Source organism: Rana temporaria, chromosome 11 (genome assembly GCF_905171775.1).
Source record: "Rana temporaria chromosome 11, aRanTem1.1, whole genome shotgun sequence".
Classification (NCBI taxonomy): Eukaryota; Metazoa; Chordata; class Amphibia; order Anura; family Ranidae; genus Rana; species Rana temporaria.
This window is the reverse complement of record NC_053499.1, coordinates 130,514,907-130,802,919: the sequence shown is the minus strand read 5'-3', so window position 1 is coordinate 130,802,919 and position 288,013 is coordinate 130,514,907. Positions and strand designations below refer to the sequence as shown.

The 288,013-nt window shown below is 45.1% G+C and overlaps 4 protein-coding genes across 5 annotated transcripts in view; 2 read left to right on the top strand and 2 right to left on the bottom strand.

Moving 5' to 3' along the window:
* LOC120917690 (deoxyribodipyrimidine photo-lyase-like) overlaps window positions 1-13,636 on the top strand; it is a 27,753-nt gene extending 14,117 nt beyond the window's left edge. Inside the window, exons 5-8 of one of the 2 annotated variants that reach the window (XM_040329158.1) lie at window positions 1,710-1,942; window positions 3,579-3,773; window positions 10,263-10,488; window positions 13,009-13,636. In XM_040329158.1, coding sequence (XP_040185092.1) covers window positions 1,710-1,942; window positions 3,579-3,773; window positions 10,263-10,488; window positions 13,009-13,556 — 1,202 coding nt within the window. In that variant the 3' untranslated portion in view covers window positions 13,557-13,636. Of the gene's footprint in view, window positions 1-1,709; window positions 1,943-3,578; window positions 3,774-10,262; window positions 10,515-13,008 lie in introns of both variants that reach the window. The other variant, XM_040329159.1, reaches the window with a different exon arrangement.
* A 1,261-nt stretch (window positions 13,637-14,897) lies between these two features.
* On the bottom strand, window positions 14,898-35,832 carry GCSH (glycine cleavage system protein H). Its single transcript, XM_040329157.1, has 5 exons — window positions 35,662-35,832; window positions 21,041-21,120; window positions 18,639-18,702; window positions 16,744-16,875; window positions 14,898-15,462 (listed from the first exon to the last, which is right to left on the bottom strand). The coding sequence occupies exons 1-5, from the start codon at window positions 35,771-35,773 to the stop codon at window positions 15,362-15,364; spliced, it is 489 nt and encodes a 162-aa protein (XP_040185091.1). The 5' UTR covers window positions 35,774-35,832; the 3' UTR covers window positions 14,898-15,361.
* Window positions 35,833-44,492: 8,660 nt separating this feature from the next.
* On the bottom strand, window positions 44,493-208,049 carry PKD1L2 (polycystin 1 like 2). Its single transcript, XM_040329156.1, has 43 exons — window positions 207,569-208,049; window positions 204,608-204,772; window positions 203,336-203,515; window positions 199,226-199,336; window positions 196,264-196,411; window positions 193,812-194,038; window positions 191,217-191,621; window positions 187,274-187,372; window positions 186,663-186,688; window positions 182,687-182,804; window positions 182,367-182,574; window positions 178,793-178,907; window positions 177,180-177,324; window positions 173,984-174,187; window positions 156,255-156,400; window positions 152,731-152,919; window positions 152,109-152,234; window positions 149,244-149,402; window positions 147,343-147,467; window positions 144,289-144,415; window positions 139,907-140,038; window positions 138,864-139,089; window positions 137,096-137,286; window positions 135,218-135,448; window positions 134,850-134,951; window positions 126,084-126,262; window positions 122,736-122,882; window positions 121,585-121,784; window positions 117,461-117,684; window positions 115,297-115,507; window positions 111,407-111,635; window positions 110,394-110,622; window positions 107,034-107,130; window positions 97,460-97,594; window positions 68,596-68,781; window positions 64,665-64,992; window positions 62,366-62,499; window positions 57,900-58,027; window positions 54,808-54,968; window positions 52,744-52,954; window positions 49,851-49,952; window positions 47,368-47,499; window positions 44,493-44,800 (listed from the first exon to the last, which is right to left on the bottom strand). Exons 1-43 carry the CDS (start codon window positions 207,855-207,857, stop codon window positions 44,720-44,722), a joined length of 7,308 nt encoding a protein of 2,435 aa, XP_040185090.1. The 5' UTR covers window positions 207,858-208,049; the 3' UTR covers window positions 44,493-44,719.
* Window positions 208,050-232,192: 24,143 nt separating this feature from the next.
* BCO1 (beta-carotene oxygenase 1) lies at window positions 232,193-276,594 on the top strand. Its single transcript, XM_040329155.1, has 11 exons — window positions 232,193-232,375; window positions 246,650-246,778; window positions 249,369-249,498; window positions 251,575-251,722; window positions 257,399-257,546; window positions 259,582-259,796; window positions 262,488-262,745; window positions 266,847-266,952; window positions 270,077-270,171; window positions 273,020-273,131; window positions 275,984-276,594. The coding sequence occupies exons 1-11, from the start codon at window positions 232,279-232,281 to the stop codon at window positions 276,136-276,138; spliced, it is 1,593 nt and encodes a 530-aa protein (XP_040185089.1). The 5' UTR covers window positions 232,193-232,278; the 3' UTR covers window positions 276,139-276,594.
* Window positions 276,595-288,013: the final 11,419 nt, after the last annotated feature.

Genomic DNA, 288,013 nt, shown 5'->3' with positions numbered 1-288,013 from the left:
AAAATTCGAACATGCTGCATTTTTTAACGTTGTTTTAAACTATGTCGTTTTTCAGGTTGTAAAAAATGATCGTGTGTGGGCTAAAACGACTTAAAAAACCTGCGCATGCTCAGAAGCACGTTATGAGACGGGAGCACTCATTTTGGTAAAACTACCGTTCATAATGGAGTAAGCACATTTATCACGCTGTAACAGAAAAGCGCGAATCGTCTTTTACTAACAGGAAATCAGCTAAAGCAGCCCAAAGTCGAATGGAACTTCCCCTTTAGAGTGCCGTCGTATGTGTTGTACGTCACCGCGCTTTGCTAGAACATTTTTTTAAAACGATGGTGTGTAGGCAACGTCGTTTTAATGATGAAGTTGGGAAAACGTAGTTTTTTCGACATGCTGAAAAACATTTTTTTTTCATGCTGAAAAATGATCATGTGTACGCGGCATTAGACTCAGCAGGTAATGTAGGTATGTAGGAAACAAAGAAATAATCGAAGTGCCCTCCACTTTAAAAGACACAGGCATTTATTAAAATATCACAGGCTACTCACAAACGATCGAGCAAAAACAGCATGTAGTATTCACTTGTGGACCGTACAGCAGCGGGTGACGTCATTTTGAGGATTTGATCTTTTGGTTTTATCTGCTTTGCATGACTTCTTGGTAATTCAGGGGTCCATGCCGGAAGGTGAGAGTACCTAGAGAGACCTTTGGTGGAGGGATTGTCACCTTTTGTGAATTCTTCAGCACCGGTGGATCATCTTTATGGACTTTTTTTCACTTGCTACATGCTTAATTTACATATTATTATTATTATTATTATTCAAATTTCCCTTTTGAATATCGAATCTGCACATTATTCAAATTTATTTATTTATGGTTTAATTTTGCGCTGCACTTTCTTTTTGTATGTTAATGATGGATTACCCCAAAAAGTTTGTACTTCTGATTTCAGCAACAAAACCTCAGCTCTGCAATGTACGAGCAGCAAAACCTTGGGACCGAAAACTATCCAAGACGTGTTTTTTTTTTTTTTGACCACCCCAATTCCTCCAGAGAGGCTGGTAAAGATCCAACTTAAAGGGGTTGTAAAGGTAAAAGTTTTTTTACCTTAATGCATCCTATGCATTAAGGTAAAAAAAACATCTGACAGCACCGCCCCCCCCTCCCCCGAGCCCCCGTTTTACTTACCTCACCCTTCGAAAGTCCCGGGCACGTTCTCGTCATCCTGTGCGGTTCCCAGCCTGGCCGTTGATTGGCTAGGTTGGGCGGATTGATAGCAGCGCAGCCATTGGCTGGCTCTGCTGTCAATCACAGCGGATGATGCGGCGCACCGGGGGGCGGGGCCGAGTGATACAGTCGGCAGCTATAACCGCCGCTGTATCACAGGAGCGCGCTCGCAAAAGCTTTCCACCATGCGAGGGAGCTCGCATGAAGGTGGAAAGCTTTTGCGAGGAGGAGCCGAGACAGCCGCCGAGGGACCCCAGAAGACACAGATCCGGGTCACTCTGTGCAAAACGAGCTGCACAGCGGAGGTAAGTATAACATGTTTGTTATTTTTAAACAAAAAAAAATCTTGCCTTTAGTGTTCCTTTAAGGGGTGTATTTTTATGGGAATATATCTTGCCCCAAATAACAAACAACAAATTATGTCAGTAGATTACCTGTGTGACCTGTTGCTTCCTATCCAATAAAATAAACCGTTTTTTTTTTTCTAGGTATAAAACACTACGATAAGGAGTCTGGGCGAGCAGATAAACCATACACCAGCCACATTTCCCCATATCTCCACTTTGGTCAAATTAGCCCGAGGACAGTGCTGCATGAAGCATACTTTACCAAAAAAAGCGTGCCAAAGTTCCTACGGAAGCTGGCCTGGCGGGACCTGTCTTACTGGTTGCTCGTCCTCTTTCCAGACATGCATGTGGAACCTGTCAGGCCTGCATACAAGGTACATGATTGATGGAGCTCTTGTGTTATCAGAATGTGCACCTAACCTCTCTCAATGCATGTGCGTCTGCAGCAAATATGATGAAGATATAAAATATACCTTTGGTCAAAAATAGTGTTTGCATAGAAGGGAATTTAAAGTAGAACTGAGGGCAAAACAAATCATTGGCAGGCGGAGGCATTGTGCCCTGGTAGAAGAGACTGAATACTTAGGCCCCTTTCACATTGGGGCGTTTTTAATGCGGTACAGCGCTAAAAATAGCGCTGCTATACCGCATGAAAAATCATGCCCTGTAGTCTTCAATGTGAAAGCCCGAAGGCTTTCACATTGAAGCGATGCGCTAGCAGGAACGCTCCAAAAGTCCTGCTAGCCGCATCTTTACCGCGGTATAGGAGCGGTGTGTTCACCGCTCCTATACCGCGCCTTCCCATTGAAATCAATGGGAAAGCGCGGTAAAACCGCAGTATTAACCCCTTTTCGGCCGCTAGCGGGGGTCAAAACCTCACCGCTAGCGCCCGAATATCGCGGTAAACACGATGGTATAGCCGCGCTACAAATAGTCACCGCGCTACACGCTGCAATGTGAAAGCAGCCTTAGGGCTGGATTCAGCAAGAATTTACGCCGGCGTATCTATAGATACGCTGCGTAAATTCAAAGCTGCGCCGGCGTATCTTCTTTCTGTATTCAGAAAGCAAGATACGCCGAAATTAGGCTAAGATCCGACTGGCGTAAATCTCTGCATATTTACATTACACACACAGCTCCCGGTCCCCGCTCTGTAATGAGCGATCGCGTGTGCCCGGCGGCGATCGCGCCCGCCGGCCACGCGCAGGGGAGTCGGGGGCGAGCTGGGGGCGTGCCTCCAGCGGCACTCGCGCACCCCTAGTGGCCTGCGAGAGAGCCGACGTAGAGCTACGGGCTCTCGCGCAGGGAAGCCGACCTGCCGTCGTAAAATGACGGCGGCTGGTCGGCAAGTAGTTAAAACGCTCATAAGGCGCTCTTCATGCATCTCAATGAACCCTTTCACACTGAGTCCTGCAAGCAGCATCTTTGGAGCAGCTTTTGGGCACTGAAAAAAACGCCCCAAAAACGCCCCTCTCCATTGAAATGAATTGAAAAGCGCTGTAAAAACGCCTCACCCTTTTACACTGAGGCGCTGCAAAAACGCCCATAACGTTAGGGTCTTAGTGGTGCTTTACCAGCACATTGGGATTGCAGATCCAATAACTCTCGAAAAACGCCTGAGGCCCCTTTCACACTGGGGCGTTATTCGAGCAAAGCCTCATTTTAGCATTTTAGGGCGTTTTTGCAGTGCCTCAGTGTGAAAGGGTAAGGCGTTTTTACAGCGCTTTTCAATTCATTTCAATGGAGAGGGGCGTTTTTGGAGCGTTTTTTTTTTTTTTTTAGCGCCCAAAAGCTGCTCCAAAGATGCTGCTTGCAGGACTCCGTGTGAAAGGGTCTATTGAGATGCATGGAGAGCATTTTTTTTTTGAGTGTTTTAATAGCGCTATTTTTAACGCTAAAACGCTGTAAAAACACTTCAGTGTAAAATGGGTCTTATATAGTTCTTTTAATTCAGGCTTGGCTGTATAGCTGTATTATTTCTCGGTGACCAAATCATTTTTATTATTCCAGAGTCAGCGCTGGAGCAGTGATCGGAGCCATCTACGAGCCTGGCAGAAAGGGGTGACTGGATACCCTCTGGTAGATGCTGCCATGAGAGAACTTTGGCTCACGGGCTGGATGTGCAATTACTCCAGACATGTAGTGGCCTCTTTCCTTGTGGCTTATCTTCACTTACATTGGATCCATGGCTACAGATGGTTTCAGGTAATTGGGGGGGGGGTAACACACTCATTGAACCATTAGTGCCTTTGATAAATGCCGATTTTTAACCCTCCTCCGCTGTACGTTTTATAAATATCCACAGCAAGGATGATATCTCGGTCATCGCTGCAGCTATGATCAGGATATTATTTTTTAGGGCCAGCGATTCTGCGTGAAATAAAAGTAATCTAAATGGCTAACGAGCCACTGGATTACTTTTACAGGCAGTATAAGGGCCCCCCTGGCACTGCCTTAATGTGTGCCCAGAGCTGGATGCCACCAGTTGCATGCTTACCAAGCTCTCCGATCGCACAGGAGAGCCCGGTAAGGATGTGACCGGTGGCATCCAGCTCTGGGCTCAGTGAGAGGAACGAATTTTCTCCCACTGTGTGACTTTTAGAAACAGGAAGTGACGGATTTAGGGCCAGATTCTCGTATCTCCGCGCAATTTTGGGCAGGCGTAACGTATTTGATGTACGTTACGCCCCCACAACTTACACGGGCAAGTGCTGTATTCTCAAAGCACTTGCTCCGTAAGTTGCGGCGGCGTAGTGTAAATCGGCCGGCGTAAGCCCGCCTAATTCAAATTTGGATCAGGGGTGCGTGTTTTATGTAAATCTACTGTGACCCAACGTGATTGACGTTTTTCCCGAACGGCAAATGCGCCATCCGTAGATTTTCCCAGTGTGCATTGCTCCAAAGTATGCCGCAAGGACGTCGCTGGTTTCGACGTGAATGTAAATGACGTCCAGCCCCATTCACGGACGACTTACGCAAACGACGTAACTTTTTCAAATTTCGACGCGGGAACGACGGCCATACTTAACATTGATGCGCCGCACTTATGCCACCATATAGCAGGGGCAACTATACGCCGGGAAAAGCCTAAAGTAAACGTTGTAACTTTACTGCGTCGGCCACACGTACATTCGGGAATTCGCTTATCTAGCTAATTTGCCTACTCGACGCGGAATTCGACGAAAGCACCACCTAGCGGTCAAAAAAAAATGCAGTTTAGATCCGACGGTGTAAGAGACTTGCGCCTGTCGGATCTAATGGATATCTATGCGTAACTGATTCTAAGAATCAGGCAAATAGATACGACGGGTCAGATTAGGACTTACGACGGCGTACATGGCGCTGCGCCGTCGTAAGTCCTTTGAGAATCTGGGCCTTAGTCACTTCCTGTTTCAGTTCTTTGTTTACCTGGCCATTAATGGGCAGTAAAGCAGCTGATCAGATCGATCTGTGTCTGATCATCTGCATTGGAACTCGGATGAAAGATCTGAAGTCTAATAGACCCCTGATCTCCCCATAAAGAGGACCTGTCATGGCCTATGCTATTACAAGGGATGTTGTTTATCCCTTGTAATAGCCATAAAGTTGATTCAACAAAAAGGGTAAAAAAAAGTTAAAGGTACAGTGTTAAAAAATAAAATAAAAAATGTAACGCTTAAGCCCCGGACCATTTGGCTGGCCAAAGACTAGGCCACTTTTTGCGATTTGGCACTGCGTCGCTTCAACTGACAATTGCGCGGTCGTGCGACGTGGCTCCAAAACAAAATTAAAGTCCTTTCCCCCCCCCCCCCCCACAAATAGAGCTTTCTTTTGGTGGTATTTGATCACCTCTGCGATTTTTATTTTTTTCACTATAAACAAAAATATTTTTTGCTATAATGCATATCCCCAAAAAATGTTTTCCTCAGTTTAGGCCGATACGTATTCTTCTACATATTTTCGGTAAAAAAAAATTGCAATAAGCATTTGTTGATTGGTTTGCGCAAAAGTTTTAGCGTCTACAAAATAGGGGATAGTTGTATGGCATTTTTATTAATAATTTATTTTTTTACAAGTAATGGCGGCGATCAGTGATTTTTTTTTTTTTTTTTTTTTTTTTTATCGTGACTGCAACATTAAGGCGGACACATCGGACACTTTTGACACTATTTTGGGACCATTGTCATTTTTACAGCGATCGGTGCTATAAAATGCACTAATTACTGTAAAAATGACACTGGCAGTAAAGGGTTTAACCTGTAGGGGGCGCTGAAGAGGTTAAGTGTGTCCTAGGGAGTGATTCTAACTGTTAGGGGGCGTGGCTACAAGTGACATGTCACTGATCGCTGCTCCCGATGAGAGGGAGCATTCGATCAGTGACATGTCACTGGGGAGAGGTTGTGTTTACCCTGACATCTCCCTGTTCTTCAGCTCCGTGATACGATCACGGGACACCGGCGGACATCGAGTCCATGGGTCTCGCGGGCATGGTCACAGAGTTTCGCGACAGGATCGCGAGCGTGCCGCCAGTGGCGTGTGCATGACCACACTGCAGCAAATTGAAGGGGACATACCTGTACGCCCATTTGCCTGTCCGTGCCATTCTGTCAACGTAAATCTGCATGCGGCGGTCCTTAAGTGGTTAAAGTGCCCCCATTCCTCCGAGCTCACGAGCAAATGCGATTGCGTGCGTAGGTTCCACACACATTTGTAAACGGCAATCGCACCACACATGTGAGGAATTACTGTGAGCGAGAGCAATAGAATGTGTGTGTGTGTGTGTGTGTGTGTGTGTGTGTGTGTGTGTATATATATATATATATATATATATATATATATATATATAAACTGTAACCTGGTAACTTGTAACTAAGCGTTGCCTATGGAGATTTTGAGGTAGCGTAATTTGGCACCATTCCACAGACGGGCAATTTTAATGCATGACATGTTTGGGTTCTATTTACACGGCATAACATCTTTTATACTTTACAAAATACAATTGGGTATTATATTGTGTTTTTGTGTATTAGAAATTAATTAAAGGGTATTTTTTCCCCTAAACATAGAGGGCCAGATTCTCAGAAGAGTTACGACGGTGTATCTCAGGAAACACCGTCGTATCTCTGTTTTTTGGCCCGGGTATCTATGCAAGTGATTCCTAGAATCATTTTCGCATAGATACGGCCAAGATCCGACAGGTGTAAGTCACTTACACTGTCGGATCTTAGATGTAATGCGACGACGGCCGCTAGGTGGCGTTTACGTTCAGTTCTCATTTGACTATGCAAATGAGCCTGATACGCCGATTCCCGAACGAATTTGCGTCGCGTAGTCGTCGCTTACGTCGTTTCCGTAAACGTAAGGTTACCCCTGCTATATGAGGGGTAACCTTACGCCAGTCCGCCGTATGCCATGTTAAGTATGGCGTCGGGTCAGCGTCGTCTTTTTCCGTCGGGTACGTCGTTTTACTAAGTCGTCCGCGAATACGACTTTACGTCAATGACGCTCATGTCGGCGTCATTGACGTTTTCCGTCGTGAACTGGAGCATGCGCACTGGGCTGTTTTTCCGCCCGGCGCATGCGCAGTTCGATCGGCGCGGGGGCGCGCTTAATTTGAATACAAGCCGCCCCCTTTGAATTATGCAGCCATACGCTGGGCCATTTACACTACGCCGCCGCAAATTACGGAGCAAGTGTTTGGGGAATACGGCACTTGCTCCAGTAAGTTGCGGTGGTGTGGTGTAAATGGCTTGCACTACGCCAGCGCAGAATCTTAGAGAATCTGGCCCAGTGACATAAAAATATGCAACATCCACCATTTTGTTCTCTAGGGCCTGTGCTTAAAAAAAACTATAGTTCACCCTCTCCCCCTCCCACCAGCTTGGCCAATTCAAGCACATCATTTTTCTGCCTTTTCATTCCACAAAGAGGATCCTTCCTCTCACACACACAGCAATAAATCAGCATTGATGAGCTGTCTGCAACTTGTTATAGCTTTAGTACAGTTGTAGAATTTCTTCTAGCTTGTACATTACTGAGAGGTCATTCTCGTATGTACACATTTTTTTTGAACGCAGCATGGTGGAAGGAGGAATTTCTGTACTACTGTCACACCAACTGTCAGAATGCCAGAACCTTTAGCTGGGAAACCTTTAGAGTGAATGCTTCCTGACCTCTGTGGAGGCCAAGGAGACGTAATATGATAGTTGTTCAGCTTGGCCTGGTTCTGACCTATCCCTTTTCTAAAAGCTTCTTATAGGAAGAGTCAATGCCAAGATCAGACTTAGGCCCAGATTCTCGTATCTGGGCGTAAAACTGCGGCGGCGTAACGTATGTCATTTACGTTACGCCGCCGCAAGTTTTACAGGCAAGTGCTTTATTCACAAAGAACTTGCCTGTAAAGTTGCGGCGGCGTAGCGTAAATCCCCCGGCGCAAGCCCGCCTAATTCAAATGATCCGGGTAGGGGCATGGATCATTTAAATTAGGCCGAACGTACTGTGCATGCGCCGTCCCTAAAATTTCCCGACGTGCATTGCGCTAAATGACGTCGCAAGGACGTCATTGGTTTCAACGTGAACGTAAATGGCGTCCAGCCCCATTCATGGACGACTTACGCAAACGACGTACATTTTTAAATTTCGACGCGGGAACGACGGCCATACTTAACATTGGTTGCCCCTCATATAGCAGGGGCAACTTTATGCGTCGCAAATCTAACGTAAACGTCGTATCTTCACTGCGTCGACCGCGCGTACGTTCGGGAATTCGCGTATTTTGCTCATTTGCATTCTCGACTGGGAAAACGACGGAGGCGACACCTAGCGGCGGAAAAAAAAATTGCATTTAAGATCCGACAGCATAAGAGCCTTACGCCTGTCGGATTTAATGGTTATCTAGGCGTAACTGATTCTAAGAATCAGTCGCATAGATACGACGGCCCAGATTAGGACTTACGACGGCGTACATTGCGTTGCGCTGTCGTAAGCCCTTTGAGAATCTGGGCCTTAATTGGCAAAGTAGTAGCAGTGTAGGTGGTCAATTCATTCAGGAGTGTGTAATTATCTCTCCGTAGACACGGGGCAGATGTAACGTTGTACCCCTCAGACAAGGCTCTGTTCACACATGAGCTTATCGATTTACTGGCATTTTTTTGTAATTTTTTTGGCAATTTTTTTTTTTTTTGCAAGTTTTTTAAAATAATTTTAGAAGCGTATTATGAGCGTTTTACAGCTTCAGGCGTTTTTGTTTGGCCAATAGAAAGCACTAGGTGGAGGAGCGGTAATTAGGAGATGAAAGCTGCTTTTTGTGCAGGAAACAAGTGACGAAACTCTCAATTTAGGCATTTCTAAAAAAAATGTATATGGGGCCAAAAACGTTTGTAATCTGCCAAAAAGAAGCTTGTGTACTTTTTGGAGTTTCAGGCGACAGAATGCTCAGATGTGAACAGGGGCCATTGAAATGAATGGCATTTGGCTTGTTGAGCATTTTAGTGCTACCAGCTTCAGTGCCAGTTCACACCAGCGTGAAGCAGGAATCGGCGCGATTCCAGTGTGGGTTCCCGCATCGCATAAAACTCGTAGACCGTTCACACTGCTGCAGGTGTCAATAGAAAGTTAATAACACCCCCAGATCAGTTTGCATATCGCAGTGTGGACTGTCAAATGGTGCAGAAATCAGATCGCATGGGTGTGAACACCCATGTGATCCGATTCCAGTGCAAACCAAAAAAAGGGTCCTGCACCATTCTGGTGCGAATGTGACGTGAATTCAGCCATACGATATCATCATACAGACATCGCATGTGATCTGCACAGCAGTGCGCTGTGAATCGCATTTGATGTCTAATGACACACCAGTTTCACTTAGGCTCCTTTCACACTGGGGCGGGAGGCGCTGTGGCGGTATAGCGGCGCTATACCGTCGGACTTGCCGCGGGATTCGGCCTCTAGCGGTGCGGTATTAACCCCCGCTAGTGGCCGATAAAGGGTTAATACCGCCCGCAATGCGCCTCTGCAGAGGTGCATTGCGGGCGGTATTGCCGCGGTTTCCCATTGTTTTAAATGTGAAGGAGCAGTATACACGCCGCTCCTCTCATCGCTCCAAAGATGCTGCTGACAGGAGATTTTTTTCTCTCCCGCCAGCGCATCACCTCAGTGTGAAAGCCCTCTCGCTTTCACATTGAGTATGCAGTGCAGGAGTTTTTCAGGCGGTATAGCAGCACTATTTTTAGCGCTGTACCGCCTGAAAAACTCCTCAGTGTGAAAGGGGTCTTAGGGGTGTACTCACTTTTGTTGCCAGTGGTTTAGACATTAATGGCCATGTGTTGAGTTATTTTGAGGGGACAGCAAATTTACACTGTTATACAAGCTGTACACTCACTACTTTACATTGTTGCAAAGTGCCATTTCTGTGTTTGCACATGAAAAGGTATAATAAAATATTTACAAAAATGTGAGGGGTGTACTCACTTTTGTGAGATAGTGAGTGTGTGTGTGTATATGTATATATATATATATATATACATATACACACACACACACACACACACACACACACACACACATTTTTATTTATTATATAATATAAAATTTACCCAATTTTTGGTAAAATCTAAATTTTGTAAACGGATATAAAAGCATCCCAGCCAAGTATAAGAGATGAATAGCGGGAAGTTGGGCTTTATGATGACGTGTAATGAATCTTTGTGTTGTCAGGACACTCTGGTGGATGCAGATGTTGCTATCAATGCCATGATGTGGCAGAATGGGGGAATGTCCGGACTGGACCACTGGAATTTTGTCATGCATCCTGTAGATGCCGCCATGACTTGTGACCCCTACGGCTCCTATGTGAGGAAGTGGTGTCCAGAGCTGGCTGGGTTGCCTGATGAATACATTCACAAGCCTTGGAAATGTCCTCCGTCTCAACTCAGACGAGCCGGTGGGTATAAAAGTAAAATCTGTCAGGTGCAGCACTTTAATAATCTATAAGAAGCTGTCCTTTATTTTTATTTTCTTCTCTGATGTTTTCAATGGTTTTTATTTCCCTCTAAATCTAAAGGCACCAATGCCGACTATCTGATGTACGCGAGGTACTTCCCGAGCATCTCCTTCTTCTGGGTGCCGGTGACTTGTCGTTAAGGTTCCCCTATCGAGATGGTTCCTGTAAGGACTGCGCAGGCGCAATCCTTGCCGATAGAAATCTCTGAACCTCGGCCGGCATCCAGGCTCATTCTTTGACATCCCCGTCGATTTGAGGATGTTAAAAAAAAAAAGAGCCAGGCCGAGCTCGCGGACGTGAATTCCTCAAATTCCACGTCGCCCTGGATGCCAGCCGAGGTTCGGAGATTTCCGTCGGCAAGGATTGCGCCTGCGCAGTCCTTACAGGAACCATCTCGATAGCCGGAACCACATCGACAGATCACCGGTCTTCAGTCGTTTTGATTGGCAGGTGTAGAAGAATGATGTCACTTCCGCACATGCACAGGAGTGCAGCCATCCCGGCACACAGGCACTGTGCCAGAATGTAAACTGAGATGCGCATGTACAGCTCAGTGTACAGCTCAGTGTACATTCTACAGAGGATTGCGAACAGGCAGTAAGTGTGTTTTCATGCAGAATAGACATTGCATGTCTCTTCTGCGAAAGATAACCCGCTTGTTTGCCTTTTTTTATTTTTAGCTTTTAGTTCTGCTTTAAGGCTGGGTTCACACCTATGCGAATCGGATGAGGCTTTCTCTGCATCGAATTTGCATGACAGGAGATTATGATGGGCTCTCTATGGAGCCAGTTGACATATTTCCATTGCGGCTGCGGTGCGGCTTGTGTGTCTTTGCCTGTTGCACACAGAAGATTATTTTTTTTTACTTTCATGCACAGAATACATTTAAGGTAGAAAACCTTGAGCCTTTAAAACCACTTTTTTTTTTTTTCTTTCAAGCTAAGAACATTTTCATTAAGTACAGAAAATACTTGTAGACCTTGGCAGAAGAGCAATGTTCTTGTTTATATCCTGTGAGCTGCACCAAGAATATCTACATTCTGTAACCGACTAATTTCCCCTTATAATGGGGATGAAGAGCTATGGACATGTTTTGTAGTCCTTTATCAAGAGAGCAGCCTAGGGTGACAACTAGGGTTGTCCGATACCACTTTTTTAGGACCGAGTACAAGTACCGATACTTTTTATCGCCGGCTTGTCCCCTCGTCTCTATTTCCTGTTATTGCAACTGCGATTGGCTGGAGCGGCGATGACAAAAACAGCACATTCGCTGTAGACTGCGGTGCCCGTTTCTGTGAAAATATCTCCTTAACCGTGTAGGTTTGGGAGATATTTCTTGCACCTACGGGTAAGCCTTAATCTAGGCTCACCTGTAGGTTCAAGTTACAAGAGTGGGTTTACAACCACTTATAAATCCATAGCAGCTCAAAAATCTTTTATGCAGATTTACATGAATATATTAGGCTGTGGCTCCCTCTGCTGGTAGCAATCATGTGTTCAAGTTGCTTAGTATATGGTAATTACAGGCATACACCACTTTTAAAGCGGCATTCCGCCTGGGAATTTTTTTATTTTATTTTTTTTAAGTCAGCAGCTACAAATACTGTAGCTGCTGACCTTTTTCTTTTACAAAAAGTTTTATTGGCATAAAATCCAGCATATAACGACAAATTCTTTAGATGGTTACATCGTACAGTAGACAACTGCTGACCTTTTTAATATAAGGACACTTACCTGTCCAGGAAACCTGCAATGTTGGCACCCCAGCCAATCTTAGGATTGACTCCCGCCACCATTCCTGGTAAGGGAACCAGGCAGTGAAGACTTTCCGCTTCACTCCTGGTTCCCTACTGTGCATGTGCGAGTCGTGCTGTGCGTTCTGAATGGTCCCTGCTGTCTTCTGGGACCTGTGTGTCTGCCGAGGGAAAGGAAATTAAAATGCGTAGTTGGCTGGTGATCTTTCCCCAGAAGTTGAAACAGATACTTGATCAGTGGGAGTTCCATTTCTGGCTGCATGGCATTTGCTGATTCCCCTGTCAGCACTGTCTGTGTTGATGGGGGGAATCGTGCAAACTTTTTTCCTGCATCCCATGGTTGCAGGAAATAAATTTGCACCATGTATGGCCTGCCTTAGAGGCAGCTAGGAATGTCACATGATTTCTGATCCACTTTAAATAATTATTTCTTTGGGCCCTGGTGGCACATTAGCCAGTACACTCCTTGTGTGGCTGGTATCTGATCTCAGCAGCTAATAAAAAGATTAGAACCTCAAAGTATTAAAACAATTGAATTAGGTTGGCAACTAGCATTTTCAAAAAGATCAGCAATAGCAGCTTACATCATTTTCTTAAAAAAAAAAAATGCAATTTGGACTTGTGCATATGTATTGGGTAATGTTTACTTTTTCTCTTTGTTCCAAATTTGCTTTATAGTCTTACACATTTTATGGTTTCTTTACAGGTATAGTATTGGGTCAGAACTATCCTCACCCCATAGTGGAGGACTTGGAGGAGAGGCGGGAGCAGTCCCTCAGGGATGTGGTTGAAGTACGTCAGAAACACTCTGAATATATAGACAAGGTGTCCGGCTCTGACATGGTGTCCGTTTCTGATCAGCTCTTGGCTCTCACCTTGGGATGTGCAGATGACGACAACGACGATGATGATGTCATCAAAAGCAACACAGACCAGTTCCTGTTACCGGTCATCACCAGGAAGGAATTTAAATACAAGACACTCCAACCCGATGCAAAAGTCAATCCTTACAACACCGTGCTAAAAGGTTACGTGAGCCGCAAGCGGGACGAAACCATTGCTTATATGAATGAGCGGCATTTCACAGCCAGCACGATCAATGAAGGGGTTCAGATGTACGAGAGGAGGGAGAGAACTGCCAGGATCATGGAGGGTCTTCCACAAATAAGAGACCCCAAGAACAAAAGCCGCAGAACTCCCAGGAGTGACCCCTTCTCTATAGTTCCTCCAGCCTATTTTCATCTAGCTAACTAGTTCCTTCCAAACACTGCACGCAATGGTTGGTGAACCTTGGCCTTATACTGTATTTATTAAACAAATATATATATATTTTATAAATGTGTTGTTTTTGTTTGTATCAGAACTTCCTCTCTCTCCCTCCCCCCCAAGTCTTTAGTTTTATTTAGATGTGCGATAATGCGTGGTTGAGCTCCTAATCTGCATAATTATTCCCGATCTCTGATTTAAAGTACTGAAACCTTTTGGCTGAACATGCACAAGCATTTTCAAATGAATGAGCTTAGAAATCACCACTTTTATATTTCTCTTATTGGTTTCCTGGTAAATGGCCCATTATGCTTCTGTGAGCCACTATAAAAGGCTCTGTCTAAAACATGATGCGGTCCAGTGCAGACTCAGCAGTACTCTTGTTCAGCACAGCAGGGTGTATATAGAAGCCTAGAGCTGCAACGGGAACACATTTACCACTTAAGGAATCGTTCCTTTATTGTCTATTGAGCGAGACAAGAATTCAGATACAATCAGGGTGTTCTGCTGTCTACATGAGGCTCAAACACTGGAAAAAAATTACGAATTGTAAGCCATCTACCAAGTATGCGCCATATTTTTTTTTTTTTTCTTGCGTCCAAGGAGGATGGATGTCTTTTTTTTCAGCTTTGCGGAGAAAGATGTAACCAATATTAGGCTAGTCTTCTTTCTTTAGCCCACTATCTGCAGTTGTAGGTTGCAGTCCTGTCTTTGCAGATCACATAGTCCCCACCATGCTCAATTAACATCTTCAGGCTTCTGGGTAGTCTCCTTCCCTTGTTCCTGTGCAACACCAGTCACCAGAGTGCCTCGATCCCCTGGACTACCTCCTGATCCCTCTGAACAAATAGTTCCCTCTATATTGGGAAACCGTACCTTGTCTAAGTTGTCTACTTCAGACTCTTTTGAACAGCAATCCAGATATTTCAGTGCTTTCACCTCTAGGAAGGATTTGGGAGTCTTCAGTGCTAGGGAGAATTGCATCAACCCTGCATTGGACGAGGTGGAGTATCCAAGCCTTGCTCGATTGGTCCTTCTGAAGGGCATTATCTTGGAAACGGAATGTCCCCAACAGGTAGTGGCTGCACTAATGGAGATGTTTGCACACCTGGGCATGTTGTGTTTAGTACTGCTTAGACCTTGGACATTGCATAAAGGGGTAGACCACAAAAGCTTGTCCCGAAAATTTGGATGTTGGTGCAAATAAAAATTATCAAGGACAGAGCTCAATTGTTTCTAAAATAAGGATAAGCAAACCATTTGTCAAATATGTAAAGGAAACATCAGAAACTCATGTCAGTGGATTACAAGGAAACAAAGACCAGCAAACAAGGTGTCAATGTTTTTATTACACAGTATTATTGGTAAACCTGCAGTGGGGCTTTTCATCGTGATTACCAAAAAAATATGATCTTCATTAAACACATTATTGTTTTCATTTACAATGATTCTGATACAGGAAAAATATGGCAGTCTTTGGAAAGTATCAAATCTAGTCTTTTTGAAATTGGAGGGAAGCACACAAAGGGAACCAATATAAAGACTATCCTATCCGGATAATTATAGTTGTATTAACTGTAAAATTTCAGGGTAATTTCTCCTTTAAAAAAAACACAAAATTAGGAGGATCCTGAAGCTGCTTCTGTGTCGGCCAGTCCAACTTAGGTTACATGGCAGGAAGCTTAGTTAACAGTTACCTCTGTAGTAGGCACATAGCGCCAACATGGGCATAAACCGCTACTCTGACTCTAAACATGACTAAGATGTCTAGCTGGACATGTTCCTTCATGGGATCAGTGTTCCTCAATGGACTTCACATATTTCTCATATGCATCTTCGCTCATCAGATCATCCAGTTCAGCGGGAACATCTACAGTCATCTTTATTAACCATCCTGTAAGAAATAAACAGTACATGAGCAAGGGTCAGTCAGCAATGGCAAATCTCATCTCCACCCATACACAACAGCGCTTTAGAAAAAAAAAAAAAGAGAAAACAAATCTGAACAAAAAAAAGCTCTGAAAGATCTTTCGATGTATTTTTTAAAAATAATCCCACATCTTTACTTCCCACAATGCAGTTCCAATGCCCTGCTGTGTCACACATTTTACAGAGCCTGCCTTCTGAACTACAGAGGTGATGAGCAGAGGAGTTTCAGGAGACTGAGTCAGTAAAATGAATTACTCCTTGCAGGCAGAAAGGTACAAAAGAAAGAAACAGAGGAAAGCTGCAAAACATGCAGTTGTTGAAAGGAGATTTCAACTCAGCTTATATTGGATTGTCAAAAATAAATACATGAAGTGTGTGCACACAGCACTCAATTCACTGAACGCCAGGCACCTCCAGGAAAAAGGATTTCAGAGAAATTTGTTCCTAAAGCTTGGTTACACCAAAATATTTTAATTTACTGCAACTCTCAGGAGTATTTTTTATGTTGTGGCTGGGAGCACTACATAAAGAGGAGAGCCAACCAGGTACAGGGTTTATGGTTTTCTTGTAAGGCCAGTCTAACTAAAAGTATTCCTTTTTATGTATGTTATCAGAATTACAGTAACTAGGGTTGTCCCGATACCACTTTAAGACCGAGTACAAGTACCGATACTTTTTTTTCCAAGGACTCGCTGATACTGATTACCGATACTTTTTTTAATGTCATGTGACAGCTTCTGGACTAAACTATTGATTGTTTAAAAAGTTAATAGCTTCCATGGCAGCACACTGGTTGGAATATAATCAATGCTAAAAAATCAAACAAAAGGACTGAAACTGAAAAAAATAAATTAAGGTCTAATACATGAATACCTAATAGCTGCTGCTTGTAAATAAAACAATATAAAAACCACCCAAAAAAAAACAAGGGAATGAACAGCATTGCCCGATCCGATACCTGGGAGAGAGAGGCAGCTTTTATACACTGGATGGCTGCCATCTGAGCATTATACACGGACACAGGCATTACACGCTGCCTCTCTCTCTCCCAGGTATCGGATCAGGCATCGGGAGGATTTGCGCAAGTACAAGTACTCGCGCAAATGCTCTGTATCGGTACAACCCTAACAGTAACCTTTCCACAGACAATGAAATATGAGGTAAAATACCATGGTGTATAGTAATGACATGACTGCAGCAAGGACCAATCTAAATACAACTCTACTTTGCATACTATTGGGTTTACCTTCATCATAGCAGGATTTGTTCACCAGGCCGGGATTGTCAGCTAGGGCTCCATTTGTGTCTGTTACTTCTCCCGTCAGTGGAGAAAATAGTTCACTAGCTGCCTTTACACTTTCTAAGGTTCCAAACTCATCTATGAGAAATCAGAGATAGGTTATTATAAGATGCCCAAATGTAAAAGTGCCTCATGCAGATCAAGTACACTGTGTAGATAGAGGCATAGCACTACTTCAAAACAAGCACATATGAAAATATGTAAGATTATTTGTTCTGAAAGGGCCTGTACTACAAAAAGTATACAGATTAAGAATGCCAAATCTGACCTTTCTGCAACAAGAGCTACTTAAAGAGTAGCTCCACTTTTATTGAAAAAAAAAAAACATCCCCTCTGGGTGATCCATCTACATTCCAAACACTTTAATAAACTTTGTTGCAGATTCCTACCTTTTGTTATTCTGAATAAATCCCTGTGTTTGTCTGTGTCCAAGTGAATTCAATGGGAGTGGTTTCATAATTATCAATTAGTTGCTGCACCTGCAGGGCTTTGGAGGAAAGTGGCAGGGTCTGCAACCCTTTAGCTGATTTACTACTGGGAATATTTCACAAATTTAATTATTTTTTGTTGCAGGGGATGCCCGATATCCAACTTGTATCTTAGGCCCCTTTCACACTGGGGTGGGGAGCGGCGGTAAAGCGTCGCTATTTTGAGCAGCGCTTTACCAGCAATTTCGCAACGCTATTCGGTCACTGGCAGGGCACTTTTACCCCCGCTAGCGGCCATGAAATGGGTTAAAACTACCGCAAAGCGCCTCCAGAGGCGCTTTGCCGGCGGTATAGCCACTATGCCCCATTCATTTCCATGGGGAGGAGTGGTATACACACTGCTCCTTCACCGCTTCAAAGAAGCTGCTAGCAGGACTTTTTTTTACCATCCTTCTAGCGCACCGCTCCAGTGTGAAAGTCCTCAGGGCTTTTACACTGGAGACACAGCAGCAGCTGTATCAGGTCGCTTTGCAGGCGATATTTTTAGCATGATAGCGCCTGCAAAGCGACCCAGTGAGAAAGGGGTCTTAGTGTGGACTTCTGGGACAACCAGTGTCTCACAGAATTTTTCCCCAAAAACATAATTTCCTGCTTGTGTGATTGTCTCAACCACACAAGCAGGAAATTATGTTTCTGGGGAAAAATTCTGTAAACATTCCATATTGCATTTACAGAAAATTACAGAGCTGCAGATTTAAAAGGAAACGTATAAGCTATATTTTTATTACTAAAAATATGTAGAAGAATACATATCGGCCTAAACTGAGAAAAAGTTTGCTTAAAAAAAAAAAAAAAAAAAAAAAATTTAATATTGGGGATATTTATTATAGAAAAAGTACAAAATGTGTTTTTTTTTCAAAATTGTCGCTCTTTTTGTTTATAGCGCAAAAAAAAAAAAAGGATGTCAATTTTGTTTGGGTACAGCGTTGCACGACCGCGCAATTGTCAGTTAAAGCGACGCAATGCCGAATCACAATAAATGGCCTGGTCATTGGGCAGCCAATTCTTCCAGGGCTGAAGTGGTTAATGATATCAATTACATATTTAAAATCACTAGGACAGCAGAAAAACCTTTTATTGACATGGGTCATCCTCCTTATACCTCCGTTGATCAGATGTATGATGTACCTTCACAAAGCAACTGGAGGACTCATCAGGGAGCTCCAGCCATATGTGCCAATGAAAATCACCAATGCATTGCAGCCCAAAAAAACCTGCAGCTCCGAGTTTTTTGGTCACTTCATGTGCTTGCTTTATGAAAATCCATTCTTAATATCCCATCTATACAAAGCAATGAGATTTTTAAAAAGTTTGAAGACAATTTTCACACATGTATAACCATGGAATCCTTACCTAGTTTATTTAACTTGGTGCCAACCTCTGTAAGACTACAGTAAACCACATCGCCCAATGCCTCCTAGAGGAACAAAAATACAACATATTAGTAATAAACTAGAACAGGAGTGTCAAACGGAATTTCATTGTGGTCCGCATCAGCACTATGTTTGCCCTCAAAGGGCCAATTGTATCTGGGGTGTGATACAGAGGAAGTGCAGGGTTCAGGATTGCGCTGTGTACAGAGTTAAGGGGGGGGAACTGTGCAGCGTGTGCAACCCTAATCCTCCCTCACCTCTCTCTCCTACCTTGACTGGCTCTAGTACCTCCCTATCTAGGTCGCTCTGCCTCACCTTGCACGGAGTGGGAGCCGAGGTGGCAGGACAGAGTTCTGCCATGATCTGGCTGCAAAACTGGGTGCAAGGGACGCATGACAAGGCCTGGAAGTCCAGATTTGGCCCACGGGCCTTGTGTTTGACATGTGTGAACTAGAAGAAGCTACTAGCAGGAAACGGAGTATATCCTGCATCTGCTCATAAACTGGTATTACAAAGTGGCAGAGGTGCATTAAATAAGTAGCTAAACACAGTATTATAATCTTTAGTCCCCTTGTTCCCTACCAGCAGCCATGGGCCACATACAGACCTTTGGAATTTGTTATGTGGCCCTTGGGCATTAACAGTCTGTAGTAGGAGCACAGAATGGTACGCAGATATCTTTACTAGTCCCATGTAACTTTTCCTATAGCGTACGCCCGTGTGAGGGCTGTGTATGCCCATGCAAGGACCTGTTCAAACAGCCCGCTGCCCCCAATGTGACTCATGTGGGTGTGCATGTACAGACTGGAATGCATGCTGTCTGAACACAGGTGAACTCCAGCAGGGCAAAAGACTTACAGGTACAAGTCCTAAGAGATGGGGTCGGCAACTTGACGATCGCAGGGTACCTGTTGACCGCGGGTAGGTGACAGGTAGACCGGGAACGGGTCTGCGCTGCCGACACCGCTACTGCTGGTCCATCTTTCTGCTCTCGGCCTCCTCCACCGTTTCTTCAGTTATTCTCTCCCCCTTCCTCCCCCAGCCTCCTGCGGCACTGTGAACAGCGGAGAGCAAGAGGCAGCAGAGCCCAGGATGGAAGGCAGGGGAGGAGCTGGCCAAGTTAACTTTTTAAGTTAACCTGCAGGCGATTGGCTGCTAGGTCCTAAGCAACCCAATCACCAGCTTGTTAATATTGAAAGTCACTCTGCCAGATCCTGCTCACGCCCCCTGTACAGAACTGTGCTGCCTCACGCACTCCTGATCCCTGCATTCTGAGCGCAACACACTCCTGATCCCTGCATTCTGAGCGCAACACACTCCTGATCCCTGCATTCTGAGCGCAACACACTCCTGATCCCTGCATTCTGAGCGCAACACACTCCTGATCCCTGCATTCTGAGCGCAACACACTCCTGATCCCTGCATTCTGAGCATGAACACTGTGCCCAGTGATCTTTGACTTCATTGTTGTTCAAGTAGATCTCCATCTCTCTAAGGTTGCCTACCCCTGCCTTAAAAGGTGTAACTCCCATCTTATAAAATATCCAACACTATACAATTCTGGATAAAAAATTAAAATAATGTTCTCCAGAGGCCATGAAAGTTTCCTAACTTTCCCCTCATAGGAAGCCTAAACTTTACATTACTGTATAAGCTTTAAATAGGTCTGGGTGTTCTGTAATGTTCAGCCATCCCATGATTCTTTTTTTTAAGCTGCGAGTACTTCAATTCATTAGTTGATATTTTACCTAAACCTATATCTGATTATAGAAGGGTGGGACTACATTTGCTATATCTATGGAAAACTAGTCTCTGCAGATGCCCCTGGTTGGAACCACTAAAAAACAGATGATGCGTATGAAGTGCATTAAACAGAATTTAAATAATGTATCGGTAGCCAGGAGGCTTAGACATAGCGTTACAGTCAGATGCCAACTGCAATAAAATGCAGACGTGCATTTAATCGCAAGCACACCGTGCCGAATCACATGACACTGTACAGCAATGCAGCGCTGTACATTGCCATGAATGAAGTGCACATTTTGCACACACTGCCCCCTACTGCAGCCACAACAAACAGCTGCCACAGAGGAAACCACAGCAGTTTACTGCTCCGGCAGCTGATTATATGTGAATTCAGCCTAACTAAATTTTTTATTTATTTTCCTAAACAATTATATGGACAAAAAAGGTAACACGTCTATTCCCCCATAAGTGAAGTCAAAGTCCATAGCATTCCTATACAAATGCTTGTGTGTTCCTACTAACCGATCAAGACACCCCACGGATATAAAAATGTGTTAAAAAGACAAAGTCCAATGATAAGATTCCGCGGCAGTTATCTGGCAGATTTCAAAGATCACATTCCAGACAAATCAATACCTGGGCAAATTTGCTGATTCCCACAGTTCCAATCCCATTTTCAACTGCTATCCATTCATGCTTGTCTGTGAATTTTCGGGCTGAAAGAGAGAAAATAAACAGAATGGGTCTGAGGAGGATAAGCCGACAGTTCAAAGTCTGACACAAATGATGCCAGCGTTTCACTATGGGTGAGAGGAGGAAACATACAAATATCATTTTTTTCAAATGCAAGCGACTATATTAAAAAGAGATACTGTACTGCAAAGTGTTCAACACACCCTTAGATTGCTATTTTAGCCCCCAGGTTACAGCATGCAAAGACAAATCTCCCGATGCGGCTATTGTATTCTGACAGCCAGCGCCAGCAATTTTCTGTCTTCAAAGGACATCGGGTGGGAAGGTGACGACAGCGCCAACCATGTAGGAAGTCTCGACTGATTTATCAGGAACTGGCTGAAACTTGCATAGTGTATGGCCAGCTTCAGCCTTTAGGATTGTAGGTTTTCTAACAGGGTGGTACTAATAAGGCCACCCATGGATTTAAAGGGGTTGTAGGTAATTTTTTCCCCCTAAATATCTTCCTTTACCTCAGTGCAGTCCTCCTTCACTTACCTCATCCTTCCATTTTGCTTTTAAATGTCCTCATTTCTTCTGAGAAATCCTCACTTCCTGTTCTTCTGTCTGTAACTACACACAGTAATGCAAGGCTTTCTCCCTGGTGTGGAGTGTCGTGCTCGCCCCCTCCCTTGGACTACAGGAGAGTCAGGACGCCCACTAACACACAGCTCCTTTATCTGCAATGTAGAGAGTGTTTTGACTCTCCAGTAGTCCAAGGGAGGGGGCGAGCACGACACTCCAAACCAGGGTGAAAGCCTTGCATTACTGTGTGGAGTTACAGACAGAAGAACGGGAAGTGAGAATTTCTCAGAAGAAATAAGGACATTTAAAAGCAAAATGGAAGGATGAGGTAAGTGAAGGAGGACTGCACTAAGGTAAAGGAAAAAAAAATTGTACCTTTACAACCCCTTTAAAGCCATGGGTGGCCTTATTGGTACCACCCTGTTAGAAAACCTTTACAACCCCTTTAAGTTCAGCTGATTCGGCAGTAATCTGCCAAAATTGAGTGCATGGTCCGCAAAAGAAAAAAAATGTGCCAATGGAAAGCATGCACACGAAGCAGCGTCCATCCAGCCTCAGACTGGCCACACAAATCAATACACATCCCATTTACTGTATGTATGAAGAGAAGTTAAAATTATTAATATAAAATAGCTCATTAAACCCTACAATAATTCTACTTGCAATTTAAAAAGCTGCATTATGTGATGTGAATTAGCACTTCTCAATTAACACAACGCGGCGCTATAACTGGACTATTTACAGCGCTGTAGGGTGTATGAGCACTAAAATGGAACACATAGGAGGACATGGGAAGAAAAAATAAATAGAAATGTGACAAATGAACTGTGAAATTTCCATGGACACCTGTATCCTGAAAACGTTTCACATCAATAAACATATATTTTCCTCGTCCGACATCTTTCACAGGCTATAGCAGCTCGGCGAGTCTGACGAGAAATCTCTGGCTTAAACCAGATCGCAGGCTGCTCAGCACTAAAAACAAAGTCTGATTTAGGCTTGCTGGATACACATTTAGTACAATGAGCCGGGGGGGGGGGGGGGGGATATTACAACTTGTCCATTAACTCCAACAGCCAAGTGTCATCAGAAAAAGTCACCACTTCCATGCTTAGGGAATTCCCCCTTTTTTCTGAACGTGTTTGCTGCAGAGTGTTCCAAATAATGTTCAGTTCGCTATTTCTGGTGTTTTTAGTTAAATAATAATGAAAATTCACAGTAAACTTTAACCAGTACTTAGCCCGGCCTTTTTATCAGGCTGCAGTATGAGAGCCGGTGACTTGTCCTTAAGGTTCCCCTAACGAAAAAGTTCCTTCAAGGACTGCGCAGGCGCAAACTTGCCGACGGAAAACACCCAACCTCGCCCGGCATCCAGGCTCATTCTTTAACATCCCTGTGGATTGGAGGATGTTAAAAAAAGAGCCAGGAGGCCGAGCGAGCCATCCGAGCGAAGCGAGGACTTGAGGCCGACTGGCCACTTTCCTCAAAATCCACGTCGCCCTGGATGCCGGCCGAGGTTCGGAGATTTCCGTCGGCAAGTTTGCGCCTGCGCAGTCCTTAAAGGAACTTTCTCGTTAGCCGGAACCATATCGGCAGATCACCAGTTCACACTGGGGCGGCACGACTTTGGGGGCGACTCGGCAAGGCGTCCTGAAGACGACTTCAGATGGACTTGCAAAATGACTTCTGTATAGAAGTCAATGCAAGTCGCCCCCAAAGTCGTACAAGAACCTTTTTCTAAGTCGGAGCAACTTACGCTCCTATTAGAACGGTTCTATTGAAAAGAATGGGATGCGACTTGTCAGGCGGCCGAGTCGCCCCAGTGTCAACCGGCACTTACAAACTGCAATCAAAAGGTGACATTCCAAACATTATCAGATGAGAATTATTTATTCGATTCATCCAAGAGAACGTTTCAGTGACACCAGCAATCTTCCCTCTCATTTCCCTCACTAGGACAGGCAGGGCCCTTCACAGGAGTTCAGACTGAAGCCGTCTGGCAGCTTTTTAGATGGATCCACACTGAAACAACACACGTCAGCAAGTTCTGTTTGTACATTTATTCCTGGAGGTATATATATATTATATAAATAAAATTAAATGGAAAAAGGTGTGCATCCTCTCATTTTTCTTGACCCAAACATGACAGATAAAGACGCTTTTCCGTTCCTATCCAGCAGGGGATCAGTTCATGGATCCCCATGCTGAACAAAGCAGAGAAGACAAATTCCATGTGAAAGGACCGTAAAGAACTAACCTCAGCCCTTTATTAGCTTTTCACTGAACTGTGCTCCTTTATAGAAACAATGACTAACTTTACCAATCAGTGTTAATGTTTAGAACAGGGTTTGACAAATTTGCTTGGAATCTCGGAGCCAGCTAAAAAAGTTAGGAGCCAGAAAAACGCACCCCTTCCCGACGAGCTTGCGCGCAGAAGCGAACACATACGTGAGCAGCGTCCGCGTATCGCCGCGATTGGTAGAGCGAGAGCAATAATTCTAGCCCTAGACCTCCTCTAACTCAAAACATGCAACCTGTAGAATTTTTTAAACGTCGCCTATGAAGATTTTAAAGGGTAAAAGTTTGTCGGCATTCCACGAGCGGACGCAATTTTGAAGCGTGACATGTTGGGTATGAATTTACTCGGCGTAACATTATCTTTCATAATATTAAAAAAAATGGGGATAACTTTACTGTTGTCTTATTTTTTAATTAAAAAAAAAAAAAAAAAGTGTAATTTTTTCCCAAAAAAGTGCGCTTGTAAGACCGCTGCGCAAATACATTACAGTACATTATTTTCTTTGTGTTTATTTTTACTTTTCTGCCTTTACCATGCACTGCAGTGTGCCAAGACAAGCAAGTTGTAAGGCTCCTTTCACACTGGAGAGGTGCCCCATTGACGGTAAAGCGCCGCTTCTCAGCCGGGCTTCTCAGCTCATTCATTGGATGACTGATAGCAGCGCACAGCCATTGACTCCCGCTGCTGTTAATCAAATCAATGAGGTGGCGCTCGCCGGGGCCGAGTGATACAGTTGGCGGCCTTGTCCTCCGATTGTATCATGGGAGCACACACGCAAGCTAACCCCCTTGGGAGAGCGCTTCCCAGAAGGGGGTTAGCTCTTGCAGGGAGGAGCCGAGACAGCCGCAGAGGGACCCCAGAAGAGGATGATCAGGGCCACTGAAGCGGTGCGTCATCGGCGGTAAAGTGCCGCTATTTTTAGCGGTGCTCTACCGTCGTTTTTGCAGCCTTTTTCGGACGCTAGTGGGGTGGCTTTTAACCCCCCGCTAGCAGCTGAAAAAAAGGGTCAAAACCGCCGACGGTTCGGCGGCGCTACCCATTGATTTCAATGAGCAAGTGCACTTTAGGAGCAGTGTATACACTACTCCTACAGCGCCTCAAAGATGCAGCTGAAAGGACATTTTTGAGCGTCCCGCCAGCGCACCGCTCCAGTGCGAACGCCCTCGGGCTTTCACACTGGAGTGAGAGAAGAGGCTCTTTCAGGGCGCTTTGCAGGCACAATTTTTTTTAGCACTATAGCACCTCAGTGTGAAAGTAGCCTTACACTTGCGCTATAAACAAGGGGTTCTATTTCTAGCATACACAAGCCTTGTATGTGCAATGGGACTGCTTGGGGCAGCAAGCTAGGTTCTGTTAAACGTGGTGTCCTTATTGGACAACCCTGACAGATTTTGATATAGACAAGAGCTGTCAGGACTGGCTGGTTGTCCGAGAGCCAGATCCATACTATGGAAGGAATCAGTCAATTCCCACATCAGGAGAAGCACGTGTCATAGTGGAGTGGATGTTGGGGAGTGGCAGGGGAGGGACTACTGCCGCTGTGAAGACACAGAACCCAGGGAGAACTGAATGAGCAGATAAGGATGAATTCACACAAGCAACTGCCAGCGAGGGCTCTACACAGACCCAAATTCTTGTGGGCCGAGTAACATTCCCTTGCACACAGTATGTGCAAACAGCAGCGTGTGGCCACCCAAACAAATCAATGGCAGGCATCACTGCTGTTTGCATGAAGGATGCACTGATATATCGGGCGCTCAAAACGATCACCCAAAAATAGGGTTATCAGCGTTTTGCTGATAGAAAAAGAAAAGTGACTGCTGAAAATTATGACTTTAACACGGATTTGTAGCAAAAAAAACATGCACGTTTACAGTGTGCTTTTCATGCGACTCAAAAACTGCGTCAAAAACGCAACACTGGTGCATTTTTTGCAGCATTTTCAATGGGGAGCTTTTAGGGCATTTTGTTTTTTTTTAAACCAACTAAATAAAAGTCAAAAACGCAGCAGGCAGTATTTTTAACATGCAACGGACCAGTGTGAAGACATTTATAGGATTTAAAAGGGGTGCATTTTTCTTGAGCTTTTCTTTTTTTAAACGTAAAAGCTGCTCAGTGTGAAAGCAGCCTATCAGCCGAAAATCAATTCATATTCATGAGATTAATTAAAAAGTTGAATACAATTATATATTTTTTGTCCATTTCAGTTTTTGGCCAAGTGCATCCCAAATTTTCGATTTTCGGGACAGAATTTAGATTTCGGTGCACCACTAGTTTGCATGTAATCTGCTCAGTTACATGGTGTTGGGGCTTTTTGGTCGCAGCTAAATCAGCCAACTTGTATCTGACAGATTCTGTTCAGATTCCTGTCAACTTCGTACTGCTAAGGCCTCTTTCACACGGACGGATATAATGGTGCTTTTAGCTGCGGATTTTCTCATTTTCTACCGCAGCTGAAAGCACACAATGCTTTCCTATGGCCCCATTCACACACTGCGTTTAGCTGCAGTTTTGTTACATGCGGTTTGGTGCAGATCGAAAAAATTTATTTCACTGCGTCCAGGAACGGCTTTGCGCAGCTATCCGCAAATAACTGCAGGTAATCGTGGTCATTTTTGTCAGCTGCGGATAGCAGCGTGAAGGTGGGAAAAAAAAATAACTGGAAGCACGTCATAATCGCTAGGTATACCTGGGAATGACACAGGAAGTTGATTAGAGGGTTAGAGGAAAGAGGAGAGGGCAGCATGGCGATGGCGGCAAGAGATCTCTCACATGAGGCCATAATAGCCCTTGTCCATGACCGACCAGAGCTATGGGACTCAGAATGTCCAGGATACGCAGACAGGGTAATGGTTTGCATGCAGAGGACCGAAATGCATCATGGGTAGATCAAGGGACAAAAGCTGTGGGAGTGACTATACTTTCCTAACCGCCGTTAAACGCAACCGCACTTAAACGCACAAAATCGCTGTGTGCAAATGCAGCTGATCGCTGAGCCTGGAGTCTTGATTTTCACATAAAATATTCGTGCTTTTATCTGCGGCAAAACAGCCGCCCGTGTGAAAGGCGCCTAATTGTAACAAGGTAGATTAGTATAAGAAAAACAAACAGTCCCACAAGTAGCTATTATTTTTGCTGTAAAAAAAAAAAAAAAAGTTATTTAAAAATTAAAAAGTACACAAAGTGGTGAAAGTCTCTACAAATACAGCAAAAAAACAAAAAAATTCTAAACCTAAAATAACTTCACACAAAGAATTCCTTCAACTTTATGAAGCATAATAATAGGATTAGCACAGTAAATTAAGATTAAAAAGGCAACCACCAAAGCAGAGCCCCATTCATACTGGAGTGCTGCTGGGCAATCACCCCTGTGCATGAGATTTCATGCGAGCAGAACACACAATCGCACCATCCAGCCCCGCTGCCTGCAGCCTGTAAAACTCTACAAGTGCCTGAATGCTGATGCGACTGGATACTGCACCAAATAGTACTAATTTTAGGGCAGTATGCAGCCAGGAACTAATACCCTAAACATTACAACTCGTGCACTGTCCGGCCTTAGCAACTGTCAGAAGCGGGGCTAGACAATGCACTTGTGCCTTCTATCTGCACAAAAGCCCTGGAAGCTCATGCAAAGGGGCTACACACCGGGTGTGCATGAGGCCTAACACACATTATGTTGCATGTTAACATGCATTCATTTGGCTGACTACTTATTAAAAACAGCACCCCATATGACACACCACTACTTGTATTGCAGTGTGCCACAATGCAGGTGCACTTTCTTAGTGCGCTGGGATGTCATTAAAAAGGAATAGCACCGTAACACACTAATGCATGCAACATGTTTTGCTGTATGTGACCCCAGTGTATAGGTGTGAAGTGCTTTGTGTCTTGTCTAGAAGGGACAATGTATATTGTAGATTTTGTTTGTTATAGTTGGGACTAAATATAAAATTGTTAAATAATGTTTTACTTTTCTATAGACATGTAAATATAACATATTGCATTGTTATGCAGTCTTCTATCCATCCAGCCGGTGGAGCTCTAGCCTCCTTTTCACATGTGAAGCAGTCTCTCTTTCTCAGTGCTACTAAAAAAAAAGTGTTGAACTTTCTGTGCCAATACTATTCAAAACTTCTGGGTGTGGGGAAAAGTATGTCCGCCCTCATTGGCCCACTGTGGTTCCTCCTGGTATGTTGCTATGGTGTACTGGAGTGAACAGAGGTCAGCAGGAGGAACAGGGTGGATTTGATTTAAATCACTAGTAAAAAGGCTTGATTTAAATCAAATTTTTAAAGAGCAACTGTCATCTCTGCCCGCAGTGGTTCCTCCTCCTCTGACCCGCTGTCCACTCACCGACAGTCCCATTCACTTTAAGGCTGCATTCACACCTGAGCGTCGGTCGTTCGGTCGTTTTTTTCCAGCGTTTTGTCGCGCGTATTCATGCTTATTTGTGTGTTTGCATACAGCGTCCTCCGACGTTTTTGTACTTGGACGTTTTATATTTTAGCCAATAGGAAAAATTATCCATCACTTGTTGCTATGTTGGTAGATTTTTTTAATCTTCTGGCTGGGTGAAAAGTTCTATTGATTAAAGCGACAAAACGCCCGTAGCAAACGCTCGTTATCGAGCAAGTCGCTTGAATCGAGCGTTTTCCATTACTTTCTATGGGAAATGGAAACGCTCAAATACGCCCAAACCGCCCGATACCCGCGACAAAAAAGGGTCCGGAACTTGTTTGAGCTACTTGTGTGAACCATCTCCAAAGGGTATAATGTATTTTTTTTCCCTCTAGCGTATTTGAGCGTCGCGCTTCAGGCGACAAAACGCTCAGGAGTGAATGCAGCCTAATGGGACGGCTGGTGATGCGGCAGTGACACAAGGCGGGTTAAGTGGCGGCAGCAGGTGATTGGATGCCCACTAACAGGTGCTGTCATGATGGATCTGAAACAACAGACTCCAGAAAATAGATTTTATACACTTCTCTGTAGATTTTATTTATAGGACTGGTGTACTTTACCTCTCCAGCATTTTCTAAAAATTACTATAAGGCGCCTTTCAAAGCTCCAGGCACTGCGATTATCTGCATTTGTACATTGCGATTACGTGCGGTTACATGCGGCCGTGTTTAGCTGCGGTAGTCATTCCCATAGCAACCCTTTTTATTTTTTTGATGATGTGCTTGCTTCCGGTTCTTTTTTTTTTTCTCACGCCGCTATCCGCAGTTGACACAAAAGACTGCGATTACCTGCGCTTATGCGCAGATAGCTGCGCTAAATCGTGCCTGGAAGTATTAAATTACATTTTTTCTATTCACACCAAACCGCATGTAACAAAATTGCAGCTAAACGCTGTATGACAATGGGGCCATAGGAAAGCATTGTGTGCTTTTGGTTGCGATAGAAAACAAGAAAATCCGCAGCTTAAAGCACCATTCTATGCGTCCGTGTGAAAGGGGCCCAACAGCTTTGATGAGCTGACCCTAAATTTTACCCAATAAGAAGATGTACAACAGTCACTGCACTTTGCTTACATAACACTTTTTCAAATGCAAACATACTAAAGTTCATCAACCAATCCCTCATTCTGTATATTCTGCTACACAGCAGACTCTGCACATTAGAGACTGAAGAAAGTTAATTATTTAATACTGAAAATCTGTTTCTGGTAAATTTATAAAAGTTTAACCGTTTGGGTTCAAAAGAAACACAACTCATAACTACAGTAAGGATGAGGGGGCAGAACGGGTCACAGTCCATGGAAAGATGGAATGCCAATCAGCTTATTGATAAGTTTACAGATAAACACATTTCCAGCAACTCCGGGAAGAACTCCTGCAATCAGCTACATAACATAATAACTGCAGAGAGCAATGATAAACTGCTCCACTGTTCTTTTTACCTAATTAAAACATAGGGTTGCCCCGATACCAAGCATTTGCCCGTGTACTTGTACTCGGGCAAATGCTCCCGATGCTTCACCCGATACTTGTACTGTCGGCGGTGATCAGTGCGTGGGGAAGTTACAAGCACCGATCACCACTGATTTTAAAGCAGCTGTTTTTCTTTTCACCTTAATGCATAGAATGCATTAACCACTTGCTTACTGGGCACATATACCCCCCTCCTGCCCAGGTGAAATTTCAGCTTTCGGCACTGCATCGCTTTAACTAACAATTGCGCGGTCGTGCGACGTGGCTCCCAAACAAAATTGACGTCCTTTTTTCCCCACAAGTAGAGCTTTCTTTTGGTGGTATTTGATCGCCTGTGCGGTTTTTATTTTTTGCGCTATAAACAAAGAAGTGAGACAATTTTGAAAAAAATACAATATTTTTTACTTCTTGCTATAATAAATATCCCAATTTAAAAAAAAAAAAACTTTTTTTCTCAGTTTAGGCCGATACGTATTCTTCTACATATTTTTGGTAAAAAAAAAAAAAAAAATCGCAATAAGCGACTGGTTTGCGCAAAAGTTATAGCGCTTACAAAATAGGGGACAGAATTATTTTTTTTTAATTATTTTTTTTTACTAGAAATGGCGGCGATCTGCGATTTTTAATGGGACTGCGACGTTATGGCGGACACATCGGACACATTTTTGGCGCCATTCACATTTATACTGCGATCAGTGCTATAAATATGCACTAATTACAGTATAAATGTGACTGGCATTGAAGGGGTTAACACTAGGGGGTGAGGAAGGGGTTAAATGTATCCCTGCTTAGTGTTCTAACTGTAGGTGGAGGGGGGGGTGACCGATCTGTGTCTCTATGTACAAGAGACACAGATCGGTCTCCTCTCCAGAGACAGCACCGCTGTCTCTGTGTAAAACGGCAATGAGAGATGATCTCATATGTTTACATATGAGATCCTCTCTCATTGGCCGCACAGATCGCCTCGCGAACGGCCACTCTGATTGGCCGTTCGCGGCGATCTGTAATTGGCTGTGTCCGAGGGACACGGCCAACACAGATTTTCCCCGCAGCGCGCTCTGGAGCGCGCGCGGGGAACGCCCAAAGGGGCGGCCGTCAATTGACGGCAGTTTGGAAATTGGGATCCGCACTGTAGCCGTCAATTGACGGCAGGCGGATCCCAAGTGGTTAAGGTGAAAAAACATGAGGGTTTACAACCCCTTTAAACTGTGTTAAAAACAAATCTTGCATTCTTATGTTTGCTTGAAGCTTTTTCAAGTCTGTGTAATAAAACGCCTACAAATAAATTCCTTCAGTCTCTCTATTCTCAGACTTGCAATAAACTTTCTCACATATACCTGACATACCAAGATTTAAAATACACTGTCTGAAGCCTACACACCCATTGATATGATATGGGGAATATTTGGGGAGCAGAGTGACAGTCAGTGACAGTGTAGTGTGTGAAACAGACAGGTGTATCCTACCAGAGCAGAGGAAGGAACATGAGAATGTATCTGACAGCTGGAGTCTGATTGGATACTTTGAACAACTCCTACATTATCCCCTCCCTCCTCAGTCATGGAATGCCAGCTGTAGCACATAAATGGCACATCACATGCATGGGATTTGTTGTCACATGCAAGGAATTCACGTTATTTTGTTTAGTATGAAGCACAGTAAGGTTTACATTAAATAAATGGCTTGTGGTTCTCACTTCTGTCTTGTAGCACCGGGTTTCCCGGTTCAAATCCCAACCAGAATACTACCTGCATTGGGCTTGCAGGTTTTTCTGTGTTTGTCTGGGGTTTCCTTCCACACCCCAAAGACATGCTGGTAGGTTAATTGTCTCCTGTCTAAACTGGCCCGTGTGTGTGTGTGTGTGTGTGTGTGTGTGTGTGTGTGTGTATAATATATATATATATATATATATATATATATATATAAAATGTGTGTGTAACTATGGGACCGTAGACTGTAAGCTCCTTGAGGGCAGGAACTGAAGTGATTGTACAGCAATATGTCATGAGTCAGCAGTATAGAAATACAGGCGTTGTATGACATGGAAAAATATTTTTGGCATACAGCCCCTGATAATATAAATATGGGAATTTTGCCAGTCTAATAGCTGGATTTAAGAAGCCCGCCGCATTTTTGCGGCGGCGTATCGTATTTACACTACGCTGCCGTAAGTTAGCTAGGCAAGTGCTGTATTCACAGAGTACTTGCCTGCCAAGTTACGGCGGCGTAGCGTAAATGCGGCGGGCGTAAGCGCGCCTAATTCAAATTAGGCTGAGGGGGCGTGTTTTATGTTAATGGGGGGTGACCTGACATGATTGACGTTTTTTTACGAAAGGTGCATGCGCCGTCCGTGTACATATCCCAGTGTGCATTGCGGCAAAGTACGCTGCAAGGACGTATGCAAACGACGTAAAATTTAAAAATTTCGACGCGGGAACGACGGCCATACTTAACATTACTAGTCCAGCTATTTGATGGAATAACTTTACGCCTGAAAATGCCTTACGTAAACGGCCTATCTTTACTGCGACAGGCGGACGTACGTTCGTGAATCGGCGTATCTAGTGATTTACTAATTCTACGCCGAACGCAATGGAAGCGCCACCTAGCGGCCAGCCTAAATATTGCACCCTAAGATAGGACGGCGCAAGCCGTCGTATCTTAGATAGGTTTAAGTGTATATTAAGGTTTAAGTGTTACGCCGGCCTAACTCTTACTGAATCTACCTATAAGTAAATAACGTTTGCATCAGCCAAACATAGGTGGTGAAGTGGGTATGAATTATGTTATGGAGATATATATATATATATATATATATATATATATATATATATATATATATATATATATATATATATATATATATATATATATATATATATATAGTAAGGGCGAGACTTTTTTAGTATAGTAGTGGAGAGGTATTAAAACCCCTGTAAGTTTTTATTGCAGTCTGTGCCCCTGTTAAAGCGGAGTTCCATGCAAACGTGGAACTTTTGCTTATCCCTCTCCCCCCTTCCGATGCCACATTTGACACCTTTCGAGGGGTTGGGGGGGGAACGGGTACCTGTCACGGAGGATCCACCTCTTCCTCTGGGAGGGTCTGCAGGCGAGTCATCTGTACACAGCAATAGGGCAGAGCTGGGCAGCAGCAACAGAACTTTACACTGAGATATCAGGGCACTTCAAGGGAATTTAAACTGGGGTGATTGGCAAGTATGAGGCAGCTGCTTTGGGCCCCACAACAATGATGGGGTCCAGGGCAGCTGCCCCTTTTGCCCTGCATTTAAAAAACGGTCCTGGTTCCGGATCGTGGGCAGAATTGTCAGCAAAACGCTGGATGCACTTGCGATCCTCGTCACTTTAAATGGCACCCAAATCATGATGCGATTTTGCCGTGATTGTCGTTGTCGCCTGACAGATTGCGGTAAAATCGTGCGAACCAAAAGAAGCTCCGTAACCTTTGGGCGACAGGCGTCCCACGATTCTGCATGCACGATTTTATCGCGATTCGTCTGGCGAAAAAAGTGCAGAAAAATCTCGGCACGATTTGGGTGCCATTGAAAGTAATGAGGATTTTAAATCCCACAATTTTGGAAACGTGGGCAGAATCGCGGCGATTCCGCCCGCGATCCAGAACACCATGCCTTACTGGCAGGAGAAAATGCCCTTTTTTTCCCCTGGCTGCCAGTAAAAATACTGATGGTTGGCAACACTGGTCAGCGTGGGCACCCTGACCAGTCTCCAGACAGCAGCTCCATACACTACAAAGGGCAATGAACATTTTTTCTGCTCATAACACAACTTTAGGGACAACATGTTTACTTGCTGATTTTCAGGTGTCATTGTAAGGAGATAATTAGTGATATTCATATTACCGGTCACTGATCAATGTTATGGCTGATGGGTGTACAGGAATAGTGGGACGAGCTGCGTGGAGAGTGGAGTGGGCGAGCTGCGTGAAGAGGGCGAGCTGCGTGGAGAGTGGAGTGGGCGAGCTGCGTGGAGTGGGCGAGCTGCATGGGCAAGCCGCGTAGAGTGAAGTGGGCGAGCTGCGTGGAGTGGGCAAGCCACGTAGAGTGGCGAGCCGCGGTTGCATAGAGAGTGGAGTGGGCAAGCTGCGTAGAGAGCGGCGTGGGCGAGCCACGGTTGCGTAGAGAGTGGAGTGGGCGAGCTGTGTGAAGAGTGGAGTGGGCAAGCTGTGTGAAGAGTGGAATGGGCAAGCCGCGTGAAGAGTGGAGTGGGCAAGCCGCGTGAAGAGTGGAGTGGGCAAGCCGCGTGAAGAGTGGAGTGGGCAAGCCGCGTGAAGAGTGGAGTGGGCAAGCCGCGTGAAGAGTGGAGTGGGCAAGCCGCGTGAAGAGTGGAGTGGGCAAGCCGCGTGAAGAGTGGAGTGGGCAAGCCGCGTAAAGAGTGGAGTGGGCAAGCCACGTAAAGAGTGGAGTGGGCAAGCCACGTAAAGAGTGGAGTGGGCAAGCCACGTAAAGAGTGGAGTGGGCAAGCCACGTAAAGAGTGGAGTGGGCAAGCCACGTAAAGAGTGGAGTGGGCAAGCCACGTAAAGAGTGGAGTGGGCAAGCCACGTAAAGAGTGGAGTGGGCAAGCCACGTAAAGAGTGGAGTGGGCAAGCCACGTAAAGAGTGGAGTGGGCAAGCCACGTAAAGAGTGGAGTGGGCAAGCCACGTAAAGAGTGGAGTGGGCAAGCCACGTAAAGAGTGGAGTGGGCAAGCCACGTAAAGAGTGGAGTGGGCAAGCCACGTAAAGAGTGGAGTGGGCAAGCCACGTAAAGAGTGGAGTGGGCAAGCCACGTAAAGAGTGGAGTGGGCAAGCCACGTAGAGTGGCGAGGGCGAGACGCGGTTGCGTAGAGAGTGGAGTGGGCAAACTGTGTGAAGAGTGGAGTGGGCGAGCCGCGTGAAGAGTGGAGTGGGCGAGCTGCGTGAAGAGGGCGAGCTGCGTGGAGAGTGGAGTGGGCGAGCTGCGTGGAGTGGGCGAGCTGCATGGGCAAGCCGCGTAGAGTGAAGTGGGCGAGCTGCGTGGAGTGGGCAAGCCACGTAGAGTGGCGAGCCGCGGTTGCGTAGAGAGTGGAGTGGGCAAGCTGCGTAGAGAGTGGAGTGGGCGAGCTGCGTAGAGAGCGGCGTGGGCGAGCCACGGTTGCGTAGAGAGTGGAGTGGGCGAGCTGTGTGAAGAGTGGAGTGGGCAAGCTGTGTGAAGAGTGGAATGGGCAAGCTGTGTGAAGAGTGGAGTGGGCAAGCCACGTAAAGAGTGGAGTGGGCAAGCCACGTAAAGAGTGGAGTGGGCAAGCCACGTAAAGAGTGGAGTGGGCAAGCCACGTAGAGTGGCGAGGGCGAGACGCGGTTGCGTAGAGAGTGGAGTGGGCAAACTGTGTGAAGAGTGGAGTGGGCGAGCTGTGTGAAGAGTGGAGTGGGCGAGCCGCGTGAAGAGTGGAGTGGGCGAGCTGTGTGATGTACGGGGATAGTCCCGGATTCTCTATGGTGTGTAAAGGCTCTGGAGGTCTGACATGGGATGAATTCAGTGCAACTCTCTGAAGCACACAGAATGGTGAGCAATGTTACAGCTGTGTATGTAGTGAAGGGGCTGTGTGTCCTCGGTGAGGTGAATGAGCTGTACATGTAGTGAATGAGCTGTGTCCTCGGTGAGGTGAATGGGCTGTGTGTCCTCAGTGCTCTTCTCCTGTATGGCCTTTGGTTAGGATAGTTCTGACATTACACACACGGACCATGAGAGGACGAGTCTCGGAGGGCCACTTACCAGCCAGCAGGCGGGCGGCGTTGCTCAGCAGTCTGGCGGGACAGCCCCTCCAGGGGACGAGCCTGGCGGCATTGCTCACACTCCTCAGCCCGCTCAGCACTCTCAGCGCCATCTTCCACAGCGCGCTCCCCCCACTCCGGCGGGCACAGCGTCTTCTGAGAACACAGAACTGCGCATGCGCCACCGGCAGCGGACTCTGGGACGGGATGTAATGGGTGGCGCGTCATCCATGTGTGCAGAGTGATTATACTATGCCCTCCTCACACACTCACACTGTACACATGGGACATTCCTTTGGGCCCCATGATTTTGATCTGAGGGGCCCAAAGGTGGGCGCATTGATGGACTTTGTTGCTGTGGGGGGGGGGGGGGTGAACAGTAGGCTGACACATAAAGAAGTCACTGAGCTTGTACATCTGACACTCCCCCCCGACCCCTTTCACATTGAGGCATTTTTGCGCTTTCACACTGGGGCTGCAGGTGAGGCAGTTTACAGGCGCTATTGTTGGCGCTAAAGCGCCTGAAAAACGTCTCAGTGTGAAAGTAGCCTTAGACCCATTTCACACTAAAGCGCCGCTAAAATGTCAGTTGTATTTGCGTTGCTTTAGCAGCACTTTTCAGGCGCTAGTGGGCGCTTTTTTTAAGCTTACGTGATAATGTGGGGCTTTCGAAGCACTTTTTAGGCTACTTTCACACTGGGGCGGTAGGGGCGTCAGCGGTAAAGCGCCCCAGTGTTTTACCATAGTTTTTGCAGCGTTATTCGTCCGCTGGCGGGACGCTTTTAACCCCCACTAGTGTCCGAAAAGTGCTGCTGCAACAGCGGTTTGGCGACTCTGCTCATTGATTTCAGTGGGCAGGGGCGCTTTAGGAACGGTGTACACTGCCCCTATAGCGCCTCAAAGATGCGGCTAACAGGATTTTTTTTACCGTCCTGCCAGAGCACCGCTCCAGTGTGAAAGCCCTGCTGCTTGCAGTACTTTTTCTAGCACCCCAGTGTTAAAAGACCCATTTAAATGAATTAGGCCTCGTACAGACGAGAGGATTTCCGCTGGAAACGGTCCGCCGGACCGTTTCCAGCGGACATTCCTCCTCCGGATTTTGATCTGATGCCTTGTACACACATCAGATCAAAATCCGCGCGGAAAACATCCGCGGTCACGTGTCCGCGCCGTCGCCGCAACGATGACGCGGCGACGTGCGCGACGCTGGAAGGTAAATTCTTCCACGCATGCGTCAAATCATTCCGACGCATGCGAGGGATGGGGATCGGACGGACTTATCCGGTGAGTCTGTACAGACGACCGGATAAGTCCGAGGGATTCCAGGGATTCCGAGGGATTCCAGCGGATAGATTTCTTAGCATGCTAAGAAATTTTTATCCGCTGGGAATCCGTCGGCTGGACAAATGTCCGCTCGGGCCTACACACGACCGGATCTATCTGCTGGAACTGATCCGCGGATAGATCCCAGGGGATAGATCCGGTCGTGTGTACCGGGCCTTAGAGGCAGTTTTTAGGCGCTATTTTTAGCGCAAAAGTGTCCGAAAAGCACCTCAGTGACATGAAAGGGGTCTCACAGAGAGTAATGTGTAAGAAGAAAGTCACACACAGCATGCCACACCATCTCTGCAGACTTTGGGGAGAGCCAGGGGTGGAGAAAAGTCTCTATTGGGGTAATTTAAGGGGAGAGTCTGTACTGGGAATAAGGAGGGGGCAATATTTGTTCTACACTGACCAATGAGTTAAATAGTTAGTCTTAGTCAGGTTGAAAAAAGAGTCCATCTAGTTACCTCTGTGCCCTGTGCATTACACACTCCTGAAAACTATCTGAAACACTATTGAATCCTCTACTCCAGGGGTGTCCACATTTTTTTCAAAGAGGGCCAGATTTGATGAAGTGAACATGCGAGAATGGCACGTACAGGCATATGGGCGTACATGTACGTCCCCGCCTTTCCGCGGGTCGGGGGTCCGATCCGGTACATGCGGCGGTCGGTAACCCGCGGGGAGCGATCCGGGACGAGGGCGCGTTTATAACTGCCCCATCGCGATCGCTGTGTTTTGTACTCCCTGTGCAATACGCACTTCTGTGCATCCTGTGCGATACACACTACTGTGATTTCTGCACCATACGCACTCCTGTGCTCCCTGCCCCATACGCACTCCTGTGCTCCCTGCCCCATACGCACTCCTGTGCTCCCTGCTCCATACGCACTCCTGTGCTCCCTGCGCCATACGCACTCCTGTGCTCCCTGCGCCATACACACTCCTGTGCTCCCTGCGCCATACACAATCCTGTGCTACCTGCGCAATAAGCATTTCTGTGCTCCCTGCACCATACACACTCCTGTGCTCTCTGTGTGATATGCACTTCTGTGCTCTGTATGTTACGCACCCTGAACCCTAGGCGATATGTACTCTTGTGCTCTATGCAGTATGCATTTCTGTGCTGTGTGCAATAACCACTTCTAAACCCTGTGCTCTGCGCAATACTCACTCCTGTGCTCTGTGTGATATGCACGCCTGTGCTTTGTGCTCTGTACCATATGTACTCCTGTCCTGAGCCCTGTGCTTGATGTTCTGTGCGATACGCACTCCTGTGCTCTGTGCGATACTCACTTCTGAGCCCTGCAGCCTGTGCAATGCATACTCCTAAGCTCTATGTGTTGCGCACTGATAAACCCTATATTCTGTGCAATACGGGGAGGAGTACCTACACCTGTTCTCTGAGCATCAAGTAGGTGAAGCCAAAGTGTATCGGACAATCCTACAAGGCCGAGCAGAGGGTACTCCACAAGGACCAAGGGGCTTGGGTAGATCAAGGCCCCTACCAAAGTCCCAGCTAGGCAGCAGTGACACCCCTAAGGGCTAAAGTCGATGTGACACTTGATCATACCCAAAAGGCAGAGACACGATAAGGCTGTAATTAAAAAATGGTAGTAGGGTAGATCAGTCTCGTTGCTTGTGGGGACTAAGCTTCTAAATCAATAGCACCAAGTAGGTAAATCTGAATTTATTCGACAATCCTACAAGACCGAGCAGAGGGTACCCTACAAGGACCAGAAGGTTGTGTGTGGGGGGGGGGAGAAGGAGGGGCCAGACATACTTGGGGCCAGACAAAACGTAACCAGAATTGGGAGCGGGTACCTGTCAAAACCAGGTACCCGCTCCCCCCCCAAAAAAATGTGGCAGCGGGAGGGTGCAAAAAAGCAGAGCTTCCCCCTTTGGGTGGAGCTCAGCTTTAAAGAGAGTCTGTCACCAGACTGTTGATTTCAACAGCAATCTTCCTATAAGAGTATATGTGCATTTAACATATTAACCAGGTATCCGCAAGTTATTTACATGTAAAGTCCTCCCTTGTGTAGACAGCCAAAAGCCCTGAGACTGCTGCTGGGTGCCGCCATCTTGGATATGATATTAGAAGCCTCAGCAGACTCACTCAAATGACACTCTTTCTTGATGTCGGGGGCTTCAGGTGTGACCCTCAACAACACCAAAAGGACCTCATATTTTCTGAATCTCCTTTTTAATGCATTCCTTCTGTGCTACAGCTCCCCTTAACACCCCCCCCCCTTTTGCTTACATGAGCCTGATCCAGCAATGTGCACGAAAGCAGAGGCTCCAGCCACTGTCTCCCTCATTGGGCAGGTTGATAGCAGCAGGAGCCATTGGAGCCTGCTGCTGTCAATCAAATGCTGTGACATGGGAGCAGGGGCCAGAGCTGAGTCCCGCTGTCTGTGCCACAGCAGTGAGGCTCGGGAGCAAGCATGCGCGGGTTCCCCCATGGAAAGCGGCTTTGAGTGGAGGCACTCACCAAACAGACATGTTCATTATTATAATAAAAAAACTGAAGGTTTAATGTCATTTTAACCCTTTCCAATCAGCAGGAGCCGGCCGCACAGCCCACAGAGGTGGTCTGTGGGAAGCTAATGACCTAGCCCACAGCTCATTAGAGTAAAATAGAGCAAGTTCATCTAGGAATGACTTCAGAGGATGCCCAAGTTCATGTCTATTGATTAACCAGAGAACTTCACTCCCTAGATTATGTGTCAGTGATCAGGCTAAACCCAGGCACTGTCATGTGGGAGGAGGTCTTACTCTCCTCCATACCAGGAACTGTCCATGTCCTGATTTTGCCTCCCTGGCAACTCCCCTCCCTCTTGGATGTTGTACCAGAGCGGGGTCCATCCATTTAGCAGCTTGTGTCACTCACAATACACAATTAGCTCCCCCCCCCCCCCACCAACAGGATAGAAGGGAGAGCTCGGTCCGCTCCGCCTCCTTCTGCCCCACCCACACTGCAATCCCCCACATGCTGAGGGCGCTTGTCAGCTCCTGACAGCGGATCGGAGTCTCCCATAGGCGGCTGGTGAGAGGTCTTTGGTTGGCTGGAGCTGCAACCAATCATCACCTCCACTCACGGAAAGGCCTTCCGAGTCCCACCCTCCTATTACTGTAGCAGCGTTTCCTGTGCAGTGATTGGTTGCTAAGGACGCCATTCTCCTAGCAACCAATAATATCACGTTATGGGGTCCTGCAACCAATCATTGATTTTAGAAAGTTATTGCTCATTCACTCTTGGCCATTTAATACTATTAGGGGGAGGAATAGTGCCCAATAGTTAGTGTCAGTGGGAGGAAAAGTGTCCTATCATTGGTGTCAGTGGGAGGAATAGTGTCCCATCATTGGTGTCAGTGGGAGGAATAGTGTCCCATCATTGGTGTCAGTGGGAGGAATAGTGTCCCATCATTGGTGTCAGTGGGAGGAATAGTGTCCCATCATTGGTGTCAGTGGGAGGAATAGTGTCCCATCATTGGTGTCAGTGGGAGGAATAGTGTCCCATCATTGGTGTCAGTGGGAGGAATAGTGTCCCATCATTGGTGTCAGTGCAAGGGATAGTGTCCCATCATTGGTGTCAGTGGGAGGAATAGTGTCCCATCATTGGTGTCAGTGGGAGGAATAGTGTCCCTTCATTGGTGTCAGTGGGAGGAATAGTGTCCCATCATTGGTGTCAGTGGGAGGAATAGTGTCCCTTCATTGGTGTCAGTGGGAGGAATAGTGTCCCATCATTGGTGTCAGTGGGAGGAATAGTGTCCCTTCATTGGTGTCAGTGGGAGGAATAGTGTCCCATCATTGGTGTCAGTGGGAGGATTAGTGTCCCTTCATTGGTGTCAGTGGGAGGAATAGTGTCCCATCATTGGTGTCAGTGGGAGGAATAGTGTCCCATCATTGGTGTCAGTGGGAGGAATAGTGTCCCATCATTGGTGTCAGTGGGAGGAATAGTGTCCCATCATTGGTGTCAGTGGGAGGAATAGTGTCCCATCATTGGTGTCAGTGGGAGGAATAGTGTCCCATCATTGGTGTCAGTGGGAGGAATAGTGTCCCATCATTGGTGTGAGTGAAAGGGATAGTGTCCATCATTGGTGTCAGTGCAAGGGATAGTGTCCATCACTGTCCAGTATAAAATAAGCTAGCTGAAGACCGAACTGGAACTTGAGGAACATTCACCGCTTTATTTTTTTTAAATATAATTCTTTATTTACCGCTTTAATCCATTACAAAGCTTTACTGCTCTACTTTGGAGAATTGCACTGAACTGCAACCTAGAGGGAGCCATTTAGTGAGATATAGTTAGATCTTGTATTGTGTTACTGTATTATTCACTGTTGTGCATTTTCTTAGTGCATTGGTTTGTGTGCTGAGGCCTCAGTGGGAAGGTATTCAATACATGTGTTAAAAGTATTGAGGATCTATCTCCCTGTGCACCTGTTCACATATACCCTCATCGGGGTGCTTTTCGATACAAGTGTATGATATTATTGCATTGAACAAATACCTCTGCCAATCATAACATGTGTTCATTTATTGTTTAACTGTACCATTTCCGCATGTTATCTTTTGCCATAGTAAACGTTCTTTGAGTGGTTCAGTGACTTTGAGTTTCTCAATATTAACGTGGTACTTTACAATGGAACCCAATGTGTCAGAGGCAAGAGAGGGTCTGCAGAGTCGGAGCGGCCAGTGGGGTATAGAGTCAATCAGCAGCCCCTATGGGGGTACCGCTACACCCGGATTTGAGCTTTAAGGTATCCTGGCTATGCACATTACAATCTGATTGCTTGGGGAAATTTAAAAATCACGAAGGACAAACATATAACAGCACACAGGTTTCAGGTTGATGCAGTACACTGTCTTTATTGTTAGCACATGTATATTCAAAGTTAATATTCCCAAACTTTGCATTACTAAACAGCAAAAATATAGTATTTATTAATATAATATTTAAAGCTGAAATCCATGTAAACAGCTAAATACACAAATGAAATACTTCACAGCTGTATTGGCTACTTGTGCTGCTCCCCCTCCCCCTCTCTGAGTTTTGCTGTATAGCAACTGCATGGGGCTGATATACATAACATAATGGAACTGGTTGTTACAGATAAATAGCGAAGCCATGTGTGGTCCTATTAACCGGAAATCTGCATGTGTTGCTATGGGCAATGCAAATATTTCCTTCAAACAGTTCTTAAAGCGGAGTTCCAGCCTTTTACTGTTTATTAAAAGTCAGCAGCTACAAAAAGTGTAGCTGCTGACTTTTAATAAACAGACACTTACCTGCTCCACGGTCCAGCGACTCGGCTGCCTGGAGCTCCTCTCCTCTCCCCCCCTCTCCACCGGTGCCTCCATTCACAGTGTGGGCACCCAGCCATGACAGCTTTCAGCTTCACGGCCAGGCACTCACTGCGCATGCGCGAGTTGCGCTGCGCTCTAGGAGTGGACAGGCGATCTCCTGGGACCTGTCATGTGTCCCAGGAGATCGTCTAGAGCAATGGTTCTCAACCTGGGGGTCGGGACCCCCTCGGGGGTCGAATGACGATTTGCCAGGGGTCACTAAATTCTGGGCTGTTCCTGAAGCACAGACTTCTCTCCCAGCCTTTTCGCGGCTGCCCAGCTGGGCTGTCCCCGGAGCCCGCGGCCACCCACTCAGCCTCTTTGCAGCTGCCCACTCAGCCTCTTTGCAGCCGCCCATTCAGTTCACGGCATGGCTGGGGGCCAGAGACTACAGGTCAGCTGACTGGTGAGGAATGTGAAGTCGGAGGGGCTGGAAGGGATCCTAACTCCTGATTTTACTGTGAGGGGGTCCCCACAACTAGGGAAATTTTATCAAGGGGTCATGGCACTAGAAAGGTTGAGAACCACTGGTCTAGAGGGAGAGGCCACCTAAGGCGAGAGGAGACGTCGCCTAGGTGGTCCCTGGGTGGAAGTAGGAAGTGGGACAGGAAGTCCCACTCCTACTGAAGCCCCCACTTCCCTCCAAAAAAAATTTTACATGCCACATGTGGCATGTAAGGGGGCGAGGAGTGCTTAAAGCGAAAGTTCCACTTTTGGGTGGAATTCTGCTTTAAATAAAACCGCTAGATATTCATTGTCATGAAAATTTTCTGGGACTGGAAAAGTATTTACAGCTGTCAACTGCTAACATTTGCGAGTGAAAAGGTGGCTCGACAAACAGAAAAGCAAAGTTCATCACTGAACACAAAGAGAAAGCAAACATGTATATTCTGTACCTTCATACACCTTTGTTGTAAATTAAAAATGCCTATGGTAAATGTAACGATCGCTAAATACAATACTTTATGATGAGTGACCCCACCTTCATTATGACAAAGTTAATTAGTAAAACAGAACTTCACCTATTATTTTGTGGCTATTGGGATGAAATGGCTGCACGGGCACAACTGCTGCTCACAATGTAACATCCATGTGGGTGCAGGTACACAGTGTTCTGACGAGAGGTGCCCGATATCGAGAAGTGCCCAGGATGTGCCGCACAGAACAGCACAACAGCTGATTTTACGATCAGCTGTTGTGTCGGTGAGACGGCGCCTGCGCACAATTGCAGACGGAAAAATAATTCTGTCAGATTGTGCCGCGCGGCGTGCGCTGCTGAGGCACGTTCATGTCGGTGAGGGGCGGATTTCTACATGATGGGGGCGGATTTTTAAATATAGCGAGTAAATTATGCGCAAGGAGTTCCTGGACGCTTGCGGGGCGTATTTAGTCAACTGAAGGGTGGCTTTAAAAAGATTTGTTTGGACATCATTTAAAAATCCGCCCCCATCATGTAGAAATCTGCCCCTCACCGACATGAACATGCCTCGGCCGCGCGGCAAAATCTGGCAGAAACATTTCTTCCGTTGGCTATTGTGCGCAGGCGCCGTATTGCCGACACAATCAGCTGTTGTGCTGCTTTGTACTGCGCAAGCGCGGCGCATGCGCAGTTCGACACTTCTTGATAGAATAACGGCCCTAAATACACCCAACGTGACATGTACTGACACCATGAATGGGACTGCCCTCATAGGGATGCATGAAAGAACCTGTGCATCCCTGTGTGGGTAAACACATCCCTGCATGAGACACAGATGTATTAGCCCCATGTGAAAGATCCCCACGCGCATGCACAAAAATTAGATGGCTCGCTGACAGTTCTGTAGCAGAGACTCCACGTTCTGTGTATGCATACACAACATATCGAAAACCACCTCCTGGGAAGTCTTATGGAGCCATCCCAGGAGCCATTTGCAAAATGTCGTGCATGAGCACTCCCACAGCCGGGTCTCTGAACTTGCATGCAGGATTTGGCACATGCACACATACACCACGGGCATCTCTGCCAGGTCCTGTAGACCTTGGAGCAACTCACGGCATGTCTGCGCAAGCACCAAATCTCAATTAAAGATCTTGGCACTGAAAAAGAGGGGTAAAGGAAGACATTTTGCTTTGAGCAAGACAACACTGGACTCCATGGCTAGCTAGTATGTATGTATGTTTTTTTTTAATTAGGGATTTTTATTTATGAGTAGGTGGGTGGAGTTAGGTGGAGTGTAGCTCCTCCTTTAATACTGTTATCTAGTGCGTCGTCAAGTACTGTAAAAAGCATTCATCACTACATAATTGTTGGCATATGGAATGGAGATTGCACAATTAGATTGCAATGGTTATGATCAGATCATAGTGTTAGACTCCAAGCCTGCATCAGGGACACACTCCGCCGTTCACATCTTCTTGTGCTTCAAACCAAAAAAACTAAAAATTTTCATGAGCATGAGATCCACAATTTCTTCCTCTTCTGATGCCTGTAACAATTCACAAGAATGTGAGTAATGTTAGATAGTAGTAATGTCCCTTGAGAGCAATGTTTTTCATTTTTATATTACAACATAACTTATGGCCCAGTCATATAATGTATGATCTACAAAATGTAAGTAGAATCACAGTATGTCCTCCCATTAAAAAAAAAAAGTGCAGCAGCACCAAATTGTAGGTGCATCTGCACTTACCATATTCTCCTTGCAAAGTCTTACCTGCCAGCGCAATCCACCGATGCAGTTTCCAGTGATGGAGGGACTGCACTGCTACTGAATTTAAAGCAGTGTTGTCCCTCCTGTAGGCTCTTGGCCATGACCAGCGCTTTCTGGATTGGCTGAACTGACTGTGCCATTGAAACCCTCCCTCTGTGAACTGCAGTGTCTGGAAGCAGGAGGTGTGTGAGACACCAATGATGGAGGATTTAGCTGACTCAAGGGAGGTAAAATAGTTTTCCAATTTATTAGGCATCACACAGTAACTAGATAACTAGATCTGAGACCAGTGCTGACCCGTTCATAAGGGGCGCATGAGCGCCGCCCCCCCTATCCGTGTGTCCAGCCCCTAATCTACATGCAGGGCACTGGATGCATGGATTCTAATAGTCTTCAAAATAGGGTGGGCTCGGGCGCAGTGTGTGACACTAGTGAATGAATATTCGCTAGTGTCACACTAATTCTCCTGAGACCCGTTTCCTGATTGGCAAAAAGGAGATGCTATGCTGGCCGCCGGGAGGAGGAGAAGACGCAGGGGAAGCCGGTCACTTGGAGGGAAGCCAGGGGTAAGTGGTGCGGCTAGACATGTGCAGTTCGTTCCGAATTAAAATTCAGATGAATTTTTGTTATTATATTCGCTTTACCTTAAATAAATGTGTTCAGTTATGCTCCTGCATAACTACGAATGTCTCATGGGATTTGTAGTTTCACCACAGCTGGAGTGGAAAATCTTTTGACCCCTGGTTTACAACTGGCCTTGGCCAAAATGATGTGTTCCTGGGCCTGAAGGCAACCTATCTCCCAGGAGGCTGCAGGATTGATCAAGAACACAGACCAGCCTGGGAGTGGGCCAAATAAATGACCCAGCGCTGCATCGGTAGCTGGCTAACTGAAGAGGACAAAGATGGTGGAGCAGAACCCAGTGTTATGTCACCCAAAGAGCAGATAATGGCAGGACAATGTTGTATTTGCCGTGCAGGTATGTGTTTTGGATTCACTGTGCGAGAGATTATGGGCCAGATTCTTAAAAGGCTTACGACGGCGCAACGCCATTTGCGCCGTCGTAAGTCCTAATCTGGCCCGGCGTATCTATGCGACTGATTCTTAGAATCAGTTACGCATAGATATCCCTTAGATCTGACAGGCGTAAGGCTCTTACGCTGTCAGATCTTAAATGCAATTTTTTTTCCCGCCGCTAGGTGTCGCCTCGTCGTTTTCCCCGTCTATGCAAATAAGCTATTTACAGTGATTTCCGAACGTACGCGCGGATGACGCAATGAATTTACAACGTTTCCGTAAGCGTAAACTTGCCCCTGCTATATGAGGGGCAAGTTTACGAAGGTCCGTCGTAAGCCATGTTAATTACGGCGTCGGGTCAGCGTCGTCTTTTTCCGTCGTTTACGTAGTTTTCGTAAGTCGTTCGCGAATACGACTTTACGTCAATGACGCTCACGTCGGCGTCATTGACGTTTTCCGTCGTGAGCTGGAGTATGCGCACTGGGCTATTTTTATGCCCGGCGCATGCGCAGTTCGATCGTCGCGGGGGCGCGCTTAATTTAAATACAAGCCGCCCCCTTTGAATTACGCGGCCTTACGCCGGGCCATTTACACTACGCCGCCGCAAATTACGGAGCAAGTGCTTGGAGAATACGGCACTTGCTCCAGTAATTTGCGGCGGCGTAGTGTAAATGGCTTACGCTACGCCTCCGCAGATTCTACCAGAATCTGGCCCTATGTGATTTGAAGAAAACCCAGCAATTAGGTATCAGGGAAAAAAACATGGGGGGGGGGGGGGGGGGGTGGGGATAGTTGAGTACCACTTTAAGGTCAAAATTCCTCCTATACATAGCAGAACCAGTTCTGCTTAGTGGGACAATCATGCCCCTTTCCAGGTGTTTCCTTTTGCTCCAGATAAGCAAAAGAAAGGTGGGTATACAAAGAAAACAAAGGGTCGGTCAAGCATGGTCTACTTTATATTGTGTATGATTCAAACTATACGGAAATTCCGACTGTGTGTATGCCCCATCGGAGTAATTCCAATGAATTCCATCGGAGTTCAGCTAGAGAACATGTTCTCTTTTACTTCGATGGAATTCCCATGTGAGTTTGGTTGGGCAAAGGTCCGATCGTGTGTACGGAGGTTAAGGCTTGTACCATTGTTGAGGATTCTTTCTGAAGAATTTAATAATTCTTTCGCTACTATAAAGACATATAAGACCTTGTAAATGTATGTTCCTGTACTAGTTAGCATTTCCTGATTATTTCCTGAATGATTGCTGTTGAATCACATCACATCCTCTGTGTATATATAACATTTTATGCCTCTACTGTTTTTAGCCTACCTGGTGATTCTTCTGCTCCTCACTGAATGCAACCAAGATAACCGATATGAAGAGATTCAGCACCACAAAAGTCATGAAAATAATGCATGATCCAACGACAAACGAGCCTAGCACAGGGTTATAATCCAACACCTGTCAATTAAAGTAAGGAAAAAATATAACATTCCATGGCTTTCAAAAATTACAATATTTAGACAAGTTTTAGTTGAGAAAACATCAGTGGAGATTTACCATAACAGGAGCACTCAGACTGGTGCAGCTGTGCATGGTAGCCAATAGACATGTGCATTCGTTTTCGTCCGAATGCATTTTCGTTCAAATTTTGGGTACTTTCGTTATCGTTTTAACAAACGAAAATGAACGCGCAGAATCCGAAAGATCCAACATAAAAAAATGCTTTATTTTCGTTTTTGTTGCTACAACAGTTCGATATAGATAGGAGATTCGACATGACAGTGACAATAGCAATCTGCGTCTATCGAACCTGTGGTCGAATGTGCCTAACCTTAACTCTATTATCCCAAGATTATTGTACACAGAGAGGAAAGATTCGACATAGAGAGAAAAAATTTACATTATAGAGACAGTGGGGTAGATTCAGATAGATTAGCGGATCTTTAGATCCGCGTAATCTATCTGATTTACGATCCGCGGGCGCAAGTTTGAGAGGCTAGTGCTGTATTCAGAAAGCACTTACCTCAAAACTTGCGGCGGCGTATCGTAAATCCCTCGGCGGAATTCAAATTCCACGGCTAGGGGGAGTGTAGTATTTAAATCAGGCGCGTCCCCGAGCCGATTTAACTGCGCATGCGCCATCCGCTAATTTTCCCGGCGTGCATTGCTCCCTAGCGATGTCATTGGTTTAGGCGTGAGCGTAACTTGCGTCCAGCTCTTTTCTGAATCGACTTACGCAAACGACGTAAAAATCCAAACTCGGCGCGGGAACGACGGCCATACTTAATATAGGATACCCCCTCACATAGCAGGGGTAACTATACGCCGGAAAAAGCCGAACGCAAGCAACGTAAAAAAAAAGCGACAGGCGGGCATTCGTTTCTGAATCGGCGGAAATCGGCATTTGCCTATTCGTCGCGTAAAAAACCAAAGCGCCACCTATCGGCCGGAAAACGAAAACTGAAAGATCCGACATAAACAAACACTTTATTTTCATTTTCGTTGTGGTCGAATGTGGCTAACCTTAACTCTATGTCCCCGTACACACGTCCGAGGAACTCGACGTGCCAAACACATCGAGTTCCTCGTCGAGTTCAGTGTTGAAGCCGCCGAGGATCTCGGCGGGCCGACTTTCCTCACTGAACAACGAGGAAATAGAGAACATGTTCTCTATTTGGCCCGACGAGTTCCTCGTCGACTTCCTCGCTGAAAAGTGTACACACGACTGAGTTTCTCGGTAGAATCCAGCTCCGATCGAGTTTCTGGCTGAATTCTGCCGAGAAACTCGGTCGTGTGTACGGGGCCTATTATTCTACATAAAGAGAAAAGATTCGACATTGAGAGAAAAGATTCGACATAGAGAGACATGAAGATTCGACAAAGTAGCTAAAAACATGAAATGCTCCACCCATAGGCTATAGAAGAATTCTAATGTTGGTTGTAATTAATAAATATAATTATTATTAGTCATACAACATTAGAATTCTTCTATAGCTTGTAGGCGGAACATTCGACCTGAAATGTACGATTGCGGCATTGTACAGTTTCGTTGCTTTTAAAGATTCTGTCGAACATTCGACAGACACCAATGACAGATTCGACCTTAATTAATTTGGATTTTCGGACGAATGCATTTTTTTTACGAAAAACAAAATAAATGGAAACTAATTCCGGGAATAACTAAATAAATTTATTTTTCGGGACGAAAACGAAATTCCGAAGCAAAATATTTCAGTGTGCACATGTCTAGTAACGAGGTGAGGGCCCTGGGGATATTTGCCTTTGAACATTCAAAATTACTGACAAATTGGTTTAATATTTTCCATGATAGCTTCACTATCTTCAGATAATGTATAAGATATGTAAATCAAGTTCTAGTATATATGGTCTTGGTGGAAAAAGTGTGTAAAACACTACCTTAAAGAAAAGGAAAAGGGAAAACATTACTCATTATCAAGAAGTAAGTGTGATATCATATCAATGATTTTGTATCCTTAGCATTTTGGAATCAGAGCACATTTAAAACAAGAATATATATTTATCATCTTACTGCTTTTCAGATGTTCATAGATGAACCATATGAAACATAAGATCTTAAAATTAAAGCACCTATAGAAATAATATGATACAAATATAGCTATACAAAGCTAGTAAATACCAACAAAGCAAAAAGTGAAGCAGGCCCCAATTTGTTGCTGGGAGATGTGCCTCCACAATGCAAACAATCCATTAAATTCCAATGTTGAGCCAGTAACATTCTCCTCCATTCACTTTTATCTCCAATAAAGCAGCATGGTTGCTTACAATACCTCCTCATAGTTGAAAATCCCCAGCTGAAGGCTGACCATAGTCTTTGCTGAATCCAACACAGTTTTATATGAGTCGAGCTTCCATCCGAATATCAGATTACACTAAAACCAAAACAAAACATACATAAAATTCAACTGTCAACACTATGCAGAAAAAAGATTTTGCTCACTTTATCTTAAATCTGTGTATTTTTTTTTTATAACCTTTAGATGCTAAATAGAATACTATTTGTGGAGTCCATTGAGGGACACAGAAATTTAGTATTTCCCAGACATCTGGGTTATACTGCGGTCAACAGGAGTTTGAGACAATGGCAAATAAAAAACTCAAAAAACTCAAGCCAACCCATATATATATAATTCCATCTCCAACTGTTATACCTTGGTTTGTGAGAAAGCAGAACATAAGACCAAAAACATAGAGGGAAACCCGTATCCCTCAATGGACTTCAGGTAAAATATATTACCCCAAGTACAAAATCAATATTTTCTTTATTTTCAATAAGGAGGCACCAGAATTAAGTAATTCTAATGCTGCGTACACACGATCAGAAATTCTGACAAGAAAAGTCCGATGTGAGCTTTTGGTCAGAAATTCAGACCGTGTGTAGGCTCAGTCGGAATTTTTCTGTCGGAATTTCCGCCAAGAAAAATTTGAGAGCTGGTTCTCAAATTTTCCAACAAGAGAAGTTCTTGGAGGAAATTCCGATCGTCTGTATGCAATTCTGAAGCAATCAAAAACCACGCATGCTCTGAATCAAGTCGACACATGCTCAGAAGCATTGAACTTCATTTTTCTCAGCTCATCGTAGTGTTGTACGTCACCGCGTTCTTGATGGTCGGAATTTTGTGTGACCGTGTGTATGCAACACAAGTTTGAGCTGAAATTCCGTCTGAAAGAAATCCACGGTTTTCTTGTTGGAAATTCCGATTGTGTGTACGTGGCATTAGACATTTGGGACATCCAAAAGCAGTCCAACTGAGGGGCAAGGCAATGGCCACCAAAGGATCGTACAGATTTACAAACCATATTTCAAAGAGAATCTGAAGGGTCCAACATCTATACAAAGGTTGGATGAAGCAAAGCCAACAGATAAGGCATTGCCACAGCACAGGGGGGAGAGCACCGGTTATCAATCTTAGACCATGACAGCTAATCACCAGTAGGCGTAAAATGCTACCTACTACATAGAGGACACCCAATCATCCAAAAGAAGAAAAAAAATAAGTGAAAATACAAACCAGAACAGGAGAAAAATTCTTGGACCAAAAGCTAGAATGCAATGTTTACAAGAGTATAATAGGGCAGCCCTCAAAATTTCCACTCCCCTACTAGCATTTGGCGAGCGGATTTACGCTGGGGGCGAGTGATGACAGGGCTGCATGTCCAATCTCCCTCCAATCTGTGCCTACACTTAAGAGTCCAGATGAGATTGGCGGCCGAAGAGGAAAGGTGCATGCTCGGGAAAAGTAGTCTGGTGAGCCGCGCACAGGCAGAGCAGTACACAGGTGCTCTCCTTACAATTCTCATTAAGCCATGGGACCTAACAGTATGACCTCTCTGAGCCTGCCCCCCCTCCCCCGACCAATGTAGCTGGAGAGCAGAAAGTAATGAGTGAGGTGGAGGATTGCAAAAATTACCACTCCGGTGCAGCGCTCACTGAAAGTTGCCCTGACATGAGAGCGGCAGCCTTCTAGTTTGTGCAGTTTTCTTCTCCTTGTGCTCTATGTAAGTGTCCAACAGTTTAGCCTGAGCACTGTGAACAGACTGGTCTCAATGTGTGCTGTGCGCTGTCAGTGTGCGCTGTGCTATGGTGTCAATGGCTGTGCAGTTGTGTGGATCTCAGCGCTGGATTGTACTCCCTCCCGCTGTGCTGCAGCTCCTCTCCTCTCTGCCAGCCTGAATAAAAGGGGGAAGTGGGGACATGCAAGCGTGGAGCCGCACACACAGGCTCCTGATGATGAGATGAATGGGAGAGAGGATGGATGGGAGTTGCAGAGGAGACAGTAAAGAATGGGGAAGAGACTTAGTTCTAGTGCCCTGTCCCTCTGGTCTGCCCCCAGTGCCCTGTCCCTCTGGTCTGCCCCCAGTGCCCTGTCCCTCTGGTCTGCCCCCAGTGCCCTGTCCTATTTTGTTAAAGTTGTTGTTGGTAATATTTAATTTTGTAACTTGATTCTGCATAAAACATTGTCATTCCATGAGATAATCTACGAGGGCATGTTTACGGGTGCAATTAGGCGCAGGGCAGTGTATGAATTAGGTGGGGCAACTGGTGGCGAGTAACTCTTGAGGCCTGGCTAGTAGCTCAGGACTTGAAATTTTGAGCCCTGTAATAGGGTATATTTGGATTGACAAAGTATGACCACAAAAAACACCAGCCAGTCAACAGCACCCCAACTTTTTACCTTAGGGACAAGGTGATCTATAATAAGGAGGATGTGACCAAATAATCTCCTAAAGAGACATGCGTGGATGTCAGAGATCTTACAATCCAAAGATAGGAAAAAGGAAACCCTAAATTAGGAAAAATAGAATGGTAGTAACCCTGACACCTTTTAAAGGTGGGGGGTGATCAACATCATCTGTATAAAAAAAAGAGGTAGGCAGGGGTGGAAATATAACGCAACTTGGTGTACAAGGATATCAGGAGCAAAAGGACATTTGCAGGTGTGGTACGGATCCCTGCCACACCTCTGATGTAGACACTGGAGACCTCTGTAGTTTATGTCCAATGTCAAATTTTTTAAACTATAGTTGACCAGTGTTTCTATATGGACTATAAGCCAGTCTTTCTCCTACTGCACACATTTTATGTCTTTACTCTTGTAGCCATCACACAGATTTCACCTGATGGATGAGCAAAACAGAAGTAATAGAATAAAGCATACTCACAGCAATGGAATAGGCTAGGAACATAATTAGGATGACGGTGATAAATCCAGAAATGTCACCCCAGGCTCTGCGCAGAGTTGCTGTGATCATGTTTAGTTTTGGGTTCAATCTCATCAGATGCCACAGCTTGATGGTTGATAGGAGAACAAGGAAAGCTATAAGGTAACCCAGGGCTGCATCTGCAGTGGCCGTTTCATTAAAACTTACAAACCTGCAGAACATTAAAGCAAAAGGCATAGTATTCTTTATTTTGTAAAAAAGAGAGGCATGAAAAATAAAATAAATAAATTAGATTAACATTTTTGTTACTTTGTATTCCACATTAAAGCGGTTGTGCCATGGGAAAAAGATATTAAAAGCCAGCAGCTACAAATACGGCAGCTGCTGACTTTTAATATTAGGACACTTACCTGTCCTGGAGTCCAGCGCCGATCGCAGCAGAGGACGAGCGATCGCTCGTCTCTCTGCTGCTCCCCCCGCCATCCACGCTGAGGGAACCAGGAAGTGAAGCGCTGCGGCTTCACTGCCTGGTTCCCTACGGCGCATGCGCGAGTCGCGCCCGCCGATTGGCTCCCGCTGTGTGCTGGGAGCCGAGTGTTCCCAGCACACAACGGGGGGGGCGACGGGATGTGACGGAATGCCCGTCTTTTGCCCGTGAATGCCGGGCCGGAAGTGGGTGCAAATACCTGTCTTTAGACAGGTATCTGCACCCCCCTCTCCCCTGAAAGGTGTCAAATGTGACACCGGAGGGGGGAGGGTTCCGATCAGCGGGACTCCACTTTAAGGTGGAGAACCGCTTTAAGAGCCCATTCACACAGGGGCAACACGACTTCCATCGCGACTTTGGGAGGCAACTTGGACACGACTTGAGTATGAATCACAGCGCGACATGAGACAACTTACAAGGCATCTTCAAGTTGCCTCCAAGACAGGAGGCTTTCCAGTGGCCAATCAAACAAGAATCAGCTCTGTGGGAGGGAGGGGTTTGCCTGAGAAATGTATGTTCTCTTCCTGTATTTTTGCTTCTGTTAAGACAGTGATCCGACTTCTGAGGCGACTTCCATTGAAATCAATGTGTACAAGTCACCTAGAAGTCGGACTGAAGTAGTACAGGAACCTTTTCTGAAGTCGGAGCGACTGCAGTAGTGTACATTAAGACGGCTCCATTCACATACATTGATTTTCTCATGCAGCGCGACTTGGGGCAACTTGAAGTCGGATCCAAAGTCGTCCCTGTGTGAATGGGTTCTAACTAGGGTTGTCCCGATACCGATATTAGTATAGGTATCGGTACCGATACTGAGCATTTGCGCGAGTACTTGTACTCGCGCAAATGCTCCCGATGCCTGACCCGATACTTCTTTTTTTTTTCCCAGAGAGCTGGTGGAGAGGGGGTGGAGTGCGAGTGGAAAGGGGGTGGAGAGGGGGCGGAGAGCGGAGCAGAGCAGTCCTCGTATGGAGGAGAGGAGAGCTGCTGCCGCTGGCGCTTAGTCCCCTAAGACAAAGCCAAGCCCCCCCCCGCCGCTTACGACATCTAGTTAATTTGCGCTTGGGGAACACAACAGCTTTTATTTGAATAGCTGTGTGTTCCCCACCGCGCCTCATGTATAGACACTCCCCCTTGCCAAGAAACTTTGATAGACAGATCACCCGTCCCAGGATTGGACGGGTGATATGTCTATCAAAGTGCCCGGGCAAGGGGGAGTGTCTATACATGACAAGGCGCGGCGGGGAACACACAGCTATTCAAATGAAAGCTGTTATGTTCACCCAGCGCTGATCAACTAGATGTCGGCAGCGGCGGGGGGGACTTGGCTTTTCGTTAGCTACACTCCCCTAATATTAACCCCTATCACTGCCGGTTTTAGGCCAGCCCTGCGCCTAGCCTGCATCTCACTTTGGGCTTCTCTTGAAAGGGAGACAAGGGATCCGACCTGGTGGCTGCATATGCTAATACAAAATAGTCAATGCAGTGTTTTACATTTGACTGAAGCAAAGAACTATATTTATTGTTAGCCCTGGCAATCAAACAGATGGTTGATAGTAATGACGTATACTACTCACTCATCCTTGTGATTCTGGTAGTAATTGATGTCCTTGTTTCCAAGAATGGTCCTCTTTACAAACACAGAAAGGGCACTCCAGCTTATTAAAATCAGAGCCAACTCCAGCAGGTTCCACTTACTGCGGAAATACCCCCATTTAAGAGTTTTCATGAGTTTTCCCTGTGGACAGTATACAATGCGTTACATAGTTTTAAAGACACATAAATTCCATTAATAATGTTGGGCTTATGCGTAGGCAATCAATTTTTGCATGTTTTATTTTCAAGTTTGCACTGTACAATTGACAGGTGGAAGTAATTTTTCTTGTTAACATACTTTTCATACGTACACCTCATAAAGAAGACCTAGCAATACCCTGTAGACCAGCGGTCCCCAACTTTTTTGGCACCGGGGACCGGCTCTGTGCAAGTAAATTGTGGCAAGGCCTGGGGGGTCGGCGCGGTGGTAAGCGATTTATTTTGCGGGCAATTTGTCAGGGCAATGGCTGGTGTTAGTGCTTCAATCATCCCGGCACCATGGTTATTATGGTGTCAGGATAATTGAAACGCATTATTTCTATCATTACATTGTAATATACAATGAAATAGTTCAACTCACCATAATGTTGAATCAGTGGGAGCCTTGAGAGCGTCACTTGCAACCATCGTTTGTCACTTGCCAAATCACCTGCCACCAAATGAGGATGTCACTCGCCACTATGCCTGCCACCAGATGAGGATCTCACTTGCCACTATTCCTATCACCAGATGAGGATGTCACTTGCCACTATGCCTGCCACCATGTGAGGATGTCACTTGCCAGTTTTGCCTGCCACTAGATGAGGATGTCACTTGCCACGCTGCCTGCTAGCATCATGGAGATTGCCACAGTTACTTGGCTGCCACTCAAAAAATAGCAGTTTGTCATTAATTCATGTAAAATGGCTGCAGAGTACTTGCAGCCAGACACAACGCTGTCAGCCTCTCCTCGGCGCGGTAAAATATCTACATGCGAGGGAGAGAGGGTGGGCGGTGAGAGATGACGTCATTCTCTCTCTTCTGGGTCGCGGCTGCACCCCCGTGTAGAGCAGCCTTCGCGGCCCTGTAAGTAAGGATTGAACAGCGGCGCGGGCAATGAGAGATGACGTCATCTTTCTCCCCGTCACCGCACCGCTGACAATTTACTGGTCTCCTCCGCGGCCCGGCAGCAGAGGCGCTACGGCCCGGCGTTGGGCCGCGGACCACAGGTTGGAGACCTCTGCTGTAGACCTATCTCTACAGGGTATTGCTAGGGATTTTTTTCTGTATCCTGCAAAAAACCTGGCTGATCCTGCGGTTTTCTATCTCCCCCTTCTGTCCATGTCCCCAATTCAGCTAGAGATTTTGCAGCTGTGGTGGCAACTCTGCATGTTTTCAGTGAGTTTCTTTGCTGAGCATTTCCTACCTATTACATTTGGGCAGCCCATGTGACTATAGAGTCACAAATGTGGGCATATACACTGTGGTAAATGACAGCCCACTCCCTCCTTCCATGCCCATTAACCAGCTAAACACAATGGGGGTGGGATATTACATGTAGATTAATGGAGGCTTCACCTCTCTCTTATTCCTTGACACAGCCTGTGACTGGCAGAAATCCGCCCATACCATGTTTTTGCTAAAAAATAATAAAGATTTTTTCTTTCGAATACATATTTGTATGACAATTTAAAACAGCTTATTGATATTAACTATTTATTTTTACTCTGTACTCCAAAGGCTGTTTTCTGTTTTATTTCGAAAATGTGACCAGCAGCAGAGGACTAGGAGCTCTTACTGCTTATGTTTCCCTGCAGACAGGCTGGGAAAGAGCTGGGTCATGTGACAGCTGTATATCAATTAGGAAAAAGGTATTTAGATTTTCTTTTTTTAATTAAAATAATTACAGTGGCCCGGATTCAGGTAGATTTGCCCCTTTGTTACGGAGGCGCAGGGCAGCGTTTTTGCCCTGCGCCCCCGCAAATTTCCTGTGCTACCCGCGATTCACGGAGCAGTAGCTCTGTAAATTGTGTGTGCGCTGTGTAAACTTGCCCTGCGTAAGGGCGCCTAATGTAAATGATCCCGTAGGGGGTGGGAATCATTTAAATTAGGCGCGCTGCCATGCCAAGCGTAGAGCGCATGCATACTATACACTGAGCACAACGGGAACGCCACCTAGCGGCCATCGCTAGAATGCAGCCTAAGATATGCGTGGCATAAGAGCCTTATGCCACGCAGATTTTAGGCTGCAGTCGGCGTTACGATGTTCCTGAATCAGGAGCATTCGTAACGCCGGGCAAGTAAGCAATTGCGCTGTGTAACCTATGGTTACACAGGCGCAATTGCTTCTTGAATCCGGGCCAGTGCCATCATCCTCATACAGAAATAGAAGGGACAATGTACATTAAACCGTGCGTGTTTAGTCTGAAAAGAAATCAGGGACACATTCATTTAACCAAGGATGAAATTGGGGAATTGTATGGTCACCCTAGCCTATGATTCAAAAAGGACTAAAGCCATTGGATCAATAAAACTCAAGTGACTATGATTTTTAGTAGAAGGGATCAACAATAAAAGCTTGTGTATTTCTCTCATGACATGTTTTCTGGAACCTGTGCGAAATAAATTACCAGGGCCGCTGATAAGGCTGTACAGGTGGCCCTCTTGTATCAGGCCCAGGCTCCATCAAAAGGGGAGAGCAGGCACCTGCCAAGAAGGCAGGCTGTACTGCTCTATTGAAGGAACCGATCATTGGTTCTAGTATTTGTATCCCAAATCCCCTGCTGTCCAGGCCCCCCTGTATGCCACCTTCCCCTGTAGCGCTACCAGCTTCCCTCCTCTCCTGCTGGCAGCTGCTGCAGACACACAGGGGAAATAGTTTTAGGATAAGTGTGTGTGTGTGTGGGGGGGGGGGGGGCTGTCAGGTAGGTTGTACGGGGCCCTATGGTTTTTAACAGTGGCCCTGTAAATGGCCATAATCTCTGTGTAACATAAGCATCAGAGAATCATGTAGATAGAAGCAACTATGGTCAACCATACAACTCATGTGCAATGCAGGTAGCTGAGCTTGTTGGTGTCATTGAGTGAGCCTTACCTGCACCACCATGTAGTATATAACAAAGAGGAAATAAATCACTTCCGCTGCCACAACAAATATATGTAAGCCATCTGTGTAGGGATACAGCCTGACACTTTGAAGATCAGCGTGAGTCATGAAGGTACCTTAAAGAGAAAAGTGAAGTTATGATTTTGTGTGCTATTTCGTAAAAGAGCAAAAACATACATCATTCATAATTTGATCTATTTCTGTTTCAGAGATAAGTAGGTACAGTAAAACTTTCAGGAGATCTTCATAATATAAGCCAATTTAAAAAAAGGCAGAAACAACAAAATCCGAGACTTTCAAACACTTCACTGAATTTCTGTCTAGTAGTCCCATAGCAGAAAGCAGTTGACTGTTACAATGTTAACTGTTAGAACAGGTAACAAACAGCGATAGTCTACAAAATTACACAAGTGTTTAATACCTCAATTTCTGTTTAGGTGAGCATACTTTTACATACAAATTTGTGAATTCATTTGATAGGACCGTTATATAATGTATATGCACAAGAAAGCCTGCAGTTTTCTGAAGACAATGGGGTAGATTCAGATAGATTAGCGGATCTTTAGATCCGCGTAATCTATCTGATTTACGATCCGCGGGCGCAATTTTGAGAGGCTAGTGCAGTATTCACAAAGCACTTACTTCGAAACTTATCGTAAATCCCCAGGCGAAATTCAAATTCCGCGGCTAGGGGGAGTGTAGTATTTAAATCAGGCGTGTCCCCGCGCCGTTTTAAATGCGCATGCGCCGCCGGCTAAATTTCCCAGCGTGCATTGCTCCCAATGACGTCGCTAGGACGTCATTGGTTTCGTCGTGAACGTAAATTACGTCCATCCGTATTCGCGACCGACTTACGCAAACGACGTAAAAATTCAAAACTCGGCGCGGGAACGACGGCCATACTTAACATTAGCTACCCCTCATATAGCAGGGGTAACTATCCGCCGGAAAAAGCCGAACGCAAGCTATGTAAAAAAAAAGCGACGGGCGGGCGTTCGTTTCTGAATCGGCGTATCTCCTCATTTGCATATTTGTCTCGAGTAAAACACGAAACGCCACCTAGCGGCCAGCGGAAGATTGCAGTCTAAGATCCGACGGTGTAAGTCACTTACACCTGTCCGATCTAAGGCCCCGTACACACGAGAGGATCGATCCGCTGAAATTGATCCGCGGATCGGTTTCAGCAGGATAGATCCGCTGGTGTGTACGATCCAGCGGATATTTACAGCAGCATGTGACTGTCTATGCCTTCTTTTACCCATTCTGAAAGTGGTTGAGTGATATTAGGTGTATTTATTCATCTCACCACTGGAGGCAGTGACGTTATTAGTAGTATTACCGTTTTTACATTGAATGTTTTTTATAATGTGTTTTAACATTTAACTTTTTCCAAATGGTCTTGTTTATATGTATTTTAATTGCTTGTAAAGATCACATTAAAATGTTGTGGCTAAAGCGCACCAGTCAGCCGTCAATGATGTGAAGGATCCACCCTCCGCTCTTGCCTCCATTGCCAGCCTGTATAAATAGACAGCTGACATGGTCACATGGCAACCCATGAATAAGTCACGTGGCTAGTGACGATACGCGTGGGGGAGGAGCCGAGTGACGCGGTCAACGGTCAAATCCGTCCATCTGAGGAGATCGTAGCACTGAGCGGCGTTCCATGACTGTTTGCAGTTGAGCCTGTCTACCATCGAGGTTCCGTGAGTGCAATCATCGCATTGCAGGGTTTTATTTCCCATTTCAAACGTTATTTGCACTATATATCTTTCTTTTCTCCTTATGAGCGGCTGATATCCTGTGTAAGATCGGGGAGTCCAGAAGGGGAAGTTTTGCTATAAGTGACAGCTGCACATCAGAGGACTGTGGGTCTCATACCTGCCTCCATATTAGCATATGTACTGAACTGTGTTTTTTCCCATGAACTATTTTTGCTGGTTCTATTAGAACTTTTTCACATTATAATTTTTTAGTAGTTTTTTTGGCTTATTATCCTTTGCACATATACCTCCCTTATTTGAGGTGTAGGGGGTCCTTTTTTATGTATATGGTTATATATATAATTATATGTATGCAATTTTTACTTGATTATTAGCGCAACACAATATTTTCTCATTTATTCACTTTGGTTTTGTGCACCTCACGTGTCTGCAGCTTATCTTTAGTAATTTATGGTTTGGTTTTTACATGGTTTACGTAATAGCGCTGTAGTACCATTTTACACAAAGCCTAGTACACACTGCTATTTTTTTCTGTTCAACCCACCGGGCTGGACAGAAAATTGGATGTTAGTACAGCGATCTCCCCTGCGGTTCAATTGTGTTCTGACAGGGGGACACCCCCCCCCCCCCCCTCCCCCACCAGAAATCTCAGGTTGGCACTTTCGGCCATAAGCTCTCATTTGTTGGCTGAAAACGCTGATTGGAAGCCGTTCATGCCTCTTCGACAGAAGCCGGCCGACTTCTGTCGGACAGGCTGCCCTACACATGGGCCATATGTTGGCCTTTTTCTTAATTTTTTTCCATTTTTTTGTTTATTATGTTGGTGGCCGATTTCTATTGAACCAGCCGATGCCACTCGACATTTGTGTACTACAGACAACTTTCTCTCTTCTCCATTACATGGTTTACGTTCTGTGGTCTCAACAAACTTTCTGATAACATTGTTTGAGATAAGATTGCAGGAAATAGAACAGCACTGGATTTCTAGACAGATCAACAGGTATGGTTTTAGACTTCTACTGATATAACAAAATGTTTTCAACAGTAATTTTAACAGACCAAAAGGGAGAAAGTAAGAGAAGTCATTGTTAGGGTCAGTGTTGTAACTAACGGCGTTTAAATAAACGCCGTTAGGTAACGATGGGCCTCCTGAGGGTAACGAGTAATCAGATTACTTTTTCCCTCTCGGCAACGCCGTTCCCATTACTGTGCGTTGTTACCGCAATTACATCTACCGCCACTAGATGGCAGCAGAGTAATTGCCGGGTCTGGGCGCCCGCATGACGTCAGCGCGTTGGTTTTGCGCATTCACCATACGTCAATGTCCCGCGATGCAAGGGCGGAAGCCCACACTGGAGTGTCTCCAGGCAGGACACACCCACAGAAGCGGGGCTGATATCTTCATGGAGAGTGAGACGATAACTCGGTCACCATCAGGGAGGAGGCTGGAAGGCGGGGAGGACGGCGGGGACTCTGCTCATCATCATCATCATCATCATGCCGGTAGGTGGCCACTTCTGTCTGACTGTCAGTTCTACATGGAGGACCCTAAGGATAGGATACTCCTCACCCACTGCTATATACTCCTCACCCGCTACTATATACTCCTCACCTACTAGCAGTGGGTGAGGAGTATATAGTAGCGGGTGAGGAGTATATAGCAGTGGGTGAGGAGTATATAGCAGTGGGTGAGGAGTATACAGTAGAGGGTGAGGAGTATACAGTAGAGGGTGAGGAGTATACAGTAGAGGGTGAGGACTGGAGTATATAGTAGAGGGTGAGGAGTATATAGCAGTGGGCCCACTGCTATATACTCCTCACCCTCTACTATATACTCCTCACCCTCTACTATATACTCCTCACCCTCTACTGTATACTCCTCACCCTCTACTATATACTATATACTCCTCACCCTCTACTGTATACTCCTCACCCTCTACTATATACTCCTCACCCTCTACTGTATACTCCTCACCCTCTACTGTATACTCCTCACCCTCTACTGTATACTCCTCACCCTCTTATATACTCCTCACCCTCTTATATACTATATACTCCTCACCCTCTTATATACTATATACTCCTCACCCTCTACTATATACTCCTCACCCTCTGCTATATACTCCTCACCCTCTACTATATACTCCTCACCCTCTACTGTATACTCCTCACCCTCTACTGTATACTCCTCACCCTCTACTATATACTATATACTCCTCACCCTCTACTGTATACTCCTCACCCTCTACTATATACTCCTCATCCTCTACTGTATACTCCTCACCCTCTACTGTATACTCCTCACCCTCTACTGTATACTCCTCACCCTCTACTGTATACTCCTCACCCTCTTATATACTATATACTCCTCACCCTCTTATATACTATATACTCCTCACCCTCTACTATATACTCCTCACCCTCTACTATATACTCCTCACCCTCTGCTATATACTCCTCACCCTCTGCTATATACTCCTCACCCTCTGCTATATAATTGCATTGTAGAATATAAAGAAAAAAAGTCAGTTACTTTGCTGAGGAACTAATTACTTTTTCAATGTAGTAACTGAGTCACTAACGCAATTACTTTTTCGGAGAAGTAATTTGTAACTGTAACTAATTACTTTTTTAAAGTAAGATGAGCAACACTGGTTAGGGTTTACATATACTTCCAGGCAGATGTGTTGTGATGCTGATAGAACTTTAAAATCCTCTTGTTGCACCTACCTAATGCGTTGGTCTCAAACATTACCCGGACAATGCAGAAGAGGTTGACATTGGCATTATAAATCGTAAATTCTACAAAAAGAGCCCTAGTGAAATCGTCCAACCAGACATTGTTGAAAAGGTTTCGCAGAATCCTGAAAAGAGAAAGAAACATCAAGACGTAATTGAACAGCAGAATCTTTGGTTGCTTTTGACTTTAAATAGAGACGTATTATTTGTTCTCTTCTGCTCCACCTCTCACAACTGAAATCCTCTCATTCCTGCTGGGTTTGAGCCTCTTCAGCTGCAGTCAGAAAAAAAAAGATTTGTTTCTAAAATGCCAGGATGGAGTAATGCGGAAATTCCCACAGCAAAAGTCCGATGTGAGCTTTTGAATAGAAATTCTGACCGTGTGTATGCTCCATCTGACTTTTGCTGTCGGACTTTCCGCCAACAAAAGATTGAGAGCTGGTTCTCAAATATTCAGACGGAAAAAATTCCTATCAGAAAATCCGATCGTCTGTAGCAATTCCGACACGCAAAATATGAGTAATTGCCTGTAATATTAATCAAGACGATTCTGGCCTTGAGTATATACGTCAGTCCAGTTAATCAGCCTATACAATGCAAAACAGGGATCACAGCGCTGTTATCTTCTAGCACAGGAAGAATTGATCTTGTAGATAGTGCAGAGGAACCTCGGTGCAGGAGATCAGTACTTAAAGTGAAGTTCTAGGCTTTTTTTCATTTATTAGAAGTCAGTAGCTACAAAAAGTGTAGCTGCTGAGTTTTAATAAACAGACACTCACCTGTCCCACGGTCCAGTGGTGTGGATTACGTGCTCCGGTGTAGCCCTGAAATTCCTGAAAAAAAAATGTTTTATACTTACAGTTTTGGTGTCTTGCAAGGGCGTCCATCGGCGGCCTTGTCCGGTCCGGCGTCCTTCTGCGGCCATCGTGGTGTCCGTGGTGTCCTCCCGCGCTGTCTCCGAGTCGAATCCCCGCTTCCCGCGCTGTGTTTGAACCACTCCGCCGACATATACCGAGCACAGTACATTCGGGTATAGTCGGGCAGGCTCGGCTCCTCTCGCGTAAAGGACGTACAGGACGTGACCGCAAGAGGAGCCGAGCCTGCCCGAGTATACCCGAGTGTACTGCACTCGGTATATGTCGGCGCAGTGGTTAAAACACGGCGCGGGAAGCGGGTATCGGCGTATATCGCATACCCGCGATTTTGCCCTGATTTTAAGGGCAAAAAAGTGCGCGGTATATGCCGATAAATACAGTAATTTAATAATAAAACCTAGTAAAGGAAGGTTTCTTTGGAGAAATCATTACATAAGTAATCTATCGACTATTCAGATTTATTATGTTTCTAGAGCATCTGAATCTTATTTGGGAAGTCACAATGCCAGGATTCACTGACAAGTAAAATGTGAAATTGTGGCTTCTGATAAATTTGGGAGAATCATGAAGTGGCCCACATTATTTTACTATAAAGAAGAGACAGAGAAAACATTTTAACCACTTGCCTACTGGGCACTTTTACCCTGTTCCTGCTCAGGCAAATTTTCAGCTTTCAGCGCTCTCACACTTTGAATCACAATTGCGCGGTCATGCAACACATGCAACACATCCTAATGATCTGAGTTCGGGGTATCCCCACATGCCTAATAGACCACACTAGTGATAGTTGGTCCACACATTCCGGTGAGTGCACATCTATGTGGGGCACCCAGTCTGAGCACCGGTCCATAGGAGTCTTTATTGAGCACGAGGACCATATGCATACCTCCCAACTGTCCCTGATTTCGAGGGACTGTCCCTGATTTGGAGCAATGTCCCTTTGTCCCTCATTCTCCTCATTTGTCCCTCATTTTGGTCTGATCTATAGAGTTGTATATAAAATGCACTTTTTATCTTTCAAAAAGTGTTTCCCAGCACTAAACTTTCGTCTGATTTCTAAATTGCTGCATTTGTAAATTCCGAAAGCCAATATAAAGAAATAGTAGTGGTAAAAAAAGCACTTGTGGGTTTAACCAATCTTATTTTTTTGTACAATTCTCCTTTAAGGGGGCGTGGCAAGGGGTGTGTCCTATGCCTGCATACTTTTGCTGATAGGTGTCCCTCATTCCCATCTCAGAAAGTTGGGAGGTATGCATATGGGATCATCATATGTTATCATTTATGTTGCATATACGTATATTTGTCTACCAGTTTGTTATATATCCTAGTAGTTGATTTCTAGCGCATTTTTCTTTCTTTCATTGTTTTACATTTGCCTTGATTCCATCAGCCAAATAAAAGATTTAAAAAAATACCTGCGTGCAGTAGTTCTATCGCTTCCTAAATGTACCACATAACCCCCTCCGCGGTATGTTGCCAGTCGACCCCAGGTAGGGTGGCCTCTAAGCTTGGACTGGCTCTTGTAGTACCAGGCAGAATCAGTGTTGGTTGCATTGGTGAATGCAGAGGAATTCCAGCCTTCACCATAATGTTCCATATCCTCAGTATCCAGGGAATAAGGTGCCCGACATTCATTAATCGTATTCTGGAGGACAGTAGCTATTGGGCAAGAGTCCTTCTTGACTCGCAACTGGCGAAACCTTGCGCTGCCAACCAACTTGGAGTTACCATCCGTCACAAAGCCTGTCCCACATCAAACAAAGAAGTATACATTATATAAATATGTTAATCAATTGATCCCCAGGCCAATTCCAACACTTTTTATATTCATGTAAAAACTGGCTTTTACTAAAAAACAAAATCAGAAAATTACTTAGAACCCCCAAACATTATGGCCCGGATTCACATACCTTGGCGCATAGTTATGCCGGCGTAGCGTATCGAATATACGCTACGCCGACGTAGCGCAGAGCAGCGAGCACAGTATTCACAAAGCACTTGCTCCCTAATCTACGCTGGGTTTCCTCGGCGTAACTCGTCGTAAGTGGCAGTGGGCGTGAGCCATGCTAATGAGGCGTGACCCCATGTAAATGATGGGCCGGGCGCCATCAAGATACGAATAACGAACGGCGCATGCGCCGTCCCATGGACGCTTCCCAGTGCGCATGCTCCGAATTTACTTCGAATCACTGCCTACGACTTGAACGTAACCTATGACTAGCCCTATTCACGTACTACGTAAACTACGTAAAAAACGACGGCTGTGTTCCCTGGTGCAGCCATTTGCACTGATGCTGCTGACTTACACCTGCTTTATGAGGCTTAACTTTACGCCGGACGTACTACTTATGTAAACCGCGTATATTAATGCGCCGGGCGCAAGTACGTTCGTGAATCAGCGTATCTCACTCATTTGCATATTCGAATCGTAAATCAATGGGAGCGCCCCTTGCGGCCAGCGTAAATATGCGCCAAGGATACGACGGTGTAGGAAACTTACGTCGGTCGGATGAAGCCTATTTTCAGGCGTATCCTGCTTTCAGAGTCAGGCGCATAGATACGACGGCGCTTATGTGCACTTACGTGAAGTGCTACGTGAATCCGGGCCATTATTTTTTAAATCAGAGACCCAGGAGAATAAAATGTTGATTATTCCAAAATCTTATGTTGCATGATATTTGCGCAGCCATTTTTGAAAAAAACTTTTAGTGAAAAATATACTTTAATAAATGTTATAATACCCAATTTTTTACAAAATATAAAATATGGTGTTTTGCATCATAACCAGCTGGCATGTTACTTTTTAAAACTGCGTATACCTGAGGAATTGGCGACAAACTGCGGTGCCTAAAAATCTCCATAGGCGATGCTTTATAACGTTTACATATTACCAGTTTTTTTTTTCACAAGAAAACATATTACTAGTTTAGAGTTACACAGGAGGTCTGGTGCTATAACTATTGCTTTTGCTCCGACATTTGCAGTGAAACCTCATATAAACTGTGCAAATACTGTTTACATATGCTTGTGGTACTTATGAGTGGTTTGATCAGATGCTTTACAAGCTGGTATCGGCTGGTATACATCAAAACCGGATCCTCGGGCTCAGGTAAGTAAAATAGGGGGGCTGGGAGGGCCTTAACTGTCAGATGCATAGGATGCATTAAGGTGAAAAACATGAACCTTTAAAACCCCTTTAAGGCCATATTCCCTGAAGAGAGGTAATATTTCACTTTTGCAGTACAGTATGTTTGACAAGTTCTCCCAACAAGTAAAACTCCAGTGTTGTTGGGAAAAAAAACAATCCTCTCCTAGTGAACTAAAACCCATTGCAAGGGTTTTAGCTAAATCTTTTTCTGTCCTTATGTCCCTTGCCAAATCCTTTATCATACTGACTTTTAAGTGGAAGAATCTGCCTACAGTCTCAGTTTTGTAATAAGAAAAATAACATCTACATCCTTTTAGCCAGAATGAATTTTAGGAAGCATCTTATCAAAAAATGAAACTCCTATTGCAAGGGATGCTTCTAATCTGACTTCCAGCCAAAGGCGTGCGCAAAGGGTGTGCCTGAGCACACCCTAATCACCCCGTGCAGTGCTGATTTCCCCTTCTTTCTCGCACCCCCTGTCTTCTCCCTGCAGTGATCCCAGCTCCCCTCCTCTCTTCTCCCACCGTCTGCTGCGGGAGATGTTTTAGGATGGAGAGCAGGGGAAGGGGCCAGTAAATATTTCATTTACCAGCCCCTTCCTTTTCTAAATGAACGCAGTCAGTGATCTGTACTGATTATTCTTGTGTTCATTCTTAAAGCGGGGGTTCACCCTAAAAAAAAAATCTAACATTACATTCAGCTCACTACCGACATTGACAGTATGCAGATCTTTTTTTTTTTGCCGTACATACCGTTTTTTTCATTATCCCCCCCCCCCCGGCTTCTGGGTAGTGAATCCCGCGGGAGTGGGCGTTCCTATGCACAGGCTAAGTGATTGACGTATGACAAAAGCTTCCCCTCGGCACATACGGCCGCGTCACGAGTTGCCGAAAGAAGCTAGACAGTCGGCTCTATACGGCGCCTGCGCACCGACGTTCGGCTTCTTTCGGCAACTCGTGACGCGGCCGTATGCGCCGAGGGGAACCTTTTGTCGTACGTCAATCACTTAGCCTGTGCATAGGAACGCCCACTCCCGTGGGATTCACTACCCGGAAGTCGGGGGGGGGGGGAAATAACGGAAAAAACGGTATGTACGACAAGAAAAAAAAAAAAGATCTGCATACTGTCAATGTCGGTAGTGAGCTGAATGTAATGTTAGAATTTTTTTTTAGGGTGAACCCCCGCTTTAAGTGAGCATAGTTCACTATGCTTTAGTTTGTGAATGATCAGGCAGCCACTCAGCACAGACCACTTCCCTCTGTTCACTGTCCTGTGCAGCTTAGGCTGCAAAAAAAAGGGACTGGAGAATCTCTGTCCTCAGTTCCTTTCTCTGTCTCAAAAGTGAAACATCTATTTAGGGCTTGTAAAATTTTTTTATAAAAAATATTGTCAAAAATAATAAAAAAGTAAAATTGGTAGAAACAATACAATTTAAAAACTATTGACACTCAGGCCCGTCGCTACAGGACAGGCAAAACAAACAATTGCTTGGGGCCCTGAGCTGGCCTGGGGCCCCAATCTTCCCCTTCCTAGGCTGTAGCGTGGCCGAGCTCCTCTTCCTTCCTTCCACCTGGAGTCCTGTCAGTCTGACCGGGTACCGCGCATGGTACAGGAGATTCAGTTTCCTGTTCCCGGCCGGACTGACAGGAAGTGCACAGTGGTCACTTCCTTTCAGTCCGGCCGGGAAGACAGGAAACTGAATCTCCTGTACCACGCGCGGTACCCGGCACTATCTGATAGGGGACTGGGGAAGAGGCAGGGGGAAGAGGAGCTCAGCCACGCTACAGCGGCAGCCTACAGGGAAGAACGGGAGGTAAGAATAAAAAAAATTAGTGTAGCGTTAACGTAGGCTTTGCATGCGGGGGGAGGGTGCTTGGGGGCCCCCATTTTGCTTGGGGCCCCCAAATTCCTTCAAACGGCCCTGCTGACACTGTCCACTGCCCTACTGACACTGTCCGCTGCTCTGCTGATATACAGACATGTGTGTCTGTGCTCTGGGGTGCACACCCTAATAAAGTAGGCTGCTAACACCAATGTTTCCAGCTATGTGCAAAAACATCTGGAAAAAGAAGCAAGCCAATCACACAAGCAAGATATGCAATGTATGGGGGGTGTTCCATATTCAAATCGTTCACTGAATGCCCTCGGTTGCCATTTTTGGAGAGGGTGCAAATAAAACTTGTAAATACAAATTGTACCTGGATGGGTTCCATAGAGGTTATTGATAAGGGTAGTGTTAGCCCAGTTAAAGAAATCTTGGTAGCTGCAGACTTTCCCCATTCCATCTGTAAAACTGCCCTCTATGTGCTTATTAAGGTAGTATGAATTTGGATCTCTCTGTCCATATGCCACTAGTAGAAGCATCCACAGGAATCCTAGGTAGGCTGAAAAACAAATGCAATAGGAATAAAATACAATACAGCCACATACGATTTCAGATTCAACTCAAAGCTGAAGTTTAATTTGCTTATAACTTGCCTCCTCTGGTTCCTTCCTGTCCTCTCATTACCACACCAATATATATATATTTTTTTAATAACAACTTTTTTTTTTAGTAATACCTTATTTTAGACACAGTGGCCCGGATCCAGAGATTTGCCCCTTTTTTACAGGGGGACAGGGCAGCGTTTTTGCCCTGCGCCCCCGCAAATTATCTGCGCTGCGCGCTATTCACGGAGCAGTAGCTCCGTAAATTGCGTGTGCGCTCTTTAAAATTGCCCTGCGTAAGGGCGCCTAATGTAAATGATCCCGTAGGGGGCGGGAATCATTTAAATTAGGCGCGTTCCCGCGCCGATTGTAGAGCGCATGCTCCGTCGGGAAACTTTCCCGACGTGCATTGCGGCAAATGACGTCGCAAGGACGTCATTTGCTTCAAAGTGAACGTGAATGGCGTCCAGCGCCATTCACGATTCACTTACACAAACTACGTAAAATTCAAATTTTGCGACGCGGGAACGTCGGGTATACGTAACATTGGCTGCCCCTGCTAATAGCATGGGCAGCCTTATGCAAAAACCGCCGTACGGAAACGGCGTAAATTGCGTACGCAGGGCTCGCGCAACATTGTGAATCGGTGTTAGTATGCAATTTGCATACTATACGCTGAGCACAAACGGGAACGCCACCTAGCGGCCATCGCAAGAATGCAGCCTAAGATATGCGGGCATAAGAGCCTTATGCCGTGCAGATTTTAGGCTACAGTCGCCGTTACGATGTTCCTGAATCAGGAGCATTTGTAACGCCAGCGCATGTCAGCAATTGCGCTGCGTAACTATGGTTACGCAGGCGCAATTGCTCTCTGAATCCGGGCCAGGGATGTCATTGAGTTTCTGTGCTTCTCTATGCAATTCAGGCAAATCATGCCTTGTCGGAGGGACTGGGAAGGTGCTGTATATGGCTTCCTAAAAACTTCACAGCAATCTGTCTTAGTACTGCACTCAATACCCCTCAGCCCTGAGGCAGGCCATATACAGTATCTCTCAAAAACGAGTACACCGCTTACATTTTTGTAAATATTTTTTTACAGTGAAACCACAGATTGCGAGTAACGCTGTTAACGAGCGTTTGGCAATACAAGCATTCTTTTTTTTTTTTTTTTTTTAAATCCTAACTTGCTTTGTGGGTGTTGTCTTGCAAAACGAGCAGGATCTAAGCCACAGCGGTGTGCAGTACCGCATTTGGCCTGAGGTGCGGGGGCACCGGAGACGAGCAGAGCCAATCAGAGCCGTTCGGAAATACTCAGTTGCCAAGCCTCTCCGAGGTTTTCCGACTTCAGCCGAGCTGCCCCCGAGCCTTTCCGAGGCTCTCAGACGCCCTCCACCTCTGGCCACATGCGGTATTGCATGCCATAACAGTCAATGCGGAACACATTATTTTCGTTTCCATTGACTTCTATGGAGAAACTCACTTTGATATGCGAGTGCTCTGGATTACGAGCATTCTCCTGCTCGTAATCTGAGGTTCCGATGTATATCTTTTCATGTGACAACACTGAAGAAATGACACTTTGCTACAATGTAAAGTAGTGACATTAAAGTGGTTGTATAGTCTTTTTTTTTACTTTTACCTACAGGTAAGCCTATAATAAGGCTTACCTGTAGGCAAAAAAAATATCTCCTAAACCTTTACGGTTTAGGAGATATTCCCCTCGCAATGAGCCACTGAATGCAGCGGGGCATGCGCACAGGGGATTCTCGGCTTAAGGCCCGGCAGACGCCGGACCTTGCCGGAAAGAAGTCTCCTGCACGCATTCGCGGGAGTGACGACATCGCAGCTCCAGCCACTCACAGCGCTGGAGCCGCGATACCCGGAAGACACGCAGAGGGGAAATGTCATCTCCCTCGGAGTAGACCGGCAGAGGTACCGACACCTCGTTCTAAGGTAAGTATTTCATAACGAACTAGTATGCGGTGCATTATGCTTTTTCCTTTACAGGTGGCTATACAACCGCTTTAATGTCTAAACCGCTGGCAACAAAAGTGAGTACACCCCAGGGCTGGACTGGGACAAAAATTTGGCCCTGGACTTCATCCAGACTGGCCCACTTTGACAGGTCTCTCCCGCGGTGGCCGGACAACTCCCGCACCCCCCGGCCACCCAAGCCCCCTCTTCCCCTTCACTAGCCACTAGCCGTTCTACTTTATTACTGGTACTGGTACTCTTATAGGCAGTACCAGTAGGGAAGCTAGACATTATTTCACCCGGAGCAAAGAATCAGTTTGGTGCCCCCCCCTTATGGGACAAGATTAGGCAGAAGTGAGAAACTCCCAGGCCATAGCTGTTGAGTCAGCTGTCTGTCCCCTCCCCCCATGCTCCTCCCCCTGCTTCTTTGTTCCCCCCAGGTGAGCGCTGCGGGGAGGGAGAGGAGGTAAGCGATGCGGGAAGGGAGAGACAGAGGAGCGGAGGGGGGCGGCGGTCCGCTGTCACTGAAGCCGGCCCACTGAGCCATCGGCCCACCGGGAAACTCCCTGTAGTCCCAATGGCCAGTCCATCCCTGGTACACCCCTAAGTGAAAATGTCCAAATTGGGCCCAAAATGTCAATATTTTGTGTGGCCACCATTATTTTCCAGCACTGCTCTAACCCTCTTGGGCATGAAGTTCACCAGAGCTTCACAGGTTGCCTCAACAGCAAACCCCACTGGGTGGATTACAAGCTTATGTATATCAAGAGTTGCCACTTGTGATTTTTAATAAAGTCTTTTCCTTTTTTTTTTTTCATATTTATCATTTTCTTTATTTTTCCTTTAGTAAGGGTCACAGCAAATAAACATAACATATATCATGGGTACATAAACATATAAAAAGTCCACTGTTCATTCTTACGGGGAATCAACGGGGGAACAAGGGGTATCAATCAAGTTAAACAGTTAAATACCCTATCTAATATCATCCTGATTCCTCTACTTTCTTACTTAAACCCTCTTTTTGATCATATCCCACTTTCCCCTTTCCCCAGGACCCATGAGTTATTCCATACGTCTGTCCCATTATATTCCCTTTACCTTCCCTATGACCTACTTAGTTTCGCCCAAAACTTAAAACCAGAGCAAACCCTCCCCAAAAAAAAAAAAAAAAAAAAAAAAAACACCCAAAAAAACAAACAAAAAACATAATATTTTTAAACAGTCCCCCCCCTCACTCCTCACCTCCTCTCCGCCGGTGACGGAAGATCCCCATTTGGTTCTCCTCTTCTACCTCTCACAACCTGGACCCAACATAATAGATTCTACCCTCTCCCTTCTAATCCTCCAGCAATCTCTTCCCTTCATCCGATTTTGTAAACTGGTTCCACCTGGACCATGTTGCCACATATTGTTCCCTTTTATTCCTCGCTGAGAGGATTAAATCCTCTATAGCTCCAATCTCTCTCACTCTATTGAGCCATCTCGCGATAGAGGGTGGTCTACTATCTCTCCATTGTAACATTATTCCGATCTTGGCCGTGTTTATCAAATGGCATACCACCGACTTTTTATACTCTTGAACTGGGATTTGTGAGCTATGGAGCAGAAAAAAGGCCGGATCATCTGACGTTCCGTAAATTTTTGAACAATTCTCTGGACTTCCTTCCAGTAACCTCTTACTTTTACACATGACCAGAATATGTGCACCATAGTTCCCTGCTCCAAGCCACATCTCCAACAGTTCTCTGAGTTTTCCTCACTAAATTTATGCAACTTTACTGGTGTATAATGCCATTGGGACAATAGTTTATAATTGGATTCCTGTATACGCGTAGATGTTGAAGAGTGTAATGCTAGATGAATTATGTGTTTACGTTGAGTCTGTGAGAAATTTCTCCCCAGACCCCTTTCCCATTTCCCCAGTCCCGGCAACTCAAAGTCTGCTTGAGGCGCGATCAGTATTCTATACATCTTTGAGCTTACTCTTTGTATTGGTTCCTCATCGTCGCAATATTGTTCAAATTTAGTTAATTGTCGCCTGAAATTAGATGGTTGGCCTAGGGATCTTAGAAAATAACTTAATTGAAGTGCTTGCCACAGGCTCAACTCATAATTCCCCCCTCTCCTCGTCAAGTCCTCAGTTGATGGCCACATATTTGTTTGCAGAAAATGTGATACCTGCACCTTGCCCTTTTCTTTTAATTTATTAAAAACCGCTCCTCCTGTGCCCGGTGTAAATCCTGGGTTCCCTAATATAGGGAACAGGGGAGAACGTTTTGTTGAAAAGTTTGGAATTTTGCATATTTTAGCTGCAATTAACAGCGTAGGTCCTATTGTAGGATGTTTTTTCATCTTGCTTGGTAGTACATTGTAGCACCAAGGAGCTCTACTTAATGCTATTGGACAGATCTGCTGTTCCACCTCAACCCACCTTTTATAGTGCCCATTCCTGCACCAGTCTACCAATCTTGTCAAGTGTGCCGCTTGATAGTACTTAGCAATGTCTGGGACTGCCATCCCCCCAAAGCTCTTGGGCGCCTTCATCACCTCTTTTTTTATCCTTGCTTTTTTCCCCGCCCATATGAACTTCATCAAAAATGAGTCCATTTGTCGGAGAAAGACCTGTGGTATGGTTATTGGCAGGGTTTGAAATAAATATGTGATTTTTGGCAAAATACTCATCTTGATTATATTGTTTCTGCCAAACCATGAATGAAATCCATGTTGCCATTTCTCAAGTAGTGTTTTTATTGAATTAAGAAGTGGTGGAAAGTTTATTTTAAAAACTTCTTTTATGTTTGCTGGAATCAGGGTGCCCAAGAACTTTAGTGCAGTCTTCCATTTGAAACCAAAGTTTTGTTGTACAATCGACTGTTTATGGGATGTCATCGACACACTCATTGCTTCAGACTTTGCCTGATTTATTTTTAAGTTGGAAAGTTCTCCAAATATGGCTATTTCTTTGACAAGGTTGGGAAGAGAAACATGTGGGTTTGATACAGCGAACAGCAGATCATCTGCAAAAGCAGTTACTTTATGTGTTTCCTCCCCTATCTGAATACCCTGTATATCCGGGTTTTTGCGTATTTTATTTAGTAAGGGCTCCAGAGATAATACGAATAACAGTGGTGACAGGGGACATCCCTGGCGCGTTTCGTTTGTGATCTGGAAGGTTTTGGAGAATATCCCGTTCACTCTCACTGCCGCTCTTGGACCAGTATATACACTCCCAATCCATCTTAACATATTCTCCCCCATCCCCACATGTCTCAACACCGAAAACATGAAATTCCAGTTCACTCTATCAAAAGCCTTTTCGGCATCGGTATTTAGGAACACGCAAGGGATGTCCCCGTCACCAGCCTCCTGCACCAAGTTGAGGACCTTTATTGTACCATCTCTTGCCTCCCGTGTAGGGACAAAACCCACTTGGTCCCTATCCACTAGGTCGGGTAGCCAAACCTGAATTCGTCTCGCCAAAATCTTCGTAAAAAGTTTTAAATCCGAATTAAGCAACGAAATCGGCCTGTAACTGCTACACTCCGCCGGGTCCTTTCCCTCTTTGGGGATAACTACAATATGTGCCAACAAGGAATCTGGTGGAAACTCAGCTGTCCAGCCCACTGCATTAAGAACTTTTATTAGCTGCCCTCCCAATATTGTTCCAAATTCCTTATAGTACCTTATTGTGTAACCGTCTGGGCCCGGGGCTTTCCCGTCCGCCATAGTTTTTAATGCTGCCTCTAGTTTTTCTATCGAGATCGCGGTTTCTAAGCTAGCCCTAGCAATTGGTGACAACTTGGCTAAGTCCATTGTTGAGAGATATTCTTCTATTTTTGAAGGCGCTATTGGTATCTGAGTCAAATTATATAAAGAGGAGTAGTATCTACCAAACTCCTCCACTATATCCTTCGGTTTCTGTTTTAATTGTCCCTCCTTCCCCTTAATTTGTGAAACAAATGTTTGTTGGCTCTTCTCTTTCAGTTTTCCAGCTAATAATTTACTGCACTTGTCGCCAAATTCGTAATTTATTTTCCTTCCTCTTTGTATGCTTGCTTTGGCTTTGTATCTTAATATCTCTGTAATCTGCCTTCTCAGGTGACTCAGTTCTCTACCTATCTGTGGGGTATGTAACTTTTTATGTCGGAGTTCCAGTTCCTGAATTTCTGCTAGTATATTTTTAACCTGCTGTTCTCGCTTCCTTTTTAGGTTAGCTCCATGTCTGATCAGGGCCCCCCTAATCACCGCCTTATGGGCTTCCCAGACCATCCCTGGGTTGCTCCCGGGAATATCATTCATTTGGAAATACTCTGTAATTTCCCGAGCAACATCCTCCCTCACTTCCCTGTTCTGCAGGAGGCTTTCGTTTAGGCGCCACCTTCTATCCTGAGTGGGCCCTGTACTAAGCAATGAGATACGCAAGCTCACAGGGGCATGGTCTGACCATGTTATATTCCCAATGGACATCTCTACCACAGAGGAGATCAGATAATGGGGGATCATGAACAGGTCTATCCGAGAATAGACCTGATGTGGATTCGAGTAGAATGTATAATCCCTTTCATCCCCATTCATCATCCTCCACACATCCGCCAACTGGGCCTCATGTAGGCTGCGCAAGACCCCCCGTCTGACCCCCTCTGTGATAGATGAGGTTCCCCTCGAAGTGTCCATTTTTGGGCTCAGGGGGATGTTGAAATCTCCTCCCAGAATTAGTTTACCTTCCGAAAATTTCATCAATTCCTTGAGGGTTTTCCTCATAAAGGTATCTTGATGTACATTCGGAAAATACACCGTAGCTAAAGTTACTTTAATTCCTCCTATCATCCCTTTCAAGAAAATATATCTCCCTTTTGGGTCCTGATGCCTATCTTCCAGTGTCCAGGGAATTCTGTTGGATATCAAAATAGAAACCCCTTTGGATTTAGCTTCCTGGTTTCCTGCATGATATGCTGATGGAAAGAACCTATTTTGCAGCAGAGGCAGCCCCCCCGTCCTAAAATGAGTCTCCTGTATATAGGCTATGTCTGTCTCTGCATATCGCAGGTCGTTCATCAACATCCTGCGTTTTTCAGGGACATTGAGTCCCTTAGCGTTCAGGGAGGTTATTTTTATTCCCCCCTTATCTCCGGCGTTGAGGAGGAGAGGAGCGGGAAGAGAAAAACTAGGAGAGAGAGGAGTTAAAAAAATAATAATAAATAAATAAATAAATAAAAAAAAACCTTCCCCCCTCTAACGACTCTTATCCCCCCAACCCACCCCTACCACCCGTTACTAAAGCCCTTTTAGGGACAATACCCACTTTTAACCCCTTCCCTCAATGGTTCAGTGGGTAATAGCCTAATCCGGGGGCCGATCCAATCAGGTGGTGCAGTATACACAAAAAAAAAGAAAAAAAAAGAAAACAAGCAAGACATTCCAGTCTGCCAACCCCCCCCTCCATCCACCCTCCGACTATTTCTACTTCTACTTCCCAGCTCACTTTCTTATTATTGGCCTTACAGATGGACTCTTCCCCTTTCCCTTCCAACCTTAGCCTCTATGTGTTGCACCGCCTCTAAATTTTACCTCTATCTTCCCCCTCCCCCCCCAAAAAGCCCTCAGGCTCGGCCTCCCCTACCCCATTGTTTGGTTCCCCCCCCCACCTCATTCCTCCTTTTCCTCTCCCCCAGACCCCCCCCCCGTCCCCCAACCCCCACACTCTGAGTGATATTGTGTACCTTAATTAGTCAGGGGCTTAAGAAGGGGGGTGACTGGGGAGGAGAGGAACCCATTCCCCCCCACCTCCCCCCCCCGCCCAAAATCCTGTGCATATTATATATAATACATTGTGTACATTGTGTTACATTAGTGCATTGCGCTTCATATTACTTCCTATGGGGCCGCAGTTAATCGCACTGTGGTCCCCTATATTGAAAAATCCAAAAAGGTGAAGCGCAAAAAAAATAAAATAAATAAAAAATAAATATATAAATAGAAAAATAAAAATAAGTAAATAAATAAATAAATACCACCTCATAACATACTCTGGGGTACCTTGACTGCACCACCGTTACCTTTCATTATAGTGAACATATATCTACAAATAATCTCTGCTTTTTCTCCTCTGTAAAAGCACAACAAAGAGGAGACTAATAAACATAAGTGAGAATAACGCTCGAAAAACCCAACTGTTTATATTTTCTGATGGAGGTCCCAAGGCTCTGTGTAACCGCTCAAATTCAAGGGGTTGAGGGCTAGGGGGGTCCATCAACTGGTGACATATTGTCTCAATTGCCTGCTGTAAAGCCTCTTTCCCAATTGACTCGGGTACCCCCCTAAACCTCAGGTTTCTGCGCCTGCTGCGGTCCTCAATTTCCTCTAATTTCAGCTGTAAAGAATCAACTTGCAAAGTTTGTAACCTCTGCGCCTGTCCTAGGCTCGCAACACGTTTTTCCAACAACCCCCCCGCAGTTTCCATTTGTGTCAACTTATCTGTTAGTTGCTGTACGTCCTCCTGTACAGTTTCCAGCTCTTTTCGATGCGACTACTCCATTCTCAACACAAGGGCCTCCATCTCTGCTCTTGTAGGCAGAGCGAGTATATCAGCACGTGTTGGGAGAGTAAGTAGCATCTCCTTCAGGCCTCTAAGCTCTGGCTCCTGGGTCACCTCTCTACGGTCTGCCTCATGCTGCCGCTGGGCCGTTTCCTCCTGCTCTGGCCGCGTCACCCTCCGCATGGCCCCTTCACCTTCTCCGCTCTCCGCCGCAACGGGGAATGGTTTGGGATGCGCTGCCGAATCTCTGTCACTCACTGCACGTGTATCCGCGTCTGGGCCAGCGCGAGGTGCCGCGGATCGATTCCGTGTAGCAGCTGCTCTGGTCTGCGGGAAGTATTGCTGAATCTCAGCCTGGACACGGGTTTTGGAAAACCCCTCCTCCTTCCTCATCCCCGGCGTGCTGCTCGAGTCCTACTATGTCCGTGGGGACCGCTCGTGCTGCAGGGCTATTTTTGGTCTATGGCCATGGAAGACTATCCGGGTTCGACATCCAGTGTTAGTCCGGAGGGGGGTGGAGGTAAGAGGAGCTCTGAAACTGGTGTGTCTCTACTCCACCATGATTAGGTCACTCCCCACCCCCCCAATAAAGTCTTTTCCTATATACTGCACTTAGTTGGCGCCCTTTGCTGTTTCCTTTATACATTGCAGAGATTACATCAGTCTCATTGAGGATTTGCCACGGGTATCTTTGGACCTGTGGACTTTTTAGTATAATCCTACACCCCCACAGAGCATGTATGATTATGCTGTAGCTTAGCTGTGGCCCTACCTGCACCATTCTCGATAATTTCAAGCAGGGTTGCCAACCACCAGTAAATTTACTGACAATTTGTAAAAAATCTGTGATTTTTTTTAACTGCCAGTAAATATCAGGGGCTGATAATTTCATGCTGTGTTGACTTTTTAAGTGTAAATCAAGCAAATTACTTTGTTATAGGCATTGTCAGTGTTTCTATATCATGTGTATACTGTTCAAATAGTCACTGGCCCAGATTCAAGTAGAATCGCGCAATATTTGCGTGGGCAAAGAGCAAATTTTTTTCTCTGCGCCCACGCAAATATTGCGCTTTGCCCGCGATTCACGGAGCAGTTGCTCCGTAAATTGCGCGGGCAATATGCTAAGCAGACGGGCGCAAGGCTGCCTAATGTAAATGATCCCGCCGGGGGCGGGAATCATTTAAATTAGGCGCGCTCCCGCGCCGAGCGAACAGCGCATGCTCCGTCGGGAAACTTTCCCGACGTGCATTGCGGCAAATGACGTCGCAAGGACGTCATTTGCTTGTAAGTGAACGTGAATTGCGTCCAGCGCCATTCACGGTTCACTTACTTAAACGACGTTAAATTTGAACGTCGCGAGCGGGAGGCGCAGCTATACTTTAGCATTGGCTGCGCCTGCTATTAGCAGGAGCAACCTTATGCTAAAGGCGCCGTACGGAAACTCCGTACCTTGCGTACGCAGGGCCCGCGCAACTTTTGTGAATCGGTGGTAGTATGCAATTTGCATACTACACGCCGATCACAAAGGCCGCGCCCCCTAGCGGCCAACGCAAGAATGCAGCCTGGGATGTGAAGGCATAAGGAGGCTTATGTTTGTCACATCCTAGGCTGCATTCGGTGTAACGAGGTTCCTGAATCAGGAGCACTCGTTACACCGGAGCAAGTAAGCACTTGCGCCGCGCAACTATGGTTGCGCGGGCGCAAGTGCTTCTTGAATCTGGGCCAGTGTGTTAGTTTTTTCAATAGGACTTCTGTATTTTCTCAGGTTGCCAGCAAAAAATGTGCTCCGCCAGTAAATTTTCCATGTTTTGTCAGTAAAAAATGCTGCGGGAGGTTGGCATTTCTAAATCCAAGTAGTAGATTTTTTTTGGAGCTTCAGAATTTAACTGCTTGCCGACCAGCGCACGACTATACACGTTGACAACATGGCACAGACTGGCAGAAGGACGTATATATATATATGTCCCCTTTAAGATCGCGGCATTGTGGACGTGAGGCCGACCGCTGGTCCCGTGGACTCGAGCGCCGCGGGGATACTCGCGATCGTTTCACGGTGAGGAAGAACAGGGAGATGCTGATGTAAACAAGCATCTCCCCGCTCTGCCTAGTGACAATGACAGTGATCACCGCTTCCTGTAATCGGAAGCGGTGATCACTGTCTTGTCACACACAGCCCACCCCCCCTACAGTAAGAATCACTCACTAGGGCACACTTAACCCCTTCAGCGCCACCTAGTGGTTAACCCTTTCACTGCCAGTGTCATTTTCACAGTATCAGTGCATTTTTAAAGCACTGATTACTAGTGTTGAGCAGAATATGCCATATTCGATTTCGCGATATATCTCGAATATATATTCGAATATTCGAGATATATTCGCTAAATTCGAATATTCGTGATATTTTATCGAAATTAATTGATTGCGATTTTTCGCTATTGCGAATGCGAAAATAATTGCGATTTTTTTAATAACTGCGGTAGGAGCGCTCTGATTGGCTTAGAATATTCGTGATATTTTATCGAAATATCGCAACATGCGAATGCGATATTTATTGCGGAATTTCGAGATATGCTGGAGGAGCGCTCTGATTGGCTCAGAATATTCGTGATATTTTATCGAAATATCGCAACATGCGAATGCGATATTTATTGCGGAATTTCGAGATATGCTGGAGGAGCGCTCTGATTGGCTCAGAATATTCGTGATATTTTATCGAAATATCGCAACATGCGAATGCGATATTTATTGCGGAATTTCGAGATATGCTGGAGGAGCGCTCTGATTGGCTCAGAATATTCGTGATATTTTATCGAAATATCGCAACATGCGAATGCGATATTTATTGCGGAATTTCGAGATATGCTGGAGGAGCGCTCTGATTGGCTCAGAATATTCGTGATATTTTATCGAAATATCGCAACATGCGAATGCGAAATTGATTGCAGATATTTCGAAAACTGCTGTAGCAGCACTCTGAAATCGAATATGTATGATATTTTAACCAAAAAACATATTGCGATTGCGATTTTTCGATCGCGCATGCGCAATTGCGCGAACAACACGCGACCATTTCCTGGAGCCTTGCCAGTTTCCAACTTATGATCGCAGCGCAATCACACAGCAACATGGTTGGAAGCAATTTCACTAAGTCTGAGGAAAAGTTGCTGATTTGTGTAAGTATTTTGACCACTGTTATTTCATCATCTTCAACTGCATTTTAGTCTAGTTTAAAAGTTAGTATATATGATCAGATATTAGTATTTCACAAAAAATGTGTCTCCTGCTTTTACAAAACTACAAGTCCCAGCATGCCTGGACAGCTGCAGACACCCTGGTTGGCAAATGTGTATTTAGGCACTTTTCCTTGTTATTTAGCATAATGAATTTAACATTTTATTGGACATAGGACGTATGCGAACGTCCTGACTTCAGTGTCCTCAAGGCCCAAGGACGTTCGAATACATATTGCCCTTTAGATGTTGCAGAACTACAACTTCCAGCATGCCTGGGAATGCTGGCACTTCTAGTATTGTAAGTTCTGCAGGCCCCCGTTTTTCAGGCCTTTATGCACGGGTCTCTAAACTGTGGCACCCTAGATGCAGCAAAAGTAAAATTCTTAGCATGCACTGACAGACCGTGGCTGATGGGAGTAGTAGTTTTGCAACAGCTGGAGGTGGACTGGTCTTGAAACCCAGAGTTAGGTAACAAACCCGTAGTGTTTTGCAACCATCCTGCCTCCAGCTGTTTTTTTCCTGTTGAAAAGCCTGTGGCGTGCAAAACACAACCCAAAAACTCCACCCGGTGCAAGAAAAAATTTGCACACACCTAAAGACTGACATCACAAAAAACTGCGGCGGTTGCATACGTCAGTGGTCCTCCGAAAAGGTCCCGTCTCTGACCCCCCGGGGCGTTAGGCTCCTGACAGGGAAAAGAGTTACTGTGGTCCATACAGCCGAAGCCATATGGACCCATCTCGGTCCAAGCAGCGCAATCAACACGCGAACAACACGCGACCATTTCCTGGACCCTTGCCAGTTTCCAACTTTTTGATCGCAACGCAATCGCAGAGCAAGATGGTTGGAAGTAATTTCACTGTATCTGAGGAAAATTTGCTGATTTGTGTAAGTATTTCGACCACTGTTATTTCATTATCTTCAACTGCATTTCAGTCTAGTTTAAAAGTTAGTATATATGATCAGATATTAGTATTTCACAAAAAATGTGTCTCCTGCTTTTCCAAAACTACAAGTCCCAGCATGCCTGGACAGCTGCAGACACCCTGGTTGGCAAATGTGTATTTAGGCACTTTTCCTTGTTATTTAGCATAATGAATTTAACATTTTTTTGGACATAGGACGTATGCGAACGTCCTGACTTCAGTGTCCTCAAGGCCCAAGGACGTTCGAATACATATTGCCCTTTAGATGTTGCAGAACTACAACTTCCAGCATGCCTGGGAATGCTGGCACTTCTAGTATTGTAAGTTCTGCAGGCCCCCGTTTTTCAGGCCTTTATGCACGGGTCTCTAAACTGTGGCACCCTAGATGCAGCAAAAGTAAAATTCTTAGCATGCACTGACAGACCGTGGCTGATGGGAGTAGTAGTTTTGCAACAGCTGGAGGTGGACTGGTCTTGAAACCCAGAGTTAGGTAACAAACCCGTAGTGTTTTGCAACCATTCTGCCTCCAGCTGTTTTTTTCCTGTTGAAAAGCCTGTGGCGTGCAAAACACAACCCAAAAACTCCACCCGGATGCAGTGAAAAATGTGCACACACCTAAAGAGTGACATCACAAAAAACTGCGACGGGTACATACGTCAGTGGCCCTCCGAAAAGGTCCCGTCTCTGACCCCCGGGGCGTTAGGCTCCTGACAGGGAAAAGAGTTAGCAACGCATATCTCCCCTATACGTGTATCCTGTGTTGTTAATAATATATTCATAATTATGCAAATGATAATGGCTGCTATATTTATGCAAAAAAGGTGGCGACCGAAATGGCAGGATATAAAATCTGTCATGTTACCCCTGTCATTGATTAATAAGGCGAGAATGCTTCCAATTGTTGAATAGCATACATTTACGTCATATATCCATAAGGCTGTCAACAGAAGTATTACAATATACTTTGTTCTTCATCTTGCAGAAGTTCCTGGAAACAGGATACGATAAGCTGCGGAGGCAGCCAGAGAAAAGGGCTGTGGTCAGCGCCCTAATCGCTGACTTTGGCGGCCAACACGACCACAATGCAATTGTGAAGAAGTGGTCTGACCTGAAGAGGCGCCAAATGGATCAGGTCAGACGTCTTCGGGCTAAATATCATCCAGGTAAGTTATTGTTGACAGTTATGTTTTTTTTTTAAAAAGTGTATTTTGTGCGTGAACTCGAAAGAGAGAGGAGCCGGCCTGCAGGAGTTGGGAGGCCTCCCCCAGAGGCAATCTGCCACCTTTCTCCATGCCCCGGTTGGCAATGGCGGGTGTGAGGGGGTCCTCCCAACCCAACCTCGCATAGCACACCCACCAGGGGCGGGGCTGAGACCACCAAACTCAATTCACAGGTAGCCGAGAGCGGGATCCGAACCCCTAGCTGCAGAGGTGAATCACTTGTCAGTGCAGTGGCAATCGCGTGGAGCCACCGCAGCTCCTTTGGTGACAGTTATGTAAGGTCATATGTAATTCATGTAAGGTCAGATGTTGTTAACCAAGATGCCATGTTGTGCTAACATATATCACCACCAGCCAAGGTATTCATAGTACTGTTGAAAAAAGACATGGGACAGCAGACAGGAACACAGAAGTTATGTGGGAACATAATTTTCCCATTGCTTTGCATGGGACTTTAAAGAAAAACCCCGACCATGGCAAGTGGGGGTGGGTAAGGTTTAAACCACCTATCCTATGTTTGTGGCTGACATATAAGTAACCTGTGTGCCAAGTTTCATATAAATATCTTTAGCCGTTTGTACGTGATGCTGGAACATACATACATACATACATACATACATACATACATACATACATTTATGCACACACACACGTTGAGTTTTATATATATAGATTACCACTAAATTCCTGTGTTAGGAGTGGGGTTGTTATAGTAATCCCGTGTGCTCCATCAGGCCCTTTTTTTAACATGAGATGGTCTGAACAAAACAAAGTAGACAAAAACAGCTCATTTTAACATGGTTGCATCCCAGCTCACGCTCAGTCCCCTGTAGTGCCCACAAGACCCTTTAATATAACATTGTCCCATTGGTTAACTGTCTATATAAATCAATTTGTATTCATATACAATACAGCAGAGTACACAGAATTTGCATACATCATTAGAAAACATTTTTATAATATATGAACATTGTGTTATTATAGGAGCTCCAATGCCAGTTGTCCGCGCCAAGCGCAGAAGGCGCCAGGCCGATGAGGAGGAGGAGGAGGATGCGGCAGAGGAGGAGATGCATGAGGAGGAGCAGCCAGGGCCCTCCCACTCCCCAACCCCAGCTCCTGTTGAGGAGCAAGCTGAGGAGCTTCCCCCCCCCACCACCCCAACTTCTCAAGCAGAAGAGCAGGAGGAAGAGAGCGGTCCTGTGAGCCTCATTCAGGAAGGTAAATATGTGCACAATGATTAATAACATTTCAACAACAAAATGTAGATATAAAAATGGACAACATATAAAGCGCACCTGTCAGATTGTAGAACCATAATATGGTATTGATGCTAGAAGTATACAGGTAGTGCATAATTATTAGGCAAGTTGTATTTTTTGAGGATTCATTTTATTATTGAACAACAACCATGTTCTCAATGAACCCCAAAAACTCATTAATATCAAAGCTGAATTTTTTTGGAAGTAGTTTTTAGTTTGTTTTTAGTGTTAGTTATTTTCGGGGGATATCTGTGTGTGCAGGTGACTACTATTACTGTGCAGAATTATTAGGCAACTTAACCAAAAAATAAATAGATAGCCATTTCAATGATTTATTTTTAACAGTGAAACCAATATAACATCTCAACATTCACAAATACACATTTCTGACATTTAAAAACAAAACAAAAACAAATCAGTGACCAATATAGCCACCTTTCTTTGCAAGGACACTCAAAAGCCTGACATCCATGGATTCTGTCAGTGTTTTGATCTGTTCACCATCAACATTGCGTGCAGCAGCAACCACAGCCTCCCAGACACTGTTCAGAGAGGTGTACTGTTTTCCCTCCTTGTAAATCCCACATTTGATGATGGACCACAGGTTCTCAATGGGGTTCAGATCAGGTGAACAAGGAGGCCATGTCATTACTTTTTTTTATTTAATACCCTTTCTTGCCAGCCACGCTGTGGAGTACTTTGACACGTGTGATGGAGCATTGTCCTGCATGAAAATCATGTTTTTCTTGAAGGATGGTGACTTTTTCCTGTACCACTGCTTGAAGAAGGTCTCTTCCATAATCTGGCAGTAGGACTGGGAGTTGAGCTTGACTCCATCCTCAATCCGAAAAGGCCCCACAAGCTCATCTTTGATGATACCAGCCCAAACCAGTACTCCACCACCACCTTGCTGGCGTCTGAGTTGGACTGGAGCTCCCTGCCCTTTACCAATCCAGCCACGGGCTCTTCCATCTGGCCCATCAAGACTCACTCTCATTTCAGCAGTCCATAAAACCTTAGAAAAATCTTTCTTGAGATATTTATTGGCACAGTCTTGACGTTGCAGCTTGTGTGTCTTGTTCAGTGGTCATCGTCTTTCAGCCTTTCTTACCTTGGCCATGTCTCTGGGTATTGCACACCTTGTGCTTTTGGGCACCCCAGTGATGTTGCAGCTCTGAAATATGGCCAATCTTGTGGCAAGTGGCATCTTGGCAGCTGCACGCTTAACTTTTCTCAGTTCATGGGCAGTTATTTTGCACCTTTGTTTTTCCACACGCTTCTTTTGTTTGATGATCACGCTTCAGAAGCTTTGCAACTTTAAGAGTGCTGCATCCCTCTGCTAGATATCTCTCTATTTTGGACTTTTCAGAGTCTGTCAAATCCTTCTTTTGGCCAATTTTGCCAAAGAAAAGGAAATTGACTAATAATTATGCACACCTGATATAGAGTGTTGATGTCATTAGACCACACACCTTCTCATTACAGAGATGTACATTACCTAATATGCCTAATCTGTAGTAGGCTTTCGAGCCTATACAGCTTGGAGTAAGACAACATGCATAAAGAGGATGATGTGGTCCAAATACTCATTTGCCTAATAATTCTGCACTCCCGGGATGTGTTAGACACATAACAAGTGTATACACATGATAATGATTGATTAATAAGCAAAAAAAAATATTTATTTATTTGGTAACGTTATTTGAAATCCAAATGTTTTTTTATTATATCCTAAAAGCATCAAGAGATATGAGGAGGCAAAACAGACTCATCGAAAAGACGCACCAGAAGATCCTTCAAAACCAGCGGAAGATGAGCTACCTCACCCAACAAAATGCTCTGCTAGAGCAGCAGCTATCGGGTCAGATTGCGGAAATGCACCGCATTCAAAAACGGATTGAGAGCTATATTTAAATTTATTTTTGTATTAAAAAAACTTATTTTTTGGAAATGTTTCATTTCTTTTTGAGATAGAGTTGTAGGTTTTTCAACACATCTAACTTCACATCAAACAAATCAACATCAACACATTTAACTTCATAATAAGCAAAAACATTTTATACTATTATTTTATTTAACATTAACCTAGGACAAACTAAAGCACACGACACAGACACGACGAACACAAAATAAACTGTTGAAAAATGAACATAACAAAAGCAACAATATATATATATATACAAAGAGAGAGAGAGGGAGAGCAAGAAAGAGAGAGAATGCAGATGAGCTCTTGCAGTCAGCCCAATGGTTGCAGTATAAATGCCGCAAAACAGGGTTTAACATAAGGTTCATTGTTATAGTTACACTTGCTGTTTAGATCCGGTCTGGTAGTCCGGTCTGGTAGCTTGTAGCGGAGGCTGTTGGTGGATCCGCTGTGCCAGAGAGGTCATGAAGCTTTACTCAGCATGGAGGCAGCAGCAGGAGTATTAAAATATAATATAACTAGACAATGCATTTCCTGAGGAAAATGCGAGTGGGAATGCTGAATAGCTTAATTGGTGAGCCCCTTGCCAAAGACATTCACCATAACCACTACACTATCTTTAGGACACACAGCTTCTTTCTCTATCTGCAAAGTATAGAGTATGCTGACTTCCTGGTCGCCCCTCCCCCCTCAATAGGTTTCCCCTCCCCCCCAGGTCAGTGAGGAGGAATATTGCACTGAGGTCAGGAAAGTTATTTATGGAAAGAAATAACATTACAAACGCTTTTAATTCACAGATCTAATACATGATTTAAGCCTCCAAACAAAGCTTAATAAATCCTCAAACGTACATGCAATTGATACAACGACTACACCGTTTGAAATACACGGCCCTTGTAAATGCATCGATATGAAATTTATGTAGATAAACTTAAAAATGTGGCCATGTCTGCGATTTAGAAAAGAGCGTCTTTGTGAGTTCTGCAGCAACATTTTTTAGATAATTTCACATGAGAGTCTATGAGACATAATTTCTGGCTGTTGCTCCAATAATTAAAACTAAAATACGTATCGCAGAATTGGTCACATTGCCATAAACCAGACAAGCATAGCTACGTTTTGATATAAAAATTGTGTATGAAAAGTAGATCTTGTGGGCGTGAGACCAATTTGTTTCCCCTTTTTGTAAAGATATTTTTTATTACAAAGATCTCCAATGTTAAGGTCACATGACAGACTCTAAATCCCCTCCATAGGATTACATTATAACCTATTGCATTTTTGTGAAAAATTCGCAAAACGTAAATTGCGTTTTCACCAAAAAATTGTAAACGATAACGATCTGAAAAGTCATAGCCGGATAGCTAAATATTTTGTGACCGCTTTAAAGTTTTTTCAGTGTCTGTAAGTGAAAGTATGAAGTAGCTGAAACTTTTGGCATGGCATGTGAATTCAAAGGGGAAAAGGATGTTCTCATTGACTTCAATGTTTAAAAAAAGGGTCTAAAAGCTTAAAATTTATAAAAGTGTAAAAAGTAGAAAAAAACTTGAAGAAGTCCCATCATTAGCTGAACGAGACGAACATTTTTACAGTTGAATGGTCTCAATAGCTGAAAGTATGCCGAAGTTACGCAGAACCAAAAAACGTAAGGAATAATAAGATTACTAAATTTACGGATATCAATACTGGAAATGTTTATTAAAGCATTCACACTAATTAAGATTAATACATTTACGGGTATCCATACTAGGAATGCTTATTAAAGCATTCCCACTAAGTATCACACAGGCATGATTTACAAGCAGTAGTGGTAATAGTAATACATAGCATAAAAACACTTGGGGAATACTTTACAGCATCAGTAGTGGTCATAGTAGTCAATAGTGTACCAAAAAATTGGGACACAGGTGTCTTGACTGAGCTGTAATAGTAGTAGTAGACATTGACAATACAGTGTCAAATCACTCGGGCAAGAGGTGCCATGATGAACAGCAGTCTTAATAAGAGTATATAGGGTGTGAAATAACTGCTGACATAGGTGTCTTGACTGGGCAGCAGAAGCAGCAGTAGTAGTATTAACAGTAGTAGTTGATACAGAGTCATATCACATGGGCAGGAGGTGCCATGATGAACAGCAGTAGGAATAGGAGTATATAGAGTGTCAAATAACTGCTGACATAGGTGTCTTGACTGGGCAGCAGCAGCAGAAGCAGCAGTAGTATTAACAGTAGTAGTTGATACAGAGTCATATCACATGGGCAGGAGGTGCCATGATGAACAGCAGTAGGAATAGGAGTATATAGAGTGTCAAATAACTGCTGACATAGGTGTCTTGACTGGGCAGCAGCAGCAGCAGAAGCAGCAGCAGTAGTATTAACAGTAGTAGTTGATACAGAGTCATATCACATGGGCAGGAGGTGCCATCATGAACAGCAGTAGGAATAGGAGTATATAGAGTGTCAAATAACTGCTGACATAGGTGTCTTGACTGGGCAGCAGCAGCAGAAGCAGCAGTAGTATTAACAGTAGTAGTTGATACAGAGTCATATCACATGGGCAGGAGGTGCCATGATGAACAGCAGTAGGAATAGGAGTATATAGAGTGTCAAATAACTGCTGACATAGGTGTCTTGACTGGGCAGCAGCAGCAGAAGCAGCAGCAGCAGTAGTATTAACAGTAGTAGTTGATACAGAGTCATATCACATGGGCAGGAGGTGCCATCATGAACAGCAGTAGGAATAGGAGTATATAGAGTGTCAAATAACTGCTGACATAGGTGTCTTGACTGGGCAGCAGCAGCAGAAGCAGCAGTAGTATTAACAGTAGTAGTTGATACAGAGTCATATCACATGGGCAGGAGGTGCCATGATGAACAGCAGTAGGAATAGGAGTATATAGAGTGTCAAATAACTGCTGACATAGGTGTCTTGACTGGGCAGCAGCAGCAGAAGCAGCAGTAGTATTAACAGTAGTAGTTGATACAGAGTCATATCACATGGGCAGGAGGTGCCATGATGAACAGCAGTAGGAATAGGAGTATATAGAGTGTCAAATAACTGCTGACATAGGTGTCTTGACTGGGCAGCAGCAGCAGAAGCAGCAGTAGTATTAACAGTAGTAGTTGATACAGAGTCATATCACATGGGCAGGAGGTGCCATGATGAACAGCAGTAGGAATAGGAGTATATAGAGTGTCAAATAACTGCTGACATAGGTGTCTTGACTGGGCAGCAGCAGCAGCAGAAGCAGCAGCAGTAGTATTAACAGTAGTAGTTGATACAGAGTCATATCACATGGGCAGGAGGTGCCATCATGAACAGCAGTAGGAATAGGAGTATATAGAGTGTCAAATAACTGCTGACATAGGTGTCTTGACTGGGCAGCAGCAGCAGAAGCAGCAGTAGTATTAACAGTAGTAGTTGATACAGAGTCATATCACATGGGCAGGAGGTGCCATGATGAACAGCAGTAGGAATAAGAGTATATAGAGTGTTAAACAACTGCTGACATAGGTGTATTGACTGGGCGGCAGCAGCAGCTGAAGCAGCAGTAGTAGTATTAACAGTAGTAGTTGATACAGAGTCATATCACATGGGCAGGAGTTGCCATGAAGTACAGCAGTCTTAATAAGAGTATATAGAGTGTTAAACAACTGCTGACATAGGTGTATTGACTGGGCGGCAGCAGCAGCTGAAGCAGCAGTAGTAGTATTAACAGTAGTAGTTGATACAGAGTCATATCACATGGGCAGGAGTTGCCATGATGTACAGCAGTCTTAATAAGAGTATATAGAGTGTGAAATAACTGCTGACATAGGTGTATTGACTGGGCGGCAGCAGCAGCAGCAGAAGCAGCAGTAGTAGTAGTATTAACAGTAGTAGTTGATACAGAGTCATATCACATGGGCAGGAGGTGCCATGATGAACAGCAGTAGGAATAAGAGTATATAGAGTGTTAAACAACTGCTGACATAGGTGTATTGACTGGGCGGCAGCAGCAGCTGAAGCAGCAGTAGTAGTATTAACAGTAGTAGTTGATACAGAGTCATATCACATGGGCAGGAGTTGCCATGATGTACAGCAGTCTTAATAAGAGTATATAGAGTGTGAAATAACTGCTGACATAGGTGTATTGACTGGGCGGCAGCAGCAGCAGAAGCAGCAGTAGTAGTATTAACAGTAGTAGTTGATACAGAGTCATATCACATGGGCAGGAGTTGCCATGATGTACAGCAGTCTTAATAAGAGTATATAGAGTGTGAAATAACTGCTGACATAGGTGTATTGACTGGGCGGCAGCAGCAGAAGCAGCAGTAGTATTAACAGTAGTAGTTGATACAGAGTCATATCACATGGGCAGGAGGTGCCATGATGAACAGCAGTAGGAATAGGAGTATATAGAGTGTCAAATAACTGCTGACATAGGTGTATTGACTGGGCGGCAGCAGCAGCAGCAGAAGCAGCAGTAGTAGTATTAACAGTAGTAGTTGATACAGAGTCATATCACATGGGCAGGAGGTGCCATGATGAACAGCAGTAGGAATAAGAGTATATAGAGTGTTAAACAACTGCTGACATAGGTGTATTGACTGGGCGGCAGCAGCAGCTGAAGCAGCAGTAGTAGTATTAACAGTAGTAGTTGATACAGAGTCATATCACATGGGCAGGAGTTGCCATGAAGTACAGCAGTCTTAATAAGAGTATATAGAGTGTTAAACAACTGCTGACATAGGTGTATTGACTGGACGGCAGCAGCAGCTGAAGCAGCAGTAGTAGTATTAACAGTAGTAGTTGATACAGAGTCATATCACATGGGCAGGAGTTGCCATGATGTACAGCAGTCTTAATAAGAGTATATAGAGTGTGAAATAACTGCTGACATAGGTGTATTGACTGGGCGGCAGCAGCAGCAGCAGAAGCAGCAGTAGTAGTAGTATTAACAGTAGTAGTTGATACAGAGTCATATCACATGGGCAGGAGGTGCCATGATGAACAGCAGTAGGAATAAGAGTATATAGAGTGTTAAACAACTGCTGACATAGGTGTATTGACTGGGCGGCAGCAGCAGCTGAAGCAGCAGTAGTAGTATTAACAGTAGTAGTTGATACAGAGTCATATCACATGGGCAGGAGTTGCCATGATGTACAGCAGTCTTAATAAGAGTATATAGAGTGTGAAATAACTGCTGACATAGGTGTATTGACTGGGCGGCAGCAGCAGCAGAAGCAGCAGTAGTAGTATTAACAGTAGTAGTTGATACAGAGTCATATCACATGGGCAGGAGGTGCCATGATGAACAGCAGTAGGAATAAGAGTATATAGAGTGTTAAACAACTGCTGACATAGGTGTATTGACTGGGCGGCAGCAGCAGCTGAAGCAGCAGTAGTAGTATTAACAGTAGTAGTTGATACAGAGTCATATCACATGGGCAGGAGTTGCCATGATGTACAGCAGTCTTAATAAGAGTATATAGGGTGTGAAATAACTGCTGACATAATTGTCTTGACTGATCCAAAGGAGTCATGGGAGAAAATCATGTGGTCAGATGAGACTATAATATAATTTTTTGATCATAATTTCACTAACCGTGTTCGGAGGAAGAATAATGATGAGTACCATGCCAAGAACGCCATCCCTAATGTGAAGCATGGGGGTGGTAGCATCATGCTTTGGTGGTGTTTTTCTGCACATGGGACAGGGTGACTGCACTGTATTAAGGAGAGGATGACCGGGGCCATGTATTGCAAGATTTTGGGCAACAACCTCCTTCCCTGAGTTAGAGCTTTGAAGATGGGTCGAGGCTGGGTCTTCCAACATGAGAATGACCCAAAGCACACAGCCAGGATAACCAAGGATTGGCTCTGTAAGGAGCATATCAAGGTTCTGGCGTGGCCTAGCCAGTCTCCAGACCTAAACCCAATAGAGAATCTTTGGAGGGAGCTCAAACTCCGTGTTTCTCAGCGATAGCCCAGAAACATGACTGATGTAGAGAAGATCTGTGTGGAGGAGTGGGCCAAAATCCCTCCTCCAGTGTGTGCAAAGCTGGTGTAAAACTACAAGAAATGTTTGACCGCTGTAATTGCAAAGAAAGCCTACTGTACCAAATATTAACATTGATTTTCTCTGATGTTGAAATAGTTATATTCAGCACTGTAAATACATCAGGTCCGGGGCTTCATCAGGGAATGCATGGCAAGGGACCCTTCAGCGCCCTGAACCGACGACGGGTGCCAGAAAGTCACCGCCGATCCAGGACTCATTCATCTTTATGAATGTGAGTCTGTCCACGGAGTCTGTGGACAGACGGGTCCTCTTGTCCGTGACCACCCCACCTGCCGCGCTGAATGTCCGCTCAGATAGTACGCTGGAGGGGGGGCAAGACAATAACTCCAGCGCATACTGAGCGAGCTCGCGGCAGGTGTCCAATCTGGCAACCCAGTACTCCATGGGGTCGTCGGTGCTCATACTGTCAGAAGCACCGACGGACGCCATGTAGTCTGCCACCATGTGGGCCAGCCGCTGGTGGTGACTGCTGCTGCTGCTGCTGGTGGTGGTACTGGGTCGCTCGGTTTGGAAGAACATCCTCATCTCTTCCATTAGGTCCCCTGCTCGGCTGCAGCTGGGTGCAGCCACCTGCTGGGTGAGATGAGGGGGGACAACTGGAGGCCGGGGAGTTGCCTGCTCCAACCGTCTGACAATGGCTGCCTGCAGTTCCTCCATCCGGTGCTGCCTCCGGCTGGCTGGGATGAACTGCTCCAGTTTCCCCTTGCACCTGGGATCCAAAAGGGTGGCCATCCAGAAATCATCCCTCGTCTTGATGGTCTTAACCCGGGGGTCCCTCCTGAGGCATCTCAGCATGTGGGCAGCCATGGGGAAGAGCACAGCCCGCTGTGACTCCTCAATGCTGGCCAGGTGAATGAGGTGCGACTCTTCATCCCTGAGGCGCTGCTGGTCAAACTCAGACATGCCCAACCCCCGGACTATCGGTGCCCCCAACACCGGCTCTCCCTCCTGACCAGGCCCTGACTCCGGGACGACACCAGCAACCACCTCCTCCTCCTCTTCATCATCATCCTCCTCCTCCTCCTCCTCGTCCTGGCCCTGGTCTCGGTGGAGCATTGCTGACTCCTCCTGCTCCACCAAGGCACTCTCCCCAGCCTCGAGCAGGCGATCTAGTGTCCTCTCCAGCATGAACAGTATTGGCAGCACGCTATTGAGGCCAATTTGCTCACTGCTGACCATCTTGGTCGCCTGCTCGAAGGAGGACAACACTTGGCAGACCTGGTTTATCTGCCCCCACTCCGCACAGGCGATGAAAGGGAGTTGTGGTGAAGCCCTCTCAGTGCCTAGTTCCATCAGGTACTCCCTCACCGCCCTTTGCTGCTCCCACAACCTCTTCAGCATGTGGAGGGTGGAGTTCCACCGCGTCACACTGTCCACAATCAGCCTGTGAAGGGGCAGATTGTACTTCCGCTGCAATTTGGACAGGGACGCGGTAGCGGTTGGGGAGCGCCTGAAGTGGCTGGCAATCCTACGCGCCTTTGCCACAATGTCACTCAACCCTGGATAAGTGCGCAGGAACTTCTGCACCACCAGGTTGAGGACATGTGCCAGACAGGGCACGTGCGTCAGACTGCCAGCATGGAGGGCGGCGAGTAGGTTGCTGCCGTTATCGCAGACAACCATACCTGGCTGGAGCCTTCGGGGTGTCAGCCACTTCTGGACCTGAGCTTGAAGTGCTTTCAGCACTTCTTCTCCAGTGTGTCTCCGGTCCCCTAAACTAACAAGCTGGAGCACGGCCTGACAGCGCACGTGCCCCACACTTGAGTAGCTACGGGGGCGCTTGCTGGGAGGCTCAGCAGCTGCGGAGACAGTGGCTTGAGGGAGACCAGCAGTTCTCCCCTGGACACCCCGGGGCGGCACCACAAGATCGGTTGCCGACGATCCCTCACCGACGCCTCGGAGGGAAACCCAATGGGCCGTGAAGCTGATGTAGCATCCCTGCCCATGCCTGCTGGTCCAGCCATCCATTGTCAGATGAACCCTGTCGCTGACAGCGTGATCCAGCGACAGGGTTACATTCTGCACAATGTGCTGGTGTAGGGCAGGGACACCAGTCCTGGCAAAGAAATGGCGGCTGGGGACACGCCATTGGGGTTGGGCCTGCTCCAACATCTGCCTGAAGGGGTTGCTGTCAACTATGTTGAAGGGCAGCAGATGTTGGGCAATAACCCTTGCCAGGAGCCCATTGAGGGAACGCACACGTCGGTCTCCAGGGGGGAAGGGAGTGGTGCGGTCAAAGGCGTCTGAAATCGACGCCTGGCGCCGGACGGCAGTGCGGGACACAGACGTGGAGGGTGCTGTGGAAGTAGAGGTCTGGCTGCCGGTACCAGTACCTCTACTAGAGGGAGCGGGGGGGCATGACCTGCTGGAAAGAGATGAAGATGTGGCAGGGGCTGCTGTACCCTGCTCACTTGTGGTGGTGGCGCTGCTACCACCACCACGCTTCATCTCGTCATACAACGCCCAGTGGTTTATCCTCAGGTGCTGGTTCAGAGCTGTGGTACCCACCCGAGCCAAACACTTCCCTCTCTTCACCCTCACTTTACAAATCCGGCAGATGGCCACGGTAGGGTTGTCTGCCACCAGGGTAAAGAAATTCCAGACAGGTGACTTCAGCACCGCCCTCCTGTCAGATGGGGTGACGCTTACTTGCACCTGCTGGGACTCGGTGCGCACAGGTGGAGCTGCCTGCTGCTGCTGCTGCTGCTGCTGCTCCTCCTCCTGACACCTCCTGCTGCCATCACCAGTGGAGACCCTGACGATGGTCTCCCTGGTGGTGACCTGGCGCACCGTTTCACCAGGGGGCCTACCTTCCCCGTCGTCACTGACGTAGTGAGCCGACGCGTCAGATGGCAACCATGATGGGTCACCCTCTTCGCCCCCAGAGATGTCAGACCAAGGGCTGAGATGTGTTGGTCTGAGGGAACCACGTGACATGGAGCCTCTAGCCTGGCTCCGCTGTCCCCTCACCCACGCCTGGGTCTGACTAGGTGCTGCTGTTTCCTGCACCAAAACAGCAGCACCAGTTTGAAGGGATGTCTCTGGGATACTGCCAGCAGGTATCCCATCCTCCTCATCCATCCCTTCAAAAAGGTCCTGACCATCAGGACAGAGCTGGAGGTCTGCCTGATGCATGGCCTCCCCCAAGAGATCCCTCTCACTGTCGCTGTCGAACAGTAAGATGCTGGACTCTTGGGGGCTGGGGGGGGGTAGTACAGGCACCGGTGTAATGGTGGTACTACTGTGAGTCGGGACCGACGACTCAGTGGCACTGCTGTGCCCCATGTAGTCCACCACTACTTGAGCCTGAGATGGCAATATCGGGCGGCTGCCCGATGGGAAGAACTCCCGGATCAGGCGTACTCCCCTTGCACCCGATCCTCTACCACTAGTAGGGGCACGAGAGGTACCCCGTGCTGGCAGCGATCCAGCACTGGGAGTAACTCCCCTACCCCTGCTGCCACGGCCACGGATGCCGCTCATTATTGCTGATATGTGTGTGGGGGGGGTAAACTTTATTGGGGGGGGTAAATGTGAACAAAATGTGTTTTGTGTATTTTTTACAAGACAGGCACGCAGACAAAGACGTACACAGACAGCTACTAAACTATAAGAAAAGTAGTACACCAGACAAGGACTACAAAATTAAAGAAAAAAAAAAAAGCACTAAACAAACACTAACTTTTTTTTTTTTTTTTTTTTTTAAACACAAAACACAGACACTAAACACACACTAAGCTAAGCTAGATGAAATAAATGTACACTAACAGTGTGTACACTTACTACACAAAATTTTACTAAACTGAACACAAAACTTAGCTTTTATAAAAGCTCTTTAGGGAAAACTAAACAAAATGTGAACTGAGATGCCTATCAAATATCACTGAACAGCGAACCTGCAAGATCTAACAGTAACACAAGATGAACAAAACTTAGCTTTTAGAAAAGCTCTTTTATAAAGCTCAGCAAAATGTGTTCTGAAATCTCTTGCAAATATCACTGAACAGGGAGGATTGCAGGATCAAACAGTAACACAAATGAAAAAAACAGCACAAAACAGCACAAAACGTAGCTTTGAAAAAAGCTCTTGGGTCTATTGCTTTGAAAAAAGCAGTTGATATACTGGAAAAGATCCACTGGAATCACTAAATAGCAATGCTGGTGATGATCTAAATCAATCAAGAACAAAGACACAGGAAACCAGGAACACAGAAACAGCCTCCACACTCTATAGCCAGCTTCTGAATCTGCAATGAAATGGTGCTGGGAGTGAGCTTATATAATGTCCATGCAGGCAGGTTCCTATTGGTTGCTAACCTGTGACGAGTGTGGAAGGAGAACTCTGATTGGCTCTGATGCAAAAGGGCAGAGCAAATAATCGCGCAATATTCCTATTGCCGAATATTCGCATTGCGAATATTCGGCAATATAAAATGATCGCTTCAGCTACTCGGCCCAATGGCTCTAATCATACCAGCAATGCTTTCAGACGTCTATGGAGATCACTAGGATGTGATCTGTTTTACAAATGAAACTGTAAAAATCGCTCTGATGCGGAAGATCGGGGCGAGGAAAGTAATCGCGCGATATTGCGTTTGCCGAATAATCGCATTGCGATCTTTCTGGAAAATTCAATGAACGCTTCAGCTACTCGGCCCAGGGTCTCTAATGATACCAGCAATGCTTTTAGACGTCGATGGAGATATCTAGGATGTGATCTGGTTAAAAAAAAAAATTGTAAAAAATCGAATATTCGGAATTGCGAATATTCACCGCGAATTTCGAAATATAGCGCGATTTCTCGAATATGCTATATTCGAGTCGAATATTCGCAATGCGAATATTCGTGAGCAACACTACTGATTACTGTAAAAATGACAATGGTCCCAAAAATGTGTCAAAAGTGTCCGATGTGTCAGCCACAATGTTGCAGTCACGATAAAAATCACTGATCGCCGGCATTACTAGTAAAAAAAAAAAAAATATTAATAAAAATGCCATAAAACTATCCCCTATTTTGTAAATGCTTATTGCGATTTTTTTTACCAAAAATATGTAGAAGAATACGTATCGGCCTAAACTGAGGGGAAAAATACTTTTTTAATATATTTTTTAGGGATATTTATTATAGAAAAAAGTTAAAAATATTGAATTTCTTTCAAAATTGTCGCTGTATTTTTGTTTATAGCACAACAAATAAAATCCGCAGAGGTGATTAAATACCACCAAAAGAAAGCTCTATTTGTGGGATGTCAATATTGTTTGGGAGCCACGTTGCACGACCGCGCAATTGTCAGTTAAAGCGTCGCAGTGCCGAATCGCAAAAAGTGGCCCGGTCTTTGACCAGTAAAACGGTCCGGGGCTGAAGTGGTTAATAGAAGTACATATTATCTATCTGCCAAAAACTGTAGCTTTTATTATTTTCCTTTTTTATACATGCTCTGTATTTCTGACACATGAAGAAAGCAGTCTGATTTGTTCTGTACTCAGATCTTACCTAGTATTTCTCTTATTAATGCAAATACTTTTTGCTCTTTAATACAATTATCCTTCATCTTTGAGACATCGCTAGGAGGGGGAGGCTGGTAAATGTTGCTGTCTCTGCGAGATTCCAGCAAAACTTTTGAATCACCTGTGGATACACAATAAATACAGATACCATTCTGAATGAAGACACAATTGATGGGTACATTTTCATTATGGCAACATTTTCTATGATAATTGGAAATGTCTCCTTCTGCCCTGATCCTTCACTACATAGGACCAGGAACACCATTGCCAAAATACCATATTTTGCCAATTTATCTTGGTGCTGCTACAGTATTAGACCACAGAGGAGTAACTATTTAAAATTTGTTAAAACATTAGATATATTTATTTCAGTATCAGTTATTAAAACAGAATTGATGTCAGAATGAACGTTTTATGCCCCATACTAGGGTTGTCCCGATACCACTTTTTTAGGAATGAGTACAAGTACCGATACTTTTTTTCAAGTACTCGCCGATACCGAATACCGATACTTTTTTTAAAATGTGTCCCCAAATGCAGCCATGTCCCCCCACATATGCAGCCATGTCCCCCCACATATGCAGCCATGTCCCCCCACATATGCAGCCATGTCCCCCATATAACCAGCCATGTCCCCCATATAACCAGCCATGTCCCCCATATAACCAGCCATGTCCCCCATATATGCAGCCATGTCCCCCATATAACCAGCCATCTCCCCCATATAACCAGCCATGTCCCCCATATAACCAGCCATGTCCCCCATATAACCAGCCATGTCCCCCATATATGCAGCCATGTCCCCCATATAACCAGCCATGTCCCCCATATAACCAGCCATGTCCCCCATATAACCAGCCATGTCCCCCATATAACCAGCCATGTCCCCCAGCCATGTCCCCCATATAACCAGCCATGTCCCCCATATAACCAGCCATGTCCCCAATATAACCAGCCATGTCCCCCATATATGCAGCCATGTCCCCCATATAACCAGCCATGTCCCCCATATAACCAGCCATGTCCCCCATATAACCAGCCATGTCCCCCATATAACCAGCCATGTCCCCCATATATGCAGCCATGTCCCCCATATATGCAGCCATGTCCCCCATATAACCAGCCATGTCCCCCATATAACCAGCCATGTCCCCCATATAACCAGCGATGTCCCCCATATAACCAGCCATGTCCCCCATATAACCAGCCATGTCCCCCATATAACCAGCCATGTCCCCCATATATGCAGCCATGTCCCCCATATAACCAGCCATGTCCCCCATATAACCAGCCATGTCCCCCATATAACCAGCCATGTCCCCCAGCCATGTCCCCCATATAACCAGCCATGTCCCCCATATAACCAGCCATGTCCCCCATATAACCAGCCATGTCCCCCATATATGCAGCCATGTCCCCCATATAACCAGCCATGTCCCCTATATAACCAGCCATGTCCCCCATATAACCAGCCATGTCCCCCATATAACCAGCCATGTCCCCCATATAACCAGCCATGTCCCCCATATATGCAGCCATGTCCCCCATATAACCAGCCATGTCCCCCATATAACCAGCCATGTCCCCCATATATGCAGCCATGTCCCCCATATAACCAGCCATGTCCCCCATATAACCAGCCATGTCCCCCCATACCTAGATGCCGCCGCCTGGTTAAACAGCGTGCAGGGAACATCACAGCTTTCATTTGAATAGCTGTAGTCTTTCGCGCCGCGCTGCGTATAGACACTCCCCCTTGCTTGGGATTGGACAGTTCACCCGAGCAAGGGGGAGTGTCTATACGCGGCGCGGCGGGAAACACTACAGCTATTCAAATGAAAGCTGTAATGTTTCCTGCCCGTATTAACCAAGCGGGGATGCGGCGTAGCGGAGGGATGCGTAGGCGGCGACGGCGGGAGTATTCTATTTCGGTATCGGGGGTATTTGCGGGAGTACGAGTACTCACGCAAATACTCGGAATTGGTCCCGATACCGATACTAGTATCCCTACCCCATACACACGATCGGAATTTCCAATGGAAAAGTCAGACAGACTTTTTCCATCGGAAATTCCGACCATGTGTATGCCCCATCAGAGTTTTTCCATTGGATATTCTGAGGAATTCCATCGGAGTTTAGATAGAGAACATGTTCTCTTTTACTCCGATGGAATTCCGTCGGAATTACGATGTGAGTTTGGCCGGGCAAAACACCGATCCTGTGTACGGGGCTTAAGAAAAAAATATTTCCGTCAGATTATTCATCCTCCAGTAAGTGGTCCATCATACGTAGCTGTCATACATAACCATATAGGTTTAAATATTTATTACTAAAAGGGCAGGGGCCCTCCATGCAGCTAGGGCCCCTCGGCAGTGCCCAGGTATGCCCTCTCATTAAGACAGCCCTGGGCATAGGGATCTATGTATAAAAACTTTGCTGAACAAATGTCATGCCGCGTACACACGATCATTTTTCGGCATGAAAAAAACATTGTTTTTAAAAAACGTCATTTAAAATGATCGTGTTCAGTTTCTGAAAAACGACACATTTGTTTTCTCGCACATGCTGCATTTTTTAACGTTGTTTTAAAAAATTTTGTTTTTCAGGTTGTAAAAAATGATCGTGTGTGGGCTAAAACAACGTTTTAAACCCACGCATGTTCAGAAGCAAGTTATGAGATGGGAGCGCTCGTTCTGGAAAAACTACCGTTCATAATGGAGTAAGCACATTCATCACGCTGTAACAGACAGAAAAGCGCGAATCGTCTTTTACTAACACGGAATCAGCTAAAGCAGCCCAAAGGGTGGCGTCATCCGCATGGAACTTCCCCCTTTATAGTGCCGTTGTACGTGTTGTACGTCACCGCGCTTTGCTAGAGCATTTTTTTTAAAACGATGGTGTGTGGGCAACGTCGTTTTAATGATGAAGTTGGAAAAACGTTGTTTTCATGCCGAAAAATGATCGTGTGTACGCGGCATAACACATTAAAAAGCTCCAACAAGACTTGACATGCCTGTGTTCTATAACTTTCTCAAATGATTGAAGCTCCATCTAGTGGTCAAAATTGCTTTTTTTCCTGATTAGAGAATATTTATAATGAATACTGCATTATGGATATTAGATGACAATTCGATATGAGATACTGTATTTAATACACAAAACGTGAAGTTTCATTGGAGCTTTTCGAATGTGTATCACATTCCTTCAAGGAACCTTTTCATACATAGACCCTATAATGTATTTTTTTTTTACTGCAGTACTTGATTTGAACAACGATGTACTTTAAAGCCCAACTCCAGAAAACCTAAACATTCTCCCTTGCAGTGGGGCTGCACCCCCACTGCAAGGGGTTGACTGCTTGCTTCTGTCTAAGGCCCCTTTCAGACAGAGCGGAATCCACCTGCTCAGCGGGAGATCTCTCCGCTGATCCCCACTGAGCAGGCAGATAACAGATCCGTGTCCGCTCTTCATAGCTTCATGTCTGCTTCTATCCGATTGTCATCCAATCTGATCCACCGTATGGATTGGGAACGATCCCTATCCATCTGTTTTTAACTGATCAGATGCCGTCGGGTGACAGCGGACACGTCTTCTGACATCTGCCACCCCATAGAGAACAATAGGTGGTCCGATGGGGTCCACCTGAAAAATGGACAGGCGGACCCGATCAGTTAGCTGAAAGGGGCCTTAGCAAGAAGCTCTTATACTTACTTGATCCTCTGCCCCTCCTGAAAGACAGCACTCCCTATGCTCTAGAGGTGGACTATCCCTTGCTGTGCTAACGTCCAATGGGTTACGGTCTCTTGGAGCATGTGGGAGAAGAGGCTGCAGAGACTTTGTCTAGCAATGTGGAGGAGACCCCAGAAACGGAGGAAAGCATAACTAAAACTGCTTTACTAAATCCCCTACAGTAACTAGCATTTAACTATTGTAGTGCAGGTGCAGCCCCACTGCAAGGGACAATTGTAAGGTATCCTGGAGTTCATCGTTTAGGCCCCTTTCACACGGGGCGGATCAGTAATGATCCGCCCTGTGAACCTCTGCTTGCTCAGCGGGGATCGCTCCGTTGATCCCCGCTGAGCCGGCGGATGACAGGGCGGTCCCCGCACACTGTGCAGGGACCACCCTGTCTTTTCTGCGGTCTCCCCTATGGGGGGATCGGATGAACACGGACTGTATGTCCGTGTTCACCTGATCCGATCCGCCAGACGGATGGAAAAGTAGGTTTTTCCTCCGTCACACTTTGGCGGATCGGAGCGGGTCGGATGTCAGCGGGCATGTCACCGCTGATATCCGCGGCTCCATAGAGGAGCACGGAGCGCCCGTTCAGGTCCGCAAAAAAAACTGTCAGGCGGACCTGAACGGGCCGCCCGTGTGAAAGAGCCCTTAAAGGGTCACTAAAGGAATTTTTTTTTTTTAGCTAAATAGCTTCCTTTACCTTACTGCAGTACTGGTTTCATGTCCACATTGCTCGTTTTTGCTTTGAAGTTGCTGTAATTCTGCTCTGATCTCCACACTTCCTGCTTGTCTGGCTCCTTATGAAAAATCTCATGGCAGCTTTTCACTGTGGTCTAAGCTGTGTGTCTAAAACTCCTCAGAACCAATCAGATTCATTTTGAAAAAAAACACTGCCCTGGATTTGTTTGTTTTTGTTCTGTGTGTCTCTTTACTTCACAGAAACATGAAACCAGTTTAAAAACGAAAGTGAAACTGCAGGCACATTATATGATTGTTTTTTATCTATTTTTAATCATTTTTAAAAGGAATCAGTTAACTTTTATGTCTCTATACCCTGTAAACAGTCATTTCAGCAAAAAAATTTTTTTCCTTTAGTGACCCTTTAAGGATTTGTTAAAAGTATTTAGTTTTTTCGGCATTTGAGCTGCATTTGAGGGACTTTTTAAATGTAGAATAGCAGGTTTCCAATTGCATTAATTGTGTAGTATGGATGACAGTTCTGAGGCTGCTTTTTACCTGCTGAAGTTCTGTTCACGGTGACGCGGTTCTGACGTCACCGCGACACCAGCTGAACCCGGAAGACACGGGCAGGCACATCGAGGAGCCGGCCGGCTCGATTTTATTCTCATGCTCCATAACAATTGACTAATTGTAAGTGCGCATTTTTATACTTAATATTAAAGTCACCTTGGATTTTATACTATGCTAATCTTTTTTTCCATGGTACATCTTCACATGTGAAAGTTACTACGAGGAGTCCCCTGGTGGAGAGCTGTTGAGAGTTATCTGTCTCATGCGCTTGCGATCTCCTAATCAGAGATCAATCCAGCTGGTAAGAGGCAGTATTATCTAAGGTGGTGGCTTTCCTATCTTCACGTTCTTCTGGAAGTTGGGAGATCTTTTCTACACTGAATTCACACAGTCTTGAGATGCCGATGCTATTTGGCGGATTATGCTATTTTTGGACTATATAAATACACATGTCAATGGGTTGTTGTGTTTTTTACATTGTATTATCATTTTATTATGTTTTGCACATATTAACAAGTTTAAACCCAGCCATTGGTTTTCACTGATCTGGATTGTTAAAATCTGGGCTTAATTAGTATTTAGACCCATTACTTGGGATACTTTATTAATTTATATTATTCAGTTTTCTCTATTAGAGAAGGATCTCCATATAGTCACTTGTTATAGCGCAGCTTTTTGTATCACAAAACAGTAGCTACAAGGAAACTTTGTATTGCGATTTGCTTGTGACATCATTGCAACTTTCATGCGACTTTGATGTTTTGCAACTTTGGCAAATCATAACAGTACAGAGTGTGACATAGCGTATTGAACGTACAAAACCCTCTGAAGTCACAAAGATAAGACAAGGAATCTACTTGCAACTTTTGTGATTTATAACATTGCAGTCTTTGGCACTCATTTTGCAAGGAAGATGCCGAAAAGTAGTGTGGGAACAATTTTTTTAGTCGCTGCAACTTGAGGCACAGCAATTAAGACATCACCCATTGAAATGAATGTGTTTTGACTTGTCGTGTGACCTTCTGTGTCACACGTCACAACAAGTCGCATGAGAAATCGTAGCAGTACGAACTAGGGCTTAGCCCCTGTACCCAAAAGCATATGTTTGAGTAAAGTTGTATTCGAACGCAAAACACACCATTCGTAATTTGTTTTTATCTTTAGGAGCCCAAAGACTTTCAAGACTAAAGCCTAGCACACACTAGTAGTTTTTTTTGTTCTGAACGAACGAATGAAAAAAAAAACTGAAGAGCTCAGGAGGAGCTGCTGTACTAACAATTCCATGTTAGTACAGCGATCTCCCCTGTGGGGCTTTTTGGTTCTGACAGGTTGACGGCCTCCCGGCCAGAACACACTGGTTAGCACTCTCAGCCATTGAGACAGATGTGTAGAATAGAATTACAGCACCACTCTTACACATGCATTACTAATTCATGAACTCCAGTTCATGGCTAAACCAAGCAAACATTTAATGCCATCTCCATGGATGGTGAGATTATCTCTGGATGTTTCCATTTGCTGTATTTCCCTAGAGAACCATTAACTCAAACATATGCAGTGTGACCTTTGAATCTAAACCTTACTCATAGTTTCATGTTTTTGATTATCAAGTGGCCTTGAAGGACACAGGATCCAGTCTTGGCAGGATTTGTGCAGCGCCCAAGTTTTGGCAATTTCTTAGGTAAACTCCATTTCATGTTCTGCACTGAGCTAAGGCCCCTTTTACACGGACGGATAGAATGGTGCTTTTAGCTGCGGATTCTACCGCAGCTAGAAGCACACAATGCTTTCCTATGACACACTTCACTCGCTGCGTTTATCTGCGGTTTTGTGCGAATAGAAAATTTTTTATTGAATGCGTTCAGGTGCGATCTGGCGTAGCTATCAGCACATAATCACAGTGCACTGTGTCAGCTGCGTTTGGAATAAATCTTAAGGGGGAACTCCACGCCAAATTTTAAATAAAAAACCGGCATGGGTTCCCCCCTCCAAGAGCATACCAGGCCCTTGGGTCTGCTATGGATTTTAAGGGGAACCCCCATACGCCAAAAAAAAGGCGTGAGGGTCCCCCAAAATCCATACCGGACCCTTATCCGAGCACGCAGCCCGGTCGGTCAGGAAAGGGGGTGGGGACTTGCTAGCGCCCCCCCCCCTCCTGAATCGTACCAGGCCGCATGCCCACAACATGGGGGGGATAGGTGCTTTGGGACACCCCAAAGCACCGTGTCCCCATATTGATGGGTATAAGGGCCTCTTCCCGACAACCCTGGGCATTGGTTGTGGGGGTCTACGGGCGGGGAGCTTATCTTAATAAGGGGGCCCCCAGATCCCGCCCCCCCTACCCTAGGTGAATGAGTATGGGGTAGCCATTCACCTGGAGGAATAAAAAAAAACATACTACACAGGTTTTAAAAGTCATTTATTAGGCAGCTCCGGGGGGTCTTCTTCCGACTTCGGGGGTCTCTTCTTCTGATCTCAGGTGCCTTCTTCCTTCTGCCGGGCTTCTCCGCTGTCTTCTTGCAGCTCTTTTATCAGTGGAGCGAGGCCCGGTCTTCTATCGTCTTCTTCCCTCTTCTCCGTTGTCCTTCAGGCGGGCTTCTCCACTGTCTTCTTGCAGCTCTTTTACCAGCGGGGAGGGCCCGGTCTTCTGTCGTCTTCTTCCCTCTTCTCCAGTGTCCTTCTGCCAGGCTTCTCCGCTGTCTTCTTGCAGCTATTTTACCAGCGGGGCCCGGTCTTCTGTCGCCTTCTTCCCTCTTCTCTTCTTCGATGTTGACACGTCGTTTCCTCCCGCCATAATGCTGGGTGCGCGGCGCGCACCGATTTATATAGGCCTCTTATGACATCACAGTCCCATCATGCTCCAGGTGGCGATAACATAATTGGGCGGATATCACCCGGTGACCCCGCACCCTTATGTCAGAGGTCCTGTGTGTCTTTGGCTCTGATTCAGGCAAAAATTTGAAGCTGATTTGTCCCTGAAATGGAGAACATAGACACACCGGACCCCTGCTGTGAGCCGCATCAGAATTAAGTGTGAACCCAGCCTCAAACATAAAGTTGATGCCCTTGGTGACCTTTACTAAGTGGCTAGCTGGCTGACTGACATATTGGTTTAACACACACAGTGAAAATATAAAACTTGTAAAAGTAAACTTATGTTGGTATAAACAATATTGCTTGTAAGGTTTGCCCAAAAATTTACATTGTTTGGATTTCCAACTCTGAGAAAAGCATGGACTCTGGAGATGGATTCCGGCGTATTTTAACATTTTTCCTTGATTTGTTAGTAGTCATACTAAAAGATAATCCCAGAGAAAACTGCAATCTTCTAAATTGCATATAACATTTTTCCTAATAAAAAATATTCTTGGAAATAGTACCGTATTTTCCGGCGTATAAGACGACTTTCTGGATGCAAAAACATGCATCCAAAGTCGGGGGTCGTCTTATACGCCTGGTACGGTCTCAGTACTCACTTTTTTTTCCCAGCTGTGACAGTCCCCCATGCTGCGAGCGCGAGCGTGAATGATTTCAAAGCCGCGCCTTCTCTTCAGAGTGTTCTGTGATAGGAGGAACAAAAATCTTCCCAGCAGCGCCTCTGTTCTGTGTTCCTCCTGTCACAGATGCCTTCTCATCCTCGGACGAGATGAGAAGACGTCCATGATAGGCGGAAAACAGAACAGAGGCGCTGCTGGGAAGATTTTTGTTCCTCCTATCACAGAACACTCTGAAGGCGCGGCTTTGAAATCATTCACGCTCGCGCTCGCAGCATGGGGGACTGTCACCGCTGGGGAAAAAAAAAGTGAGTGTTTGCGGTTATTGCACTGGGGGGCAACAAGTTCAGGCACAGTGGGGGCAAGTGAGGGGCAAGTGATGGCAATGTGGGGGCATGTAATGGCACAGTGGCACAGTCTGGGCATGTAATGTAATGGCACAGTCTGGGCATGTAATGTAATGGCACAGTCTGGGCATGTAATGTAATGGCACAGTCTGGGCATGTAATGTAATGGCACAGTCTGGGCATGTAATGTAATGGCACAGTCTGGGCATGTAATGTAATGGCACAGTGGGGGCATGTAATGTAATGGCACAGTCTGGGCATGTAATGTAATGGCACAGTGAGGAATGTAATGTAATGGCACAGTGAGATTTGAAAAAGCCTGTTTCTGTCAGCGGTTCTGGCTCCCCCTCAGCTTCCAGAAAGACTAGTAGGAAGGGGGTAGTCTTATACAGTGAGTATATCCCAAAATCAAAAATTTTCCTGGAAAATTAGGGGGTCGTCTTATACGCCCAGTCGTCTTATACGCCGGAAAATACGGTACATTATCTACAATTATTGATGCATGCACAATGAAAAGTGCCAACCTGTTATTTTTCTTTCCTCCCCAACAGCATAGCAAAAAGCACATAGCTACCTGCCATGGCCGACACCACTGCTTCATCTCTTCCTCTAGTTTTTATTAATTTCTTAGTATTACAATATGCCTTTGTACTATACTGATATTATATTGCTTGAAGTATTATTAATATTACATTGCTGCCTTTGGTAAGATAGATTTTTTTTTAGATACCTGGTGTAGAAAGTTTTCCATTGAGAGCAGTGTCTTCTTCATCTTCTGGTTCTACTTTCTTAAGAACTAGAGCAAAAAATGCAGCAAATCCCAGAACCTAAAACATAATAAATGCAGGCTGGATTATTTGTCGCTTGGTTTTAACAAGAAGAAAAAACAACTGTCGCTCCCTTAAAGCCTTTGGAAAATTGCACATTATTTATTAATATAAGCTTCCAAATATGTATTTGTTAGCAATAAAGCTCTAACCACCAGGGAACCAAGCTGGTTTCAGCAGCTTGAAATAAATGCGTTATTTCGTATAATGTGCAATAGGCAATACATTGACATCTTACGTTGACACCAATACTCATGCCAATGTATATATATATATATATATATATATATATATATATATATATATATATATATATATATATATATATGTATATATATATATATATATATATATATGTATATATATATATATATATATATATATATATATATATATATATATAGTTGCATGGACTAATCGCACATAACACACATGGCTATGCCTGCTTCTGTTAAAGTGCCTGCATTTTAGTGACAGCTATGGTTATGACAACTAACCTAGAAAACAATGACACTGTTTTTTTAGGGTTTAAATGCATGCTGATCATCTGATAAAGTGGTCTTTACCAAACACTGCTTTGTCATTATTTCCAGAATCCTCAGTCATTACCATCCTGTTTGTGCCAACCCCTTTTAAAGTGTAAGTCCAGGTGATCAGAGGCCTCCTTACCAGAGGAGGCAGATGCAGAGTCCTGGGAAGAACACTCTGATCTCCCCTCCTCCTCCCTCTGAGTCGGGGAGTGCTAGATGTGGCTGAAGAGGGAGCTGAGTCCCGGCTGGAGAGGACCGTCGGTTAAGCTGCTTCCTAACTCTTCCAAGCTTCTTCTCCCAGCCAAACAGGAAGTGTGTCCTGAGACTCCCTGGCCAATCTGACCTCAGGACCAGCTTCCTGATTGGCTGGAAGGAAGACACTAGCAAATATTAAATCGCTATTGTCACACAACTGGGTGGGCTCAGGGTGCAGTTCTCTGCGCCCTGAGGCCACCCTTTTTTTAGGTCAATTAGAGCCTCTGGCTCTAATCACGTGCTTCTAAAAAATAAAAATAAAAACCCCATTGGAATCCATGCGTCCGACACCCTACATGTAAATTAGAGACCGGGCGCATGAATTAGGGGGGCAGCGCCCTTGTACCTTTAATGGATGGGCCACCACTGCATGTTGAGTTGATATAGAGGATTGGGGGGCAAGAGAAGTTCCATAGTCCAGTAGGCTGGACTGACAACACTGGCTGGGATTTTAGTGTACTGTGTTTAGAATTCTTTATTAATCCCAAATGGGATATTATTGTCAGCTTGACAGCCAGGTTGAGAGCTCAAACAGGAAGTTAGGAGCACACTAGATTTCTGCCAGATCAATAGGTATTTTGCTGCATTTTAAAGGGAGAAATGTGCATAAATTGCAGAAAAGTTTGGCTTAGAAATACAACTTATTTTTTTTTTTAAGTTTTAAATTGACTTGCATTTTAATGAGTGAAATGATTATTTGACCACTTCGTTATTGGGATCATAAGCAGCATTCCTCCACCTCCAAATACAGCGAGTTGAGTTAATGCCAAATGGCTCAAGTTTGGTGTCATCTGACCACAACACTTTCCTGTGTAGTTCTTGGCTGATTCCTCACCATTCCCATGATCATTGAAACTCCACGAGGTGAGATCTTGCATGGAGCCCCAGACTGGGGGAGATTGACAGTTATTTTGTGTTTCTTCCATTTGCGAATAATCACACCAACTGTTGTCACCCTCTCACCAAGCTGCTTGGTGATAGTCTTGTAGCCCATTCCAGCCTTGTGTAGGTCTACAATCTTGTCTCTGACATGCTTGGACAGCTCTTTGGTCTTGGCCATGGCGGAGAGATTGGAATCTGATTGATTGCTTCTATGGACAGGTGTCTTTTATACAGGTAACAAGCTGAGATTAGGAGCACTCCCTTTAAGAGAGTGCTCCTAATTTCAGTTAGTTACCTGTATCAGTGTTGCCAACCTACCAGATTCAAATTTACTAACACCCAAAATTTACTGGCATAGCCAAGTTTTTACTGGCATTTCCAAAAATTACAGTTTTAAGTGCAAATTTGAGTATTTAGGCTACAAACACATACAATATGTAATTAGCTATATGATTTAAGGTAGATAATAAGGCAATTAGCTATATGATTTAAGGTAGATAATAAGGCAAAAAACATATTTATTTTATTTTCGATATAGTGAGTAAGTAGCTCAGGGACAGACCTCAGGAGGGCAAGCAATTAGAATGGGTGGCACACACACATAACATTGACTCTCACAGTGACACTGACAGCAGTGTGCAGCAGCACAGATGATGATGATACCTCAAAGACACAACACGTCCCCTTCTGAGTCATAGTGACCGTCGCTCTCCAAGCCAAGTGGTCCCTCCAGTCCACTCCAATCTAAACAGCACTGACAGTCCCGGTCCTACCCTGCCTTGCTCCCATACTGCAGACCCACACATGAGGCCCTGGCCGCTTTGCTTGGCTCCATTGCACCATGACATCACACAATATGCTCAGGCACTGCCTCCACCAGAGCCGCCGATCACACTGTAGCAGGCACTCGTATGGTCTCAGCCGGCTCCAGACCAAGCCGAGCATCACAGCTATATTTTTTACTGGCAACCTTTTACTGGCAGGAGAAATTTGCCTTTTTTTTACTGACTGCCAGTAAAAATACTGACGGTTGGTAACACTGACCTGTATAGAAGACACCTGGAAGCTAGAAATGTTGCTGATTGATAGGGGATCAAATGCTTATTTCACTCATTAAAATGCAAATCAGTTTAGAATTTTTTTGAAATGCGTTTTTCTGGATATTTTTGTTGCTACTCTGTCTCTCACTATTAAAATAAACCTACCATTAAAAACATAGACTGATCATTTCTTTGATCCCCTGCTGTACAAAATCAGCAGGGGATCAAATACCTTTATATAGGAGTTTCTATTTCAAGCTATTAACCTACCAAATGAATCAATCTTACACTAGATCAAAAAGGGTGGATTTTTTTTCATAAAAATATAATATAATATCTTTTTCAGTATTGCTGTCATAATTTTGGATATACTTATTTAGTAATTTTCCCAGCCTACAAACTGCACTGTGAAAGTATGGCACTAAATAAATAATGCGTTATATTAGGAGGAAAAAGTAACAGAGCGATAGTAAAGAGAAAACAGACATTTTTTACTGTTAATACTCCAGTCATAAAGATCCCATTGTTTTAAATACTTCATCTGTTTGAAACTAACCTTTAAAGGTTGTGTAATAAAGAGGCTCTCAAAGAATGAGATTGCCATTGAGATCAGCCACTTGATGGAGCTGTCCTTCCCATAATGCAGACCATACAACATTGTGAAGAAGCCCGATACGCCACTGGTCGCTGCCACCAGGAACCAACCGATGAATACAAACCACCAAGGCAGTCCCTTGGCTGAGTTCTTCTTTTTATCCTCAGACAGACTGGCTGTAGATGAGCACCTACAGATTGATGACACAACACAGGTAAGTCAGTACACAAAGCATTTGGTAGAAGCCACCATTCTACTCTGTGGCCCGGATTCAGAGAGCAGTTACGACGGCGTATCTCCGGATACGCCGTTGTAACTCTGAGTTAAGGGGTCGTATCTATGCGACTGATTCATAGAATCAGTTACGCATAGATTTCCCTAAGATCCGACCGGCGTAAGTGTCTTACACCGTCGTATCTTAGGCTGCAAATTTACGCTGGCCGCTAGGTGGCGCTTCCGCAGATTTACGCGAGAAATATGCAAATTAGGGAGATACGCCGATTCAGAAACGTACGTCCGCCCGGCGCATTTTTTTACGTCGTTTACGTTAGGCTTTTTCCGGCGTAAAGTTACCCCTGCTATATGAGGGGTATCCTACGTTAAGTATGGACGTCGTTCCCACGTCGAATTTTCAAAATTTTACGTCGTTTGCGTAAGTCGTTCGCGAATAGGGCTGTGTGTAAGTTACGTTCACGTCTAAAGCATTGACGATTTGCGGCGTAATTTCGAGCATGCGCTGTTTGTAAAAAACGTCAAATACGCGGGGTCACCATTTATTTACATAAAACACGCCTACATCATCCACATTTGAATTAGGCGGGCTTACGCAGGCCTGGATTCAGAGAGATCTGCCTATCTCTCGGCAGGCGTAACGTATCTCAGATACGTTATCTCGCCGTAAATTAGGGCGCAAGTTCCGTATTCCTATATCTTATAAATCAACTGAAATAAATGACGGGCTTACTGTGACTTACATGTCACTAGCAGAACCAGATGCATAAAGCTGATTCTCCAAAATCTCCTTCATATGCTGGACTTGTGACACGGCTTGGATGTAACTTTGAGAGTTTTGGAATTGATGAGGTCCTAGAAGTTCCAGCCTCCTCTCCACATGCTGCAGTTGTAGATAAAGATAGCGGTTCTGTTCTCCACGAGGCATCTTCTCACACAGTCCTTTCACTGGAGTAGGACTTCTTATGTCTTCTGAAAATAAAATAAAAGGGCAAAACCAGAGTTTTATGACTGTGCCAAAATGCATTTATATCGTTTAGTGGTGCATTTAAAGTTGATTTTGTATCACACTGCAAAGTATATCTATTTAGTAAATCTTAAACTTCTATATAAAATACTAAAAAAATACTAAAATACAGCATTGGAGAACATTTTGGTGATGTCATGTAAATTTGGGAACCACAAGTCAACAGAAGTCTAGTGGTTACATGGGTAAGTCAGAGTGTAACAGGGGCGGCCTGTCTATTAACCCCCCTGACGGTAAACCCGAGCGTGACTCGGGGTTGGTTTTCAATGCTAAGATCGGTATCCCGGAGTCACGCTCGGGGTGGACGTGCAGCGGCGCGGCTTACCTTTCGCTGGATCCACAGGCAAGTTACTTACCTTGTTCCTGGATCCGAGTGAGCGAGCGGGTCCTCCTCGCTCGATTCACAGTGTCCCCGTGTGCCGCCGATCTCCGTTCCCTGCGACGTTACGACGCACGGGGGCGGAGAACGGCGCCAAATTCAAAAAAGTAAACAAACACTTTACATACAGTATACTGTAATCTTATAGATTACAGTACTGTATGTAAAAAATACACACCCCCCTTGTCCCTAGTGGTCTGCCCAGTGCCCTACATGTACTTTTATATAATAAAAACTGTTCTTTCTGCCTAAAAACTGTACATTGTCCAAAAGTGTCCCTTTATGTCAAAAATGGTTTTAGAGCAGCTAGAAAACAGCGATAATAAATTATAATCACTTGCAGAAATGTGCGATAGCGATTTGTGGGGAAATTCGTCATAAAAAAAAAAAATAATGACAGCGACAATTCTGCAACTGCAAATTTCAGTGATTTTGAGTTGATTACATTATTGAATAATTTTTATTATAATTATATTATTATTTGTTATAATTATTTATAATTATTTATTATATTATAATTTATAATTTTGTTTTAAAAAAAAATCATACCCGGAATGCCTACAAGACTCTTGCTTGGTCAGATTTAAGTGAGTTATTCCTAAAAATGACAGGCCTACAGTATAAAACGCCAAATTTCCTTGCAAAATAATTGTACCGCTTTTGGTACGTAATTCCAGACAGAATCATACCGCCAGGGAGGTTAAGGGCGCACAGGTGGTGGCCACCTCTATTCATGTGTCCGGCCCCACATGACATGCAGGGCGCCGGATGCATGGATTGCAATTTGGGGGGGTTGTTTTTTGAAGCACCTGATTAGAGCCAGAGGCCCGGATTCAGATAGCAGTTACGATGGCGTATCTCCGGATACGCCGTCGTAACTCCGAGTGTGCGGGGTCGTATCTATGCGACTGATTCGTAGAATCAGTTACGCATAGATTTCCCTAAGATCCGACCGGCGTAAGTCTCTTACTAGCTGGCCGCTAGGTGGCGCTTCCGTAGATTTACGCGAGGAATATGCAAATTAGGTAGATACGCCGATTCAGAAACGTACGTCCGCCCGGCGCATTTTTTTACGTCGTTTACGTAAGGCTTTTTCCGGCGTAAAGTTACCCCTCATAAAGCAGGGGTAAGTCATGTTAAGTATGGACGTCGGAAACGACCGAACAGCGTCGTATTTTACGTCGTTTGCGTAAGTCGTTTGCGAATAGGGCTGTACGTAAGTTACGTTCACGTCGAAAGCATTGACAGTTTGCGGCGTAATTTGGAGCATGCGCACTTGGAAACGTTTACGGACGGCGCATTCGCCATTTGAAAACAGCGTCAATTACGTGGGGTCATGAGAGTTTTACATAAAACACGCCCACTACTAGCCACATTTGAATTAGGCGGGCTTACGCTGACACATTTACACTACGCCGCCGTAACTTAGGGCGCAAGTTCTTTCTGAATACGGAACTTGCGCCCTAAGTTACGGCGGCGTAATGTATCTGTGATACGTTAGGCCCACCGATAGATACGAAAAAGTATCTGAATCCGGACCAGAGGCTCTAATAGGCTTCAAAATAGGGTGGGCTCGGAGTGCAAGCACTTAGAGCCGAGCTCACCCATGTGTGTTACAATAGCAAATGAATATTCGCTATTGTAACACTGATCCTCCTCGCGGACAATCAGGAAGCGGGTCTTGAGACCCGTCACCTAATTGGCTGAAGGGAGAGGCGATCCTATTGGACGCTTAGGAGGAGGGGAGTAGACGCACAGCGGAAGCCGCCATGATGGAGGAGAGGACACAGGAGCCACTACCCACTGCCTGCCGCACACCACCTGCTAGCTGCCATCTAGATGGGGTAAGTGCCAGACCGACTGGCAGACAAACGAGCGGCTGGTTGTTTGCTGCCACCCAGTCCCACACAAGAAAAACACCAGCCGCCACTGAAGTGTAATGTAATGTACTGTAAGTAACCTTTTCTTATTTCTCCTAATTTTTATATTTTTTTCAAGCATTTTTACATGAAGGGGTGGGGATCTATTAGATAGTGTTCGATTGCATTCTGAAGCAAGCTCTGCCTCAATGCTGTTAGGCTCGGTTCACATGTATCCAGCCACGGTTTTGTTCATCGGTTCAGGTGCAATTCAGGTGAAATTTTTTACTTGAAATCTGACCTATAAAGGACTTTTTAAAAATGGTCTGTGGCCGGCCCGGACTTACAGAAAGCCAGTTCGGTTCAAATTTCATATTCAAAAACGCATCCAATTTGCATATATTTGAACTGAGCCTAAAGAAGGAAAACAAAATATAGTCTTTGGGTTTTTATATGCAGCACTGTCCTTCCTTCCCTAGCTCCAGACACATTTCAGACTTAATGCGCCACGTGGTTTAAGAGTGCAGAAAAAAATAAGAAAATTATTAGATTTTTCCCTTCTAAATAAAAGTTGCTGTCAGATAAACCAAATAAACGGTCCAATACCTGTCATGGATATGCAATAAAGTCTGGCAGCTTACCTGATCTCCATGTGTTTATTAGAGACCTGACCCTCCTTCTGACTGTCTTTTATCACCTTCCTCCCTGTATTGCTTCACCCTAGGCCATCCCAGGAAGCCTATATTAACCATTGCACTGCTAGTCTGCTTTGCTGTTCAACCGTGTTGTTAGCTTTAGTTCCTGTCTGCAGTGTGCTACGATTATATTCCTGTGTACTGTTTTTGGCTCGTCCCTGACTTCTCCTGTTTGCCTGAGATCCTGACCTTTTGCCTGTCCCTCGGTTACCCTTGTCTGCCTGTTGCCCTGACCTCGGCTTACCCATCACTATCGCTTGTCCTGCTTGTTGCTTCCCCTCTCTCTCTGCAGAGCGTGACCTAGGGGATCCCAGGGGTCGCGAGCTGGATCCAGCTTCGGCGAAGGCCATCCTCACCACTAGAGGCTCTGGTGAACACAAAGCTGGGTCTTAGACTCCACGCCCTGGGCGATCTTGGGTTCACGCTTCCTCTCTAATCGCAGCAGTCGGCCATAGAGTTCACCCTGTGGTGCATCCCTGACCCCAACAGGGGGCACTTGTCACCTGGCCGCAGGTGACCTGACAATACCATTTTAATTCAAGCTAGACTTTAGGCTACACACTGACACACACACATACACACAAGGTACAGTGCAGTCATCATCCATATGCAAATCCAGACATCCAGTCATGCTGTAATGTCCAGTTCTAGGTCAGGCAAAATGGCAACATACCATTCAAGTCTACAGAGCCCAAACTGAGGTTCAGGGACCTCTCCTTCTTCTTACTATCATCATAAAATTCCTGGGTAACTCTGTTTTGCTTGAGGATGATGTCTTCAACCAGAGACAGAAGTCTATTGATATCAGTTGAATTCCCAAAGTTCATTTCTGGCAATGGAGCCTTCTGGGCTTTAAACAATGAGCTGGCAATTCTCCTGATGTCCTATTTGTAAATAGAGGAATAAAATTCACTGTAGTTAAAATATACTTGTAAATTGACATTGTTATACACTATTTACTGAAAGTGTGAAAAGTAAAATGTATTTCTATTTCACCCCTTATTAACCCTTAGGTATCTATAATCAGCTCCTTCCTCCCCTTCTCACCTCAGCTATTATTTTTCTATTGATTTCTATTTTTTTTTTTTTTGTTTAACCATGAATATTTAAATACTTTTAGGTTTAATTCATTTTATTTGTATGTTTTTTTTTCAGTATTTCAAAACCAATGTGCAATATAACAAAAAAACTTTCACTTGCAAATGCACACCGTAAACCCCATTCTTTTTGTCTATAGATTGCATAGAATTTTTTTATTTATTTTTTACAGACAACATTGCCCAAGGTATGCTATGTTTGTCATAATAAAAATGATGTACTGTATGGCCTAGATTCACGTACGGCCGCTCTACGTTGCGCAGGCGTAGCGTATCGTATTTACGCCACGCCGCCGCAACTTAGAGAGGCAAGTGCTGTATTAACAAAGCACTTGCGTCCTAAGTTACGGAGGCGTAGTAATTCAAAGTAGGCTGGTAGGGGGCGTGTTGTATTTAAATGAGGCTTAACCCCATGTAGATGCATGGCCGAACGAACGGCACATGTGTGCACATGCTCAGTATCTCATCGTATTTACGCCCAAAGATACGTTGGCTCAATGCCTGTGACGTGAACGTAACTTACGCACAGCCCTATTCGCGTACGACTTATGCAAACGACGTAAAAAGATATGCTTGTTCCGACGTCCATACTTTGCATGGGCTGCGCCACCTAGAGACATGCTTTATCTTTACGCCGGCGTATGTCTTATGTTAACGGCGTAACTAATTGCGACTGGTGTACGTACGTTCGTGATTTGGCGTATCTTGCTCATTTACATATTTGACGCGGAAATCAAGGAAGCGCCACCTAGCGGCCAGCGTAATTATTGCAACCCAAGATACGACGGCGTAGGAGACTTACGCCGCTCGTATCTTGGCCAAATCTATGCGTAACTGATTCTATGAATCAGGCGCATAGATACGATGGCGGCCATTCGGACTTACGACGGCGTATCTTGAGATACGCCGTCGTAAGTCTTTGTGAATCTGGGCCTCAGTGTTACTCCATTATTTTACATTTTGATAAAAATTATAAACAGTTCCATAATGGAAAAATTGCTTTGGTCCATATGAGATATACACTTACAATACCTGACATCCCAATACCTACCTTGGCATCATAATATTGACTGTAAGTTCATAATAGCTATATGGCAGGTGAATATATTATTATATTATATTATATTAACTGTTACGTGTAAGAGATTCAATGCTATATAAATTTTTTATTTTTTTTTTAAACTTTCCTGTACGTACATCTCTTAAGCCTCGTACACACGATAGGTTAAACAGAGGACAACGGTCTGATGGACCGTTTTCATCGGTCAAAACCGATCGTGTGTGGGCCCTATAGGTTATTTAACCATCGGTTAAAAGCCAACTTATTTTAAATTTAACCAATGGATTCCTAACCGATAGAAAAAAAACCGATCGTTTGTAGGCACGTCCATCGGTTAAAAATCCACGCATGCTCAGAATCAAGTCGACGCATGCTTGGAAGCATTGAACTTCGTTTTTTTCAGCACGTCGTTGTGTTACACGATCGTTTTTTAACCGATGGTGTGTAGGCGCGACGGACCATCAGTCAGCTTCATCGGTTAACCAATGACAACGGTCCATCAGACCGTTCTCATCGGATGGACCGATCGTGTGTACGCGGCATTAGGAATATAGTATAGTGAGCATAAGTCTGCCTTGCAATACATATAACTTTGCAGATCGACTCATGGCAGATAAAGATCTGTAACCTTTTACATTTGAAATTGTGAAATACGATTTTACTGTGTGTAATGTTCATACCTTTAAAACAGCCTCTGTAGTGAGAGTTGAGATAGAGACAAGTGGTGAAGATGAAGACCCCATGGCAGTATCAGAAGTACAGTCTTTTTCTTTCTTTTCCGATTCCTTTGTCTGTTTAGGTCGGATGTGTCTGAAGATCTGAACAATTAGGAGGTTGATGGGGAACATCAGCAGGGAGCTCTCAAATCCGATCATGACCTCCTGCCAGGTGAACTCAATCTTACCTTTAATTATAGAATACAACTCCACATTGTAAGTGTGAATTATTAATGGTTTGACCCTTACACAAGTCTGCTCTATCCAAGACTGTACACAGTTCTGAAAAATAAATGGCCATGTAGGGAGCCTACCGTTGCTTTATGATCGCAGACAATAGTTGCTCTAAATTAATATCACCTTATATTTCTCTTTTTGTCTGAGCCTTATTCTTTGTTAGAGGGTGTTTTGGCAATACACATGGCTTATCCTGATCCCAAGCTAATTTTTACAGTACATCATTTAATAATAAAGCCTTGGTCCATTTTATCCTAATCCAGGGGCGGACTGGAGATTATGGAGCCCCCGGGCAATAGGAGATTATGGGCCCCCCCGGGCAATAGAAGATTATGGGGCCCCCAGGCAATAAGAGATTATGAGGCCCCCAGGCAATAGGAGATTATGGGGCCACACATTATACACACACACACACATACAGTATACATACACAGTATACACACAGTATACACACACAGGGCCAGATCCACGAAGCGCGGCGCTTCTATCCGTCCAGCGTAGCGTAGTATCTCTGATACACTACGCCGCCGTAACTTACAGCTTTTTTTTGTATCCTGAAAGAATTTGCGCCGTAAGTTACAACGGCGTAGTGTAACTTTGTCGGGGTAAGGGCGCGCAATTCAAATGTATGTGATGGGGGCGTGTTTTATGTTAATACGTCTTGACCCGACGTAAATTACGTTTTCTTTTAACTGCGCATGCGCCGTCCGTGGGGGTATCCCAGTGCGCATGCTCGAAATTAACCCGCAACAAGCCAATGCTTACGACGTGAACGTCATTCTATGCAAAGCCCTATTCGCGAACGACTTACGCAAACAACGTAAAACTTTCAAATTTCGACGCGGGAACGACGGCCATACTTAACATAGGATACGCCTCATAGAGCAGGGGTAACTATACGCCGAAAAAAGCCTTACGGAAACGACGTAAAAAAATGTGCCGGCCGGACGTACGTTTGTGGATTCGCGTATCTAGCTAATTTGCATACTCGACGCGGAAATCGACGAAACGCCACCTAGCGGCCAGCGTAAAAATGCACCTTAGATGCGACGGCTTACTAAGACGTACGCCAGTCGGATCTAGCACAGCTTCAGGCGTATCTTGTTTTGTGGATACAAAACAAAGATAAGCCGGAGCAAAATAGAAGTTACGCGGCGTATCAATAGATATGCCAGCGTAACTTCTTTGAGGATCTGGCCCACAGTATACATACACACAGAATACACATACACACACTGAAAAGGTACTGGAGAGGCGGGGCAGCTATAATCTTGGTATTTTTTTTTAAAAACACAGATTTTTACATACTGTCTGTCCCTGGTTTTACTGAGGCTGGCAACCCTGATGGGGCCCCCTAGTGCCATGGGGCCTTTGGGCAGTGCCCGAGTTCCCGAATGGTCAGTCCGCCTCTGTCCTAATCTGTTGTTTCCTCTGATATTCTTCTTTGATTTAAAGCAGTTGTAAACCGCATAAACTTTTTTTTTTTTTTTTTTATGAACCTGCAAGGCAAAAGGCATAATCGGCTAGTATGCACCGCGGGAGATTTAAAATCGGCAGGGTGCGGCGGATGCCGGTCCTTTCGCCGTGGATTCCCCCCTGCGCATGCGCCGCCCGCATTGCGAGGGGAATATCTCCTAAACCGTACAGGTTTAGGAGATAATCTTTATACCTACAGGTAAGCCTTATTATAGGCTTACCTGTAGGTAAAAGTGAAAAAGTGGGTTTACAACCACTTTAAGCTATTAGAAAAAACGTGCATACTTAGTGGGACATTATTACTGTAATTGTTGAAGCAACAAAGACCTAAGGAGACATCCTTTCTGCTAAATGCAATTAAAATACTGTGCTCAACCAATAACAAATGATAAATACAATATAAAGAGACTATGCAGAAGACCTTATCTTACATCAACATTCAACACCAATGTTCATAAATGATCAAATTTAAAGTGACTGTGCATAGGACCTTATTTTAAATAACTATAAGCAAGCATATAGAGTAAAGTGACTGTGCATAACAATTTACCAAAAATTAAACCAAAAAATTAAATATAAACATATACGGTGCCTTGAAATAGTATTCACACCCCTTGACATTTTCCACATTTTGTCATGTTACAACCAAAAATGTAAATGTATTTTATTGGGATTTTATGTGATAGACCAACACAAAGTGGCACATAATTGTAAAATGGAAAGACAATGATAAATGGTTTAACAATTGTTTTATAAATAAATGTGTGAAAAGGGTAGCGTGCATTTGTATTCAGCCCCCTTTACTCTGATACCTCTAACTAAAAATTTGTGGAACCAATTGCTTTCAGGAGTCACATTATTAGCAAATAGAGTGAAGCTGTGTGTAATTTAATCTCAGTATAAATACAGCTGTTCTGTAAAACCCTCAGAGGTTTGTTAGAGATCCTTAGTGAAAAACAGCATCATGAAGGCCAGGAAACACGCCAGACAGGTGAGGGACAAAGTTGTGGAGAAGTTTACAGCAGGGTTAGGTTAGAAAAAAATATCCCAAGCTTTGAACATCTCACAGAGCACTGTTCAATCTATCATCTGAAAATGGAAAAAGTATGGCACAACTGCAAACCTACCAAGACATGGCTGTCCACCTAAACTGACAGGCCGGGCAAGGAGAGCATTATTTAGAGAAACAGCCAAGAGGCCCATGGTAACTCTGGAGGAGCTTCAGAGATCCACAACTCAGGTGGGAGAATCTGTCCACAGGACAACTATTAGGTGTGCACTCCACAAATCTGCCCTTTATGGAAGAGTGGCAAGAAGAAAGCCATTGTTGAATGAAAGCCATAAGAAGTCCCGTTTGCAGTTTGCGAGAAGCCATGTGGGGGACACAGCAAACGTCGAAGATCATGCTCTGGTCAGATAAGACCAAAATTGAACTTTTTGGCCTAAAAGCAAAATGCTATGTGTGGCAGAAAACACCCTGAACACACCATCCCCACCATTAAAGTGGTTGTAAACCCAACCATAAAACTAGCACCTACAGGTAAGCCTAGATTAAGGCTTACCTGTAGGTGCAAGAAATATCTCCTAAACCTGCACGGTTTAGGAGATATTTACAGTAATTACAGGTGCGCCGTAGACAACGCGCAGGTGCACTGAAAGTGCAGTTTTTCTCAATGGCATAACCTGGGTGATGTCATCGTCGCTCCGGCCAATCACAGCGCCGGAGCGGCGAAAAAGAAGTATCTGCGAGGGGACTTGGTGGAGGCGGGGAACGAGGAGGACTTCGGGGGCTTCGATTTCAGGTAAGTGCTATGCATACTAGCTCATTATGCCTTTCTCTTGCAGGTTTTTTACTTCCTCTTTAAACATGGCGCTCTCCCTCCAAACTGACAGAGTTTGAGCTATTTTGCGAAGAAGTATGGGCAAAAATGTCCCTCTCTAGATGTGCAAAGCTGGTACACAGTAATGCAGGGTTTTCTCCCTGGTGTGGAGTGTCGTGCTCGCCCCCTCCCTTGGACTACAGGAGTGTCAGGACGCCCACCAACACACAGCTTCTTTCTCTATCTGCAACGTAGAGAGCGTCCTGACTCTCCTGTAGTCCAAGGTAGGGTGCGAGCATGACACTCCACACCAGGGGAGAAAGTCTTGCATTACTGTGTGGAGTTACAGACAGAAGAACAGGAAGTGAGGATTTCTCAGAAGAAATAAGGACATTTAAAAGCAAAATTGATGGATAAAGTAAGTGAAAGAGGACTGCACTAAGGTAAAGGAAGCAATTTAGGAAAAAAAATTGTACCTTTACAACCCCTTTAAGTTTATTTAAGATAAGGTCCTGTGCAAAGTCACTTTATATTTTAATATTCTTCTTTGATTACCCAAGTCCATCTTCTGCTCAGCTGGGTCGGTGGGCACCCCCCAAAACATAATGCTGGTCAGCATGGTGCACAGCAGCAGGGAGAAGCAGCAAGACACTCTCTGCACCCTGGTGAAAGGGCTTCTGGGAGAGCGGTTAAAAACAGAGTACCAGATATGGCCATCACGGAACCCTTTAGATGTTTTCATGAAGAACAGATTGCTGTAACAAGACGAGAGAGAATTATCATTGCATACACATACCTCCCAACATTTTGGGATGGGAATGAGGGACACCTACTAGCAAATGTATGTAGGCATAGGTCATGCCCCCTGCCACACCCCGTTAAAGAAGAAATAACCCAAAAAAAGGTTAATTAAATCCACAAGGGACAATTTTTTACCACTACTATTCCTTTATATTGGCTTTTAAAATTTACAAATGCAGCAAATTTATAATCTGGTTAAAAGGTTTAGAACTGGGAAACACTTTTTGAAAGATAAAAAGTGAAATTTATATACCGTATTTATCGGCGTATACCGCACACTTTTTTGTGGGTGCGCGATATACGCCGATACCCGCACCGAGTTTGAACCACTGCGCCGGCATATACCGAGCGCAGTACACTCGGGTATAGGCGGGCAGGCTCGGCTGCTCTCGCGGTCACGTCCTGTACGTCGTTTATGCGAGAGGAGTCGAGCCTGCCCGACTATACCCGAGTGTACTGCGCTCAGTATATGCCGGCGCAGTGGTTCAAACTCGGCGCGGGAAGCAGGGATTGAGCGGGGTGGACACCACGATGGCCGCAGAAGGACGACGGACCCGACGAGGAGGACACCACCGAAGCCGCAGACGGACACCGGACCCGACGAGGCCGCCGATGGATGCCGCGCAAGACACCAAAACTGTAAGTACTAAAAAAATTTTTTACAGGAATGCGGGTCCACATTAGGGGTGCGCGCTATACGCCGGAGCGCGCAATACCCCGATAAATACGGTACATCTATATAGATCAGACCAAAATGAGGGGCAAATTAGGAGGAATGAGGGACATTTCTCCATATCAGGGACAATCCCTCGAAATCAGGGGCAGTTGGGAGCTATGCATACATGTATCTGACATATCAACATAATGAATATTCAATTGAATAGAATGTGAAGTAATTTAGCTACCTGAATTGTTTCATATCCTCTTCTGTGGCCACACTGAACACTTTATCCAATACACAGTCCCCAACCTCAACAGAAAGCCATGAGTTACAGAGGAAATACCACTTTCGGTCCATTTCTAAGTCATGTACCAAGACCCTGTTCACATACCTGTAAAGGAAGAATCACCAGATAAGTAGAGGAATTGGCAGTTCTACATTTTGTTTCATTCTTGAAAAGGTAAGATGCTGCATTTTATTTTTCTGAGCACACCCCACACAGATGCCTTTCCCTAACGTGTTTCAATCTAAAGAGCGTAAAGGGGTTGTAAAGGTACACACTCCCCGGTGTGGAGAAAGCCTCTTGAGGGGGGAGGGGGCGAGCAGGCAAGTCAGGACACTCTCTACTTTGCAAATAGAGAAAGGAGCTGTGTGTTAGTGGGCGTCCTGACACTCCTGCTCGCCCCCTCCCCCCTCAAGATGCTTTCTCCACACCAGGGAGAAAGCCTTGCATTACTGTGTGGAGTTACAGACAGAAGAACAGGAAGTGAGGATTTCTCAGAAGAAATAAGGACATTTAAAAGCAAAATCGAAGTATGAGGTAAGTGAAGGAGGACTGCACTAAGGTACAGGAAGCTATTTAGGGGAAAAAAAATTACCTTTACAACCCCTTTAAAGCTGAACTCCCATTAAAGAGAAAGTAACTAACCCAGATTTTTCTGCAATATTCAAATTCAATCTAGAGATTTCCCCCAAATTGCTTTGGATAATCTCAGTCTGGTAGCCACCATCAGTCAATCCAAAGGTTGTCCTGGACATGGTCCAGTTTATGAGCACAGTGATGAGAACATCTTTTTGTCACTTTGATCACTCCATCTATCTTTTTAACATTTTTGTATTGCCGGCGATTTAAATGTCATGTTTTTTCTTTATAAAATGTCAGTTTTGCTGCAGCAGGTTCTATACACTGTACAGAGCCCCCCCTCCCCCCACAGGCACTATATTTAAAATAATTTGTGTTTTTTTGCCAATAGTTAAACTTTAATTATCAAGTCTACATTAGAGGGAGGAGTTTTTGCAGGATGTGCTGAGAGAGCTCTTCATTAGAAGAGGAGCCTATGCGGGATGTGCCAAGAGAAATAGAAATAAAAGATGTTGGTGAGACCAGAATCGGTTTGCGGCACCTTTCATCCAATCGTGGATGACGGAACGCCAATCTTGTTTTTACACTTTCCTTACACCTAATTAAGTGTTCTTTACCGAATAAAGCTTTACTAAGAAAAAAGAGTGCACCTGCAATTGCAAAGTGCACAGTTAATTTTCCTTTAAAAAATCCACCCCAGTGAGTGTTTTTAATCCTTGCTTGTTTTAATACATTTATCGGTGAGCACTATGCCAGTTTTTTGTCTTTCATACACAGTATATGGTGCATGATGTTAATGTACATCTGAGAGCTGGATTACATCCAGGTGAGTACTGAGGAAACTGGATCGGCTCTCAATTTTCTCTTAACCACTTAAGACCCGGACCTTTAGGCAGATAAAGGACCTGGCCAGTTTTTGCGATTCTGCACTGCATCGCTTTAACTGACAATTGCGCGGTCGTGCGACGTGGCTCCCAAACAAAATTGGAGTCCTTTTTTTCCCACAAATAGAGCTTTCTTTTGGTGGTATTTGATCACCTCTGCGGTTTTTATTTTTTGCACTATAAACAAAAATAGAGCGACAATTTTGAAAAAAAAATCAATATTTTTTAATTTTTGCTATAATAAATATCCCCCAAAAATATATAAAAAAATATGTTTTTCCTCAGTTTAGGCCGATACGTATTCTTCTACCTATTTTTGGTAAAAAAAATTGCAATAAGCGTTTATCGATTGGTTTGCGCAAAATTTATAGCGTTTACAAAATAGGGGATAGTTTTATTGCATTTTTATCATTTTTTTTTTTTTTACTACTAATGGCGGCGATCAGCGATTTTTTTCGTGACTGCGACATTATGGCGGACACTTCGGACAATTTTGACACATTTTTGGGACTATTGTAATTTTCACAGCAAAAAATGCATCAAAAATGCATTGTTTACTGTGAAAATGACAATTGCAGTTTGGGAGTTAACCACAAGGGGGCGCTGAAGGGGTTAAGTGTGACCTCATCTTTGTTTCTAACTGTAGGGGGGTGTGGCTGTAGGTGTGACGTCATTGATTGTTTTTCCCTATAAAAGGGAACACACGATCAATGACGGCGCCACAGTGAAGAACGGGAAGCTGTGTTTATACACAGCTCTTCCCGTTCTTCAGCTCCGGGGACCGATCGCGGGACTCCAGCGGCAATCGGGTCCCGCGGTCACGGAGCTTCGGACCGGGTCGCGGGCGCGCACCCGCGCTTAAAGAGGACGTACCTGTACGTGCTTGTGCCCAGCCGTGCCATTCTGCCGACGTATTTGTGCAGGAGGCGATCCTTAAGCGGTTAAAGGGGCATTAGCTTGTGTGACCTCTGTATATATGCAAGGTCTTAATATAAGGTGAGAAGCTTGGTTTACCACAAGGGTGAAGGAGTGCTGTAAATTTACTGACATTTATTTTACCAATGCCAGTAAATATTAGAGGATGATCATTTTATGCTGTGTTGACTTTTTAAGTGTAAATCAAGCAAATTACTTTGTTATAGGCATTGTCAGTGTTTCTATATCATGTTTATACTGTTCAGATATTCACTGTGTTAGTTTTCAATAGGAGTTTTGTAATTTCTCAGGTTGCCAGTAAAAAATGTACTCCGCCAGTAAATTTTCCATGTTTGTCAGTAAAACATGCTGAGGAAGGTTGGCAACCCTGATCACGAGCATCGCACGTGAAAGGAGAGTGGAATGGATTGCAGAGTTTTTTTCACATAATTCCTCACTGCTTTTGTGATCTATTGGGACTAATCTGCCACCTTTCTCCATGCCCCGGGTGGCAATGGCGGGTGTGTGAGGGGGTCCTCCCACATAGCCTGCCCTACCTGCTCCGCTTTGAAGCCCAACGGGGCAGAGGGACTCCCTATAAGGGAGTGAGAGTATCTAGCCCTCTCAACCAGCCCTGTTAGTCCTTCGCCTCTCTTTTTTTTTGTGTGTAAGTGTGGTGTTTTTTTTTTTGTGGGAGGGGGGTGGGCGTACTAAGCGCAGGCTTACCTCGCATAGCACACCCACCGGGAGCCAGGCTGAGACCATCAAACTCAATTCACATGTAGCCGAGACCGGGATCCGAACCCCTAGCTGCAGAGGTGAATGGCTTGTCAGCGCAGTGCCAATCGCGTTGAGCCACCACAGCTCCTTAATGGGACTATTATAGTATTCGATGCACTTTACGTTTTATATCTAAAAATGCGACCCTTACCATGAGGGCTTGTCTCCAGAGTTGTCATGCCAAAGTCGAATGCTCTGCACCTCCCCTAGTGGAAACAGAGTTGTGAGCAGAAAGATATCAGACCCTCCGCGTTCATACACAGCTCCATCTGCATCATACAGGTGGTGAGGCTCACTCTCTCCATCAGAACCGTACAGTGTCATAGTTACCTGTAAGAAAAAAAAATCCAATATTTGAAACAAAAGCTTAACCTAAACCACTATTTTTGTTTTGGGAACATTTAGAGAATCTTACATGCAAAATTGAACTTACCTTTGCAGACATGATTAAAAACATTGCCCACTTATATCCTTCCTGCTCTATCTATATCATGAAATATATTGTAGGGAGTTCTAAATATTTGGGATTTAACTGATCTGCCTTCAACATCGGGGGGGTTGATGAACAAATCAAAATGTTGAGTAGTATTTAATTAAAACGGCAGAGTTTTGACGGTGTAATCTGCATCCTTTATTACTACTGTATTTGACTACCTTTTAGACTTAAAAAAAATGGCCAAAAAGCAGGGGTCGTCTTATACACCGTGTCAGCTGCTTGGATGCCTGCTGAATGTGCGGTAATACTGTATGTTGCTTCGGCTACATACAGTATATACCGATTAGGCAATCACGTTGAGCGACGTATTCAAATGAATACAGAGCCTGCTCAGATTGGAGTAACAACCTCTGCCAATCTGAGCAAGCTACATACAGTAGCCTGCTCGGATTGGCTTTGAGAGTCAGAGAGGCTTGGGCTGATGATTGTCATGGATATGCAATAGTCTGGCAGCTTACCTGTCTCCATCTGTCCATTAGAGGCCTGTCTCTGTTCTGGTTACCTTCTTATCTACCCACCCAGGCCATCCCAGGAAGTCTATAATAACTGTTGCACTACAGGCCTGCAGTGCTGTTTAACCGTGTTAGCTTTAGTTCCTGTCTGCAGTGTGCTACGATTATCTTCCCGTGTACCGTTTTTGGCTTGTCCCTGACTTCTCCTGTTTGCCTGTAATCCTGACCTTTTGCCTGTCCCTCGGTTACCCTTGTCTGCCTGTTGCCCTGACCTCGGCTTACCCTTGTCCTGCTTGCCGCTTCCCCTCTCTCCCTGCCAAGCGTGACCTAGGGCATCCCAGGGGTCGCAACCTGGATCCAGCTGCGGCGAAGCCCATCCTCACCACTAGAGGCTCTGGTGAACACAAAGCTGGGTCTTAGACTCCGCGCCCTGGGCGATCTTGGGTTCACGCTTCCTCTCTTATCGCAACAGTCGGCCATAGGTTTCATTACCCTGTGGTGCATCCCTGACCCCAACTTGTCACCTGGCCACAGGTGACCTGACAATGATGTTACAGCCTCTGTCAATCCAAGCAGGCTTTGTATTCATTAATAGAATACATCGCTCACTGTGATTGGTTCCAGCTCCAGCAAGAAGGAAGAAGAATATGGCTCCAGCTTCAGCAAGAATGAAGAAGAATATGGCTCCAGAAGGAAGAAATATGAAGCGCTGGAAGCCTCGGAAGGGGGGTTGTCTTATACAGTGAGTACAGGCAAAAAATCTTTAAAAAAATTTAAAATTAGGGGGTCGTCTTATACGTCGGTTGCCTTATACACTGGCAAATACGGTAATACCCACTAATTTCCCTACTGTAATTGTCCCCACATTACCATTGGTGTACAAAGCTACAGTGCTGCTATATAGCTGTTCAGTAGAGATATTTCTGTATGCAGGAGGCAGAGATAACTCACACAAGAACTAGTTCCTGTATTGTTTGTATGGCCTGTTGCACTACACACTAAGTCCGTTTTCCATAGAGTGGGACTGCATTTGGGTGAAGACCGCTTGCTGAACGCATAACGCCGTTATAGGGCGGCACAGTGGCTTTCCTGTGCCAGATCACATTCCTAGTATGTGATCTGGCACTTTCAGGTATGGGGTGCACTGTCTGTGCTGTGATTAGATGCAGAACAAGCCGATAAGCAGGTCCCAGTGTATTGACGAGGACACACACAGGACGGAGCTCTGCCTATGTAAACAAGGCAGAGTTCTGTCCTGTCATCGGGGATGTGCTGGATTTTGTTTCCCTACAGAGCAGGGAATAAAAACCAGCACATCCCTTAGTGAAAGCCCCTTATAGTAAACACAAAAACAAAGGTTAGGCACACATATAACCCTTTGATCGCTCTAGATGTTTAACCCCTTCCCAGCCAGTGTCACTAGTACAATGACAGTGCATATTTTTAGCACTGGTCGCTGTATAAGGCCTCGTACACACGATTGGTTAACCAAAGGATAACGGTCTGATGGACCGTTTTCATCTGTCCAAACCGATCATGTGTAGGCCCCATAGGTTATTTAACCTTTGGTTAAAAAAAAGCCAACTTGCGTTAAAATTTAACCGATGGATTCCTAACCGATGGGAAAAAAACGATCGTTTGAAGGCACAACCATCGGTTAAAAATCCACGCATGCTAAGAATCAAGTGGACGCATGCTTGGAAGCATTGAACTTAGTTTTTTTCAGCACGTCGTTGTGTTTTACGTCACCGCGTTCTGACACGATCGTTTTTTTAACCGATGGTGTGATCTATAGCAGTTTCCTGTAAAGTGCCTCCAGTTTATGACTATTTCCTGAAGCATGTAACTAGTTACCAACAACTTCTATAGCATGTCTGCAGTCTCCAACAACTTCTATAGCATGTCTGCAGTCTCCAACAACTTCTATAGCATGTTTTCAGTTTCTGATGCTCTCCTGCAGCATGTCTGCAGTCTCTAACTATCTCCTGTTGCGTGTCTGCAGTCTCTAATTATCTCCTGTTGCGTGTCTGCAAACTCTAATTATCTCCTGTTGCATGTTTTCAGTCTCAGAAAATGGAAAATTGAATACCTACCTTTCTGTAATTTTCCTTTCCTGGTGCCTACCCATGGCAGCATACCAATGGTCATGGCTCCGCCCCCACTGACCCACAGGACCACGTAACTCTCTCAATAAAAAAGGGTTCCCCCCTCAGATAGGCATTCTTGTTACTAGCCCTCAGACCGCAGAGCAGTCCATAAGGGAGGGTGTATGCTGCCATGGGTAGGCACCAGGAAAGGAAAATTACAGAAAGGTAGGTATTCAATTTTCCATTTTCCTGGTGCCTCCATGGCAGCATACCAATGGTCAAATAACTCGCTTCACAGGGAGGGTACTGCTCAAGAAAAAATATATTTAATAATTATAGAGTAGAGCGTTCTAGCAATTTTCTCCCAAAGTCTCTCGATGTGAGGGCTGCCGGGTCAAGACTATAGTGGGACATAAAGGTGCCGAAGGAAGACCAGCTTGCTGCCCTGCAGATAGTTTCCGGGGAGACCCTTGCCAGGGCTGCCCAGGACGAGGCGACTCCTCTCGTTGAATGTGCGTTTATTGCCTTGGGAATAGGAAGACCACTAGCCCGATAGGTTTTCTGGATGATTCCTACAATCCATCTTGCCACTGTTGACTTGGAGGCTGCTTTCCCTTTCCTTGCCCCTTTGGGAATGATGAAGAGGCGTTGGTCCTTTCTGAATTCCTGTGTTACCTTAAGATAATGTTTTAAGGATCTGGCCACATCTAGCTCATGCAGGTTTGTGGATGTTTGTTCCCCTTCAAATGTTGGAAGTACCCATTCTTGATTGAAATGAAAGACCGAAGGAACTTTGGGAATGAACTGATGCATTGGCTGTAGTACTACCCTGTCTGGAAAGAATGTGATGTAAGGCTCTTGGGCTCCCAGGGCTTGGATTTCCGACACCCTGCGCCCCGATGTGATTGCAATCAGGAAGGCTGTCTTCCAGGTAATGTCCTCTAATGAGCAACCTTCTGTAGGAGCGAATGGGGAACGTGCTAGGGCTTCCAGCACAATTGTCAGATCCCATTTGGGGTATAGAGATTTCCTGGGCGGGCGAAGTCTCAGAACCGCCTTCAAAAATCTGTCCACCAGTGGATTAAGTGCCCATCTGACATCTGTTAAGGCTGAGATGGCAGACACCTGGACCTTTAGAGTGCTGTGTCCTAAACCTAGGTCTAGGCCTGACTGTAAAAATAACAAAATATTATGAACCTCCGGAAACCGTGGATTGAACCGGTTGGATTCCGCTAGGGTCACAAATTTCTTCCAAATCCTGTAGTAAGTGGTGTTCGTGGAAGACTTTCTTGCGAGCAAAAGGGTTCGGATGACCTCTTGTGAACACCCTATATCCCCCAGCCTCCTCCTTTCAATATCCAGACCCTCAAATCCAGGATCTCTGGATTCGGGTGGATGAAACTGCCCTGCGTCAGCAGGTTGTTCTTGAGAGATAGAGATGTCGGATTGCCCAGGGATAGACTGACCAGTAGCGGGAACCACGGCCTCCTTGGCCAATATGGAATGATCGCTAGGATGGTTACTTCTTCCTTTGTCAGACGCTGGAGGAATCTCAGAATCAAGGGAGTTGGGGGAAAGGCATAACCCAACTGGAATGTCCAAGGCTGGATCAGAGCATCTGTACCCACTGCTGTCGGACATGGTGCTCTTGAGAAGAAGCGAGGAGTCTTTGCATTGAGCGGTGAGGCAAAAAGATCTAATTGGGGAGTCCCCCACTGTTGGCAGATCCTGTTGAAGACCTCTTGGTCTAGAGACCATTCGTTGTTGTTGCAGAACGACCTTGATAGGTGATCGGCTAACTGGTTCTCTGGACCCGGAATATAGCATGCCCGTATGTCGAACAGATTCCTCTCTGCCCACGAGATTATTGGAGTTACTTCGCTGAGTAATGCCCTGCTGTGCGTGCCCCCTTGGTTCTGGACGTAGGCCACCGCCGCACGGTTGTCCATTTGAAGAAGGACCGGTTTTCCCCTGAGAAGAGGTGCTAAATGTAGAAACCCCATCCAGGCCGCTCTTAGTTCCAGTACATTGGATATCACTCCCTCCGCACTGAATGGCCACTTCCCTTGAACTAATTTGTCTTGGGTGTGTGCCCCCCAACCTAGTTGGCTGGCGTCTGAAGTAAGAATGGTCCATGTCATTGGACCTAGGAGTCGCGGAGTTAATAGATTGGAGGGTCTTGTCCACCACCATAGACTGGATTTCATCGAAGAGGACACAATTATCTTCTGCTTGAGATGTTCTTTCCCCCATTGGGCTAGGAACCCTAGCTGAAATTCCCGTAGGTGCCATTTGGCCCATTTTACCATTGGGATGCATGAAGCGAAGGAGCCTATGAGGCTCAGGCACTCTGACGCTGACATGAAGCGGGAGCTCATTGCTCGTTTTACTTTTTGAACCAACATTGGAACCTTCTCCGGTGGAAGAGAGACTGATTTCTCCGGGGTGTTGAATAGGGCTCCTAAGTAACCCATTTTCTGTGTTGGCTTTAGCTGGCTTTTCGCTATGTTGATCAACCAACCGAACCTGGACAAGGTGCTTAGTACTGTTTGGGTGTGCTCCTCTAAGAGGTCTTTTTGCTGAGACAAGATTAGAATATCGTCCAAATAATATAGTACTCGTATCCCCTTTTCCCGCAGAGGCACTAGAATGGCCCCTAGTACTTTGGTAAACGTTCTGGGGGCTGATGAGATTCCAAACGGGAGGCATTGGAACTGTAGACATAGGCCGCCCACCTTGAACCGTAGAAAATGCTGGAACTGGCTGTTTATTGGAATGTGCAAATATGCATCCTGGAGATCTATGGAAACCATCCAGTCCCCGGGCTGGACTGATAAGATTACTGTGTTCAGGGACTCCATCTTGAAGCGTTCCAGTCTGATATACTTGTTCAGTCTTTTTAGATCCAGTACGGGTCTCCATCCCCCCGTCTTCTTGGGAATTAAGAAGACGGGAGAGTAGAATCCCGAGTTCGTCTCTGAGGCTGGGACTGGTAACACTGCCCTCTGCTGTAACAGTATTTGGATGTACTGAAATAATACTGCCCTTTTCTCTTTGGACGCCGGAATCTTGGTGTCTTGGAAAGAATATGGAGGAGGGCGAGATTTGAACCTCCAAAAATGTCCCCTGAGTATGGTGGACACCACCCATGGGTCGGTGCACCCTTCCACCCAGACCTGCGCATAGGCCTTGAGTCTTGCACCCACTAGGCCGGTCTGGGTGGGAGGGGAGTCAAAAAGACTTTTGGGAATCTCCCACAGAAGTTGTGGGTTTTGGTTTCCCCAACTTAAGGAAAGAAGCTTGAGACCCCTTCCAGCCCCTTCTATAACCCGGGCGATAGGATCTTGAGTCCCTTCCTCTCTGCTGAGCTCCAGGCCTGGGAAAAAATCTCTTCCTTCTGTTTCTATCTTGAGGGATCAGACCACTCTTTCCTCCTGTGACTCTTGAAATTGCCGAATCCATCTTCTCCCCAAAAAGTGCTTTCCCATCATACGGAATGCGACACCATGATTGCTTCGAAGATGGGTCTGCTGCCCATGGTTTTAACCATAGGGCTCTTCTGGCCGTGATTGAATACAACATGGCCCTGGAGGAGCTTCTTAAGACATCTATTGCTGCCTCTGCCATGAAATCTGATGCCAGCTTTAACTCATCTAATGCCTTAATGACTTCCTCGGTGTCTATGCCTGCTCTGAGAGCTGTCTCAATGTTGTCAGTCCACACCCTGGTGGCTCTGGAAACCGACGATAAGGCTACCGCCGGTTTGCAAGCCCCGCCAGTTGCTTGGTATATCTTTTTAAGATCTGCATCGATCCTCCGGTCTAAAGCATCTTTGAAGGAGACCGAGTCCTCTAGTGGTAGGGTCGAATTTTTTGCCAGCCTCATGACTGAGGCATCCACAGTTGGAATGGATTCAAAGATCTTAGCATCCAATTCAGCCAACGGATACAGTTTTTGAAGACGATTAAAAGCGACAGGCCTCTTATCAACTTTCTGCCATTCTCCTAGAATGATCCCTTTAATCTCCTCCATAAGGGGGAAATTAGACACCCTCTTTGTTAAATGCGGAAAGTATCTTTTTGTTTTGGACGGAGGCTCCAGGCCCTCTTCATCCCACTGAATGGCGTCCTTGACTGCCCTTACAAATGGCTCCACCAGACCAAAGTCAAAGGCTGAAATCTCTTCTTCATTTGATACCAAGTCCTCGTCCAGGCCCTCTTCCCCCGGGTATGGGGTGGATGGACCCGCGATCTCCTGCTCGGCCGAGGGAGAAGGAGGAGAAGAAGTGCTTTGGGCTGTAGCCAATTCTCTGATGGATTCTTTGATAAGGTCCTTTATCGAGCTTGTGGACACCTGTTTTTCTGCAGTAGCCTCCAAGAAGCATTGGCCGCAGGCTAACTTGCCTGGCAGGGCCTTTTTCCCACAGATCCAGCAGTCATCTCCCCTAGGCTTGGAGAGGACTGGTGGGAAGAACTTCGATGGCTGCTGGAATTGCGGCCTGAAGCGTGTGTATGGCCTGAACTCCTATGGCCTCCTGAGCTTCTGTCACGGGAGGATCTGTAAGATGCGTCTCGTTGCGGGCTGCGGAGACAAAATCCCAGAATATAGGATTTATAGTATGTCTGTGATAGTGCTCTTTTTACTCTTACTAATACTTTACCTGTTCTGTAGCAGCCCTTACCTAGTGGAATGTTGAGGATCTTTTATTGGCATGACTATGTCCAGGGCAGCTAAGGGTAAATTAAGAATTTCCTATGATTACTATCTGGTTTTGAACAAGATAAACAAAAAAAAAAAAAAAAAAACATAAACCAACTGACTCTCCTGATATAAAAAGATCCGTGCAAGAAGAGCAGAGAGAGAGAAAATAAAAACAAAAAATAAAATAATAATATATATCTATATATATATATATATATATATATATATATATATATATATATATATACCTGCTAAACACAATTCCTTCAATACTGCCCAGTCCAACAAAGTACCTTGGCAAGGATCCATATTGCTCTGGTAGAGGGAATCCAGCAGGAGACAAGTGCTGGCGATGCTATCCCACTGACAGTCTGCTCTCAACTGAGAAGGACAGGCTGTTTTTAAGGTCTTGGGAGTACCAAGATGGCCGCCAAACGCGCAGTGCGCATGCGCGGCCGCGTCGCCGCGGCTCCGCCCCCCGAGATGACAAACTGCGTCATGTGACCCGCGCGAAGCGCTTGCAGCTCGTGGGGAGGACAGACGCTCGGCGTCTCGCCGAGGAGAGAGACATACACGCGGTAAGAGCTGGAAATCCTATCACATAGTGGTAAAGCCCTATTACTGGAGGAGCACCCTCCGGGATATGGACTAGTCAGCTTAAATACCTTAAGAGGAGATGCATAAGCTCCTGGAGGTAACATAAGTGCCCCAAAAAAAATCCTCAGAAAAAATGGGCTCCTATACTTATCTGGCGCCTTTAGCAGCCCAAGCCATAGGACTCCGTCCTGCAGGAGAGCATGAACCTGCAACGGTTGCACCATGGATGGTGAGGTAGGGCTGAAATCTGATCCTGCGGGATGAGGACAGAAAAAAGAATGCCTATCTGAGGGGGGAACCCTTTTTTATTGAGAGAGTTACGTGGTCCTGTGGGTCAGTGGGGGCGGAGCCATGACCATTGGTATGCTGCCATGGAGGCACCAGGAAAGCTTTCTGTAGCATTACATTCATGGATTACTATGTGCTGCCCTTTCGACGTGTCAGAGGCTGAAATTGAGTCTTCACCCAATATCAAGAAATTTGACCAGTACTAAGCTATAGAGTCTATTTTGTTAATCAAAAATGTGAGATGGTGGATATATTTTTTTTTTTTTTTTTGTAGATTTTTTTTCTTCAGCACATACCCTGGAACTTGTAGCAGCACCTCGACGGTGACCAGTAAAAACCGTGACTAGGTATCGATACTCGGCAAATGGATCATTATCTTCAAGAGCTATAACCTTCACCTAGGTTAAAGACATATTAAGAATGATAGTAGTTTCAAAAAACTATTAGATGGGCACCTTAATGATCACAACATACAGGGATATACAATGTACTACTAACATAAACACAAGCACACTCACACACCACAGCTTGAACTGGATGGACTGATGTCTTTTTGTTCAGCCTTACCAACTATGTAACTAATAACATAATAAGTTCAAGTAACACCTACAGCCTAAGCCTTTTTTCAAAGGACCAAACAACCACTAGATGATTCCTAGCTCACCTTGGCATTATCCTGGATATCTTTTCTCCTGGCCCAAATCATCACCAAAATATAAATAACAGCAATGCAGCCAACGGTGGTTACCACCACAGGATTGTCCACAAACGTTGCAAAGAGTTCAACTGTCCTGCTTACATCAATAACGTTGGGCATAACAATAAATGAGCTGCCAAAAAATGTTAAGTGAGTGCAAAGACACTGGGTACTATGTAGTGATGTCTTGGGTCCAACCTGGAAGAGAGAATTGGTTATTGGTTAGGTTAAATCAAAATTGAGAATCAACTGACAGTAAAAAAATGTTTTTTAACTATTAAACTATTTAAACATAATAGCAGCTGTCACGTTTTATTTGTTAAAATTCAGCTAAAAAACTGCCTGACCATCACTGGGCATGAAATGCTATTAGCTATTATAAAAAAGAAAATCTATAGTGATATTTGAATCAGTAGCTTTCAGTGCAGATCACTATTAAATCTCACTGTAGGACTAGAAATTTTAGTGCCAATACTTCATTTGGAGCACCTGTTTTATTTTACTTATTTTCAGCATCTAAAGGTCTGTGCTTTACTAATCGCTTTACTAGATAATGCCATTAAAATCAAATTATTTTATTAGTGAATAAGGAAATACCGAAGGTGAGAATCTGAATGGTAGTGACAACAATTACTGGGACGCACCAAATATGAGCTAATACAGGGTTAACACATGTTTAAAGGGATAAGTTGTTCTTACAAAGTCCAAGCAGTTGGGGCACTTCTGTGTCTTGCCAGGTATCCTATGACTTAGGCCTTGTACACTCGACCGAACATGTCCACGGAAACTGGTCCGCGGTCAGACCGTGTGTGTAGGGCCTAGCGGACAGTTTTCCGGCCTAGCGGACAGGTTTCCAGCGGACAAAAGTTTCTTAGCATGCTAAGAAACTTGTCCGCTGGAAACCTGTCCGTCGGACATGTCCGATGGTTAGTACAACTCATTGGACATGTCCGCTGGTGATGACATAAAACCAGCGGCCCGAAATCCCGCGCATGCGTCGAATTGATTCGACGCATGCGTGGAAGCGTTGTCATGGTAATGATTGTAATCAGGAAGTGTTGACGGCGAGGCTCACGCTGCTCACCTTTAACACAGCGCACGCACGAGATCCTGCGGTGCATGATGGGGGCATTCCGGGAAGAAATCCAGGAAGTGCTTGCTTGTGGGATTCAACATGCCCACAAGCAAGAGGCCTGGAGGATTTTTTATAAGTTATTCTTTAAAACGAAATCGGAGCGGACAGTCGTAGCAGCTCCTAGCAGGTGAGTAGTACCTAGATAGCGCTGTTACAATGCTTTTGAGATATAAAAAAAAAAAGTTAAACCTGCGGAACCCCCGCTTTAAGTTAGATGGATGTTAGTCCATAGGGAATAATCTAAGTCACCAGGGAAATTGTGAGTGATCCAAGGGGACCAAACCTTTCTAAGCTCCAAGACTTTTAACATCTTAGCAACAGCCTGCTGTTCTGTGCGAGTAACAAACGCAGTTTAGTGGGAATGCAGACTATCGGTGCACCAGAAGAAACCGACATTACTGACGTTCAAACAAAGAATGCTTTATTTTTGCTAATATTTTACCATCAAAGATCACCACCCACAGTCAACTTTTGAGCCACATTCAAATGTAAGAAATGGCACTGATCTAGCTAAAATATCTGTGAAATAACTTTAATGTAAAAAATATATACTCTTACAGACTTATATAGGTAGAATATCTTATTCATTGATACATGCCCATTTAAAGGACATTAAGGGTGAGCTTTTAAGACATGTAGAAGAACCTACAGAGGCTGCTCACAGTCAGATGTGCATACTTAGAAACGTACATTATTTGTGGTATACTTACATGGCATCCAGTGTTGTTCCAGCTCTGGTTGATCTCATCCCAAAATACACACTGGGAGGTGAAACACGTGACTGACACAGATATGTAATCTCCATTAAATATGTCATCCTCTACATCTGGTTTCAATGCCAAGTAATATGTCCCTTCCCCGAACAGCTCTTCTGGATTTATAACCCAGGAATAGACCTTTTCTTGGGAAAGAATCAATATTAACCATTTAAATATATGCTCAGACATACTTAACTTAATGCAATGCGAGAGCTGTGCATGTTATTTTTTTTTTTTTTTTTTCAGGAGGTGCAGTTATGTTCATACACAGGGCTAGCCTTGGATTATATAGTGTTAGGGCTTTCCCAATCTTAAAGGGGTTGTCAAGTCTCCAGTTTCTTTTTTTATCTTAATGCATCATATATATTTTTTCTTACCTGAGCCCTTCCATTCCAGCGATGAGCACGAGTCCAGCGACTCCAGCCGCTGTTTCCATCCTCATTGGATAGATTGATAGCAGCAGGAGCTATTGGCTCCCACTGCTGTCAATCAAATTGGTGGGGGCCCAGTCCTGCTGTCTGTGTCAATGGACGCAACAGCGGGACTCGTGAGCGTACCCGCCCCGGGTGCCCCAAGGGAAAGCGACTCTCCCTGGCGGGACCCGATGAAGAGGAGGAGCAAGGAGCGTCGCTGGGTCACCACAGAAGAAGAGGATCGGGGCTGCTCTGTGCAAAACCCTTACACAGAGCAGGTAAGTTGTCAGGAAAGGCATAGCCGTCCAGCAGTAATTTCACGCCAGACACACGCATTTGCGGCGCGTCAGCACACACGCGCGCACCTGTCAACAACATTGGCGCCAACGGGGCTATTTAAAGTGAGTGCACCAAAGGCTCCTTGCTGTTTGGTCTGCAGCTTCTGTGTGTCTGAACCCTGTTACCTGTGCTGACTTCTGATCTTGAACCCGGCTTGCTCTCACTAACCTTGCCTGCTTGATACCCTGACTTCGGCTTGTTTAGGACTGCTCTTCTGCCTACCGCTCTGCCTGATCCACCTGAACGCTACAGACCCTGCCTGCCTGACTCTCTGCCTGCTGCAGTTCTGCTCTGCAAATCGCATCAGTTCCTGTCTCTTTTGCGATCCGGACTGGACTTCGGCTTGTTTAGGACTGCTCTTCTGCCTACCGCTCTGCCTGATCCACCTGAACGCTACAGACCCTGCCTGCCTGACTCTCTGCCTGCTGAAGTTCTGCTCTGCAAATCGCATCAGTTCCTGTCTCTTTTGCGATCCGGACTGGACTTCGGCTTGTTTAGGACTGCTCTTCTGCCTACCGCTCTGCCTGATCCACCTAAACACTACAGACCCTGCCTGCCTGACTCTCTGCCTGCTGCAGTTCTGCTCTGCAAATCAGACCAGTTCCTGTCTCTTCTGCAATCCAGCCTGCCACAGCTCTGGTCTACCTCTGCCTGTTGCATCACCAGCCACGAACATCCAGCCATACCAAATACTCAAATACTGGACTGATCCTAGGCACTTCTGCGTCACTGTACTTATGTGGCTACTGTCTCAACCTCAGGGTCCCACAAGCCGGTGCAGCAAAAGAGGCTCTCCCCTACACGCCAGGCTCACAATCCAGGTACGTGACTTAAGTATAACATTGTTATTTAAAAAAAACGAACCTTTACAATCACTTTAAAGTTTAATTTCTTTGCAGTAATAAGTGACATTCTGCCTCTTCTAGGTAGCTGTGATCTTATGGGGTGTATTTAAGACATGCACTTACCTCCAGGGTATTTTCCATTGGGCAGATGGAAATTGATGTCATAGTTTGTTTCATTAGGATGGTACTCATACCCCAGGTACAGCACCAGAGGTATTTGCTGACTGGGTTCCACATAAATCACAAGAGGAAGACTGGCTGATGTCACATTTACCAGAACAGATGTTAAGTTAGCCAAATAGAAAATGCTTTTTACATCGTTATCTGTGGAATCCCGGGGTAACATTATCTGAAAAGAAAATATCAGTATCACCAAGTTTGTAAGCAGGTGCAGTTAGCTAGTTTGCCACTAGAGGTCCCAAGAATTATGTTATTAGGGTGTTAGGTCCCCTTTTAGAAATAGAGGTGTGATGAATGTAGTCACTGCCCATATAAATGCCAGTATGGGAGGAGTCCTAGTGAGTTGGGGCATGGGAACCAAACACCCCACAGGCCTGCAGTTGTAGTCAGCTATTACAAGGACGTGGACAGGGCAGAATGCTTGGGTGAGATAGTCCAATACCCAGAAGAGCCAGACGTTGTCCTGTCTCGCAAAACAAGGTTTAAGCGGACAGGGAACTTGGTCTAACTGGACTGGGAGCGGGATACAAAAGGCCTTTTAGGCCAGGCTATTGTTCTTTGGCGTGCATACTAAGGTCCCTGGAACTTCTAGTGACACCCAGGAGAAGTATACCAAATCTAGAAGTGCAGCTACAGCAGTCCTGTCTCTGGAATGACATGAAGTAAGTCTAAGGCTGCGTACACACGATCAGTCCATCCGATGAAAACGGACTGAAGGTTTTTTTTCCCCCCAGCAGTTTCCCAATGGGAAACACTGTGGTGGAGCATACACACGGCCGGGATTCCCGGCCAAAGCTCTCACCGCAGTTTTCCCGACAGGAAAACCTCTGGTGTGTACACGGGGAAAGTTACCGAGCAGGTTTCGTGGTTTTTCCCCCGGGATTCCCATTAAACTTTTTACCGCCAGGAATCCCAATCGTGTGTACAGGGCATAAGTCTTTCCCCACTAGACTGGTGATGGATACATGGATAGAAGATTTTTTTACCTCTATATATTCTGTGAGATTCTTTACAGAGATGATGGATCCATTGGTGCTAGAAAGGCTCAGACCTCCTACAGAACCAGTAATTTCAAATGTGTTCCTTGAGGAAAACGGGTTCACTAAAAAGCTCACCATCTGAAAATTGAAATAAAGGTAAAAGTATCAGTCTTGGTTAGTTCTGAAATTATGTGGTTGTTGTTTTACCTTACAGTTTCACTAGATGGCAACCTGTTCCAACAGATCAGCTAACATGTCTGAAATGTTATTCTGATACAGTACTTTACTTTAGGTGCCAGCACTGGTCATCACAAGTGAGCAGGGCCAGACTTACCATTGAGCTTGACTGGGCTCAAGCCCATGGGGAACGCCCAATAGGGGGCCCCATGCCCAATCGTGGCAATCCCCCGTTCGCGGCAATCGCAACAATCCCCTCCCGCAAATTTTGCAGCAACCCCGGCAATCCCCCGTTCGCGGCAATCGCAGGAATTTTGGCACCCCCCCCCACTCAACAACTTCGGCGGATGGATGTAATTCTCGGTGGACCCCCCCCCCCCCCCGCTCAACAAGTATGATCAGTCGGCACACTGCCCCCCCTCAACAACTTTGATAGGTCGGTCGGTGGATCCAGCCACCCCACCCCCCCTCAACAACTATGATCGGTCGGGGGTACCAACCCACCCCCCACTTTTCTGCTCCAGGGGGTCCCTTCGATTTTTAAGCCCAGGGGCCCCCACCACCCTAAGTCCTGTCCTGCAAGTGAGTGTAGATACTGGCTGGTATTGCCACAGCAAGAGGGCAATATGTGTGCAGGTCTCCTGCTCAGTAGATACCAGCAGTTATGCACCTGGTCTATAGGACCAGGGCTTTTTTTCCCAGTGGAAAATGGAGGAAAGTACCTACTTACCAGACCACCATGACCTCTTTTTTAAGGAAGGTCAGGTGGGGCTGTAGTACAGTTTGTTGCTCAAGGTCTGTACTGATACCTAGAGGGACAAGCCAAGAGGTGGACTCCGCCAAGATATTTAACAGGAAAGAAATGAAGAAAAACGGACCATAGTGTAATTCCGCGATTTAGTAAAAAATTTAATAAAAACACAGGTCAAAAGTGCCCAAGCCTTGGCACTGAGGTAACAAGCGTGATTAAAGTCAGATATGCCGTGAAGCATTCACCGGAGTTTGTATCACTTGCATTGATGAGGCGTGGGTTCCACCACCACAGAGTGCCGAAACCGGAAGTGGCTGGACAGGGTAAAGTGACCAGGAGTGCCTCGACGTATGTTTCGTCGTGATGACGTCGTCAGGAAGCCGATTTATACCAGTGGCTGAGATATAACCCAGCTGCTAGTGTGCAGTAGGATGACAACAGTGTGGACCCGCTGATTGTGGCTTTATTTTTTATTTTTAAACAAACTCTATTGAAAAGTCACAAAGTGACCTTTCATTAAAGGGGTTGTAAACCCTCACGTTTTTTCACCTCAGTGAATCCTGGGCGCGATCCCGCGTCTCTCTCTCCACGGGTTCTCGGCTCTTCATTGGATAAATTGAAAGCAGTGCAGCCATTGACTCCCACTGCTGTCAATCAAAACCAATGACACAGGCGCCGGGGGGCAGGGCCGAGTCATACACTATGGATGCCGAGTGTATGACTTGAGGAGCGCGCCCGCAAGGTAACCCCCTCGGGAGAGAGCTTCCAATAGGGGGTTATCTAATGCAGGGAGGAGCCGAGAGAGCCGCGATAGCCACCGTGGGACCCCAGAACAGGTGGTTCGGGGCCACTCTGTGCAAAACAAACTGCACAGTGGAGTTAGGTATGACATGTTTGTTATTTAAAAAGAAAAAACAGGAACCTTTAACCACTTGCTTACTGGGCACATATACCCCCTTCCTGCCCAGGCGAAATTTCAGCTTTCAGCACTCCGTCGCTTTAAATTAAAATTGCGCAGTCGTGCGACGTGCCTCCCAAACAAAATTGACGTCCTTTTTTCCCCACAAATAGAGCTTTCTTTTGGTGGTATTTGATCACCTCTGCGTTTTTTTTTTTTTGTGCTATAAACAAAAAAAGAGCGACAATTTTGAAAAAAAAACACAATTTTTTTTACTTTTTGCTATAATAAATATCCCATTTAAAAAAAAAAAAAATGTTCTCAGTTTAGGCCGACATGTATTCTACATATTTTTGGTAAAAAAATAATAATAAAAAAATCGCAATAAGCGTATAGTGATTGGTTTGCGCAAAAGTTATAGTGGCTACAAAATAGGGGATAGAATTCTGACATTTTTTTTATTATTTTTTTATTTTACTAGTAATACGGCGATCTGTGAATTTTGTCAGGACTGCGATATTATGGCGGACACATTGGACACTTTTGACACATTTTTGGGACCATTTACATTAATACAGCGAACAGTGCTATAAAAACGCACTGATTACTGTATAAATGTGACTGGCAGGAAAGGGGTTAACACTAGGGGACGAGAAAGGGTTAAATGTTGATCCTGGGAGTGATTCTTACTGTGGGGGGAGGGGGGTGACTGGGGGAGGTGACCGATGCTGTGTCCCTATGTACAAGGGACACAGCATCAGTCTCCTCTCCCTGACAGGACATGGAGCTCTGTGTTCACACACAGAGCTCCACGTCCCTGGTCCAAAACTGCCGATCGCGTGTACCTGGTGGACATCGCGGCTGCCAGACACGCGCATCGGCATCGCGGTGACGCCCCCCAGTGGCCAGAGGACCCGAGGCCGTAAAAATACGGCCTCCCGGATTTATAGAGCCACCTGTGAGGCTGTGTTTTTACATACGCCCGGGTCTGAAGTAGTTAATATCATTTTAAGTTGTATTGGATGTAGCATGGTGTGAGGCGCTGGATTGTGTTTTGCTAAGCTGAAAAAAAGTACAGCATGTCGTACTGTTTTTCAGCTTACCCCACTGCAACACAGTGGGGTAGATTCAGAAAGCAATTACGCCTGCGTATCCATAGATACGCAGCGTAATTGCTAAGTAGCGCCGGCGTATCTACTTTCTGTATTCAGAAAGCTAGATACGCCGACTGTAGCCTAAGATATGACTGGCATAAGTCTCTTATGCCGTCGTATCTTAGGGTGCATTCTGCCGCTGAACGCTAGGTGGCGCACCCGTAGTTGTCAGCGTAGAGTATGCAAATTGCATACTTACGCCGATTCACAAACGTACGCGCGGCCGGCGCTCGTTTTTTACGTCGTTTTATGCCGTAAGGCTGCTCCTGCTATTAGGAGGCGCAGCCAATGGTAAGTATGGACGTCGTACCCGCGTCGCGATTTTCAAATTTTGCGTCATTTGCGTAACTCGTTCGTGAATGGCACTGGACGCCATTTACGTTCACGTCGAAGCCAATGACGTCCTTGCGACGTCATTTACCGCAATGCACGTCGGGAAATTTTCCCGACGGAGCATGCGCAGTACATTCGGCGCGGGAACGCGCCTAATTTAAATGATCCACGCCCCCTACGGGATCATTTAAATTACGCGGGCCCCTTTTACGAAACGCCGCCGCAAATTACAGAGCAAATGCTTCGTGAATGCAGCGTAGCTCCAGTAATTTACGGATGCGTAGCGTAAAAACGATACGCTGCGCCGTCGTATCAGTGCGCGCCCCTACCTGAATCTGGGCCAGTGATATGAACTGGCCTTGTAGGAGACAAGGCCTTTTTTCTTGACTTGCAATAGGACTGTGCTTGAGTAGCTGCTGGAGTAGCACCCTTCAGCTACCCTCACCTACAGTGACGCCCTCTAACTAAATGCACCCCACAGTAACTCACAGTTACCCTTCTTCATCTATCTGCCACAGATGCCAAAGCTGTCTTTCTTAATCTCACACCACCAACGCACTGGTACTTTTTCCCTCCACTGACAACAACGCAGCAGCATTTTATTTTTCCACCAACACTGGTAGTGCAACATTTTTTCCTTTCAGTGACACCACCAATGCAGGGGCCTTTTTTCCTTCCGATGACATGATACTCAACTCTTCAGTTTTTTTCCACAGCATGCCACAACCATTGGCACTATTATAGTGCATGCCGTAAGCGAAACAACACTGCTATTAGTCCCACCACCTGGTCTGCCCAGTGGAGAGGAGGGCATTGTTTGGCATCTTTGCCTGGGGCGCTGGACAACCTTGTCCCACTACTGCATACTGCTGTATGCTTGCAAAATATACCGTAAGTGTGTCCTATCAGCAAAAGACAGGGAGGTAGGGTATCCATACTGTTTAAGGCATAATTATAGTAACAATCACATTTTATATCACATATTCTACACTGAACCTCTTATGTTACATGTATAATACATTATTGGTGATATCTCTTATCAATTGTGTAACTATATAATTGACTTTATACTTGCCCGAAGATCCAACGCCTCATCTCTGTCTAGGGGAACATTCATAGATGTGATGGAGGGGAGTTTAAATGCTGCTGTGTTGACATTGTGGACATTCACAGAGGCACTTCCCACCTGGTCTGACTGTAGCCTGCCACACAAAGGTTGTAGATACAATATCAATGTTAAGGAACAACTCCAGAGATACACCTAATCATAGAGAGCAGAGTGGGTGAAACATGTCAGAGGGGCTTGACCGATGGGCTGGGATCTGAGCTGAAAGACAGTTTTCCATCAATCTTACATTGGAGGTGGTATTTGCATGCTATAGTTCTCCAGGATGATAGGAACAACCTACCTGTCGAGTTCCTTCAAAAAATGGTGCAAGTGTACCTAGAAGAATTGAAGCTGTTTTGAAGGCAAAGGGTGGTCACACCAAATATTGTTTTGATTTTCTCTTCTGTTCATTTAGCTTCTATTTTATTAAATAATAAAAATAAACAACTAGCATTTCTATTTCTGAAAGAATTCATAATTTACAGCATTTTGTCACACCTGCCTAAAAGGTTTGACCAGTTATATATACCGTATTTATCGGGGTATTGCACACTTTGGCGTATAGCGTGCACCCCTAAAGTGGACAAGCATTCCTGTAAAAAAAACAATTTAGTACTTACAGTTTTGGTGTCTTGCGCGGCGTCCATCGGCGGCCTCGTCGGGTCCGGCGTCCGTCTGCGGCTTCGGTGGTGTCCTCCTCGTCGGGTCCGTCTGCGACTTCGGTGGTGTCCTCCTCGTCGGGTCCGGCGTCCGTCTGCGGCTTAAGTGGTGTCTTCCCTGCTTCTCCCGCGCCGTCTCCCTGTCGAAACGCTGCTTCCCGCGCTCAGTTTGAACGCCTCCGCTGACGTATACTGAGTGCAGTACCCTAGGCTACATTCGGCCAGGCTCGGCTTCGCTCGTGCTCACGCTTTGTGACGTTTATGCGTAAGCACGAGCGAAGCCGAGCCTGGCCGAATGTACCCGAGTGTACTGCGCAGGCATTCAAACTAGGCGCGGGAAGCGGGTATCGGCGTATATCGCGCACCCACGATTTCCCCCTAATTTTAAAGGGGGAAAAAGTGTGCGGTATACGCCGATAAATACGGTATATATTACACTTAGGGCCCTTTCACACAGGACAGATCCGTTATGATCCACCCGGTGAACCTTCGATTGCTCAGCGGGGATCGCACCTGGCGGATGACAGGGCGGGCCCGCGCACTGTGTAGGGACCGCTCTGTCAGATCTCCGCTCTCCCCTATGGGGGGATCGGATGAACACGAACCATCTGTTCGTGTTCACCCGATCCGCAGACGGATGGAATAATAGGATTTCCTCCGTCTGCACAATCGGAGCATAGCGGACCCGGATGAGATCGGGTGTCAGCGGATGTTCATCCGCTGACACCCGCGATCTTATAGGGATCAATGTATGTACCTTTTTCATCTGTAAACGGATGAATGAAAAAGCGGACGTACGGTACGCAGGTGTGAAAGGGGCCTTATGGAAGGTTCATATGTGGTTGATCTACTAAATGCAAATGAACTGTGCTCTTTGCAAGTGCAGTTCCACTAATTTTCTTAAGAGCTTAATAAATGTAGTAAAGCTCTGTGGATTTCCATTATCCAATCATGTGCAAATAAAAATGTTTTTTTTTTTTGCATCTGATTGGGTATTCTCTACAATGTGAAGCTTCACCACATTTATATTTACTAAGAAAAAAAAAGGGCAACTGCACTTGCAAAGTTCACAGTCTGTTTGCCATTCGTAAGGCAACCTACTGTATATCTGTCTACAATGTTTTTTAGATAGTTATTAACTATTTAATAATTTGAATCCCAACCATGACATTACCTGCATAGAGTTTGCATGTTCTCCCTGTGCCTGAATGGGTTTCCTCCGTGTACTTTGGTTTCCTCCTACACTCCGAAGACATGCTGGGAGGTTAATTGGCTCCTGACTAAATTGGCCCTAGTATTTCTATGTATGCATGTGAGTTAAGGACCTTAGATTAAAGGCGGGGACTGATGTGAATGTACAATATATATGTAAGTGCTGCGTGAATTGACGGCGCTATATAAGTTCCTATAATAAACAAAATAAAATAAATAATAGACACAGATATCAGTGAAAAAAAATTCTGGTTAGAAAAGCTTGTTTCACTCATAGAAAATTACACATAATGAGAAGAAATTTACTTGTATACATGTTAAGCACTCATGCAATGGACAATAGAAACAATCATACATTGACCCCATACACTGGGAGATGTGGTTTCTGTATCATTGTGCTGTTCCTTGCGATAGCTATTTAGATCCTATTTTTTATAGCCTTCTGTTTCACCTTTACATTATTTAATTGAATAAGTCAATGGCTTAAGTATTGAATTGTCACTGAGTTGTCACTGAATCCCATAAAAAAGCATTTTTTGCATTTCTTCTTTATGGAAAGTTGTACACATTGGCCAGTAATCCTAATTATTATAATACAGTGGAACCTTGTTTTTTTTTTTTTTATTATTCTGACTCGGTTTGCGAGTGTTGACTCTCAAGGCGAGCAGAATTCAAGCTAAATAGGCCTGCAGTACCTAATTTGGCCTGAGGTAGGGGGGCGCAGGAGCCAAGAAAAGCCGAACATTGGCCTGCAGTGCCTCATTTTGCCTGATGTACGGTGGCTCAGGAAACGAGCCGAAGTGTCCTCAAGCCTTTTCGGTTGTTTTCGGCGCTCTCTGATGCCCCCCCCACCTCTGGCCACATTTGGTATTGCCTCCCAAGTCAATGCGGAACAAATTATTTTCGTTTCCATTGACCTCAATGGGAAAACTCGCATTGATATGGATATATTTGGATTACGAGCATTCTCCTGGAATGGATTATGCTCATAATCCGAGGTTCAACTGTAGGTGTATGCAGGAGTGTCATACTGACTGACCTCAAAAATAAAATGTGCAATGTTATTATTAATATATGAGTACTTCTAATGGAGTATTTCTTCTACAAAAATAGTTATCATGCCATAAAATGGGGGTATTAATGGACTCACCTGTTTATATACATGGTAGCGGATGGAGCCACCAGTACTGTAGGCTCATTGTCGGGAAGTTTTCCTATAAGTAAAGCACTCTGCAGGTTCTCCACTGCACTCAGTAATGTCTGTGAGATTGCACTCTGCATGGCAAGAGCATATTGTTAGGTTGCACATCTTAAACAATAGGCAAAATCATTTTCTATCTGTTGAGAAGATTTGAGTTGATCTAAAAACTGTTCTATACAAAATATTAAAGTCTATAAATTTGGCTTGCATGCTGCTGAAATTGTACTTGTCATCTAGGACAATGCGGTCAATTTACTAAGGATTCTGCATTTAATATGAAGGTCACATGACTAATTTTTCTGAGCATTTTAACAAGATATATTCAGAGAGCTAAACAACTCTGATATTAGAAACTAAGAAAAAGTTTTCGTTCAGACTAAGGTTCCTAAACTTTGTTCTGTGAATATTGCAACATGAACCATACGCAGTGGCGGCCCATCCATACAGGGCTCAGGGGCGCCGCCCCCCTAATCCATGCGTCCTGCCCCTAATCAGCATGCAGGGCTGCTGGACGCATGGATTCCAATGGTTTTTTTTTTAAGCACACGATGAGAGCCTGAGGCCCCATACACACGACAGAGTTTCTCGGCAGAATTCAGCCAGAAACTCGATCGGAGCTGGATTCTGCCGAGAAACTCGGTCGTGTGTACACTTTTCAGCGAGGAAGCCGACGAGGAACTCGTCGGGCCGAAAAGAGAACATGTTCTCTATTTCCTCGTTGTTCAATGAGGAAAGTCGGCCCGCCGAGATCTCGGCGGCTTCCACACTGAACTAGATGAGGAACTCGATGTGTTTGGCACGTCGAGTTCCTCGGACGTGTGTACGGGGCCTGAGGCTCTAACTGGCTTAAAAAAAGGGTGGGCTCGGTGCCACCCCCACCCCCAAAATATTGAGCACCAGCCGCTAACTGACCGTAAATAACCAATTCAGTTTATTTTCCAGCACTGATTTGGTGCATTGCACATAACTGGTAAAAACCTTTATTGTAGTCTGTGATAAGTGTTATTGCCACTAGTATCTCAATGATAGTGTTTATCGCTGTGATAATATAATAATTATTTGGTAAGGGCCAAAATATATTTTCACATAAGTGATGAGAGGTAGAGCCCATATCCATGATTTATTTGGGTTTATAGCTTATAATGATTATTACCATAATAGAAATTTAGTCTGAGATGAAGATGATTAGGTTGAGATGAAGGTTTGAATTTAGGAGTTAAGTTGAGTTTAAGGTTTACGTATAAAGCAGAATATAGAAGAAACACAAATGACTGCAGCCCTATAATCACAAAAACATAATTAACTATGTAAATGTTTTATATTTGCATTTAATTAAACTTGGCATCGACCTTGTCTTTCCCTTTCCCAGGCACAGCAAAGCTCAGACTGGGAGAGCGAAAGCAGTACAAGAAGTCAATCAGTACTCATGATAGTACTCATGTTCCTGTTATGAGGAAAGATTACAGTGACCAAGAGGTGATCCCATCCTTGTGCTTCTTCTCCTTTCACTATCCAATCGCAAGCTGGTGGAACAACAAGACCTGTATGTTTTAGTCTAGGATCACACTGAATGCGGCTTTGAAATCATGCGACTTCACTTGAAGTCGCATGATTGCCATAAAACAGAGATCATTGTTCTATAACTAAAGCAATTAGTAGGGCTGTAAGGCGTAATACATGGAACACTCAAATTAAAGAAGAACTTATTTGAATGTTTTCCGAATAGCTCTAGAAGTTCACTAACTGACCATATTTGCTGCATGAGGCTGCTCTACATTCTAAGTCAAATTATTATTCCATAAGATTCCTCAATCAGCTTGTATTCATCTAAATACCCATATGAGACTTACCTTGCTTATGGGGTCACTGTCATTTTTTGCAGTAGCTTCCAGCACATTACTCATAGCACTAAACAGATACGTTGCTGCTGTTTCCTTTGCATGGTCTTGTTCATCACTTATTGTTAATAGGGATTGGCTGACATCCCTCAGTACAGACATGGCTTCCACCTTCATAAAAGATTACATACACCAGTAAACACACTTTGACATGTGAGCATGCGTTCAGATTTATTTAAAAAAAATTTTACCTAACATTCCAATTTTTATTTTCATTTTTTAAATTTATTTATTTTCATTAAAGCGGAGTTCCGAACATTTTTTTTTCTTTTTAATCACCCCGTGAAAGTCACCACTCATGGAGTACAAATTAGACATGTGCACACTGAAATGTTTTGTTTCGGAATTTTTTTTTCGTCCAAAAAAATAATTTGTTACTCCCGAAATTAGTTTTTATTTATTTTGTTTCATAAAAAATGCATTCATCCGAAAATCCGAATTAATTAAGGTAGAATCTGTCATTGAAGGCTTATGGTGTCTGTCGAATGTTCTAAGAAGATTCGACGGAGCAGCTAAACTGTACGACGCCGCAATCGTACATTTCCGGTCAAATGCTCCACCCACAAGCTATAGTAGCATTCTAATGTTGTATGACACTAGTAATAATTATATTTATTAATTATTATTACTACTCAACCAACATTGGAATTCTTCTATAGCCTATGGGTGGAGCATTTGATCAGAAATGTCCGCTTGTGCCGACTGCTTCATCGAATCTTCATGTCGAATCTTTCCTCTCTATGTAGAATAATATTGGACTAATAGGGCCAGATCCACGAAGCGCGGCGCTTCTTTACGGCCAGCGTAGTGTATTTCAGATACACTACGCCGCCGTAACTTACAGCGTATTTCCCGCATTCTCAAAGAATTTGCGCCGTAAGTTACGGCGGCGTAGTATAACTGTGTCGGCGTAAGGCCGCGCAATTCAAATGTATGAGATGGGGGCGTGCTTTATGGTAATACGTCTTGACCCAACGTAAATGCCGTTTTTTCTGAACGGCGCATGCGCCATCCGTGGGGGTATCCCAGTGCGCATGCTCGAAATTAACCCGCAACAAGCCAATGCTTACGACGTGAACGTCATTCTACGCAAAGCCCTATTCGCGAACGACTTACGCAAACGATGTAAAATTTTCAAAATTCTACGCGAGTACGACGTCCATACTTAACATAGGATACGCCTCATATAGCAGGGGTAACTATACGCCGAAAAAAGCCTTACGGAAACAACGTAAAAAAATGCGCCGGCCGTACGTACGTTCGTGGATCGCCGTATCTAGCTAATTTGCATACTCGATGCGGAAATCTACGGAAACGCCACCTAGCGGCCAGCGTAAATATGCACCTTAGATCCGACAGCGTACTAAGACGTACGCCAGTCGGATCTAGCCCAGCTTCAGGCGTATCTTGTTTTGTGGGTACAAAACAAAGATACGCCGGAGCAAACTAGAAGTTACGCAGCGTATCAATAGATACGCCAGCGTAACTTCTTTGTGGATCTGGCCCATAGAGTTAAGGTTAGGCACATTCAACTGAAGATTTGATAGACACAGATTGCTATTGTCAGCTTCATGTCGAATCTTCTATCTATATCGAACTGCTGTCGCAACAAAACGAAAATAAAGCATTTTTTATGTCAGATCTTTCGGATTTCGCATTCTGTGCGTTCGTTATCGTTTGTTAAAATGAACGCGAAATCACAGAAATTCAGATGAAAATGCATTTGGACGAAAACGAATGCACATGTCTAGTACAAATCAGCATGTGTTGTGTATTGTGCTGTTGCTATTATTTGTGCAGCATTCATTACTTACTATATTCTCCTGATTTAGCAGGCAGCCATTGTCACTGTGGGCAGCTGAAGCCTGCTGGTGCTCTCTTCTGGGATTAGGTGCAGCTGGCTACCCAGCATGACTGCTGGGATTGACAACACAGCTATCCCAGGAGCCAATGAAAAAGCAGAAATAACGTACCTCGCCGCGGCAAGGTAAGATGGAAGTACAGCCTAAAGACTCCAGAAATAGTACACAATGACAAAAAAACATATCTAAAAATGAATGGGGGTGCGGTCATCTATAATTAAAGCCATTGTTGTGATTTAGGCTGGAACTCCGCTTTAAAGTGGAGGTTCACCCAAAAAGTTCATTTTTAACACTAGATTAATGCTCATTTTGTCAAGGGGAATTGGGTTGTTTTTTTAAAATCGAAGCAGTACTTACCGTTTTAGAGAGAGATCTTCTCCGCCGCGTATGGGCTGCGGGACTGGGCGTTCCTATTTGATTGACAGGCTTCCGACAGGCTTCCGACGGTCGCATCCATCGCGTCACGATTTTTCGAAAGTAGCCGAACGTCGGTGTGCAGGCGCAGTATAGAGCCGCACCGACGTTCGGCTTCTTTCGGCTACTCGTAACGCGATGTATGCGACCGTCGGAAGCCTGTCGGAAGACTGTCAATCAAATAGGAACGCCCAGTCCCGAAGACCATACCCGGAAGCGGCGGAGAAGATCGCTCTCTAAAACGGTAAGTACTGCTTCGATTTAAAAAAAAAACACCCGATTCCCCTTGACAAAATGAGCATGAATCTAATGTTAAAAAAAAAAAATTCCGGTGAACTCCCGCTTTAACCTGCAATGGCAACATAAAGGAAACAGTCTTATCGCTATGAACAGACAACTGTTTTTTTTTAGACACTACTTACATCCAGTATGAGAAGTAAAACTTTGTTAAAACTGTTGTTGTAACATTTTTGGAACTTTAACTTTGTCAAGCAGTGTAAAAATACTGGCATGTGTACACTGGATTATGGGTAATCCTAACCTGAGCTGAGGAAGACAGTTCTTCACTTTTCACCGTAATGTCTTTCAGCACCTCGGACATCTCCAGAGCTGTGTGTAGTGACGTGACATTAACAGTAGAGAGCGCCGTTAACATTACTTCTCGCAGCTGGTAGGAAACAAGAAAACATTTATATGGACCATTGTGTGGATGAGCCTACCAGATAAACCCTACTATAGTTAGACTAATCACATAAAAATATTATTATAGATGGAGAAGCTGGGTGGGTTGTGTAAATGTAGATCGGAAAAGGTAGCCATGTTTTGAAGATAAGGATTTGTCTTTTTTTATCCTTTTTTATCCTTTTTCCCTTTGTATGTGATGTATTTTGGTAATTATAAGTATATTGTGGGGTATTTGAAATCCCCCAGGGGATTTTTTTTTTTTTTTTATGTTTTTGATTGTTTTGTCTTATGTTCTTTTTTCAAAATTTAATAAAAAGGAGTTTAAAGTAAAATAATATTTAGAAAATATTTTACTATCTATATTCTATACCCTTTAAAAACAATAAGTGGCCAATGTGTTAGTTCCCTTCTGCTTGCAGCTATTTATTGAATACATAAACAAAGACGTGGCGTTATAATTGAGTGAAAATTGACCAAACCTCTTTTTTGTTGTCTTTGTTTAGTGATCTATCACCATTGTCTCCAGGAACTTCCTGATTCAAGACAGAAGACACTGACTTGTACAGCTGTATTAGTGATCGACTTTTACTCCCATCCTTTAAAATGCTGGCTGACCTATCAGAAAGGAACGATGTTAGACTCTCAGGGTCACTGTTTCCATATGTAACCTGTGAAAAAAACAAAAAGAAAAAAAAAACAGGTAGATATACGGAAAAATAAAGCAAATGTAAGTCTATTCATTCAACAGTGGTTTGTGAATTATGATAATGAAGTTTTTATATACAATAATACCTCAGATTGTGAGTAACGCGGTTTGTTTACGAGCGTTTCGCAAAACAATCTTTTTTTTTTTATTCAGACTTTCCGAGTGTTGTCTCGCAAAACGAGGAGCAGGAGTCAAGCCTCTGGGAGTGTGCAGTACCGCATTTGGCCAGAAGTGCAGGGGCGTCGGTGACACTCGGAGCCGTTGGGAGCAGCTTGGAAACACTTCATTCCCGAGTGTTCCTGAGCCTCTCCGGATGCATCCGAATGGCTCTGAGTGCTTTTCGAGTGATTCCGAATGTCTCCGGCGCCCCCCCAACCTGGTTACATGCGGTACTGCATACACTAGCAGTGCCACTGTAACAGATTATCTGAGTTTCCATTATTTCTTATGGGGAAACTCGCTTTGATAAACGAGTGCTTTGGATTGCAAGCATTCTTCCTGGAACAAATTATGCTCGTAATCCAAGGTACTGCTTTTTATGTATTAAAATTTCTAATAATAAGTTTGGTTAAAATATTTTGTAGGGGTACCATGCTAGTCCCATATTAGGACTCAACCAGTTGCTTTTTCTACCCCCACACCATAAATTAATTTCCCCCCTTAAAAGCTTAGTATCAAATCCCACTAGAAAAACTAAAGTGGTATTAAACTCAAAAGCAAACATTTTATAGTGCCATCGTACGTGTTGTACGTCACCGCGTTCTTGGCAATCGGAATTTCCTACACCATTTGTGCGACTGTGTGTATGCAAGACAAGTTTGAGCCAACATCCGTCGGAAAAAAATCCACGGTTTTGTTGTCGGAATGTCCGATTGTGTGTACGCTGCATTATACAAGAGGTGTTACTGGCCAGATCACAAGGTAAAAGCAGGGGGGGGGGGGGAACTAAGGAACTAATGCAGTCACCAGATCTAATGATTGAAAAGCTACAATATTTGATATTTTTGGTTTTGGGTTTAACCTCCCTGGCGGTATGATTATGTCAGATTTTTGGTGCTGAAAGCGGTGCCATTATTTTGCATGGAAATTTGGCGTTTTATATTGTAGGCCTGTAATTCCTATGCCGTGTACAAACGATCATTTTTTGGGTTGTAAAAAACGACGTTTTTAAAAAATGTCATTTAAAACGATAGTGTGTGGGCTTCAGCGCATTTTTCGGGTTCTGAATTTTTTTTCGAACGTTTTAAACGTTGTCGTTTTTTGGGTTATAATAAATTATCGTGTGTAGGCTTTAACGACGTGAAAAACCCACACATGCTCAGAAGCAACTTATGAGACGGGAGCGCTCGTTCTGGTAAAACTACCGTTCATAGTGGAGTAAGCACATTCATCACACTGTAACAGACAGAAAAGCGCGAATTGTCTTTTTCTAACACAAAATCAGCTAAAGCAGCCCAAAGGGTGGCGTCATCCGAATGGAAATTCCCCTTTATAGTGCCGTCCTATGTGTTGTACGTCACCGCGCTTTGCTAGAGCATTTTTTTTTTCACGATCTTGTGTGGGCATGGCCGTTTTAATAACCAAGTTGAAAAAAATGTTGTTTTTTCTAGAGCCTGAAAACGTTGTTTTTTACAACCCGAAAAATTATCGTGTGTACGCGGCATTAGAAGTAACTCACTTAAATCTGTCCAAACAAGAGTCTAGTAGACATCCTGGGTATGATAAAGTTTGAAACACAAAATCATAAATAACAATATAATAAATAATTATAACAAATAATAATAATAAAAATTAATCAACAATGTAATCAAATCAAAAACACTGAAATTTGCTCACTTACAGAATTGTCGCTGTCATTACTTTCAGTGTTTGATGACGAATTTCCCCACAAATCGCTATCGCTCAATTCTGCAAATGATTCTAATATATTATCGCTGTTTTCTAGCTGCTCTAAAACCACTTTTGACGTAAAGGGACACTTTTTGGTTGCTATGGACAATGTCCAGTTTCCAGGTAGAAAGAACAGTTTTTATTATATAAAAGTGCAAGTAGGACACTGGGCAGACCACTAGGGACAAAGGGGTGTGTAATTATTTTATACAGTACTGAAATCTGTAAGATTACAGTGTACTGTATGTGTATTGTGTTTTTACTTTTTCGAATTTGGTGCCGATCTCTGCCCCCGTGCGTCGTAACGTCGCAGGGAATGGAGCTCGGCGGCACTCGGGCACTGTGTGAATCGAGCGAGGAGGAGACAGCTCGCTCACACAGCGGGGAGACATCGCAGGATCCACGGACAAGGTAAGTAACTCCCTGCCTGGATACTGTGATGCAATCCCGAGTCTTGCTCTGGGATACCGCTAATCATAGGTGTGCGCCAGTGGCGTATCTAGGGTATGGCAGCCATGGCAAGTGCCATGGGCGCCATATGAAGGGGGCGCTGTTGAGTGGCTGGGCAGCAAGGCACTTACCAGGGTTCGAGGGTCTCTTCTTCCCTCCTCCAGAGCATAGGCAGGATCTCCTTTTCAGCACCTTTGCTAATGGACAATGGCAGCGCTATCCCTGCTGCGTTCAGCCACACCCCTCCCCTGTTCTCCCAGGCTCTCCAATTCCATCTGGTCGGATTGGCAGCACACAAAGAAGAAGGAGGAACATCAGTTTCTCCCTCTCCTCTGTGAAAACTGAGGCCTTAAGTGATGAAGATTTCATCACTTCCAGTATAGGTTCTGCATTTACCTGGCCTTGGAGGACAGAGGAGGAATCAGGGGTCTAATAAACCCCAGATTTCTCCATAAAGAGGATATGTCACTACCCAAGGTATCACAAGGAATGAAAATATCACTAGTTTTGTTAACTGTTTTTTTTGTTAAGGTTATCTGAAAGATGGGTTTCAAATGTTTCGACAGGGGCTCATTTTTAGTGCTTGCCATAGGAGCTATTTTCACTAGATACGCCTCTGGTGTGCGCACAGGGCACAGATTCCCCTTACTGCCCTAGCCCCCCTCCTTCTTCCTGCACCTCTGCTGGCTTCCCTCCTCTCCTCTCCTGGCAGCTGTTGCTGTGGGGATGTTTTAGGGTGATTGGGGGAAGGGGCCGATAAATATGTAATTTACTGACCCCTTCACTTTTTGAATGAACATAGTGTGTGTTTGAGCTTTGGGGTGCACACCCTAATGCAATAGGCTGCGCACACCTATCCCGCTAATGGTACTGGGATTCCATCCCGAGCCAGACTCTGGAATACCGCCAGGGAGGTTAATACCACTTTGATTCATACATTGTAAATTAACCTCGTACCTTAACATTGACGGTGGAGCCGACAACTTCACCAAAGTTGTTGCTGACAGTAACAGTGATATTTAGAACAAAGTCATTTTCTTCTTCTCCGAGTGGTAAATACACAGAAGGGAGTTCTCCATTTGGGCCGCAGTACAGCTGCGATTCTACAGCAAATAAGGAAAGAAAATCAGTGACGTTTTTTTTTTTGTGTGTGTAGGAGCTTTTCTAACAAAATTCTAAATAAAGTCATAGCCAGTACTGGAAATCAGTTTTATTCAGTGCACTCCTTGTAGCAGTAAATACTTATATAAGGATGGGTGCTAAGGTCAGGGCTGATCCTAGGCAGGGTGCGCAGGGTGCTTTGCACCCAGGCGCCTGCAGAGGTGGGGCGCCGAAGTGCCAGAGTTCTCCCCTCCTTCTGGCAGTGCTCGGGGGAAGGGCCGCTCCTCTTCCTGACACAAGGGTTCTAGTTTTCAGTGGCTGCCGAGTGCTGATGGGCAGGAATGAATTCCTCACACTGGGAGTCTGGGATCCCGCACTGTCTCTACCAACTCCAGTTGGAACCTCCCCCTCTGATCCCGTGATCGTCTCACGGAGGCATAAAACAGGGAGATGCCAGTGTTTATCAACTCCAGTCCTCGAGGCGCCCCAACAGGTCATGTTTTCAGGATTTCCCTCAGATGAAACGGCTGTGGTAGTTACTAAGGCAGTAAAACTGATCAAATCACCTGTGGAAAATAATGGAAAGCCTGAAAATATGACCGGTTGGGGCGCCTCAAGGACTGGAGTTGAGAAACACTGGTGTAAACAAGCATCTCCTTGCGCTGCCTAGTGATAATGACACTGATCTCAGCTCTGTGTACTCGGAGCGGAGATCGGTGTCATGTGACAGAGAGCCCATTCCCCCTACAGTTAGAAACACAATGCAGGGAACACTTAACCCCTACAGCGCCACCTAGTGGTTAACCCCTTCACTGACAGTGTCATTTTCACAGTAACCAGTGCATTTTTATAGCACTGATGGCTGTGAAAATTACAATGGTCCCAAAAATGTGTCAAAAGTGTCCGATGTGTCCGCCATAATCTCGCAGTCACGATAAAAATCGTGGATCGCCGCCATTACTAGTAATTTTTTTTTATAAAAATGCCATAAAACTATCCCCTATTTTGTAAATGCTATAACTTTTGCGCAAACCAATCAATAAACACTTATTGCAATTTTTTTACCAAAAATATGTAGTAGAATACGTATCGGCCTAAACTGAGGAAAAAAACAATTTGTTATATATTTTTTGAGGATATTTATTATAGCAAAAAGTAAAAAACATTGCATTTTTTTCAAAATTGACGCTCTATTTTTGTTTATAGCGCAACAAATAAAAACCGTAGAGGTGATCAAATACCACCAAAAGAAAGCGCTATTTGTGGGAAAAAAAGGACGTCAATTTTGTTTGGTCGCCACGCCGCACGACGCAGTGCAGAATCGCAAAAAGTGGCCTGGTCTTTGACCACCCAAATGGTCCGGCGCTGAAGTGGTTAAAAAAGTGCAACATTTTTCTACCTCACCCAAACTGAGGAATACGAATGCCAAAGATACAAAAAAAATCCTAAAAAAGGAACCAGGTAAACCAGTATGAAGAAACGAAATTCTTCAACTTTCTCTCGCCACTTAAAGGGGTTGTAAAGGAAATTTTTTTTTTCCCTAAATAGCTTCCTTTACCTTAGTGCAGTCCTCCTTTACTTACCTCATCCTTTGATTTTGCTTTTAAATGTCCTTATTTCTTCTGAGAAATCCTCACTTCCTGTTCTTCTGTTTGTAACTCCACACAGTAATGCAAGGCTTTCTCCCTGGTGTGGAGAAAGCCTCTTGAGGGGGTGAGCAGGAGTGTCAGGACGCTCTCTACTTTGCAGATAGAGAAAGTAGCTGTGTGTTAGTGGGCGTCCTGACACTCCTGCTTGCCCCCTCCCCCTCAATAGGCTCTCTCCACACCAGGGAGAAAGCCATGCCTTACTGTGTGGAGTTACAGACAGAAGAACAGGAAGTGTGGATTTCTCCGAAGAAATAAGGACATTTGAAAGCAAAATGGAAGGATGAGGTAAGTGAAGGAGGACTGCACTAAGGTAAAGGAAGCTATTTAGGAAAACATTTTTTTCCTTTACAACCCCTTTAACAGACAGGAGAATAGGTTTGGAACCTGCTCCTCTCTTGTGATGGAACCCATGGCAGCTAAAACCTTCTATATTGTAGTAATTCATCTTCTGGTCAGCAATACATTTGGCATTGTAAGCACTAATTTAGGATTACATCCCTGTGGTTACAAACCTACATTTAATATGATCGTTGGCTCCCCTGTTGCAGAGCGGTTTGCATTTTATAATAATGTTAGACTGAGGAAGTGCAGATGTTGTGCATTTAAAACAATTCAATCATTCTTATGCCGCATACACACGACCGTTATTCATGTCATGCAAAAAAAAGCCTGCCTTGCATACACACGTTCGTGAAAAAAAATGCTCGAGCAAAGTGTGGTGACGTACAACACATACAACGGCACTATAAAGGGGAAGTTCCATTCGAATGGTGCCACCCTTTGGGCTGCTTTTGCGTGTCCCCCCCCCCCTTGCTAAAGCGTACACACGACCGTTTTTCATGACGTGAAAAACGACGAGAAAAAAAAAAGAGCAGGTTCTAAAACAAATCTGGAGCATACACACGACCGTTTTCACGACCAATAAAAAAATTGCATTTTTCTCATCATGAAAAACGGTCGTGTGTACGCGCCATCAATGTAAATCCACAGAGATCAATGTGCCAGCCTAACCTGACTTAGCTTGAAATACAGTGGGGATCAAAAGTTTGGGCACCCCAGGTAAAAATGTGTATAACGAAGCCAAGGAAAGATGGAAAAATCTCCAAAAGGCATCAAATTACAGATTAGACATTCTTATAATATGTCAAAAAAAGTTAGATTTTATTTCCATCATTTACACTTTCAAAATTACAGAAAACAAAAAAATGGCTTCTGCAAAAGTTTGGGCACCCTGCAGAATTTATAGCATATACTGCCCCCTTTGCAAAGCTGAGACCTGCCAGTGTCAATTCTCAATCGTTGTCTGGGAAGACCAGGTGATGTCAATCTCAAAGGTTTTAAATGCCCAACAATCAGCGCCATTGGTTCTTCTAAGCAGTTGTCTAGAAAACTGAAACTGAAAATAGTTGACGCTCACAAAGCTGGAGAGGGGTATAAGAAGATAGCAAAGCGTTTTCAGATGTCAATATCCTCTGTTCGGAATGTAATTAAGAAATGGCAGTCATCAGGAACAGTGGAAGTTAAAGCAAGATCTGGAAGACCAAGAAAAATATCAGACAGAACAGCTCGCAGGATTGTGAGAAAATCAATTCAAAACCCACGTTTGACTGCACGATCCCTCCAGAAAGATCTGGCAGACACTGGAGTTGTGGTACACTATTCCACTATAAAGAGATACTTGTACAAATATGGTCTTCATGGAAGAGTCATCAGAAGAAAACCTCTTCTACGTCCTCACCACAAAAATCAGCGCTTGAACTTTGCAAATGAACATATAGACAAGCCTGATGCATTTTGGAAACAAGTTCTGTGGAACGATGAGGCTAAAATAGAACTTTTTGGCCGGAATGAGCAAAGGTACGTTTGGAGAAGAAAGGGCACAGAATTTAATGAAAAGAACCTCTGTCCAACTGTTAAGCATGGGGGTGGATCAATCATGCTTTGGGGTTGTATTGCAGCCAGTGGCACAGGGAAGATTTCACGAGTAGAAGGAAAAATGGATTCAATAACATTTCAGCAAATTTTGGATGGTAACTTGATGCCATCTGTGAAAAAGCTGAAGGTAAAGAGAGGATGGCTTCTACAAATGGATAATGATCCTAAACACACCTCAAAATCCACGGGGGATTACATTAAGAGGCGTAAACTGAAGGCTTTGCCATGGCCTTCACAATCTCCTGACCTCAACATAATTGAAAATCTATGGCTAGACCTTAAAAGAGCAGTGCATGACAGACAGCCCAGAAGTCTCAAAGAACTGGAAGACTTTTGTAAGGAAGAATGGGCAAAGATACCTCAAACAAGAACTGAAAGACTCTTGGCTGGCTACAAAAAGCGTTTACAAGCTGTGATACTTGCCAAAGGGGGCAGTACAAGATATTAACTCTGCAGGGTGCCCAAACTTTTGCAGACACCATTTTTTTGTTTTCTGTAATTTTACAAAGTGTAAATGATGGAAATAAAATCTAACTTTTCTTGACATATTATAAGAATGTCTAATCTGTAATTTGATGCCTTTTGGAGATTTTTCCATCTTTCCTTGGCTTCGTTATGCACATTAATACAAATTTTTACCTGGGGTGCCCAAACTTTCGATCCCCACTGTAGATAGATATAAATCATCAGTCAATTGACTGTTGTAGATGATTGTACGTCTGTACTTGTTGCATCCTGACCCACTCTCTGACTTTTGTTAACCTAATGTTGTGTATGTGGCTGTGGACAAAAGGTCACAACTTAAAAATAGAGAACTCTATTAAGAATTCTTCTGAATCCATGTGACATTTATGAAATATTGTGCTTATTAAGCAGTTCTTTCAAGGCTTTCCCCGAAATTCTAATTCTGCTGATACCGTATAAAGGAGATTTGTAATTTGTTTAGGTGACAAGTATCTTTGTGACTGTGCTCAAGTAAACGGTTCAATGTAGTTCAGAGTCATCATTTTCAAGGTTCTTTTTTTTTTACTATTGTAGCATAATATATAAATTTGCTTTTTATTAGTCTTTTTGACGTATTAAAGGTGTATTGCTATATTAATATTTTATAAATCACAAAATTATTTGGTCGTCCTAGTCTATTCTGAAGGTACACATGGCATTTTTATTGCGCCTTTTTTTTTTAGAGTGCCATTTCTCAACTTTTTTTCCCCCAGAGGAACCCTAAGAAGAAAACTTCTAAAATCAATCCATCAGGGGTAAATGGCAAAAATGGCCATTACAGTGGTGGTCAGAATGCCACCTTTAGATCACTAGAGGAAAAAGTCAGCACAAAGGGTAACATCAACTAGCGCTATTTCTTTATTAAAATAACATGCATAACAGCTTTAAAACAGCCAACATGTTTCGTCCATCAGGCATTGATTAATCACTTGCGGACCGCCCACTCTAGATATACTGCGACAGGGCGGCCGCTGTGCTTCTGATCACATACCTAGTACGTGATCAGACTGTTTCGGGTCTGGGGTGCGCTGCCACCAGCCCTCCCCCGTTGTGATCAAACACAGCAGGAGCCCAGCGACATGTACCGTGGACTCTATGTTCCCCGGCACCTGCCGATTGTTCAGTAAACAGGCAAAACGGCGATCTGCCTATATAAACAAGGCAGATTGTCTTGTTCTGTCAGAAGAGAAAGCATTGATACTGTGTTCCTGCAAAGCGGGAACACAGATCTATGCCTTCCCTTAGTGAAAGCACCTCCCACAGTACACAAGCACTGGCTAGGAACACATTTAACCCTTTGATTCCCCCTGTTGTTAACCCCTTCCCAGCCAGTGTCATTAGTACAGTGACAGTGTATATTTTTTTAGTGCTGATCACTTTATTAGTATCATTGCTCCCCAAAAAGTGTCAAAAGTATCAGTTAGTGTCTGCTTTGTCTGCCACAATATTGCAGTCCCGCTAGAAGTCACTGATCGCCCCTATTACTAGTAAAGAATAAAAAAATCTAATAAAAAAATTCCCATACTTTCTAGAAGCTACAACTTTTTTACAACCGATCAATATACGCTTATTTGGAGTTTTTTTTACCAAAAATATGTAGCAGAATACACATTGACCTACATTGATTAAATAGTTTGATTTAAAAAAAATGTTTTAGTGGATATGTTTTATAGCAGAAAGTAAAAAATATATTTATTTTCAAAATTGTTTATAGCACAAAAAATAAAAAAACACAGAGGTGATCAACTACCACCAAAAGAAACCTCTATTTTTGGAAAAAAAAGGACATATTTTATGTGAGCACAGCATCACACGGCCGCACAATTGTCAGCTGTTTTTTCAATAAAGGAAGACCGATAGTTAATGTTACCCCAAGTGCTGACTTTTTCCTCTAGTTATCCATGCTTCAAAAAGGCATCGGCAGCCTGATGGTCTGAGCACTGGGTGGAGCTGCAGATTTGAGAAGGTGGAAGCGCTAATACACCTGTTTCCATAGAATGCCACCCAGACAACTAAATTATAATTGTAAATGGTGTCATGCTGCTGGCTTTGCCAAGTGGTGATGGTCCTACAGTTAGTGGTGTATTTAGGTTTTGTGCTGCTCTAGGCCTGACTAAACTCATGCACCCCCTAATTTAAAGCGGGGGTTCACCCGAAAAACAAATTTTTAACATTAGATTGAGGCTAATTGTGAAAAGCACAATCGGGTGTTTTTTTTTTAAATCAATGCAGTACTTACCGTTTTAGAGAGAGATCTTCTCCGCCGCTTCCGTATGATCTTCGGGACTGGGCGTTCCTATTTGATTGACAGCCTTCCGACCGTCGCATACTGCGCGTCACGAGTTGCCGAAAGTAGCTGAACGTCGGTGCGCAGGCGCCGTATAGAGCCGTATCGACGTTCGGCTTCTTTCAGCAACTCGTGACGCGCTGTATGCGACGGTCGGAAGGCTGTCAATCAAATAGGAATGCCCAGTCACGAAGACCATACCCGGAAGTGGCGGAGAACATCTATCTCTAAAACGGTAAGTACTGCATTGATTTAGAAAAAAAAACACCCGATTCTGCTTCCCACAATTAGCCTCAATCTAATATAAAAAAAAAAAATGTGGGTGAACCCCCGCTTTAAATATGACCCATTCCTTTCTGTCAAGGCCACACCCCTTGCTGTTTAAGACCCACCCTGAGGGCTAGCTAGTTCTGAGGGCCTGGGGGGGGGGGGGTAATGAATTCCCTTAATTTGCATAGATTTCCTCTTACTTCCTGTTTAGCTATGGGGCAGAAAGTGAAGAGACATCTCTGCAATGGGACAGGGATGGTAAAAAATAGGACAGACAAAATCAGCCCAGTCCGCCCCATAAGACTAAGGGCCAGATCCACGTACCTCTGCACATTTTTCCGTCCGGCGTAGCGTATCTCAGATACACTACGCCGCCGTAACTTTCAGCGTATTTTCCGTATACCGGAAAGAATTAGCGTCGTAACTTACGTCGGCGTAGTGTAACTGTGTCGGCGTAAGGGTGCGCAATTCAAATGGCTAAGTTGTAGGCGTGTTTTATGTTAATACGTCTTGACCCGACGTAAATGACGTTTTTTCTGAACGGCACATGCGCCGTCCGTGGGGGTATCCCAGTGCGCATGCTCCAAATTAACCCGCAACAAGCCAATGCTTTCGACGTGAACGTTATTCTACGCAAAGCCCTATTCGCCAACGTTTTACGCAAACGACGTACACAATGAAAAATTTGATGCTGGCCCGACGTCCATACTTAACATTGGCTACGACTCATATAGCAGGGGTAACGTTACACCGAAAAAAGCCTTACGGAAACGACGTAAAAAAATGCGCCGGCTGGACGTACGTTTGTGGATCGCCGTATCCAGCTCATTTGCATATTCCCCCACGGGGAAATCAACGGAAGCGCCACCTAGCGGCCAGCGTAAATATGCACCTAAGATCCGACGGCGTACTAAGATGTACGCCAGTCGGATCGAGCCCTGATTCAGTCGTATCTTGTTTTGTAGATACAAAACAAAGATACGACGGGGGATCTTAGAAATTACGCGGCGTATCAATCGATACGCCGGCGTAATTTCTTTGTGGATCTGGTCCTAACAGTGTAGCGCAAGCCAGCGGATACTCTTTCCGTGCTGCCCCCTTGGAAAGTGCTGCCCTAGGCCTGGGCCTTGTTGGCCTAGGCCAGGATACAGCGTTGCCTACAACTATGCAGTCACCATCAAATGGGAGGTCAATCAGCCACATCATTAGGGATTTATTAAAGGCAAATAGCTTGTTTACTTTGCAAGGGAAGCTGCACTTTGCTCGCCAGAGCTTGTCGATTGAGGTGAAGCTCAGCTGGCTTCCATCATCCCATAACTTGCAAGCAAAAATGCTGTGTTTTTTAATTTTCCTTGAATATGTTTGGGTATTCTATGCAACATGAAACTTCACCACCTTCACTAAGCTCTGGGGGAAATTCACTTGTAAAGTATAACTTTACTTGGAACGCAAACAGCTTATTTGCAGTTAGTAAATAAACTTTGTTTGTTAATGTCTCCACGGTTGTTTGATCCATGAGGCCTGGAGGGAAATAGTAATCTACATCACAGAACATGTGTGGGAGAGATGGTACAAATAAAAAAAAGTACTTGGTAAGTGCTGGAAGGAGACATTGAGTAGTGCCGGGGTGTTTACTATGGACTATGTCAGGGGTGTCCATTTTTTTTTAAAGAGGCCAGATTTGATGAAGTGAACATGCATGAGGGCCGGCCATTTTGCCTGACATTCTTTGAACCATTAAAATTAAATGCAAATGAAGAAATACACTGCCCAAACAAAAATGATCTTGCCTTTGTGGCTGAGTGCGGTGAAGAGTCTCAAGATGAGCTTGGGCGTGTTATTTGGATATACCGTATTTATCGGCGTATAACATGCACAGGCGTATAATACGCACCTTCACTTTAAGAGGGAAGTTTCAGGAAAAAACTTACATTTTAAATAAAGAACTGTGAAGCAAAATAAGGGTCAGTGCCCAAAAGGACCTCCTTCACCATTGCCATGAATGCAGCCTCAAAAGTGCCGTGAATGCAGCCTCAACATTGCCATGAATGCAGACTCTGAATGCAGCCTCACCATTGCCATGAATGCAGCCTCACAAGTGCCATGAATGCAGCCTCACAAGTGCCATGAATGCAGCCTCACCATTGCTATGAATGTAGCCTCTGAATGCAGCCTCACCATTGACATGAATGCAGCCTCACCATTGCCATCAGTGCAGCCTGATCCATGGCCGTCTGCAGCCTCGGAGGGGACAGGGATGGGGGCGGGACGAGCGCCAACAGATTACATACAGACGAGTCTCCTGTTTTTTTTTTAACAGAAAGAAGCGAATCTCCTGTTTACTCAGCCGCCTCTAATAATACAAAGTACTGCCTCCTATGATAGACAGGGAAAAGGGAATAGCCGCTCCAGGTGGGAACCCAGATGAATATCCTCCGTTGCAGACAACTCAGGTGCAGGCAATGCACTTAGCAAAGCAGGAACAAAAATTGTTTCTGGACAGCCGCACTCTGAACAAGTTGTAGTCTTTATTAAAAAAAAAAAGGACAGCACTACAAGTCACAGCAACATAAAATAAATCCCGACTGCTGACGCGTTTCGCACTGAAACTAGTGCTTAGTCATAGCTCATATGATAGACAGATCAGTCGTCCAATGGCAACCCAGGAGACGGGAGTTCCTATTACAGAGGCCACCAAGTAAACAGGAGATACTCCTGTATGTAATCTGATGGCACTCATCCTACTCCCCTTCTTGGGGCCACAAAAGATATATATATGCAAAATACCAGTGGGGCCATATTAAACCGAAACACGGGCTGCAATTGGCCCCACAAGCCGGACTTTGGACATGCCTGGACTATGTGGACTGGAAGTGTCAATTGCAAAGACTTATGTGTGCATTAGGTATGCAGGTGTGTCTATCGTGTTGTGTTGTGTGTTTAAATAATCTTATCCCAATTTAAACAGGGAACTAGTACGATAATCAGGGTACACTGTAGAACAGGGGTCTCAAACTCAAATTACCTGAGGGCCGCAAGACAAGTTTTCATATGCCATGGGGGGCCGCATGCAAACTTTCAAACTTCAAAAACAACAGTACTGGTGTCAGCGAACACATTATTAACCCCCCAGCAGTGGCGTCAGCGAGCGCATTATTACCACCAGCACTGGTGTAAGGCAGGGTTTGACAAATTTGCTTGGAATCTAGGAGCCAGCTAAAAAAGTTAGGAGCCAGAAAACGCACCCCGTCCCGACGAGCTTGCGCGCAGAAGCGAACACATACGCGAGCAGCGCCCGCATATGTAAACGGTGTTCAAACCACACATGTGAGGTATTGCCGCGATTGGTAGAGCGAGAGCAATAATTCTAGCCCTAGACTTCCTCTGTAACTTAAAACATGCAACCTGTAGATTTTTTTAAAGGTCGCCTATGAAGATTTTAAAGGGTAAAAAAGTTTGTCGGCATTCCACGAGCGGACGCAATTTTGAAGCGTGACATGTTGGGTATGAATTTACTCGACGTAACATTATCTTTCATAATATTAAAAAAAATGGGGATTACTTTACTGTTGTCTTATTTTTTAATTAAAAAAAGTGTAATTTTTTCCCAAAAAAGTGCACTTGTAAGATCGCTGTGCAAAATACGGCGTAACAGAAAGTATTGAAACGATCGCCATTTTATTCTCTAGGGTGTTAGGATAAAAAATATATATAATGTTTGGGGGTTCTAATTAGAGGGAAGAAGATGGCAGTGAAAATAGTGTAAAATTACATTAGAAGTGCTGTTTAACCTGTAATGCTTAACTTGTAATACCAACGGCTACCACCAGATGGCGCCAGCTCACATCTGGTGGTAATAACTTGTAATACCAACGGCTCACCACCAGATGGCGCCAGCTCACAAAAAGTACCGGGCCGGTACTTTGAGACCACTGCTGTAGACTGTCTGCAGTTGTGATTTGGCTATTATGATTATTATTTCTGCAGATACACATAGCTCATGTCAAGTTAACACTTTCCTTACCGAGTCATTGTAACCCTCCCTCCCTCAGAGTGGACGTCATATGACGTCCTTGCATTCCCGGGCGGCTAGGGGGCGCGTGCCGCCGGTTTTCATTGCTAAGACCCGGTGCGCGTGCCTGGCGGCTGCGATGTCTTCCGGGCACACGCGATTGCCCGCAATCATGGCAGGCCCATGGATCTGTGTGTGTAAACACACAGATACATGTCCTGTCAGCGGTGAGGAGACCAATGTGTGTACCCAGTACAGAGGAACACACATCGGTCTCCTCTCCTTGTAAGTCTCCCTACAGTTAGAACACATTTTAGGGAACATATTAACCCCTTCCTCGCCCCCTAGTGTTAACCCCTTCCCTGCCAGTCACATTTACACAGCAATCAGTGCAGTTTTATAGCACTAATCGCTGTATAAATGTGAATGGTCCCAAAAATGTGTCAAAAGTGTCCGATAACTCTGCTGCAATGTCACGTTTACAATAAAATCGCAGATCGCCGCCATTACTAGTAAAAAAATAAATAAAAATGCCATAATTCTATTCCCTATTTTGTAGATGCTAGAACTTTTGCACAAACCGATCAAATATGCTTATTGCGATTTTTTTTTTACCAAAAATATGTAAAAGAATACGTATCGGTCTAAACTGAGGAAATAAAAAAAAAAAACTATGATATTTAATAAATCAAAAAGTAAAAGATAGTGGCCCAGATTCAAGTAGAATCGCGCAATATTTGCGTGGGCAAAGAGCAAATTTTTTTCTCTGCGCCCACGCAAATATTGCGCTTTGCCCGCGATTCACGGAGCAGTTGCTCCGTAAATTGCGCGGGCAATATGCTAAGCAGCCGGGCGCAAGGCTGCCTAATGTAAATGATCCCGCCGGGGGCGGGAATCATTTAAATTAGGCGCGCTCCCGCGCCGAGCGAACAACGCATGCTCCGTCGGGAAACTTTCCCGACGTGCATTGCGGCAAATGACGTCGCAAGGACGTCATTTGCTTGTAAGTGAACGTGAATGGCGTCCAGCGCCATTCACGGTTCACTTACGTAAACGACGTTAAATTTGAACGTCGCGAGCGGGAGGCGCAGCTATACTTTAGCATTGGCTGCGCCTGCTATTAGCAGGAGCAACCTTATGCTAAAGGCGCCGTACGGAAACTCCGTACCTTGCGTACGCAGGGCCCGCGCAACTTTTGTGAATCGGTGGTAGTATGCAATTTGCATACTACACGCCGATCACAAAGGCCGCGCCCCCTAGCGGCCAACGCAAGAATGCAGCCAGGGATGTGAAGGCATAAGGAGGCTTATGTTTGTCACATCCTAGGCTGCATTCGGTGTAACGAGGTTCCTGAATCAGGAGCAAGTAAGCACTTGCGCCGCGCAACTATGGTTGCGCGGGCGCAAGTGCTTCTTGAATCTGGGCCAGTGTTTTTTTCAAAATTGTCGCTCTTCTTTTGTTTATAGCGCAAAAATAAAAACCGCAGAGGTGATCAAATACCACCAAAAGAAAGCTCTATTTGTGGGGAAAAAAGGGTGCCAATTTTGTTTGGGAGCCACTTCGCAATACCGCGCAATTGTCATTCAAAGTGCGACAGCGCTGAAAACTAAAAATTGGTCTGGGCAGGAAGGGGGTGAAAATGCCCTTTATGGAAGTGGTTAATATTTATAATCCGGGACCAGAACAAGCATTTTCTAGATAGCGTAAAATTAGTCTTTTGGAGAATTATTTGGGGGGACGGTTGGGAGATATTTTTATTTTTTGCAAGAATATTTTATCTGTGAAAAATACTCCTCTATACTATCTTCATTTTAGGCGTGCTGATCAGCCCATTTCTTTATCTGTTAAAATCATGTTACCTGCCCTCTATGCAGCATTTTGCACCTATGAGGCCTCGTACACAAAACCGTTTTCCTCGATAGAATCCATCAAGAAACTTGGTGGCAGAACTTTTTTGCAGAGGAAAACGGCCGTGTGTACGTTTTTCATCGAGGAAACTGTTGAGGAACTCGACGAGGAAAGAAGAGAAAAAGTTCTCTTTTTCCTCATCGGGAGTCTCAATTTCCTCGTCGTGTTCCTCGTCGGGCTGGTTTTCGACGAGAAACGCGAGCGTGTGTATGCTAAGAAACCCGCGCATGCTCAGAATAAAGTATGAGACGGGAGGGCACCTTCGGTAAAAGTAGCGTTTGTAATGGAGATAACAAATTTGTCACGCTGTAACAGACTGAAAAGTGCAAATCGTCTCTCACCAAACTTTTACTTAACACGCAGTAACATGAGATTAGCAAAAGCAGCCCCAATGGTTGTGCAAGTGGAATCGAACTTCCCCTGCCGTTGTATGTGTTGTATGTCACCGCGTTTGAGAACGAGGAGATTTTGTCTTGACAGTGTGTACGCAAAGCAAGCTTGTCGAGTTCCTCGACAAGCCTAACAAGGAACTCGTCGAGGAAAATGATGTGTCTTTTCCTCGGTCGTGTGTACGAGGCCTCAGAGTACTAACCGCTCTGATGCTAAATATCCTTCTTGACAGGTAACATCATCATAGTTGTCAAGGCGCATAGTAAACTAACAACATCAGGGCAAAAGAAAACTGAACTGGGAGAGCAAACCACAATTTTGATATAGGGCCCTGAGATTTATATTTATGTCCTTTCAGGCAAAGCTTAAAAATTCACAAGTCCCCACAGGCAAAACAGTTATAAGTGTAATGTTTATACACACAGCAGGAACATTTTCAGTGAAAGAATTTAACTTATGTAAGTTATGTATGTTATGTTATGTTATTTTTTTTTTTTAGTTGTAAGAGGAAACCAGAGCCCACGCACACATGGAAGTCACATATAAATTCCATATAGATACTGTTCCTGGTAGAAAACCCATGTGTGTGTATTTTTATTCCTACATGATCAGAATATTTACACCAGGCGAAACAGCACATACAAGGTTTTCTTTCTTTGCCAAATCTAGATTTCAAACATATAGGAGTTGATTTACTAAAACTGAAAAGTACAAAATCTGGTGCAGCTAGGGTGACCACATTTCCAAACTGCCATTCAGGGACACACCCCCTCTCTCACCTTCCCCAAAAGAAGATGAGGGAGGGCGGGGGGAAATGTAGCCTCGGGGGTTGATGGGGAATTTGGCGGCGGGTTATTTGTCAGGTGAATGTACCACTTGCCACCAGATGCAGTGCCGCTTGCCACCCGTAGCCTGCCACCAGATGCAGTGCTGCTGTCACTCCCTCTGCATGACCCACATGTGTAGAAGGAAAGGAGTGGCGTCAATATCTGGAGCAGGGATCCTCAAACTACGGCCCTCCAGCTGTTGTAGAACTACACATCCCATGAGGCATTTCAAAACTCTGACATTCACAGACATGACTAGGAATGATGGGAATTGTAGTTCCTGAACAACTGGAGGGCCGCAGTTTGAAGACCCCTGATCTGGAGAGTAAAGATCATACCAGTCCCTGCTGCTTGCCGCTGGGTGCCGGAGAAGGGGGAGGTGCCGAGGTGGGTGGGGACAGCAGTGCTGCACTAGGCGCAGACCTCGGTCTCGGTCTCACAGTCTGAGAGTAAATTGTCACTGGTTGCAAGATGCCAGGCAGCGCTGACCCTAGCAACCAGTTCTGGAAATGTAGTTATTAGTTAGTAGGGGGTGGCTGTGTCCTCTGTTTCATTCCCGGGACATTGTATTGTCCCAGAATGAAGGTGCCCGGGACCCAGGACAGACATGTCAATTGCGGGACACGTGGGCACCCTAGGTGCAGCTGTGCATGGTTGCCAATCAGCATCTAACTTCAGCTTCTTCAATTAAAGGTTCGAAGAAAAAAAAAATGGCTGATTGGTTTCTATGCAGAGCTGCACAAGATTTTGCACTCTCCATTTTCAGTCAATCAACCCCAAAGGGTTTGATTAAGGTAAATAAACTGTGAAAATATGTGCTTGGCAAAGGAAATGAGGTGACACTTTGCTGACTTCCTTCATCCTTGCACGTGATTGGGTATTCTTTGTAAAAGTGAAACCTCACATTCACTAAGCTTTAGGGCAAATTCTTTCGCAAAGTGCAACTTCCATGGTGAAATGTACAACCTAGTTGCCTTTAGTAAATCAACCCCATAATGTTGTCCTTTACAGATGTTAAACAATATACCACACACAGGGCCAGATCCTCAAAAGAGATACTCCGACTTAAGTGCTGTTCAGTCTGTGTGTAACTTTGGAAACGATCCTCAAAAGGCTTTTTCCAAAGTTACACAGAAGATCCGGCATGTGTAATTGATTTACACTGCCTAATTTTAGGATGCAGTACCGCATCCGCCGCTGGGGGCATTTCGAGTCGAAATGCCGTTGCTAGTATGCAAATTAGCACTTAAGGCGATCCACAAAGCTTTCTAGCTTCTTTTTTGCGCCGTAAGTGTTATTTTGCAAATGTAAAATTAGGGCTCGTTTTACAAAGTGTAAAGTTAGTCACACCTTGTAAAGGCCCATTCCAGCGACGGCATTTGGTATGCTTTCCCGAGGGAGAACTCCACGTCAATTTGTAAAAAACAAAACCGGCATGGGTTCCCCCCCAGGAGCATACCAGGCCCTTAGGTCGGGTATGGGTTGTAAGGGGACCCCCCCTACGCCGAAAAATTGACGTAGGGGGTCCCCCTACAATCCATACCAGACCCGTATCCAAAGCACGGTACCCGGCCGGCCAGGAAGGGAGTGGGGACGAGCGAGCGCCCCCCCCCCCTCCTGAGCCGTGCCAGGCCGCGTGCCCTCAACATGGGGGGGTTGGGTGCTCTGGGGCAGGGGGGCGCACTGCGGGCCCCCCCACCTCAGAGCACCCTGTCCCCATGTTGATGAGGACAGGACCTCTTCCCGACAACCCTTGCCATTGGTTGTCGGGGTCTGCGGGCGGAGGCTTATCGGAATCTGGGAGTCCCCTTTAATAAGGGGGCCCCCAGATACCGGCCCCCCACCCTAAGTGAATGGATATGGGGTACATCGTACCCCTATCCATTCACCTGTAGGCAAAAAGTAAAAGTTAATAAACACACAACACAAGGCTTTTTAAAATAGTTTATTAATCTGCTCCGGACGCCCCCCCTGTCTTCGTTATTAGCTCAATTACCAGGGGGGGCTTCTTCTTCCGCTCTCCGGGGGTCTTCTTCCACTCTCCGGGGGTCTTCCGCTCTCCGGGGGGGCTTCTCCGGACTCCGGGGGGGCTTCTCCGGACTCCGGTGGGCTTCTTCCATCTTCTCCCCTCTTCCGCTCTTGACTCGGCGAACCCCGGTTCTTCTGCAGCTCTCCGGTGCCTTCTTCTTCAGCGCTGGCTGCCTGCTATGTTTGTGTGTTAGCTCGATTTCAAACAGGCAGCCGGCGCGGTCTTCTGTGGCGTCAGGGTCTTCTCTTCCTTTCTTCCGATGTTGCCTCGTCGCCTCTTGTCGCTGTAATGATGGAAGCGCGCCTTGCATCACATTTATATAGGCATCACCGTCCCATCATGCTCCGGTAGGTACCCACGTGGTGGGTGCCTACCCACGTGCACCCACCACGTGGGTACCTACCGGAGCATGATGGGACGGTGATGCCTATATAAATGTGATGCAAGGCGCGCTTCCATCATTACAGCGACAAGAGGCGACGAGGCAACATCGGAAGAAAGGAAGAGAAGACCCTGACGCCACAGAAGACCGCGCCGGCTGCCTGTTTGAAATCGAGCTAACACACAAACATAGCAGGCAGCCAGCGCTGAAGAAGAAGGCACCGGAGAGCTGCAGAAGAACCGGGGTTCGCCGAGTCAAGAGCGGAAGAGGGGAGAAGATGGAAGAAGCCCCCCGGAGTCCGGAGAAGCCCCCCCGGAGTCCGGAGAAGCCCCCCCGGAGAGCGGAAGACCCCCGGAGAGTGGAAGAAGACCCCCGGAGAGCGGAAGAAGAAGCCCCCCCTGGTAATTGAGCTAATAACGAAGACAGGGGGGGCGTCCGGAGCAGATTAATAAACTATTTTAAAAAGCCTTGTGTTGTGTGTTTATTAACTTTTACTTTTTGCCTCCAGGTGAATGGATAGGGGTACGATGTACCCCATATCCATTCACTTAGGGTGGGGGGCCGGTATCTGGGGGCCCCCTTATTAAAGGGGACTCCCAGATTCCGATAAGCCTCCGCCCGCAGACCCCGACAACCAATGGCAAGGGTTGTCGGGAAGAGGTCCTGTCCTCATCAACATGGGGACAGGGTGCTCTGAGGTGGGGGGGCCCGCAGTGCGCCCCCCTGCCCCAGAGCACCCAACCCCCCCATGTTGAGGGCACGCGGCCTGGCACGGCTCAGGAGGGGGGGGGGCGCTCGCTCGTCCCCACTCCCTTCCTGGCCGGCCGGGTACCGTGCTTTGGATACGGGTCTGGTATGGATTGTAGGGGGACCCCCTACGTCAATTTTTCGGCGTGGGGGGGTCTCCTTACAACCCATGCCAGACCTAAGGACCTGGTATGCTCCTGGGGGGGGAACCCATGCCGATTTTTTCGTTGAAAATTGGCATGGAGTTCTCCCTCAGGAATGCATGCCGCTGTCATTTTTTTTTTCCCCGACGCAACTTTAAGCCGTCGCGATCCTCAAAACTCGGCGTAACGTAACTTCGCGCATGCGCAGTACGGCCGACGCGCATGCGCAGTACGGCCGGCGCGGGAGCGCGCCTCATTTAAATGGGACTCGCCCCATTTGAATAGGAACGCCTTGCGCCGGCGGAATTTTAGTTACACAGCCTGAAATTTCTAGATAAGTGCTTTGTGGATCAGGCACTTAGGTAGAAACTTTAAGCCAGTGTAACTTAAATTGGATTTTTTAAGTTACGTCAGGTTTTTGTGGATCTGGCCCACAAAGGCTAGAAATGAACAGAAATGAGTAATTATAAATGTACATACATTTCTTGTAGGTAACACCTACTTGGCTTGGGGTAAAAACAATAAGTAAGGAATATACGATCATCTCTAGAACAAGACTCAGTTTGAGCACAAGGAGGAAGGCAGGAGATCCGGAAACTGGTCAGTACAGAACCTTCTTCTGGATAGACACTGCAGCTTGGCACCTCTGGTGGAGGCAAGGTGCTGACCACTTTCACTTCTTCACCATATTCCTGGGTGGATCTGGCTAGGAAAATCAGATGTTTCATTTTCAAAATGTGTTTTACTCATGGACATGTCACTACTGTATATATCATACCTCAGAGACAGCAGCAAGACTGTATTAGTATTAACAGAATAAAACATTTAAACAGAGCAAAACATAATCCAGAAGATTGAAAAGAATAGGAGAGGGAAAGGAGTTTGTAGACCTGTCCTGTGGTAACAATGCTGCTCCCCCCCCCCATTTTCCTCTTTTTCCTCCCCCCCTTTTCCTTCCCTTCCCTCCTTTTTCCCCTTTTCCTCCTCCCTTTTCCCCCTCCCCTCTCCCCCCCTTTCCTCCCCATTCCTTCCTGCTCCTCTCCCCTTATCTATCTCTATTGCTAAAATTACTTCCATTTTATCCCCCTTTTCCCTTTCTTCCTTCACTATTTGTATAACCATATTCTTCATAAAATCATTTACATATAGGAGTCCCCATTCCCTGTTTTTTCCGGTCTTTCCTGGGAGGTCATCTCCACAGGCTCCACGGCCGAAAAAGGGTTAATACCAGAAATGCACCTCTGCGGTGTCCCATTGTTCTCACCGCTCCAAAGATGATGCTTGCAGGAGATTTTTTTTTCTCCCGCCAGCGCATCGCCTCAGGCCTCGTACACACGACTGAGTTTCTCGGCAAAAACCAGCAAGAAACTTGCTGGGATTTTTTTTTTTGCCGAGGAAACCGGTCGTGTGTACATTTTTAGACGAGGAAACTGTTGAGGATCCCGTCCAGCCAAAAAGAGAGCATGTCTTCTTTTTCCTCAACGGGAATGGAGAAACTTGCCTTGTCAAGTTCCTCGACAGCCTAACAAGGAACTCGGCAAGGAAAACTATGTGTTTCGCCCGTCGAGTTCCTCGGTCGTGTGTACGAGGCTTCAGTGTGAAAGCCCTCGGGCTTTCACATTGAGAATGCTGGGGCAGGAGTATTTCAGGCGATATTTATGCAGTATTTTTAGCGCTAAAACGCCTGAAATACGCCTCAGTGCCTAATGCCTTTATGATGTAACAAAAAATTTTTGAATGCTGTATATATAATATTCTTAGACCCGGTTCACACAGGGGAGGCACGAATTTGGGGGCGACTCGGCAAGGCGATCTTCAAGAAGACTTCAGAGGCGACATGCAAAATGACTTCTGTATTGAAGTCAATGCAAGTCGCCCAGAGTCGCCCCCAAAGTCGTGCAATAACCTTTTTCTAAGTCGCAGTGACTTGAGTCGCTCCTATTAGAACAGTTCCATTGAACAGTGCGGAGCGCGACTTGTCAGGTGGCTGAGTTGCCTGACGAGTCGCCCCTGTGTGAACCGGCTCTTACCCATCATTAGTTTATAACGATGTTGATATTGTACTTTCAAAATTTGATTCTAACATTTTTCTTATGTGTTGTTTTCTTTGTGTGCTACTTTAAATGCCCTGATGAAGTGGGGTTACCCATAAAACGTGTAGGTCATACTCTTGATACATCTGACCAGGACCCACACACCCTGGATCAAAGAAACCGTAAAACTGTAATTTGTCTCAAACTGTGATCTGTTTTTAACAATTTCCATCTAAGGATGGTAAATAAAGTATTTTCTATGTTTTTTTAAATTATGGTATGGTTTATAATTTTTTTCTAACCACACCGAGGCACATTTAAAGTCCCACCCCACTTTATACTTTTTGAATTTTCTTCTCCAGATTCAGTACGCATAATAAGCATGGTCACCCTAGAGGTTTGTTGCCTTTTCGGATAGCTAGGTGAAAATAAAGGAAAAGATCCTGAAAAATCTCAAATTTGGTTCTTGGGTTTAGATATTCTTTGAGGATAGGGAAGAATTAGACCAACAACCCCAAACTTTCATAAATGACAAGTATGCCTGCTGGATTTAGCTGCAGGTGATACAGATAAATGGGTAAAAACGTATTCTAAAGAGTTTTTTTTGAGGCTCTATTATGACATTTATTAAGAACGTGTGAAAAGTTTAAATAAAGCTTCTTTATCTGTAAATTTTTTTAAATCCCAATAAGTGGGTCTGACATTTTAATATTAAGCCCAAGAGTTTGTAATGGTTAACCAAGTGCCAACTTCTATAAAGTTAAGCAAGTGCCAACATTTACATGCCAAAGGGCCTAGTTGGAGAAACATCTCTATGAAAAATAAAGCTGGTAAGGAACCATAGTTTATGAATCATTGTGCCGGGCTCTACTATCGAAGATGATGGGCACTCTAAATTGCATAATTCACCATATTTACATGATGTGTTTGGGCAGTGATGCCACCAGGAGTCCCAGGAAATAAACCTCCCAGAAGTTAAAGTTGGCACTAAAATTCATAATGAGAGAGCTAAAGGATTCAAGCAGAGACCCAACCTGAAGTAGGGGGATCTTTTATTCATTTAGCTGTCCTCCATTCATAGTTTGATTTTCATTGCTAGAAGCGAGAATACAGAATCTATGATTGCAGGAGGGGTGCAGAAAGGGAAGACACAGTCGCACTCTTGATGATGATAGGCCCAGCTGCTTTTATTAACCCTCACAGCATTGGAAGATTACCACTGCTGGGGTATGTGGGAGGCAGAGAATGGAAGATTTCAACTGAGACAGGAGTCATCAGCATAAGGGATGCTTCTCATTCAGGCCCCGTACACACGGCCGAGGAACTCGACGTGCCAAACACATCGAGTTCCTCGGCGTGTTCAGTCCTGGAGCCACCGAGGAGCTCGGCGGGCCGAGTTCTCCCATAGAACAACGAGGAAATAGAGAACATGTTCTCTATTTCCTCGCCGAGGTCCTCGTCGGCTTCCTTGGCCGAAAGTGTACACACGGCCGGGTTTCTCGGCAGAATTCAGCTCTGAACCGAGTTTCTGGCTGAATTCTGCCGAGAAACTTGGTCGTGTGTACGGGGCCTCAGTATAAGTATGGTTCTACGTGCTGATTTAGAAAAAAAAATACCTAAACTTAGGCTTTAATATATAGAAAAGTTTTCAAAAACAACACTTACCTATCAGCTTTATTCTGAAAGCCCCTTGGGATTGGCTCTGTAGAAAGGTGCTGTTTAATACAAGTGTGGATGTGTCACTTTGTAACAAAACCAGAGAGCTCGGCCTAAAATCACGCAGACTGCACACAGGAGGAAGGGACACAGACTGCAAAAAAAAAAAAAGGATTGTTTGAGCCGTGCTGAAAAATATATGAAGTTTGAATACTACAGTCAATGTGCAATTGCATCAATTAAGTAATTAAAGCACTATTTGTATCTATAGCAAGAGGCATGCACCCCATTATTATTTAAGAAAAAACGACATTTAGAGCCGGTTCACACTGGGGCGACACGTCGGGCGGCTCAGCCGCCTGACGAGTTGCGTCCCATTCTATGCAATAGTTCCGATTTAGAAAAAGGTTCTTGTACGACTTCAGGGGCGGCTCGGGGCGATTTGCATTGACTTCTATACAGAAGTCATTTTGCTAATTGCCTCTGAATTCGTCTTGCAGAGTCGCCCCCGAAGTCGTGCCGCCCCGGTGTGAACCGGCTCTAACTAAGAGAGACAAATTATACATTTAAATTGTTAGTACAGCGTACCTACAGCATGTTGTCCAGTTCTGGGCACCAGTCCTCAGGAGGGATGTGGAGGGATGTGCTGGCACTGGAGAGAGTCCAGAGAAGGGCAACAAAGCTAATAAAGGAACTAGAGGATCTCAGCTAAGGGAAAAGACTGCAAGCATTGAACTTATTCTCTCTGGAGATCAGAGGCTTGAGAGGGGATATGATTTTAATGTACAAATACCGTACTGGTGACCCCACAATAGGGAGAAAACTTTTCCACGCAAGGGAATTTAATAAGACACGCGGCCATTCACTAAAATGAGAAAAGAAGCGGTTTAGCCTTAAACTGCCTAGAGGGTTCTTTACTGTAAGAGCAGTAAGGATGTGGAATTCTCTTTTTCTTAAAGAAAAATATTAGATAGCCACCTAAATGACCACAACATACAGGGGTACACAATGTACTATTAACATAAAAAGGCACACACAGGTTAGACTTAATGGACTTGTGTCTTTTTTCAACCTCATCAACTATGTAACTATATAACTATGATCTTCTCTGCTGCCCTATTGTGTTCTGACAGGGGAACAACCCCCCCGGGGAACAACCCCCCCCCCCCGCCAGAACACTTTGGTCAGCGCTCTCATCCAATGGCTGACAGTGCTGATCGGGACCTTTTTTGGTCATGACCCTTCGACAGAAGCAGGCCGAATTGCTGGCTTCTGCCGGACCGGCTGCGGTACACACAGTTTCTATTTAATCGGTCAATGCCGACAATGTGGTCGTTTAGGTGGCTAATAGTTTTTTTTAATTATCAATGCTCCCCTCTGAAACCACTGCTTGTGGAAGAGGATTCCACATCCTTACCACTCTTACAGTAATGTCGGCGGCAGACTTTGCAGGGACTTTTTCAGAAGTAAAAATAGTCCACTGGCAGGCTTGGTGGTTGGAACAATAAAAGATGATATTTCACTGGTTGTTATGGGGATTAATAATATGTACCTTGTAATTCACATGATAACATTAAGACCAGCATCTGTTACTACTCTAAATCTAACAACTGAAAACTAACCTTATTGAAGTTATCCTGAATGTACCAGGTATATGTAACTGCATTGCAGTTTTCACAGGAAGCATAGAGCACCATGGCCTCAGAAAGGTTAACATTCTTGCAGTTACTCAGACAGCTGAAACAAGAGAATCATTTGTAAATATATAACCTCTACAAAATAATTTTATGAAAGAAGTCCAAACAAGACAGAAATTTAGAATCAAGAAAGTTAAGTACATGAAGAAGATAATGAACAGCAGGGCGCTGAGGTCAGTATCAAATAAAAATCCCTTTATTAAAATAAGCTGACTGCATTTCAATGGTATAACCTGGCTTCTCTGTGTGTTTTAGCCTTTAGTTAGTTTAGGACTTTAGATAGACTGCTTCCTTCTTTTTCATGTTCCCTCAGCAAGCTGCTAGCCTTCGAGCATATGGGTGGGAAAATAAGTGTCTCTTTACACATCAAATAACCAGTAAACATCCCATGTACTGCATTTTAGCAAGTAAAACTAAGTTGGATTAGCGTGTGTCTTATTGCTGTCTGTGGGGGTGCTCATTCCCTGCCAGTGAAGGGGTTAAACACTAGGGGGCGATGAAGTGTGTCCTAAGGAGTGATTCTAACTGTGGGCGGCTGGGCTACAAGTGACACGACAGTGATCACTGCTCCCGATGACAGGGAGCAGTAGATCACTGTCCTGTCACTAGGCAGAACAGGTTAATGCCTTGTTTACATAGGCATCTCTCCGTTCTGCCTCTCCGTGAGACGATCGCGGGTACCCGGCGGACATCGAGTCAAATTCAAAGAAACGTACAGGGGTACGTTGCTTTGTGCAGCCATGCCATTCTGCCAACTTATATGTACAGGCGGCAGTCAGCAAGTGGTTAAGTCTTGGAGGTAAAAAGTTGTATCCTGTTTTTCTGGAAACAGACACCATCTTTGATCTCTGTTTGGTTGTAAAAGGTTACTGAAATTAAAGAAATGAAGGAGCTGGTGGCCATGGAGAGAATTCCTCAAAAAGTGGTTCTACTGGCACAACTTTACTTTCTCTGCTGAGTATTCATACCTGTTGCGTTAAATTGACGTCCTGTGACCGTACTGGTTTGCCGTACCCCCCCTTTCCCCCTATATTATTTTATCTTTTCAACTTTTTCTTTTCTTTCCTTTCTGTCTTATTCATTCTCTTCTCCGATATTTGAATCTAATTCGAAAAACACAGGGTACAGAGATGACCGCCCAAGTAGTCCCCTGGGGTTACTTTACATCATAGGCGTGTGCACAGGGTGTGCCACACCCTAATCACACCATGGTGTACAGATGCCCCCTGTTTGGACCCCTGATATTTCCCCAAAGACCCCTAATGGAGCTGCTAAATAATAAAATAAAAAAAAATGAATTAACCACTTAAGCCCCGGACCTTTAGGCAGCTAAATGCCCAGGCCAGGTTTTGCGATTCGGCACTGCGTCGCTTTAACAGACAATTGCGCGGTCGTGCGACGTGGCTTCCAAACAAAATTGGCGTCCTTTTTTCCCCACAAATAGAGCTTTCTTTTGGTGGTATTTGATCACCTCTGCGGTTTTTATTTTTTGCGCTATAAACAAAAATAGAGCGACAATTTTAAAAAAAATTCAATATTTTTTACTTCTTGCTGTAATAAATATCCCCCAAAAACATATATAGAAATTATTTTTTTCCTCAGTTTAGGCCGATACGTATTCTTCTACCTATTTTTGTTAAAAAAATCGCAATAAGCGTTTATCGATTGGTTTGCGCAAAATTTATAGCGTTTACAAAATAGGGGATATTTTTATTGCATTTTTATTAATTTTTTTTTTTTTACTACTAATGGCGGGGATCAGCGATTTTTTTCGTGACTGCGACATTATGGCGGACACTTCGGACAATTTTGACACATTTTTGGGACCATTGTCATTTTCACAGCAAAAAATGCATTTAAATTGCATTCTTTATTGTGAAAATGACAGTTGCAGTTTGGGAGTTAACCACAGGGGGCGCTGAACGTGTTAGGCTTAACCTAGTGTGTGTTTACAACAGTAGGGGGGTGTGGCTGTAGGTCTGATGTCATCGATTGTGTCTCCCCTATAAAGGGGATGACATGATCGATGCGCCGCCACAGTGAAGCACGGGGAAGCCGTGTTTACATACGGCTCTCCCCGTTCTTCAGCTCCGGGGAGCGATCGCGACGGAGCGGCTATAAACGAATAGCCGCGCCGTCGTCCCGGATTGCTCACCGAGGTAAGCCACCCGCCGCATGCAGTGGGGGGGTTCCGACCCGCGGAAAGGCAAGGACGTATATATACGCCCATCTGCCTGTCCGTGCCATTTTGCGGACGTAAATAGTCGTGCGGCGGGCGTTAAGTGGTTAACAAATTTATTTGTAAAAAAAACAACAAATAATAATAAGAAGAATAAAAACTACTGACACCGTCCACTGCCCTACTGACCAATCACTACCCTACTGACACTGTCGCTTTGGGGTGTACACCCTAATGCTACAGGCTGTGCACACCTATGCATGTACTGTCCGTTCGATGCCTTTAATGCCTCGTACACACGGCTGGACTTTCCGAGAAAAAAAAGTCAGACAGGCTTTTTTTTCAGAAAGACCGGCCATGTGTAGCCTCCATCTGACTTTTTTTGTCGGAAGTCCGACGGACCTTAAATAGAGAACCTGTTCTCTTTTTGTCCGTCGGACATCCAATGGGGTCACGGCGGACTTTTGCACGGTCAAAAGTCCGACCGTGTGTACGAGGCATAAGGGACATTGCGTGGAAGCACACTGTGCATATGTGGTAGCATGGTTCCTTTTTGCTGAACCCTTGTATGGACATGACGCTATCTCTGATGCAGAGGCGTATCTAGTAAAAATAGCGCCTATGGCAAGCCCTGAAACTGCGCCCCTGTCGAAACATTTGAAACCCATCTTTCAGATAACCTTAACAAAAAAAAAACAGCTAACAAACCTAATGATATTTATCATCCCTTTTGATACCTAGGGTAGTGACATATGCTCATGGAGAAATCTGGGGTTTATTAGACCCCTGATCCCTCCTTTGTCCTCCAAGGCCAGGAAAATGCAGAACTAATACTGGAAGTGATGAAATCTTCATCACTTAAGGCCTCAGTTTTCACAGAGGAGAGGGAGAAACTGATGTTCCTCCTTCTTTGTGCGCTGCCAATTCGACCAGATGGAATGGGAGAGCCTGGGAGAACAGGGGAGGGGTGTGGCTGAACGCAGCAGGGATAGCGCTGCCATTGTCCATTAGCAAAGCTGCTGAAAAGGAGATCCTGCCTATGCTCTGGAGGAGGAAAGAAGAGACCCTCAGACCCTCAGACCCTGGTAAGTGCCTTGCTGCCCAGCCACTCAACAGTGCCCCCTTCATATGGCGCCCATGGCACTTGCCATGGCTGCCATACCCTAGATACGCCAATGCTCTGATGTATATGCTATGCGCATAATGCGTTCTCTGTATTGTTACCTTGTGCTGAAAATAAAGTAATGAAAAAAAAAGTCTTGGAGGTAAAATACATTCATAACAAACATGCAGGACACAACAGTAGTTTTGTATGCTGACCTGATTGTGGGTCGAAGTTGGTTCTTGGCGGTCACATAGAAGCATTGTTCATCCTGCACTGTCTCCCCATCACTGAGAACTACAGCAGCTTGGACAGTGAACGCGGCATTAGGGGGTGGCAGGCAGGCAGCAGGAATCACAATCTTATTTGAGGTGGGGTCAATTATATTCAGTTTTAAACATGCAAACCATCCCGACCAGCAAGATCCTGAAGGTACAAAGACATGGAGTCAGTCTAGGATCCTTGTCAAGTATTTTGACCCATTTAGTAGTTTTAAAACAAATACTCTGATTATTAGGTTATATTACTACCCACTTACCACACGACCAGGTGATATTATCAGTAATGTTGCTCCATACTTGCAAACTAATATTGGAAAATGGGTTGACATGTCTGCGGGGCTCTATTTGCATTGCCCAATTCTTTTTAATGAATTCCTGTAAGAAATTGTGAGAAGCATTATAGTAGCAGCACTCTGATACATGCCTATGGTCCTCCTAGACCAGTGATAGCGAACCTTGGCACCCCAGATGTTTTAGAACTACATTTCCCATGATGCTCCACTACACTGCAGAGTGCTTTAGCTTTAGCCACATGGGAAATGTAGTTCCAAAACATCTGGGGTGCCAGGGTTTGCCATCACGGTCCTAGACTTTAAGATTTGAGCTCTACTAAAATTGCTAGCACTGACCACAGCAGGGGTTGGTGTGATTCATAAGATTTTTATAATATGGATATCGACTATATGGATGGCTATTCCCAGATTTAACCACTTCCAGACCGCTGTACGTCTTTATACGGCCTAACTTTAAAGATAGATATCTCGGTAACGGCAGCAGCTGCTGCCACAACCGAGGTATCTATCTTTAGTGTCAGCGGTCCGGTACATGATAACGGCGGTCTCCGCGGCGGATTCGCCGCGAGATCGCCGTTATCGGCGGCGGGAGAGGGCCCCCCCCTCCCGCCGCTCTCCCGCGCCCTCCGCCGCTTACCGGAGCCGTCGGTAGCGGCGGAGGAGATCGCGACCGTTCGGCAGCTGTGCGGGGTTGCGAGTGAAGGAAAAATCTCCTTCGCCCGTCCCCATAGCTCTGCTGGGCGGAAGTGACGTCAAAACGTCAGTCCCGCCCAGCCTCTTAAAGAAACATTTTTTTTTTTGTCATTTGAAAAAATGACAATTTTCAATTTTTTTTTTTTTTTTTTGCATTTAAGCCTAAATATGAGATCTGAGGTCTTTTTGACCCCAGATCTCATATTTAAGAGGACCTGTCATGCTTTTTTCTATTACAAGGGATGTTTACATTCCTTGTAATAGGAATAAAAGTGATAATTTTATTTTTTATTTTTTTTCCAGTGTAAAAAATAATAAAATAAATAAAAATAAATAAGAAAAAAAAAAAAAATTTTTTTAAAGCGCCCCGTCCCGACGAGCTCGTGCGCAGAAGCGAACGCATACGCGAGTAGCGCCCGCATATGAAAACGGTGTTCAAACGACACAAGTGAGGTATCGCCGCGATCGTTAGAGCGAGAGCAATAATTATAGCCCTAGACCTACTCTGTAACTCAAAAAATGCAACCTATAGAATTTTTTAAACGTCGCCTATCGAGATTTTTAAGGGTAAAAGTTTGACGCCATGCCACGAGCGGGCGCAATTTGTAAGCGTGACATGTTGGGTACTATTTTACTCGGCGTAACATTATCTTTCACAATATATAAAAAAATTGGGCCAAATTTATTGTTGTCTTATTTTTTAAATTTAGAAAAGTGTTTTTTTTCCAAAAAAAGTGCGCTTGTAGGACCGCTGCGCAAATATGGTGTGACAAAAAGTATTGCAATGATCGCCATTTTATTCTCTAGGGTATTAGAAAAAAAAATATATAATGTTTGTGGGTTTTAAGTAATTTTCTAGCAAAAAAAACTGTTTTAGTCTTGTAAACACCAAATCTGAAAAACACCCAAAGTAGAGAAGTGGTTAAGGAGAAGTAGGATCTTTGGTTGTTACAGGATCTGTGCAGTACCTGTTTATCTTTACTTATAGCAGAAAAAAGCAGTACTCAGTGTGCACCCCAAAATAATACCACAACACACACACCATTTATAGAGGCTGATATACCTATGTCTGGAGGACTGGCAAGCATGGCACCATGGGGAACTTCTCCCAAAGCTCTGGGCACCAGATGTTAGGGGGTATTATTCTGTTTTACACCCAAGAGTTGGTACCACCAGTGAGTGGTTATTTTTAAGCAACCTAGTTGTCCTGGATGGGGCAGTTAGGTCGCTGTCTTCTGCCCTCTTAGCTACCAAAGCAATTCTTTTTCACCTTTAAGGCCCCGTACACACGACCGAACATGTCTGCTGAAACTGGTCCGCGGACCAGTTTCAGCAGACATGTTCGGTCGTGTGTAGGCCCGAGCGGACAGGATTCCAGCATACATTTGCCCGCCGGGCCTTTTTCCAGCGGGCAAATATTTCTGGACTTGTTTTAAAACAGCCCGCTGAAATCCTGCCCGCTCGGACATGTTCGGTCGTCTGTACAGACCTACCGTACATGTCCGAGCGCCCGCCATCCCTCGCATGCGTCGAATGACTTTGACGCATGCGTGGAAGCATTGAACTGGCAGGGCCGCCCACGTCGCTGCGTCATCGTCGCGGCGACGGCGCGGACACGCCCCGCGTATTGTTTACGCGCGGATTTCTGTATGATGGTGAGTACAGCCACCATACAGAAATCCCCGGGCAGACATGTACGGTGAAAACGGTCCGACGGACCGGTTTCATCGTACATGTTTGCTCGTCTGTACCCGCCTAACTGTTTTCTTAACAAGCATAGGTGTAAATCCCACCACTTATTTTCCACTTAAACCCATTTACCTAAACACAATTATGTTTCATATAAAGTATGCATGTCCAGGGATGCTGTTAGAAATCATGGGGCCCCGAACAGCTTACCCGACAGCCCCCCCCCCCCCCCCCCCAAGTATGTGGGTGAAGGTGTACAGCACCAAACACAGAATGTGTGTATTTGGGCTGCTTACTCACACCTGCATATCTGTCAAATTAGGACCTGTGGCTGTGTTTGTACAGCCGCTGAGGCCCCATAAAGTAACAAGTGGCTCTAGCTGCATGAACAAATCACCCATTCAAAATGGCCAGAGTACCAAGAGATTGAAGACAGATTCCTCAGTCTCTTTTTCTGCAGCCTCAGCTGCACAGCAGAATGAATGAACAGGAAGTGCTCTGTACAGAAGCCCCTTGTTCATTCACATACTGTATCATAGTGAACACAGTTCACTATGATTCAGTTATAAACACAGAGACAATCGGTACCCACTGTTCACTGTATTAATTCAAGAAATTAAGGGGCAAATTAATATGACATGTTAACTCCCCCCCCCCCTATCCTGGCACCCAGCAGTGCTGCAAGAGGGGAGCACAGGGGGATCAAAGTGGAAGAAAGGGAGGGTCTGATTGTGGAAGGGGGTGAATATAATGGCGGGGGCAGTTACTGGAACTAAGGGGGAGGGAGAGGAGGAGAAGATGGTTGCGATGCAGGAAGAGTCACGGGGGAGAAGTTCCAGTAATTTTCCCCCCACCCTGATGGTCTAGTGAACTGTCAGGCAGATCTTCTCATTAGGAAACTTGCCTGGGTTTGATTAGGTGGAACAAACCTCTCCCACTATTATTATTTCCGATGGGGTAAAATCCGATGGAATTTTCCGTCGGAATTCCAATGAAGCTGACTCACATCAGTCTTGCATACACACTGTCAGACTAAATTCCGACCGTCCAAAACGTGGTGACATAAAACACTACGACGAGCTGAGGAAAATTAATTTCAATGCTTCCGAGCATGCATCGACTTGATTCTCAGCATGCGTGGGTTTTTTTCTCCGTCGGAGTTGCACACAGACGATAGGAAATTCCTATCGTTTTTTTTTCCATCAGAAAAAAAGCAAACATGTTCTATTTCTAAACACCGACGGAAAAAAGTCTGATGGAGCCCACACACGATCGGAATTTCCGATGAAAAAAGTTCATCCGACTTTTTTCTTAGAAAATTCTGATCGTGTGTACGCAGCATAAGAAGAACTGTCAGGTTGTATTGCTGTCTGTGCCTCTGATTATCTTTCACCTAACTTTTTGTGTGGACAGCAGGAGAAAGCAAATGCCCCAACAAGTGTATAGATACTGTAGATAAAAACCTGACTAAAAGTTCCTTCCCAGCTCTACCCAACACCAAAAACACATATTTTTTATAATGTAAGATGAGAATTGTGTAGTAGATGAAACTGCTGACCTTGGTCTCCTTTTCTCTATGTGTCCCTGAAAAACAAAAAGGATAAATATTACATTAGTTCCAAATTAATTCATAATACATATACACTGATGGAGTCCAAAAGCGGAGATGAGAGCCAGGAGGTTATACTAAAGCAGGGGTCTCCAAACTATCTAAACAAAGGGCCAGTTTACTGTCGTTCTGACTTTATGGGGGCCGGACTGTGGCCAATGCCCCATCATTGGTTTTCGTGGAGGGAATAGTGCCCTATTAATATCGGTGGGAGGAATAGTGCCCCATCCTTGGTGTCAGTTGTGGATGCAATAGTGCCCCAAGGGCCGGATAGAGGCAAGCAAAGGGCCACATCTGACCCCAGGGCCGCAGTTTGGAGACCACTGTACTAAAGAATACACACAACATCGATCAAATGTGCCTTTGTGGCCTTTCGCTCGCTGTTTTGTGCATTCTTCAATAGAACCTCCTGGCTCTCATTTCTCATGTGTGTGGCATCAAGCAGTTTCTATACAATATAGATTTGATTCATACTTAAAAATATACATAGTTATGTAGGTATAACTAACTTTTGCCTAGCCGACATTATTCTAAGATACAGTTTTGAAAGTTCTTATTACCTTCATGTATAGTAGAGTTGGTTATTACAGTAATGTGTCCAATTTCCAAACTTGCATTAGAAACTAAATTTTCAGCTATGATTGTAACCGTATATGTACCTGTAATTACAAGCAATATATAAGATAAACATGCAATCATTCTCTAATTAAAGTAGTATAAATAGTGATGTATAGGACAGGTTAGCCATTTGCAGTGTATTTATCACAGAACAGAAATACATGTACTCAGGAGTAGACATGGGTAATTAATTTTGTTTTGAAAATGTTCATTATATAGAGCTTTGGATGTATCCGAATCTCCGGATCACAATAGTAACGAATTTCAACAAATTCTAATAAAATTCTAACAAAAACAACAAATTCATTTGTTTCCATTCATTTTATTTGGATCCAATAGTTTTGGCCTTTTATTAATGTTTGAGGGATCTGACATTAGGAATGATCTGAATTGATTCGGATCTATTTGGTTTTATTCTAGTGAGCGCAGCGTGAAATTGGTGGTATTTGATCACCTCTGTGGTTTTTATTTCTTGCGCTATAAACAAAAGAAGAGGGACAAGTTTGAAAGAAAACCAATGGCCCGGATTCACATACAGCGGCGCACATTAATGCCGCCGTAGTGTATCTCCTTTACGCTACGCCGACGCAGCGCAGAGAAGCAAGCAATGAATTCACAAAGCCAGTGCTGCCAAAACTGCGCTGGGTTTCCTAGGCGTAAGCCGGCGTATGTGAAAGTGGGCGTGAGCCATGCAAATGAGGCGTGATCCCATGCAAATGATGGGCCGAGCGCCAGACAGATACGTATAATGAACGGCGCATGCTCCGTCCCATGGACACATCCCAGTGCGCATGCTCAGAACGTTAATTTAACTTTCTGTGATGTTCCTTTATGTATTTTATCAGTATTATTATAGGGGACTGGTTTTACGAAGAGGAGGAAGCCTGCGGGAGCAAGGAATAAGGTATTTCACCTTATTTATTATCCCTTAGACCAGTGTCTCAAGACACCCTTTAACCACTTAAGCACCGGACATATTGCTGCCTAAAGACCCAAGGTGTTTTTACAGTTTGGGACTGCGTCGCTTTAACAGACAATTGCGCGGTCGTGCGACGTGGCTCCCAAACAAAATTGGCGTCCTTTTTTCCCCACAAATAGAGCTTTCTTTTGGTGGTATTTGATCACCTCGGCGGTTTTTATTTTTTGCGCTATAAACAAAAATAGAGCGACAATTTTGAAAAAAAATGCAATATTTTTTACTTTTTGCTATAATAAATATCCCCCAAAAACATATATAAAATTTATTTTTTTCCTCAGTTTAGGGCGATACGTATTCTTGTACCTAATTTTGGTAAAAAAAATCGCAATAAGCGTTTATCGATTGGTTTGCGCAAAATGTATAGCGTTTACAAAATAGGGGATAGTTTTATTGCATTTTTATTAATTTTTTTTTTTTACTACTAATGGCGGCGATCAGCGATTTTTTTCGTGACTGCGACATTATGGCGGACACTTCGGACAATTTTGACACATTTTTGGGATTTTTGTCATTTTCACAGCAAAAAATGCATTTAAATTGCATTCTTTATTGTGAAAATGACAGTTGCAGTTTGGGAGTTAACCACAGGTGGCGCTGTAGGATTTGGTGTACACTGTGTGTGTGTTTACAACTGTAGGGGGGTGTGGCTGTAGGAATGACGTCATCGATCGAGTCTCCCTATATATGGGATCACTCGATCGATGCAGCGCCATAGTGAAGCACGGGGAAGCCGTGTTTACACACGGCTCTCCCCGTTCTTCAGCTCCGGGGAGCGATCGCGACGGAGCGGCTATAAACAAATAGCCGCGCCGTCGTCCCGGATCGCTCCCCGAGGGGACCCGACCGCCGCAAGTCGCGGGGGGGGGGTCCCGATCGGACCCCCGACCCACGTCTAGGCAGGGACGTACAGGTACGCCAATGTGCCTGTACGTGCCATTCTGCCGACGTATATGTACATGCGGCGGTCGGGAAGGGGTTAAAATTATGGACAGTCTCAAGGCAACCCATTCTAATATGTGAAAAAGATTGTAATCATTTTACAAAATGCAGCAGTATCAACACACGTGGGACACCCAATATTAGATGTGATTTATTATTGGAAAGCAAAAACAGTAAAACCTTGGTTTGAGAGTGTTTTGCAAGACAAACTATATTTTTTCATAAATTTTGACTTGATATACAAGCGATGTCTTGATATAAGAGTAGCATCATATCACAACTGAGTATAAATGAGAAGATTACAAGCATGTTTCCGGAACAAATATTGCTCGCAATCCAATGTTTTACTGTACACTCTTGCACACTAGTACCGACTAGTACTCCCCTTCCTCAGTTTCTCTCTATCACTCAGCTAATGCCCTGTACACACGATTGGGCTTTTGCCCAACCAAACTCACATTGGAATTCTGACGGAATTCCATCGGAGGAAAAGAGAACATGTTCTCTATAAACTCAGATGGAATTCCTCAGAATTTCCGATGGAAAAACTCTGATGGCCATACACATGTTCGGAATTTCCGGTGGAAAAGGTCTGTCTGACTTTTTTCATCAGAAATTCTGATCGTGTGTACGAGGCATAATGTGACCCCAGTGTTGAAGGAGAGGGACAGGGGAGGGTCAAATAAGGATGCTGTGCAGCAGGGGTCAAGTCCTGGGGAAAAAAGTGTGGGAACTTCCACCCAAGATCCAAGATCCACTCCCCCACCAAAAAAAAATAAAAAATGATACGCTCATATGCATAATTACTAAACCGCAAGCAAGTTCTTTTTAAATCCCGCGATAACTCGCGGCAGACCTCTGCAATGTCTCCTGGGAACAATGACAAAAGCTCCCAGGAGACATTGCGGCATCGAGGAAGTGACGGAATACCCGCACACTACCCGATGAATCCATATACAGGAAGCGACCAGTAACATAAAGGATTACTAAGGTTCGCCTGCCCCTGACAGTGACTCGAGCTGGGCATCGCCGCTTAGTGAAGGATTGGCTCGGGTGGCTCGGCTGCTCTAGTCCTGCAAAGGGAACTGCGTTCCTGCTGTGAAAAAAGTGCAGGAACTCCGTTCCCACGCGTTCCCACAGGACTTGAGCCCTGCTGTGCAGACGAACAACACCCTTCTTATGAACACTGATGACATCACTGATTGTTAGGACGCGAGTGGCTTTGTGTAACTAAAAAGGGGGCTTGATCCACCTGTTGGCCTGTATAAAATTTTGGGCAATTTTTGCCAATGCACACCTGAAGAAACCTCAAAGCACCCCAGGGTGCCTGAGCACCCTGGTTGAAAAAGGCTGCCCAAGACTAAATAGACATTTAACACTTCCAGCATGACTTCATCTTTAAAGCTTATCATCTACACAATATTTTTTATAGTTTTAAATTAATTTCTAACACTTTGGTTTCTAGCAGGCAATTTTTTAAATCATTATAAACACACAATGGACTCACTGCTGCATGAGTGTGAAATAAGAAATATCTTAATTTTCCCTAGAAACTTTCTTCCTTTATTTTCCTAATTTACTCTAGAAACAAGTGAAGCCTCGTACACACGACTGAGAAACTCGACGTTCCTTGTTAGGCTGTCGAGGATCTCGCCGAGCCAAATTTCTCCATTGCCGTCGAGGAAAAAGAAGACATGCTCTCTTTTTGGCTCAACGAGATCCTCGACAGTTTCCTCGTCAAAAAGTGTACACACGACCGGTTTCCTCGGCAAAAAAAAAAAAACAGCAAATTTCTTGCTGGTTTTTGCAGAGAAACTCGGTCGTGTGTACGAGGCCTGAGGGAAAATCTAAGAGCTTGGTCAACATAGATATGGATATTTCAGATGCTTCATTGAGGAGGCCCAATGTCCAAAAATAATCTACTGCCCAAGCTTGGACATTACAAGACATTCGGAATAGAAGCATACCTTCCACATTGAGAGAGATATTGGATATCTGTGTCTGTCCTGTTGGGCTTTCTCTGGAGTGGCTGAAGGTTCCATTAGATCCTTTGAATTCAATCTTTAGTTCCATTGGTGCTCCACGAGACACAGATACATGTATCTGCAATTCTTTACCTGCTTGCAGTCTGGTGGTGGACAGCTGTCCTTGCAAGCCAGATACTGCTTCAATGAGTTGGACAATGATACTGGTATTGAGTCTCAGAGAGGTGCGATCACTGGATGCCACTATTTGCAGGTGATGGAATCCTGGACCAATGAGGTGCTGGGATGCTATTTCCAGGGTCAGATTATATGCTGGGTCTCCAGTCTGTACACTGGACTCCGCCAAAGTTCTATTGTCTGCTAGCAGAGAGACATTCATATTGGTGCCTGTAATGGTGGAATATAATGGAAAAAATCATCAGTAAGTTTTTACATTTGTCTGGTGAAGTCACTCAATCTGAAACCATAGGATTTGGCCAACCAGCAATCCCACTTTAGGTTTGTATGTATGCTCATGAATTATATTATGCACTGGCTTATTACATGGTATCTCTCAGAGGTGAGATCCCTATGCTCTATTTATTTACTATGCTTCATAAAGCCCCATAGAGTGCCCTCCATTCATAACACTATTCTCCAGAGCAATCCCCTTCAGATATTGTATGCTCCTGTGCTAGGGATTTATAGCCCCAGGGGTAAAACATTAATACATGTAAAACATTTAGGCCCAGATTCACAGAGAGCAGGGCGCACATTACGCCGCCGTAGGGCAAACAATGTATGCTACGCCAACGTGGCGCAGAGAGGCAAGCACTGCATTCAGCAAGCTAGTGCTCCCAACGGTGCGCCAGCGTGGCGTGGGTTTTGAAGGCGTACATCGGCGTAAGTGGAAGTGGGCATGAACCCATGCAAATGAGGCGGGACCCCATGCAAATGATGGGCCGAGCGCCAGACAGGTACGTATTACGAACTGCGCATGCTTCGTGACGACAGCACCCCCCCATGCGCCTGCTCACAACCACGTCGGCACAACTGCCTAAGCTACGCCGGATCACTGCGTAAGCCGTGAACATAACGTACGCCCAGCCAGACACACGTCCAACGCAAAATACGTCGGCTTGTGTTCCCTGGTGCAGACCTGTGCATGTCTGTTGCCGGGTTGCACCTCCTTTATGGGGCATAACTTTAAGCCGGACGTACAACTTACGCGCATCTCGCGTAGCATGCACCGGGCACACGCACGTTCGTGAATCGCCGTATTTCCCTCATTTGCATATTTGAATGGCTGATCAATGGGAGCGCCACCATGCGTCCAGCCTAAATGTGCGCCCGCCCTACGCCGGCGTAGGCAAGTTACGTCGGCGGGGTAAAGCCTGTTTTTAGGCGCATATTAGTTTGTGGGTCTTGCGCACAGATACGACGGCGCACATTTGCACTTACGTTGGCGTAACTTGTTATACGTCGGCGTAAGTGCTTTGTGAATCTAGGCCTAAATGTACTACATAAATAGATTTTTTGCCAGGTGAAAATATAATACTAAAACATTTCTGCTGTGTAGTCCATTGTTAATCCTTGTAGGGCTTCGGATCATGGCAAGGCTTAATCATTAACAACTTGATTTAAATAATTTAGAATTAATGCTGAAAGAATGTGGTGCAAGTCTCATCGTATCTCCATATTGATGTCCAATAACTAAAGCCCTAAGGTTTAGTTACTGGACATCAATATGGAAATACGATGAGACTCTACACTCCCTTATGACTTCTTCTAAAAAATAGGATTTAAAATCAATATTTACACATACACAGTTTCTAAGGGCCAGATTCACAAAAGGGATACGACGGCGTATCTGCTGATACGCCGTCGTATCCCTGTTTCTATCTATGCGACTGATTCATAGAATCAGTTACGCATAGATATCCCTAAGATCCGACAGGTGTAATAGTTTTACACTGTCGGATCTTAGGATGCAGTACCGCGGCCGCCGCTGGGGGGATTTTGCGTCGTAAACTAGCGTCGGATATGCAAATTAGCAGTTAGGGCGATCCACGAAATTTTTTCCCGTCGTTACGTCGCCGCAAGTGTTAGTTTGCCGTCGCAAAGATAGGGTACCTTTTACAAAGTGTAAACTTAGTACACCATGTAAAAGTATACCCGTCTTTCCCGCGTCGCTTTCGATTTCTTTTTAAATTTTTTCCGGCGCAAGTCTTTTTTACCCCGTCGTGATTCACAAAACGTTGGCGCGTCGTAACTTTGCGCAAAGCACGTCGGGAAATTTGCGACAGGAGCATGCGCAGTACGTCCGGCGCGGGAGCGCGCCTAATTTAAATGGGACTCGCCCTATTCGATTGGGCCCGCCTTGCGCCGGACGGATTTAGGATACACCGCTGCAAATTTCCAGGTAAGTGCTTTGTGGATCGGGCACTTAGCCAGAAAATTTGCGGCAGTGTAACCTAAATCGGTTACGTTACGCTGCGCCGCCTGGCTGTGAATCTGGCCCTATGAACCTTTATACAGGCAGGGAATTCTGGGATTACCAATATTGTGTATAATTATGTAAAGGGCCTAATTTCTCACCTGTATTCAGCTCTATTTGGATCCACATGGCCTCCCCATACACAGCCACACAGATCCCATCTTTGTACTCATGCTGGCTGAAACAGCCACTGACCCTTAGGCTGCCACTGGCTTCTTCCACTATAACGTTTCCCTGTGCTGTCACATGCCATTCACTGGTGGAACACTCCACAAAAACAGCAAAGTCTCCAGGGGAAGAGTAACTGTGTATTATACTGCTAGAGACACTGAAAGACAGACACGGGTTAAATTAATTAATTTGTATCACAAGGAAGTCAAGCAAAAAAGGAATTCTGGTTTGTAGTACAATATATAAATATGTGCATTTATTGGGCATCGATTTGTCAACTAGGTAGAAAGATAATGAAGAATCACCATATCCCAGGAGGCAATGGACTTTTTCTCAGAAGTGCTACCAGCCAGCACAACCTAACAATAAATGGTTAATAACATATAGATCTAAAACATAGGTCTCAAAAGAGAGGTATGGCCAAAGATTTTTTTGCCATACTTCTCTTGTTGGTCACAGAAGTATACTTACGGTACTTTTGTTCTCCTGTGACCCAGAGTCAGCTGGTAGTGACGGGGCACTGTGTCAGTGCTGCGAGTGTGCTGGCGGGCGGGTCAGTGGGCGGCTAGACACTGCTGTGGGTGTGCTGGCGTGCGGGTCAGTGGGCAGCTAGACACTGCTGTGGGTGTGCTGGCGGGCGGGTTAGTGGGCACCTAGATACTGCTGTGGGTGTGCTGGCGGGTGGGTCAGTGGGCGTCTAGACACTGCTGTGGGTGTGCTGGCGTACTTGTCCGTGGGCGACTAGACACTGCTGGCGGGCGGGTCAGTGGGTGGCTAGACACTGCTGCGAGGGTGCTGGTGGGCGGGTCAGTGGGCAGCAGAGCTTAATGAAAGAGGTCACGGCGCCCTCGCTGACAGGCGCTTGTGACTCCTCTAGGAAGACACATCGGGGCAGCTGCTGCGGCAAAGCACAACGGTGCTCAGGAAACTTTGGCGACCCCTCCCCTCTGGCGCCTGGGTGCAGTGCACCCCGTCTCGGATCGGCCCTGCGGGGCAGAGTTGCTCCAGGCTCAAGAAGCATCCCGACAATATTGTTGGAATTCACCACGCTGCCTGATTGACAGCTGGCTATGCATTTCAGAGTACATCTGAGAGCCAGAGCAAGCCGCTACCATCCCCTCCCGCTTGGCACTCCAGTGAGCACTGGAGGGGCAGAACGCAGAGTAGTGACTGATAGTCACTGCTCTATGCTTGGAGCAGATCGAGAACTAAGTGATCAGTGGTCATGTGATCGCTCAGTTCTCTGTCCTAGACATGGGACATCTGCAGCATTACACAGATCGTGCAGCATAGAGTTATGTATGTGTGTTTACCATCATGACAATCTCTGCAGTCACGTGCAAAAAGAGGAGGGGGTGGCTATTCGATGGTTTCTGGTTGGTCTTTAATGTGACAAAGTTTGATACGCATCTGGGCATGGCTAGGTGGCAACCGGATGTGACGTCAGGACAGGAACTGACAGTGACGTAGCGGCCATCCCAATCAGTTGGAGGTGGTGAGAACACTATAGTTTGACATCTGGCGCCATTATCATGATATGGGCTTGTTTTTTATGGTCGAAATGTGAGTGAATTTCTTTGAATAAAAGCGGGTATCTTGAGATGTTACATCAATTGAGGCGTTTTTCTATTTCTTCTACATGTGGCTATAAATATGAAAGGCGGAGTAATGAATTGAAGGTGATATTTTAGTTTCCGAGGTGAAGTTTTATCATCGTTAAGCGCTATTGCCAGTCATGAGAATGAGAGGCAATGTGGTTCGGTGAGTGATATTCTAAAGGCAGAGGGACCCGCACTTTGGCTTTGGTGGTGGACATCGGGTGTATCATCTCCAGCGAGAAGAGACAAAGCGCAAATCACTAGAACTTTTATGGACATGTGTTATCAATTTATGATCATTTATTTTTATTTTATTTATTTTTTACAATTACGCTACTGTGGAATATTATTACAAATATTACTGATGATTTTTCACCTTTTCAAGCATACTTTCCTATAATGGACAGTTGCCCCCTACATTCTATGTAATATAATTGTGATATACAGTATATATGCAATGATTTTAATAAAGACTAATTTCTCTTCTTTAATGGCCTTAGCCATTATGTAAGGCTGATGGCCTTAGCCATTATGTAAGGCTGATGGCCTTAGCCATTATGTAAGGCTGATGGCCTTAGCCATTATGTAAGGCTGACCTCAAAGGCTGAACAAAGGTTAAGTAAGTTCGTGGTTACTGTCTTTTAAAATGGAAATTCAACATTGTGGTAGTCATAAGTCACGTATTGAGTAATAATCTTCTTTACATGATAATGAGCACGTAGCAGGAACTCATCTGTGCCACCTAATTAATCTGCTGTAAAGATTGCTGTAACGCTCCACTTACTTCTCAGGCTGATAGGGATCAATAGAGTATCCGTCTCCAGTGTTTATAATGCAGGAGAGATTTCCAGTGAAGGGAGTTAGGAGCCAATTCACAGTGATTGTGATATTTTCAGACACCAGACATCTATCTGGCAATTCAAGCTGCAGACCTGAGAACAAAACAAGCTTAAAGTGGAGGTTCCATCAAAAAAACAATTTTGCTTTAAACTGTAGCTTACGACTAAAAAAGAAAACATTTTTTTTTTTTTTTTACTCATCTGGAAATGCCTGTTGCTATGCGGTCCCACGAAATCTGCCTTTGAAACCACCTAGGATTCTGACATCATCTCCCTCTAATGCTCCTGGGAAATGTGTGTCATCATTTCCCAGGATGCAGTGCGCTGTCCAATGATCACTCCCCATCCAAGACTTCCAGGAAGTAAGTGCCTGTAGGCTTCACAATGCCCACAAGCAAAATGGCAAAGGTGTAGATATAGTTTTATAAATGATCTTTTTTGAATATCTATGCGGATCGGCGTCGGATTGTAAAATAGTAAGTGACCAGATTTATATTATAAAAACGCAGGATGAAAGGACATACATTTAAAAAATGCTAATTGTGGTTGGAACTCCGCTTTAATTTAAAAGCCTTTAGCTTAAAGCTGAAGTTTAGCTACAGCTTAAGAAAGGTACATGTACTGAAGGATGTCCCACGTCATGCAGGCAGTAGAAGTCTTCTCTACAGGGTGCCTAGTCCTCTTCCTGGCACTGAACTTTCAGTGCTGCAATGGTTAATAGCTTCAGGTCTTTGGGTTGAACTGCATTAGAGACCATCTAATGGGGACCTGCTCCCTTCCCTCTCCTTCTCCATTGATCAAATACTGTATATTTAACTGTTTACACTGAGTGGAACATGACCCACACCCTCTGAATGGGGGAGACGGTTCTTTCAAACTTCCCTTTTCAGAGATTATTCAGTATATGCAATTAATTATCTTTTCTCAGTGGTGGAGGGAGGAGTCATATTATATTATAGTGTATCTAAAACTCAACTCTCCTAATGTTCAATACATATCACCAAAACTTGAAAATCATTATTGGATACCTCAGGGGACTAAGTGCATGGAGCAACAGATAGATTATAATATATGGAAAATATCCAGCTCAGTGAGAATGAAGAAGGGGCAGTGGCTACTGTGCTGTAGCCTCTTCATTAGAATTCCCATAAATTGGGCTTCAGCCTGGGATGAAGCTGGCACAAAGAGACATAAAAAATGTGCTTTTCACAACTTCACAACCTGGCCAGAGATCAGAATGGGGCTAAGTGCTAAATGTACTTGGTACCCTGGGGAATTTAACAACAATTTTTAAATTCTGTAAAAAAAAAAAAAAAAATGTAATAGCCATGTAAATATGAAGTGTTTCTGAAGAATATTATGCATGTGTTTATCCAGCCACAAAGTATAACTCCCTTTTTTTCATTTAGTCGGCTCTCTAAACCTACTTATAAAAAAAACATAAACTAAAGTTGACCCCAAACCAATATAGATTTTTAAATTCTACCGGTACTCCACCTAGTATACTGTAATGGGGTAAGTTATTCAAGTAACTATAAGTTAGCTGTCTACTACATACATAAGACAATAGTATAAAATCATAAATTTTAACATGCCAATCCATTGTACAATAATTGTGCACAGTGGGGGACCTTTCCATTCTGGCTGGTCATTGAAATAATTCATACCCATGATATGCCCTAACTGCAGTCTCTTTGAGGCATTACACACTGTCTGCCTAGAGAGGAAGGTTTTGACAGCGTGCCAGTGCAGATGGCCAAAGCCCAACCCAGAGGTACTAAAGCCCGCAATAGAAAGATCGAAATTCATTGTTTAGCAGGACCTGACTGAATTTAGATCCATACTGTATATGGATAGGCTGGTTGTACTGAAGTCGATATATCGATCGACTTCAGTACAAACAGCCTGACGTTTTTTTCCATACAGTCCCTGCCGACTGCTATAACTGCTGCCAGTGATTCTTGTGTTCTGACGGCAGGGTACCTCCTGCTGTCAAAATACAATAGTGCAGCGTAAGGGATTCTCACATGAACACTGACTGTGTTGATGGAGAATAAAGCAATGTTCTTTCCTTCAACATGTGGTTGAAGCCTAAGGCCTCGTACACACGACCGTTTTCCTCGACAGAATCCATCAAGAAACTTGGTGGCAGAGCTTTTTTGCCGAGGAAAACGGTCGTGTGTATGTTTTTCATCGAGGAAACTGTCGAGGAACTCGACGAGAAAAAAAGAGAACAAGTTCTCTTTTTCCTCGACGGGAGTATCAATTTCCTCATCGTGTTCCTCGTCGGGCTGGTTTTCGACGAGAAACACGTTCAAGTGTATGTTAAGAAACCCGCGCATGCTCAGAATAAAGTATGAGACGGAAGCGCACCTTGGGTAAAAGTAGCGTTTGTAATGGAGATAGCACATTCGTCACGTTGTAACAGACTGAAAAGTGCAAATCGTCTCTTACCAAACTTTTACTTAACACGCAGTAACATGAGATTAGCAAAAGCAGCCCCAAGGGTGGCGCCAGTGAAATCGAACTTCCCCTGCCGTTGTATGTGTTGTACGTCACCGCGTTTAAGAACAAGGAGATTTGGTCTTGACAGTGTGTACGCAAAGAAAGCTTGTCAAGTTTCTCGACAAGCCTAACAAGGAACTCGTCGAGGAAAACGATGTTTCAATTACGACGAGTTCCTCGGTCGTGTGTACGAGGCCTAAGGAAAGAAAACTTCATAATCTATGACCGGCCTAAGTCTGGTCTTATGGGATCTGGGTATATATAAATACGCTGACTTGGGTTTCTGATTAACAAGTTATCATTATATAGTTAGCAGTTCACTGCTTCATCTTACTTGCTGCATGGAGGAACTCTGAATACAGCTTGGTGAGAACACAATGTAAGTCAAAGTCTGGCACCTACCTTCCATGCAGCCGTATCTGATAGACAGGTAACTTCCCGACACAGGGCATGGCTCACCAAAGAGAGAAGCTTCAGTAGCAATCTGACAAGCCTGGAGCCCCTGGCATTGACCTTGGGAAGAAGAATACTTTAAATAAATGGAATGACCTTCACAGCTAGAGACTTTTTAGGTAACATCAGTTATTCCAGATAGTGTTTAATTTAAGAGCACAATTTTTTTTAGAAAATTAAATCATATCTGCTTCAGAAGAACACATTGAAAAATATTAGATACAATTGGATTTAACAGAGAAAAAGAGATGTAACCTGGGTTATTGAACTCTAAGCAGATAGAAAAGACACAAATGACTGAAGCTCTATAATCATTAAAATATAATTAAAGTGTCTTAAAAGAAAAAAGACTGTGCTCTTTTATTGTACCACATCCATATTATATATGGTTTCAAATAGGGAACCTTGGATGTCGGACTTTTCATGGTACATGAAAAAGACTAACACAGAAATTCAATAAAATCAGATTTTTATTACAAATATTAAAATAATCTGTTAAATCCATATGAGAACAAATCTCACACAAACATTAGGCCATATATGTACAAAGACAGGGCCGATCCTAGGCAGGGTGAAGGGGGTGCTCCGCACCCAGGCGCCGCAAAGGTGGGGGCGCCGAAGCTCCAAAGTGCTGCCCTCCCTCCTCCTTGTCTGTGTCCAGAGGCAGAGGGCATGCGGTTTCCCATCCTGCTTGCTCTCTTCGCTGGCAACTGACAAAAGAGCATACCTCCCACTGTCCCCGGAATTCGAGCTGGGTACCACAGTAGAGCTTAGTACCGGAGCAGTCTCCTGTCTGCCCCGTCCCCTCTGCGTGTGTCGGCTCTTCTCCCACAGGCTGTGTGATGAGAGGCTTCTGGGTTGGCCGGAGCTGCTGCCAATCATTCCGTGCACTCCCAGAAATGCTTTTCGAGTGCCGCCCTCCAAGTGACCAAAGATGCCACGTATGCCCTGCCCCCTGTAAAGTGCTTCTGCTCCCAGCACGCCTGAGCTACAGGGATCTAATGGACAAGTACTGATCTATGGGGACACCTGATGTGGGGGGCTCTGATGGGGGACACCTGCTGTGGGGGGGCTCTGATGGGGAACACCTGATGTGGAGGGGCGCTGATGGGGGACACCTGCTGGGGAGGGGCTCTGATGGGGGGACACATGCTGTGGGGGGGCTCTGATGGGGGACACCTGCTGTGGGGGGGCTCTGATAGGGGACACCTGCTGGGAGGCTCTGATAGGGGACGCCTGCTGTTGGGGGCTCTGATGAGGGACACCTGCTGGGGGGGGGGGGACATTGATGGGGGGACACTAATGAAGACTTTCATAGGGGAGCATCTCTGTGTTTGAGTTGTAGCCATAGAAACATGTGTAAAGAGGAGGAGTTAGTAAGATGACTACGCCCATGTGGGGGCGCCAGAAATATTTCTGCACCCAGGCGTCTGTGACCCTAGGATCGGCCCTGTACAAAGAGACATGTTTGGCTTCGCTGAATTGTCCAAGGAGTCAAGAGAGCCTCCAGGCGGGGGTGGAGTCATGGGAGAGGCAGGAGGAGCCCAAGTACTCGGCATCGGTGCAACCATATTACATACATTTCCTATCAGCATAATTATCAGTAATTAGTAGTATTTTGTAAAAGAGCAAAATCAGGTATACGACTTCACAGAGCATTCTGCAGGCACTTTACCTTGAGGATGATCCAACCACCCTTTAAAATCCATGGGGTTGATTTACAAAAGGCAAATAGGCTGTTCATCTTGCAAGTGAAGTTGGACTTTGCAGAGGAATTTTCCCCAGAGTTTAGTGAATGTGTTGAAATTTTGCATTGCAAAGGATACCCATCACAAGCAAGGAAAGGGGGTAAAAATGATGCCACATTACATGTATAGCCCCGTACACACAATTGGAATTTCCGATGGGAAAAAAAAACACTGGGCCGGATTCATGTAGCTCAGCGGATCTTTAGATCCGCTAGATCTACCTGGTTTACGATCCCCCGGTGCAATTTAGCGAGGCTAGTGCATGATTCATAAAGCACTTACCTCGCAAATTGCACCGTTGGATCGTAACTCCCCCCGGGAGAATGCAAATTCCGTGGCTAGGGGGAGTGTACAATTTAAATCAGGCGCGTTCCCGCGCCGATTTAACTGCGCATGCGCCGCCGGCGAAAAAGCCCAGTGCGCATGCTCCAAATGACGTCGCTAGGACGTCATTGTTAGCGGCGGGTAGGTCAATTGCGGCCATCGGGATTCCCGATCGACTTACGCAAACGACGTAAAAAAATTTAATCTCGGCGCGGGAACGTCGGCCATACTTAACATTAGCTACCCCTCATATTAGCAGGAGTAGCTCTCCGCCGGAAAAAGCCGAACGCAAACGACGTTGAAAAAGAGCGACGGGCGGGCGTACGGACGTGAATCGGCGGTTTCCCTCATTTGCATATGCGACGTGTAAAACAAAGCGACGACACCTAGCGGCCGGCGGGAGATTACAGCCTAAGATTCGACTGGTGTAAGTCACTTACACCAGTCGGATCTAAGGGAGATCTATGCGGAACTGATTCTTATGAATCAGTCGCATAGCTCCGACCGTGGGATCTCACAGATCCGACCGTCGGGTCTCACAGATACGACGGCGGATCAGGAGATCTGCCGGCGTATCTATTGATGAATCTGGCCCACTGACTTTTTCCATCGGAAATTCCAACCGTGTGTATGCCCATTGGAGTTTTTTCATCAGATATTCAGTTGAATTCCATCGGAGTTTAGATTGAGAAAATGTTCTCTTTTACTCCGATGGAATTCCGTCTGTCAGGGACGTACTGGGCACTTCAGAAGGATGTGCGCATGCGCACATCGTGGACTTTGTGCACAGATGTGCGCATGTGCACGCGTTAGGCGCGCTTTGGCACCCAACGGCCTATAAAAGATGCTCCAGAGATGTTGCCCCTCGCAGTTTGATCTGCTTCTGGTCCCTGAGTTCCTGATTCTCTGCCTGTATCCTGTTCCTGTGTTTGACCCGGCTTCCTGACCACGCTTCTGTCTCCAGTCCTGACCTTGGCTTGTTTGACTCTGCTCAGTTACCTGCCTGCCTGTTGCCAAGACCCAGCCTGGACTTTGACAAACTCTCTGCCTGCCACTTATGATGTTTACCTTGATGTGTATGCTTGTCTGACTCTGCAAAAACCTGCACCAGCTGACCTGCATCCCCTGCTCTGCAAACCAGCACCTACTGACCTGCATCCCCTGCTCTGCAAACCAGCACCTGCTGACCTGCATCCCCTGCTCTGCAAACCAGCACCTACTGACCTGCATCCCCTGCTCTGCAAACCAGCACCTGCTGACCTGCATCCCCTGCTCTGCAAACCAGCACCTGCTGACCTGCATCCTCTGCTCTGCAAACCAGCCCCTGCTGAACTGCATCCCCTGCTCTGCAAACCAGCACCTGCTGAACTGCATCCCCTGCTCTGCAAACCAGCCCCTGCTGACCTGCATCCTCTGCTCTGCAAACCAGCACCTGCTGAACTGCATTCCCTGCTCTGCAAACCAGCCCCTGCTGACCTGCATCCTCTGCTCTGCAAATAAGCACCTGCTGACCTGCATCCTCTGCTCTGCAAACCAGCGCCTGCTGACCTGCATCCCCTGCTCTGAAAACCAGCCCCTGCTGACCTGCATCAGCTGCTCTACAAACTTGCACCTGCTGACCTGCATCCGCTGCTTCCTGTACCAGCCGTTTCAGTCTCCACCACTCCAAACAGTGAGGATCAGACAGGCACCCTTACCTCACTGTGCTCTTGCCACCACTGTCCCCACTCCAGTGGTCCCCGAGCCGGGAATGTACGGGAGGTCCCTCTCTGCACGTCAGGCACACATCTAAGGTACGATGTGAGTTTGCCCGGGGAAAAGCCTGATCGTGTGTACGGGGCATAACAGAAAATACCATACTACTTTTTTTTTGCAATTAGTACATCCTAAAATATATAAGCCATGCAGGAATGCCATTGATGCACTAGGGCACATCATATCTATATGATAGCATCTCTGTAATATGAAGCATGAATTAACACTGTACCTGAAACTTGCTCCTTCACGTTGTTCCACTTGCAGCCAGTTGTGGAGGGGGCAGCAGTCTCCTGGGCACAGAGATGGGGGCTCTGGCGTCCATAGAAACTCTCATTAATCTGTACCACTTCTCCGGATCCACACTGTACTGTAGCATTCTGGTTATCACAGGCTATGGTAAAGCCAGATTCTATAAGAATACATTAGAGATATTTATTTAAAAAATAGAAGAATGTTTCACACACAATGCAATCTAAAATTATCTGTTAAAGAGGACCTGAACTCTGGCAAGCAGATGAAAATGGCTTAGTCACCAGTATTTTCTGTATGCTTCTTTGCGTTTGAACTTTTCCCTGTTCTGCATTGTCTTTCTATGTTGAGAGTTTTTTTTTTTTAAAGAAATGTTTTAGAGGGTTTACTTTCTCTTTAAGGGGGTAAATCCTTTCAGGGCTGGTTAATTAGGTGTACCAACATAGGCCCAGATTCACAAAGCACTTACGCCAATGTATAACACGTTACGCCGACGTACGTGCCAATGTGCGCCAGCGTATGTGTGCGGCAGACCCACGAACCAACATGCGCCTAAAATCAGGCTACACCCCGCCGACGTAGCTTGCACACGCCGGCGTAGGGTGGGCGCACATATGGTCTGGGCGCATGGTGCTGCTCCTATTGATTAGCCATTCAAACATGCAAATGAGGGAAATACGCCGATTCACGAACGTGCGTGTGCCCGGCGCATGCTACGCGAGATGCGCGTCCGGCGTTAAGTTATTCCCCATAAATGAGGTGCAACCCAGCAACAGACATGCACAGGTCTGCACCAGGGAACACAAGCCGGTGTATTGTGCGTTGGACGTGTGTCTGGCTGGGCGTACGTTATGTTCACGGCGTACGCGGTGATCCGGCGTAGCTTAAGCAGTTGTGCCGGCGTGGTTGTGAGCAGGCGCAGGGGGGTGCTGTGCATGCGCCCACGTCACGGCGCATGCGCAGTTCGTGATATGTACCTGTCTGGCGCTCGGCCTATCATTTGCATGGGGTCATGCCCACTTCCACCTACGCCGGAGTGCGCCTTCGAAACCCACGCCACGCTGGCGCAGCGTTGGGAGCACTGGCTTGCTGAATGCAATGCTTGCCTCTCCGCGCTACATTGGCGTGGCGTACGGTGTTTGCTCTACGGCGGCGTAATGTGTGCCTTGCTCTCTGTGAATCTGGGCCATAATTTGTTTTTATTTATTTTTTTAAAGAAACTACTGATCAACATGTATACAGAGTAACTTACCAAATTCACAAATAAAAAAGAAATCCTGGCTGCAGTTGTCAGTTGTTGCCCACTGGTAGCCAGACTGCTTCTTCAGGTAGCCACACTTTCCACCAGTGACAGAGGCTTCCTTACTTTCCCAGTTATCATAGCTTACATTAGATGTATCCAGCCAGGTCAAAGTTCCTGTTCAAAAGTGATATACGGCTATTAATACACATAAAATGACGTTCAACTGCATATACAACATTTTTGTGTCATTCTTGTTCAGTACATTTTTTTTTTTAGGGAGCTTGGTTATCATCTGATCATCTGATCAGTGACCAATTGCTAACTTTATTTCCAATACAGTGTGGAGATCGAGTGGTGTGAGTTGCCTAGTTCATTTTTGGGTCCGCCGAGACCATTGCATTTCAGCCGCACAATACTGAGGAATCTTTGATGTGTATCTATCACGCTTTTTTAATTTTGGCACTGTGTGAGTGCACTCTTTGAAGATTTTGTTTGTGGTTTGTGATTAAAATTGCTTTTATGGTATCACACTATGTTACACTCTTTTCATTTTTGAGGATTTTATCTGTCCACCTGTCTGGGAATGGAAGCTCGCCTGCTGATTTAAACTAACTATAACAAAGCTTCTGTGCCAAAACACGAGAGTGCTAGGCATATTGTTCTGGTGAGTGGCCATTTCTATTGGTGGAGGATTCACTATTGTTTCACATCGGGTGTGGTGGAAGATTATTTTGAATATAATTTGAAGATTTTACACCTTGAAAGAAGCAAAGAAGCGTTTTTTCCTTTTTGCTCCTCCATGAACTTTATGTTTTCCTATGAACACTTTTATCACAGGTTTTTGATTCATTTGCATTTATATTGAAGATTATTATTACTTATCACCTTATCACAGTGTGATTCACACACACTTGAGCGCTGTTTGTATATCATTTTGTGGTTTATTTGTTTAAAACACGTAATATATTTATTTTTTTTCACATTTTTAACGCCCGTTTCTGAAAATCTGGTGAATACAAAAAATGTCAACATTCTGGATTCTTCCACATTTTTCTACAACAGTTTTGATAATAAAGTGCAGGGGTGTCAAACTCAAATTCATCGGGGGCCACATCAGCAGTTTGGTTGCCCTCAAAGGGCCGGTTATATCTGCACTCCAGTTTTCTTGCGCTGCGTAGGGAGCGCAGGGTTCAGGAGTGAGCTGCGGAGGGAGCGCAGGGTTCAGGAGTGGGCTGCGGAGGGAGCGCAGGGTTCAGGAGTGCACTGCATAGGGAGCGCAGGGCTCCGAAGTATGCTATGCACAGCGTGCAACAACTGATTTCATCCCTCCTAGTGGGTTCTGACCTCACCGCCCCCCTGCTCTCTCCTTCCTACCTGACCCAGCTTTTAGGCTGCAGCCCGCTGGATAAAAGAAAAAAACATAGCCGTCAGAGCTGCGCGGGCCACATGGCAAGGCCTGGCGGGCCCGGATTCGGCCCGCGGGCCTTGTGTTTGCCACCCCTGCCCTATTTGGTAGACGCTATAAATTTTGCGCAAACCAATCGATAAACGCTTATTGCGATTTTTTTTTACCAAAAATAAGTAGAAGAAAATTTTGGTATATATTTTTGGGGGATATTTATTATAGCAAAAAGTAAAACATATTGCATTTTTTTTCAAAATTGTCGCTCTATTTTTGTTTATAGCGCAAAAAATAAAAACTGTAGAGGTGATCAAATACCACCAAAAGAAAGCTCTATTTCTGGGAAAAAAGTTCACCAATTTTGTTTGGGAGCCACGCCTTAGACAAAAATCAGACGCTCGGTTGGCCAACAATCTGATCGTGTATACAAGGCTTTAGACAATGGGGTTGAACCTTTTGTAGCTGTGCAAAGTAACCAATCAGCTTCTAATGCCGCATACACACGATCAGGCTTTTGCCCAGCCAAATCACATCGGAATTCCGACGGAATTCCCTCTGAGAAAAATAGAACATGTTCTATATCTAAACTCCGATGGAATTCATCTGAATTTCCGATGAAAAAATGTAGATGGGGCTACACACGATCGGAATATCCGATGGAAAAAGTCAGTCGGACTTTTTCCATCGAAAATTCCGATCATGTGTACGCGGCATAACTTGTTCAATTACATTTTGACCGTAAAACCTGGAAGCTGATTGGTTTCTGTGTAGAGCTGCATTCGATTTTTTTTTTTCTGGTAACAAAAAATCTATACCATGGGCTAGATTCAGAAAGAATTTACGCCGGCGTATCTATTGATACGCCATGTAAATTCAAAACTGCGCCGGCGTATCTTCTTTCTGTATTCAGAAAGCAAGATACGCCGAAATTAGGCTAAGATCCGACTGGCGTAAGTCTCTTACGCCGTCGTATCTTAGGGTGCATATTTATGCTGGCGGCTAGGTGGTGCTGCTGTCGATTTCATTGTATAATATGCAAATGAGCTGGATACGCCAATTCAGAAACGTACGTGCGCTTAACGGATTTTTTTACGTCGTTTGCGTAAGGCTTTTTCCGGCGTAAGGTTACTCCTGCTATATGAGGCATAGCCAATGTTAAGTATGGACGTTGTTCCCGTGTCGAATTTTGAAAATTTTACGTCGTTTGCGTAAGTCGTTCGCGAATAGGGCTTTGCGTAATTACGTTCACGTCGAAAGCATTGACTATTTGCGACGTGATTAGGAGCATGCGCACTGGCAGACGTTCACGGCCGGCGCATGCGCCGTTCGTGAGAAACGACGTTTACGTGGGGTCATGTTTTTTTTACATAAAACACGCCCACCTCTTGACAATTTGAATTCAGCGCGCTTACGCCGGCAGATTTACGATACGCCGCCGCAACTTACGGAGCAAGTGCTTTGTGAATACTGCACTTGCCCGTCTAAGTTGCGGAGGATAGGATACGCTACGCCCGCACAAACTTGCTTTCCCCTACGTGAATCTAGCCCCATATGTATTACCAGTTTACCTGAATCACTCTTAGGTTGAAGGTTGTATACAATCCCCATCCACCAATTTGCATCTTCCGATAGATGTTGTCCTAGAAAGTCTTGAGTCCCCTGATCACGAATAAAGACCAGATGTCCCCCTCCTCTTTCACACCAGGACTGAGCACTGTGGAAAGTGCGTTCAAGGCGAGCAAATTCATAGCAGGAGCTGTTGTAGGAGATCTGGTACTTGGAGCAAGGAGTCGAATCTCCGGGAACGGCAAGAAACGTCAAAATGAAAAATGTTAGCCAAATCATCCTATACAACATGATGTTGCATGGACCATCTCTTCCACTGAACTGAGGTCTGCAACAAGTGTTGGTTCATCCCTAACAGGAGGAAGACGGATACCACTGCGCCAATGGGCAATTCATGCTTCACTGTATTGTGCCCAGGCCATAAAGAGATCAATTCATCACATGCAATATATTTCTTGTAAATACACAATACTGGACATCCATAAAAACAAAGCTTGAATGACAAAGCAGGCATAATCAGCACACATTAGCATCCAGCATTGCATGGAAGAAGGAAGATAAGACTACAATGCTCAGGTGGTGCTCAGAGATAAACCAGTTCCATGTTCTTTATTACTTCTTTCCTGAATACAAAAAGAGCTAATCACTGCAGCCTGCTGCTTATATTTTACAGGAGACCAAAGGACAACAAACACAAATATATGGTACTCTAGAACATCAGTGTTTAGGGCGTTTTCTTCAGGGCAAAAAAGCTGAAAAATTAGTGACATTGGCTTACAATATTAAAGCACACAAAAATAACAAGTTAAAAATGAACAGTCCATTTAACCACTTAAGACCCGGACCTTTAGGCAGGTAAAGGACCTGGCCAGTTTTTGCGATTTGGCACTGCGTCGCTATTACTGACAATTGCGCGGTCGTGCGATGTGGCTCCCAAACAAAATTGGCGTCCTTTTTTCCCCACAAATAGAGCTTTCTTTTGGTGGTATTTGATCACCTCTGCGGTTTTTATTTTTTGCGCTATAAACAAAAATAAAGCGACAATTTTGAAAAAAATTCTATATTTTTTACTTACTTCTTGCTATAATAAATCTCCCCCAAAACTATATAAAAAAATGTTTTTCCTCAGTTTAGGCCGATACGTATTCTTCTACATATTTTTGGTAAAAAAAAAATCACAATAATCGTTTATTGTTCGGTTTGCACAAAAATGTTAGCGTCTATAAAATAGGAGATAGTTTTATGACATTTTTATTAATATTTTTTTTTCTACTAGTAATGGCGGCGATCTGCGATTTTTATTGTGCCTGCGACATTATGACGGACACATCGGACACTTTTGACAAATTTTTGGGACCATTGTCATTTTTACAGCGATCAGTGCTATAAAAATGCACTAATTACTGTGAAAATGACACCGGCAGTGAAGGGGTTAACCACTAGGTAGCGCTGTAGGGGTTAAGTGTGCCCTAGGGAGTGCTTCTTACTGTAGGGGGGATGGGCTGTGTGTGACACGACACTAATCACCGCTTCCGATTACAGAAAGCTGTGGTCACTGTCCTGTCACTAGGAATACTGGGGAAAGCATTTCCCCCTTCCTTCTCACTGTGACACGATCGCGGGTATGCCCGCGGACATAGAATATGCGGGACCAGCGGTCGGAGCCACGGAGCTCAATGCCAGCTTCTTAAAGGGGACGTATATAAATACGTCCTTCTGCCTGTCTGTGCCATGCTGTCGACGTGCGCTGGTCGGCAAACAGTTAAAGATAGACTAACAAAACCAGCTTTTGCTGCAATATGCAACTTTACTTCAGGGATCTCCCCTGCAGTAATTTTTTTCTGCCATTAGATGTCCCCGGTCTGATAGCTGGCATCATTCAACCCACCTCCTCTGAGCCCAAGTTGTCCTGGAACCACCCCAACCTGTGACTGGACAGTGAAGTAGAAGCAGCACAGCAATGAGCGTATCTCTCTGGCAGTGCTTTCTCCTCCTATTAGTCTAGAACAGTGGTCTCCAAACTGTGGCCCGGGGCCAGGTGTGGCCCTTTGCCTGCCTTTATCAAGCCCTTGAGACACTATTCCTCCCACTGATACAAGACACTATTTCTAACACTATTCCTATACATTAACAATGGGGCATAATTCCCATCACTGATACCAACAATAGGGCACTATTCCTACCACTGACCCCAACAATGGGGCACTATTTCTTCCACAGACACTGATAGGGAACTATTCTTACCACTGACTCCAACAATAGGACACTATTCCTACCACTGACCCCAACAATGGGACACTATTCCTACCACTGACCCCAACAATGGGACACTATTTCTTCCACTGACACCAATGATATGGCACTATTTCTACCACTGACCCCTAACAATGGGCCACTATTCCTACCACTGACCCCAACAACGGGACACTATTTCTTCCACTGACACCAATGATATGGCACTATTCCTACCACTGACCCCAACAATGGGACACTATTCCTACCACTGACCCCAACAATGGGACACTATTCCTACCACTGACCCCAACAATGGGACACTATTCCTACCACTGACCCCAACAATGGGACACTATTCCTACCACTGACCCAAACAATGGGCCACTATTCCTACCACTGACCCCAACAATGGGACACTATTTCTACCACTGACCCCAACAATGGGACACTATTTTTACCACTGACCCCAACAATGGGACACTATTTCTACCACTGACCCCAACAATGGGACACTATTTCTTCCACTGACACCAATGATATGGCACTATTCCTACCACTGACCCCAACAATGGGGCCCCTATTCCTACCACTCACCCCAACAACGGGGCACTACTCCTTCCACTGACACCAATGATGGGACCCTATTTCTCACACTGACACCAACTGCAGGGCCCTTTTCTTCCCACTGACCAGGGTGTAAAAAATGTAAAATAAAAATCGAAAAGATCTGATTTATTTTATTTATATCAGATTGTTTTGGTTTACATCTTGGGGATTTTAATCAAATTTATTTAAAAAAATGCTTTTGGAGTTAAAAACTATCTAAAGATAGTTTTCTATTTAAGATACCTTAATAATTGAATTAATTCAGCATGAAATGGAGCTTAGTTATGTAGTATATTCTGCAATATTTACATTTTTGGTAAACTCATTCAATTAATCTAAGCTCTGCAAGCTGAGATAACATGCACTGCATTGATGCATTTACATAATTTCACAGTAACCATGAGATAAAACAAAGTTCAGAAAGATTCCTTTATCCCATTGTTTTGCAAATCTATGTACACTACAAACTGTATGATTGAATCGATTCCGATTTTGCTGTTTTACTAACCTGACAGCTTATTATTCTGAATAGGAATTTTGTTTGTAAATATTAAAGATTCTAAACACCAGCAAGAATAAGTGCTTACATTTAAAAAGCACCTCTAATTTCAGATCCATCATGGCAGCACCTGTTATCGGGCATCCACTTACTTTCTGCCACCACGTCCCTCACCTTGCTGTGCCACTGCTGCATCACCATCTGTCCCATTAAATTAAATGGGACTGTCGTTGAGTCAACAGCAGGTCAGAGGAGGAGCCACTGCAGGGCAGAGATGACAGGTGCTCTTGAAAAATTATGATTTAAAACAAGTTACTGCCACTGATACAATAATGGGGCGCTATTCCTTCCATTGATACCAATCATGGTGTGCTATTTCTCACACTGACACCAACTGCAGTGTCCGGTGTGTTTAGCCGATTGCATAAGGGTTTGCACCCTAAAGCTCAAACACACGTGTATGTGTGTGTCTACGTATTTGTGACCCCCGACACATTGATCTTCCTGCACGCATAGTGAAAGAGAAGTGTGTAAACACTTCTCTTATGGTAGAGCCGGTAAGAGGTGATTAGTGTCAGTGGGAAGAATAGGGCCCTGCGCATAGGGTGTGCTGTGTGTGCCTGGGCACACTGATGCATCCGAGACTGGAGTGGGCACCCTTCTGTCTCAACGTCCTACCTCTGAGAGCACTATGCATCCTTGCAGAATGCAATTACAAGATTGGGGGGCTATAATTTTAGCTCTTAAAGATTGGAGACATCTCCATCTCCCCAGAGAGCCTGCCTCCTTACATTAGGGTCCCCAGAGAACCCCCCTTTACATCAGGATCCAAAGAGAGCCTCCCCTTTATTTTAGGATGCCCAGAGAGCCCCCTTACATCAGAGTCCCCAGAGAGCCCCCCCTTACATCAGGATCCCCAGAGAGCCCCCCTTACATAAGTGTCCCCAGAGGCCACCCCTTACATAAGGGTCCCCAGTGAGCCCCCTTACATCAGGGTCCCCAGAGCCTCCCTCATTACATCAGGGTCCCCAGGGAGCCTCCACTTTACATCAGGGTCCCCAGAGAGAGGGCGGGCGGTGAGAGATGATGTCATCTTTCTGCTCGCCGGCTCTCCCATGTTGACCGCCCGCTCTCCGGCTCTCCTGTCGGCTGGCTCTCCGGCTTTGTCATACTGCCTGCCCACTCTCTGGCTCTCCGGGTCTGTCATGCTGCCTGCCAGTTCTCCGGCTCTGCAATATGGCCCGCCCACTCTCCAGCTCTACCGTTCTGCCCGCCAACTCTCCCGCTCTGTCATGCTGCCTGCCCACTCTCTGGCTCTCCAGTTCTGCCTGCTGGCTCTCCGGCTCTGTCATGCGGCCAGCCCACTCTTCAGCTCTCCCGTTCTGCCCGCCGGCTCTCCTGCCGGCTGGCTCTCCAGCTTTGTCATGCTGCCTGCCCACTCTCTGGCTTTCCAGCTTTGTCATGCTGCCTGCCCACTCTCTGGCTCTCCGGCTCTGTCATGCTGCCTGCCGTTTCTCGGGCTCTATAATGCAGCCCACCCAGTCTCCAGCTCTACCATTCTGCCCGCCGACTCTCTGACTCTGTCATGCTGCCTGCCCACTCTCTGGCTCTCCCATTCTGCCTACTGGCTCTCCAGCTCTGTCATGCGGCCAGCCCACTCTTCAGCTCTCCCGTTCTGCCCGCCGGCTCTCCTGGCTCTGCTGCCGGCTGGCTCTCCAGCTTTGTCATGCTGCCTGCCCACTCTCTGGCTTTCCAGCTTTGTCATGCTGCCTGCCCACTCTCTGGCTTTCCAGCTTTGTCATGCTGCCTGCCCACTCTCTGGCTCTCCAGCTTTGTCATGCTGCCTGCCCACTCTCTGGCTCTCCAGCTTTGTCATGCTGCCTGCCGACTCTCTGGCTTTCCAGCTTTGTCATGCTGCCTGCCCACTCTCTGGCTCTCCAGCTTTGTCATGCTGCCTGCCGACTCTCTGGCTTTCCAGCTTTGTCATGCTGCCTGCCCACTCTCTGGCTTTCCAGCTTTGTCATGCTGCCTGCCGACTCTCTGGCTCTCCGGCTCTGTCATGCTGCCTGCCGACTCTCTGGCTCTCCGGCTCTGTCATGCTGCCTGCCGTTTCTCGGGCTCACTGCAGATATTGTCTTCAGGTCCCTGACACCAAGATGAACTCTGCATGATGATCATCCTCAAGGGGGCCTGCAACATTTATCTGGAAGTAACTATATATACCTGTGCACAATTCCACCAAGACTCCTGTTGGGCCTTTTGCAGATAAAGCCTGTTTGTACATAAGATTACTATTATTGAACTTTTCTTATATAAAGCTTGTATTTCTAGTGTCATCATTATACTTTTGGTTACTGTTATATGCTGGTTGCAGTAGTTTCTCTGCTCCCAATTTGTTTAGATGACTGGTTAATTGCCCAAGAAGGGAATACCCTTTGTTCACAGAGGCCCTGTCCTGGGTGGAAACACTGGCAACTTTATTATAAAACCCACTCTTCGCATAGCGAAGGTTTAAGTTCTCTTATTTACTTATAGGTTTAGCGCACAGGTGTTTAAACATAAGGCCCACGGGCCGATTTCAGTCCTCCAGGCTATTTCATGTGGCCCTCGCATCTCTCATGCAGCTGCAGGAGAGCTCCAGTCCTCCTCTGGTCCTGCTCCAGACCCTTACTTTCTGCTTTTAAGCAATGCATCCAGCTTCTTCCTAGCAGCAGCATAACGAAAGGGGATGCCCTGTGATGTAAGGGAGAGTGGGGGACTCGACTTCTAATGGTGGGGTGGCTCCTGACATCTAATGTAAGGTGAGGGGATGTGCTGGACATCTAATCTTACAGAAAAAAACGGCCCTTTTGAGGACAATTATAATGCTGATGCGGCCCACGATGAAATTGAGTTTGACACCCCTGGTTTAGCGCAATATCCTGTTTGGGGAGGGCAATTTGTCATAAACCCCCAAAACAGGGTCACGCAAGTGACAGACTGCATCATATACACATTTTTTTTTAATTTTGCTCACAGTTATGCCATGTACACTAGCTCGGAATTTCCGACAACAAATGTTCGATGGGAGCTTTTTGTTGGAAATTCCGAGCGTGTGTAGGCCCCTTCGGGCATTTTCTGTCGGAATTTCTGACAACAAAAATTTGAGAGCTGTTCTTGTAGATAATTCCGACGCACAAAATTCCACGCATGCTCTGAATCAAGTACAGGACGGAAGCACTCGGTCTGGTAAAACTAGCGTTCCTAATGGAGACAGCACATTCGTCACGCTGTAACGGACTGAAAAGCACGAAGCTGAAAAACGTGAATCGACTCTCACCAAACTTCTTCTAACACAAGATTAGCAGAAGGAGCCCAAATGGTGGCGCAATTGGTATGGAACTTCCGTTTTTTTGTGCCTTCGTATGCGCTGTACATAACCGCCTTCTTAACGTTCGCAATTTCCGAAAAAAAATTATGCGACCGTGTGTATGCAAGACAAGTATGAGCCAACAACAGTTGGAAAATTATCCACGGTTTGGTTGTCGGAATGTCTGATCGTGCGGACGCGGCATTACACTTTAAGGTCTACTTATAACTAGGAAAGATCTTGCTTGCTAAGCTTTCATCATAAAGAAAATGTGTTCTTTGAACATTTACAGCCTTATAAACCTCCATTATCAATTTCTGAATTTTTCTTGTAATTACAAACATTTTTTTATCGCATAGGTTAATTTTAATTGCTGCTATTTAGATGGTATCTTAATTGGAACACACAATAAAACAATTATTGGAATAGGACTTAGACACAGAGACACAGAGATAGCACCTTGGCACTGCTGAAGCTGATCTACACACAGATAGTCTGCTGACAACATGTTATAACACTGTTTATTCATGGTTGGTTAGAGAAAATAAATCATAGTTGCCTAATATGACCCTTTTTAGTTGAAGTCAAGCTAATGGATCTGAAATTATTAAACTGAGAGATTTATTTAGGAGGCCCTGTCACTAGGGTGACCACGTGACCCAAATTGCCCGGGACAGTCCCGCATTTTGCAGGTCTGTCCCGGGCACATTCATTCCAAGTCAATACAGTGTCCCGGAATAAAACTGACACAGCCACCCCTCAAGCCAAACTAATGCTCCCAAAAAAGGCCGCCACATCACCGCTTTACTCACTGATGGTACTTGTCCTGGCCGGGAATGCCTGGAGGAGCACAGTGATTGGAGAAATCATTAAACCCAGCACAGTGATTGAGTGATTGGAGAAATCATAAATCCCGCCTCTTGAGTCCAATCACTGTGCTGTGATTCGTTTCAGCACAAGCTGATTTTTGGGAAGGGGGGTGTCCCTGAATGGTAGTTTGGAAATGTGGTCACCCTACCTGTCACCAACTTAAAAAATGCTGGTAAAATCAATGCTGTATCCTGGCCTAGACCAACAAGGCCCAGGCCTAGGGCAGCACTTTGCAGTCCCCGCCAGCTTGCGCTACACTGTTGGGCAAATTAGTTTAGCGCCCTCATAAATCGGCCGCACTGCTTCCAGTATGTGGGCGGTTGGCATTCACTTCTAATTTTTTACCATCCCTGTCCCATGCAGAAGATTTCCCTTCACTTCATGTCCCATAGCCAAACAGAAAGTGAGAGGAAATCTATGCAAATTAAAGCGGAGTTCCAACCACAATTATCATTTTTTAAATGTATGTCCTTTCATCCTGCATTTTTATAATATAAATCCGGTCACTTACTATTTTACAATCCGCCGCCAATCCGCATAGATATTCAAAAAAGATAGTTTATAAAACTATATCTACACCGTTGTCATTTTGCTTGTGGGCATTGTGAAGCCTACAGGCGCTTACTTCCTGGAAGTCTTGGATGGGGAGTGATAGTTGGACAGCGCACTGCATCCTGGGAAATGATGACACACATTTCCCAGGAGCATTAGAGGGAGATAATGTCAGAATCCTAGGTGCTTTCAAAGGCAGATTTCGTGGGACCGCATAGCAACAGGCATTTCCAGATGAGTAAAAAAAAAAATTTTTTTTTTTTTTTTTTTAGTCGTAAGCTACAGTTTAAAGCAAAATTGTTTTTTTGATGGAACCTCCACTTTAAGGGAATCCATTGCCCCCCCCCCCCAGGCCATCAGAACTAGTGTCCCCACTTGAAAACTTCAGGGTGGGTCTTAAACCGCAAGGGGTGTGGCCTTGACAGGAAGGGGTGGGTCATATTTAAATTAGGGGTGCACGAGTTATTAGGGGGTGCACGAAACCTAAATACACCCCTGGGTAAAATACAGACAAATTAGGTATTTTAACCTCTTGGCGCAGATCACACGCAAATATGCGGCCTCTCGGCAGAAGTGGCTTTGGAGCACAGAGGCCGCATATTTGCATGCAATAGTGAAAATAGAGCTGTGCCGAGAGCACCTGCCCTTCGCACTCCCAGCAAAGTTACCAGCGGCTCACAAAATGCTCCAGATCGCTGCATGGGAGCTTTCCGATCATGTGACCGCCAAACGGGGCGGTCACTTGAGCAAAGGCCCCGTCTCCACCTCCTGCCATTCTAAACCCCTTAAAGGGCCGACTACAAGGGGTTAAAAGCCTATTTAGCTCATTAGGACTAATAAAAGTGATCAGTTGGCGTATAAACCTTTACTCTAGTTTGTATCCCGTCCATACACTTAAACCTCAGGTGCCGTGATGAGTAATAATAATGATAACATTGATCACGTCAACATGGAAATATTTAACTAACACACCACAATTAGACTTTGATACATTTGACACTGATAGCAGAATGTACTCTTTACTGATAAGCATCCAGGACATGCGAGTACACATGTCTAAATAGATTATCTCCTGAATGCAATGTGCAGCTCCCAGGGACGGGCGGAAGACTGGTCTGGTAATGATGCTCCAAACAGCAAATGGGACTGATGCATTAACCACTTCCTTACTGGGCACTTAAACCCCTTCCTGACCAGAGGACTTTTTGCGATTCGGCACTGCGTCGCTTTAACTGACAATTGCGCGGTCGTGCGACGTGGCTCGAAAACAAAATTAACGTCCTTTTTTCCCCACAAATAGAGCTTTCTTTTGGTGGTATTTGATCACCTCTGCGGTTTTTATTTTTTGCGCTATAAACAAAAATAGAGCGACAATTTTGAAAAAAAAAAAAAATATTTTTACTTGTTGCTATAATAAATAGCTCAATTTTTTTTTTTTACGTTTTTTTTTTATCCTCAGTCTAGGCCGATACGTATTCTACATATTTTTAGTAAAAAAAAAAAAAAAAATCGCAATAAGCGACTGGTTTGCGCAAAAGTTATAGCGCCTACAAAATAAGGGACAGAATTATTATTATTATTTTTTTTTTTTTACTAGAAATGGCGGCGATCTGCGATTTTTATTGGGACTGCGACGTTATGGCGGACACATCGGACACTTTTGACACGTTTTTGGCGCCATTCACATTTATACTGCAATCAGTGCTATAAATATGCACTAATTACTGTATAATTTTTTTTTTTACTAGAAATGGCGGCGATCTGCGATTTTTATTGGGACTGCAACGTTATGGCGGACACATCGGACACTTTTGACACATTTTTGGCGCCATTCACATTTATACTGCAATCAGTGCTATAAATATGCACTAATTACTGTATAAAAATTTTTTTTTACTAGAAATGGTGGCGATCTGCGATTTTTATTGGGACTGCGACGTTATGGCGGACACATCGGACACTTTTGACACATTTTTGGCGCCATTCACATTTATACTGCAATCAGTGCTATAAATATGCACTAATTACTGTATAAATGTGACTGGCAGGGAAGGGGTTAACACTAGGGGGTGAGGAAGGGGTTAAATGTGTATCCTAATTAGTGTTCTAACTGTGGGGGAGGGGGGGTGACTGGGGGGGGTGACCGATCTATGTCTCTATGTACAAGAGACACAGATCCGTCTCCTCTCTCCCCTGACAGCACCGCTGTCTGCGAGAGCCGGGAATGAGAGATGATCTCATATGTAAACATATGAGATCATCTCTCATTGGCCGCACAGATCGCCTAGGAAACGGCCGCTCCGATTGGCCGTTCACGGCGATCTGTGACTGGCTGTGTCCAAGGGACACGGCCAGCACAGCAGTTCCCCGCTGCGCGCTCGGGAGCGCGCGCGGGGAACGCGAAAAGGGGCGGCCGTAAAAACGTCGGGAAGTGGTTAAAACTGCAGCAAAAAGTGGAACTTCTACTTGTAACAACCAATTAGATTGTAATTTTATTTTATTACTTTGGGTAACACTTCTACCTTTGCTTCTGTTTTTTTTAAAACTGGCAATGTTTAGGCCTACTTAAAGCGGAGTTCCACCCAAAAATGGAACTTCCGCTTTTTGGAATCCTCCCCCCTCCGGTGTCACATTTGGCACCTCTTAGGGGGAGGAGCAGATACTTGTGTAATCCAGGTATTTGCTCCCACTTCAGGGCATAGATCACCGCGGCAACCTACGCCCCGTCCGGCTTCCCCCGCTGTCTTCTGGGAGACACACAGGTCCCAGAAGACAGCAGGGACCAGTGGGATAGCGCAGCGTGACTCGCGCATGTGCAGTAGGGAACCAGGAAGTGAAGGGGCAAGGCTTCACTTCCTGATTCCCTTACAGAAGATGGCGGCGTCTCCACCTGAGAGCCGAGGGACAGATCGGCTTCGGGGGCCCACGTTGCGGGTGCCCAGGACAGGTAAGTGTCCATATATTAAAAGTCAGCAGCTGGAGTATTTGTAGCTGCTGACTTGAATTTTTTTATTTTCGGCGCAACTCTGCTTTAACGTGGAACTTTACTTGTCAAACAATTGCTAGCAGGAAGGTCTTTTTATTGCAGAATAGACATTCCATAGGCTTATTTACAAAGCTATCACATCATGATAAGTATCCTTATTGTCAAAATTGGCCAAAAAAAAATTGAAAATAAGTGACATGGCTGAAAATAGAGGGTCGCGGGCTGGTGTTAAAGGGGTTGTAAACCTTCCTGTTTTTTCACCTTAATGCATTATATGCATTAAGGTGAAAAAACATCCGATGATTATCAGCCCCATTACATCTTTTCTCCAGAGCTTTGTTAACAAAGCTAACTGAACTAATATGGGTGGATAATCAATAATTATCGGAAAAATAAGGGATATACAAAGGCATTAGTGGAGGCTTGAGAGTTATGTGTACAATAACCCTAATAATCTCATGTCTATAGCACCTGTTACTAAAGATTTGCACAACATAATGGTGTCATAAACTACAAAGAGATAAATGTTTGCAGAATTATGATAAGTCATGTAAAAAACATATTTACCTAGAGAAAATTTAGGGCATATGTCAAATTATAATGAACCTGTTGCACAGTTTATGGATGATGTTATTATACAGTTATCATATTACAGAAATATACAAAGGACAACTGGAAGCTGGAAATATAACTATATTGAAATTAAAAAGTTTCTGTGTTGTCTATGGCATAGCCTTTATTTTTAACCACTTCCATACCAGGCACTTACGCACCTTCCTGCCCAAGCCAATTTTCAGCTTTCAGCGCTGTCGCACTTTGAATGGCAATTGCGCGGTCGTGCTACACTGTACCCAAACAATTTTTTTATCATTTTGTTCCCACAAATAGAGCTTTCTTTTGGTGGTATTTGATCACCTCTGCGATTTTTTTTTTGCGCAACAAAATACAGACTGACACCCCGCATCACCGATCGCCTCCCTGCGCGCCCCCACGGGCGAGAGCCGGCGTGAAATCCTGCAGGACGTCAATAGACGTCCAGTCAGGATTTCACAACCACTTCCCGGACGTCAATTGTCCATTGACCGGGCGGGAAGTGGTTAAGGACCCTTTCACAATGGGGCAGGGCCGGCGTCGGCGGTAAGTGCAGCTATTTTTAGTGCCACTTTACCGTCAATTTCGCAGCGCTATTCGGCCGCTCGCGGAGCAGTTTTACTCCCTGCTAGTGGCCGAGAAAGGGTTAAAAACCACTGCAAAGCAGCTCTGCAGAGGCGCTTCTCCGGCGGTATAGCCGCGGTGCCCCATTTTAATGGGCAGGAGCAGTGGAGGAGCGATATACACACCGCTCCAAAGAAGCTGCTAGCAGGACTTTTTTTTACCATCCTGCTAGCGCACCGCTCCAGTGCGGCGGCTGGTCGGCAAGTAGTTAACTGGCTACTAATTTTTATCTTTTTTTTTGCTGAAGTTCTGATCTCAAAAAAAGGCTGCTATGCCCTTTGCTTGACAATAGCTAGCTTACTAGCCCTACAAATTTCCAGAATTGAAAAATAGGTGTAGCACTACCCCCGGAGGAGCTGCTGGTTTGTTTTGGGTGGTATGTTACCTCGTGGCTCCTCCGCCGTCTTAGGGGTGTATGGTCTATGTAGCAGTAACAGAATGTCCACCACAGGTGTCTTTTCTGTGCTCTTTATTACCCAGCCGGGTAAAAACAATAAACTTGTGGTTAAAGGTAGAGTTGAAAGGAGAACAGCAGATTCAGGCGTAGTAATAGGGAAACAGTCCAGCTCCCAAGTGTAACACTTCTTGCGCCACTCCTGCCTGAGTGGGTCTAGTGTACCCGGACAGGTCTCTCTCACTGACCTGGCAGCCAGAGTATCACTCGAACCTTTAGGGAGAAGTCTCTGCCACAGACCCTCCTGGAGTGGACTTGATTACGGAGATGATCCTCCTCGATAGAATTTCACCTGGATCTCAGAGCGTTTTCAGGTACCGACTGACAGGTGACCAGCCTCTCAGTGTCCGGCTACCTTGATCCCTGGTGGTTTGTTGAGACCCTATTGGATCGCCAGCCTCTCATTGGCTCTCCTCAGATGGACTCCCCACCGAACAGCTATCTTGCTTGGGATCTTAGGATTGGGAACCCAGTCGACTACTGGGCTCTCTGCCACAGCTCAAATGTTCCGGACCAACATGGTCCCGGAACCAGGGACACCGCGTGGCACGCCCACCCCAGCCTGGAAGGCATTACGCCGGGGCGCCGTGATGCAGTCACCCTAAAGGTGGGTGCCGCACTCGAAGAAGAAGACCCAGACCAAATGTCGTCTGTCCCATAAATACCCTCCCCCAGCATGCACAGCGAGGAAACTCCCTCCTGATTGGCTGCTAGGGAAGAGCACCCAAACCTCGACTCCACTGCTGCCACCTATTGTCCTGGGGTAAAAATAGCACCCCAGAAGCAACAGAATGAGCCCACAGCACAGCCAAGCTGAGACAGAGACCCAGATTCAACCACTTAAGCCCCGGACCAAAATGCAGGTAAAGGACCAGGCCCCTTTTTGCGATTCGGCACTGCATCGCTTTAACTGACAATTGCGCGGTCGTGCGATGTGGCTCCCAAACAAAATTGGCGTCCTTTTTTTCCCACAAATAGAGCTTTCTTTTGGTGATAGTTGATCACCTCTGCGGTTTTTATTTTTTGCGCTATAAACAAAAATAGAGCGACAATTTTGAAATAAATGCAATATTTTTTACTTTTTGCTGTAATAAATATCCACCAAAAATATATAAAAAACATTTTTGTCCTCAGTTTAGGCCGATACGTATTCTTCTACATATTTTTCGTAAAAAAAAATCGCAATAAGCGTTTATTGATTGGTTTGCGCAAAAGTTATAGCGTTTACAAAACAGGGGGTATTTTTATGGCATTTTTATTAATTTTTTTTTTTTTACTAGTAATGGCGGCAATCAGTGTTTTTTTTCGGTACTGCGACATTATGGCGGACACTTCGGACACTTTTGACACATTTTTGGGACCATTGGCATTTTTATAGCGATCAGTGCTATAAAAATGCATTGATTACTGTAAAAATGCCACTGGCAGTGAAGGGGTTAACACTAGGGGGCGGGGAAGGGGTTAAGTATGTTCCCTGGGTGTGTTCTAACTGTAGGGGGGGTGGCCTCACTAGGGGAAATGACTGATCTTCTGTTCATACATTGTATGAACAGAAGATCAGCATTTCTCTCCCTGACAGGACTGGGAGCTGTGTGTTTACACACACAGCTCCCGGTCCCCGCTCTGTAACGAGCGATCGCGTGTGCCCGGCGGCGATCGTGCCTGCCGGGCACGCGCACGGGAGCCAGCCCCTAGTGGCCTGCACGAGAGCCGGCGTTATATTACGTGCTCTCGCAAGCAGTTAAAGTGTCGGTCGGCAAGCAGTTAAAGTGTCAATCTCCCTTATTATTTCCCATTTCCTTTATTTACATTCATCATTACTTCCCTATTAAACAGTGAAAGATTAAGAGGCTCCCTCCTCATTGGCTCAGGTGCAGCAGTGGGAGACAACGACGATCACAGCCAGTGAGCAGGGAGCAGGGCTGAGCCCCATTCTGTGTGTCAATGGACATACTGGGCATGGCTCGGGAGCGAGTTCACACGAGTGTCCCCATAGCAAGCGGGTTGCTATGGGGGAACTCAGCAGAGGGAAGGAGACCAGAGAGCCGGCGGGGGACCTGAGAGGAGGAGGATTGGGGCTGGTCTCTGCAAAATCATTACACAGAGCAGGTAAGTATAACATGCTTGTTTTGTTTTTTCCTTTAGTATTACTTTAACTATTTTTTCACTTTAACTATTTTTGGCAAACATTAAGCTGCACTTCCTCTACTACTGTAGTAGCTACAGTATTGACTCTGAAAGTGAATGACTTCCTCTTCTGTGTAGATGACTGCATAACCCTGTGTAGTGTGGTCTGGCATCATTTCTGCACTGAGAATGACCATGGTTTGTATAGAGGAACTGTATACATGTGAATAGTTTAATCATGTGAAAGGAAACAGGAACAAACTATACAAACACTGAGCTAACAAAAAGCAAAACACTCCTCAATGCAGATCTATCTGATTATGCTCTGGATTTTACACCAGTAGGGTTTTGGTAAATTACATATACTGCATGTTTTTACCAAGACAATCTATAACAATTAACTTTAAGACACTCCTTGTGATTCAATGGGGGTTATTTACTACAAGTGCAAACTACGGGCCAGATTCTCAGAGATTTGCGTATCTCTGCGGCGGCGTAACGTATGTCATTTACGTTACGCCGCTGCAAGTTTTACAGGCAAGTGCTTTATTCACAAAGAACTTGCCTGTAAAGTTGCAGCGGCGTAGCATAAATCCTCCGGCGCAAGCCCGCGTAATTCAAATGAGCCGGTAGGGGGCGTAGAGCATTTAAATTAGGCGCGTTTCCGCGCCGAACGTACTGCGCATGCGCCACCCCTAAAATTTCCCAACGTGCATTGCGCTAAATGACGTCGCAAGGACATTGGTTTCGACGTGAACGTAAATGGCGTCCAGCCCCATTCACAGACGAGTTACGAAAACAACGTAACATTTTCAAATCGCGACGCGGGAACGACGGCCATACTTAACATTGGCTGCGCCTCATAGACCCAGGGGTAACTATCCGCCGGAAAAAGCCGAACGCAAACGACGTAAAAAAAAAAGCGCCGGGCTGTCGTTTGTTTCTGAATCGGCGTAACTCCTCATTTGCATATTCGTCGCATAAAAAAAACAGAAACGCCACCTAGCGGCGGGCCTGGAATTGCAGCCTAAGATCCGACGGTGTAACACAGTTACACCTGTCGGATCTTAGGAATATCTATGCGTAACTGATTCTATGAATCAGGCGCATAGATACGACCGGCAGAACTCAGAGATACGACGGTGTATCCGGAGATACACCGTCGTATCTCTTTGTGAATCTGGCCCTACAAGTGTAAAGTGAACTTGAAATTGCACTGAAAGTGCACTTGGAAGTTCAGTCGCTGTAGATCCGAGGGGGACATGCAAGGAAAATAAAAAACAGCATTTTAGCTTGCACATGATTAGATAATAAAATCAGCAGAGCTTCCCCTCATTTCAGATCTACAGCGACTGAATTTCCCAGTGCACTTGTAGTGCAAAGTGGATTTGCCTTTCGTAAATATCCCCCAATGATTCAATAAAGCATTTGCAACACCTTTCTGAAGCATTCGAAATTCCTACCTCTAATTCATGAAAACCTTAAGACAGTTCCATAAGCAGTTTGAGCAACAAATTCGGTTAGTTCTTATATGCACCACTTTCACAATGTGCCGCTATGGCTGCGACAAACGTAAGACACCTTTCACACTGGGTCGTTTTGCAGGTGCTATTGCGCTAAAAATAGCGCTTGCAAACTGACCTGGAACAGCCGCTGCTGTGTCTACAGTGTGAAAGCCCTGAGGGCTTTCACACTGGAGCGGTGCGCTAGCAGGACTGTAAAAAAAGTCCTGCTAGCCGCATCTTTGGAGCGGTGAAGGAGCGGTGTGTATACTGCTCCTCCACTACTCCTGCCCATTGAAATCAATGGGGCACCGCGGCTATACTGCCGGCAATGCCCCTCTGCAGGGGTCTTTTCACCCTTTCTCGCGGCCGAATAGCACAGCGAAATTGGGGGTAAATCGACGCGAAATTGGCGGTAAAGCGCCACTAAAAATGGATGGAGGGGGGAGCAGCAGAGTGACGAGCGATCGCTCGTGCTCTGCTGCGATCAGCGCTGGACTCCAGGACAGGTAAGTGTCCTAATATTAAAAGTCAGCAGCTGCAGTATTTGTAGCTGCTGGCTTTTAATATTTTTTCCCCGTGGCACATCCGCTTTAAGACCAATTCTAGGTTGGCGTACAAAGACAGACCAGAGTGCTCAGAGTGGAGCTGCCATGTAGTAAAGAGCAGGTCATATTTTTGTGCGCCCCCACGATCCAAATGTTTTTGAGGATGGCATCATTGGTTGCTATGGCACTGTTATCTGCACAGCTGACAGCATTCTGGCAACCAACGGCTCTGTGCAGCTGACAGCAGCTTAGCAACCAATGATGTTGTGCAACTGACAGCTTCCTACCAACCAAGGTTGTTGTACGGGGAGAGCATGCACTGAGGATAGAGCGTCCAGTATAGGATAAATAACACATATATAGGAGCTGTCGGTGCTGCACACCCCGATTTATTATATGGAATAGAAAATCCCTCAAGGGTATTTTTTAGCAGCAAAAAAATATTTTACTTGAATGGCAATCAATTTTTCATAAACATTGTTTATTATATCAAAAATGACTTTATAAATACATGAGAGTTGTAAAAAGCAATCCTGGCTTGGACATAAAAGACATAACCCATCGACAATAGAAAAAACAACATGTTACATAAAACCCATTATTGTTGCCTTGATGATCCTGGAGCATCCGAGCACTGTCCTCCTGCCCCCTGGGGGGGCAATCCCCATCTCTCAGAAGCCTCTACGTGACAAATGCATGTTTCTCAGAGGTATATGCCGCTACTTGAAACATTTGTTGCATTAACATTTGACAGTTTTCCTGTGTCTATGACATGTATGAAATCCAGTCTGTCTTCAGACCAAAATCACGAAACAACTGCAGAGAAAAAGCACATACACCTACAGCCACTAAATTATATTACCAAAAGTATTGGGACACTTGCCCTTACATGCACATGAACTTTAATGGCATCCCATTTAAGTTCCTCCACCCAAACCCGCTCATCCATGTATACAAAGGCCCAGATTCTCGTAGGAGATACGACAGCGTATCTCCAAATACGCCGTCGTATCTCTGAGTCTGAGCCGTCGTATCTTGGCGCCTGATTCAAAGAATCAGATACGCCAGAATTTGTATAAGATACGACCAGCGTAAGTCTCCGCCGCCGTTGTATCTTAACTGCATATTTACGCTGGGCGCTAGGGGCGTGTACGCTGATTTACGACTAGATATATGTAAATCAGCTAGATACGCCAATTCACGAACGTACGTCCGGCCGACACAGTACAGATACGCCGTTTACGTTAGGCTTTTCCCGGCGTAAAGTTACCCCTGCTATATGAGGCGTAGATGAGGCGTAAATGAGGCGTAGCAATGTTAAGTATGGACGTCGGAACAGCGTCTAATTTTTCATGTTTTACGTTGTTTGCGTAAGTTGTTCGCGAATAGGGCTGTGCGTCATTTACGTTCACGTCGAAAGCATTGGCTTCTTGCGGGTTAATTTGGAGCACTGGGATACTTTTATGGACGGCGCATGCGCTGTTCGTAAAAAGCGTCATTTACGTGGGTTCACATTAAATTGATATAACACAAGCCCACATCTTCCACATTTGAATTAGGCGGGCTTACGCCGGCCTATTTACACTACGCCGCCGCAACTTTGGTTTGAGAAAACTGCACTTGCCTGACAAAGTTGCGGAGGCGTAACGTAAATAGGATACGTTACGCCCGCACAAAGATGCGCGCTTCTACTGGAATCCGGGCCATAGGATTCATTAAGGTGAAAAAACATGAAGGTTTACAACCCCTTTAAGGAGCTCCCGGTATGATTGGAAACTACCAAGTGTCTTCTGCAAGCTTTGCCCCCCAGCCCTTTGAAGGAGGGCAAGCAGTCATGTGACTGTATAAAAAAAAGTTAATGACTATGGAGCTATGTGACCTTAATAGTTTTTATCGTTGTGTGTTTTTTACATTCTTTTCATTCACATACAGCCTGCACAGCATTTCCTACTGCAGTGCTTGCAGATATTCCAAACAGCTCACAGAGCACATGAACTGATATACTGATCACAAAGGGAAAACAACTGGTTTCATAGTAATGTGGGTTAGTGTTACAACAGGGCATTATTTGCTGAAAGTGAAACAAGGACAGTGATCTCAATCAAAACACAGCAAGAGCAAATAGCCTGCAGGTTAGCAAATAAATAAAAATCACCTTTCATATTTATTGATACAATTACAAGTTTTTTTGGCATACGTAATAATGACAAGACATTCAAAATACTATAAAATAAACGTTGAAAGTGAGATTTTTCTTAAAAGAACCAGTCTCAGCAAAGCTTTATTGGGAATCTGAATATTTCATCTTGAAAATATTGCATGTTAACCCAATTTCGAGTGCGTGTAAGTGTGGTGGTTTTTGTGGGAGGGGGGTGGGCGTACTAAGCGCAGGCTTACCTCGCATAGCACACCCACCGGGAGCCGGGCTGAGACCACCAAACTCAATTCACATGTAGCCAAGACCGGGATCCGAACCCCTAGCTGCAGAGGTGAATGGCTTGTCAGCGCAGTGCCAATCGCGTTGAGCCACCGCAGCTCAATAGGGGGTCCCCTATTTAGTAAAAGGACAAATATGAAGACATGGGACTGAGAGGCTGGAGTGAGCAGTTAGGTGCAGAAGAGGCTCTCCTGGCTAATAATGTAATATATTCACCGTTCATAGCTTCCATGTAGGCTGCAAAATTACTTGTAGGAGCTTACAGAGGCCTACAGACCTCCGTCCTTTCCCATATGACAGCTCTAGGCCAATGACGAGGCCCAACCCATCTTAGATATGAGAAAGTGAATTGTTTTCTCACCTATACCCAAAAGGAATGGGAACATCACTTCTCACCTGGCATGCAAATTAAACCATGAAGGGGCAAAAAAAAAGTGAGTACAAATAGATACGTTTTCTCTTCCCCAGCCACCTTGGAACACCACCACAAGTTTTTTTCCATTGTTCTTCATCAGTTCATACCAGACCCTTCAGGCCTGGTATGGATTTTAAGGGGAACCCTGCGCCAAAATAAAAAAAAATTGCATTGGCGTCCCACCAAAATCCATACCAGACCCTTATTTGACCATGCAACCTGGCAGGCCACAGGAAAAGACCCGTGTCCCCATGTTTATGGGAACAAGGGCCTCATCCCCACAACCCTTGCCCGGTGGTTGTGGGGGTCTGTGGGCAGAGGGCTTATCGGAATATGGAAGCCCCTTTTACAAAGGGGACCCCCAAATCCCTGCCCCTCTATGTGAATTGGTAACGGGGTACATTGTACCCCTACCAATTCACAAAAAAAAAAAGACAAAAATAGTAAAAAAGACAAGGGACAGCTTGGGACAAGTCCTTTATTAAAAAATAAAAATGTCCAGCGATGTAAATTCATGCTGCCCGACGAACCGAAAAATAAATAAATAAACGCAACAATTCCGCCTCTATTCTTCTCGCTTTGACAGCTGTTATATAGCTGTGACATAAACAGGTGACCCCGCCCCCTCTGACGCCCCAGGGAAGTCCCTAGGGCGTCAGAGGGGGGCGGGGGTCATCCGTTTACGTCACCAGGTGCTGTAGATTTTCGGTGAGTAACAGGCACAGTGAGAAGATCTGGGAGAGACATGCCAGGAGTGGATGTAGAGCCAGAGGGGAGGACTGTGATGTTGCTGGTGTTGGTCAAGTTGCTGCAGCCAGAAGGGTTGGCAGGACTTGCACAGGACTTTCTGCGATCAGTAGTCCACTAATATTCAGCTAGCAAAAAATAACCTTTTCATCGCTATTGGTTGCTACCCCAAAGGGAACTGCAGACCCCTTCCAGCAAATAGCGGACATTGAACAGTTGGGACTTATTCAGAGTGAGGCCTAACCATGTGCTAACTGGGACAGGAATCTAGGATTGCGCAGTAGAGAAAGTGGAGTTGACTCAAGTAATGTGCTGGAGAAGTAATGCCGCGTATACACGATCGGACATTCCGACAATTTTTTTTTTCAACGGAATGTTGGCTCAAACTTGTGTTGCATACACACGTTCACACAAATGTTGTCGGAAATTCCGAACGTCAAGAACGCAGTGACGTACAACGCGTATGACGAGCCGAGAAAAATGAAGTTCAATAGGCAGTGGTGCTCTTCTGCTTGGAAATTCCGACGGCAAATGTCCGATGGAGCACACGCGGTCGGAATATCCGACCAAAAGCTCACATCGAACATTTGTTGTCGGAAATTCCGATCATGTGTACGTGGCATAATGAGCTTTAGAGACTGCCAATATAGATTTAATAATCTGTTGTTCATACTAACAAGATAAATTATCTGGGCATCCCATGTCCGTTTTCCCCATCGAAGTTAAATCCCCTCAATACAAACAACAAAAACAAGCTAATGGACTGTTCATTGTCTGGCAATGTGTGACTGGAAATTAATGTTGGGCTGAGCAGGGTGACAGGTGGAACTACTACACTCAGCGATCCCACGGGGGCACCACTACATAGGGTTATGGGATAATTGTGTGCAATAAATACATTTTGTTACAATGTAAAACATTATGGTTATCATTGCTTCTACAACTACAATTTGTAGTCTATTGACTATGGTGCCTGTCCTTTAATTAGGAATGCTGTTAAAATCAATGAAGCATTGGGGGCCCATCAGTATTTTGCAATAGGGGCCCTTGATTTGAAGCTAGGCCTAGATTCTAGTAATATTTTGTGACATCTGATTGAGGTAACACTGACAATGTGGTAGTTATACTTAACATTGAAATGTTTATTTTAGGGCTGTGGAAATTAAAGATTAATTCCTTGATTAATCGTTATTTTTCTTGATCGATCAAAATTCTTTTGATCGCTACTAGTGGTGCAACGGATTGTAAATGATCCGTGATCCGAATGGGTCACCATATGCGGATTGGCACACCACATGATCCGGGGAGCTCCGCTGCTGCCTCGGCCATAGGAAAGGCTGCAGCTTCGGCCTAGCTCCCGGAGCAGCGGCCATCTTGGTCCACCCGGCGGCGGCCTAGGTGAGCCTAGAGCGGTGCGCTGACGTCATCACCAGGCCTCAACTGCTCGTGTTCAGCCGGCTTCTCTGGTAAGACTAAGCAAGCACTAATCTTCCTATACAGTGGGGGAGATGTGGACCATATTACAGTGGGGGAGATGTGGACCATATTACAGTGGGGGAGATGTGGACCATATTACAGTGGGGGAGATGTGGACCATATTACAGTGGGGAGATGTGGACCATATTACAGTGGGGAGATGTCTGTGGATTACAGTGGGGAGATGTCTGTGGATATTGTAGTGGGGGAGATTGTGGATATAAAGCCGTGTACACGCGATCGGTTTGTCCGCTGAAAACCGACCGATGGACTGTTTTCATTGGACAAACTGATCGTGTGTGGGCCCCATCGGTTTTATCGGTGTAAAAAAAATAGAACATGTTTTACATTTTTCCTATGGATAAAAAAAACGAAAAATCTGATCGATTAAAAATCAACGCATGCTCAGAATCAAGTCGACGCATGCTTGGAAGCATTGAACTTCATTTTTTTCGGCTCGTCTTAGTGTTGTACGTCACCACGTTTGGACACGATAGGATTTTTGACTGATGGTGTGTAGGCAAGACTGATGAAAGTCAGCTTCATCGGATATCCGTCGAAAAAATCCATCGGATTAGATTCCATCAGATATCCGATTGTGTGTACAGGGCTTTACAGTGGGGGTGATTGTGGCTATTACAGTGGGGGAGATGTCTGTGCATATTACAGTGGGGGAGATGTCTGTGGATATTACAGTGGGGAGATGTCTGTGGATATTACAGTGGGGGAGAGGTCTGTGGATATTACTGTGGGGAGATGTCTGTGGATATTACAGTGGGGGAGATGTCTGTAAATATTACAGTGGGGGAGATGTCTGTGGATATTACTGTGGGGAGATGTCTGTGGATATTACAGTGGGGGAGATGTCTGTGGATATTACAGTGGGGGAGATGTCTGTGGATATTACAGTGGGGGAGATGTCTGCGGATATTACAGTGGGGGAGATTGTGGATATTACAGTGGGGGAGATGTCTGTGGATATTACAGTAGAGAAAATGTCTGTGGATATTACAGTGGGGGAGATTGTGGATATTACAGTGGGGGAGATGTCTGTGGATATTACAGTGGGGGTGATTGTGGATATTACAGTGGGGGTGATTGTGGATATTACAGTGGGGGACATGTCTGTGGATATTACAGTGGGGGAGATGTCTGTGGATTACAGTGGGGGTGATTGTGGATATTATAGTAGGGGAGATGTCTGTGGGTATTACAGTGGGGGAGATTGTGGATATTACAGTGGGGGAGATGTCTGTGGATATTACAGTGGGGGAGATTGTGGATATTACAGTGGGGGAGATGTCTGTGGATATTACAGTGGGGGAGATGTCTGTGGATTACAGTGGGGGTGATTGTGGATATTATAGTAGGGGAGATGTCTGTGGGTATTACAGTGGGGGAGATTGTGGATATTACAGTGGGGGAGATGTCTGTGGATATTACAGTGGGGGAGATTGTGGATATTACAGTGGGGGAGATGTCTGTGGATATTACAGTGGGGGAGATTGTGGATATTACAGTAGGGGAGATGTCTGTGGATATTACAGTGGGGGAGATTGTGGATATTACAGTGGGGGAGATGTCTGTGGATATTACAGTGGGGGGAGATGTCTGTGGATATTACAGTGGGGAGATGTCTGTGGATATTACAGTGGGGGAGATGTCTGTGGATATTACAGTGGGGGAGATGTCTATGGATATTACAGTGTGGGAGATGTCTGTAGATATTACAGTGGGGGAGATGTCTGCGGATATTACAGTGGGGGAGATGTCTGTGGATATTACAGTGGGGGAGATGTCTGTGGATATTACAGTGGGGGAGATGTTTGTGGATATTACAGTGGGGGAGATGTCTGTGGATATTACAGTGGGGGAGATGTCTGCGGATATTACAGTGGGGGAGATGTCTGTGGATATTACAGTGGGGGAGATGTTTGTGGATATTACAGTGGGGGAGATGTCTGTGGATATTACAGTGGGGGAGATGTATGTGGATATTATAGTGGGAGAGATGTCTGTGGATATTACAATGGGGGAGATGTCTGTGGATATTACAGTGGGGAGATTTCTGTGGATTACAGTGGGGGAGATGTCTGTGGATATTACAGTGGGGGAGATGTCTGTGGATATTACAGTGGGGGAGATGTCTGTGGATATTACAGTGGGGGGAGATGTCTGTGGATATTACAGTGGGGGAGATGTCTGTGGATATTACAGTGGGGGAGATGTCTGTGGATATTACAGAGGGGACTATATATGGTGGTGGTCTGAAAAATGTATGTGCGTTATAATTGAATGAAATTAGTCGATTAATCGATTAAGAAAAAATCGATTCATCAAACACGAAGATTGTAATCAGTAACAGCCCTAGTTTATTTTCCTCATATCCTCTCCGATAACCGGCACATGACGCTGTCTAGTACCCGCATGTATATGACATCATTGTAATGACATTTGGTACAGCACAGGTTAACCCTGCGTTTGTTTTCATGAACCTTTTTCTTCTAGGATAGAGATAAGCTCCTTGTTCCTGACACAGGGAGGAGGAGGGTGAGGGAACGAAGGGGCTGGTCAGTCATTTGTGCAGTTATAAACACACTATCAGCCATGCTGTACTTTGACCAAGACATCTGTATAAATAAGCTGTGAGGAGGAGAAGTGGAAGGCAGGCAGAGCCCAGGCTGTGTACCAGACATGGAGAGCACAGATAACACAGTGGAGTCTGTGGTAGAAGTCCTCTTCTCCAAAAACCGCCAGGAGTGTGCCGAGCCAATAAAAGCAGAAGTGCAAGGTAAGCCCTATTGTTTTTCAGTGCCGCCTGGCTCCTTCGCTGTACGCAAGACGGGACTGCAACATATTATATTCTCTATTTTTTTATAGTTTTTCAATGTTATTATGACAAATTGCACTACCTTAACCACTTCAATACCGGGCATTTTCATCCCCTACCTGCCCAGACCAATTTTTCGTTTTCAGCGCTGTCGCACATTGAATGACAATTGCGCGGTCATGCAACACTGTACCCAAATGCAATCTTTATGTTTTTTTCTTCCACAAATAGCGCTTTTGTTTGTTGGTATTTGATCACCTCTGCGGTTTTTATTTTTTGCGCTATAAACAAAAGACAAATGACAATTTTGAAAAAAAACACAATATTTTTTACTTTTTTATTTAATAAATATCACAATTTAAAAACAAAAATAATAATTTTTTCTTCAGTTTAGGTCAATACGTATTCTTCTACATATTTTTGGTAAAAAAAAAAAAAAAAAATCGCAATAAGCGTTTATTGATTGGTTTGCGCAAAAGTTATAGGGCCAGATCCACAAAAACCTGACGTAACTTAAAAAATCCAATTTAAGTTACACTGGCTTAAAGTTTCTACCTAAGTGCCTGATCCACAAAGCACTTATCTAGAAATTTCAGGCTGTGTAACTAAAATTCCGCCGGCGCAAGGCGTTCCTATTCAAATGGGGCGAGTCCCATTTAAATGAGGCGCGCTCCCGCGCCGGCCGTACTGCGCATGCGCGTCGGCCGTACTGCGCATGCGCGAAGTTACGTTACGCCGAGTTTTGAGGATCGCGACGGCTTAAAGTTGCGTCGGGGAAAAAAAAAATGCCAGCGGCATGCATTCCTGAGGGAGAACTCCATGCCAATTTTCAAAGAAAAAACCGGCATGGGTTCCCCCCCCAGGAGCATACCAGGTCCTTAGGTCTGGCATGGGTTGTAAGGAGACCCCCCCACGCCGAAAAATTGACGTAGGGGGTCCCCCTACAATCCATACCAGACCCGTATCCAAAGCACGGTACCCGGCCGGCCAGGAAGGGAGTGGGGACGAGCGAGCGCCCCCCCCCCTCCTGAGCCGTGCCAGGCCGCGTGCCCTCAACATGGGGGGGTTGGGTGCTCTGGGGCAGGGGGGCGCACTGCGGGCCCCCCCACCCCAGAGCACCCTGTCCCCATGTTGATGAGGACAGGACCTCTTCCCGACAACCCTTGCCATTGGTTGTCGGGGTCTGCGGGCGGAGGCTTATCGGAATCTGGGAGTCCCCTTTAATAAGGGGGCCCCCAGATACCGGCCCCCCACCCTAAGTGAATGGATATGGGGTACATCGTACCCCTATCCATTCACCTGGAGGCAAAAAGTAAAAGTTAATAAACACACAACACAAGGCTTTTTAAAATATTTTATTATTCTGCTCCGGACGCCCCCCCTGTCTTCGTTATTAGCTCAATTACCAGGGGGGGCTTCTTCTTCCGCTCTCCGGGGGTCTTCTCCGCTCTCCGGGGGGGGTTTCTTCTTCCGCTCTCCGGGGGGGGGCTTCTCCGGACTCCGGGGGGCTTCTTCCATCTTCTCCCCTCTTCCGCTCTTGACTCGGCGAACCCCGGTTCTTCTGCAGCTCTCCGGTGCCTTCTTCTTCAGCGCTGGCTGCCTGCTATGTTTGTGTGTTAGCTCGATTTCAAACAGGCAGCCAGCGCGGTCTTCTGTGGCGTCAGGGTCTTCTCTTCCTTTCTTCCGATGTTGCCTCGTCGCCTGTTGTCGCTGTAATGATGGAAGCGCGCCTTGCATCCCATTTATATAGGCATCACCGTCCCATCATGCTCCGGTAGGTACCCACGTGGTGGGTGCCTACCCACGTGCACCCACCACGTGGGTACCTACCGGAGCATGATGGGACGGTGATGCCTATATAAATGGGATGCAAGGCGCGCTTCCATCATTACAGCGACAACAGGCGACGAGACAACATCGGAAGAACAGAAGACAAGACCCTGACGCCACAGAAGACCGCGCCGGCTGCCTGTTTGAAATCGAGCTAACACACAAACATAGCAGGCAGCCAGCGCTGAAGAAGAAGGCACCGGAGAGCTGCAGAAGAACCGGGGTTCGCCGAGTCAACAGCGGAAGAGGGGAGAAGATGGAAGAAGCCCCCCGGAGTCCGGAGAAGCCCCCCCCCGGAGAGCGGAGAAGCCCCCCCCCGGAGAGCGGAAGAAGAAACCCCCCCCGGAGAGCGGAGAAGACCCCCGGAGAGTGGAAGAAGAAGCCCCCCCTGGTAATTGAGCTAATAACGAAGACAGGGGGGGCGTCCGGAGCAGAATAATAAAATATTTTAAAAAGCCTTGTGTTGTGTGTTTATTAACTTTTACTTTTTGCCTCCAGGTGAATGGATAGGGGTACGATGTACCCCATATCCATTCACTTAGGGTGGGGGGCCGGTATCTGGGGGCCCCCTTATTAAAGGGGACTCCCAGATTCCGATAAGCCTCCGCCCGCAGACCCCGACAACCAATGGCAAGGGTTGTCGGGAAGAGGTCCTGTCCTCATCAACATGGGGACAGGGTGCTCTGGGGTGGGGGGGCCCGCAGTGCGCCCCCCTGCCCCAGAGCACCCAACCCCCCCATGTTGAGGGCACGCGGCCTGGCACGGCTCAGGAGGGGGGGGGGCGCTCGCTCGTCCCCACTCCCTTCCTGGCCGGCCGGGTAGCGTGCTTTGGATACGGGTCTGGTATGGATTGTAGGGGGACCCCCTACGTCAATTTTTCGGCGTAGGGGGGGTCCCCTTACAACCCATACCAGACCTAAGGGCCTGGTATGCTCCTGGGGGGGAACCCATGCCGGTTTTGTTTTTTACAAATTGACGTGGAGTTCTCCCTCGGGAAAGCATACCAAATGCCGTCGCTGCAATGGGCCTTTACAAGGTGTGACTAACTTTACACTTTGTAAAACGAGCCCTAATTTTACACTTGCAAAATAACACTTACGGCGCAAAAAAGAAGCTAGAAAGCTTTGTGGATCGCCTTAAGTGCTAATTTGCATACTAGCAACGGCATTTCGACTCGAAATGCCCCCAGCGGCGGATGCGGTACTGCATCCTAAAATTAGGCAGTGTAAATCAATTACACATGCCGGATCTTCTGTGTAACTTTGGAAAAAGCCTTTTGAGGATCGTTTCCAAAGTTACACACAGACTGAACAGCACTTAAGTCGGAGTATCTCTTTTGAGGATCTGGCCCATAGTGTTTACAAAATAGGGGATAGATTTATGGCATTTTTATTTATTTTTTACTAGTAATGGCTATGCTCTGCGATTTTTTACTGTGACCGTGACATTGCAACGGACATATCGGACACTTTTGACATGTTTTTGGGACTATTCACATTTATACGATTAGTGCTATAAAACTGCACTGATTACTGTGTAAATGTGACTGGCAGGGAAGAGGTTAATACTAGGGTGTGATCAAGGGGTTAAAGGGGTTGTAAAGGTAAATGTTTTTTCACCTTAATGCATCCTATACATTAAGGTGAAAAAACATCCGACGGTACACCCCCCCCCCGAACCCCCGTTTTACTTACCTGACCCCTCGAAAGTCCCGCACCCATCCACGTGATCCTCTTCGGTTCCCAGCCTGGCCGTTGATTGGCTAGGCTGGACGGATTGATAGAAGCGCAGCCATTGGCTGGCGCTGCTGTCAATCACAGCGGATGACGCGGCGTGCCGGGGGGCGGGCTGAGTGATACAGTCGGAGGCTATGCCCGCCCCTGTATCACGGGAGCGCGCTCGCAAAAGCTTTCCGCCATGCTCGCTCGCATGAAGGTGGAAAGCTTTTGCGAGGAGGAGCCGAGACATCCGCCGAGGGACCCCAGAAGGGACACTCTGTGCAAAACGAGCTGCACAGTGGAGGTAAGTATAACATGTTTGTTATTTAAAAAAAAAAAAGTTTGCCTTTAGTGACCCTTTAAATATGTTCCCTAGGGAGTGATTCTAACTGTAGGGGGAGGGGACTCACAAGGGGAGGAGACCGATATGTATTCCTCTGTACTGGGAACACACATCGGTCTCCTCTCCTCTGACAGGACGTGGATCTGTGTGTTTACACACACAGATCCTCGGTCCTGCTGTGTTCACGGGCAATCGCAGGTGCCCGGTGGACATCGCGGCCCCTGGGAACGTGCACCGGGTCTCGAGCGATGCGGCGGGCGTGCGCCTGCCCCCTCGACCCCCGGGAAGCCCAGGACGTCATATGACATCCACCTGGAGGGAGAGAAGGTTCCTGCCGACGTCATTTTAGTATGGCTCGGTAAGGAACTGGAAAATTGCCATCAGGTTTACTTATTATGACAGTGCAAAGTGCAGTGATGACAATTATTGCAGGAAATTACAGCGCACTGACATTTTACACAGTGCTTTACATATTGTACATTCACATCAGGAGCTTACTACATGAAGGCTCATTCATACCAGCAAACCGTGCGAACCTGGTGCGTTTATTTTTTATTTTTTTACAACTTTGTTGAAATGACACTAACGAGAATTCTGTTCAATGCAGTTGCTATTGTGATGTGTTGTTGAAATAAAATTGATGTACGTAGTTCAGATAACGCAGTGGTATTTTCAATGATTGTGCGTCATTGAAAACAAGGTAACTTGCCTAGTCCTAGTGTTTGCACTGCACTGAAAAAGGCTGCCTAACACAGCCCATATGATGTGAATAAGGTCCCTATCTTAACCACTTCAGCTCCAGAAGGTTTACCCCTCCCTTTATGACCAGGTAATTTTTTTGCGATACGACACTGCGTTATTTTAACTGACAATTGCGCAGTTGTGCAACACTGTATCCAAATAAAATGTATGTCCTTTTTTTCCCCCACAAATAAAGCTTTCTTTTGGTGGTATTTGATCATCTCTGCATTTAAATTTTTTTGCGCTATAAACAAAAACAAAAAAAAATCATAATAACTGTATTTTGATTGCGTTTACAAACTCTGTGATATTTATTTATTTATTATTATTTATTTTTTTACTAGTAATGGCGGCGATGAGCAACTTATAGCATGACTGCGACAGTCAGGACACTAACTGACACTTTTTGGGGACCAGTGACACTAATACAGTGATCAGTGCTAAAAAATATGCACTGTTAGGCTGCGTACACACGGTCGGACAAAACCGATGAGAATGGACCGAGGTTCAGTTTCATCGGTCCAAACCGACCGTGTGTATAGCCCATCATTCTGTTTTCCTTCGGTCCAAAATGTTAAAACATGCTTTAAAATCGAACCGATGGACCGCTGCCCGATCGGTCCAAACCGATGGTTAGTACAGAAAGCATCGGTTCAAAACCCGCGCATGCTCAGAATCAAGTCGACGCATGCTTGGAAGCATTGAACTTTGTTTTATTCAGCACGTCGTGTGTTTGACGTCACCGCGTTCTGACCCGATCGGTTTTTGGAACGATGGTGTGTACACACATCAGGCCGTCAGGCCACTTCAGCGGTGAACCAATGGAAATGGCCCGTCGGACCATTCTCATCGGTTTGGGTAGGTGTTAACATCAGGGGCGATCAAAGGGTTAAATGTGTGCCTGACCAGTGCTTTACTACTGTGGGGGAGATATTTGTACTAGGGGAAGCCATGGAGCAATGCCTTTGCTTAGCAGAGACATAGGAAATCCATGTAGTGACAGACCGCCGCTCTACCTCTGTACCAAAGCATCGAAGGGTGCTAGCGAAGTCCACCGTACCCGCCAATCAGCTCTCGCTGTGTCTAATCACATTGGGAGCATGCCGCCAGGATCGTGCACACGCACCTCAAACCTAGAAGTGCAGGATCACATACGAGGTACATGACCCTGTGCAGGAGAGGTGCCTTGCTGCTGTATAGCTACAGTATACGGCAAGAGGTTAAGCTGGTCAAAATACAGTGATTAAAATTCAGCCGGTTCAGCAGGGCCCGGCCAAATTCATACCTCCCAACTTTTTAAGATGGGAATGAGGGACACCTATAAGAAAAAGTACCGTATTTATCGACGTATACCACGCACTTTTTTGCCCTGGAAATCAGGGCAAAATCGTGTGTGTGCGATATACGCCGATACCCGCGCCGAGTTTGAATACTGCGCCGGCATATACCGAGCGCAGTACACTCGTGTATAGTCGGGCAGGCTCGGCTCCTCTCGCGCTCACGTCCTGGACGTACAGGACGTGAGCGCGAGAGTAGCCGAGCCTGCCCGACTATACACGAGTGTACTGCGCTCGATATATGCCGGCGCAGTATTCAGACTCGGAAAGCGGGGATCGAGCGGGGAGGACGCAGCAGAAGGACGCCGGACCCGACGAAGAGGACACCCGAAGCCGCAGACGGACGCCGGACCCGACGAGGCCGCCGCGCAAGACACCAAAACTGTAAGTACTAAAATCTTTTTTTACAGGAATGTCGGGTCCACTTTAGGGGTGCTCGCTATACGCCGGAGCGCGCAATACCCCGATAAATACGGTATGTAGGCATAGGACACACGCCCTGTCACGCCCCATTAAAGGAGAATTATACAAAAAAAATGATTATTATTATATATATATATTTTTTACCACAAGTATTCCTTTACATTGGCTATTAAAATTTACAAATGCACCAATTTAGAATATGGATAAAAGGTTTAGCACTGGGAAACACATTTTGAAAGATAAATGATGCATTTTATATACAACTGTATAGATCAGACCAAAATGAGGGACAAATGAGGAGAAAAGAGGGACTTTGTTCCAAATCAAGGACAGTTGGGAGCTATGCGAATTTTGATCTGTGTGTTGTGGTCCCTGTTCACCATACATAACAATTTTGCCTGCTTGCTGCTCCATATCTTTATTATTGTTACAAACAGATAAATAAATGCTCCCTCTAGTGGCTATCTGTATTTTGGGGAAATGTGTCAGATAACAATCTCATCGACAGAACAGGGAATGAACGAAGCTTCATTGCCACAAGCACTATCATCCGACATAATGGTAATGCTTCATTCATCAAGCAGAGAAAAATTCCAGCCATTACTAAGACCCGTAATATTTCAACAGAAACAATTCATGTGTTTTGAATGTTTTCTCTTGGATTGTTAACACCAGGGCCCGGATTCACGTACGAGTTACGCCGGCGTATCTCCAGATACGGCGTCGTAACTCTGAGTCCGAGCCGTCGTATCTATGCGCCTGATTCTTAGAATCAGTTACGCATAGATTTGTATTAGATCCGACCGGCGTAAGTCTCTTACGCCGTCGTATCTTAACTGCATATTTACGCTGGTCTGCTAGGGGCGTGTACGCTGATTTACGCCTATAAATATGTAAATCAGCTAGATACGCCAATTCGTGAACGTACGCCCGGCCGACGCAGTACAGATACGCCGTTAACGCTAGGCTTTTTCCGGCGTAAAGTTACCCCTGCTATATGAGGCGTACCAATGTTAAGTATGGACGTCGGGCCAGCGTCAAATTTTTCACGTTTTACGTTGTTTGTGTAAGTCGTTCGCGAATAGGGCTGGGCGTCATTTACGTTCACGTCGAAAGCATTGGCTTCTTGCGGGTTAATTTGGAGCATGCGCACTGGGATACTTTCACGCATGGCGCATGCGCCGTTCGTAAAAAGCGTCATTTACGTAGGGTCACATTAAATTTACATAACACACGCCCACATCTACCACATTTGAATTAGGCGGGCTTACGCCGGCCTATTTACGCTACGCCGCCGCAAATTTGGTTTGAGAATACGGCACTTGCCTGTCAAAGGCATAACGTAAATAGGATACGTTACGCCCGCACAAAGATACGCGATTCTACGTGAATCCGGGCCCAGATCTACAAAACATTTTCCAGTGTTCTCACATAAAGTCATTCATCATATTGAATACTATGCCTATTTTACCATTGCTGTCAGTGATGTAAGTAGTGAACCCTGGAAAATTACCTCAATTACCTTCTCCCAAGCAAGCAAAGAAAGACCTCCTGTCTTTGACTCCATTATTGTGAGGAAAACCAGAGGCAGCTCTTTAATTAGTCAGTCGCCTAAGGCCTCGCACTCACAGGGGCCGCACCGCCGTCTAATTTGCCTGTGATTAAGCACCAGGATGGCGTGCCACCACCTCCAGCGCTGCCCTGTTTTTTCTGTTCCCTGCTGTCACCTTGCTGGGTCCCAGATTTTATATTGGCTGCATATATCTGATGGGTGAGGAGGGTGCTAATCACCTGTGTGCTAGACCTGTGCATCTTTCTGCAGCCATTTTTCTTGTTTGAATTTTGTTTCCATTTTGGGGATGTGAGTGGAGCCTTGTGTCTAAATTTTGTCTAAGGTAAGGTGACCAGATTTTTAAAATGAAATCCGGGGACATATTTTTTATTTACTAGTAATGGCATCAATCAGCGACTCTCTGCTCGTCGCCGCCCGCCTCACAGCCTCTCAAGTCTTACTCTTCGGGCCCCGGCTACTACTGGATGGGGAGCGGAGGAAGATCACTCCGCCAGGGAAGTCAAGGAGATAGGCAGGCAGGTGGCTGGCCAGGATTTGAGCCAAGGCAGAAGAACATACGAGCGGAGCTGAATGGGCATGCACCCAAAACTGAAGAAATATTCCCTCCGCTCCGACCAGCACATGATCATCAGAAAGGGGCACAGATAATGGAAAAAACACAACCCCCCTATGCTAGTAGGCATGGCGGAGCGGGGGGTGTGTAATTATTTTTTTTTTAAACTCTGCACTGACTGTCTTTGAAATTGCCCCTGCCCCCTATTAAATCCAATCTGGGGACAAAACCAGGGACAGACTTGGTCCAGGGACAGTGTCCTCAATCAGGGGACTGTCCCCTGAAACTGGGGATGTCTGGTCACCCTAGTCTAAGGCCTCACAAAGCCTAGCGCTGCCTCTGAGGACAACATACAGTAAAATATAATATAATATAATAGAAGTGGCGCATGCTGTTGTCTTTTACGCATTTACGCTTTCACCTACATTTTCTGCCGTTAAAGTCCAAGGGGGTCAATTTCCCGCTGCACTTTGGTGCACTCCATATGTATTGATTGTGATCTTTGTGCGCTGGTCCAGAAGTAAAATTGAGCAGGATTAAAGTGGATGTAAACCTGAAAAATGTTTTTTTTTTTATGTCACAATGTAGAGTATAAGATTTCCTATCATCTGTGCCCAGTCTTGCCACACAGAGTTAATCTAGCTCTGAGCAATCCTGTTTTTATTTTTTGTTGAAATAAAACGGACTTACAGAGAAAAACCTTGGTCCGTTCCGCCCCCTTTCTGTGAGTGACAGGTTATTTACATATCTCATGCACTAGCCTGGAGACAGGCATTATTTTTTTAATTCCCACCCCTTTTCTGAAGTCATGTGGTTGCTTTTCTGGATTTTGACTGGATGTTAGTGATCATAGCAGAATTCAGTGTAAAGAATACATAGAAAAAAAATGCATGTTGACAAGGGGAGTGTAGAGGTGGGCGGGGAGGCTACTGACATCACGACTCCACCCACCAAGCTCCAGACAACAGACCCACCCACAGAATCTGCAGTTTCTCAGTTCTTATAACAGACAGAGGGGAGACATTTCACAGGTAAGGATATATGCAGGAGGCACGCATATCCTTATAGATCAGCACTATGGCTGGAGATTAGAAAGGATGAGAGTGGGTTTACATCCACTTTAAGATTGGACCTCCAGCGGTCCTAGTTTTCCTAGGAAAATGAATTGCCCACCCAGCAAATCATTATTGGAAATTATTTCAAAATGCTGGCAGCTACGCAACAAAAGTGCATCCCTTACATACCTGATGTGACATGCACATCCAACTTACATCTGTAGCTTTATAAATGGAGAAATTGGAGCGTATAAAATGTGGGAAATCATGGAACAAAGGGGGAGGATTCCATCTCTAATCTCTGGAGCATGACATTATGACCTCTAATTCCCTCATTGCACAATTTACTAATCAGGCGTCTTCTCTTTCATAGAACCCAAAAGCTGTGAGGACACAGGACACTAATTAGGAATAACAGCTCTGCTATTATCTCCTTTGATCTCTTTTTAAACAATACTCTTTTACGTAAGAGGGAAGACAGCATGTTATAATTGTAATATTTTTTTTGCTTTTGTATATAGATTATTATTCTTAACCACTTAAGATCCGGACCAATATGCAGGTAAAGGACCAGGCCCCTTTTTGAGATTCGGCACTGCATTGTTTTAACTGACAATTGCGCGGTCATACGACGTGGCTCCCAAACAAAATTTGCGTCCTTTTTTCCCACAAATAGAGCTTTCTTTTGGTGGTATTTGATTACCTCTGCGGTTTTTATTTTTTGCGCTATAAACAAAAATAGAGCGACATTTTTGAAAAAAATTTAATATTTTTTACTTTTTGCTATAATAAATATCCCCCAAAAATATATATAAAAAAAAATGTTTTCCTCAGTTTAGGCCGATACGTATTCTTCTACCTATTTTTAGTAAAAAAAAATCGCAATAAGCGTTTACTGATTGTTTTTTGCGCAAAATTTATAGCGTTTACAAAATAGGGGATAGTTTTATGGCATTTTTAATTAATATTTTTTTTTTTACTACTACTGGCGGCGATCAGCGTTTTTTTTTCGTGACTGCAACATTATGGCGGACACATGGGACAATTTTGACACATTTTTGGGACCATTATCATTTTCACAGCAAAAAGGGCTATAAAAATTAATTGATTATTGTGAAAATGACAATTGCAGTTTAGGAGTTAACCAATAGGGGTCGCTGTAAGGGTTAAGTGTGACCTCATGTGTGTTTCTAACTGTAGGGGGGCGGGGCTGGACTTGTGATGTCACTGATCGTCTTTCCCTATATCAGGGAACAGACGATCAGTGACACTGCCACTGTGAAGAACGGGGAAGGTGTGTTTACACTCACCTCTCCCCGTTCTTTAGCTCCTGTGACCGATCGCGGGACTCCGGCGGCGATCGGGTCCGCGGGTCCCGCCGGCACGGTCGCGGAGCTTCGGACCGGGTCGCGGGGGACGCGCCCGCGACCCACGGCTGGACACTTAAAGAGGATGTACAGGTACGTGTTTGTGCCCAGCTGTGCCATTCTGCCGACGTATATCGCCGTTAGGCGGTCCTTAAGTGGTTAATTTTAAAGTACAGTAAAACCTTGGTTTGAGAGTAACATGGTTTGAGAGCGTTTTGCAAGACAAGCAAAATGTTTTAATAAATTTTGCCTTGATATACAAGCGATGTCTTGATATAAGAGTAGCGTCATGTCACAACTGAGTATAAAAAGAAGAGTTGAGCCTCTAAGTTTAGCAATATGGTTACATTTAATGAAGGTACAACATTTAGCAACTTATTGCTACACTTAGAGGCACCTCTCTTCTCTTTTATACCCTGTAAAAAAATGCTTTGATATACAAGTGCTTTGGATTACAAGCATGTTTCTGGAAGGAATTATGCTCGCAATCCAAGGTTTTACTATATTTACCCCTTTATAAAAGACAGCACTTGCCAGAAACCCCTGGTCTACATCATCCTCGCTCAAAGACCCCCAGATGTGAACTTTCATTACAAGTATTCCCTAACTGTGTTTAACCACTTGCCGACCGCTGCACACCGATATACATAGGCAGAATGGCAGCAGTATGCAAATGGGCATACCTTTAAGAATGCATGCGGGCTCCCCGTGCTCGCGGGACCCGCAAACTCGATGTCCGCCGGTGTCCTGCGATAGGGTCACAGAGAGGCAGAACAGGGGGATGCCTGTGTAAACAAGACATGTCCCTGTTCTGCCTAGTGACAGTACACTGATAGTCTGCTCCCGATTGTAGCAGCGATCAGTGTCCTGTCACAGAAAGCCCTGCCCCCACACAGTTAGAATCACTCCTTATGACACACTTAACCCCTTCCTCGCCCCCTAGTGTTTAACCCCTTCCCTGCCAGTCACATTTATACAGCAAGCATTTTTATAGCACTGATAACTGTATAAATGTGAATGGTCCCAAAATAGCATCAAAAGTGTCCGATGTGTCCGCCATAATGTCGCAGTCACGATAAAAATCGCAGATCGCCGCCATTACTAGTAAGAAAAAAAGTTATTAATAAAATGCCATAAAACTATACCCTGTTTTGTAGACGCTATAACTTTTGCGCAAACCTATCAATAAATGATTATTGCAATTTTTTTTACCAAAAATATGTAGAAGAATACGTATCGGCCTAAACTGAGGAAAAAAAAGTTTATATATTTTTGGGGATATTTATTAGAGCAAAAAGTAAAAAAGATTGCCTTTTTTTCAAAATTGTTGCTCTATTTTTGTGCAAAAAACAAAAACCGTAGAGGTGATCAAATACCACCAAAAGAAAGCTCTATTTGTGGGAAATAAAGGACGTCAATTTTGTTTGGGAGCCACGTCGCACGACCGCGCAATTGTCAGATAAAGCGACACAGTGCTGAATCACAAAAAAATGGCCTAGTCATTGGATTGCCAAATCCTGCGGGGCTGAAGTGGTTAAAGTATTACTAAATATACACTGTTTAATTGACATTGTCCCTTTTATTTCTGTATATGGATGATTGCACTGTAAATATTTATGTAATTTAAAAAAAAGAAAACAATCTAAGTACCTTTTTTCTAATCAATGTAAGCATTCACATGAGCCAAATCTTTCCCAGCCTGTCTGCAGGGAAACATAAGAAATGAGGAGCTTCTAGTCCTCTGCTGCTGGTCCCATGTAAAAAAATAAAAATCTGCCTTTGGAATGCAGAGTAAGAATAAATAAATAAAATCAATAAACTCTTTTAAATTGTCATACAAATATATATTTGAAATCAAATCTTTATTATTTTTTGTCAATAACATGGCGTGGGTGGATTTCTGCTAGTCACAGGCTGTGTCACGCCCCCCAACCTGTGTCTTAAAATAAGAGGGAGGTAAAGCCTCCAACGATCAAGATGTAATATCCTACAGTAAAGAATAATTCCTCAAAAATTGGATTTTAAATGGACCGCAGATAGTAATGAGTATAAAAATTACAGATTTATTATGCAGTACAAATGACAATTTGTAATTGCAATATAAAGTATGTAACATCAGACAATGCACAGAACATAATTGTGCATTTTACAGTTACTCTGTGACTTTATCATGGACAAAAGTTGTATCATAATGAAAAACAGCTTGAACAGCTGGTAATACTGACCCCAAATGTAAACATTCCACCGGCAATGGACAGACATTCAAGTAGTATAGAAAAAAAGGATCCGTCAGGGTCAGACGGGGAGCGCCAGCCAGGATGTCATGGACAGGTATGTGTTCCCAAAAATTGCTCTTGATCATTTGGTGGATTTCTGCTAGTCACAGGCTGTGTCACGCCCCCCAACCTGTGTCTTAGAATAAAAGGGAGGTAAAGCCTCCATTGTGTTCAGTTGGTAAGTGGGCATGGAGGAGGAGGAAGGGAGTGGACTGTCATTTACCACTCTTGTATATGCCCACATTTGTGACTCTATAGTCACCTGGGCTGCTCAAATGTGATAGGGGGGAAATGCTCAGCATAGAAACTCACTGAAAACTGAGCATGTGCCAAGTTGCTACCACAGCTGCAAAATCCCTAGCTGAATTGGGGACATAAACAGAAGGTGGGAATAGAGAACAGCAGGATCAACCAAGTTTTCTGTTTTTTTACATGTGACTATGTTAAATATGTAAATTCTAAAAACAAAGTACCCACCAAAGCTGCAAACCCGGGTGCATGGACCATTAGTTGGGAACATGTGATACACATAATAACCAGTGTTTTGCTTCCCAAGCCACAAAGACAAGTAGTTGGTATTCAGCCAGCTTGCTACATGTAGCCCAATCACTTGTTAGATCATGTGGGTATGGAGTGTAAATAGATGGATCGAAATTTGTCTGGTTCAGAAGGGACCATCTGAATAACGATCCATGTTTGGCAGTTCCTGCTTGATAAGTCAATCTAACGATCAGCTTCTGTAAAACGGGAATGTTGGAAAACTGTTGTGGATGTAGCCAATCAGCTGCAGCTGCTGATTAGGGTATTCTGACAGTGGAGGAGTACAAATTGTACTCCTCCACTGTCAGAATACCAAAAACTGCACCATTGTACTGTACAATAGTGCAGCTTGTGTGGGTGAGGGAATCAATTCTTTTTTTCAATGGGCCCGCTGACTGATCAAAAGAAGACAAGTGATTTATGGCCAGCCTTATCCTTATACAGAAATCATTACAAATAGCTTTGTCTTTGTTCTTTAGGGTACATACCAAAATGGCTGCAAGGAACTCTTCTTCGCAATGGTCCAGGAATACACACCATTGGAGAGATGTCCTATAATCACTGGTTTGATGGGCTATCTTTACTGCATAGTTTTACATTTAAAAATGGTAAGTTTGTTTTTCTCCATTTATACCAGAAAGGAGTTATATTTAAACGTGAAGTTCAAGTCCATGTTTTAATCTCTGGGGAGTGGTATCCCTAAAGAACACACTAATTTAAAGTCAACCTGTCATGAAGGACATATGGGGACGAAAAGGCTTTTGTTGCATACATTTGCAAATACATGTGAAGCCCTATAGCCATGTCAAGGCACCTGTGCAAAGTGTGGTCCCTAACTCATATCTAATCGGAATTACCAACTATGGGACATATATAGCAAGGCATAAATTGAAAGTAGTTTACTACTGAGGCGGCCCTCACAGACAGGGCCGGCCTTAGGTGTTCAGGCGCCCTGTGCAAGCTAATCCTGTGGCACCCCCCCCCATCTTCACCCCTCGCTCCCTGGTCACCTAAACATACACAAAGAGGACCCCTTTACATTAAACAGCACTCTGCATCACTGGACCCCTTTACATTACACAGCACCCTGCATCACTGGACCCCTTTACATTACACAGCACTCTGCATCACTGGACCCCTTTACATTACACAGCACTCTGCATCACTGGACCCCTTTACATTACACAGCACCCTGAATCACTGGACCCCTTTACATTACACAGCACCCTGCATCACTGGACCCCTTTACATTACACAGCACCCTGCATCACTGGACCCCTTTACATTACACAGCACCCTGCATCACTGAACCCCTTTACATTACACAGCACTCTGGACCCCTTTACATTAAACAGCACTCTGCATCACTGGACCCCTTTACATTACACAGCACCCTGCATCACTGGACCCCTTTACATTACACAGCACTCTGCATCACTGGACCCCTTTACATTACACAGCACTCTGCATCACTGGACCCCTTTACATTACACAGCACCCTGAATCACTGGACCCCTTTACATTACACAGCACCCTGCATCACTGGACCCCTTTACATTACACAGCACCCTGCATCACTGGACCCCTTTACATTACACAGCACCCTGCATCACTGAACCCCTTTACATTACACAGCACTCTGGACCCCTTCACATTACACAGCACTCTGCATCACTGGACCCCTTTACATTACACAGCACCCTGCATCACTGGACCCCTTTACATTACACAGCACCCTGCATCACTGGACCCCTTTACATTACACAGCACCCTGCATCACTGGACCCCTTTACATTACACAGCACCCTGCATCACTGGACCCCTTTACATTACACAGCACCCTGCACCACTGGACCCCTTTACATTACACAGCACCCTGCATCACTGAACCCCTTTACATTACACAGCACTCTGGACCCCTTCACATTACACAGCCCCCTGCATCACTGGACCCCTTTACATTACACAGCACCCTGCATCACTGGACCCCTTTACATTACACAGAACCCTGCAGCTCTGGACCCCCTGCATGTTACACAGACTCCCTTCAGTGCAGACCCCCCTTCAGTGTATCCACCCCTTCAATGCAGATCCCCCCGTTCAGAGTAGCCCCCCCCGTTGCCGGGCTGACACCCCCCCAGTGTGTGGTACGCCCCCAAACCCCCCTAGTACGCCTCTGGATGGCCGCACGGCACCCCTGTTGCCCATGGCGCCCTGTGCGGCCGCACAGCCTGCACACCCCAAAGGCCGGCCCTGCTCACAGACCCGGAGCCCAACATTACTCAGTGGCAGGTGAAAAACCCCCCCGATTGTGTCCACGCCAAATCCAACAAACCAACAATGGCAACTGCTCAGGTCAATTTATAAACTAGCAAAAATAGAAAAAATGGACAAGACAGTTTCGTTTTTTTCTGTTGCTGGCTAGCTAAAAGGGTGTTAGGGATATTTTCTATTGCTCTGGTAATTGCCCTGACCATGCTAATCTTAAATTGCTCTGAGCAGTTGCCATTTTTGCTTTATTATTGGCAAAGTAAGAGAATCTTCTAATGGTCCATCTACCCCAGCAAAGTATACTCACCAATCCTTGCTTCCTGGCCACCTCCCCACTGCAGGAGCCCACCCTGAGTGTAATGCCCCGTACACACGATCGGATTTTCCAACAGCAAAAGTCTGATGTGAGTTTTTGAACGGAAATTCCGACCGTGTATGTTCCATCGGACTTTTGCTTTCGGAATTTCCGCCAACAAAAGATTTAGAGCTGGTTCTCAATTTTTCAGATCGGAAAATCTGATTGTCTGTAGCAATTCCGACATGCAAAATTCCGACACATGCGCGGAAACAATTCGAACGCATGCTCGGAAGCATTGAAGTTAATTGAATTTTCTCGGCTCGTCGTAGTGTTGTACGTCACCGTGTTCTTGACGGTCGAAAGTTCAGAGAAGTTTTGTGTGACTGTATGTATACAAGCCAAGCTTGAGCGGAATTTCGGCGGAAAAAACATCCAAGATTTTTCCGACGGAAAATCTGATCGTGTGTATGGGGCATAAGTGTTAGAGCTTACATCACTTGCTCTTGATCTGCTGCTATAAACACCTACTGTTCTGGCACATCTAAAGTTAAAGCTGAACTCCAAATAAATACAGATACAAAATGTTGTTAATGCAATATATTGTATTGTTGCATAATTTTTGTTCGCAGGTGAAGTATTCTACAGAAGTAAATTCCTGCGTAGTGACACCTATAATTCCAACATGGAGGCCAAGAGAATAGTGGTGTCAGAATTTGGCACCATGGCTTATCCAGACCCCTGCAAAAATATATTTGCTAAGTAAGTTACAAACTGTTCACTTCTATTCCTCTTGTGTGTCTATAATTTAAAGTGACCATGTTAGTAGTTGGAGTAAATAATTCTAAGCCGAGCCAGTAAGTACCTGGTGCCTGGAGTTATCTACCAGCAGACCTAGCCTTTGGGACCTATATAATATGCTGTACCACTACTACCACCCCCCCCCCCCTCAGGCAGCCAGCAGCACAACACTACCACACCACTTACCTGATCTATGTGGCGGGCTGTTGTGTTCTTCAGCATGGTTCTTGCGAGCGGCTGGATGCAGGCAGTGGCTTTGGTGTTGCTTCTCCAGTGGCTTTCTCCGCCGTGTGTCTCCTCTCTCTTCTGGCCCGCCAAAGGATGGGCCAACTCAATACTGAACCCTACGGACTAAGACTGGGATGTCATTAAAGTTCATGTGCATGTAAAGGCAGGTGTCCCAATACTTTTGACAATATAGTATACAACTAATTAAAACATTCATATTAGCCAACTACCTCCTCTGGCCACAACCTATGCTGGCTAAGGCATTAGTTTTCTCTGCTGAGTGTACTGTACATGTGTGGCCATTATAGACCCTAACAGCAAAGACATCTAATTGCATATACATATATAAACAAAAAGCAATGGTGTAGGGCAGTGATGGCAAACTTTGGAAAGCTGATGTTTTGGAGTGTAGTGGAGCATCATGGGAAATGTAGTTCCAAAACATCTGGGGTACCAAGGTTCACCATCACTGGTGTAGGGTGTAATCAAAGGTGCCTTTGAATTTTTGAGACCAGCCTCTGATGCTTAACCACTTAAGACCCGGACCAAAATGCAGCTAAAGGACCCGGCCAGGTTTTGCGATTCGGCACTGCGTTGCTTTAACAGACAATTGCGCGGTCGTGCGACGTGGCTCCCAAATAAAATTGGCGTCCTTTTTTTCCCCACAAATAGAGCTTTCTTTTGGTGGTATTTGATCACCTCTGCGGTTTTTATTTTTTGCGCAAAAAAAGGGCGACAATTTTGAAAAAAATGCAATATTTTTTACGTTTTGCTATAATAAATATCCCCCAAAAACATATATAAAACATTTTTTTTCCCTCAGTTTAGGCCGATACGTATTCTGCTACCTATTTTTGGTAAAAAGAATCGCAATAATCGTTTATCGGTTGGTTTGCGCAAAATTTATAGCGTTTACAAAATAGGGGATAGTTTTATTGCATTTTTATTATTATTATTTTTTTTTACTACTAATGGCGGCGATCAGCGGGTTTTTTCGTGACTGCGACATTATGGCGGACACTTCGGACAATTTTGACAAATTTTTGGGACAATTGTCATTTTCACAGCAAAAAATGCATTTAAATTGCATTGTTTATTGTGAAAATGATAGTTGCAGTTTGGGAGTTAACCACAGGTGGCGCTGTAGGATTTAGTGTTCACCTAGTGTGTGTTTACAACTGTAGGGGGGTGTGGCTGTAGGACTGACGTCATTGATCGAGTCTCCCTATAAAAGGGAACACTCGATCGATACGCCGCCACAGTGAAGCACGGGGAAGCTGTGTTTACATACGGCTCTCCCCGTTCTTCAGCTCCGGGGAACGATCGCGACGGAGCGGCTATAAACGAATAGCCGCGCCGTCATCCCGGATCGCTCCCCCAGGGAATCCGACCGCCGCATGTAGCGGGGGGGGGGGTCCCGATCAGACCCCCGACCCGCGGAAAGGCAGGGACGTACAGGTACGCCAATGTGCCTGTACGTGCCATTCTGCCGACGTATATCTACATGCGGCGGTCGGGAAGCGGTTAATATTTCTTTTTTAAGACAATTAACTTTTTCAGAATTAATATTGGCTTTAGAGCTAATATTAATATTTTATAAAAAAAAACATTAAAACATTAAACCAAGGATGCTGCTGGGTAGGATTACTTTGTAGAACTGTCCATCCAACAATAACCTTAATTTGGAAGCTTTAAGTACAACATGGGTATAATGTAAATTCCAGTTATAAGTGCCACTAGTAACTCTAGCATTGTAGTAAAAAGCCATCACGTTCCACCTTTAATGCTTTATTATCACTTACACAACAGAGCCTTCACGTACCTGTCACATGTGGTGCCTGAGTTCACTGATAATTGCTTAATTAACATCATAAAGTTTGGAGATGATTATTATGCTTCCTCTGAAACCAACTTTATCAGAAAAATTGATCCACAGACTCTGGATACCATAGAAAAGGTAATTAAGTTGAATAACTGTTTATTTTTCTACTTGGGAGTTTAAAATTTCATTATACTCATTGGGCTAGATTCAGGTAGCTGCGCCCCTTCTTACGGCGGCGCAGCGTATCGTATTTACGTTACGCCTCCGCAACTTACAGGAGCAAGTGCAGTATTCACAAAGCACTTGCTCCGTAAGTTGCGGCGGCGTAGCGTAAATGGGGCCGGTGTAAGGCCGCGTAATTCAAATGTGGAAGGGGGGCGTGTTTTATGCTAATATGTGATGACCTGACGTGATTGACGTGTTTTACGAACGGCGCATGCGCCGTCCGTGTACATATCCCAGTGTGCATTGCTTCAAATGATGTCGCAAGGACGTCATTGGTTTCGACGTGAACGTAAATTACGTCCAGCCCTATTCGCGAACGACTTACGCAAACGACGCAAAAAATTCAAATTTCGAAGCGGGAACGACGTCCATACTTAACATTGGCTGCGCCACCTAATAGCAGGAGCCGAAAAAGCCTTACGCAAACGACGTAAAAAACTACCGCCGGGCGCACGTACGTTTGTGAATCGGCGTAACTAGGTAATTTGCATACTCTACGCCGAAAACAACGGAAGCGCCACCTAGCGGCCAGCGTGAGAATGCACCCTAAGATACGACGGCGTAAGAGACTTATGCCAGTCGTATCTTAGGCTCATGTCGGCGTATCTTGCTTTCTGAATACAGAAGGAAGATAGGCCGGCGCAGCTTTGAATTTACGCGGCGTATCTATGGATACGCCGGCGTAAATCGTTGCTGAATCTAGCCCATTATATTGACCAGCTCTTAACTGACTGCCTTCTCTATGTGTGATGATGTAAGACTTCAGTTAAGTGTACAGGAGGAGAATGAGTGTGTGGATGTCCCCGATAGCCTCATTTTGTGGTGCAAGGTGCAACTGCTGGCTCCATCAGCTCCTCCGTTTAGTATGTAATATAGAAAAAGTCCCCTATAGCACATAATGCAAACCAATGTCAGGCTGTTAGGATTGCCATCAAAATTATGTGATTACTATGTCAGCTATGATGTAGCGGTCACCTGCAGGCTGGAGGCTTCATTAAAGCCTAAGTCCACACAAAAAGTGAACCTCCGCTTTTCGGAACCCTCCCCCTCTCCGGTGTCACATTTGGCACCTTTCAGGGGGAGGGGGGTGCAGATACCTGCATACCTGCACCCACTTCTGGGAATAGACTCCCACTGGAGTCACGCCCCTTCGCGTCACCCCCTGCTATCTTCTGGGAAACACTGGTCCCAGGAGACAGCGGGAGACAGGTAGGATGTGATGCGCGACTCACGCATGCGCAGTAGGGAACCGGAGAGTGAAGCCGCAACGCTTTACTTCCTGTTTCCCTCACCGAGGATTGCGGCAGGGGCAGCTGAGAGACGAGCGATTGCTCGGCCTCGGCTGCCAACATTGCGGGTGCGCTGGACAGGTAAGTTCCCATGTATTAAAAGTCAGCAGCTGCAGTATTTGTAGCTGCTGGCTTTTAATATTTTTTTTTTTCGTGGGACCTCCGCTTTAACAAAATAGACTTCAGTCCGCAGAAGACACTGTAGTTGCCACTGCAGCCAGAAGGTGGCAGTGTGCCTTGATTTACTATTGATACAATCACAGTGTTGCAGTTAAAGCGGTGTTCTGCCGGAAAAAATTATTAAAAGCCAGCAGCTACAAATACTGCAGCTGCTGACTTTTAATATTAGGACACTTACCTGTTCAGGGCGCCCACGATGTCGGCACCCGAAGCCGGTCTGTCGCTCAGCTCTCGAATGCTGCCGCCGCTATCTTCGGTAAGGGAATCGGGAAGTGAAGCCTTGCGGCGGCTTCACTTCTAGGTTCCCTACTGCGTATGCATGAGCTATTCCTCTGGTCTCTACTGCCTTCTGGGACCTGTGTGGCTCCCAGAAGACAGCGGGGGGGGGCGGAGTAGGCGCCAGATGTGGCATAGGGCACCGCGATCACCGAGGTGATCTATGCCTGGAAGTGGGAGCAAATACCTGTATTGCACAGGTATCTGCTCCCTCTTCCCCCCTGAAAGGTGCCAAATGTGACAGCAGAGGGCGGGGAGGATTCCAAAAAGCAGAAGTTCCATTTTTTCAAATACTTTATTTCTACCGCCAAGGGAAAATCCAGGTTTTCATAGCAATCATATATTATCAATAACATAACAGATATGATCACTAATCATTAAACACAAGATAATAATCACATTTATAGCAGCCTCCATACACCCCTGAGGCCGCCACCATGCTGATATTACAGCGAGCGCGGGGACCACCCCCATACGCTGTATCTGGATTCACCCTATACCTTTTCCATTTTCTAAGCAATGCGCAAAAACAGAAAAAAAAAGGGGGGAGAAAAAATAAATACAATTTTTTTAAGGGGGGGGGGATTAAGGGGGAAAAAAAAGGGAAGGAAAGGCTAAGGGAAGGGGCAACCCTGAGTAAGTAATGGATAACTAGTTATGATACTCCGTTTTAACAATAAAAGTAATCTTATTACAGGATTTAGGCTCCATTCACACTTGTACTACTCAAAAGTTGCTCAGACTTTGGAGTGCAACTTTGACATAATTTTGATGCAACTTTGGATGGGTGCAACTTGAATACGACTTTGGTTTTGACCAGTGATAATGAACAACTGTTGCATTGTATAACATTCTGGTATGACTTTCATCCAACTTTTGAGAGCTAACATTGAAGTCTATGGTCCGCAAGTTGCATGAAAGTGGGAACAAAGTAGTGCATTAAACTACCTTGAAATTGCTGCAACTTTAAGTCACACATATATGAATGGTTATCATTGGAAAACATGAAGAATGACTTGTTATGCAACGTTGATGTCCAAAGTTGCATGACGAGTCGCACAAGTGCGAATGAAGCCTTGTATATGGTCAACGGCTTGCACAGCGCTTTACAACGTTGGGGCAGACAATTACTATGCAATTCAATACATGAGGAATGAGAGAAATAGGGTTTAAGCATTTCAATAATATTCAATTAGGTAGATTCAGTAAGAGTTAGGCCGGCTTATCAGTAGATAAGCCGACCTAACTCAGAATCTATGCCGACTTATGTTTAAGCGTATGCTCAAACAGAGATACGCTTAAACATATCTAAGATACGACGGCTTGCGCCGTCCTATCTTAGATTGCAATATTTTGGATGGCCGCTAGGTGGCGCTTCCATTGCGGAATATGTAAATGAGTTGATACGCCGATTCACGAACGTACGCCTGGCCGCCGCAGTCGATTTACGCCGTTTCCGTAAAGGCATTTTCAGGCCTAAAGTTATTCCATCTATTAGGTGGAATAACAATGTTAAAGTATGGCCGCCGTTCCCGCCGCAAGATTCAAATTTTTTACGTCGTTTGCGTAAGTTGTCCGCGAATCGGGATTTACGTTGTTTACGTCCACGTCGAAATCAATAGGCCCGTGCGGCGTACTTAGCCGCAATGCACACTGGGAAATGTAGGCGCCCGGCGCATGCGCAGTAACGGAAAAACGTAAAAAACATAAGGTCAAGCCTGATTAACATTAAACACGCCCCCCTCCAACACATTTGAATTCGGCGCCCTTACGCCCGCCCGCTTTAGGCTACGCCGCCGTATATTAGCAGGCAAGTACATTGAGAATCATGTACTTGCCTAGCTAACTTACGGCGGCGTAGCCTAAACACGCTAAGCCACGCCGCCGCAAGTTTGCACCAATGTACCTGAATCTACCTAAGTATACAGGTGTACAAATGCCCAGGCGAAATAGGGCATAAAACACTGCATCCAAATTGTACATACAAAAAAATCCATGAGCGTTGAAAGTGAAAAGTAAAAATAATACTACATGTGATGCAATGAAATCATAAACACAGATACAAATCGAAATCTACAATTAGACTTTGTGGTTGTAAAGTAACCAGGTAATAGATCCACTGAACTTCCTGTTTTCTTAGAAATTCTCTATTACCACCTTATCTCAAGGCCAGTATAGGATCAAAGATCAAGAACCCATTTAAACTTCCATAACAAGAAAGTATACACAATCTGAAAAAAATTAAGATATACTGTTTTATAAATAGGCAAAATAAGACCTAGAAATAATGGGGTTGATTTACTAAAACTGGAGAGTGCAAAATCTGGTGCAGTTGTGCATGGTAGCCAATCACCTTCTAACTTCAGCTTGTTCAATTAGTCTTTGACAAAGCTGATTGGTTTCTTTTTCAGAGCTGCACCAGATTTTGCACACTCCAGTTTTAGGGCCGGTTCACACTAGTGCGATGCCAGACATTGCATGTGATTCACATTGCATTGCTGTGAAGATCACATGCTATGTGTGCCATGCGAATCAAGCCATACAAACTGTGGGCCAGATTCACAAAAGAGATACGACGGCGTATCTCCTGATACGCCGTCGTATCTCTAAGATCCGCCCGTCGTAACTATGCGCCTGATTCATAGAATCAGGTTACGCATAGATCTCACAAAGATCCGACAGGTGTAATTGACTTACACCGTCGGATCTTAGGCTGCAATTCTAGGCCGGCCGCTAGGTGGCGATTCCATTGCGGTCGGCGTAGAATATGCAAATGACTAGTTACGCCGATTCCCGAACGTACGCTTTGCCCGTCGCTCTAAATTTACATTGTTTCCGTAGAGATACGCGGCGTAAAACTAAGGCTGCCCTCTAGGTGGTCTAGCCAATGTTAAGTATGGCCGTCGTTCCCGCGTCGAAATTTGAACTTTCACGTCGTTCGCGTAAGTCATCCGTAAATGGCGCTGGATGCCATTTACGTTAACGTCGAAACCAATGACGTCCTTGCGTCATTTAGCGCGATGCATGTCGGGTAAATTTAGGGACGGAGCATGCACAGTACGTTCGGCACGGAAACTCGCCTAATTTAAATGGTCCCCGCCCCATTTAAGTTAGGCGGGCTTGCGCCGGGCAGATTTACGTTACGCCGCCGCAAGTTTACAGGCAAGTGCTTTGTGAATCAAGCACTTACGCTGTAAACTTGCGGCGGTGTAACGTAAATGGGATAGGTTACGTCGCCGCAGCATAGCCAGATTCTATGTGAATCTGGCCCTTTATGGCTAAATTTGCATCGTATTCAGACCAAACTCGTACAGGACCCTTTTTTTGTCCGCACCGGAAACGGGTCGCATGGGTGTTCACACATTTTGCTTTTTTTTCTGTAAACACACTGTATATAGCTGGTTGCAAAGGAGCGGGCCAGGAAGCCGGCCACCGTCCGATGAGACATCAGCTGTCAGCGGGATTCCCTACTGACAGCTGAATGTAAAAAAAAAAGGGAAATAAACGACGTGTGGTCCCCACCCACCAAATCCATACCTGGCATTTAGAATCTGGTATGGATTTGGAGGGGAACCCTGAGCCAAAATAAAAAAAAAATGACGTGGGGTCCCCCCCCAATCCATACCTGACACTTATCCGAGCATGCAGCCAGGCAGTTCAGGAAAGGGAGGGGACGAGCAAGCTTTGGGGCAGGGGGGGGGGGCTCTGGAAATGTGATAGATAGATAGATAGATAGATAGATAGATAGATAGATAGATAGATAGATAGATAGATAGATAGATAGATAGATAGATATCGTATAAAACTATTCCTAATCTTTTAGAATTTGGCTTTTTTGCAGGTAGACTATATGAAGTATGTGACGGTTAATTTGGCCACATCTCATCCACATTATGACAGTGCTGGCAACACAATAAATATGGGAACATCAATTGGTGACAAAGGGAAAACAAAATACATGTTATTTAAGGTTCCTCCTGTAACTGCAGGTAAGATGGAGCAAACCACTCAACCCAATAGCCTCTTTTAAATTAAATTCACTTACTGCCAATTTAATTGCATCTGGATAATATGTTATTATTATTGATTTAAATTAAAGCCACAGGTGAAAGGAAAGAAAATCGCTTGTTTCCCCAGTTGATGGGGGAATGTTCCTGCAGCACTATTGAGTTCTTCTGGCTGGGGGACACGAGGAGCCTTCCTGGCTGGCTAAACACAATGATTACTGCTTGCAGCTATAGCTGCCAGCAGTAATCGAATGCCAACAATCCCACAGGGTGGTTGTACCCAAGTCGATTAATGGATCGACTGTGGTACAATCAGCCTAACCATACATGGTCTCTGCTGAACCAGCTGAATTCCGAACCATGTATCGCTGACTTAAGATCTGAAGTGCGTGCAGAGATTGAATATGAATAATGAATTTAACTACAATGCAATATTGTTCACTGCAATTTGTCTAATCCTTGTGAACAAAAGACTTAAAGTGGATGTAAACCCTCCATACACCCAGTGAAGTGAACAGCCTCAGATGATACACAGAGATGAACATAGGCGTGCGCACAGGGTGTGCCAGGTGTGCCTGGGCACACCCGAATCACCCTGTGCTGTGCAGATTCCCCCTGCTGCTTGTCTGCAGAGAAAGAGACTGGGGAATCCCTGTCCTCAGTCCTTTTCTCTATCTCTGTTTAGACCCCTGATTTTTCACCAAAGCCCCCCAGTGGGGCTCCTTAAAAATAAAAAAAATTATATATATATATATATATATATATATATATATATATATATATATAAAACGTAAAAGAGCAAAAATAAAAAAAGGATTAAAATAAACGACTGACACCAATCTCTGCCCTACCTATATATATATATATATATATATATATATATATATATATATATATATATATATATATACCGTATTTATCGGCCTATAATGCGCACTTTTTCCCCTTAAAATCAGGGGAAAATCGTGCGTGCGCGTTATACGCCGATCCGCTGTCTCTGAGCGCCGCCGCCAACATATACCGAGCGCAGTACACTCGGGTACACTCAGCTATGCTCGGCCGCGCTCGCGGTCACGCCCTGTGCCGCCTCCTAGCCTTTATGCGAGAGGAGCCGAGCGTGGCCGAGCATAGCCGAGTGTACTGCGCTCGGTATATGACAGCGGCGGCGCTCAGAGACAGTGCAGGAGAGCTCAGAGACAACGTGGGAGAAGCGGGGAGGACACCAATGAGGCCGCAGATGGACGCCGGACTGGACAAGGCTACCGATGGACGCCGGGCAAGACACCGACAAACTAAGTAATTCATTTTTTTCCAGGACTTTCCCTTCTAGAGTATGGGTGCGCGCTATACGCTGGTGCGCGCTATAGGAAGATAAATACGGTATATATATATATATATATATTATAATATATATATATATATATACACACACACACATGTGTGTTTGAGCTTTGGGGGTGTACACCCTAATACAATAGGCTACGCACATCTATGGAGATGAACCAAATCTCCCTACATAAGTTTTACATGTATATCTGCTATCTTTACATTTATATACTGTTTAGAAAGTTCAGATCCTGTTAGGAAATGTTTTCTTCCTGTTTAACACAGAGTGTGATGTCTGGGCATACAGCCTTGATAGCTAAAATTGCTGATTTGAGGAAAGGCACACCCCCCCTCTCATCATAGGCAGAGACTCTCAGAGGTGTTTTGTAACAGGGCCAGCTGCCTGCTAATCTATTTTAGCAACCTATCCTGACAGAAATTTCAGGCTGCTTTTATCTGATGTGTCCGAGAATTTTTCAGGCTGATAACGGAGGAACGGTTCAGGAGAGAGCTGCGGGGCTTGGCTCTTTGAAAAGAGATAACAAAATTCTGCAGATATATGTGCCCAGCTCAAATTTCATGAATTGGGTTAACATCCACTTTAATGACACCTGAGCTACAGCTTACATTTTTTAACATGTACTATATGAAATAGAATTCAAATTGTTTATGTGACATTATTCTGTTGTAGATAATAAAAAGTCTCCCTTGAAGAATGCTGAGGTTCTATGCTCCATTGCTGCCCATCATCTTCTAAGCCCCAGCTACTACCATAGCTTTGGTATGACAGAGAATTACATCATCTTCATAGAACAGCCCTTAAAGCTGGAAATTATGAAACTTGCAACTGCCTACTTCCGTGGCGTTAACTGGGGTTCGTGTATTAGCTTCAATAAGGACGACAAGGTATGATCCCGTGCATATACAAATAAGGAATACTGAGCATTTGCAATATGATTGCGCTTAGCTAAATGAACTATAGGGTTTTAAATGTTAGAAAAATGAAAAAAAAAAAGTTTTGATTCGCAGATGCATTTCAAATAATTAATGTTTGCCATTTAAAGCGGAGGTCCGCCGATTTATTTTTATTTTTTAAAAGTCAGCAGCTACAACAAATACTGCAGCTGCTGACTTTTAAAATATGGACACTTACCTGTCCAGCATGCCCGCGATGTCGACACCCGAGGCCGACCTGTGCCTCAGTCCTCGGATGCTGTTGCCGCCATCTTTGGTAAGAGGATCAGGAAATGAAGCCTTGCGGCTTCACTTCCCAGCTCCCTAGTCGCGCTGCGCAATCAAAATAGTCTCTCCTGTCTTCTGGGACCCTTGTGTCTCCCAGAAGATAGAGGGGGTGGACATTGTTCTTCCACTCATCTGTCTGTCTCCAGTGCATCAGAAGGAAATCTGTTACAGAGGTAGGTTGACAGTTACAGAATGTTGAAATTTCATTAAGGGGTTGGGTTAAGTTTTAGGGTTCAGGAAAGATGAACATTTAGGCCCCAGATTCTCGTACGAGTTACGCCGGCATAACTCGTAGTCCCATCATACGCCTTCGTAACTCTGAGTCCGAGCAGTCGTATCTATGCGTCTGATTCTTAGAATCAGTTACGCATAGATTTGTATTAGATCCAAAGTCTCTTACGCCGTCGTATCGTAACTGCATATTTACGCTGGCCACTAGGGGCGTGTACGCTGATTTACGCCTAGAACTATGTAAATCAGCTAGATACGCCAATTCACGAACGTCTGCCCCGGCCGACGCAGTACAGATACGCCGTTTACGTTAGGCTTTTCCCGGCGTAAAGTTACCCCTGCTATATGAGGCGTACATGAGGCGTACCAATGTTTAGTATGGACGTCGGGCCAGCGGCGAATTTTTCACGTTTTACGTTGTTTGCGTAAGTCGTTCGCGAATAGGGCTGGGCGTCATTTACGTTCACGTCGAAAGCATTGGCTTCTTGCGTGTTAATTTGGAGCATGCGCACTGGGATACTTTCACGGACGGCGCATGCGCCGTTCGTAAAAAGCATCATTTACGTGGGGTCACATTAAATTTACATAACACACACCCACATCTACCACATTTAAATTAGGCGGGCTTACGCCAGCCTATTTACGCTACGCCGCCGCAACTTTGGTTTGAGAATACGGCACTTGCCTGTCAAAGTTGCGGAGGCGTAATGTAAATAGGATAAGTTACGCCTGCACAAAGATACGCGCTTCTACGTGAATCCAGGCCTTAAGGTGTGAATGGTAGCCTTATGCCGTGTACACACGATCGTTTTTTACGATGAAAAAAGCCAGATGGACTTTTTTCATCGGAAAAAACTATCGTGTGTGGGCCCGTCTGACTTTTTTCCATCGGTGTAAAAAAATAGAACATGTTTTAAAATTTTCCTATGGAAAAAAAAAAAAGATAGGAAATTCCGATCGTCTGTGTGGAACGCCATCTGAGAAAAATACATGCATGCTCAGAATCAAGTCGACGCATGCTCAGAAGCATTGAACTTAATTTTTCTCGGCTTGTCATAGTGTTTTACGTCACCACGTTGTGGACAGTCGGAATTTAGTCCGATGAAAGTCAGCTTCATCGGAATTCTGATGGAAAATTCCATCAGAAATCCGATCGTGTGTACGCGGCATAAGGGTCCGTTAATGTTAGGGGTTCAAGGACAGCTGTAAGAGGCAAGGGCCCTTCGTTAAGCCAAATGCTGAGTTCTCATTGCCAAAAACTGAGGAACCAGGACTAGAAGAGTCTGATACCAACACATTCAGGTAATGTTAGTGATACAGTATATATATGTTTGTAAAAAATACAGAAATAGAATAAAATATATATATATATATATATGCCCGGATTCACAAAGACTTACGCCGACGTATCTAATGATACGCCGTGTAAGTCCACGGATGCGCCGTCGTATCAATGCGGTTGATTCTGCAGAGGAGATACGCCTGAATTTCGGCTCCATCCGACCGACGCAAGTCTCCTACGCCGTTGTATCTTGGGCGCATATTTACGCTGGCCGCTAGGGGCGCTTCCTTTGATTTACGGGTCGAATATGTAAATGACCTAGATACGCCGATTCACGAACGTACTTGCGCGTGTCGCAGTAAGCTACGCCGTTTACGTAAGGCGTACGGCGTAAAGTTAAACCACCAAATAGTTGGTCTAAGTCATGTTAGCGTATGGACGTCGGAACTGCCGTCAGATTTTACGTCGTTTACGTAAGTCGTACGTAAATAGGGCTGGGCGTCGGTTACGTTCACGTCGTAGGCATTGAGCCGGCGTATCTTAGGGAGTAAATTCAACGTGATTCTGAGCATGCGCGCGCATGCGCCGTTCGTTCGGCGCTTCATTTACATGGGGTCACGATTCATTTTAATAAAACACGCCCACTACCTGCCTACTTTGAATTAGGCGGGCTTACGCCGGCCCATTTACGCTACGCCGCCGTAAGTGCTTTGTGAATACTGGCCTTGCCTCTCTATGTTACGTCGGCGTAGTGCATACGAGCTGCGCTACGCCCGCTCAAATATACGCCCCTCTACCTGAATCCGGCTAATAGTGTAAACCTTTCACTCTCTTTTTTTCAGACTTGGTTTCACATTATTGACAAGAGAACCAAAAAGCCAGTCACAGGAAAGTTTTATACTGATGCTTTGGTAGTTTACCATCACATTAATGCTTATGAAGAGGACGGTCATATTGTATTTGACATTGTTGCATACAAGGACAATAGTTTATATGAAATGTTTTATATGGCCAATATAAGAAATAATCTTAAACCAGAGACTGCAATGACCTCAACGCCAACCTGCAAGCGCTTTGTTATCCCTCTTCAGTGTGCCAAGGTCAGTTTATGTTCTTCTTTTTGGCTTCTACTATTGTACAACTGCACCCTTATTAATACAGCTTGGTGCACTTTGGGTGATAAGGTACTTGTCTAAACCCTATCTGCTGAGATGAGTCTGGGGAATGATATTAAAATACTAATAACATGCAGCAGAGACAGTCAGTAGAATTTCAGGAGTTGTAACATTAACCAGGGCAGTGGAGCCACAGGAATTACGGTCTTCCCTGCCACTTATTTCTGCTACAAGCCCTTGCTAAGCATTTATTGCCACCGCCTCAAATTCAGAAGCGGGGGGCTGCCGCGAATTGAGAAGCGGGGGGGTGGTGCCGCCGCTAATTGAGAAGCTTGAGAAGCAGAGGGGGGGATGAGCCCCTAATAAGAATAAAAAAATAAAAAAAAAGGGGGTAGCCATCCAGGCCCCTGGGGACCTCTGGGCCCTTTTGTGTTTATGTGTGATTATAGTCTATCTATAATGGATGAACTAGTATATACAGGGCCACCATCAGGAATTATGGGGCCCCTTACACAGCTTCAGGCATGGGCCCCTGGAGCAGAGAACCGGGGGTGATGCCACCTCAAATTCAGAAGCGGGGGGTTGCCACGAATTGTGAAGCGGGGGGTGCTGCCGCCGCAAATTCAGGTCGGGGGGCTTTGGGTGCTGACGAACAAAAAAAAAAGGGGGGGTTGCCCTGGGGACCTATGGGCCCCTTACAAGAAAAAAGAAATAAAAAAAAAGGGGGAATAGCCATCCAGCCCCTGGGGACCTCTGGGCCCTTTAATAAAAAGAAAAAAGAAAAAAAGATTTTATATATATATATATATATATATATATATATATATATATATATATATAAAGGGGGGTTGCCATCCAGGGCCCTGGGGACCTCCCTGCCCCTTACTAAAAAAATAATAATAAAAAAAAAAAAGGGGGGTTGCCATCCAGGCCCCTTACAGGTGTACTGCCTGTAACTCCCTGATGGCGGCCCTGAGTATATACAGTAGGTGTCACCAATTATACTGCTAAGAGATCATTAGTGGGACTGAGCTAGAGACTTTACTTGAGGACAATCTGGGGAAAGGGTTGCCACAATCCTTGTAACCATCTCTAGCCACTTGCCGACTGTGTCCTGTATATATACATCGGCAGAATTGTACAGGTACGTTGCTTTGAATTTGCAGCCGTGCGGGCATGCGCCCGCCCCTGCCACGAGCTCCGTGACCATGCCCGCTGGACCCGCAGATTCTATGTCCGCCGGTGTCCAGTGATCGTGTCACAGAACGAGGAGATGCCAGTGTAAACAAGGCATCTCTCTATTCTGCCTAGTGACAGGACACTGATCTACTGCTTCCTGTCATCGGGAGCGGTGATCACTGTGGTGTCACTGGTAGCACAGCCCCCACACAGTTGGAATCACTCCCCCAGACACACTTAACACCTTCCTTGCCCCCTGGTGGTAACCCCTTCCCTGCCAGAACATTTTTTTTTCCCCACAAAAAAATAATTTTATGGCAAAATTAAGGTTACATTGTCGAACGTTTGTCAGAGTAGACATGAACAGATCAAAAAAGACAAGGGGCTTCTATGACAAACCCAATCAGGAGATGCATCGAACAAGGTGCTACAATAAAAGTTATGAAAAACAGAACAGTTGGAAATTAATACAGACCTAGAAATCAGTACATGTTATAGGATATAAAAGGGCAACCGACAAATCGATCTCTTAAGGAAAGGTCACCCCGAATATAACAGAATCTAACTCCTCCCCTTTACAAATGTTTCTATGGCAATGACTCAACCACAGAGATGCTCCCCCCAACAAAGTCTTCATTAACCTGGGATCCTTACATCTTACATCTCTTAACAAAATACAGGCAGAGAAGCAGAGTACTTTATTGGGTGCTGGAGGGGGGCCTCTGTGATGGACACAGAGAGGGCTTCTGTTAGAGAGTCTGTTGGATGTTCGGCGCCCCCACCTCTGCAGGCGCCTGGGTGCAATGCACCCTGTGCACCCTGCCTAGGATCGGCCCTGGGGCCACTCCTCGGTCACATCACCCTAAAGTACTTTAAATTGGGGTGGAGGTAAAAATTACGAATAAGAATTCTGAGTCATCCAGGAATTTCAAGTTTTAAGAAGGGAAGTAGGATTTAAAGCAGTTCGATGTTCTAAAGTAAGTCCAGCACGCCCAGGTTTGTGTGAATTTCTGCAAACGTTCCTGAGAGGTGTAAATCAGTTCCGATAGTCACGTTTAGAAAGAGTTGTGTGATGCAAGCGATATTGTGCAGGGTTGTAGTCTAACTCGTAGGTGGTGAAGTTTTTTATGATGGAGTGTACATCAGCCCAAAAAGACTGGATGGAGCTGCATTGCCACCAGATGTGGATCATGGAGCCTATTGCAGCCTTATATCTCCAGCATATGTTTGAGATTGCAGGTGAAAATGTGTGCAAGCGAGATGGAGTCCTGTACCATTTGGTTATGATTTTATATCCATTTTCTTGGATCGCGACATTAATCGATCCCTTATGTGCTAGCGTATAAATGCTTTCCCAGTCTTCATCAGCAAGAGTTTGTTTCAAGTCTTTTTCCCATGACTCGCGTATATGCATAGTCGCTGGGAGGAGAGTCTTCCTGAAGAAGAGCATAAATGAAGGATATGAGATGTCTTTGTGGTGTAAGGCCTAAGCAGAGAGTTTCAAATCGAGTAAGTTGTCTAGACCATGTTGTACTTGGGACTTTAGACGTGAGAAAGTGTCTCAGTTGTCTGTATGACCAGAAGGGAAATGTCAATTTTTTTTTGGGGGGGGGGGGGGGGCACAAACAAACTGAAAAAAAAACCCCATCAATTGCAGCCACTGTGCCCATCAATAGCCGCCACTGTGCCATCAATAGCCGCCACTGTGCCATCAATAGCCGCCACTGTGCCATCAATAGCCGCCACTGTGCCATCAATAGCCGCCACTGTGCCATCAATAGCCGCCACTGTGCCATCAATAGCCGCCACTGTGCCATCAATCGCAGCCACTGTGCCCACCAAATGCAGTGACTGTGTCCATAAAACGCAGCCACTGTGCCCATCAAATGCAGACACTGTGCCCATCAAAGGCAGCCACTGTGCCCATCAAACGCCGCCACTGTGCCATCAATTGCTGCCACTGTGCCCATCAATTGCTGCCACTGTGCCATCGAACGCAGCCACTGTGCCATCAATCGCAGCCACTGTGCCCATCAAACGCCACCACTGTGCCATTAAACGCAGCTACTGTACCCATCAAATGCTGCCAGTGTGCCCATCAATTGCCGCCTGTGTGCTCATCAATTGCTGTCACTGTGCTCATCAATTGCTGTCACTGTGCTCATCAATAGCCACTACTGTGCCCATCAATTGCTGCCACTGTGCTCATCAATTGCTGTCACTGTGCTCATCAATTGCTGTCACTGTGCCCATCAATTGATGCCACTGTGCTCATCAATTGCTGCCACTGTGCTCATCAATTGCTGCCACTGTGCTCATCAATTGCTGATGTCCTCCACGCTTCTTGATGTCTTCTCCCATCCTCTCTTTCCATCCTCTGCTGTGATTGGATGCCTGATTAGCGTCCAATCACAGCGCCTGTCGTTTCAGCCAATCAGGTGACAGGTAACAGACCCGAGCACCTGATTGGCTGAGAGGCGGTTCAGTGTTAAGAAAAGCAAATATACATTTGCTTTCCTAACATAACGCTGAGTGAACTGCGAGCACCCAGCATGGCGCCCGCCGCTTACCTTTTTGGACGCCTATTAGAGCCTATGGCTCTAATCGGAATCGGTCCTTCCAAAAAATCCCCCCCCCCCCCCCCGCTGTAATTCATGTGCCCGGCGCCCGAAAAGGGGCCGGGCACCTGAATAGGGTGTGGCAGCGGCGGCCATAGATAGATTCATGCAATGCATGAATCTATCTATGGTGATAGAGGGGTGGCAGGACCGTCACTGATGCCTATACTTTTATTTCTTCTTCTCTGCTTTATGACATGTTCTTATTCTTCCACGTTGTCCAGCTATATAGCCTGTGTATACACGTTAATCTAAAATAACTATTAACATTCTCTATTTAACTTTAAAGAAAGCAGAAGTGGGAGTGAACCTTGTACAGCTTCCAGAAACGACTGCAACAGCGGTCAAAGTTAAAGAAGGAGAGATATATTGCCAGGCGGAGATCAAATGTGAAGGTAGGAGCTCACAGTTATTGCTTTAAGGCTGACGGAACAACAGGATGAGAGGCTTAAAGCTGAACTCCGAGCAAATAGCTAAATCCACAGATGAAATACATATAAGAGAAATGTTTTACTTGCCAAAGGATCTGTATTTATGTCCATTCAGGCCTGAGATTTACACAGGTATGCCACACAGTACAGCCCTGTCTGGCAGGGAATTAGACCTGATTATTCTCCAGGTGTTTGCATCACTTGCATTTACAAAGACGCATGGAGATCAATTTATCAAAACAGGAGCAGACAGAATCTAGAGCAACTGTATTGGCTGACTGTTCCAGTTTTCATAAAGCCCCCCATGATGAAATAATGAATACAGATATGTCTATACACACACATATATATATATATATATATATATATATATATATATATATATATTATATATATATATATATATTATATATATATATATATATATATATATATATATATATATATATATATATATATATATAATATATTTTCAAAAGTATTGGGACATCTGCCTTTACGTGCACATGAATTTTAATGGCACCCCAGTCTTAAACCCCATAAACACTATTAGATTTTCTGCAGATTTTTGGCTTCAGATTTACCAAAACCATATAATACCTTAAAGGGGTTATAAAGATTTGTTTTTTATTTTCTAAATAGGTTCCTTTAACCACTTAAGACCCGGACCATTATGCAGGTTAAGGACCTTGCCCCTTTTTGCGATTCGGCACTGCGTCGCTTTAACTGACAATTGCGTGGTCGTACGACGTGGCTCCCAAGCAAAATTGGCGTCTCTTTTTTCCCCACAAATAGAGCTTTCTTTTGGTGGTATTTGATCACCTCTGCGGTTATTAGTTTTTGCGCTATAAACAAAAATAGAGCGACAATTTTGAAAAAAAATCTATATTTTTTACTTTTTGCTATAATAAATATCCCCCAAAAACATATAAAAAAACAATTTTTTTCCCTCAGTTTAGGCCGATACGTATTCTTCTACCTATTTTTGGTAAAAAAATCGCAATAAGCGTTTATCGATTGGTTTGCGCAAAATTTATAGCGTTTACAAAATAGGGGATAGTTTTATTGCATTTTTATTAATATTTTTTTTTTACTACTAATGGCGGCGATCAGAGATTTTTTTCGTGACTGCGACATTATGGCGAACACATCGGACAATTTTGACACATTTTTGGGACCATTGTCATTTTCACAGCAAAAAGTGCTATAAAAATGCACTGATTATTGTGAAAATTACAATTGCAGTTTAGGAGTTAACCACTAGGGGCCACTGTAGGGGTTAAGTGTGATGTCATATGTGTTTCTAACTGTAGGGGGGCGGGGCTGGACATATGACGTCAGTGATCGTCTTTCCCTATATCAGGGAACAGACGATCACTGACATTGCCACAACGAAGAACAGGGAAGGTGTGTTTACACACACCTCTCCCCGTTCTTCTGCTCCGGACACCGGCGGCGATCGGGTCCCGTGGGTGTGGTCACGGAGCTTTGGACCGGGTCGCGATTGCGCCGCCGCCGGCGAGCTTGCAAATTCTGCCGACGTATATCGGCGCAAAGGGGTCCTTAAGTGGTTAAGCTAGTGCATTGTTGGTTCACTTACCTTTTACTTCGATTTCCCTTCTAAATGTGTTTTTTCTTTGTTTTCTTTGTCTGAATTTCTCACTTCCTGTTCCTCCTCAGTAAGCTGTTCTGGCTGACTAACCACAGCTCGGATGATGGGGGCAAGTTTACTGAGGAGAAACAGGAAGTGAGAAATTAAGACAAAGAAAATAAACATTTATAGCTGGATTCAGGTAGTTGAGCCTAACGTTAGGCAGGCGTAGCATATTGCATATACACTACGCCGCAGTAAGTTAGAGAGGCAAGTGCTGTATTCACAAAGCACTTGCGTCCTAATTTACGGCGGCGTAGCGTAAATGTGCCGGCCTAAGCGCGCCTAATTCAAATTGTGAAGAGGTGGGCGTGTTTTATGCTAATGAATTGTGACCCAACGTGATTGACGTTTTTTATGAACGTACATATCCCAGTGCGCATGCTCCAAATTACGCCGCAAAGACTTATTGGTTTCGACATGAACGTAAATTACACCCAGCCCCATTCACGGACGACTTACGCAAACATTTTAAAATTCGACGTGGGCCTGACGTCCATACTTAACATTGGTTGCGCCATCTTTTTGGTGGAAAAACTTTAGGCCTGAAAACGCCTTACGTAAACGGCGTGTCTTAACTGTGACGGGCAAGCGTACGTTCGTGAATAGGCGTATCTCGCTGATTTACGCATTCTAGGCGTAAATCAGCGTACACGCCCCAAAGCGGCCGGCGGAAATAGGCAGCTAAGATACAACGGCGTAGGAGACTTACGCCGGTCGTATCTTAGCAACATTTAAGCGTATCTCAGTTTGAGCATACGCTTAATGTTACGATGGCGCGGATTCTACTGATACGCCCATCGTAAGTTTCCTGAATCTGGCTATTAGAAGGGAAATGGAAGAGGTAAGTGAACCAACAATGGATGAGCTTAAAGGAACCTATTTGGAAAATAAAAACGAACCTTTACAACCCCTTTAAGGCTACTTTCACACTGAGGCTCTTTGCAGGCACTATAGAGCTAAAAATTGCGCCTGCAAAGTGCCCTGAATGAGCCGCTTCTTTCACTCCAATGTGAAAGCCTGAGGGCTTTTACACTGAAACGGTGCGCTGACAGGATGGTAAAAAAAGTCCTGCAAGCAGCATCTTTAAGGCGCTGTAGGAGCAGTGTGTAATACACCGCTCCTAAAGCGCCCCTGCCCATTGAAATCAATGGGCAGCACCGCCAAAGCGCCTGCAAAGTGCCTCAGCAGTGGTGCTTTGCAGGCACTTTTAACTCTTCAGAGGGGGGGTTAAATGCGCCCCGATTGTGTCCCCGAAAAGCGATGAAAAAACTACGGTAATGCGCCGCTAAAAATAGCAGTGTTTTTCCTGCCAACGGAGCAACGCCTCAGTGTGAAAGTAGCCTTAAGCCTCTATTAAAGGATGAAAAAGTAGTATCATCTAGCACCCTAATATTTTCCATAACTGTCATGTAATCTTGTGTCTTGTCCTCCTAGGAATTGAACTGCCTAGAATTAACTACGCTTACAATGGCAAGAAGTACAGATACGTTTATGCTTCTCATGTTGAATGGCGTCCAATTCCCACCAGGGTAAATATCACAGTTTGTATATGTATATGCCAGATGAGCTGTTAAAGTTCAGAGTATCAATGACAGACAATCCCAGAAGAATTAACTTGCATGCAAAAACTCATCAAAAACGCAGGTTTAAAAATGCAAAAACGTACCTGAAAATCGCAGCAACCGCATAGATGTCAACCTAGAACGCACTTTTTTTTAAAATAATACACGTTTTTTAATAAAAAAATAAGACAACAGTAAAGTTAGCCCAATTTTTGTTATATTGTGAAAAAGATTATGTTACGCCAAGTAAATTGATACCCCACATGTCACACTTCAAAATTGCGCCCGCTCGTGGAATGGTGGCAAACTTTTACCCTTAAAAATCTCCATAGGCGACATTTAAAAAATTCTACAGGTTGCATGTTTTGAGTTACAGAGAAGGTCTAGGGTTAAAATTATTGCTCTCGCTCTGACGATCGCGGCGATACCTCGCATGTGTGGTTTGAACACTGTTTTCATATGCGGGCGCTGCTCACGTATGTGCTCACTTCTGTGCGCAAGCTCTTATTTATTTTACCCCTTTTTTTTTTTTTTTTTACACTGTTCTATAAAAATAAAAAAAATGGTGTCACTTTTTTTCCTATTATAAGGAATGTAAACATCCCCTGTAATAGAAAAAAAAGCATGACAGGTCCTGTTAAATATGAGATCTGGGGTCAAAAATAGCTCAGAACTCATATTTATACAAAAATGCAATAAAAAATAAAAATAAATTGTCATTTGAAAAAATGTCCCTTTAAGAGCTATGTGCGGAAGTGAAGTTTTGACGTCGCTTCCGCCCTGCTATGGTTTGGAGAGGCCCATCTTCCCTTCACTCGGCTCCATACCCAGCAACGAAAAGGACCCGATCGCCTTCGCCACTACCGACGGCTCCGGTAAGTGGCGGAGGGCATGGGAGAGCGGCGGGATGGGGGGGGCCTCCCCCGCCGCCGATAGCGGAGATCTCGCGGCGAATCCGCTCAGAGACCACCATTATCGGAAACCGGACCGCCTGCTGAAGAGATGGATACCTGGATTATGGCAGATAGCTGCTGCCATAACAGAGATATCCCTCTTCAAACAGCCAACATATATAGTCGGTCCGGAAGTGGTTAAGCTGTTACAGCAACAGTTATTTCCTTTTGGGATAGCTGATCACTGTGGGGACCCCTGTCAGTGGTAAATGGTTTGTCGCAATCCTCGAATTGCTGCATCTGCAGGAAAGCTTTTTTCTGATGAAAAACAACAGACTTACTGGCCAGATCACCAGGTGAAAATAAAAAAAAGCCTAAGAAAAGAGAATGAGTGCAGGAATCATCTATAAGAAAACGGAAAACAGATACGCCACCGTAATTTCAAATCTGCGTCTGCGTATCGTTACGCCGATTCTCCAAGGCAGATACGTCTAAAAAATAGGCTTCCTACATAACTTGAATGCGGCGGCGTATAATTGTGTGCAATATTACGTTGGCCGCTAGGGGCGCTTCAGTTGTTTTCGGTGTAGAGTATGCAAATTACCTAGTTACGTCGATTCACAAACGTACGTGCGCCCGGCGGTAGTTTTTTACGTCGTTTGCGTAAGGCGTTTTCGGCGTAACGTTGCTCCTGCTATTAGGTGGCGCAGCCAATGTTAAGTATGGACGTCGTTCCCGCTTCTAAAATTTGAATTTTTTACGTCGTTTGCGTAAGTCGTTCGCGAATAGGGCTGGACGTAATTTACGTTTACGTCGAAACCAATACGTCGTTGCGGCGTACTTGGGAGCAATGAACACTGGGATATGTACACGGACGGCGCATGCGCCGTTCGTAAAACACGTCAATCACGTCAGGTCATCACACATTAGCATAAAACACGCCCCCCCTTCCACATTTGAATTACGCAGGCTTACGCCGGCCCCATTTACGCTACGCCGCCGCAACTTACGGAGCAAGTGCTTTGTGAATACTGCACTTGCTCCTGTAAGTTGCGGCAGCGTAGCATAAATACGATACGCTGCGCCGCCGTAACATCAAGCGCAGCTACCTGAATCTAGCCCTGTGTGTTTACACACACAGCTCCCGGTCTCCGCTTTGTAACGAGCGATCGCGCGTGCCCAGCGGCAATCGTGCCCGCCAGGCACGCGCACGGGGGTCGGAGGCGAGCGCGGGGCCTGTGCGAGAGCCGACGTATGGCTACGGGCTCTCGTGCAGGAGAGCCGACCTGCCACCGTAAAATGACGGCGGCTGGTCGGCAACTAGTTAAAGCGGCGTTCCACCCTAAAAATGAACTTTTCTATTAACAGCTTGCCTTTAATGTAAAAAAAAAAAAAAATGTTTACTCACTTCTATCTGGCTGTTACTAGGCAGATTTCGTGATCTGCCTAGTTCCTGGTCCTAGGTGGTTCAACTTCCTGTCCTAAGACCCCATTGCCTCCTGGGAAATGATGACACTTGTTTCCCAGGAGTCTCTGGGCATTACTGTGCCTAAAAATTGCCCAGCATGCACCTCTCTCTGAAAACCAGGAAGAAAAAGGAACTGGGCTTCACATGCCCACACATATGATGGATACGGCCACAACATGAGCTGGAGGATATAAGGCAAGTGTTTGCAATGATTTCTGGAATGATTGGGGAGCTATTAATATGTTTTAGGGACTATTTAATGTGATTCATTTCAGCTTGCAAAAAAAAAAATAGAACCCCGCTTTAAGTCTTCCATACATATTTATGAAGCAACAAAGTACACATTTGTAAATTTATTCAAACCTGACATTTTTTTCTAAATGCTAACTTCTGTACATGTGTTTGCTGTGTTGGAGTCTTTGTAATAACCATATCTCCGGTGTACATCGTTTAGATAGTGAAGTTTGACATTGTTACAAAGGAAATGCTGGAATGGACTGATGAGATGTGCTGGCCTGCTGAACCTTTGTTTGTACCACATCCAGATGCCAAAGAAGAAGATGATGGTGAGTCTCAGTTGGTTTCATCCTACTACTTTTATCAAGACATTCTGAATGTAAGCCTGTAACAAACATAGGCAATTTACAGCCAACTTTTCGTGAAAGTTGCAGTTATAGGGGGCTATTTACGAGATTCAAATGCACTTTGCACTGCAAGTGCAAACTACAAATGCAAAGTGCACTTGAAATTGCACTGAAAGTGCACTTGGAAGTGCAGTCGCTGTAGATCGGAGGGGGACATGCAAAGAAAAAAAAACAGCAATTTAGCTTGCATATGATTGTATAATAAAATCAGCAGAGCTTCCCCTCATTTCGGATTTACCCCTCATATTTACAGCAACTGCACTTCCAAGTGCACTTTGAGTGCAATTTCAAGTGCACTTTGCACTTGTAGTGTAAAATGGATTTGCCTTTCATAAATAAGCCCCATTGTGTTAATTTATAGCAGGAAAGACCCACCGCTCCCTTGATTCAGCTGTCTCTACAATGAAATGGGTGCCGGCTCTGTTTGCAACAGAGACATGAGACAGAAATTAAGCTGGATGGCCGCACTCCAAAGCAATCACCTTTATTGCGTGAAATTATAAACAGTACTTCAACGCTATAGGATGATGAACTAACAGGCACCGCTAATGCATTTCAGGACTGGTGCTTAAAGTGGGATTCCACCCGCGACCCCCCCCCCCCCCCCCCCTTTACTTACCTGAGCCCTGGAAAGTCCAGCATCATGAACACGCTCGATCGTTGACCGGGCTTCTCTGTGCTGCTGTCAATCAAATTCAATGGCCGCTGACTGTATCACACGGTAACGCGCCGGTAAGGTAACCCCCTAGGGGGAGAGTTTCCCAGAGGGCCACGAGAGCCGCCGTTGGACCCCAGAAGAGGACGATCGGGGCACGCTGTGCAAAACGAACTGCACAGTGAAGGTAAGTATGACATTTTTGTTATTTTTTTTTTAAACCACAAAGCTTTAGTACCAGTTTAAGCACCAATCCAGGTGTAAAACGCGTTAGCAGTGCCTTTTGGTTCATCATCCTATGCCGCTGATGTACTGTTTTATCAACCACCAACCTTAAAGTGATACTAAAAGAAAAAAAAGAACAAACATATCATACTTACCTGCTCTCTGCAATGGTTTTGCACAGAGCAGCCCGATCCTTCTATTATCGGTTCCCTCGCCGGCGCTCTGAACTCCTCCCCCCTACTGAGTGCCCCAAAGCAAGCCGCTTACTATGGAGGTACACGTGCATGCTCGTTCCTGAGCCCTCACTCAGCCCCGCCCCTTCTCACTTCTCTTTGGCTGTGATTGAATGCTGCTGTGTCTGAGCCAATGAGATGACAAAGAGCCAGGAGAACAGCTACTGTTGTGCACATCACTGGATTGAGATTGACCTCAGTAAGTATTAAGGGGGCTGGGGGGCTTCTGCACTCAGAAGGTTTATTACCTAAATGCATAGAATGCATGAACCTTCAGCCTTTAGAGCAGGGTCGGCAACTTATGGCCCGTGGGCCACACCCGTTTTGCCGCCGCTAAATGTCAGGCCCTTCAGTGCATGTGATGAATTTGCTAAGAAGCTGCTCAGCTGTTATCCCAAGCAACGGAAGGGGATGTCGGGATTCGGATCTAGTAACCCAGAAGCAATGTCATGACATCACTTCCTGTTTACAGAAGACTTAAAGGCGCCAAATTTAAAAAAATTACAGCTTTCAAAAAAGCCAAACTTGGTGTTTTGAATGCTTTTAAGTGCAAAAGAGGGATTTGGGGTCTTATAGACCGCAGCAACCTCCAATGATAGCCTAGGTGTTTTAAGGTGCCAGAGAACATAGAGAGGATAACCACCAACCTGATGAAGAAACTCTAAAAATATATGGACATATCAGTTAGAATCAGGGCTTTTTTTCTCAAACAATAGGTGCTGGAACTTAAAGCGGTTCTCCACCCTAAAGTGAAGTCCCGCTGATCGGAACCCTCCCCCCCTCCGGTGTCACATTTGACACCTTTCAGGGGGGAGGGGGGTGCAGATACCTGTCTAAAGACAGGTATTTGCACCCACTTCCGGCCCGGCATTCACGGGCAAAAAACGGGCATTGCGTCACATCCCGTCGCCCCCCCCCCCCCGTTGAGTGCTGGGAACACACAGCGGGAGCCAATCGGCGGGCGCGGCGCGACTCGCGCATGCGCCGCAGGGAACCGGGCAGTGAAGCCGCAGCGCTTCACTTCCTGGTTCCATCAGCGTGGATGGAGGGGGGAGCAGCAGGGTGACGAGCGATCGCTCGTGCTCTGCTGCGGACGGCGCTGGACTCCAGGACAGGTAAGTGTCCTTATATTAAAAATCTGCAGCTGCAGTATTTGTAGCTGCTGGCTTTTAATATTTTTTTGGGGTGGAACATCCGCTTTAACCACGATCCCCCAAATCCCCTCCCCCACACACCCTCCAAATCACATCAAATAGTGGGTGTGGTCAGATTTCAAAATCAGTAGAAGGGTCTTAAAGGGGCATTAAATACCAGGATTGCATTAAATACAGAGTGCAGCGATTATGGGGGTTACACACAGAGTGCAGAGCTGTCACTTGTAAACACAGAAACCAGACTTCTGTGCTTACAAGTGATTGTGGTGAGCAGACACCAAAGGGTCTGAGCCAGAGGTTCCCCCTGAAAAAAAAGCCCTGGTTAGAGTTAATTATAAATAAAAACCTACATTTTTCAGGAATTAACACTTTTCCGTAGACAAGTTCAAAAGGAGATTGGATACACCTCTAAGTTGAAAATCCTCCAGTATGTCCCTGTCTATATAGCATTGCACTATAAGCTAATAGGTATAAGCATATCATGATATATTCATTTTATCATTGCAGGAGTTATATTATCTTCCATCGTGTCTTCCGATCCCAAAAAATCCCCATTTCTACTCATACTGGATGCCAAAACATTCAAAGAAATAGGCCGTGCCAGCATTAATGCCGACATACATCTGGACCTGCATGGAATCTTCATCCCACACAATAACTGAACTGAGACCCAACAAGATAATCGATATACACCGGGAAATCTCAGCAATCATCAATATTTCAGCAGACCTGAAAAGAGGAAAGTAGAAGAACCACCAAAAATATAGGAACCAAAACATTCTAAAGTTCTATAAGTGACCAGGATCATGGCCTATAGTGACCGTGGCTGATAAGTACATTTTATCTGTGGCACATAATTCAAGATTCCGAGGTTCCGCTTCTGTTATTTGTGTTTCTCAGTTCCTCCTGTGCTCCATTTACAGCTTGTATTAGTACTGGATGCCATAAAAAAGAGTAAGGCGATACAAATCTGCTGCTGTTAATGAAGAACCACAGCACAGTTGGCATATAGACAGTCAAGAAGAAAAAGTACGGTATTTTCCCTTGCCTGACACTATTGAGAATGATAATATTAGAAAAAGGATAACTGAAAGGGATGCCAGTTAATTATTTACATTTAATTATATATAAATACTGTGTGTGTCTTTCTAAGGCCCCTTTCACCTCCCTGGGGCGGGAGGTGCGGTGGCGGTACAGCGGCGCTATTTTTAGTGGCGCTACACCGTCGGAATTGTGGCGTATTCGGCCGCTAGCGGTTTTAACCCCCACTAGCGGCTGAAAAAGAGTTAATAGTGCCCGCAATGCGCCTCTGCTGTATAGCCATGGTTTCCCATTGCTTTCAATGGAAGGAACGGTGGAGGAGCGGTAAACACACCCCTCCTTCACCGCTCAAAAGATGCTGCTAGCAGGACTTTTGGAGCGATCCTGCTAGCCAGTGGCGTAGCGTGGGTTGTCAGTGCCTGGGGCGAGGCAAGCAATTTGCGCCTCCCTGACCCATGGACTTACCTATTTTCAGCTAGCTCCAATCTGGTCACATGACCCACTGTGTGAGACAACGGTGGCTGTAGGGAAGAGAAGAGCGTGCTTGATAATGACTGGTAAGGCCTGGAGTGGTGACATTGTGCATATGTTCCTATGTTCCATCTGTTGTTGGCGCTCCCGCCTCTCCACACTTGTAACAGCGCCCCTCTAAATTTTGCGCCCGGGGCGATGGACCCTCTGGAACCCCCCACACTACGCCACTGCTGCTAGCGCACCACTCCTCAGGCTTTCACACTGAAGAAACAGCAGCCGCTGTTTCAGGTCGGTTTGCAGGCGCTATTTTTAGCGCAATAGCGCCTGCAAACCGCCTCAGAGTGAAAGGGGCCTTAGAGGATGAAAGGATCAATACATGCTGGAGAGATTATTTTATTATTTTTATTGTCTAAATCTCCATCCTTGAGCTCTCAGGTCCAGCCTTGTGCTCAGGGTTGCCAACCGCCAGTAAATTTACCTACAGTTTGTAAAAATCTGTGTTTTTTTTTACAACTGCCAGTAAATATCAGGGGCTGATAATTTCATGCTGTGTTGACTTTTAAAGTGTAAATCAAGCAAATTACTTTGTTATAGGTATTGTCAGTGTTTCCATATCATGTTTATACTGTTCAGATATTCACTGTGTTCGTTTTTAATAGGTGTTCTGTAATTTCTTAGGTCGCCAGTAAAAAATGTGCTCTGCTAGTAAAGTTTCCATGTTTTGTCAGTAAAAAATGCTGCCGGAGGTTGGCAACCCTGTTGTGCTGCATTTATCGATGTGCATGTAAATAATAACATTGAACGTCTCATTTTTGCTCCCTGTTGGTCTGTATATCTGTTCAATAAGTGCAAAAAATGCCTGTAGATCATATCAGAAATTCTGAGGTGTTCTGTTTCTGGTGCACACTTCCTGCATAATCTCAAGGGGCCAGATCCACATAGAAATAGATCGGCGCAGCGTATGTGAGATACGCTACGCCGCTGTAACTTACTTTTGGCTGCTTTGAATCCTCAAAGAATTTGCGCCGTAAGTTACGGCGGCGTAGTGTATCTCTGGCGGCGGAATTCAAATCGGCGATTAGGGGGCGGGTTTAATTTAAATGAAGCGTGTCCCTGAGCCGAATGAACTGCGCATGCGCCGTCCCGAAATTTCCCGGCGTGCATTGCGCTAAATGACCTCGCTATGACGTCATTTTTTTAACTTAGACGGGACTTACGTACATTCCGATTCACGGATGACATACGCAAAAAAAAAAATTCAAATTTCGTTGCGGGAACGACGGCCATACTTAACATGGCAAGTCTAACTATACGCAGCAACATACCAGCTTTAACTATTTGCCGGAAAAAGCCGACTAGAGACAACGTAAAGGAATGCGCCGGCTGCTCGTATGTTCGTGGATCGTCGGAAATAGCTAATTTGTATACCCGACGCGGAAAACGACGTGAACGCCACCCAGCGGACGCCAAAGTATTGCATCTTAGATGCGAAGGCGTACGAAGCCGTACGCCTGTCGGATCTAACCCAGATGCCGTCGTATCTTGGTTTGAGGATTCAAACTAAAGATACGACGCGGGTATTTTGAAAGTACGCCGGCGTATCAGTAGATACGCCGGCGTACTCGCTCTGAGGATCTGGCCCAAGGAGTCTAATCAGCCCTAGTTCTTATCTTGGACCACAGAACAATAAGGGGTCTATGTATAAAAAATCACCACAAATGTTTTCCATCTTGTTTGTAATATAACCAGGGCCGTCTTAATAGCATTATGGGCCCCTGGGCAAAGTAATGCCCTGGGGCCCCTGCCAGCCTGCCCCAAATTTAATCACCTACTCAAGAATTAAAGTATAAATAGTTGATAGAATTAAACACACACACATATATATATATATATATATATATATATATATATATTAGTGCTTTCAATAAAATTGATTTTAAACAATAAGAAAACATGCCATAAGTCAAAGACTTAATCAACACAAAGAGCACGGGGGGGGGGGGGGGGCAGAAGGGCATCAGGAGAGCAAAGTACAAGTTCTGGGAAGGCCATCATCCTAGGAAAACTTAGTAAAATGCATAACTATCCTAGCAGATATAGGACTTTTGGCAAATATGATGTAATGTAAGACTATCATGGGCCCCCCCATGCACCTGGGGGCCCCTGTGCAGTGCCCAAGTGTGCCCAGGCATTAAGACAGCCCTGAATATAACCACTCAAGACCAGGACTTTTTGACACTTTTTGTTTACATGTAACAGTCAGTATTTTTTGCCAGAAAATTTCTTAGAACTTAGAACTTTCCATGTCTTTATGGACCTTGCTTTGTGCACTGTTGCGCAGTCATGTTGGAACAGGAAGGGGCCGTCCCCGAACTGTTCCCACAAAGTTGGAAGCATGAAATTGTCCAAAATGTCTTGGTATGCTGGCGCCTTAAGAGTTCCCTTCACTGGAACTAAGGGGGCAAGCCCAACCCCTGAAAGACAACCCCACACCGTAATCCCCCCTCCACCAAATGATTTGGACCAGTGCACAAAGCAAGGTCCATAAAGACATGGGCGAGTGAGTTTGGGGTGGAGGAACTTGACTGGCCTGACCTCAACCTAATAGAACACTGTTGGGATGAATTAGAGCGGAGACTGCGGGCCAGGGCTCCTCGTCCACATCAGTGCCTGACCTCACAAATGCACTTCTGGAAGAACGGTCAAACATTCCCATAGACACACTCCTAAACCTTGTGGACAGCCTTCCCAGAAGAGTAAAAGCTGTTATAGCTGCAAAGGGTGAGCCAACTCAATATTGAACCCTACGGACTAAGACTGGGATGCCATTAAAGGTCATGTGCGTGTAAAAGCAGCTGTCCCAATACTTTTGGTAATATAGTGTAGATTTAAAACACTGTGGCCCAGATCCACGAAGCAGTTACGTCGGCGTATCTATTGATACGCCGCGTAACTTCTAGGATGCTCCAGCGTATCTTTGTTTTGTATCCACAAAACAAGATACGCCTGAAGCTGGGCTAGATCCGACTGACGTACGTCTTAGTACGCCGTCGGATCTAAGGTGCATATTTACGCTGGCCGCTAGGTGGCGCTTCTGTTGATTACCGCGTTGAATATGCAAATGAGCTAGATACGCCAATCCACAAACGTGCGCATTTTTTTACGTAGTTTACGTAAGGCTTTTTTTCGGCGTAACGTTACCCCTGCTCTATGAGGCGTACGCAATGTTAAGTATGGACGTCGGGCCAGCGCAGAATTTTCCGTCGTGTGCGTAAAACGTTTGCGAATAGGGCTTTGCGTAGAATTACGTTCACGTCGAAAGCATTGGCTTGTTGCGGGTTAATTTCGAGCATGCACACTGGGATACCCCCACGGACGGCGCATGCGCCGTTAAAAAAAAACGTCAATTACGTGGGGTCAATAGGAATTACCATAAAACACGCCCCCCATCTTATCCATTTGAATTGCGCGCTCTTACGCCGACACAGTTACACTACGCCGCCGTAACTTACGGCGCAAATTCTTTGTGGATACGGAAAATACGCTGTAAGTTACGGCGGCGTAGTGTATCTGAGCTACGCTACGCCGGACTTACAGATGCGCCGAGGTACGTGGATCTGGGCCTGTCTGTCTTATTAAAGGGTTAGAGGTTTAGGGGATAGACTTCTTGCATTATGTGTTAATGAGGACAGACTTGGGACAGACTCACTTTAACTGTTGAAATAAAAAGGCATATGAATGGGAAGATATAACAAACACATAATGGGTTTTTCTCAACCTTTTTTTAAAAGTGGAAATACGCTTTAAGAGAGTTATTTTTGCTGGCATACAGCAGAAACTGAGGGCCAGATCCACGTAGACCGGGCGCAACTTAACTTTCCCGATTTAAGTTACACCGCCGCAATTTTTCCAAGTTAGTGCCCGATCCACAAAGCACTTTCCTGGAAATTTGCAGCGGTGTAACTTAAATCCGTCCGGCGCAAGGCGGGCCCAATTCGAATGGGGCGAGTCCCATTTAAATTAGGCGCGCTCCCGCGCCGGACGTACTGCGCATGCTCCGTCGGGTAAATTACCCGACGTGCATTGCGCTAACTGACGTCGCACCAACGTCATTTGCTTAGACGTTAACGTAAATGGCGTCCAGCGCCATTCACGGACGTCTTTACGCAAACGACGTTGAGGTTTAAATTTTGACGCGGGAACGACGGCCATACTTACCATGGCTTAAGAGAACTAGGGCTCAGCCCTAGTTTTACGCGGCGTAACCCGACGGAAACTACGTCGATTTAGATCGACCTGCCGTTCGGGACGTTTGGGGATCGCCGTAAGTCTTCATTTGCATATTCTACGCCGGCCACAATGGCCTCGCCACCTAGCGGCCGGCCTAGAATTGCATCCTTAAGATCCGACAGTGTAAGTCAATTACACCTGTCGGATCTTAGGGCTATCTATGCGTAACTGATTCTATGAATCAGTCGCACAGTTAGAAACAGAGATACGACGGCGTATCAGTAGATACGCCGTCGTATCTCGTTTGTGGATCTGGCCCTGAAATCTTACATTTACTCAGACTCTATTTTTGCCTCATTCTGCCTACTCAGGGAAAGACTGGCTTCATTCTAACAGAGCTGGAGGCCTGCAAATACCTTCCAGCCTGTTAGAAGATCCGCTGCTATAGTAAAGTCACTGTCACTACACTGCAAGTCTTTATTATATGTATTTTTATTGCTGTAAAAACAATCGGCTATGTATATATGTTATATATTTTTAAAATAAATATTAAATATTTGAAACGTTAAATTGGAAATGTGTTTTTTTTATTAACCACTAGCACTGTGAGAATTGAGCAATTTCAGGTTAAAATAAACTTGTTTTATAAAACATGGAAACTGCCATTGCTAATCTTCTGATCACGTTCTTGTGTTAGGTACACAGATAATTAAATCATTTCATGATCTGAGTGCATGTTACGGGTCAGCAACTCCAAAAGTATTTAACCACTTAAGCCCCGGACCATTACGCTGGTCAAAGACCAGGCCACTTTTTGCGATTCGGCACTGCGTCGCTTTAACTGACAATTGCGCTGTCGTGCGTCGTGGCTCCCAAACAAAATCAACGTCCTTTTTTTCCCCACAAATAGAGCTTTCTTTTGGTGGTATTTGATCACCTCTTCAGTTTTTACTTTTTGCGCTATAAACAAAAATTGAGTGACAATTTTGAAGAAAATTCAATATTTTTTACTTTTTGCTATAATAAATATCCCCCAAAAATATATATAAAAAACATTTTTTCCCTCAGTTTAGGCCGATACGTATTCTTCTACATATTTTTGGTAAAAAAAAAAAAACACGCAATAAGCGTTTATTAATCGGTTTGCACAAACGTTATGCGTCTACAAAATAGGGGATAGTTTTATGGCATTTTTATTAATATTTTTTTTTTTTTACTAGTAATGGTGGCGATCAGCAATTTTTATCGTGACTGCGACATTATGGCAGACACATCGGACACTTTTGACAAATTTTTGGGACCATTGTCATTTTTTCAGCTATCCGTGCTATAAAAATGCACTGATTACTGTGAAAATTACACTGGGAGTGAAGGGGTTAACCACAAGGTGCCGCTGTAAGGGTTAAGTATTCCCTAGGGAGTGATTCTTACTGTTAGGGGGCGTGGCTACACGTGACACGTCAGTGACACGGTCACTAGGCAGAATAGGGGAATTCCTTGTTTACAAAGGCATTCCCCTGTTCTGCGTTTGCCGACCGCAGCCGCGGGCCGCCCGGGAACATCGAGTTCCCGGGCCCCGCTAACACGCTCACGAGGCACGCGGCAAATTTAAAGGGACGTACCGGTACGTTAGTCTGCCTGCCCGTGCCATTCTGTCGACGTACATCTGCGTGCGGCGGTCGGCAAGCGGTTAAAGTGGAACTTCACTCTCTCAATCAACATTGCCTATTTTTAACCTTTATGCTGCTAGTATTAGTAAATAGGAAAGTATATTGTATTTACATATCTAATGTTACTTCCAGGTTTCTCCTGGATTCCATGAAGTATATGCTACATGAATCATCTGCCCTTACTCAAGATGGCCGCGGCCAGATATGCTAGGGGGGTTTTAGGGTTATTTCTCAGCAAAATATAGCATAGAGACGAGGATGGATGGATGAGTTTGCTTTGACTATTACAATTACTATTACTATTACTCCTTCGGACCGTTCTCATCGGATGGACTGATCGCGTGTACGCGGCCTAAGAACAAAACCTCGGATTTGACACCTTTTAACCCAACCAGCCTTAAAGGGATTGTAAATACTTGTTTTTTTAGTAACAAACATATCATACTTACCTCCACTGTGTAGTTCGTTTTGCACAGAGCGGTCCCCGAACCTTGGCTTCCTTGGCCCCTCTGCGGCGCTCGCGGCTTCTTCTGGTAAACCCCCTGGGAGAAGCGCTCTCGGGGGGGGGAGGTAACCTTGCGAACGCGCTCCCGAGCGTCCGCGTCATTGGATTTGATTGACATCAGCGGGAGCCAATGGCTGCGCTGCTATCAATCTTTTCAATCAAGAGCCAAGAACCCCCGGGCAGAGAGGTAGAGGGGGGAACGAACGGGCTCATATGGCAATACACCCCAATAATACCCTATGTAGAAATATACCCCAATGATACCCTATATGTACAGGCTCCATGTATGGCCTGTGAACCTCAAACCTATGAACCCCATACTCCATGCTGTGTGCTCAGGGTCTAAAATATGGACCGAATCATTTACATTGGTTACTCATTGTTCCCTTTGTGCTTCCTATAAATTCTGATCATGTCTGGGAGGTGGGGGGGGGGGGGGGGGGGTAGGGGGGTTGTAGAGGAATATTGGAAATGTCCCATCCTGAGTTAGGGCAGCCTGATACAAAAGCCACTTACCTTCCTCCTCAGAACTCCACTGATGTGACTGAACCAGCCAGACTTTGGGGTCGGCCAGAAGGTCCTCCACAGGAATTCCCACGGACAGGATCAGGATAGGTCTCATCACACACACGGCACGCAGACCTTGAATGGCTTTAGCAGCTGCCAGTGGGCAATCCAATGCATAGACCGTCTGCAGAAAATAATGTACCAGTTATTGATCAGAGATGGGAGGGATAGGAAGACAAGGTGGCTCAGGGACCCCAAAGACCCTTATTGATCAGTTACTCCAGGAACTCTGTTTTGCCTGCCTAGGTCATGGCCTGTGGACTTTTATTTTTTAACCACTTAAGGACCTCCTAACGCTGATATACGTCGGCAGAATGACACGGCTGGGCACAAGCACGTACCTGTACGTCCCCTTTAAGTGCCCAGACGCGGGAGCGCACTCGCGACCCGGTCCGAAGCTCCGTGACCGCAGGACCCGATCGCCGCCGGTGTCCCGCGATCGGTCACAGGAGCTGAAGAACGGGGAGAGGTGAGTGTAAACACACCTTCCCCGTTCTTCACAGTGGCAGTGTCATTGACCGTCTGTTCCCTTGATATAGGGAAAGAAGATAAATGACGTCACTCGTCCAGCCCCGCCCCCCTACAGTTAGAAACACATATGAGGTCACACCTAACCCCTTCAGCTTCCCCTAGTGGTTAACTCCTAAACTGCAATTGACATTTTCACAGTAATCAATGCATTTTTTTGCTGTGAAAATGACAATGGTCCCAAAAATGTGTCAAATTTGTCCGATGTGTCCGCCATAATGTCGCAGTCACGAAAAAAAATCGCTGATTGCCGCCATTAATAGTAAAAAAAAAAAATATTATTAATAAAAATGCCATAAAACTATCCCCTATTTTGTAAACACTATCAATTTTGCGCAAACCAATCGTTAAATGCTTATTGCAAATTTTTTTTACGAAACATATGTAGAAGAATACGTATCGGCCTAAACTTTTTTGGGGGATATTTATTATAGCAAAAAGTAAAAATATTGTTTTTTTTTTTAAATGTCGCTCTATTTTTGTTTATAGCGCAAAAAAATAACGCAGAGGTGATCAAATACCACCAAAAGAAAGCTCTATTTGTAGGAAAAAAAGGACGCCAATTTTGTTTGGGAGACATGTCGCACGACCGCGCAATTGTCAGTTAAAGCGACGCAGTGCCGAATCGCAAAAAGGGGCAAGGTCCTTTAGCTGCATAATGGTCCGGGTCTTAAGTGGTTAAAGTTATTCAAATTTTTCCATACATACAAGAGATACAATAAAGTGAACATAAGATAAACCAAGTCCTGACAATGTAAGTATTATCAGTAGAGTAAAGCCCAGAAAAGACCAAGGTCTCTTTTACATGGGCAGCTAGGGGCAGGTAAAGAGACAGTAGTCGTCTTTTCACCATCACCCAAACCACTCATCTATAGAAGGGTTGGCACACATGCCACAGATGCAAAGCTGCAACAAATTTACCTTGGCTTATAGAATTTGAGAGGCAGCGCCATCTGTCAAACTTCCCTTTTGGAATTAATGAGAGTGAGCTGCAACCCCAAGCCAACCTACCCCCCCATATTGTAAGAAACACTTGGGGAAAAAAAGGTCCTCGGCTGAGGTGGTAATGTAACCCAGACTGTCGGGGGAGCAGAAATATCTCAGCCTGTGTGGGTGACAGGCAGAGACACCAGGATGGACGGATCACTTTAATTGACAATTGCGCGGTCGTGCGACGTGGCTCCCAAACAAAATTGACGTCCTTTTTTCCCCCACAAATAGAGATTTCTTTTGGTGGTATTTGATCACCTCTGAGCGTAAATTTTGAAAAAAAACAATATTTTTTTCTTTTTGCTATAATAAATATCCCCCAAAAAAATCTATAAAAAAAAAAAAAAAAATGTTTCCACAGTTTAGGCCGATACGTATTATTCTACATATTTAAAAAAAAAAAAAAAAAAAAAATCGCAATAAGCGTATATTGATTGGTTTGCCCAAAGGGTATAGCGTCTACAAAATAGGGGATAGATTTATTGCATTTTTTTTTTTACTAGTAATGGCGGCGATCTGCGATTTTTATTGTGACCGTGACATTGCGGCGGACATATCGGACACTTTTGACACATTTTTGGGACCATTCACATTTATACAGTGATTAGCGCTATAAAACTGCAGTGATTACTGTGTAAATGTGACTGGCAGGGAAGGGGTTAATACTAGGGGGCGCTGAAGGGGTTAAATGTTCCCTAGTGAGTGATTCTAACTGTAGGGGGAGGGGACTCACAAGGGGAGGAGACCGATCTGTGTTTCTCTGTACTGGGAACACAACATTGGTTCTCCTCACCTCTGACAGGATATGGATCTGTGTGTTTACACACACACACAGATCCACGGTCCTGGCGTGATTGCGGTCAATCGCAGGTGCCCAGCAGACATCGCGGCCACTGGGCACCGAGCGATGCCGTGGGCGCGCACGCACCCCCTAGCCAGCCAGGAAAGCCCAGGACGTCATATGACGTCCACCCAGGATGGGAGATCCCATCTGTGGACGTCATATGACTATAGGCGGCATGTGAAGAGGTTAACCGCTTGCCGACCGCCCACCGCAGTTTTACTGCGGCAGGTTGGCTCGGCTGCGCAAGATCACGTAATATAATGTAATGTTGCTCTGCAGCCACTAGGGGCTCACGCGCGCCCCTGGTGCGAGTGCATGGCGGGCACGATCACCGCCGGGCACCTGCGATCGCTCGTGACAGAGTGTAAATTGGGAGCCGTGTGTGTAAACAGCTCCCGATTCTTTCAGGGGGAGAAATGACTGATCGTCTGTATGTATGAACAGCGATCAGTCATTTCCCCTAGTCAGTCCCACCCCCCCTTCAGTTAGAACACACTTTAGGGAACATAATTAACCCCTTGATCGCCCCCTAGTGTTAACCCCTTCACTGCCGGTGACATTTTTACAGTAATCAATGCATTTTTATAGCACTAATCGCTATAAAAATGCCAATGGTCCCAAAAATGTGTCAAAGGTGTCCGAAGTGTCCGCCGTAAGGTCGCAGTACCGATAAAAAAAATCACAGATCGCCGCCATTACTAGTAAAAAAAAAAATATTAAATAAAATGACATAAAACGACCCCCCTATTTTGTAGACGCTATAAATTTTGCGCAAAACAAACAATAAACGCTTATTGCGTTTTTTTTTTACGAAAAATATGTAGAAGAATACGTATCGGCCTAAACTGAGGAAAAAAAATAGCTTTTTTATATATTTTTGGGGGATATAGGTAAACTTATAAAGTTTATAGATTTAACTTAGTACATCAGCGTGATGGTCACTGGAAAGAATGAGCCTTATATTTGTGGTCTTTGGGAAGAATACCCCTATATCTTTACAGATAGATTGTTGTCAGTAATTACTTCTCTAAGGACACTTTCACACTGAGGAGCTGGGGCGTCCGAGGCGTGGCGCTTATCTGTCAATTTAGCGGCGCTTTTTGGCCGATAGTGGGGCGCTCCTACAGCTCCTCAAAGATCCTGTTTGCAGGACATTTTTTTAGTGTCCTGCCAGCATAGCGCCCCAGTGTGAAAGCACTCGGGCTTTCACACTGGAGTGAGAGGATAGGCGCTTCACAGGATCTTTGCACAGGCGCAAATTTTAGCGCTATAGCGCCTGTAATGCACCTCAGTGTGAAAGTGGCCTAAGAGGAAAAAATTGCTCAAGGAACCCCTAGCAACCTCTGGGGCCGCGTACACACGGTCGTTCCAAACCGATGAGAATGGTCCGACGGGCCATTTCCATCGGTTCACCGCTGAAGTGGCCTGATGGTCTGATGTGCGTACACACCATCGTTCCAAAAACCGATCGGGACAGAACGCGGTGACGTCAAACACACGACGTGCTGAATAAAATGAAGTTCAATGCTTCCAAGCATGCGTCGACTTGATTCTGAGCATGTGCGGGTTTTGAACCGATGCTTTTCTGTACTAACCATCGGTTTGGACCGATCGGGCAGCGGTCCATCGGTTTGATTTTGAAGCATGTTTTAAAATTTTGGACCGAAGGACAACAGACCGATGGGCTA

What these genes read in the sequence shown, in the direction of transcription:
- GCSH (XM_040329157.1), bottom strand. Translation starts at nt 35,773, where the DNA reads ATGGCGCTGAGAGTGCTGAGCGGGCTGAGGAGTGTGAGCAATGCCGCC. An exon ending in CGCCGCCCGCCTGCTGGCTG is followed by an intron (nt 21,121 to 35,661) that starts GTAAGTGGCCCT and finishes TCTCTCTTTCAG; the next exon opens with CCCGAAAATTCACAGACAAG. An exon ending in CAAATCCTGCTATGATGAAG is followed by an intron (nt 15,463 to 16,743) that starts GTAAACCCAATA and finishes TATTTCTTACAG; the next exon opens with GATGGTTAATAAAGATGACT.
- PKD1L2 (XM_040329156.1), bottom strand. Translation starts at nt 207,857, where the DNA reads ATGTTGTATAGGATGATTTGGCTAACATTTTTCATTTTGACGTTTCTT. An exon ending in CAACTTCGACCCACAATCAG is followed by an intron (nt 178,908 to 182,366) that starts GTCAGCATACAA and finishes CTCTTGTTTCAG; the next exon opens with CTGTCTGAGTAACTGCAAGA. An exon ending in TCTGGTTCTGCTAGTGACAT is followed by an intron (nt 110,623 to 111,406) that starts GTAAGTCACAGT and finishes ATCAATCTGTAG; the next exon opens with GTGCTCATCTACAGCCAGTC.
- BCO1 (XM_040329155.1), top strand. Translation starts at nt 232,279, where the DNA reads ATGGAGAGCACAGATAACACAGTGGAGTCTGTGGTAGAAGTCCTCTTC. An exon ending in GGTTCCTCCTGTAACTGCAG is followed by an intron (nt 257,547 to 259,581) that starts GTAAGATGGAGC and finishes ATTCTGTTGTAG; the next exon opens with ATAATAAAAAGTCTCCCTTG. An exon ending in TCCCTCTTCAGTGTGCCAAG is followed by an intron (nt 262,746 to 266,846) that starts GTCAGTTTATGT and finishes TTAACTTTAAAG; the next exon opens with AAAGCAGAAGTGGGAGTGAA.